This window comes from Diadema antillarum, unplaced genomic scaffold (assembly GCF_040938485.1).
Source record: "Diadema antillarum isolate AM-2024a unplaced genomic scaffold, OU_Dant_1.0 seq00001471_RagTag, whole genome shotgun sequence".
Lineage (NCBI taxonomy): Eukaryota > Metazoa > Echinodermata > Echinoidea > Diadematoida > Diadematidae > Diadema > Diadema antillarum.
The window spans coordinates 66,967-306,725 of NW_027272210.1; the positions used below are offsets into that span (position 1 = coordinate 66,967).

General features: G+C 39.5%; 4 protein-coding genes across 4 annotated transcripts; 1 reads left to right on the forward strand and 3 right to left on the reverse strand.

Annotated features, from left to right (window-relative positions):
* Window positions 1–919: 919 nt before the first annotated feature.
* LOC139709794 (uncharacterized) lies at window positions 920–4,688 on the reverse strand. Its single transcript, XM_071621756.1, has 3 exons — window positions 4,683–4,688; window positions 3,496–3,863; window positions 920–1,574 (listed from the first exon to the last, which is right to left on the reverse strand). The coding sequence occupies exons 1-3, from the start codon at window positions 4,686–4,688 to the stop codon at window positions 920–922; spliced, it is 1,029 nt and encodes a 342-aa protein (XP_071477857.1).
* A 6,796-nt stretch (window positions 4,689–11,484) lies between these two features.
* On the reverse strand, window positions 11,485–18,831 carry LOC139709801 (replication factor C subunit 3-like). Its single transcript, XM_071621763.1, has 8 exons — window positions 18,740–18,831; window positions 17,276–17,413; window positions 16,606–16,673; window positions 15,640–15,737; window positions 14,910–15,091; window positions 14,094–14,230; window positions 13,119–13,287; window positions 11,485–11,917 (listed from the first exon to the last, which is right to left on the reverse strand). The coding sequence occupies exons 1-8, from the start codon at window positions 18,824–18,826 to the stop codon at window positions 11,726–11,728; spliced, it is 1,071 nt and encodes a 356-aa protein (XP_071477864.1). The 5' UTR covers window positions 18,827–18,831; the 3' UTR covers window positions 11,485–11,725.
* Window positions 18,832–23,276: 4,445 nt separating this feature from the next.
* Window positions 23,277–31,426, reverse strand: LOC139709802 (prostaglandin reductase 2-like). The gene is made up of 7 exons (XM_071621764.1): window positions 31,185–31,426; window positions 29,499–29,614; window positions 27,784–27,990; window positions 26,811–26,981; window positions 25,668–25,877; window positions 24,443–24,652; window positions 23,277–23,384 (listed from the first exon to the last, which is right to left on the reverse strand). Exons 1-7 carry the CDS (start codon window positions 31,216–31,218, stop codon window positions 23,277–23,279), a joined length of 1,056 nt encoding a protein of 351 aa, XP_071477865.1. The 5' UTR covers window positions 31,219–31,426.
* A 1,029-nt stretch (window positions 31,427–32,455) lies between these two features.
* LOC139709795 (uncharacterized) lies at window positions 32,456–237,183 on the forward strand. The gene is made up of 11 exons (XM_071621757.1): window positions 32,456–32,765; window positions 63,208–63,356; window positions 207,361–207,528; window positions 208,262–211,400; window positions 211,829–211,974; window positions 212,451–212,807; window positions 230,029–230,556; window positions 230,863–231,037; window positions 231,362–231,459; window positions 232,282–232,453; window positions 232,998–237,183. Exons 1-11 carry the CDS (start codon window positions 32,622–32,624, stop codon window positions 233,448–233,450), a joined length of 5,529 nt encoding a protein of 1,842 aa, XP_071477858.1. The 5' UTR covers window positions 32,456–32,621; the 3' UTR covers window positions 233,451–237,183.
* The last annotated feature ends 2,576 nt before the right edge of the window (window positions 237,184–239,759 follow it).

A 239,759-nucleotide genomic window follows, 5' to 3' on the forward strand; every position in this document is an offset into this window, starting at 1 on the left:
CCAATAAAGTTTCTGGAGCGACGCATACGTATTGAAATTTCAATAACTTGAATGTCATTCCATTTACACGGTGTCTGATGGGGGGGGGGGGGGTCAAATTCACAATGCCAAAAAGCTTGCTGAGAACGCTCATGCCATTAATTATTTCGTTTAAATAATCAAAAGGAACAAAACAGGCTTTATCTCGAATTCTATCATGGAATCAACTTCCTCCAGCTTGGATGACATGAATTATGGGTCACGCGCAGATGTCTTAGTAGTTTTAGTACCTTCGTTCATTCGGATGGAACCTCAAACTGTGAGTCCCGTGGTAGAGTGCTCATAACGATTATGCTTCCTTCGTTGTCACATAACTAAAGCCAAATGCGAGCGAATAATGAGGAGAAGAGAGTGTGTGTGAATTAAATAATATGAAACCAATATCACTTCACGGAAACAGGTAAATCTATTAGTCAAATAATACAAGTATATATGGGTGCAGTCATTTGCGACCACGAGACGACTACATCGGATTCTGTAACTTCAAAATTGTCGTCGCTGCTCTTGTTGAAATACGCTCTTGTAATCAAACTTCTCCGTCGCAGTGTGTTCGCCCTTGCTTCAGAGGGTATAATAAATGAAGCAGAGAGTGTGTCATAGTGTTAGTTCCCTTTAGTTAGTACGCTGTTATACTGGTGTACAATCCTATATATTCGCAACAATTTTCATTATCACATTCTTGCTAATTATCATAATGCCCTTTTTCTTGTACATGTAGTTCGTTCACGATTACATGCATTTGGTTATGATTATAATATGAATGATAACATAATCAGATATCGCGTCTCTAGACTGAGATGCAAAAGATTATATGCAGCATAGCTCCCAATACATTTTACATGCAGAGCATGCATTATAACAGAATGGAAATTCTGTGTTTTTAAACCTTCATCCGGAATTCGTACATCTCCTCATAGTAGGCAATAATCTGGTCAGAGCACCTGGTGACGTCAGGCGTCATCTCCTCACGTGAAGGCATGGGTTTGGCCGACATGAACTCGACACTGCTCGTCGCGGTTCCGGAAAATGCCGAAACGGTCATTCGCAGTTCTTCGGCTTCGATTGGCGCCTTCCAAATTTGAAAGACGTCGAGGTCTTCCCGGAATTTCAGAAGCGCTTCGTCGTACGGAAGCCCGACCGCTCGGCAGTACTTCGACAGCATTTCGGCGGGGTTCGACAGGATGTCGTCGGCATCCATGATGATCGGGTCTTCGTCGAAGTTTTCACGGACGTGATTCCAGACGTCGTAGAGATCCTTGAAAAGGAGCCCGGGTGTCATGTAGGGGTCATCCCGCTCGAGGTCGAAGGTCTGTTCGTCTGCCGCGTCTCCCTCCAGCATCCCGAGTTGAGAGAATTGATCGAACATGGCCTTGCGGTTGGATTTCAGGACACGCAGTGGATGGCGAATAAGAAAGGTGTGCTTGTAATCCGACGGGATGCAAGCCAGGTCGTTCTTTCCCATCGCAAAACCCATATCCTTGACGAACACGTGATCACCCTGTGTTCCTTCCAATCGCTCTTTCACAGACTCGTACCTGAGCAAGGAAGGAAATACAGATAAACCCACAAAAATATAGCGGAAATCGCATCATGACAATATTGCAATAGTGAATATGAATTTGATCACTTAGCTGTTACAAGTATTTTGAAAGAGTCAAGGAATCTTTTTTTTTTCAATATGAAACTCGCCATTTCAAGAAGAGCAAAACTCTGTTGCAATTCAACTTGATAAGTGCCATCGACAATGTTTATTTCAATGTCAGCGTCGCTGTCGATTCAGTGGTATGAAAGAAGAAGGGGGGGGGAACAGCGACTAATTAGCAACGACATTATGACAATTAAAATGAAGTAATGTCAAAACCTCACATGTCTCTCATAGACCCACATTGCTCCTTTTGACATGAGATAAAACGAAAGGATCGCTTATATTGCATGATTTTATTTTTATTTATTTATTTATTTATTTATTTATTTATTTATTTGGGAAACTTTTTTTTTGGGGGGGGGGGGACGCGTAGCGCCGCTGAAATACCGACCCCCGGGACAGACGCAAACCATGTCATTTATTTTTAGTGAGATTATGTAAGCATGGTGAAAGAGTTGATTACATTCTCATATGCATAATGTGGCTGAAACCAATATCATTTGGTAAACATCACGAGTGAGCATAATAACTTGACACATCATTGCACATGCACATGTGGTATCAGATGTGGTTGCGACAATATTATTCGATAAACACAAACCTGAAATGGACAAGTTCCATATTAGGTTCTACTATGGAGCTTCGATTACTCTATGACAACAAAGTCATGATCAACTTCCGCCAACTTGAACGTGCATGTTTCAAAATAGCGCTCTACAATTTACTATAGTACTTATATGAACAGGTCCTAGAAAGGAATGATCCAGTGCACGGTTTGTCCATTATTGGTGCGATTGTTGAAGTTTAATCATCTAAGCATGGCGGGAGGAAGTATAGTATCACTTGACGGGAACAAGGAAAATCTTTCATCCGTAGAAGTATTTCTGTCCGGCATGTGAGGACGGAGCTGTGGCAATCTAAAGTGAATCTCCATTCATGTTCGAAGTGACTCTCAAAACAAATAAACTAGCAACAACTAAACAGAATCGTAAAACGTTTATCAAAAGTTCAAGAAAGAATACGAAAGTCAAGCAATGTTTTCAAGAAATACTGGTATCGGACACAATCGCATTCAGGATTAAATGATGATAATTATTATAACCACTTAAACTTTCACTGCTTATGGCTTTCATACAGAGTTTCATTGCATTCATTTGCAATAAATGAAAGTGAAACATAATTGATTGGCTTGGAATAATTCAAGGCACACTATTACGATCAAATCACGACTTTTTCTGTGTTAGAAGGGGAGTCTGCTTTGAAAGGTCAGTCATACGTAGTTGATCATTTCTGAAAAAAATGTATCCTTTAGTTCAAACGATTGAAGAGAATTATGTGGCGATAACATCACGTCGTGTAATTTCCATACGTTACGTGTATGAGTGATATCAATAGTTCCTTAAAACGTTATTTTCTCGACACATTTCAGTTTCCCTTTAAGATTATCTCACACGGGTTGCCGTTGCAATGCTCAACTGTGGAAATTTCTGAAAACAAACTTATTGTGTTAAATTTCAGCTGATTCCCTCTTGTTCACTTCTTTGCTTTAAAACACTGGTGTTGCAAGAAAAACCTTGAGCACATTACAAGGTGTGTGTAATTCAAAGTCATGTTGCCATCACTCTACATGAGTTCGTGACATATTCTTGAACAATCTTAAATTGTGTAATCGTATGAGGTATGTACGATCAACAGTTACGCATTGAGTGTCGTTTAGACCAAAGAGATGATATCCTTGTAACATATAGCTATGATACAACCAATTAATCAAATTTGAGCAGGCCTCTTTTCAAGCTTGTCTTTATACTTACGCGAGATGATCCGGTTTAAAAGTGCAGTGCGAAAAACTCTTCAGCAAGTCGGCTACTTCCTGGAAAACGTCCTCGTTACCATGGTAACTTCTGGGCAAATCGACCCCGAGTCGCTTCTTGGCGTCGAGTCTGGCAACGAAGCAGAAGAAGAACGGCTCGAACCAGACTTCGAGATCCTTCGTGGCGGTGAGACACTTCGTCAACGCAGAGGAGATCGAGCGAGGGACACACCACAAGAAAGTGCGGCTCTTTCCTTCCGCCATATTGTTACCGGCTACGATTTCAACTCGGTGTCGTCTGGTCGGATCGTCCGGCGAACTTGAGAGTGAATTAGTGAAACTCTGCAGTTGTAGAGCACTCTTCACCAACTAATTAAGCGCCACAACATAAAATGTTTCACCAGGGAGTTACTAAACAGGAGAGGAAGGCAGAACCTCTCATTTTGTACCAAAGCTCCGCGCCGCAGAAAGGTTACGCGCCCTTTGCTTAGACAAAAGGGAACGCTTCTGTTAAAAACCTGCATCATTCCTATAAATGACAGTAAACCCACTTATCTCTATTAATAGCAGAGATCAATGAGCAAACCTCGCCAACAGCAGGTCGCTGTCCCTTTCATTTTTTTTCAGCGATCTCACAAGTGTGCAAAGAACAGAACGCACGAATGAAAATCAGTAGAATTTTACTTCTTTATTGTTAGATAGTATACATGAAGAAATAGTGAAAAGCAAATGATGTTATCCGTCAGATTTAACATTCAAACGCTCAACTTGGCGAACAAAATGCACGAAATGTGCGCAAGACCGTTGAATGTAACTTTTCATAGCTAATATTTTTTTATTTTTTCATTCTTTTTCCTTTTTTTAATTCCCTGGGCATTAATAACAAGATTTGAAAAAAAACAAACAAACAAACTTTGAAAGATTTGTATCGTAAAATAAACATGTATCATCTGAAGTTCCGCAGAGGATTTTTAACATTTCCTCTGAAATATGGCTCAAAATTTGTGAAATTAAACATGAATCATTTGGCCGCTATCTATACCCAAACGCTGTCGAATAGCAGCTAGTGGAGCAGGGAACATCAAAGCCAGTTACGCATAATATTGTCATGCTACAGATCCTACGCAAAAATTCGCAAAAAAAAAAAAAAAAAATGCGAACAGATTCCACTCCTTCTATATATAACACCTTCATGGTTTAACTTTATAGTGCACCAAAGCTTTCTATAGACAAGCGGAAGAGGTGGTCGTTAAGCTATCAATGCGGTAATTTACCGTCAGACAATGAAAAAAAAAAACAGTTATAGGCACTTTGAACCGAGTTGAATTATGTGAATGTTAAACCGAGGGTATGTTGAGCTGACAGAGTTTTCCCCAAACGCAGGAAAGAGGGGAAAATACTCAGATGTTGTTGCACTTTGAGTATCAAAATAAGTTAAAAATAGGACAGCAGCAGACATAGCAACCAATATGAAGTCTGCACTCGCTATAACGAATAACTGAAGAAGTCTTTCTAGAAAGTAGAAAAAAGTGAAACACAGTTATAAATGAAACAGGCAGTTATAAAAACATTGGAAAATTATGAAAGGATAATTTTATGAAACATTCTCTGACAAGACTATCCATTCTCTTGGTCAAAGTTTCTGTGATTTAGTTATCATAATCATGCAAATCATTGTAAATAATGTGATTCTTTATGATTGTTCTACTAAAACATAAATAATATATTTTTTCCTTTATTCCTACCAATTTGCAGATACGGGCTTACCTACGTATATAAACATACATGTAGGCCTATTTATCCTGTTTCCCCAGACCCCTAGCCAAAAAAACTGTGTCAGTGTCAGCAGAGCTCTTAACATAATTTCCTAGGGGCATATCCGGACAAAAAGGGCGGAAAAGTCGCTGTTGCTATCATGTAGAGAGAATTACGCAGTTAGTGCAGATGCTTTCTCGATATGGGTATTGTCATCTTTAAACAAATTTGGTTGACTTTGGCTTTTTGAAACACAGAATAATTCGAACAGGAACTGTGGGTAATATCCCTTTTCTATTTTTAGGCTGAAATGATAATATTGCCGGCTTTATTCTGTGGGAATAACGTTGGCCCGGCACTGCACTTTGTTTTATTATTATTATCATTTTTTTTTTAGGGAATGTAAAAAACCACCAACGTCAGAGGATCGATATCAACATTGTCAACACCATCACTCCATCAGTGATACGTCGGTGTCATCCACGAGTTAGAAACCCGCGATTCATACGACCCACGATCTAGAGATTGGATAAAAAGGCCCACGAGTCATTTCGGCACACCCACGAGTCATAGAGCCGGCGAGATAGACACCAAGTAAAACAGGCACACGAGTTAGACAATAGGCAAATAAGACTTTGTGTCTAGCTCGTGGACCGTGTAGCTCGTAGGCCTATTGTACTTGATGTCGAGTTCGTGGACTGTGTGACTCGTGGGGTCATCCCACTAGACCGACACCCACGAGTCATACAGCTCACGAGTTCGACATTGAAAACAAGTCCAAGAGTCATACAGCTAACGAGTCATACAGCCCATGAGTTCGACACTGGGCAAATAAAGCCCATGAGTTCTACACTAGGTAAAAACAGCCCACGAGTTCGACAGATATAACACGGGGCTTAATGTGTCGGTCTCGTAGGCCTTGTTAGCTTCTGTGTCAACCTAATGGGCTGTATAATGACTCGTGAGCTGTATAACTCATGGGCTGTATGACTCGTGAGCTGTATAACTCATGGGCTGTATGACTTGGTGAGCTGTATGACTCGTAGGCTGTATGACTCGTGGGTGTCGGTCTCGTGACGTGCACCCTGACTCGTGAGCTTGTTACTAGTAACTTGTTGGCTGTATGACTCGTGGGTGTCAAGCTCGTGAAGTGCACCCAATCCATCACTCTGTGATGCCCACGGGTTCACTTTAGTTATTAGGCCTACTATCAAGTAATATCTGTTGAACAGCACAAATGTCTGCACTCGTAGCAAAATGTGTCACATGCACAATGTGAAGAAGAACACTCTCGTTAGACGGCAACAACGGTTCTATGACATTCGCTCCTGAGACAATTGTTCCCATGAAATATCTGAACGCTAAACCAAACATAAATTCTATCCACAAACACAACCCTAACCCTAATCCTCACATCAACTTAACCCAAAACTTTATCACAACCCTAACCCTAACCCTAAGTCGTTGGAGAAAACAAGACCGGAGCAACTGTTGCAGGAGCAAATAAAATGTTGTGTCACCGCTCACAACAGACCAACTATTCTCAGTTCAGACTTCAAGGGAGAACATCTTGTGTGAAGGTAATGGTCACCATCTGAGTCTGCATGAAAGATTTCCCGTGTCTATCAAATGTAACAATGCCCAAGAATTGACACCATTGATGGTATTTCTCTTCCCATCCCCATTTTTTTCTTTTCCATGAAAAATCAAAGCAAAATCAGATTCCCTTCACACAGAATGGACAGAAAATGTGTCAGTTTAGCCTTACACTGAACACTGAAATGTAAAACAAAACAAAAAACCAGTAACTTTGTACTTAAAGACTCCATTTCTGCTTTGTTTTGTTTTGTTATAATCTATTTATTCATTTATTTATCTATTTATATATCTATATATCTGTTTATTTGTTCATTTTATTCATTTATTCATCCATCCATCCATCCATCCATCCATCCATCCATCCATCCATCCATTCATACATTCATTCATTCATTCATTCATTCATTCACTCATACATACATTCATTCATTCATTCATTCATTCATTCTTTTATTCATTCATTCATCTATTCATTAATCTATGTACACTGTATTTACTGAGTATGGTCTGGTATTGCCACTGCTACCTCTTAGTATGACTCAGTGTTAAGGCTCCATAATACAACTTCACCTGTAACAGACTATCCATCATGCTGGTACGTGTATTCATCAGTTGACAACTAGTCAGAAGTTGGTGAACTGTGAGGGCCGAAAGTGATTTCTGAAGACACACAAAGACTAATGATTTTTTAATCAATTTTTTTCTAGGGTTTGTGCAAAAAAACACGGCATGCCACCACCGGAAGAAAACACAGGTTTCCTATCATTATTATTATTTTTTCTGACCTGCTAGCAGTTAGACTTTGTTCTCATGACCAGCTAGGTCCCTAGTTTCATCTGGGGTAGCAGTTTTCTGTTTTTGTTTTTGTTTTAAATCTACACTGTGCTCAAGCCGACTTTCACAAAAGGAGAAGAACAATAGAACAATGTCAGTTCATGGATCACCACATTGCAGGGGCTGCAGAAGGGGGGGGGGGGGGATTACAGGTCCTGGGGTGGGGCAACCCCTCCCAGCTTACAAGGGAAGAATCTCAGGAAAGAACCGTTTGTTTTACTGAACATTTTTTTTTTCCTGTTTTGTTTTTCTTTTGTTTTGTTAAGATCCCTCACCCCACCCCAAGAACAAGTTATACTTGCTAAATTAGTAAGAAGAGATTATTCTTCTACTTTTGTGACTGGAACTGGAACTGGACTATCTGTTTGATTTCACTTCTTCCAATTTCAGCTTGAACATGGTGCGGGGAACCCCCTTTAAAGTCATGGAAATAATGAACTCTCACCCTGGGTAAGAACAGCAGGAACAGTGGTAACACGAAATGTAGTTTACATAAAGAGTGGTATTACATTGAAGGAAAAGTGACATAAAGAGTACTGTATATGCCATATATTTCGCGAATCTAAATTTTCGTGAATCGGGACTTCCCAACAATTTCCCGAGTGGTTAAATTTGCAATCGTGGAGTCCTGTACTGAATGGAGAATATGTATACGCGTACGTCACATGCATATTGGCATTAAGAGTCAATATTTTCGTGTGTTTTCAATTTTGCGAACAGCAGCTGACTCGCGAAATTCGCGAAACCTCAAGAAATATTCGGCGTATACAGTATTATGATTGTGCACCATGCTGAGTATCGGAAGACCACTTTGTTACTTTCTACTACTGTACATGTAGTACTACAACGATAGTACACTACAGGGGCCGATCCAGGTATTCTGTAATGGGGAGGTGCCTCTGCAAAATTAAAGGGGGGGGGGTGCACATGCCCCCCTCCATTTTTCTTTTTATTTCGTTTTATTTATCTATTTAAAAAAAAAGAAGAAAAAAACCCAGTGCGCCCCCACCTGGATCCACCAATGCATGTACCTCAAATCATTGAAGGTATCAGTGTACATGTATGCTACACCAAGTGCTGTATATTCCCATCCCTTTTCTGAAAGGAAATATCGATAAATCGTTTGCTATCCAACTCTGTATTTGGATCCATGCTTCAAAGTTTGTTTGGTTGGTTGGTTTTATTTCTGCAGTTTTCATCATTTCAATACAAAATAACATCATTAACAATATTTTTGCACAGGCAATCCTATGTATTATTTCTTCAGCATGACATTTGGTTCTTATATCTGAATGCTAGTACATGTACAAATATTGTATATCGTCGCTGGAGCGATAAGACCTCGTATCTACAAAATGTCAAATGTTCAGGAGAGCCAAAAAACATGGTGGCCAAAGCACTGTGGCGAATAGGATAGCCTTTCCTTTGACATGCCGTGGTGGCTTCATTTTTGGAGTAAGACAGTTGGGATTTGGACAGGACATCACTTAACCCATTATTTGACAATTAATCCAAAAAAACTCATTTTCACCAAAATTGCAGATACAAGGTCTTATCACCCCAGTGACGATACAATTGATGCAATACAACCATCTTTTCAGGTACAGTGCACTCCCGTTATAACGAAATGCTCGGGACCGGCAGTTTTCTTTCGTTATAACGAAATTTCGTTATAACCGAACAAATACGATATATGGTGAAAACAAGGAAACCACGTATATATATCATAATTCTGCTTGCTGAATGCTCATCATACACTGCAAAGCTATGTGAAATGTGATGGGATAACTGTATTACAATAATAAACGCAAGTTCCCCTCAGAAACTGTGCGTGACACAAGGAGCGAACACACAGTGGTGTGAAGCGTTCACCCATGCAGAGACGCTATAAATGCTTGTTCCGCTACGTATTTTCGAACGCAATTCGCATTTCGTTATAACGGAGCACATTTCTTTTGTTTTTCTTTGTCTGTGGCGCTTGGAAAAGACTTCGTTATAACGGAAATTTCGCTATAACCGTGTTCATTATAAGCGAATTTTATACCATAGACTTTAATGGTGATAATTTTGGGACCAGAAGATTTACTTCGTTATAACCGTGTTTGTTGTAACGGGAGTGCACTGTAGTCAAGATATCATATTTATTATGATTCAAAGACAAGTGATCATCTACCACAAGGCTAACAATTGTTTGAAACCTGCTTACGGTTGTCAAGGTCTGTATAAATAACTTCTAGTTAACAGAATCAGTGAGAATTTTTCCATGATACACTTAACTCCCTTGAAATAACAGTCCAATATGGCTGTTAAAATATGAAAAAGATTAACATGGGTTTCTTGATTCACAGACAAAGATTCCACATGAGGCATTTCATATTCTGGAAAAATCATACTCGTCTCAAATAGATTTTTAGACAGAATTTTATACAGAAAGAGAGAAAACTAAAGAGGTAATCATCCTTTTCTCAAGACACTCTCTTTAAACAAGATGAAAAATAAATATAAACAAATACAACCTAGCACATTTCACATTTCGATGCAGTGCGCTCCTGTTACAACAAATATGGTTATAACAAAATTTTTGATACAATAAAGATTGAGGACTCCAAATTACTATCTATATAGGTTTTTATAGTTTACTGTTTGGCAATAACAAAATTTTGATGTAAAAGAAAACTGCCATTCCTGAGGACTCTGTTATAATCAGAATCACCTGTTTCTGTACAACTTTTTCTATAAGCAATTGGCTTTCATGCCAGTTTCTGGCTTTTGTCAATGGAACCCAGATAATTGTGGAATATGTTGCAATGTAGAGCCCTTACTTTAAAAAAGATAAATAAAGAAAGAGATGGACAGATCATTCTATGGGCATCAAGCAACACTGTCTCATAACTGCTAATATCGGCACGTCAAGAAAGGGAGCAAAAGGCGGGTCTGGAGTGTGTGGGCTTCCTGCATAATTATTGTGTGCACCTGAGTACAATCGTACTTTCGTTTGCATGACAGAGGGCAGTGTTCAAACACATTTCCAGTGAATAAATTCAATGTGCAAAGATGACACATACATCCTTGGAGGACAGTCATCAAATAATCAAAGGAGAATAAACCCTGCCACATGATTGGAATAAATCTGTATGTACTTTTACCCTTATCATCAATCTCCATGTCTTTTTCCCATGAGCACCATCATAAACAGCTCTTGACATCAAACGTAAACAACTTGCCTTTTTTAATGACAGAGTTACAAAGGACAACAACATAGCATTCAAAGTTCCTTGTAATGCAAGGATATAGCTACATGTACAAAGGAAATCAAAGCTTCCAAATCAACTGGTGATAACTGTCTGCAAGCAAAATGTTCTAGATGGTGGTGGTGGGGGTAGCTGTGAAACATTTGCTCCATCACCTGCATTGCCCAGAAAGTTCACCCCAACGGTGAACTCTCACCGTTAAAACACTGCAGTACACATGTCCCATGACAGTAGAGTACCAAAGTTCAAATACAGGTATCCAGTGTGTGTTGTCTAACCACCTCTGAGGGAACAAATATCCATACAGCACGGTTGCAACATTGTAACAAGGTTGGCAGTGCTGGCAGGATTCCACTTTAATAACTGCATGGTGCTGACTACAAAGGGGATTATGCTAGAAGAAGAAATTCAGCAATTTTGTCTTTCCAAGTAAAAGTCCATTGAATCTTGGAGATGCCTTGTTTGCAAGGCTACACTGAGAAGCCAGAAATATATGACAAGGCAGTGAGTACTGTGAAACCAGAAATATTTGCGTGCATGAAACTTTCACGAATTTCGCGAGGAGCCGAGAATCGTAAAAGTGATATGCATGTGATTTTTTTTTCAACACAATGCAGTCAACACCAGTGGCAATTTCGTGAATTTCGTGAAAGTTTCATGCCACTGAAAAGGTTGTCGGCTCCAATTCATGAAAATTTCATGCTGCGAATGTTTCACGCCATGAATGATTCTGGTTTTATAGTATCACGACCTGCACTTGACAACAGATGGGAGTACAAGAGATAGCATCACTCAGAGCATCATGGCCTCGAAGCCCTCCTCCAGGAATCTCTTGTAGATGCTCATGAACTTGGCGACAAAGGCCTCCAGGTGGTAGATGGCCTTGTTGCCCTGCTGCATCCGGTGCTCGTAGAACGCCGCCACGTGCGTGATCTCCGTCTTCAGCTGACCGTCGCAGTTCTTCAGCAGCTCTTTCAGTAGGCCCTGCAGTGATGAAATAAATCAGTTTGCAGTTAGTGATGGTTTGAATGGCCCTGAATTCAAAAGCATCAGAGCAAAACAATTGCAAATCTAATACCATGCACTTACATTACCCTATTTTTTTTTTAATACTAACAAGCTCCTTTGAATGTATAAGAACTTTCTTTCACTGCAACACAAAGAAACCATTCAGCTGCTGACTACAACATAGCTCATTACAACTCTGTGTCTCATTACGCTGCTCTTTTCATTGACCAGTATCTGCTCTTATGTGCAACATGTAACTTTGAGCTGGTCTACAGTATTTTCCATTTAGGGGTTACATACATATATACACACACTGGGTTGTTCTCACTGCTGGGTACTGACTTGCTCTGTTTTGGATGATGCAGAATTCAAAAGATTTATTTTTCTACTTTAGGTGGGGAAGAGGTGATCATTGATGACAGAAGTTTCATTCAGTGAAGGTTTTTGTTGAGCAAGAGATTAAAAATTGTATAAATTGAGATGATAGTCATAGCTCTGTATAGGCTATGGGGCAGTTTTCCTGATGAATTGAATTTTTGGATAAGGCAGCCTGTTAATCTTGACAGTTACTTGTTATTTTTGTGTTAAGATATAAATTGCATCATTTTTCCACATTTTATTATTGATTTGATAGTGACTAATGTAAAACACAACATTTTCGCGGCAAAAAATTTTCGCGACTTGCCTCTAACATTCAACACACATAGTGTAAACAAGAACTTTCGCGTGCAATCTAATTTTGTGAATCTTGGCTCACGTGAAATTCGCAAAATTAAAATGCATGCGAACATTCCTCGTTTTACAGTATATCTTCTTTTTGTTGATAAGTGTGTATCATCAGATCATTACGTTTCAAGGACTACAGCTCTGATGGCTATTGCTTCTGTGCATCAAAGATATTGTGCTTAGCATCTTTCAAACGACACATAACAACACATAATTCCAACTTTAATAAGGTGATCTCTTCTCTCCTTGTGCTGACATTTACTGCTTACATTGAAGACAAAAAAATTAGAGCTCAGTCTGAGGAATCACAGTCTGCAAGAATCTTCAGCCTACTGAAGGAGGCAGACTTAATCATCATCAGAAGATGAAACCACCAAAAAGTGAAGCATCATTAAAAAAATTGATAATAATTCTGCCTTCTTGGTCTTCGAGGGGTATCACACATTGTCACCTTGAGAATCACGTCTGGAGGGATGCAGTGGGTGAGCAGCTCGTAGAGACGACCCCTGACCTCTAGGAGCTGCTTGGGGCTCTGCTGCTGGATGATGCTGTTGGCCGTTTCCCTGAGGAAGACCTCCCAGTCAGCCTCTGGGATGTCCTGGTCAGCACTGAGTGGATACCTGAGGAGTGGTCATCAGATAATTATGATAATCATCATCATCATCATCAACATCTTATATTTATGAAAAGAGAAGTTATGGCATTTGCAGATGTGCTCTTCTGTCACAGGTTATTGTTTTACTTTTACTTTCTGAATAGACATGTATATACATATATTTATTAGGTGATCCGAGTATTGTTATTATTATTATTACCATTATTATTATTATCATTATTATTATTATTATTATTATTATTATTATTATTATTATTAGTAGTAGTAGTAGTAGTAGTAGTAGTAGTAATAGTAGTAGTAGTAGTAGTAGTAGTTGTAGTAGTAATTATTATTATTATCATTATTATCATTATTATTATTATTATTATTATTATTATTATCATTATTAGTAGTAGTAATTATCATTACCATTATTTATTATCATCATCATCATTATTAAATCAAATCATAGTTAATGATGTGAATTCATATCTTCAAGTTCAAAGCCACTTAAGGCCTGAAGTCTTCCACTGAGGTGAGACTTCAGGTGGAACCACGCCACCACTAACATTTCATAACATGGCCTGTTACATAAAAAATGGATGTACCCGTAGATTAACAAAGCATTAAGTTTATCAGCACTCAAAGCCCAGAAAAGAAAGAAAGAAAGAAAGAAAAAACATCTAATTTGTGGTCAAGACAAAATCTTGTTTAATAGATTAAAAGTGTCCTATATACTGTTCTACCTCTTGTTTCAACCTATGCACTCATCAGTTTCTAAATTGCCTAATAGTTCAATATGTCATTCAATCCATTTGCCAGTTTACTCACTGCTGTACTTTGCATGCTTCACAAGCCAGAATGGCTTTCCTCAGATTTCTGTCAGACTTTTCAGCAATTCTCCGTCCAAGTTCTGGTGGCAGAGTCACACCCTCCTTCTTGCAAACTGCTTGCAAAATCTGTCCTATCTGAAAAGACATATATTTGCATGTACAACATCATGTTTTTTGCTGGTATGGATGGAATGGGGTAAAAGCTAAATTCTGTCTCATATGCAATAATTCTTTGATACAACCGTGGTTTCTAATCACTACAAATTCTCAGTTCCTGAGTGTCATATACAGCTTGAGGATAGATCGTTAACAATGAAGATCCTCTGCAACTCATACCCTTCCCCTTTTGCCTACTCTCTACTTCCCCCCAAACATTTTTGCTTTAGATGATTTCATTCTTTGCTATACAACCCACTCAAATGTCCAAATGTACAAAAAAAAAAAAAAGAAAAACCCAAACAAACTCTTGTCAAGAAGTACACTAGACAAATGTGAATTAAATCTTTGATTTTAAAAAAAAAAAAAATCTTTACTGCAAGAAACCAATCTGCAAGATGCCTTTGTAATGTACAGAAAGTAGAAGAGTAAAAGAAAAATTACATTTATCACTGCCGAAGCTGAGAATTGTTTGATCGCATGATCGGTTTGAGTTTGGAGTAAAAAAAAAATATCTATGGAGTGTAGTACATTCACCACAAACGCAAAATTCATCATCACACCTTTAGTTGAAATCGATGTTTTTTTTTTCTTCATTTTTTTCATTTTTTTTTTCTACTAAAGTAATGACAAAAACACTCGTATCTGTCCAGTGTACCTCATCAATAGATGGTGCTGCCACCCTGATACCAAGACAGCGGCTGCGTATGGCTGGAATAACCTTGCTGGTTGAGTTGCAGCACAGGATCAGGCGACAAGTGGCTGTGTACTTCTCCATGGTGCGGCGCAAAGCATGCTGGGCATCTTTAGTCAGACGGTCAACCTCAGTCAGAACCACAACTGTATGTTTGGAGGAGATATTTACTGCACACATGTATGACGAAGGTGTAACACATGAAAGTGCTCTGTGTCTCATTTCCCCTCTTTGCAGAGCACATGTGGCTGACATTTTTATTTGACATTCAATCACATTACTTGTCTTTTCAGGAAAACTGATTGGGCTGAAAAAGGAATTGAGTATTTATCAAGTCTCTAAATAATTTTAGGGTTTCTTACTAACAGAACATTGCTGATTATTTCAATATGATTGAAGTGTTCAGGGGGAATAATCATATTTTGCATTCCTGAGATATATTTGTTAGATACTCACCCAAAATAAGCTTTGCACCATTTCAAGAAAATTCTAAAGATCACTACTATTCCATGAGAAAGTCTGGCGAAGGAATGTACACACAGTCAAACATACACACACACATACACACACACGAAATAAGAATTACACTGAAACGTTTGACACTCTAAAACTTTGGACATCAAATGGTGGTTTGAATAAGGGCCATGAATTCAATAATAAATCAAATTGACATCCATGATTCATTAATTTTCACCTTTAAAATCCTTCTGTGAAGCAGTCTCAATCTGCTGGGACTGTGCTGTATTCTTGATTAGATCCTGGATCACAATACGATCATAGATCCCTGCATCACTGGAATAAATAAAATCAAAAGCCAGACTCCAGATTTCAACCCATTTATGTTGGTGGGATCATAAAGAAATATACATGTACAGTCAACCTTGCTCGAGTCGACCTTGTATAAGCCAAAAGTCTTTCCATGTCCTCTTCTCTTTATATTCTCTAATCTTAATCTCTCATAAGTCAAATTTTCTCAAAAAGTGGATGCTATTTCTTCAATCCAAATAGATATGACTTGTGGAAGGTTGACTGTATTAGCACAACAAAGGTACATACATTATTTGCTCTGGTCACAGAAGTTAAAAGATCACATATCTCATGCAAACAAGCTGCACTATTATGAAAGACACATTTCTAGAAATCACTGGCCCTTGAATTTCACTTTGTGCACGAGTAAAAAAAAAAAAAAGGTTATATGCCATGGCAGGTATGTTGGCTTTTGAATTCACTAAAATAGGCACCTGTGATGTAATTACTATTAATGGAATCCTTTTAAATGGTGCTTGCCTACATATTCATCTGATAGCATCAAAGCATTCATTATAGCCTATCATTTGGTAATGGTAATAGATAAAATGTGTTAGTATGTCAAATAAAACAATAAAGGAAATGGAAGTTTCCCCAAGTGTTAATTAACAGGCCATTCTGGTCACCTAGTATATGTAAGTCCATTCTTTGTTTGAACATGATTTCCATAAATTGTTATGTTGGGTAAGCATATGTATTATGTTTGAAGATGAAAGAAGTGCCTGAGGTTAGCACAGATGAGTTCTTTTGGCAGTTTGAAACCTCTGTTAATAAAAACATCACTCTCCAAAATTTTACAGGTTCAAATAGTACTGGTCACAATGTATTACTGGATTTGTTACAAATTACAAACCTTGGATTGACTTCAATGTGATAGTTGCTTGCAATGGTTGTGACTTCAATCTTGCTCTTTGATGGTGTCTGAAATAAATAAAAAGGAAGAAATACAGTGCACAGTATTCCATTAATGCAGCAAGACATGCTTAATAGTGATTACCTGGTAATATTCTTTCCAGTCATTATGAAGTAACACGAACTCCCTATAATGCTATTAAAACAACCCGAGACATATTTCATGATGGTCACATAACAGAGTGCCTTCTAGCTTCAAATTCTTCACAGGAATTTTTACAGCATGTACAAGTGAAATTAAAAAAGAAAAAACAACATGACCTACCTCCTACAAAGGCAGGCACAGTCAGCATTTTCACATAAACACACACATAACAGCCAGGCTTTTTAAAATTCAATAAGTGGTCAGGTAAGGCCACTCCTTATCAAAACAGAGAAACACTCCTGGACTTTTCAGGACCCTGGTGTCACAAAATAACATTCACCCTCCAAAGTACTCTCTTCTGGTACTTACCAAGTGAGTTATGTCTTTTAACCATGCCAAATTTGTACATCATAGCAATAACAACACCTGTATGGATGTGAAGTTATCCATTCTAACCTTTTTTTCCCCCCTCCCTAGATGCAATAGATCTATACCAAGCATTCCTGGCATAACAACTTTCACTTACTGTGAATGTCTGGTGCTCAATGCGCAGCTTCTCCACTCCTGAGCCATACAGTTCACGCAAGGTGCACATAATCCTGGTTTTCTTGCCGGCTCCCGACGGTCCATAGACCAAGAGATGAGGAAAGTCGCCACATTGTACCTGATAGTAACGAGATAGACAGATTATAATCTTTGGTAGTTTAACACTCTTCAATAAAACTTGCAGACAGTAGACCTGTAGCAGTTCAATTTTTCTCCGTTTCTCTCATCTCCAAAATCTCACCCTCTCCCACTCTCTCTGGGTAACTGATCCTCTCCCTTTGCTTGTTCTCCTCAAATAATCAGTTTCCCTTTCGTGTATACTATTATTTCAGCAAACTCTCTAATGATAATTTGCGAGCGTCCACTCGCCAGAGTGTCCTACAGCGGATACAAATTCCTAGTATTCTAACCCAGATGGTGGAACAATTTTCTCTCGTGGTTTGTCAACGGACACCACCCAACGTTCACTCGGCTTCGTAGGCTGATGCCGCTGTAATGTACATAAATAAGGCCGCCCATAAATAATCCCAAAATGAGGTAATTGCTTGTCAACACTGACCACTGATTTGTAACTTTCTTTAACCCCATTGTTTTACTACCTACAAGAGAGGCGAGTCACCCCCTGCTAAGATTGTGTATAAATACAGACTGCTGAATAAACAATGTATTGAAAAACAGTGACTTGCTCAACAACTCGCCCACATGAAACCTCTCCGAATAAAACCTCTGAATATTCCATGTACGACCTGTGTGCCTGGGCCCTGATGTCTCATTTTTCTTCATATGACTGATTAGTTTCAGTTTTGGGTGTTAACGACTCCTTATCTTTCTAACTAGCTAATCTTTTATCATTAAAGTCACAAAACCAAAACAAAAAGACCTAGCCAGGTATCTGACCGGACCTAACGTTAAAGCTTTTTGATGTCTCACCAAATCACGTCAAAATTTATGATTAATCTGTGAAAAACATTATAAGGTATTTGTAAATCCTACATTATTATGGCAACATATATTGGCATTACCATTCATTGTCATTTGAGCATGTCGAGTGAAATCGAGTCTACCTAGATTCTAGCGTTAGACCTAAATTCATATGGTGCACGTGATCGATGTGTCAGTCAGTGACATGTTTTTGCCGGTGGTTGGCAGGTCCTGTAATGGATTGATTCAAGCCATTGACCACCAACTGTCTACTTAAATTTACATTTACTACCACTACTATGGCACTAGCGGTGACTAGGTGCTAGTGGCAAGTACTCAAGTATTTTAGTGCTGCTGAGTGCTGAGCTGAGCCGAGTAAAGCAACGTCCCTTAACCAACACACATTCAGGCGTATGGGACCATTAGGATATCATTTAGACTAGTTCGGCATCAAACGAAGTCGAAATAGATACTGCGTATACTGGAAGGCATCATCGCTTAAAATGACCCAAACAGTACTTACTAATTTCTTTAAATTCGAAGCTTGTTCCTTGTGGTAATCTAGTTTTGAAAGAGAGGTAGGACGGTGTTTATCAACCCACAAACTCATTTTTGCGACAGTCTTATTCTCGCGCGCGATCACAAATTTCCCGCACTCTACGATTTTTTTTTTTCTTTCTTGTTACGAGTACTTAGTCTTTAGCGGGTCGTTTGGTACATGTAATTGCAATTTGGCATCAGTCCTGTGGTGTATGCTGAAGAGGCCAGCTTATCGCCGCTTCCGTTGTTATGCCAACGTAATTTCTAACATTTGCCAGGGAGAGTCATATCTCAGTAACTTTATCGATACTGTCAAAAACATTTGTTATGTTATGAGTTATTGGAAAGATTTTTTTTTTGGTTCTCTATTTGATGATGACCTTACTTTTAAAACAATGAAAATGGTGTTTATCTGCAATTGCAAACTCTTCAAATATTTTTGAATATAGGACCTACAAATATATGTATATAAATGATCACATTTTAACATCATTTTCAGTTTTTCAGCGGCTTCAATCTCAAATATCTCAAGATGGTAAGAAGGTAGGCCTATATTTCAAGTTTTACTTTTAGATTTTCATATAACACATACATCTACACTCTCTATCTATCTATCTATCTATCTACCAGTATCTACTGTATACGCCATATATTTCGCGAGTCAAAATTTTCTCGAATCGGGAATTCCCGACGATTTTGTGAGTGGTTAAATTCGTGATCGTGGAGTCGTGTACTGGACAGAGAAGTGTACACGTGTACGTCACATTCACATATGGGATCAAAGTCAATATTTTCGCATGTCTTTAATTTCGCGAATAGCACCTGACTCGCGAAATTTGCGAAAATAAAAACCTCGTGAAATATTCGGCGCATACAGTATATAAGAGGCCTACACACAAATATCTTCTTGTTACTCTGCTCATCCCTGCTGTGAATGGAATACTGGCCACATCTATCAACAAATATGGAGAGATACTGTCCTGGTTTATCATTTGGCAACTTGAGTCAAATCACTGAAACAAATAAGATCATTTCATTGATGTTTATGTAGCATCCACTTTTAATAGCATAAATAGTACAGTATTGCATTCAAGTCTGGTACAAAAACCACACGTCGATGCACAATCAGTTACATTGCATGATAACACATACAACCGTGCTTGTCTCTTTAGAGGGCACATTGGAAGAGGTTTTCCACAAAATAATTGGTACCTAATAACAAACTCATAAATTATGTACCCTCACATCTTGTAAGGGCATAGAAATGCAAAAAGAACCGCAAAACAGCATAGGTGGGTGAATGAATCTTGAGTGAAATTAATCATTTATATACAATGTCCATAAACATCAAAACAGTTAGAAAGAGAGACTTTAAAAGAAAAAAAAAACTATTAAGAGCCTTTATTTTTTTTTCAAATTCTGAGCTGAGAGCAATCACTCTACAACAAGATCTTGAATTAATACCATCTTAATCATAACTTATTGTAATCAGTGGATCATAGCAAATTCAATTGTGATTACTGTGATTACTGCAATACAGTGATTCATACCTTGACACATTAAAACAAACTTACAATAACTGATTCTCATTCTGTTTGAACTACTCTCAAAGTGCTTTCAAAGTTTTGATGAATGAACATTTTGAACTTTTCACACCACACGTTTTCCTATTTCCATAATGCAGAATGCTTTGTGCATAATTGACAATTCAAGCAATAAAACAGGAAGAGAAAAATATCTTATTATTCTTCAGTGGCAGGATGAAGCTAGAGTAGCAATAAAAAAAATGAATGTGAAAAATGAAAATTATGCAGCAGCCCCTAAAACACATAAAACAACTACTTTGTGCAGTAACTGTGGTCATAACACACATTTCAGACAATGTCCTGATATTCTGATAGCGGTCTGATAGTTCAGGAAAGCAAACAAAATAACAAACTTTTAAATAGTTCAAAGAGTAGCTACATGTCTGTATGATTCACTTTTGTTTCTTTGTGGACCATACAAACTCAAGTTAGTCTTTGAACTCAAGACAATAATATATTCAGTAACACACACCACATAATAGATTCAAATGAAGTATAAAGGGAAGAGAAAAAAGGAGTAGATGCATATCTCTATGTGTTTGTGATTCTCCGATTTAGATATCTTTATGCACCATTTTCTGAAGTGAGGAACTTTTAAGAAATAACTAACTTGCAGCTGATCAAGGCTTTATTTGTCCAGATATCTCTCTTTTACTTCAATGAAATTCATCTGCAGCAAAGTGCACACTTTTACACATCTTTTGCCATTTATGCTAAATATTTCTCATGGATAATCTATATCTACACACACACATGCACACACACACACACACACACACACCTATCACATGCACTTTAATATTACAAAAGTTTCAATACACCACAATACAGGTAGAAAAGCATGTTTCTTAGAAACACAAATATATATCACATATTGCACTTTCTACAGAAATAAGAATTCCAATAAATAATCATTCTATGCAAATAAAATTGAAGTATGTGAACATTCAATGAAAATATAAACAACATAATCTCATTTGTGCGAACACATCTATAATGTGTAATTAATATTCAAATCTAAGACAGCAAATATGTAAACACACACAAATATATACAAATCTACTTCATATACATATCTATCTCATGCGTATGCTCAGAAAAATATAAAAGTTGACGTAAAATGTATCAGATAACAAATCACACTGCACTACATCAGCTTTGCCGATCTGATGGCAGGTTTAAAGAAACCAGCATACCCAGTGGATAACAACATGAAAAAAGGCTTCTCCTTTCTTCACTGAAATGTTAGTTTCCTTTTAGACAATCAAACCTAGTGGTAAGTTGTTGTAAAATTGAGAAGTTCCTGATATAATCATACTCAAAAGTACTGATGTCAACTTGCATATGCCTTGAAAAGCATTAACTGTGATTACCATTGTGCATTTTTAAAGTTCTCTTGATATTTGCTATTGTTCATGCATTCTGTATTTAAACATAATTACAGCATGTGCTGCATTAAACTGCAAAACTATTGCAGAACCATCTTCGTGATTGTGCAGTATCGAGTAAACGTTTAGACACCATATTACAACGGAGTTGCACATTTTGTGATGCATTTTTTCATGTATTTCACACAGAGACCATGTACAAAACAGTATCAAAACAGTCTTGTCAAATATTCATATGCCTCCTTTTACATTGCTCTGTAATGTTTCACTGATAGCATTTCTTTTTTCTTGACAGTGTAAATATATTGAATGTTTGTGGTTTAATGTGTATTCAAGAGTTCTCATGTTGGCATTAAATAATAACAGCAAAATTCCTTTTTTGTGTGTGTTTCTTGTGTTTTTTTTTAATTCCATTTGAAAAAAAAAAGATGATCAGCATTGATTACTGCCATTTCTCTATTGATAATGATAACTATAAGGTAATTATGAAATAGCAATCAGTGGTTGATCAAAACAGCACTTGCTTGCCTTTACAGATGATCTCATACAACACCAAAACTAATAATTGCCCAGCTTGTTTCTGTTCCTTGAATAGAGGCAGAATAGATATCATCCATTAAAAAGCAAATGTTTTTGCATATAGAATTGAATATGCAAATCACATAAAAGATAACCACGACTTTAAGCAGCTATTCGATACATATGTATGTATGTGCTTTCACTCCGGTTCAGAATACAGCTTTACACCTGTACCACAGAGATGTTTCATCATGGGGTTCACTCTCACAAGTTACTCTGACGAGGTCTATGACAATTCTTTGACAATTCAAACTTCACCTAGCAAGTGTCACTGTACCACAGCCTAGATGCAAACTCTAGATTGTATTGCAATGTGAACACTCCATCAATTATAATAATGAAAAAGAATTAGATTTCATGATTGTAACATAACCTTAATTTCACTCACCAGTCAATGCTTCTTGTGCAATTGGTTTAAAAGGGAAAAAACTGTTCTAAATACTTGGCAATGATTTGTCAACTACACAAGTGTGAGCTGCCTATAATCCAACAGCTCCAGTGTTTTCAGCTTCAAAACATTGATAGATTTGAGATATCGCCTCCAGCGACTCTTCTTGGTAGAGGCATAAAAACCCCTACAGTATTACAGATTACAATGAATCATAAGTCATGGTAAGCAAGTTTAAATTTATATCAAGTCTACCTATTGTACTGACTTTTGTCACACAAACCTGTATATATAGAAGTACATAAAAGTAATAATGCTTATCCAATTTTGCCTCTATTTCTACTGATAGCTTGCATAATCACTCGTGTCTGAAGCACTTTGCATCCCATTATAACATACCAGTCCAATGATGGATGTCATTGGTAGGCCTATTGTTACCATGGTGATTAAGGTGCCATCACCCAGTGCAGAGACAAGTATAGGCAGAATAGTTTGATGTCGCGTGGAGGCAGATTCGTATGAGGAGACCATTGGGGGTATAGGAAGAGGAGGAGATGAGTGTGGGAGCTAACGCAATTCTCAAGGCTCAGCCACGTGCACGATCTGTTTGCCGATGTTCCCACCGCTCATCATGGAGAGGAAAGCTGACGGAGCACTCTCCAGGCCATGGCTGACTGTCTCATGGTACTGGGTGGAACAAGTGTGAACAAAGAGGAGTGAGGAGAGAAAGAGATGATTCAATATGACCATTACAATTCATTGTGTGGGAACATTGTGGAATGATGGATTAAAGCTATACAGACTCTTCTTTTGTACAAGATGACTTAGCCTCTCAACCCAGGTTGTATGTGGCAATGTGCAGGTTAATAATGGTAGCAGAGCCCTCTGGGAGAGCAGGAGGCGACTCCTGTTATACTGAAGTTCTTGGAACCGGCAGTTTTCTTTTGTTATATCGAAATGTTGTTAGATCTGAACAGTAACATATACATTTCAAGATATACAGATGATAATTTGGGGCCTGAATTTTCACTTCATTGTAATCAATGAGAATTCTGTTATATACCATGTTCGTTATAGCGGTAGCACACTGTACTGAAAATGCTACCAGGGCAGTAATTAAAATTGCCCCAGTTAAAGTTCCTTGGGCTCTTAGAGGATGCCTTCTGCAATGCAAACAGACTATATTTTAGCTCTTCCTGAACATTTTCAGGCAGAGTCTGCACTACTTACACTTCAGGTCTTTTGTTCGGTGTGTGATGTGTAATGTATGCAGGAGAGACCAAATATGATAGATATATAAGTAATCTAGTAAATATATGGGTGTGCAAGTACACTAAACTTGTGTTGTGCATATCACCACTGCATACTGATTAAGGGTTTTACAAACTCTAAGAATGAAAGGGCTAACAAAATGTCTAGAAAGAATCAAAACAAATTAAATCGGATTTTCAAGAGTTTAAATGTTCAAAAGTTTTGAAAATGGAAAGACTCGACATGATTTTAAAAGCCAAAACTTTGAACCTTTGGGGCCATGTGTTTGGGACCAAAATGCAGTTATATGTGTACAATACAATAAGGACATTAATTCAATGATAGCAATATGTTTATAAACACTTGAGTCAGCCCTGGACTGAGGTGAGCTGAAAATGTTTATAACAAAGCATAAACATCCACGAAGAGAATACTTTTAAGTGAAGATTGAATACACAGAACTATGGGTGGGAAAAATGCCATAGTGCAATGACCTTTATTTTTCCCTCCTTGAACCACTCGGACAACTGTGCGATGGCGTCGGAGAACTCGTCAGTGTAGTTGAGAACAAGGAATCGATCACGGGTGATGTTTCTCTCTTTCCTGGTGCGCTCGACGTCATCCGGAAGAGGGGGAGGGTAGGGTGTGCTGGTGTTATACATGGCAATCTGGCCACAGAGTATGATGTGAGAACCCTCGTTCATCTGCAGTGTGAAAGGTAATGATGGACTCACCGAGTTTGAAATGAACACTGCATGCTCTCTGTGATCAAAGTGAAAATCTGTCACACGTTCAACTTGGCTCGGATGAATTAAGCAAAATTGAATTCAACTGTACATTGATGCATTAATGATGCATCAAAGAGAGTTTAGGGTTTGCGTTGGTACATCTAATTGCATATCTGCTTCAATTCATTTCAGTATGATGCACTCTTTTGCGTCCTTAATGTTAATCATGCTATCATAAACATGACATGCAAAATTCAGATGGGCATATCAACCTTTTCTTGTAAATGTAAATTCCATACTCTATATTTGTGTGGAAGGCTTTCTCAGCAAAAGTCATCCCCTGTCTAGGTTTTGCCTTGTTGCCACTGGGAAAGAAATTGCATTTCGAGCATGATATGAAAGAACTCATCAAATAAACAAGGCAAGCAAATCTGGCCAAATCAAAATGATAAAGAGTTGTTTTACAGAGAGGGCTTTCCACAGATGTGCAATGTTCATACATAATTCATGGATGTACTTCTTGATTGTATGAATAAAAACTTTGTACATTTTATTTGTATCACAATTATCTTCTGCTGAATTAAGTTTAATTTGACACCATGTTCAAGTTGGTTTTGAATATAGATTCAAATTAAATAGAACAGCCAAGGTTTCATCAAACTGTCTAAAAGTTTAATTCTAATCTGTAACAAGGCCTTTTTTTTTCAATTTAAATTACAAATTTTTGATGAATCTCAGTTAATCTAAAGCTAAAAATACCACTGACATCTTTGTGCTGTATAATTGAGGGGAAACTGTCAGATTAATATTCCTGTATAGTGTGATATTTCACCTCATGCAATCTAAATGCAACTGGAATGAAGTCTATGACATCAATGATATCAGGTAAAGCTGCTCAGCCATACATTCCAATCCCCCACTACATTACGAACAGCCCTACCCTTGACCATCCCGACTGCTCTTGCTGGTGCAAAGGGAAGAGCGCCCTCACCTGCTCAATAACAGAATCACTAATGTTGCCCCCAACATTGTCAAAGTAGATGTCAACTCCAGATGGGCAACACTCCTTGATTCGTAGAGAGACATCCTCTGTCTTGTAGTTAATGGCGTGACTGAAGCTGAGCTCCTCCAGGAGAAAGGAACACTTCTGGTCGGAGCCACAGATGCCCACTATCAGGCCACAACCCTGGAGCCTGGCGATCTATAGAGGGCACATCACACCACACCCATGTTTCATAGTGATTGAGCGAAGATGCAATCAATCGCAAATTGCATTTCATAAACAACTTTGTGAATGATCGCAAGTAACGCTCAATCTACTTAAAGTTACGCTTGATTTTTCTTGAAATGAAGTGTGTCTTTTAATAAGAAACAGGACTTACCCTCAACACTGAACTTATGCTTGATTCATCAAGTTATGTTCAATAAATCGAGCGTAAAATCAATCACAACTCTTGATGAAACAGGCCCAAGGGGTCACAAATGCACTTGCATTCCAGTTTGATCTCCACTGGGAAGAACACTTTTTTCACTTCTTGCAATGAGTCTGTACTCCTCTCTTATGAGGGGCTTGTGTTGATGAATATTTTTTTTTTCTGTGAATTTTACTTAGGCCCCTTGAAAAAGCAGAGTCACAGTGTAATTTCTTGTAATTCATCCCTGCCCATGCCCTTGTTCTTGTCCCTACCTCTGTTTCTGTATCTTATATATCTCTCATAATTCTGTATACTATTGCATATCATACTCATTTATGCTACGGGCACACTCATCACAAGTTCTCCACTTTTCAAAATGTGCCCCGGCCCAGCATGTTCAAAATCAAAGCAATGTTATATGTACTTATGTACAATTTGTCTACTGGAAATAAATGTCACTGAACCAACCGACCCTTAACAAAATTATGCTCACAGCATCATTCACGAAGGGGAAAAAGTTGCATATACTGCTTTATTTAATGGCAACTGCCGAATTCAATATAACCCCCAGGCCAATGAATCATGAAACTATTTCAAAACCTATCTAATATGAAATATGGCAATAAAAATGCTTGTGGAAAGGAGTAAGACAGGGGCTTACTGAAAGTGAAATAAGCCACTAATAATATCAACATTAAAAAAGGTTTCTAACGACAAACCTGCCCAGCCAGAGAACCACATGCCCCCGCTGCAGCGCTCACTACAAACGTCTGATTGGCCTCTGGAATCACATGACCCTTTTCCCTGATGCCGATGAATGCTGCTTGTCCGTTGAGCCCAAACAGACCACAGATGAGAGAGAAGTGTCTCTCTATTAAGGCAGGATCAACCTATTGCAAGTGAAATGAACAAAACTCATCGAAATTGGGGGGAAAATCAATCAGATAATTTCACAACATATTCACTTCATTGTTACAAGGTTCTTATAATAAATAATAATAACAATAAGTGCTTATAAAGCGCATATCACTACCTTAGTGTCTCTATGCGCTATGTTTCTTATGTTATCTTATGTTACAAACACACACATACACATGTACATACACACATACACACAAATTTAAATACACTGAAAAAGCTGCTTTTTTCTTGAGGGTTTCATTTTTGCAAATATTGCAAATCACGTTGGGACGCAAATTTGACAACACATGAAAATTTATTGCCTTAAATACATTAATATGGCATGCACTTACAATAGCCTTGATGTCAAATTGTGAAAACATCTTGCAAAAATGTCTGTGACCTCCTCCTTACTGAAAATAACAGCTTTTACAGTATAAACTTTTATTTCCACAGCAGAATTCACGTCATTTAACATTTGTATTCATATCCTGTGTAAACTAAAAATGCATACACTTTAAATCATTTCATAAAAGCAAATGATTCCAGTGGCTAAAAGGATGTTTTGCAGTAATATGTGGCATAAAGGACAGTACTGTTATGTATTTCAGAACACTTTACCATATACATATTTTATGAGGTTGTTTTAACATTTGAAAGAGATAGCAAATGATGTTAAGTTTTACAAATTATATCATGCATAACCCTTGAAAGAAGATTCAAGTTTTGATTACATCAAAAGATATTGGATGAATGAGCAATGTGCAAATCAAAATTCCATATTATCCATACCTTCTTCACTAGCAAACAGTTGACTCCCTGCAACTCCATAACTGCATACAATTGCCATGGCCAGTGAAAACTCTCCAGGATTTCGCCCCTCCTAAAGCCCCGACACCGACTCTCCACAATGATCCCCACCCCTCCTCCATCAATGGTTTGGTCCAGGCGCCATGGCGACACATAATCTGTACCTGTATCCATGTTCATTCGACATCGCTGTAATGCACCAAAGAAAATGACATAGAACAATCAGAAGCTTACTTCCTCCATTACACACTGAGCAAAAGTTGTACATTGGTTGGAATGTACATAAAACTTTTTCTTGTCCAACAATTAAGATGCTTTGTTAAGAATATGACTTCAGTGTCTTCCTAGGTGAAAGTGATAAATATTAACACCGTAACAATACATTAAATTACCATCAATATCATTGTGCATTACAGTTGCATATGAATGTGTTGATGTCATTGTAGACCATTCATCTTGATATTGCACACACTGCAGTTACAAGGAAGTAGATTAATAGGCACATTATGCATACAAAATATGTTGAGTCCATTTTTACCACAGATAAGAAATAAAACAAGATGGCAAAAGACTTGCACAAATCAGTGACCAGTCATAAAATCACTGATGAAAGAAGAATGCTACTTCATACAAAATGTACAGTCATAATCTGAGAACTCATTCATGGTTGCAACTGTATTAGTATCTTTTCACACCATGTTCATGGAATTTTAAGAGAGACATAAATCAAACACATGGTAGAAGTTTGATAAAATTGGGCTTCAGATGATATAATAGACCCTTGTGATCGATATGTTTTCACCAAGTTGGAATATTGATTGCAACCACATCAGTATATATGGAATTTAGGCGAGTTGCAAACATTCCATTGGGTTACGCACCTCACTATATCATGAAAATACTGCCTTTTCAACAATATAAATTACACCCCCAGGTCATAATTGATGCATTATTGGAACACAGAAGTATCATATGATGGCAAGGATATATATGTGCATGTATATTTCTTTATTTCAAGTCTACAAAGGGAGATTTGTTTGTTTGTGTATTCTAAGTCAATGGGGGACTTGTGACGCTGTGACATTACCTTATCCAATTAGCAAATGCATTTGTGTAAAGATTGATATTTTGTCCAAATATGTAAAAATAGCAGATTTCATAGATCTATTCTTTTATTTTTTATGCAATTTTGATCAAACATCTGCCATTCTGTTTGTCTGAATTTATACTCTATGAAAGGAAGCCAACTTGGTCACAGTGAGAAATTGGACTTTCAGCACATGCTTAGAGGGCTGGTATAGTACTGGTTGAGGTGAGGATTCAGCTTTGAACTTTTTGCAAGATACTTAGAAACCACTCAATGGCATGTTAAAGAGCATGTGATTCTAAGAGGAATTCAAAGTTTATTTGATGAAAATCCATTTTAAATGGCTGAGATATCCAAAAGGAAAGTAAAACAAAGCGATCCTAATAAAAGGTGGGTCCCACCTTCTATCAGGATAGCCTTGTTTTGGATATCTCAGCCATTCCAGAAACAACTATGAATTCCTCTTAGAATAATATGCTCTTTCATATTTCTTAAGAAGTTTGTCATTATCTCATTAAAAAAATTGAAAACCTGAAGCTCTATCTCAACCAAATCTGTACCATCCCTTTAAGATGATCCGAGCTAAGGAATTTTCATTTATTTTTCTCACCATGTACGGATCCACTGAGAGACAGAGAGTCTTCACCAGAACAGTGCCCTCTGTGAGTTCTGGCAAGGGACATTCTTCCACCTCAAAATTATCTACTGTTGGCACGCCATCTGGACCTGTCAAAACGTTAACATCCAGCAGGCAAAATGCAGAATGTGAAGACATTCTTATGCACAATTACAAAAAAAAAAGAAGAGAAAAAAAAAAGAGGAACAGTCACATAAACACACAAATGTACAGATATACAAATAGTATACAAATATACTTTGCCTTGAGAGGCCTATAGTTAAAACCAGAAACTTATGATTAGACAAAGCATATTTGTTTCATATTTTGGGTCAAAAATTTTATCAAAAGAAGGGGTAAATGTGAGGTCAGAAGTTGTGCGGTGCATGCAATGTGGAGGGATCCTACACTGACCATACCACACAATTGTTTTGTTAAAAATTGTTACATTTCACAAAGAGAAGATAGGAAGCGATGTCAGAATTGCTTTGTGATGTCACAATCATTTTGTTCAAATAGAAATTGTTACATTTCACAGAGTGCAGTGAAGGTACATTGTAGCAAGCAGTGCTTGATGTCAGAATTACTTTGTGATGCCACGATTGTTTTGCTAGAAATTGTTAGACCTACATTTCACAGAGTGAAGGTAGGAAGCGATGTCAACATTGCTTTGTGATGTCACAATTGTTTTGCTAGAAGTTGCTACATTTCACAGAGTGAAGGTAGGCCTATAGGAAGCAGTGCTTAACGTCAGAATTGCTTTGTGATGTCACAATTGTTTTGTTAGAAATTGTTACACTTCACAGAGTAAAGATAGGAAGCGATGTCAGAATTGCTTTGTGATGTCACAATTGTTTTGCTAGAAATCGTTACATTTCAGAGTGAAGGTAGGAAGCAATGTCAACATTGCTTTGTGATGTCACAATTGTTTTGCTCGAAATTGTTACATTTCATAGTGTGAAGGTAGGAAGCAGTGATGTCACAATTGTTTTGTTAGAAATTGTTACAATTCAGAGTGAAGGTAGTAAGCAGTTATCATCTTGCAAATAGTATACTGTCATTTAGCCCAACCAGACGCCGTGCGAATAAAGGGACTGGGCTGTGTATGGTTAACTGTCATTAAAATGCTATCATAAATATGATGCCATATATGCAAAGAGTATGCCATGTGGACCAGAACATGCCTCTTCTTGGTGCCACTTCTGGGTGCTAATCAGCTGACAAGCACACACACACACACACACACACACACACACACACACACACACACACACACACACACACACACACACACACACACACACACACACACACACAAAGGCTTCACCACACTTTAATCAGCTGAGAAGCAAAAAAGGGTTCTAACCCCACTTTGTGGTGTCACTTACGGGGTAAAAAGGTATGTGCTTGCCCCGGCCCCGTGACAGTATCGAGTAACTGGCTTCCTTATGTCTCAAACATGAAGCAATAGCCGGTACACAGACATTTGAATTACGGTATGTTTAGCGTGGATGAAATGATACTGCGATGAGATCTCAAACGGATCATCACGGGGATGACAGCAAAGATGTGACTTCTAATGACTAATGAGAGCCATTATAGCACTATTATATTGGCGATAAATGAACGAATATGTCCTGATTGAAGAATAATCAATTGATAATTTCTTAAATAATATACCTGGCCTCGATGTCAGCACAACTCGCTTGTTCATCTTGCTGAGAATGTACAATTTCGTGATGCCGACAAGCGACAGCTGACAACGTAACGTTGTCCGAAGAAGACAGTTCAGTTATATATGCTGTCCGTTCCGTTTCTCAGCAGACAGTGAAGACATGGTCACACACTCACACTGAAAGAAACATGTCCAACCTTCGACATCTTGTAGAGAAAACACATCAGTTGGTAGGCTCCACTTGATCAGTGTTAGACAGTCCAATTTGCTGGCTATTTTGCTCTACGACTCCGCACCCATGACCTTCTAGGCTCAGCTAGTCATCATGGCCGATGTGATGATGTGACCCGGCAGACCGCTCCTCCCATTTTCATTTTCGATGCTCGCTCAGTAGCTAGCTAGCTAGCTAGCTACATCAAACGAGCAGCATTATCATACTCGGCTCAGCTCATAGGCAGTGCCAAAACATCAGCTGTGAGGAGCTAGCTAGCTAACTAACTCGCCCGCCGGCGCCCAGCAGCATACAAGCGCTTGCTATCTTCATACGACGTGAAAGGCTTGATTCATCATCAACGCCTGTGTTGTTGTTATTCTTCTCTCTCCTCCAAAAACGAACGATATGCGACAGTCACGTCTGTGGATGTTGGTCGAAACCATTTTAGTGACTCTACGATCAGTGTTTATGAAATAACACAGTATTTAGTGGAAGGTCTACCTTTGCATCAGACTTTACTTACATTTCACAACATCAAATAGAAAAGGGAAGTTTGCCTCTACTGACGACATGCGTATATTATGCCGAAACATGACAAATTACAGTTTTCTGGGTAGAAGATGCCCGTTTTGAAATAAACTCGTCATGCATTTTTCTTCCGGGATGAATACAGCTTGCCTAAGTTTGTAAGATTAAATTTTAAAACCAGTCAAGCTAATGGGTGCTCGCTGCGTGGACCATTGTCACTATTTAAAATTTATCACCAGCTTAAGCGTATTCACTTATTAGCAGAGCGCATGTGAATTGCCTTCCAGCGTGTTGATGTTGTGTCTTTTCCACCTCCCTGGTCCACCGTACCGATACCCTGCACCTCTATGGAGCTCCGCCTGCCTCGTCCGTACATCTCTTAGCGTAGTAGTACACATTTGTATTGTATAGACTACGTACTGTAGTATCAACGCTTCGGCCAGGGACCTCCCTGCATGTTGCTTCGGCGTTGGTTTCGATGCTCGCGATCGCGACGCTCGACGCGATTAAACCTCTTTATACCAGCGGCGGAGATTGTGCGATCGATCAAGCTCAACGATGACTTTCTACACATAAACACGCTGTTTTCGAACAGTGGCACTCCACAGCCTTACACTTCACTCATTACTATGAACATAATGAATAGGATATAGTGTGGAGGTGATACTGAATTCCGTTCATTTTGCAGGTTACTCGAGATATGTCCAGATTCTTCAACATGGATGAAATTGGTGAGCTGATACAATCTGGCCAAACGATCGAAGTGGTCTTGCAGGGCGGCGCTCCGTGGGGATTCTCTCTGAAAGGCGGTGCGGAGCATCACTGCCCGTTGACAATAGCGAAGGTAGGTTCATCCGTAGATTTGTACGTAGTATTGATGTGCTTTCCAAACGCATTGTAAATGCATGAGTCACGTCTGTGATTTAGTTGTAAATTCTGATCTGGAATTTGTGCAGAGTAATGGCCAGTGTTTCTTATAATGTAACCGGCGTCATCAGGCCAATACTGGTCTGAAACTTGCCTGGGTCCCGCTGCTGCACTGCCTGGTCACGCTGGTACAGTGGTAGTGGTAGTCACTGACACTGGTGGGCTGGGGCAGTCAGTGCAGGGAGGTGCCCAATAAACACAGTGCATGTAGTAGTTGAGCTCGCCTGGTCTTGGTATGAATGAAAATGATGAAATTATGGTCATATCATATAGACAATTATTTGATATAAATAGCATGGTCGACAAAGGAAAAAAAAAAGTGGTGTCATAGACATAATTTTGGGATTTTGATCATGATCATGACTCTACTACGAACGTTTAACGTGTTAATGGGTAAATTCTAACTGTACTGTAGTAAAACGGATTTTTGTCCTTAACACTTAACAGTAAAAAGTCCTGTAAAAGTCCTTAAGTAGTAAAAGAGATTCAAACTCAATCAAGTTACAGTGGCCACTAAAAGTGGTCAATGACAAATATTAGTAAGTGCATGGCCCAGCATGCATTAGTTGTGCTGAAAATGCAGTGCATCATTCTTTTTATATGTGCTGCTTCTGTTCTGTGCATGAGCCGCTTGCTGCGTTGTGCAAGTTCACAGTGTGCACCATCTAAAGATACCAAGCAAATCATGTTTGATATCTCAATGTTGCAGACAAAAGTTATGATTGTTTGATTGACTTACTTACTTGGATATACATGTACTTGGGTGTAGAGACTGGAAGCAAAGCTTATTTGTCCCTTGTTACTGTTCTGTCCTGTCTCTGGTAGGGTTCGTACTTGATTGGATTGTTTCTCCAGTATCTTTCTAGGCAAGACTTGAATTGGTTTATGGTGGTAGCGATTTAAAATCTGATGATGAATTAAAATCAAACATACAATGTATGTACTTTGAATAAACATGATGAAGAAGCCTCGAATCAAACATAAGTGCCTGAAATCAAAAGTAAATTAGCTTTCATCAACTCCTTGACAACCAACATGGCTGCTGTAATAGATCTAGCCTAGCTAGGTGTGGAGAAAGATATTGAGAGGCATTTCAGTCGGGAGAAATTTCCTGTGACAGATCTCAGCCTCTTGTTTCCTACACACTTTCCTACTACACTGTCACTTCCGCACCTCCATTGACAGGCAACATGATTTGCATCCCGGTAGAGCTGCCAAGGAGCTGTGATTGAGATTACTGCAACAAGCAACAAATAACAAGTAACAGGTCATGCCAACCTGCAAATTGCAGATTTAATCCCAGAGGTGCTTGGGCCCAAAATCACATGCAATATATCAAGTACTGCCCTGTACCATGTAGATACTGATATTTTTGCTGCACACTGTACTGGTTAGTGCTTGATACAAGTAGCATTGGCACAATACATGATGTACATCAATCTGTAACATCAAGTTCGTAAAAAAACAAAAACAAAAACAAAAAACAAAACAAAACTTCTGTTTGATGTCAAACATGAAATCAAACAACTTTTTTTTCTTCAGCCAATCAGAATCAAGGGGGAAAGTGATTTGGATTTAGGCTTGTCCATGCATATATTTGTTTTATTCAATCTGCTTGTGTAAAAATATTGTGCATTGACACAAAAATCAGTTGATTGATCTTTGTTTCACATTCAAAAACTAATGATGCCACTTTACAGATTTTTTTTTTTTGTGAAAGATTTTATCTTTCTACTTCAATACACTACAGGTATGCTGTTGTTATACATTTTTAACGATCAGTTTGTGATCTTGTGAGTTGGAATTTGAATGTATTGTTGCCTTCCAAAACAAACAAGTAAATTGGTAGTGTGGACTATACACAAGTGCTGGTGGTGGCGCAATAAAAGATTGAGTTCGGAATAATCAAGAGTACTGTCTGTTCTGTACAAATTAGCCATTATTTACAAAACACTGATGCAGTCAATGGGCCTCAAAGAAATTCCATTTAATGTATGAGTGATGAAAGAAGAAATAACAGTAAATAGTTTTACCATCAGGCCAATTGTACAGCATAAACTTTATGAAATGAGGAAAGACATTAAAAGTTTAATCATGCACATACAATGTACATAGTACACGATATGTACATTGACAGAATATTAATGATATGCCGGGCTAATAAATGCTCAGTTAGTGGTGGGTCAAAGTTCACTCCTACTGCAACCTTGTGCCTTCAAGACTGAGTGTACAATGTATGTTTCGCCATGAAACATCTAATTGTTCACGAAGCATGGCAAACAACATGGCAGGTCGCAGATTTGTGTTCCTGGGCATGTCGAATATCAAAGGTTACCTCACACAGACATTACATGCAAGGTATACAATTGTGTGCTTGTTTTAGTGCGGGAACTAAATTTCACTACCTTTGTAAACTTGGCCTGTACACTTTCTATGTCTGCTATTGCAATAGTGAAATCAAATAAATAGATATTTTTGTGAATCTATTCGAGACAAACAAATGGAAAGTTTTGACTATGTTGTACAGACACAAGTAAAAAAAAAAATTGAATGGTGTGTCATCGCTTTGGTTCCTCAAAGTGGCCATCTTGGCTCAAATGGCATTATGATGGCCAGCACAAGGTATATTCCTCATTATTTAGCCACTGTAGAGGACCTGTTGGTTTTTATTCATTATAGTGTCTATTATAAACAAACATAGAAACAGAACAATGCATAAACATTCAAATCAATTAGAAAGTAGTTATTCCTGCTATCAAGTTTAATAAGTGTTGAAGTTAAATATTAAAATGATTTAGATAAAAGATCAGGTATGGTAGATGGTGATAAAGCAGTTCTTGTATACATATCTTCTTTCTCTGATGTATATTCCAAAATGGTCTTTGCAAAAATTGTCTGCGAACTATCAGAAATAATTTAGATTATAGATTTCAACAGAAGGCGTATATCAGAGGAGGATATGATTTGAAAATATGAAATTTTCAAAATATTTTACATTGGGTATAATGAGAACATGTCAGACTTTTCTGTTCATGATGACCAGGTGATTTGTACAATGTAAGTGAAAGGGAAACATTTCATGTGTTAACACCCAACAATTGGGTTATTTTCTCTCTTTGTTGTTAAATTCTGCACGAGTCCAGGGTAAGTACCACAAGTTTCGTAAAGATTTTTGTTGTTGATGGCACGTTACACTAAGGTGTTCTAAGGGATACAAATGTAAGTGGGCAAAAATGATCATTCAGTCGATAGAAAGAAATAAGAATCAATGTACAATATATTCGTAGTACTTAGAAATATAAGAGAGAACGAGAGAGCCAAGAGGATGATGGAAAGAAAAAGAGTGAGGGAGAGATGAAACAGCTGGTAGAAGTATTTGAATTTGAAAGTCGTATCACATATGGCAAAGACATCTGAGTAATACTGTGAAATGCAGAGGGTAAAGGGGCAATTGTGAGATCATTGATAATGTCCATGGGGAATTGCATTGATCGGAAGCTGTTGAAAGTTATGTTATTACCTTGCTGTGCATGTGGATGGAAGATGCTGCTGCCCCCACACTTTTTTAAAACTTCCAATAAATTATGCAGGCATAAAAAAAGCAAAAAACAAACAAACAAACAAACAAACAAAAAACTTTTGCCATTGACACCATACCTAACATAGCTTATATGTACAGCAAGGGGAAGCACGGGCAGTTGCTGCCAAGGGGCTGGCACAACATGCCTTATTATGGGACAAATACTAATATACACTTTTTGACATGAAATAAAATGTTTTATGTGAAAATGTTATAGTACACATTTGTAGATAAAAGTACACTTTCAAGGAATAAAGCATAGGGAATTACTTTGCCCCCTCCTAGAAACTTTCCAGCCTTGCATGATACAGTCCAGTGTTGTGCATTAAAATGTTCACAGAGAACTTGAGCACTGTTCTTGGTCCTGGGGCTCCCCAACATTACAGAACATTTTCAATCATGGGCATTGTCTGTTCCACAGGCAAAGTCTAAAACACAGGCGGGGGTTCTCTCTGGGAGGTAGAACATTATACACTTTAAAGGTGTCATTAGGGGCAGTTTTATAAGCTATGAAAGACTATAGTTTTCCTCAAATTGTGGGCTTTAGGTGAACATTGCTTTACAATATCCCATGTCACAAAAAGAAAGAAAGAAAGAAAAGAAAACACATCCTGAGTTAGTCTATTTTCTGTAATGCTTCTGGTCTTCTACAGAACTTTGCCAATGGAAATGATTACTCTGTACTAAAGAAAATTTATCAGTATGTTGTTTAGGACAAGATTCTTTGACTTCATTACCGGTATTTACAACATTGAAATAATATTTTTGTGTACAGATATTTTCGCTAATGAGGAAGACACAAACATTTTTGCAAGATGTTGTTTTCGCGAATTGACACAGAGGCCATCATAAGTGCACTATTTACCTTAGTGCATGATGACACTCTCGCGTGTTGTTCAATTCGAGGTCCAATTGTGATTCGCGAAAATTAAACCCTCATGAAAGTAACGTCTTATATAGTATTCAAAGCTGCTGTTCAGGAACAAGTGAAAGATGTGTTATTATGCCCTTGTAATTTGTATGCACTTGGTAGTTATGCGTGATTCTTATGCAAGTCAGTGCAGATTAGAAGCTTTCAGGTTTCAGCCATGGGTTGTAGCCAACTTCATTGGCTTGACCCATTTTGACCTCAATGATGGAAAGATACTATCAGTTTATGCTTAGATGATCAAATTTTTTTCATTTCATTCATTTCATTTCATTTTATTCATTTCCAACAATACAAAACATTTACATGTTAGACGCATAATTGCAGGGGGCTTTCTATACGACGAAGGGATCATTGCCATTCATTGGAAAAAAGTATTTAAGTTTAAAACCAGTGGGCTGATAACAGAACATACAGATGACTTAATTTCAGATGTACATTTTTCAAGATGGGAGTCTCATCTGGTAGACTCTCTTCTGTCCAGAGGAATTCTCAATAGAACCTTCTGAAACCATGGCAACAGCACAGCGTTATTGACCTGGGGAGAAAGTAATCTAATACAAAAGTATGACTCAATGGGCAGCTGAAGTGACGTGGAGAGCATGTAAGCTGTACTGTAGTTGTTCAGGTTATTTAATCATTGTCAACTGTGAAACCATAGCATCCACAGCACTTGCTCCCCCCCCCCCCCAATATTCACAAATTTTGTGTTAGGAAATGGCTGTCACAATGTGTGAAATATCATCTTGCATGAGACCAAGCTGCCAGCTGTCATAATAATGAAGAGATTGATTTCTTTATTATTGTATACTATTTTTGAAGTGTGGCAAGAAAGCAGTCATGGGGCTTACATAATGATGCAAATATTAGAAGTTTATATAATTGTGATCTATATTTTATATATTGCCCTTCAGAACTACACTGTAGTGTCTCAAAATGCCACAGCTCCTGTACATTATAAACTTGCTTTGGTATCAATTGAGTTCATTTCCAAAATTCATTTGTTTATGTTGTTATTTTAATGCTTCTTTTAGATTTAAAGATTCTTTTTCCACATTGTATGGGAAGAATGCAAAGCATCTTTACATTTAATGACCATATGAGAAAGAGCCATCATACAAATGTGAGTAACATACAATGTATACTGACATATTACCAACATTGACATACATTGTATCTTTGACACCCAAACTGCAACAGATCGTCTTACTTGATTTGAGAGTCATTCAAGTTGTCTCATAGTAGTTACTCCTGCCTGCATGGGTCTGTTTAAAATTATGTAACATTAGAAATATATTGGTAACTACAAGCATATAGTGTGTATATATTTTGCTATTAGAGTCCCTGCAATTGGGAATAAATCTGTTCATGCAGTCAACCATTCAGAAAAGAATTATGGCAGTTTTATTTGACTTGACATACGGTGTACCATTCCTAGCTACTGTACATGTATGTTGCATACAACACACAGGCTTAACGGGTACCGTAACTGAGCTTTTCCATTTGCCAGCTACTGAGGATTTCTCCCACAGAAACTGACTCACTGCAGTAGAAGATGATGACTCATCAGCCAAGCAGCATCACTATTATAATTTATGGCCAAAATGTGATACAACATGGGGAAGCAGCACTTTAATATTGTTGCAGGCAACTGACGAATGCCATACAGGAATGAAAGAAGTGAATATATTTTAGTACAAGCTTCTTTTTTGTTCCCCAATAGAAGTGGTGTAATTCTAGCCAGGGTATACATTACTGTAAAAACAAAATATTTTTGTAGCATGAAATTTTTGCGAGTTGCCTCTGACATTCAATGCATGTACTGTATACAAAAACTTTCGCGTGTTTTTTAATTTTATGAATCATGGCTCTCACGAAATATGTGAAATTAAAATGCATGAGAACATTCCTCGTTTTACACAGTGGTCTTGACTTAGAGTGCAAATATGATATGACTTAGTGTTTAAATGGTAGATGTATGTCCATCGTCATATCATATTTTCACTTTATGTTTAGCATTGTGTGAAAATATACTTGTAGGAAATATCATGGTTGCTTTGATGTGGGTTATATCTTGATCTGCTGTTTTCGCATCACGATGGCTACCCACACTACATTGAATTGGTTTATAAATTCTGAATTTTTTGAAGACTCCTCAATATTTCGATCACAAGTTGAGATGGAGATGCATTACAAACGTACCTTAATGCCTCTCATATTTCCTACTTACAGTTATCTAGTTTCCTTACAAATCAGTTGAACAAAGTACAGGAAAGGAAAAACTCAAGAGCAGTATCACTTCCAATTTTCTTTAACAGAGCAGATCCATTTTTCTTTAAAAATTTACTATGAATTACAGCTATGTTATCTAGTAGTATTCTCTGATGTAAGGTCTTAGAAGTTGCAGTAAAGCACAAGCAAGAGCTACAAACTTAATGGACTGAATTTACGAAGGTGGTACAAACTTGTTCGTGGTTTAAACCGTGGACAAAGATCGTAGTCTTTTATGGAGCGCCAAGTGTCGCATGGCCTATTTCGTTACGAAATCAGTCATTTCGTTGACGAAATGACCATTTCATTAATGAAATGTTCATTTTGTTATGAAATGTTGTCATTTCATTGACGAAATGACTGATTTCGTAACGAAATAGGCCATGCGACACTTGGCACCCCATAAAAAACTATGGTCTTTGTCTGTGGTTTAAACCATGGACAAGATTGTACCACCTTTGTGAATTCGGGCCATTGACTCCAAACTTACTTGAGAGTGACACCCCAAGTTGACAGTGCTTCGTGAGTTTCTTGAGTAATGAGGACATGCCTTAAAGGTAGGGGATACCTTTTACAGACCTCCCAAAATGCAGCAAAACATCAAATATGAACCTCAGGGGACTTGCTTAGGCCACTGCTTAGAAATTTGGAAGTCAACAGTTATCTAAAATTTGAATGATGCACAAAACTCAACTACTCAGTAGTTCTGTGTGTCAGCCACACTTAAGCCTTTTTGTTGCATTCTTCTGTATTTGTGATCTATAAACACAAATCTAAAAGTACGAGAGCTGATGTAATAACATATAGAGTGTGTGGCAAGAATGTATATAGAACTGTTTTGTAAGTTTTGATGAACTTTCTTTACAAAATATACATGATGGACACACATGCGGTGCATGGGTCTGCAAAGGTAGCCTAGTAATGTACTGGAATTTACGGTGAGCCCCGAAAAAAATTCAATTCAAAATCTAACGGTCAAAAAAATGTACTAAATGTTACCTTCCACTTTCAATACTTTATGGGAGTTTCTAAAATGATACTCTCTTCAACATGCCACTGTATTTATACAACTCTTCATTTAAGGCATACAAATGGGATTCCCTACCTTTAACTTTATAAGTTTTTTAGTCACAATTTTTATACCCCCGCCAAACGAAGTTTGAAGGGGGTATATAGGAATCAGCGGACGGTCGGTCGGGCGGTCGGTCGGGCGGTCGGGCGGTCGGTCGGGCGGTCGGTCGGGCGGTCGGTCGGGCGGTCGGTCGGGCGGTCGGTCCGTTGCAAATCTTGCGTCGCGAACTACTTCCTCAGTTTTCAACCGATTCCCATAAAACTTGGCACAGATGTGTGCCTTGGGTTGTAGATGTGCAAGACGTATTTTTTGACAGTACCCAAAAGTACGTTGCCATGGTAACGGCATATTATGGGCAAAAATGGGTACAAATCTTGCGTCGCGAACTACTTCCTCAGTTTTCAACCGATTCCCATAAAACTTGGCACAGATGTGTGCCTTGGGTTGTAGATGTGCAAGACGTATTTTTTGACAGTATCCAAAAGTACGTTGCCATGGTAACGGCATATTATGGGCAAAAATGGGTACAAATCTTGCGTCGCGAACTCCTCCCACAGTTTTTGATCAATTTTTATGAAATTAGGTACAGATGTTCATCTGAATATGTTAATGTGCAAGACACATATTTCCGCAGTGGCAAAAAGTGCGTTGCCATGGTAACGGCATGTTATTGGTAAAATATAGGGCAAAATGCTTCATGGCAAAACTGCTTCATCAGTGTTCTTCCAATTCTCATGGAATTCATATTGAATGTTTGTCTTAGGATATAGGTCAGCATGACACATTTCTTGACAGTGACAAAAAGTATGTTGCCATGGTAACAGCTCACATATTATGAGCCAAAATGATGGAAAATTTTGTGTTGCAAACTACTTCCTCAGTTTTTGCCCAATTTCCATGAAACTTGGTACAGACGTGTGCCTTTGGTTGTAGATGTGCAAGACGCATTTTTCGACAGTACCCGAAAGTACGTTGCCATGGTAACGGCATATTAATGGCAGAAGATCAAGGAAAGATCTTGCAGATTTAACTACTTCCTCAGTTTTTTGACCAAAGCTTATCAAATGTTGTTTTGACCAAAGCTTATGAAATGTTGTTTGACGGGGGTATAACCAGTCGCTGTAGCGACATTTCTAGTTTGTCATGAGAATGGCCCTGATGCTTCACGTGTTTGTTCGCGTTGGAATACAAAGTGTGACGTTTTGACACTAAAAAGAGAGACCCCCCCCCCCAAAAAAAAAAAAAAACAACAACAACAACAACCCACATGTACATTTTGTATCTGCAGTTAAAAAGTGTTCTGGATAAAATATGATATCGCATCATTTACTCATTTACTGTGCTGCTGTTCGTTATGTGGTCTGTATCTATGATGCTTGCAAATGGGCTATTCAAAATCCTTTTGAAAGGGATATCAATATCTAATTTTCACATTTTGCAAATAGATGCTGATATAAACTACACAGTGTGTAGGCAGAGCAGTAGGGCTAAAATCAAACATGTCCTGTATTGAAGAAATGTAACATTCATAGTCAAGTGTCAAGTGACTGTAAACATGTCCTTTATTGGAGAAACAACTGTGCTCACACTGAAAACCTATTCTGGCAACTCAGAATTAAAAAAAAAAAAAACAAAGCACAAAAATAACTTTAGATATGCCTGAATACAAAGCATGATAGAGTGACCATGAAAGAACCACACTCATATGTACATACACATCAAATTCTCAATCACACATGTTTCCTGTATGTAAACAAGTTTGTTCATAGCAAGCCAAAATCCAGTGTCCGTGAATGTGAATTGTAACAGTTTAATACTAAAGTTGGTTTCAAAATGGCTCTGCTCATGTGCATCCCACACACTTGACAAATGTGTGTTATGGTGTCCAGACTTGTGTGCTCTGCACTTTCTTTGTTTGCTTAAAAGCCACCCATGAATGCGTTACTTGCAGACATGAAAATCGTCAACCTTGAGGACTGCATTATTGATTACGCTTTTAGAGCTCTGGCTCATTTTCAAGTTCTCAAGACAAGTTGTTTGATAAGACTTGTGTATAAACCTGATGATTGACAGTATGGTACTGCCTGGATGGAACTTAAAGGCATAATTTACCACTTGCAGATGAAACAAAAACCCAACATTCATGATTTAAAATAGTTCTAAAATGTGAGTTAGGGATAGAAACAACCACTGTAAAATTTTGAATCAGTAAAATCGATGATAAGTATTGTTGAATATACAAAGTGTGAACAAATAAATAATAAAAATGTTTCTAGACTAAACCATCTGCAGTTATGGTTTATTGAGAAAAATGGTGATATCTCCCTATATTTCAGGCTTTATTGCAAATTTTTATATGGTAAGATGTTTATGATACAACTGACCAACACATGTTTGTATACACCAAATGTGATAACTCAAACATTTTTGAAATCACTGCTCCCAAAGGTAAACTGTACCTTGTAATAATGAAATGCTTCGGTACTACATGTAGGCTGTAGCAAAAGAAACATCCATAACTTATAAACATTAAGTACAGATACATTGTATTGTCCATTGGTCTTAATAATTCAAGGACATTGAGGATGAATCAGGTGGATGAATGTTTGTAAGATGAGATCCTCATAGGGCATACAAGAGTACGAGTAAACTGTCACTCATTCATTGTACACAATTGCATGTTCTTCATTTAACCCTGTTCGGACATCCATCTGAATTTGCTATTGATATTATAGACAGAAAGAATGCCAGTGATGCTAAATTGCATGCTGGTCATTAATAAGAAGCACAGTATTGCTGGTCATTAGAATATTTTGATGCGGACAAGTTTCGGTCTTTATTGCTTCCTGCATGTTGAGGCATGCCGCTGCATCTTAGCTTCCTTTGTCCCGGGTTAAACTCTGCCGATCAAACAGCGATCAAAATCAATAGGCCACTTGTGTGGCGATGCATTTCTTGTATTGTTGCACTTCACTCAAGCATTATTCATCCTGTCTCTATTCCTTTTTTTTCCCCCCCTTCTTCTTCTTCTTACTCCGGGGTTGTCTCTTTGGAGTCAAAAAGAGGGAGAAAAATTCCTTCTTAGGCTTCTTCCGTAAGAATTCAGTTGTCAGGGAGTGGCAGACTTCATATTTTTTATCTAGAGGCTCTGGCTGTTTTGACCACTAGAAGCTTAGTAGTAGATCTGCATACTCCCACGTCACGATGATTTGAAATGTTTGAAAGGATTCATGTTGTCGCCACTGGTATTAGCAGTGTCTGGATTAAATGTGGGTGTCTGAGAAGTACCCTAATTAGGTGTGGCAAGTTAGGTTTCACTTTTTTTTAATACCTGTTTGTATGTCTGTGATTGAAAGGAGACTGGTTAATTCTGGCCGTACTGACAGGGAATTATGTTGTCTCGATTCGCTGTAACGTCATTCAGTTAAAGACAATAACATTTAGACTTCAAGCAGCATTGTATGAGTTTGTGGTAGAATGTTGACTACATCGGAAGCACTAAAATGCATGTTGGTCAGTTAAAGTGATGCACATATTCTTGTGCAAATTTAGGACATGAAATAGATAATTTTTAAATACATAATGCTGTTAAAGATACTTCTGTGGAACAGATGTCACTTTAGAGAGAAAATTAATGTTTAAGCATTTAAAGTGTAAGCTTGTTTTTAAAGACTGTTATCAGATGATGAAGTAAGTGTGATCTTAGAATGTCGGTGGTTTGGAAATATAACAAATCGCCCTATCCCAAAAATGGAGGAATATTTTATAGAGAATTCTTTAAAGTTCATGCTGTTTTTATGGTCATTGTATATTTGCACCAAAGAGAAATGCATGCATTGCACTTCCAGTTTATTAACCTGTTAAAAAGATATTTTTGACTAATATTTTTGATGGATATTTTTGTGGTATTACATACTACGTTTTGTTCATGTTTGCTTTTATTGATTTTATCATAATGATTTTAGTGATGTACCATTAGCAAAGATTTGTATGATTACTGGCCGAGACTATCAGTAGCTCGGCCATACATTGTCAACACTGTGATACAAGGATATTGCAGCCTTGAGATACAATGTATATTGTGCATTGATCATTCCAGTAGGTAGTGGTTGAAAGTCTCTTAAAATATTGTAGATACATGAACACTGTACTATCCAATCGTAGTAACAGGTTACATGTTCTGTTGCATGTGTATTTTCAATATGACACAAATTGTGTGGATTGACATTTCATCGTTGATTTTTTATGACACTAGTCATGGGCGTACAAATGTACCTGGATACATTCGTACCAGACCGCATATTTCGTAGGGTACTACAGAATGATACGCCCACAGAGCCTAGGTGCTGTTGTGTGTGTCCCCTTTTTTTGCATAATTCTCCACAGTGGCCCTGTTTTGCTGGGCAGAGCAACTTCACAATAACTCACTGTAACTTAGAAGAACACCATTAACCATGACAACAACTGGGCATGAAATGAAGTGAATCTGCCATGAGCAGTTCAGTGGTTGCCAAGACAGCAGAAATTCTACAGTTGCAAGAGTTGCAGATATCTCACAAGACACAGGGACCAGTTGTGGAGGACATCAATACCTACAGTTTGCAAAATTGATGAGACAACCTGCTTATGGCATGTTGCAGTAACAGGCTCTTGAGAGTTTTTCGTACGAGTTACAGTAGCTCAACACTTGTTTGGCTCTTCAGAGTCGGGGAAGATGACATCCTAAATAGAGGGTGAAAAAGAAACAGAAAGAAGACAGGGAGAGTTTCTATGTTATTAGGATAGTCAAGTTACATATATCAGGTTGTATTGACAGTGAGAGAGACTGCTGCTGCAGTGCCAACCTGTCATGACCGCAGACAACGCTTCTCCATCTGGAGTGATGGAGAACCCACAGATGACACCCACACAAAGTGAAAGTGAAATTCTTCCCCTCAGAGAATTTTCTTGTAAGGTTTGATGCTGGCAATTTCTCTCAGAGAGAAGCCTGTGAAAGGGAGATTATGTATCGGCATATTGACTTTACGATATTTTTGAAAATATGAAATGAGTTTCCTTTTAATGTATGTTGTAGGAGATAAGAAATTGTTTTTTTTTTTTTTAAATGGGAATAATTTGTTGATAAGAATGCATTTGCAATAGGCCATAATTGTAATGTACAGTCCCATTCTCATTGGGAAATACTATGTTAATTCAAAAGTAAATCATTTGACCTTTCCCCAAATGCTGCTATGATGAAAAAAATTATGATGCTTTGGCACTCTTTTGAGTATTATTTTGCCACTAGAATGCACTTACTGTATACATACATGTACACATAAAGCAACATAATTGACTCAGTATAGTGTCTACTCTTACACACAATGATGATATAAGCAGTAGCCTGGCTGGCCAGCTGCACATTTTACACGTGGCTATGTGGATCATATGACAAAAATGGATCATAGGACATAAAAAATGGATCATACAACATTATTGTATGATCATATGACTTTGGACACGTATCATATGACAAAAATCACTGTTTTTTTTGCACCAAGCTGATAGCAAAGTTCATACAGTGTAAGGAAAATTGCTCTCTGATAGGTTTTTGATGCAGTTGCCTGGCAACTATCACCTACATTGAAGTGTTACAATTTTCACTGTCAGTACTAATGGCCCTGGTATTGCTTTTTAGAGCAATCTTTACATTCATCGTCAGAAAGAGATGGATATTCAACAAGAAATTTTAGCTTGGTCATCTCACTACACCAGAGACTCCAACTCTCCCGTTTTCGACGGGAGATCTCCCGCCGAAAACCCATTTTTGCAAAATCTCACGTTCTCCCGCTTGAGATTTAATTTCTCCCGCCCTGGCTCTGTGTCTCCCATTGGAAAGGATTTCCTACTTATTGCTATTGTACAGTATGTTGAAAAAATAAGCCTTAGATAGCACCAGAGAGCATCTAGAACCCTAGGAACTTGGCGCTTCGCACACATCAACTTGGAGTCTCCCGTTTGCTAGGGGTTTCAGGCGGGAGAATCTCCAGATCAGAAGGTGCTTCGGGTTGGAGTCTCTGCTACACTGGGATACCACATGATTTTCTCTTTATACTTTCTCAAACTTTAAAAATGTATGGCTCATCTTCTTGATATACAGTGTAACTTGGCTTGAATGTTGTTCATGACCTTTATAGTCATGCATCATGCTTCGAAGAAAATTGGAGCAGAGACATGCTGCCACTTTGGATTCCTGTTTGACTTTTGAGAGTACTCCAGAGTTGAATGCATGATATGGCTGACTTCTAGAGTCCCCTCGAAGTATATACGTTGGTAGAATTAGTGTTTTGACTTTGCTAGTTGCCAGCATACAATAAGTGAACCAGGGTGGAAATTCACAAGGAAAAGGGAGGGGCAGCATAAAAAAAAAGAAAAAAGAAAACGGGTATGACTGCCTTTGAAGGGGGACACATTTCAATTGTCCAGGGAGCTGCTAACCCATTATTTCTCTGGCTAGATTTTCCAGCCCCCCCCCCCCCTTCCCTCTTTCCCCCCAACAGATTTAGGCACTGAAGTGTCCTCACCCATGGCTTACTGGTGATGATTTGGCCACCATTCATGCGAATCTAGTCCTCTTACAAGATATGTGACTTTGTTGCTGTTCTGTTTGACAGGAGGAACTGTCCTAGAACGGTGTAAGGTCAGGGGTTAATCCTGTTGATCCTCTTCAGCAAATAGATGAAGATGCCCAGATTCATGCCTGTCAAAATGTTGCACAGTATCATTTACCATCATAATGCAGTGTTTCTCTAAAGTGAAACTATTTTGTGATAAAAAGGCAGTCAAATGACATTCAGTGAAAAAAACAGAATCACCTGTGAGAATTTGGCAAAATTGAACTCTAAAATAGAAGGTGGAAACAATTTGAATTGCAACAAATCAATTGACTCAGCACATACATGTACACCTGTATCTCAGATCGATCAGAACAGTATTTTGAGGGCTTCAGGTACAAGGTAGACTGCTGTATGATGTGATTATGTGTACAAGCATTTGTTGGTACATTTGTACTAGAACATCCTCGATGCTCTCTAACTTTTGTGCTCCAATATTCATTGCTTAATTGCTCTAATACAAACTAACTTTTTCTCTCTGACAAATCTCCCCTTGGAGGAATGTTATGTGAATGAGTACTGCGATATGTGTAGAGTTGAAAGGCTGTAAAAGAATGGAAATGACCTCAATCGGATATTAAACAGGATTACTTTTAATGACTTCAGGAAATGCCTTCTTGGGATTATTCATACATTTCAAAAAGTACAAGGGAAGGCCCAATCAACATTGTTGTTGTTTTATACTGCTTGTTTCATACCACAATGTTTTTGATGGATCCAAAGTCTTCATGCTCGGCTGCAACAACTAAACTTATCATCTTTTGAAACACATTTTGTGTTCAGCCATGCAGATGAACCATGTGATGAATTGTCTCTTTCGTTCTATAGAGTTTTTGATGGTACAGATTTCGACCAGAACTGGAGAAATGCCATGGCACAAGCTGTACCCTGGTGCAGTGTCTTCACAAATTCTCAGGGGGGTTCATTCATGTAACCTTAGGAGATGGGTTGTGGTTGACATAACATGTGATGCTATGTTCTCAATCTTCAGCTAATGGATTTTTTTTTTTTTTTTTTTTGGGGGGGGGGGGGGTCAGTTTCTGTGTTGGTCTGACCTACATAGGGCTAGTCCTACAATTCCCTAAAAAAAAAAAAAAAAAAAAAAAAAAAATAGATGTTCTCTTAAAATTCCCTACTGTTTCCATTTCAGCAGTCCATTTTCCGGTGTCCCTCGTGTTCATAATTTTTATTTTTTTTTTTAAAATGTGATTCCCCACTGAAGGATCATGTAGCCAGAAGCACACAGGGTATTGAACAGCTGTGATAACGAAGACAGTAATTCATTCATGTTATAAAGTGTATGAATAAAAGAAGCAGATGTGTGTGTGTGTGTGTGTGTGTGTGCATGCGTTTCTGTCTGTTTAGGCAGCTATGTGTGGAATGTATGTTATATGTTTTTCGGGTCACGCACTGAGTTAATTTTTTTTTCAAACATTGCTGATTGTATATTGTGTTTATACATTCAAGATGATTGTTTTTGTTAAGTTAAATTGTGAAAATCAAATGAAAATTACCCAAAAGCACAAAAAGTGTGTGTGTGTGGGTGTGTATGTGTGTTTTCTTGTTATGCTCGTATAACCCAAATGGTGCCCTTAGCAATGCAATGTTGTTAATTTTAAGAAATCAATGTTTGTCACACAGTTCGCGGTCTGTGTGAATACACCTAATGAGATTGTTCAGAAATCATGTGTATGAGAGGGTTGTTGCTGCTAGTGACAGGCAAAATCTGTCAAATCACTTTGAATAATGTAAAGCAGGATATTTTCGCAAATTGGAGGCGACGCCCTTTTTTGCAGCATGAAATTTTTGTGAATCGCTACTGGCATTCAATGCATAAAGTGTAGACAAGAGTTTTTGTATGCATCATAATTTTGAGAATCTTGGCTCTTGCGAAGTTTGCAAAATTAAAATGCACGCAAACATTTACACTGTATGGTTTTACAGTACCTGTGAGCTCCTTCAGGAAAAATGGAATTATATTTCATTTGGAAACCTAAAGGGAATTGAGAGCTGTTGCATTATGATCTTGCTACTGCCAATATGATGATGAGTTAATTTCCACATTTCAAGGACTGTGTAGCCAAAAAAACACACAAAAAACAGAGGTTGCATAGTGTGATGAAAACTTTCCTGTTCACTGACTTTGTTTTATTTACTCAAACTATTGTGTACTCCCACATAGGTTAAGATGTTTACTGCATTAGAATAATTCACATGAGTGGAAGCGTAAATAGGCAGGAAAATGAGGAATATTTTTTTTTTCTGTCCCTTTTCCTGCTGAGGCACGTCAGTGGAGCCATCAAAAATGGGTAATTTCAAGAATCTTTTTTCATGCATCATTCACTGCTATGACTGTATGGCAATATGTGCAATAAAAGGATAGAACTATTTTTCCGCTGAATGTATATTATAAAATTATATGAAATTGCCTGTAATATTGTTACAGGCTTGAACAATCTCATAATGGGTGAACATATAATGCAAAAAAAAAAGAGGCATTAATTTCACAATAATTTTTATGGTACCAATATATGTCCACACGAAGGGCAATAACGACAGATTGATTTAATCCTTCCACTGCCAGAGGGTGCTTGTGTTGAAAATCAGTGTCCGTGTATGTGTGTTGTGTGAATGTGTGTTTGTGTGAGTGCATGTGCCGTGATCATATCACACTGACACTTATACCCATTTGGGTTTGCGATTGGTTTGCGCATTGGCACGTACACATAGGCCTACACATACCATTTTGTGCCAATGCAGGAAATATTCGTGGCAATGTTTGAGAGGATGCTGACTAGTGCAGTCAATATGTGAAAATGCATTAAAAAGATTTCATTATGCTCAAAATTTTGGCATGACTACATTTTCAAGGGAACTTTCATGAACCCTTCGTGAACTACGTGTAAGCGGAACCCTCTGCGAACTAGTATATGTTGTGCAACCTACAATGTATGTGAAAACTAGCCATTCCAGCGCGTACCTTTATGCTGGGCAATGCGGAAGGACATGAACTAGTTGAAACAAGTCTAGTGACAAAACAAGCAAAGAAAAAAAGCGACCATTGCAAGTATGTCATGGCAGTAAATGTCAATCGTATCTGGGTAATTACCCATTAGAGTAAAGATTAGGGTTAGGGTTAGGGTTAGAGGTTGATTTAGGGTTCAGATTAGGATTAGGATTAGGATTAGGGTCTGGAGAAGGGTTTGGGCTAATTGCCCAGGGGGTAATTACCCTAGACCCAATGCCAATGCGTGAACAATTCATATGTATGGTATGAACATGATGTGTCAATGCTTGTCCTGAAGATTACACATTTTTTGAATTATTGAAATTCAACATGACCAGAAATGGGCTACTACATGCCACTATTATGCGGCACTAAAGAGCACGCACTGGCATGCCACAATGTGGAGCAGTGCGAAATCCAAATTTGTGCAAGTGTCAAGACGGCATACTCTGCAAAGATTCTCTATCAGTACATGATCAATTGTCCACAAAATCGATGCACAAATGTTTTAAATTTGCTGTTTCCTCCTCAGAGTGTAGAGTGATATTGCAAACAGCATGCAGGTTGTGGAGGGTTGTGATTTACAGAAGACAATTCACTCCTGTGTTTTGTATACCTCCGTTTATTGTGTGGTATGTATACCAACTCTGCTACGAAGAAACTTTAATTCTAGACTTTTTTAGCCAGCGGGAGGTAGAGACTTGTAGGATATCATGTCTGGAGTTTACAAGCACATTTCATTGTTCTACCCCAGCTTGACAGACATGTGATATCCGAATTAAGCTGATTTGTGCGTGGTCAAAGGAGGCCTACAGTGGACGAGAGTGCAGCTTGTATGGCCACTTTGTGAAGCGTGTTTGATCACAGCTGAACATGGCAAGTGGAATCGGATTATGTGTTTTGTCTCCAATGCTGTGAGGAATTTTGGCTCTTGTCTCTCTCCTGTCTCATTCTTCCATAGCAAGAGGGGATCTAAGGTTTCCTGCATGAAGTATAAATTACTGTGTATTTTATGCCATTTCTTCTTTTCTTTGTTTTTTTGCCTTCCTCAAATAGCATTTTGATCTACTGTAAAACACAATACAAGTGTATGTTCGCGGCGTGAAATTTTCACGAATTGGGGCCGATGGCCTTTTTCGCGGCATGAAATTTTCGCGAGTTGCATCTAACATTCAATGCATATAGTGTAGACAAGAACTTTCACGTGCATTTTAATTTCGCAAATCTTGGCTCTCGCGAAATTCACGAAATTACAATGCACGCGAACATTCCTCGTTTTACAGTATACGTGTAGGTCTGTGTGAACAGAGGAGACAATACCTTGGAATATTACCCTTGTCATTTAGAAACATGTGATTGTATGTTGGCCATGCTCTGTTGTATTTTTCATCCAGACAACATCATAGTGTCATTGCGTATTAACTGGGTACAAAGAATGATATATCATTTAAATTGCAGACATATGAGTTGAGGAACGAGGCTCAAAGTTGATTGGTACAATATTGATTGAGATGCAAGGAGTGCCAAATGTACATGTACCTCTGCTCTGGCCTCTACATACATGTAGCCACAGTGATCATTCTCTGTTTCAATGACAAGCAGTCACATCAAATCTTGAAGAAGGGATGTTACAATATCTTCTTTAGCATTGACCTTTCAGAACGTTTTTATCTTTACAAACAGTGATATGATTTTACATAGCAATTTATCAACATTTACAATAATCATGAATATCATGAAAGACAGAAATCTGCTGTGTTCAAAATGATTGGAAAGTCAATATCGTGTTGCATGGCAAATGAAATAAAAACTTTGCTATGATTTCTTCATTGTGTGGTTACACCTACTTGCATTGTCACTCTTTTGTGTAATGCAGGTTGCTGAATTAACAGTCTTTGGCCCGAATTCATGAAGGTGGCTTAAACTTAGACCATGGTACAAATTTAGACCATGGTCTAAAATAAGCGTTAAATAGGCATACCAATACATGCGCGCATCAACGCACATTTTTTTACTGGATGCCTGTTAGCATATATCCCATACGCAATCTGTCAATCATATCTACGCGGAAGAAATAATATACATAAACCATGGTTTAAATTTAGACCACCTCCGTGAATTCGGGCCTTTGAGTTTAATGGTTTCAAATCCTTGCTTACTGCTTGTATCCCTTGCATTTGTAGTTTCAATGGAGACTAAAACATAAGTCAGCAGCTGTAAGTTTCTACCATGTGAGCATCGAGTAAGTTTAATTATTTCATATTTGTGTAGGTGTGATGCATGAAAAGATTGTTAGAGGCAGCTCCCTTTTGTGACATTCCACAGTCATTGGCTGGCCTTAAATAGAGCGTGTGCATAATTGACCCACAATGCACTGTGGCGTGCAAGGTGTCGGACTGATTCATCAATATGCTGTAACAGACCCACCTATTCGCTCTAGTGTGGTCATGTGACAAAGAACAAAAGACAAAGGGCTTTGTGTTGTTCGGGAGATAGGAGTGGCAGAATGTGGCTTTGTTAGAACAGATGGTTAAAAAGAAACACACAAAAATCATACTAGTTTTATGAGCAATCTTTCAATGCCCAGCAATGCGCTTTGTTCAAATGTCTTTCATCTGAGTAGTTGCATACGTAAAAAACTACTGGTACACGATTTTCTGTAGATGATTCCCATTATTCCCATATCCAGTCATGTTTACTGTGATCAAAGTTATAAGGGCTCTGTACTATTTAAAAAAAAAAAAAAAAAAAAAAAAAATTCAAATTCTAAAGTTTACTTTGTGAAACCAGAAATTTAATACTTTGGGCCTAAAATTAGATCTAAAACAGTCTTGGTTTGTTTGTTTGTTTGTTTTTCATGTATTTGAATCAGGGATGTTTTAGCAATTGCACATTATTTACATGGAACCATTTCATGATCACATATATCATACAGCAATGAAATATACTGCTCTCAACCTGATTTAGAGGTATCACAACAACCTGAAATGTGAAATAGTCCATAACAACAGATCTTGTAAGGTCGTCATATGCCATGAAAGGGCTTTAAAAAAAAAAAAAAAGAACATGAGGAATGTCAAGAATGTGGATGTACAGCAGCTGGTAAGTGTACAGATGCTGGAGTTGGTGTTGTTGATATTGATATTCACAGGGCTGAATATTTCACACCTTGCAAGCAGATCAGATTCCAAAATGACACAGCTGTTATGAACCTCGCTCTGCGAAGCTTTTTAATTAAAGTGCTCAATATTTCTCCTCTGCCTGTGGAGTTGTTCTCATGTAGTCTCGTTTCTGAGTGCCTTGGTATGTACACCTAGACGTAAACATGGACTATGTCAATGGTATCAGTCATCCAGCATTAAGCTAGACATAATGGTATTGGGAGTTTGACTTAAATACTGATAAACATGAATGATATGTCAATCAAACAAGAGTACTTAACATTTTGTGAAATTATCAAGCAGTAAACTATAATATAGTCTTAAAATGTAGACTATCCTTGTTGCCATGTGACGTGGGGAAAACTCATTTGAGCGTCATATATTTTGGAGTAAGGAGAATTACACCAGTGAGTGATACCTGTATTATTTTGCAATGATAATGCCACAATTACCACTTATCACTGTTGGCAACAGTGGTGGTCATGTGGGAAACCAATTTTCATGAACTTAATTATTAGGCATGGCGCACGTATGATATGATCAGTCAATGTTGATTAAGTTTTCTAATTTCATTTCATTCAAATGAGAAGATTTCCCAAGCATTCAAAGGAAGCAAGAATGCCTTGATATAATACTTTCGTCCTAACTACTCAAACCAAATTTGGTAGAATGTAAAAAGACATGGTAGACTTTTAAAGTCCCTGTATTAAACACATGTTTACTCTCACTTGTAAAATTAAAAACAAAACAGAACTGTGCTCTGAAAATTCCACTTAAATTATGACAATGTATACCTTAAAAAAGACACCATCTACAAATTACATGATATTTTTTTTTTTTTTTTTTTTTTTGCAATCAAACATCTATTTTGCTCTCCTATGTACCTGTAGAGACACATTTATTTGGTTTTGGTCAGCAGCCCTATGCTCTTCTTGTGCCTGTCTGTAATGTGAATGTCGCCCTCTCTTGTCCACATTGTCCACATTCTTCCAGGCTGTGATTCACAAATTTCTCATGCACAGCAGGCATGCAAGCAGATTATTGCTATTTACTGAAGTTATCAGCAGCTTGAATTTTGTCCTCTATACCCTATTTTTATAGTAGTATACACGGTATACTGTAGAAGACATCAGTGGGAACAAATTATTTTTATAAAATCCCTAGTGATGTTTCATGTTTCTATGGCTTGAGCAAAGATTGAACTTACAGCTGCCTTTTCAGTGACTATAGTACAATAAACTGGTTGAAAAGAATGGTAGGCTGTCAAATTATCTCTGGTCCAGTTAAAACAGTGGTTTGAACTCGTCTAGGTAGTGCTAAAATATGTATAATATACAGTTGAACCTCTCGTATCCGGACAAGTCGGAACCGGGGCTCATCCGGATAAGGGATTAGGCCGGATACGGGAGACTCAATGCTTTATACATGTACATATACATACACATGTACTGATGTAGCCCATTGTAGTACCACATGTAGTGTGTATACTGCAACCTTTTCATTGTTACATTTGGGGATGTTTCGGGATGTTGAAATGTCTGAAGGTAAGCAATTTGGAAGGAAATTTGATGCAATGTATGTTAATCATATTGGAAGTAATATGTAATTCATGTGTGTTTGGGTAGGAGTTCTCAAGGAGTTGGGAATCCCCCTTTCTTCCCGTAATTATTAAAAAAAAAATCACGGCGAGATTGCGTCCGGATAATAGAGAGATCCGGATAAAGGGAGGCCGGATAATAGTGGTTCAACTGTAGTGAGATCACTATTCAGCTAGTTGACAAGATGTTAATGCTACTTAGATTAAGGTGGAATCATATGTATGGGCAGACCCTTATTTTGTCAGAAGATGCCATCATATGGCCTTTAAGACACTCTTCAATAGTACTTTCAGATTGGTAAATATGAAAAAAAAAAATCTTCCTGGTCCTACATAGATTGCCTCTGAAGTTTCTGATATTATGCAAATATAAAGCAATGATTAAAAAAAATCAGGGTGAAATTAAATGCTAAATCTGACTATAGATTTACCATACTCAGTATTTCTTCATTGACAGTTGTGTCAGAATAAGCCATACAGTAGACATTTTTGATAGCACAGCTCTTTATCGTTTCTCCATAACTCTCAAACTGTTGTATCCTGGATATGTTTTTTTTTTTTTTTTCATGCAGTTAAACATCATCATAGCTCAGTCAGCAAAGTTTTTTTTTTTTTTTTTTTAATTGAGCCTCCAAAATGTTAACTGTACCTCTAAGTCAAATGTCAGCTCAAGTTTTTGTAGCAGTTACTGTTTACAAATATTCTTAAAAAAAAAAGAATAAAATTTGAGTATTTTCATCTAATGTGACCTATGTCATGCATGCAAAACACATGCACATTCACATACGAAGACACATTATGCATTCCTATTGGAGTGAAACAATTTTGGGTTGTAGGACAACAGAGTGTATACCAGGTAGATAGATGTTGGTATCATGTCAGACCTGAGAAGGAGAATCATCAGAAGAGATCTGTCAAACTCAAACAAAAGGTCACAATTTCAGACATTGCATTACAGATATCAGATAAAAGACCACTTGAGTAGCTAGCACAAGTACATGAGGTAGGTGCGAAACAGTAATGTGCTCTAGTTCTGCACTTTATCTCTCCGCCGTCGACAGTTGCAATAATATCGAGCTGGAATAACAAACAGCCATTCAGCCACATCTGAGTGCTCTTCAATGCCTTCTCTCACCAACACAATGAAATTGTCACCTAGTCCGTGTAAGCACAGTCCCAGCCATTGATTCTGGTGTTTGTTTTGGCATATCTGCCCATTATTTGTGATCAAGGTTCCAACAACCTTTCAATGATTGTGTGTGGGGCTCACAGCAAGTTATAGCAGTTCTTATGAATTCTCCAAACACTCATCGTCTCTGCGTGCACGACAGTGCGAGAGAATACTTCAAAGCTGAGGGCAATCCATCCTTCTCTTCAGTTGGCATGGTGATCTATCCCCGTCCTTTTCGTGTCAATTGGTTCCTGCAGCACGAAAGGGAGTTCAGCCCAATTTTGTGAACAAACATCCTCCGCCTTTCAAGGACTTTTGAGAGCCCCACAAAACCAGCAGAAAAGGAGGGAATAAGAGTCTAGACAATAAACCAACACTGCACTGATGGATTCAACCATGCTTTCCTAAATTGAACAAAGCTCTCTTTTTGACTGTGTCACTCAGGCATGTTTGAAATGAAAAGAAAAGAAAAAATGAACAGAAACTTGCTTCACTCGTGTACATGGTGCACTAAATCCATTTTTATCTGTATATTGTGTAGAATAAGTTCACTCTTCAAGAGTCTGTTTCAGAAACAGATTAATATGATTCGGCACGCCGTACACCGGGGTACCGTTGTAACCCGGGATACAGCGTTGTGTAGCGCCATCTCATGTCCATTATCACACAGTTGTGCAATATTGTTATGGCAACTATTTTCTCTTCATCAGCATTGACATAAATCGGCACAGCAATAACGATCCCAATGCCAATTTTCCTTCCATGTCAACATTCAAATAGTGAAGATTACAAACAGCATGTAAATGAGAGAAAAAAGATACTCATATTATTTGCATGCATTAATTGTTGCATAATCACAAACAAGAAAACATTTGTGTGCATGATAATGCTAAAAATCATTTGATACACATTTTTGGTAACCCAGAGTACAGCGCTGGAAAAAAAAATAATTCAACAAAATGGTGAATTTTCATTTGGTACCCCAGGGTACCAAATACTGCATCATTTACTGGCTCACATGTACTATTGTATGGGACAGCTATTTTCTTTCTGGTAATTTTTGTTTAGTTGGTTGTTTATTTGTTTGTTTACATTTGTGACAGTGAGTATGTATCATGTGTTTGTTGTAAGGTCAAAACGTAGGCAGTGAACTTGTACAAATTGAATGAGAGAAGACATTTCATCTTTGGATGCAGCAGGTAGGCCTACATATGCCCTATAATGGCAGCCTGACTCACCAGGGAAAGGAATAGGCCTATTATATAAACTGTAGGTGTAGGGTTGATTCCACTAGGCCCTTTCAGATGTATACAAGAGTTATCAATTTTGTATCACGATGCAAAAATCAATTTAATTTGCCTTTGTCGCTCATGTCCATTAAAAACTTACTCGGATGCTAGTGAACCACATGTTTCTGATTTTCGAATTTGTGCAATGCCTATAAAACGATGACCATTCATACACGGTGCATAAGGCAGGATTTGAAAAACAATTTGAAAATCAAGATTAAACGATATTTGCTTCGCAATGCAGTTTAAATCATAGTGCAGATTGGGATAGTTAACAATTTTTTGTGCATCCACACACTAGAATTACATTTTGTACTAGCTTTCACATAGCTTTCGCATTTAATACCCTGAATCGAGGATAGCTAGTGTGTTGTCATATGCATTTCACAAGGACTGCAACACTTAGGCTGCGTTCATGCGAAACTAGAATTGCGTTTCTAAACACGTTTAGTCGCTAAACGTGTTTAGTTGCGTTGTGTTCATGCGATTTTTTCCATTTAAACGCGTTTCAAAACGCCGATCTGAAACACGGAAAAAAAGGGCGTTTTGAATCATGATTCTGCCAGAATCACGATTGCAGAAGCCACATGAACGCAACCGTGATTTCAATCATGATTCTATGACGTCATTGTGCGCTGTGCGCATGCGTGTCTCATGGGGTATCCCACGTACAGCTTCTTGTTCTGTTCGTGCGCTTGTGTACGTCTTATGAATCGTGTGTTTCGGTACCAAACTTGCATTTGTTGGTTTACATCAACGCCATACACCGATTCTATATTAGTATCTAGCTGTTTAATATAATAATACATGTAATTACTCTCCCATTGAGTTGATGATAGTAATGGCTGCAGCGCTGTGTCTACCAAGGGAAACAATTGGAGAGACAAAGAATTAGATTCTTCGATCTGTGGGCAGAGCCTGAATGCCACATCTAATTGAAAAGTATTCACCGAAATATAAACGTAAAGGCCTATGATAAACTGACTGATCAGATGGCATAAGGCGTTCTGGCTCGAGTTGCAGAGACATGGTCAAACTGCGCAGTATGCTGTGCAATGGCAAAGAATGAGCAGAGCCAGAATCAGCATTGCGAAAGTCCGCATGAACGCTCTTCCGCTGAGACCGTGATTTGAAACGCCGTTTTGAGTCATGATTCATGTTTGTGATTCTGGCTACGAAATTCGCATGAACGCGGCCTTACTATAAGCAAAAGCCTTTGATTTTGGTAGGGTATAAGATTATCAAAGACAAGAAGGAAAGTGGAATATCTACCTAACTCATCTCTACCTATTTTTCTTTTAAAATGAGAATCCATGCCTGGATGGCTCTTAGCCAATTAGTTGGTAAATGTGGAATAGCACAAGAGATCTCATCAAACATGTCATAATTCTAATGGAAATGCCACCTTTGTTTGGTATATCATTATGGAGTATGTGTCTCTCCATAGTAACCAGCTGGTATCTACTCAGGTGTGTCTGTGTTTGCATTCCGCATGTCTTCAAGTGCAAACACGGAGACGTGATGACATCAACACGGAAATATGTGTGGTATGCGCGCAATATTTCTATGTCAATGTCAGATATTGATTTTTCTCCTTTGTTTGATAATGCATAATGTGTTATCAGCAAGGGACTGTTCCTCTTTCATATACCCGTTTTCCTTCCTTCTTATTTGATATCTGGGAGCCAGTAGCTGTGACATGTACTCTTGAGTATTTGCTTTGTGCTATTTTCAAATCCAAAGAATACTGTGAAAGGTCAAGGAGTGAATTATGCCACGTACGTCCTAGTAGGTGTGTTGCAGCCCCTCGATTTCTCGATAAGTCTACTCAAGATCGAGTTTAATGGGCCAATAAAGGCAGTGCTTGGAATATTATGGCATATATAGTGACATTTGAATTGTGCAGTTCTTGACACAAATGAGTTACAAGTCATTCCAGCAAGTAATTAATGTGCAGGGTGCTACTCATATGCCTACCTGCTAGTCCAGGGCAATTAGAACTCATTATCTTGCAAGTAAAATGAATTAGCACTTGCCTATAAAAAGTAAAGTGATCGCTCCCCAGTGCTCACTCAGGCAAGTGTGAAAATATATTTTGCAACACCTTGAAGTATGTTATATGTGTTAAAGATGGTATTGATCATGCAAGTCATAAAAAGATCCAGAATTAGTACACCCTAGTTTCAAATACTTCCAATTAAAACAAGTTTTCTCTTCCATGTATCCTACACCAGTCTTCATTAATTGTCATCAACCAAATGGGATTTTGGCCAAACCAATTATGGTGATTAAATAGCAAACATTAAATGGTGCTAAAATGAGACAACAGCAAACAAACAAAAACAGAAATGACAGTTGAACTTGCTTCAACCATTTTACTCTTGTGCAGTCGTACTGGTGATACATGTGTGTCAGGTGACATTTGGCAAAACTGACCAGTCATCAAGTATACCTGCTTCAGTTTTTCATCGGAGGTGGTAATTTTGTAGTTTAAATTCTTGTTCCGGGAGAGTAATGCCTTTCTATCAAAAAACAAGAGGGAGAAGGAGATGTGGATTTCAACTTGTACAAGAAAGGTTCAAACGTCAAAACTCCAGGGATACCTCAATTCCCTCCTCTCGATCTGTCATGATAGAGTCCATGCTGTGACATTGTGTAATTGTAACACGCCGGGACACAATGCAACGAGAACAAGAGCACACTGACATATTGACATTTCCCATGCAATTTTTCCTTCCATGTCATAATTGGACCTGGGCCTCGCAGGTACTGGGAGTGATGTCATCATAAAGGAATGTGACAGCTCAGATAATGGCATGTCATGTGTGACTTTTTTTTCCTTTTTTTTTAAACAATGTGATAGACAAGATATTCCTTCATGAAGGGTGATTGCCCTTTTCTGTACTAAAGTGATTTTTCAGGGAGTCACCCCTGTGGCTATTGCAAATGTATTTGAATATGTGACAGTGAGTGATACTAGAAGCCTCTTTACTTTGCATGGTAGTAAATATGACATGTACTATTTGAAAGAATCAACTATTTCATCAGCAAAAAAGAGAATCCAATCTGAAAAATAAACCTGAATAAAACCCAAACATGTTTTATGTTGATGCATTTTGCTCCCCGAGGATAGACACACTGAGGAAAAATTTTATGCCTCAACGTGATGCTTATTTACAATCAATAGCAGTGACATTAGGGTAACAGTTTATTTACTGGTACTTAGCATCTGAACAATATTTGACTACTTTTATTGATAAGTTGTTGTTAATGCTATTCATTTATCATCACAATTTGGTCTTACAGGTTTTTTTAATTCTAATTTTGCTCGCACATCTCGTATCTGATACACTTTGCATCGCAGTAAATATGACATGTAATATTTGAAAGAATCAACTATTTCATCAGCAAAAAAGAAAATCTAATCTGTAAGATCCTGAACAAACCCAAACATATTTTATGTTGATGCATTTTGCTCCCCGAGGATAGACCCATTGAGGAAAAATTTTATGCCTCAACGTGATGCTTATTTACAATCAAGAGCGGTGACAGGAGGGTAGCAGTTTATTTACTGGTACTTAGCATCTGAACAATATTTTACTACTTTTATTGATGAGTTGTTGATAATGCTATTCATTTATCATCACAATTTGGTCTTTTTGATTGGTTTTTCAATTCGAATTTTGCTTGCACATCTCTTATCTGGTGCTTCTTGTTTGTGAGTATGAACTGGTTGGACAAGTTGCGCAACCTTCTGAGTATATGATATTATAATAAAATCTTTTTGATCTGCATTGTAATTGCATACATTGCAAATAATGCTACTGTGCTTTCAAACACATGAGCTGTGACGACAATGACATAAATACCTTTTACTGTGACAAATGATGCTTCTTTAAAAGTTCAGAGTAAAAATAAAAAGGAAAACATAGGAAAAATTGTGTGATTGTATACACTTCTTACTACCTACTCCAACTTTTCTCTGAAATAGCAGATCATTCAATTCTGTGAAAGAAAACTGCTCTCCTACCACCCAAACTTGTTATGGGATGCTGTTACATTCATTCCTTATGCGAGTAGAGTGTTTTCTCCCTGTAAAGTGGATTTTCAAACAATTTGGTCTCTTCTAATTATAGCATACCTGTCATTGTAGTTTTCAAACTAAGAGGTCTTGAATCAATGGTAAGCCGTTTAACTTTTGCCCATTGCGGAGAGTGGTTTGACGCAAATCTCCATTGTGCGCTGTATTGATCAGAGTGGGGCGGAACAAAACTCTCTCGGGCCAGAGGTGTTGAGGCTCAAAAGGGCGCTATGAAAGGCTAGTTCACTTTTAGTGGAGCAACAATTGATCCCATCTCCACAGGGATGGGAGATGGGGGCTGGTAGCTAAATATGGAAACACATTCGTTTTGGTTCGCAGACTGTTCAGAGAAGATAAGTCAGTCTGCTGGTTAGACATAATCAATTCTACAAATTCAACTCTTCGATAGGTGAAACATCGCAAAGTATGCTAGTCTTTTGAAGGTTCTGCTTAGATCTCAGAAGTTTGAGCTTTGAGTCGATTGTTACTATATCTTAACTTATTCCTTAAAAAAGAAGCATTAGCAAAAAATGGTGAATCTGCAAAGTTATGAGTATGTTTGCAAGCTCGCAATTGTAGCAGTAACTTTAAACCTGTTAGCAATTCTAGATTTGTGAAGGATCATTTATGCGGTTTTGATAATGGAAGAGATGAGAACACTTGTTGTACATGTATCTGAATGGATGAAATATCTCTAGCATCTGCAGTGAAGTGTTCCCTACTTGACTTGTCAATATCCCAAGTCCAGTCAATTATTGTAACTTTCAGATCTTACATGTATATTTCTGGCTGTACTTTGAGCTTTATACTTCCAATTTCTTTCGAGACTGAAAAAAAAACAAACCATAAGGCTGCTGTCATTTTCTTTTAAGTTCTTTGATACCAGACCTTCTTTCAGTTTCTTTCTTTCTTGTCATGTTCTGCTATGTATTACTCACTTTTCATTGTTCATTTAATCTGCACTGACACTTCAAGAGTTTTCTTTCAAAAGGTTCCAGTAAAATCGTGGTAAATTACTCTGTGTTTTTGCCATAAAATATCAGTGTTATGATCTGGAGTACAAAATGATTTGAATTTCCTTTATTTCTGCATAAAACCATTCGAAAATGACAAATTTATTGAGGAAGTCATGGACCGAAAATACATTTTGTGATGTGTGGGAAGGGTACACTTTTTGGAAATACAGACATCCTACTACAGATAAGATTTTTTGCATTGTTTAAAAAGATTACCTTTTAAATGATTCGGCATTTAAGCTATCTCTTTTGTTTAAATTTTTATCTTGGCAAATACAGCATATCATCTGTTGATATAAAATGACCAAGCAAACAGAAGACTCTGCAGCAAAAAAAGAAAGAAAGATAAAAAAGATTAAAAAATCATATTATTTTGCTGAATGATCATGTGGCCCTCAGGTGATCTTAACCTGTATCTTGTGGGTTCAAACGACACATGAGGTACAATAAATACAATTTGATGTGAGCTGATAATGATTGCGACTTAAGTGCTCTTTGTTTTTCTTCCCGACCCTCTGTTTGTTGACCGGCAGATTGAACCTGGAGGCAAGGTTTCCCAAGCGCAGGGCATCAGGGTGGATGACGTCGTCGTCGGTATCAACGGAGTGCCGTGTGACCAGCATTTTATGGCTATCCAGTTGGTCAAGACTGCCCACCACTCCTTGTCATTGACCGTGTACAGGTAAGGCTGTTGTACAGATGTACGCTTGCTCGTCAGTCAGTGGGGGTATCATGGTCTTTTGGACTGCATGGCCGGCGGAACCGGGGCCCCCCCCCACTTTTTTTGTGTCATATAAAGGAATACAGATCTCGCTACTTTGGGCCCCCCCCCCCCCCACTTTTTTTACCCCAGGCACTAGAAAGAAATAGATGGTGAGCGTGGTAAGGTTATGTTTTTGTGTTTTTGGACTAAAGACCTTTTTTTGTCCCCGCCGAACGAGTTCGAGCAGGGGACTATGAAACGGGCTCCGTACGTGTGTGTGTCCGTGTGTCTGTCCGTCCGTCTGTCTGTCTGTCTGTGCGTCCGTGTGTGATCAAAATGTTCAATTTGCTACTTCTCTGTCATTTATGAGCCAATTTTAATTCTGTTTGCTTTATATGATAGCACTACATGGGAGCTTTGAAACTTCTACACAGAATTTCAGTTGTGACCTTTGACCTTGACCTTTGACCTATATTGTACATTTTGCTTCAAAATGCTACTCCTTCGCCATTTCTAACCCGATTTCGATTCCGTTTGCTTTATGTGATGGCACTAGGTGAGGGCTTCAAAACTTCTACACAGAATTTTGACCTTTGACTTCTTTGACCTTTGACCTTGATTTTTGACCTATATTGTACATTGGCTACAAAATGCTACTCCTTCGCCATTTCTAACCCGATTTCGATTCCGTTTGCTTTATGTGATGGCACTAGGTGAGGGCTTCAAAACTTCTACACAGAATTTTGACCTTTGACTTCTTTGACCTTTGACCGTGATTTTTGACCTATATTGTACATTGGCTACAAAATGCTACTCCTTCGCCATTTCTAACCCGATTTCGATTCCGTTTGCTTTTTGTGATGGCACTAGGTGAGGGCTTCAAAACTTCTACACAGAATTTTGACCTTTGACATCTTTGACCTTTGACCTTGATTTTTTACCGATATTGTACATTTTACTACTAAATGCTACTCCTTCGCCATTTCTAACCCGATTTCGATTCCGTTTGCTTTATGTGATGGCACTAGGTGAGGGCTTCAAAACTTCTACACAGAATTTTGACCTTTGACTTCTTTGACCTTTGACCTTGATTTTTGACCTATATTGTACATTGGCTACAAAATGCTACTCCTTCGCCATTTCTAACCCGATTTCGATTCCGTTTGCTTTATGTGATGGCACTAGGTGAGGGCTTCAAAACTTCTACACAGAATTTTGACCTTTGACTTCTTTGACCTTTGACCTTGATTTTTGACCTATATTGTACATTGGCTACAAAATGCTACTCCTTCGCCATTTCTAACCCGATTTCGATTCCGTTTGCTTTATGTGATGGCACTAGGTGAGGGCTTCAAAACTTCTACACAGAATTTTGACCTTTGACTTCTTTGACCTTTGACCTTGATTTTTGACCTATATTGTACATTGGCTACAAAATGCTACTCCTTCGCCATTTCTAACCCGATTTCGATTCCGTTTGCTTTTTGTGATGGCACTAGGTGAGGGCTTCAAAACTTCTACACAGAATTTTGACCTTTGACATCTTTGACCTTTGACCTTGATTTTTTACCGATATTGTACATTTTACTACTAAATGCTACTCCTTCGCCATTTCTAACCCGATTTCGATTCCGTTTGCTTTATGTGATGGCACTAGGTGAGGGCTTCAAAACTTCTACACAGAATTTTGACCTTTGACTTCTTTGACCTTTGACCTTGATTTTTGACCTATATTGTACATTGGCTACAAAATGCTACTCCTTCGCCATTTCTAACCCGATTTCGATTCCGTTTGCTTTATGTGATGGCACTAGGTGAGGGCTTCAAAACTTCTACACAGAATTTTGACCTTTGACTTCTTTGACCTTTGACCTTGATTTTTGACCTATATTGTACATTGGCTACAAAATGCTACTCCTTCGCCATTTCTAACCCGATTTCGATTCCGTTTGCTTTATGTGATGGCACTAGGTGAGGGCTTCAAAACTTCTACACAGAATTTTGACCTTTGACTTCTTTGACCTTTGACCTTGATTTTTGACCTATATTGTACATTGGCTACAAAATGCTACTCCTTCGCCATTTCTAACCCGATTTCGATTCCGTTTGCTTTATGTGATGGCACTAGGTGAGGGCTTCAAAACTTCTACACAGAATTTTGACCTTTGACATCTTTGACCTTTGACCTTGATTTTTTACCGATATTGTACATTTTACTACTAAATGCTACTTCCGGCGGGGACATATTTTACGCACCGCGTAATTTCTACTTTTCCTTGTTTTTTTTTTTTTGCTTCTCAGCTGAAGAAACCCGGAAGTGGCACCAGAAGTTGCGCTGAAGGCCTCTTTTCTTTTCTTTTTTTTTGCTTGTTAGCTCATGGAACCCGGAAGTGCCCCCCCCCCCCCCCCCCCCCCCCCACTTTTGAAAACGCTCCTCCGGCCCAGGACTGGGTACTGTGCCTCAAGTCCACAGGTCCGGGGTTCATGCCCGGCCATAGTGCTTTCGTCCTTCGTTAAGACAAATTATCTACAATGCTTTTTGTCTTCCTTCATGTGTGAATAACTTGCCCACCTGGAAGCAGTTGAAGGTCATACATATGATTAGTGCCCACCAGAAAGAGGATGATCATTTCTCATTCTTTTTTCTGTAAACATGTCATGATTTTATTTCTGCAACTTTGCACTTAGATATATCCTCAGTTTTATATGTAGATTGTTACCATGAGAAAATCTCGAATACAACTTAATGTACCCTTTTGCTGTGGGCTGATATTAAATTCAGAGAGATTTGCTTGTTGACAAGTTACTTCATGGAACTGCTATTATGTAGATGAATTAGTTGAAATGCAGGAATCATAATGTTTAATATTTATATAAAACTCTGCTCTGTTAAAAATGTATTCTTGTTCTGGTTGTGATGTGAGAGTTAGGCTGGATTGTTAATGGGGAATGAAACCCAAATATGTCCATTGAGTGAATGCAGCAATAAAGTAGAACACATTATAGTTTGTTTGTTTGTTTTTGTTTCATAAACAAAAAAGATCATCTGATTCAAATCAAAGTGATGTAATATACAAATATTGACTACTTCGAGTGGAATGGTTATAACTGATTGCCCATATATAGGTGATTTCTCAACAGTGCCATGCCAAGAGACGAAGTCTGGGGTTATAGTTTTAACCTGACCGGAGAGAAAGCAGGTGATATTTGTTTTATATGTATACAAGAGCATCCCACTTCATTGTAAGATATAAATTATGCTAAATTCAGACATTGAAATGCACTTATTCGCACCTTAAAAAAACTATTAGATGACTGCTGGGCAGTATAGCAAAAACTATGCACGCCAATTGCACCCTTGGACCAATCAAAATTGTGGATTCATCAAATGAAGTATATAACATATTCTATGTAAGAAAGAACAAAGAAAAGGACAAGTATAGCAGATAGCTCATTGTCAGAAGTTACTTTATGACTGTTTCTTCTGGTCCCCACAGTTTATACTGTAATTTCTATCAGCATATTGTTTTTTACATCATGAACCTTCAAGGGGAAACTTGCATTATTCTTCCATCAAAAGCAGGTACTTACTGGTAGGAAAAAGTAATGTACTCCTATTTTGTCACCCTCAATAGAGAGATACACTTTTTTTAGATGATTCAATCATAATGGTGTGATTTTTATGATACAACGCAATATATCCAACATTCCTTTGGCCCCTACAGGACCACGCTGAAATAATAAGATCAATGCCTTTCTCCTTTTGTGTTGATTTTACTCGCATACATCCATCTGAAAGACATTCCTGGGCACAGACTTAACCGCTTTCCATGGCAGAGCAATTCATGTCCGAACTTGTTCTGAACTTTTGACACCAGCATTCGTGCGATCACCCAGACCCCCCTTTCTTCTGTCTCATGTTTCAGTTACAGTCATCAGACTAAACTCCACATACCATGTATATATATTCATTTTTTTTCTTCCAGGTCAGCTGTTTAGTTTGATACAGTAATATTTTAAACCATATTGGGACAATAACCCCCCCCCCCTTTTCGGTTACTGATAGGGTTAGAGTAAAGATTAGGGTTAGGGATGGGTTTAGGGTTAGGATTAGGTTCATGATTAGGATTAAGGTTATGGTCAAGGGAAGGGTCTGGGGTAATTGTCCAGGGATTAATTATCATAGAACCATTTTGAACAGAGCGTAATAAAGTATAGATATTAAAAAGTGTTTTTGTTTTTGTTTGTTTTGTTTTTTGCTTCTTGGTCTGTTGAGGAAGGGAAATGCTTGTTGCTGTTCTTGTTACAAATGCCTCTGTAAAGCCTTTGTGGGAAGCCCTAGTAGTCATTACATTATCGAAGAATACAAGGTAAAAATTTTGCTGTTAGGGACCACAATTCAGGTCATGAATTGTTTACTCTGTGGGTAAGCCTGTAATCTTAGCAGAGAGACAACTCAAATACGACCCTTTCATATTTTAGGCACCCATAAATTTTTGTGTGATCAGTAAGGATGTCTGTGTTTGTGAAGAAGCTCCTGCAGTGTGTTTGATTGTCTACAGGGTATTTATACTTGATCCTCCTCCTGTTGTTGGAATGCAGACCGATGGAAAAGGGTGGTCTTCTGAAAATAGCGCATCTACCAGAATCAAGAATCTCTTCCAGTTGTCAGTGGGGGTAAGGCATCTGAGAAGGCAAGGTCAGAAATTTTTGAGCCACAGAAAATAAATTAGCGAAGGTCCGATGGGCCTTGGACATCACATCTCTCTTTGAGAGTGACCGCCAGGTGACCGACCACTGGCAAGGAGATTGAAAGGTTTAAGAATTCTTTGAGGTCAGTTTTCAGAGAGCCTTTAAAAAAAGAAATGTGTTTATTTGCATGCAGTTGGCATGGAGGTGTGAGGTCACCAGTCTGTACTGAGTTTTGCTTTGTCAAGATCTCTTCTTTGTCCAAAATGAGCATTTAACATATTTTTTTCCGTGTTTTTTATGCATAAAGGAAAAAAATGGTAGGAATCCACCATACTTGGTGTGAAATTGTAATATTCATTTTTTACATTTGTCTGTGTGTTCTTTTGTTATGTATGAGGTTATGGCTTGTTGTATTAGATCTTTCTGTGATAATATAACTCACCTAAAAGCCCTTTGATTGACTTGTGAGATCAGTCTTATAATGATAACACTTTCATTTCATTTCATTTTCATATTTGTCACATATAGCACAAAAAGAATATAAATTTTTAAACGAAAATCCTACAAAACATAAATTAGATGAAACTTCACCAGAATGTACAAAAGTTTGTCTTGGTATAAACACAAGGTCTGTATACAGAAGAGTTGAACCATGGTCATAATGCGAGAAATATGATTGGGCCTGCATAGTTAATAAGAGCAAAGGGGAATAATTAGTGGCTTTGTTCATGACATTCTTTTAAAAAAATATTTCATCAGAGGAAGAAACCCTGTTTTTGCAAGCCTTCCCAGTGTTAAAGGATTTGCATCTTGTTATCAGTATTAGGGTAGTCGTGAGTTTATCAGAGTTAAAAGCTCTCGCTGCGGACAAGTTTTGCAGTCCAGAAAGCTGCTTGAAAGTTCCATCTCTCACATTCTATACCCTGTCAGATGCATTAAAGACAATGGTGTTTAATTGCAAATCTTCAATGCTCTGTCATGGCTGTGAATGCATAAAATTTGCATGGCGTGTCTACATCTATGTTCCTCTTGAATCATTTTGAGATGCAGTCTGTCCTCTGTCTTCTGTTCCAGATTAAGGCGATGCTCACCAAATGAGAGCAACTGCCTATAGGAAATGGCTAATGCAGTGTCCCATAATAAGTAAAGACAAGATAATGGCACACATGCAAAAGCATATTGTGCTGTAATGTACAAAGTGCCTATTCCATCACTCACGACAAGCACATATAATAGGTACTAGACATGGCTGAGTTTGCAAAAATCATGCAACCCATCCTGATATTGTATGTCTGGAATCTGTGCATTTTGCTAAATTCAAAGGTATGGGTGCATAATCAAAACTGATTCATAAGGCAGGTATATGAGGATTGGAGTCTATGGAATGGCATCTAGGCTAGATTTGAATACGTGTAGTTTAAAGAACAATGGACTACATTGTGTGTGTTTTTTTTCAGCAACCCAGACAATGCTGTAAAGCTGTTGTGATTTTATGTTTACTGTAGGCATTATTATTACAGTTATTAATTTTCATAGCAGATGATAAATGTATTCATAAAAATGTTAATTCTAATCAGTTTTCTACCAACTTGCTCAAAGTCAAGCATCTTGGATGTACACTTATCAAACTTGTGCATATGGTTTGCTCTATGACCATTATCAACATCTGTCACGGTAGTGAAGGAAGAGTGGATGGGTTGTGTTTGAACAGGTTTAGTATTTGGAGCAAATTTGAAATTGAGTGATTAGAAGGGGACTGACCCCATTCAAACCTGCCGCGAAGTGCTTGCACTTGACCCCGTCAAAGGCGGTAACAAGATTCAGATCTTTGAGGTGTGAAGAGCGTGTTGCTCTTCAAGAGATTGTAAACATTCTGTTTCCTCTGCCTGTCCTGTTTTCTCTCCCTTTTCCCTCTCCCCTTTTCTCGCTTGTAATCAAGCAAGATGGTATGTAATAAAATATCAGGTCAATATCAGAACCTTGTCAGTAAAGTGCAAATGAACAAGACTGGATATTGAGTGACTGGCTAGCTTCACCTACAGCAGTGAGCCAGCTGGGGAACTCATATGCTCATTTATGAGGATGCTGCATGCGGACAACTTGTAACACAAATAAAATGTCATCCACACTTCATACACTCACACCACATGATTACCATCTTGGGAAGACTGTTACTTGTTACTCTCAAGCTCTTTGTGTAATGTGTTAGCGCAAGTCGAAGTGCAATTCAGGAATCCTACCATCTAAATTTTAGAAATAAGAAGGTGTAATGAAAATCATATGTATTTATAGACCCCCAAGATTTGTTTTGTGATGCCCTGTGCAGAAGTTGTTTAACTGTATGTCTGCTGAGTTCATGTGGCAAGAAGCTGCAGAGAGGGTATCAACCTGTCGAGATGTGAACTACTTTCTGACTCACATTGAGTTTTGCATGTTGCATCTGCATAGTAGCAAGACGACAATTTCATCAGCAAGTCAACTCCTGATACCAGTGCTCTTTTTGGTGGGAAGCGAGATAATATACATATAGCTACCCTCTGCTTTTCAGTGAACTCTGCAAATAGCCCTGATACAAATTCATGGACTTCACTGTATCAACCAGATGGTGGGATCTGTTGCATGCCTCTTGCAAATCATTAAAGACACTCCTGAACTCTGAGGATGCTTTTGACGATCTGATTGAGGTAAAGAGAACCTTTACCTATTTTGGGAGAAGGCGCCCTCAATCGAGGTTTTGATTCTGTGAAACACCTCCACTTCTCTCATTGTCTGGGTATTGATTGTGATACGAAGGCCTCATTCAGACTTTCCATTCTACTTTGCTGAAAGCCATTATTGACCGATCAGCAAGTCTGACTGTAAAAAAAGAAAAAGAAAGAGTGAAAGAAAGAAAGAAAGGAGGAAAGAAAGAAAGAACGAAAGACAGGCAGGCGAGTAAGCTGGTGCTTCTTCTTCTTCTGCTTTATCTTTCCTTTTGACATGGTTGATCTGCTGCTGCAATGTCATGAATATTTGATGAAATCAAATATTGTTTGTCCGTCCAAGGAGGAGGAGAAGATTGTAGAGCTTGAGGTAGAGACTTTACTTGATGCATTCTGGATTGATCCATGTATTTTTTTTTCTTTTTTACCCTTTCTTTCTTTTGTCCCACGATTACTTTAAGAAGATCTGTCTTTGATGTGTTTTGGTGACAGTACATTCATCCAGGGATAGATTGCTGACAAACTTCAGCAGTTTTGATGGATGCATTCTTTATGTCACGGAGTGGCTGTTTTTATGACATCCCAGCAGTGGGCAAACATACCCTAAAATTTATTGATGCAAACAGGAGTTCCTCTAAATCAATGTAGCATAAGTGACAATCATGTTTGTGAACATTTCTAGTCACAGAAACCACAGGATTTTTTTCCCCCTCCACTATTCCTAGTTTCGATTGCTTATACTCTTTCTATCAATGTAGATTTTAGTTCGGCTGACATTGTTGGCATACCACCAGAACAACTTTAATGTGCCTTTCAGAATGTTTTCAGTGTTGCGCAACTCTATCGCTGTATGTGGCATATAATCCCCTTGGATTGATGTAATGATTAAACTTGCTATGATATAGGCTTAACCTATTATCGCCAGGCTGAAATTCCATGGGGCCGTTTGTCATTTTGAAATCTATGTAACCTCCTTGAGCTGGCCTTCTTGATGGGACAAAGAGCATTCTCCAGCAGATTAAAGGCAAAGAACAATTGGAATGTGGTGTTCATGAGCACATGGCCATTTGACTGTTGTGGACGTGGATGTGGTGTTCACGCATGACCCACAGCAAATCAAAAGGTCACCGTGGGGAAAACTGAATGGATGCTACACTGCCCCCTTTTTTTCTGTAATTGCAGGATTGTCTCAGTTCTGTATGATCTTCTCATATGATCTTAAGGGCTTTTTACACTTGTAAATTTTTGCTTAGCCCCGGACCAACGGTGGGGCTAAGGGGGGGGCCTTAGCCCCACCGTTGGTACGGGACTATCCTTAGCCCACTTTCTGTCTACACTCGTTTTTGCCAAAGTGGGCTAGCCCCACCTATAGTACGGTACTATCTGGCCCTGCAAAATAGCAGGGTGTAGCACCGCAATTGCGGTGCCAAGCAAGTGAGTGTAAACAGAATGAAAAAATAATCCTGGGCTAAGCGACGGAGACGAAGTCCGATCTTCACTGACCAATCAGAAACGAGGTAATCAAGTGCTGCCGGTGCGTGCGTGTACGTGTACAGTACACAGCGTAATTATGAATATTCATGTGGTTTGGAAAGTCCGGGGCTAAGAAATACGAGTGTAAAAAGGTCAGTTTTCTGCTTAGCCCCGTACAAGAGATAGTACGGGACTAATTGGCGAGTGTAAAAAGCTGAAAAAATTGGTACGGGACTAACGATAGTCCTGGGTCAGAGAAAGTCCGGGGTTAAGAAACACAAGTGTAAAAAGCCCTTAAAGGTAGGGGATACCTTTTACAGACCTCCCAAAATGCAGCAAAACATTAAATATGAACCTCAGGGGACTTGTTTAGGCCACTGCTGAGAAATTTGGAAGTCAACAGTTATCTACAATTTGAATAATGCACAAAACTCAACTACTCAGTAAGGTCCGTGTGTCAGCCACACTTAAAGGGGATGGCTAGTAACTGATCAGTGGGAATCAGTGGAAATGCTGAGAGATGATTGTTCCAATCCTTATGGGATTCATTCAAGAGCTCATTGTATATCTATTGTTATGTGAAAATGATTTGCATCAGAACGGTCTCATATTCAAGTAATGTGCAGATTAATGCTCCGTCACTGACCAGGGACGCTAACCTGGAAGCATTAAACTGCACTTTACTTGAATATGAGACCATTCTGAAGCAAATCATTTTCACACAACAATAGATATACAATGAACTCTTGAATGAATCCCATAAGGATTGGAACAATCATCTCCCAGCATTTCCACTGACTCCCACTGATCAGTTACTAGCTTTCCCCTTTAAGCCTTTTTGTTGCAGTCTTCTGTATTTTTTATCTATAAACACAAATCTAAAAGTATAAGAGCTGATGTAATAACATATAGAGTATGTGGCAAGAATGTATATAGAAATGTATGTAAGTTTTGATGAACTTTCTTCACAAAATATACATGATGGACACACATGCAGTGCATGGGTCTGCAAAGCTAGCCTAGTAATGTACTGGAATTTACGGTGAGCCCCGAAAAAAATTTAATTCAAAATCTAACGGTCAATAAAAATGTACTAAATGTTACCTTCCACTTTCAATACTTTATGGGAGTTTCTAAAATGATACTCTCTTCAACATACCACTGTATTTATACAACTCTTCATTTAAGGCATGCAAATGGGATTCCCTACCTTTAATAGTACTGTGGATCAGCTCTCCTAGTTAGATCTTTCTAATGGAAGTTTATAATAGTTTTTCTTCTCTACAAATTGACTTTGATGATGACTTTAGGTATTCACTATTCAAACAAAGCTTATGATTAATATGACCTGCTGTTAAACTCCTATTCAGCCTCTTCCGTTGTGATTTTGGTTCAGAATTAGATATTTGTCATTGACACATGAGTTTCAGGATCCGTTTTGCCTATCAATGTACCTATCTGCCTAGGGTTGCCTGAAATGTACCCCCAGGCCAGGACCTTGTCAGTCTGGATCCAGACAGTTGTGTGGAGTGTTCGTTGTTTACCCACGTCTAGGGTCCACTCGTGCAGGTGACACTATTCTGTGCCCCAGCCAATTATGCAACAAGGGTCCCGCTGCATCACCAGTCGTCGTTGGTGCCAGCACAAAAGAGGAGTGCCGGTTTTGTGAAAGCGGGAAGTCCTCGGCTTGTTTGCCAACCGTACACTACCTGCTGATTGTCAGTTACATCTTCATTTGTGTAACTGATTTTTTTTTTCTTTGAAGGTTACAGTTGCTCTTATTGCCCACTCCTTTTGGGGTCAGCCAGAAATTAGATTTTAACAAATTGGTGAAAATGTTGACCCTCAAAATTAGATGATATGCAAAATGCAGAGGTTCATTGATGGTGCCAGTCATGAATTGGGTCCCTGTAGCATTTACAAAAATTGCTTTGCATCTCATATTTGAGAATGAAGATCATTTCAACAGAAAAGATGGTTGTACAGTCCCACTGACTGACAAAGATGTAAGATTCAAAAAATTAGAATGTAACAAACCACCAAGAAGTGCAGTGTTTACCCTTGAATTCATTACTGTATAGTACAATCATGCCCCCTTGGGAGCAACAGAGTAGTGTCAAATGTATTAGAGCCCCTTTCTTGAGCATGCACTTACATGCATTTCCCCCTTTATACCCTTATTTCCTTAGATTCCGAAGGACCAAAAGAGGTACAGTTGTAATCAGTCATCGTTTTTAAACTCTCATGATCATCGTGAGCTGCATCAGTCTATGAAACAATGATGTCTAATTTCAGCTCAATGTACCATGGCATTCTACTCCACTTGGTTTGGTAGGCATTAGATGGAGATTGACTCCATGTATGCACGATAACATTGGAGAGGGTGAGGTCTTGTGGGATGATAGCCGTACATAAGTTGTAATTTTATAATACAATAAGGCTGATTTTTTTTTCCTCTATCCATCTACAGTATCTACCCTCTCCCTGACACATCTATCTACACAAATATGCACAAGTTCAATACACAAATGCAAGGTTTGTCTACTATTTTCAATGAGGATGATAGGAGCCTACATAAAGCAAGAGAAGGATAAGTGCATGTTCTGAAAAGGTTTAGATAGTCTCAAAACATTTCATCGAGTCTATTTCTATTTTTGGAGTGGTTATTTTTCGACTCAATTATCAGCTATGGCACCCAGCAGGGTCCTTTTGGGTTTGTCTAACTGGATTTGGACAGCAAATTTGGTCTGAAGACCAGTGCATTGTCAGTCATTGATTTTTAAGGTATGCGAACCCTGAATACTCTGTTTGTATCTCGCTTTAACATCATTGAGGTGTTTTTTTTTTTTTGGAGCAAGTTAAAAACTTAATACCCAGTGAAGTTTGTATTCAAAGTATACAATAAGCAGCTTGAAGTTGTGTATTGCATAGGTCAAAATCAGGGGAGAAGGTTAGCCACAGAAGTAATATGAATCCATTTTCTATTATCAAACAGTTTTTTTTTTCCCCTATGATCAATGAAGCATCACACATATGTTGATATATTGTCCTACTTGACAGACCAAGTCAATAGTCCAAGAAATTTATATGATTGGTGAAAAGATGAGAGAAAGTTTGAAATGTTAGCATTGACAGTGTGGGCATGAACTATTTGAGTTTTTGTGTTTCGCTGGATTGTTTATGAGGTGAGAATGAGAACTGAAAGGAATTTGCTGATTCTTTTTTTTTTTCTTTTCATTTTATCTTATTTCCACAACTGATGAAAGACATATATACAAAGGATGTGGAAACTGAACACATCAACAGCTTTTGTCTCAAATCATCCATGCACAGGCTATAGATTAATTGATATGAGAAGGCAATGCACTGATGGCTAAAATCTTGTACACTATATCACTCAAGATATTGCTCAACATCACCAGCTCAACACATGATTGTACACCCTCTCAGAAGTATTATGGTTGATTTGTAGCCAAACACGTGACAATTGGATTTCTATACCCTTGTTCGTCTGAATGATTTCTCTGTACCAGAAAGATTTTATCTCTGAGGGCTCTTCATTTGAGCAAATATTTGCCAAACATTTCTCTTTGCATTCCTTTGGGAAAAAAAAGAAGAGAGTTCCATGTCAGACTGGGAACATTCTTTCAATGACATATGTATGCAACCTTGAGAAGAAAAGGAACATATGCACCTAAAAGAGTGGGTCCCCAGAGTGGTTGAATCTACAGTTTTCAACTGGTTTGAAGCTCATAAGTAAATAAACTTATCTCACCATTTTCATGTTGTAGTGGGATTACATTATGTAGTCATGTTTGCATCCATTGAATAAAGTGGGCACTCATCTTTTGCAACCATTCCGTACTCTGGGGGCTTCCGATGACAATAGCTTGATTGCAAGATCCAAATAGTTTGGGATAATCCATCCAGCAAACTCAATTTGTCATTTGGCCGGTTTGATTGACATTGTGTGTTCTTTACTTGTATACCCTCATTCTTTCTTCTTATATCTGTCTCTCTCACTTCTGATTGAGTGTAGGCCTACTGTTTAGTCTGCTGTCCAAGTTTTCTGTTTTGTTAACACTGGCTTCTTGCACCAAAAATATACAAACATTTCACAATTTTTACTTCATAATTTGGTACAAGAATTAAGCTTAAGTGTTCAGTTGATAAATGTAAAATTTGAGTATTATGGCTTTGAAACTTACACACAAATGTGCAAGAATTTGTTTCAAAATCATGCATTTTTTTTGGAGAGTTTTATTTCATAAATTTTATGGTCTTAAAGAAAGAAAAGCAATGCTGCCTGGAAATAGGCTAGCCAAATGGAGTGCAAAGGGTAGCTGCTTGGAGGATGTATTGACAACCGTGGCTCACGACAGTTCTTAGCCCTTGATTGCCTTTATTCATCCCTCCAAATCTCATGTGAATGGGAAGCGCACCTATCCATTGAGGTGCCATTATCCCAAGGTGTGAAGAGGGCACACCTCCATGGCCCATTCCGGGGCAGGTGAAGTCACCATCATGGTTGGTACCTGGGCACTTCAATTAGTCATTATAGTACTACTTTATACAACACAATGATTCTGCGGAATTGTAGGTCTTGTTGAGGAATTGGGATGAAGGAGCGTCTCTTGATGAAGAAATTTGCTCAAAATTGAGAGAAGGTCCCAGTGTTCAATAGCTTGTTTAAAACTTCCTACACTCGCACATGTGTCTTGAAATATGTGACAGATATACTTCTCAAATAGGGACATATGCTATGAGTAATCATGATACTTCAAAAATGGTATACGTTTGAAGATCTGTGTTAATGCATTACAAACAAATTATGTTGAAGTGCATTTTGATATCAGTCGGTCGTTCCCAGGTCAGTATTTCATGTACCAAAGTGAAACATCTCCAGAAGAAGCATGGGAGAAAAAAAAAAGGGTTCAATCCAATGCAGGTGCACAAATCTCTAATTAGGGACCTGGCAATACAAAGTAGCATGGTAAGTGTTCCAAAAATGGTATACGTTTGAAGATCCGTGTTAATGCATTACAAACAAATTATGTTGAAGTGCATTTTGATATCAGTCGGTCGTTCCCAGGTCAGTATTTTATGTACCAAAGTGAAACATCTCCAGAAGAAGCATGGGAGAAAAAAAAAGGGTTCAATCCAATGCAGGTGCACAAATCTCTAATTAGGGACCTGGCAATACAAAGTAGAATGGTAAGTGTTCCAGAGATTGGTTTAATCCCAGGTAAATGAAAAATCTGGGGTAATGTGTCAGCTGCAGTCGAGAGGGGGGTAAGGGGGAGGGAGAGAAAGAGATAGAAAAAGAGGGAGAAAGAGAGAGAGAGAGAGAAGGAAGGAGGGAGAGAGAAAGAGGGAGAGAGAAAGAAAATGATACCAAAGGTATAGAAAGGCAGAAAGCTTGAAAAAGGCTGGGTGGGGGTTGGGCTTTGGAAGAAGAGGAAAAAAAGAGAGAATTGTTATTATTATTTTTTGTATTATTATTATTATTTTTTTTACTGTGCTCATTAAGCTGTGACATTCCAGCTTTTCATGATCACCCAAAGTAAATGATTTCAATTAGACTTGCCAGGGATGATTGTTGCACAGGGCCATTCATCCCACTCTAAAGAAAGAGAAATAGAGAGAAATGTTGGCAACTGAAGGGGAAATATTTCAGCTCAGACTTTAATTTGTGATTTTGCCCCAGGGTTGATTAAAATATGAATATCTCTGAAGGACAGGACTAAATGGAGCCACAGCTGTGTTGTGTAAATGGCACGTAAAGAGAATTATAGCATTTCATAATGAGTAGCAGTATGTTACAAAGTGCACTTGCAATAAGTAACTTGTTGTTTTTTATTATCAATCCTCATGTAATCCAGGCAAATTGATATAGATTTGATCTGTCAGTGCATTTTCAGGAAGAGATGAGTGAAACTTAATCAGAAATACACCTGTATCTTGACTGTTTTAAATATAATGAAGGCAGTATGACCTGATAAATGCTCAGTTCCACTCACATTTATTTCTGCTCTGAAAGCTACATTCTCCATTTGATCCACGTGCAATGCCCAAGGTACCGTAAACACTGATATTTTCTTGAATGGCATTTGATTGGACATTTTTGCGAGTTGTTAATTTTACACTTTGTGATCTTCTCATCATGATCATTGCAAAGAAAAAAAAAAATCAAATTAAAAGAATGACGCAAGAGTTCAGAAGAACGTGTGACTTCTCAAGCAAAATGTTTTGTCAAAACATACGTTGAACTGAGATCAAGTCTCTCAGAAATAAAAAAAGAACTAGAACCAGTAGTTACTCGATGTTGCGATGCTAATGTGCTGGCCTTTGACAGTGCATGTGGTGCACATTTTTGTTTCCTAAATTGTCAATATTTTTAGGCATTCTTATTTTCATAATCTTGAGCCTATTTGCAAAATTTGCAAAAATGAAACTACCCTGAAAATTTAGTCTTTAGAGCGTAACTGAGATATTTGGTTACATTCGTAAGGAGAAATATGTGTACACTCTGTTTAGTTTAATTGATTCTACCTTTAGCAATTCACATCCTACCACATAGCAATGCTCACTCTGATCAATGCATTTTTGTGTCACAGATTACCAGTATGAGATATTTACGATCACATTGCACAAAGAAGCATGTTGCTGCTTACAGTATTTTGCAATTCGTTTTTACCAGTTGATACCAATATGAGTGCATCATCGAATAAGCTGTTGAAAGACAAAGTGAAATTTTTGTATTAGCCACCTTCTGCTTTTCAGCTGTGGTTACAAGGAAACTTGACCAGACACTGTCATATTGTACTCCAGGACCCTTCTGCCCACATTGACCCATAATATGTACTTAAAGGGATGGTATAGTTTCAGTTGAGATGGGACTTTTCCAACTTTTTTGTGTGATAATGAGAAATCTCTCAAGAAATATGAAAGAAAATACAATAAGTGGTTTCTAATTATCTTGCAAAAAGTGAAAACCTGAACTGCCATCTCGACCAATATTATACAACCCCTTTAACTCCATCTGCTGGGCTCAAGCCATGTTGCTGTGTGACTGGTACTAATGTTGCTTTGTGCAAGAAGTGAAACATGGCATTTTTTTTTCAATGAATGCTGGTCACATGACTTTATGTTTGCAATATGCTGTTGTTGTTGCAGATGCGTGGCATGTTATTTTTCCGTTGTGTTAATTGTGGGTGCAGTTTTCAATCCTTTGTTAAGCGCCTAACTTGCAAAACCTCAGCTCTGTATCTAAGAGTGGTAAGTGAGCAATCCACTAATTTGATTTAATCTCCTCCTCACAATGTCATGTGCCTTACAATATGAGAAATTCTTGCACATTTTGAGTTATCAGCCTTAATGTATTGGAGTTCATGAATAGTCGTGTTTTTCGTCTCTCTTTTTCACACACACTATTTGATGCAGAATTTTTTTTACTTTTCTGTGGATTCAGGAGAGGATGTAAACAACGTAATGATGCAAGGAGACTTGGTATTCTGAAAAGGACCTCTTTTTGTGTATTCCTTAGCTAGATAATTCTTTTACATTGGTGGAGATGAGAATTGGGCTTTCAACTTTTTGTGAGATACCAAGAAAACACTTATGAAATAGTACAGAGCATACCATATTAAGAGAAATTCAAAGTTTATTTGATTAAAATCGGGTTTGGAATGACTGAAACATTGTAGTAACATGTGGGTCCCACACTTATTAGAATCGCTCTGTTTTGGATATCTCAGCCATTTCAAAACCAATTTTCATCAAATAAACGTTGAATTCCTCATGGAATTACATGCTCTTTCATATTTCACAAGAGGTTTCTCATTATCTCACCAAAAAATGTTACAAACCTGAAATTAGGTCTCAATCAAAACTGTACGATTCCTTTAAAGGAGTATATTTCATTTTTCTAGTATAAAAGGACCTGGTGTTCTGATAAGTGTGCTGGATGATTAGGTCTACTACTACTTTTGCCTAGCATATATCTGTGAATTGAGGTCTACGTTTGCTTCATATTTTAGGATGAGATTCCTTTTATTCCGTGCTTCAAGGATAAGGGAAGGAAGTTACCACATAATGACACACACAAAAAAAGAAATGTTTTTGATGCATTATAAATACCATGACTTTCATCCTGTAGGGAAAAAAAATGTCTGGTATTGTACATTGGAAACTGACACTCTAGCATGGAAAAGGACCTTTGCGGATTCTCCCATAAAAGCTAGGTTGATTTGACAGTGTCTACCAATTTGAATGCAACATTCTATTATTTTTCGTAGTTAATAGCCAAATAATGAGGCTCCAAAGTTCAGCTAAAGAGAGAGGGGGGGGGGGGGGAGAGAGAGAGAGAGAGAATACTATACTGAAAGAACGGAAACTAAAGGTTATCAACTTTGTTAATGATGACAAGCATTTACAAGTTTGTTGAATCAGGCAAGGAAAAACGAGAGCATCATCTTCATCCCTAATTTGGAAGAATTCCCCTAGTGACCTTCCATAGGCGAGAGCCTTTGTTACCGGTACCTTGTTGTACAAACATTGTCCAAAGGAGTGAAGAACCCAGGCACAGTATCCAGTGAATGTTCTTTGTCGGACTCGCGGCCTGGCATGGCGCAAACAAGTTTGTTTGTTTGTCCCATTACCCCGTCACTTTTGAAAATCGGTAACTTCATAATCAGCGCTACAAATTGTTACATATTTGCTCCTCTGACCCTGCGTCTTGTTCCCTGGAATTTCACACTCGAGGTGGAATAGAGCAGCACCATCGCGTCGTAAGTAATCTGCCCCAGACCTAGCGCTGGTGGTGCAAGCCCCCTTTCGTGTTTGCCGACCTGAAACGTTGCGGCTCGAGAGAATGTGTGCTCAACATCACCAGAGATAATACTTAGAGAACACATGCGGTGAAATTAAGTATCTTTGAGTCTGCAACAACAGAGACAAGTTAGGACAGTCTCCCGTTCCCATAGTTGGATGAAGCTTATTCCTTTATTACACTGATGTTTCAAGGAAAAGAAAGCACCCCCCCCCAAAAAAAAAAAAAAAAAAAAAAAAAGATGGAGGGATTACGTGTTGCCCCAGAACAAGTGCTCTTTATTAAGTGTTTAATGATTGAACCTGTTGTCTTTATTTTTGTGTAAAATCTGTACAGAGTTCAGATTTGCAGGCCTTTTTTCTGCTCCCATGTTGCTCCAACACGAGTAGAAAAATTACATCATTATCTATATTAGGCAATGTAGCAATAGATGTTTGGCTCACCCACCCTTAGGTGCAATCGTATACATAAGTAATGTGCAGGCTAGTGCTGCACTATACTGTTCCCATGTGGCATTATTGCACTGTACAAGGATAGTGGGCCACAATGCTTAAAGGACAAGTTCACCTTCATAAACATAAGGATTGAGCGATTGTAGCAATATTAGTAGAACACATCATTGAAAATTTGAGGAAAATCGGACAATCCGTTCAAAAGTTATGAATTTTTGAAGTTTTTGTGCAGTAACCGCTGGATGAGAAGACTACTGCAGTGTATGAATAACTCAGATGTCACATGCGTACAACAATATAAGGAAAATATAAAGAGAATTTCACAAAATTTCATCTTTTGAAAAAAAGTACACATTCCCTTGACTCGTTACCGACATATGTTAGGGGTAATATTATTCCCCCTGCCTTTAGAAAGAGACAAGTCAAGTGGTCTTTTATTATGCGAAAAAAGTGAAAATATGTTGAATTTTCTTTACATTTTCTTTATACTGTTGTACGCATATGACTCACAAGCTGCAATAGTCTCCTCATCCAGCGGTTCCAATACAAAAATTTTAAAAATTCATAACTTTTGCATCGATTGTCCAATTTTCCTCAAATTTTCACTGATGTGTTCTACTTATATTGCTGCATTTTCTCAATCCTTATGTTTATGAAGGTGAACCTGTCCTTTAAGGCTCATCTTTTGCAAATTCACTTGCATGCTTTACAAAACCGCAAGTTTGCAAGAAATCAGGCAAAAACATTTTACTGATGTCTCCCTCAAAGTTTGCCAATATCCTATCAGGGTTTACATACCATGATCCTGTTTATGTAGCTACATGATGCCATTAAAACTAGGATTTATGTATTAATATCATTGCATTTTGTCTTGCAATGATGATAAAAGGGAATTTGACCCCTCCCCCCAACAACAACAACAAAACACACACACACACACACACACACACACACACACACAAACCACAAAAACCGAAATGTGAGCAAAGTGACTTGTTTCAAGTCAGCATCAGACAAACAATTGTAAGAGATATTTACAAGCTGAAGACATTTTTCAATTGTCTGCAGGTAATAATAATAATCAGTTATCCAGTATTACATGCCACTGAAGTGTCTTGTAATGAAATGCATACTAGGTGAATATCCACATCGGGCTATGCAAAACCCTCATTCAGTTTGACATCCCACCCCCTTCCATTGCTTAGCAACAGAAAGCTCCTACCAGCGGTATAAATCTTTCTGCACAAGTAGTGTTTTACTCCACCATTTGCCTCCACAAAAGGAGAGATTTAGTCAGACAACTACTCAGAGAAGACTTCATCGCTGAGACAGAAAGCAATAACCAAGGAAGTGTTTATCCCTGATGTCCATACATGAATATGATATGATGTGATGTGATGTGATGCGATGCGATGCAATGCGTTGCATTGCGATGCGATGCGATGCGATGCGAGATATCATATCATATCATATATCTTTCATCATATATATCACATCACATCACATCACATCACATCACATCACATCACATCACATCACATCACATCACATCACATCACATCACATCACATCACATCACATCACATCACATCACATCACATCACATCACATCACATCACATCACATCACATCACATCACATCACATCACATCACATCACATCACATCACATCACATCACATCACATCACATCACATCACATCACATCACATCACATCACATCACATCACATCACATCACATCACATCACATCACATCACATCACATCACATCACATCACATCACATCACATCACATCACATCACATCACATCACATCACATCACATCACATCACATCACATCACATCACATCACATCACATCACATCACATCACATCACATCACATCACATCACATCACATCACATCACATCACATCACATCACATCACATCACATCACATCACATCACATCACATCACATCACATCACATCACATCACATCACATCACATCAGGTATCATTTTATATCATTGCATCCTATCTTATCTTGGTCTGAAAGATTGAATGTTCCCCATTATTATACCAGGGCTGCACACTACCCCATTTTTTCTACTTGTCTGACCTGTCTGTCGGACCAGAAGGTGCCCAGTTTTTCCATGCTTTACTGGTCCATTCCTGAAAAAGTTACTGGTCCGACAGTAATTTTTACTAGTCAGAGACCATCAGACCAGTGCCAGTGTGCATCAGCCTTGATTATACCTGGCAAGCAGAAAAACAAAAATCAAAGATATACTGGTTATTTGCTGCAATGCATACTTTCACTTCTCCATGGTCAGTTTGATAATTTATTTTTGCAAGGAGCTTTTGATTTGCTGAAGCTTTATAAAAGTTGCTCATCATTTTGATGACAAATTACCTGTTTTTTCCACCCCTGTTCTTGACATGGTGGTCTCTTGATTTGCTTGATGCCTTTGAGAGAGAGAACCACTTTCTATTGAGGGTGGGCCACTCCGAAATAAAGCCCAGTTGGCTTAAGCCAGTGTCATCATCTGGCCTCTTCAGAGGATGTTCAAATGTGTTATGGATTGGATGGTCTCTCCTCCCTTTGTCTTGCTCTTTTTATCGCTAGACCAGGTCCTGGAGTCGTCCGAAAAATCCTTTCAGGGGGACCGTTATTGACATACGGATCACAGTGGGACAAAGGGGTTTATAGCTCAAAGAATTTGGGTCATATACTAGCGCTTCCTCCCTCTCCCATATCCCATTCTCCTGATCTACATCAGTATTGTATCTCTAAATCTCCATACAGCGCCAGACTCTTAAGTACAAGGCTGATTTTTTTTTTCTTTTCCTCAATGACCATCTTTGGATTTCATTATCCAGCTGAGAAAGTGACTGCCTTATAACTGTATACTTTATTCTGAACTGCAGACCGTTGATCCACCTCCACCTTGTCAAAGATGGACAAAAAGACAACTTTAGATAATCTGTCTTTCAAGAGGGGCCATTGATGCCTCCCTGTCCCAACAAGAACTTGGTCCAAGTGCCAAACGCTTTCTGTGCATTTTGGCACAACCACCTGATCAGAGACTTGGAGTGTAGTGTCATCATAATGTTTCAAACAGTAAAGTCCACTGGATTGCATGGAGTACATTATGCGGTCGGGGGATTCTTGTCAATCGATACCCTGGCTTTCTTTCTTCCAGTGCTGCCCATTGATTGACCGGACAAAGGCATTCCCTCGGTTTCTGTAGCACAGGATCATCAACATTTCTGTTAGCCCTTTGGCCACCTCGTCACTCTCTCTTGTGTGTGTTGTGTGGGGAGCATTTTATGTCCCGTCTTTGACGAGGACATGAGGACACAGATATCACATAGTTTGGCATTGTTCAGTCTTTTCAAGTATTGATTGGACATTTGCATGAACACTTTGCTTTCACTACCAAGATTTAGGAGGTATGTGTGTGTGCATGTGTGCTCCAAGTGGAAAGACTTGGCAGCCTAATTGCTTTGGTGTCTGGCGTGAAACTGCAATGACTTAACTATCTCCGTAATTGGAAGAGAACTGTGTAGGAAGGACCAAGGCAGTCTGCTGTATGTTGCAGAATCATACATTCTGCATCAATCATCACAGAGTGAACAGCAGCCATTGATTGAGCATAAAAAGTCAGGGATTTTAGCAACTTTGCATGGACCATTCAAGATTGCATTTTGATTAGTGCTTCATTGTGGGAGCCTCATTGCTGTGGAGGCAGCTGAATGAATTGTCCCTGTGACACCAGAGAAAAAAACTCAAGAGTCCATCGATCAGGACTTGGAAGTCCTTTACCCTGCCAGATATGTCACAAAGAGGATATTTGAGGGATTCAGCAAATTCTTTTATTCACCCTGTAATGAAATTCATATCTACTGATGTGTGCAAATGACAGTGATTATACTCATTGGCTCTATTCGGAGAGTTGTCACTGCTCACCCGGTGTGTTTACACTGAGGAGACAGCATCGGAAAGCCCAGGCAAGCCCATTGACATACCTAGCTTGAAGTTGCACCTCCGCGACTCGTTGCGACAAAGAAGTCATTAACCTGTAGAGCGTATCCTCCGTAATATCAGCATATTTGTCTGGTGCATTATTCAATGTTTTTTTGTTTGGACACCACAGTTGATACGGTCCCGTAAACTGAGTAATAGGGGTGGGCGGAAGTTGGGGCCCCCCTGCCGCAGGGCTCATTATATCTTTCCCACGATTAACGAGAGTGCCGTTTGGAAAGCTGGGGGAGTACAGATTGATGATTTTTGACTGGTGAAGTGCGATCATCCACGTTCTCACCTGTGCCAGCACAGATGAAACATTGAGCCATGCGATGTGTCTTTTAATCGCCGATATGCTGACCTTCTCTGGATTATGCATGAAGTCTTGAAGAAACAAAAGTTGTATCAGTGCATTCATGAGGCAAGAAAGTGAATTCCAAGTGCTGTTGTAGCTGTGAACCAATATGTGCAGATGTTGTACAGGAGATTATGCTGTGAATTCACACAGGACGCAGAAAACTTAACATAAGTTTCAGAATTGTTGGGAGCTGAGAGCAACACGTAAAGGGTATAATTCTTGAACAAAATTACCTTGAAGGATTCTACCTTATCCATACCACATCAAGGATATTCTTTATTTCACTTTGAGGTCTTTTAATCAAAAAAGAAAAAAATCAATATTGCTGTGGACCATACATGCGCCCTTTTACAAGCACTGGGAAACATATCTCAAATATAGCAGGATTGCTAAATGAGGAATGTGCATATTTCAGACACATATGAAGACAAATATAGGATCAAATCTACTAAGGAGCATGATGTACAATGAAAGAGTTACCGAATCCCCCAAAATTTTATACAAGCGCTACGAGTAAAATCTAAGAAGTATAACGATCACGAGAATCGAGTGTTCAAACAGCAAGTCAAGCTGGCCAGCCACAGGAACTCAGTGCCCAGCATGGTGGGGGATGGGCGACAGGAGTCGCTGTCCCCGCGGGGAATCGTGCGGCGAGCGGTTTCCTTCAACACCGGGGCGCTGCGATATCTTGGATCCAAGCTGCATGTCCAGCGAAGGTGAGCAATTCTTGGAATGACTTCTCTATCGCAAGTCCCGGTTTAATTTGAATAGATCAATGAATTTGGCAAAATATCTAACATAGATTGCATGGCATGTAAAGGTTATGACAGGAATATCTATAAGATCAAAATTTAGAATTCATGTTTTTGAAAGATGTCACTGTCCACTCCCCCGGCTCATAATGAGGACATATGTTACAACCATCCCCATACCCTTGACCTGAGTTCATATCTATTTGATGGAATAAACTAGAATAAAAAAAAAATTAAAAAAAATTGTATTCGATCTTAATGGGCTTCATAAAACTTTGCACAAATCAAAGTGAGCTTTGGGTAAAAAGAGGCGTAGAAGTGCAGTTCTACATCATGATGAATTTTACAGAATTTACAGACTCACACAATGCTAAGAAGAAAATCTGGCCAGTTTTCATTTTGTTTTAAGTTGCTTGAATAAAGTTTTGTTTGGCAAAAGTGAAAAGAAAACAACCAGTTTAAGTATCACTAAAATAAGAACTAGGTGTCCAATTCGCAAAAATTTTATGCCGTGAAAATATCTTGATTTACAGTTTCCCAATATGTGTGATTTGAAACCTCTAAGAAACTGTCATTTATGACATTAACTATGGCTGTTTGTCTGCATCACTTCTGTTCATAACTTGGTTTGATGTCACTCAGTAATCAGAGATACATTGTTATCAGTTGTGTCCAGAAGGTCCATTAAATATCAATTTGCGACAGCTATGTGGTTCGTTATCTTTTTTTTTTTGTCAGAAAAAAAAATGCATCATACATTCTTGGCAATATGGAGTACATGCAATCAACTTGAGATGAAACCCATTTATCTTTTTTTTTTGTTGGGGTAACATAGAAATGTACAATGTTACCACAAATTACGTGATCCTCTTTAGATATTGCAAGATACATGCACATTTTTCCTCAGCTGTAGCCCAAGTATTTCTTCACCAGTCCGTCCCTTTCATAGAGAGGCCATAGCAAGTGAGGGCACACGTGACCCGTGAATGTACGTCTGGATGAGAATCCCTTTTCGCTCCAAAGAAGGACCAAAGAATAAGAAACAGGGCAGGTCAGAATTTGAATTTGAAGACAGGTTTGAGCATCCTTACATCCACCACTAATAGGCTTATCAAGTGAAATGGAATGTGAACTGAGAGAATAAAGGCGAGTGGAATGAAGGCAATCTGCCAGCAAGAAATGCATATATTCAACATCCACAATTAACATTATTAATAGAAAAATGGACTACATTCCTAACCCCAGGGAATGCCATCTTGGATGCCATCCACACTGCACCCATCTAAAGCAGTAACTCATTGGAAATTTCCACTGTGTTGAATAGCAACACTGTTTGTTTTGGTGGGCATAATGTAATTAGAAGACATGATACAGTTCCTCTTTGCTATTTTGTCTATTGATAGGGACAAATCTTCTTTATAGTTGTATGACTGCAGTCGTAGGGCAGATTCTATAAGCCACATCTTCCCTCCAGCGCAGAGACGAGATGGATTTATCTCGCATACAGAATGTAGGACGAGTGAAGCCCACTGCTTAAAAAGAAAGAGTTAATGTAAAGATGCTGAGTATACATGGAAGGATGATCAACTGCACATGACTGCACTTGGAATAAAGGAATTTTTTAAAGTTAGAGAAGTGGTAGAAATGGCTACAATTCAATCTTGGCTCCCTTTTCATCTGTAATGCCAGATACCTTAAATGTGGCAGGGATTTGGCGTGGCAGGGATTTTCCATCATTGAAATGTGCCTCACTTTTTTCTAGGTGTGTCTTTTTGGTGATGTGTCATTCTATATTATGTAACGTTCAGCCTGAAGTGTCTCTGGCCCGTATGTACTTGATCACAACTTTTGTTAGGGGAAAAGTATTTTTAGTGCATAGGTATTATGATAAAGTAGTAATTTTGACATTTTTACTTGTCTTTGTTGGTATGTGGAGCAGTTATGGTTAGGATTTATATGTAGTGCTAGTGCTACCCAACTTTGAAAAGATGTAACACAGATGATTCCTAGTTATTCTGATAAGTCAAATGCAAAAAAGAAAACAACAAACAAACCACCCATTTTTTCTTCTGTTATTATAATGGGGAAAGAAATTTGTTCATTAAGTAGTATCAAAGAGCTTGACGAAAGTCCACAAAATATTTTTTATTTCTTTGTGGTGGATGGAGACAAACAGACCAATTTCAAATAATACAATATCCTTTCATGTTGTCAGTTGTATACTGAATGTGTCCCATATAAGATGGATGATGTGAACAGATTTCAATCTTGTTATTGCGAGTTCAAAGAAAAATCTATCGACAGTGAGACATACTGTTGAGCAATAGAGTTTGACTGTAGCATTTGTTGTGTTTGACATTCAGGAAAAGAAGTCAAAGTTCCTAAACATGTGCAGTACAGAAATCATGAAAAAAAAAGTTTATCTTCAGCACCAGTGTATATAATATGTTCATATCACAATTATCCCTCCACATAATTTGGTTTTCACTATTTACTAGTTTTTGTTTCTTTCAGATTGTTTCACCTTTAACTATTTGTCAGTCACTGTATTAACTAGACAATTTACATAACCTGATGGGGTAGCCAAAAAGGCTCACAAAACTGTGGAAATAGCAATATAATTCCCTGCATCCTTTTCCCAAGGTGAGAAAGAGAACAGGAAGATTAGATATTTGCCAGTATCTGCCTTTATTCTACTTTAAAATAAAAATAGATAAAATAAGGCACTGATGTGGCATCATCAGTGACCATTTTTCTATCATATGTCATTTTTGTCACTGTCACATCCATGTAAGGTCTGCCAACTGTACAGATCCCTGCAGCCCTTTTTGATTGTGTATATAATGTATACATGTACATATAAACATATAGATGTATGTATATGTATAAGTATAGATTTTATGGTGCTAAATTATGATATAAAATTATCAGACCTTCATAACATCAAGAATGACAGTTATGACTTATGTACAGCTGACATTTTTGGATTAGTTCCCATTCTATGTGATATGTACATCTGAGAGCTGAGAGGCTCTACGTATTTATACCTACTGTCCTTCAGTGCAACTTGTATGCTACATTGGAAATCTTATCCATTGTTTAGGACATTCTCTCATACATCATATCAGGCATCAATGCAGCCTCTAGACCTGATCTGTTACCTGAGTTGTAAGGACATGTCATATTCTTTGTCACGGAAAGAAGCAGCATACATGTGTATAATGATTTAGATATGTCATCAGCTTTAACCCGTTGAGGACGAGTCCCGAGTATACTCGGGCAGGTGTCTATAGGAAATGCGTGTTGTCGTAAAATCAAACCGTCCTCAACGGGTTAAAACAAAGAGGTGCAAGATCTACAGTTTGTCATTGTGATAAATGTCATCTACTTCTTTTCAGTTCAATAAACATAAGACATATGTTTTTAATACCAAAGAGAAGTAGATGATAATCAGGAGCCCGTTGCATAAAACTCCAACCGGATTTTTTTTCCGGTTGAAATCACAAAATTCCGGTTGGAAGCTCCCAACCAGAGTTTTTATGCAACGGATTTTACGTTCTTTGGTTAGCAACCTTAGAAAATTCAGGTTGGGCAAATCCCAACCTGAATTTTTAAAGGTTGCTAAAAAAGTTTTATGCAACGGGACCCGGGAGTTATATAAACATAAGGCATATATATTCAATACCAAAGAGAAGTAGATGATAATTCATAGGAATATATTTTTTAAGTACTTTAAATTCCATCCATTATTAGCATTTACAATTTCTTTGTTCATGCCCTCATTTTATTTTTTTTTCTTCAAAGCCAGGAGGAGAATTCTGTGGAATTTCAGGCATGTTTTTGATGCCTTACTGTGGTAAATTTGACATCTAGGTTCGACCTTGGCCTTTAGGACCCTAATTACTCTGCCCGCACTCGCCTTTACAAAGTGACCATCCTCCTTGGACCATATATCAGCGGACTTTTATTCTATTGGAAAGGACATTATGATAGGAGAGGCATTATGCATTCCACTGATTCCTAGCCAGATGTAGAATAGGCTGTAAATTTTGTCCAGGGGTCAACCATTGGTCAAGTCTATGGCCACCTGTTATCAATGGTCTTGAGGAGCATTTTAGGTCTATATTGTCCAGTATTTTTGATCATCTGTTTGTTTGAGTGACCACCTTGAGTATTTTGTCCATTGTTCAATAGGCTTTTGCCGTAATTAGTGCATTTAGGAGCAATCAGATGTTTGTAATTTGTGGCAGGTTTATCATGTAATGTATTTGCCAGTGGTGAAGATATTCTGTGGTTACTGCTCTTCCATATTATTGGGCCTGTGCTATCCTGTGTGTCAATAATACCACTGGCTAATTAACTGCGCTGACAACTGCATGCTCAGTGGTTTACACTGACAGTGCAAGCATATTTGACAGTGAACCAGCTGCGACCCCAGATATTATTGTACATGCACGTTGTAGCACAGGAGAGCAGATTATCCGTGTGCACCTTGGGGAATGTGGGCAGATACAGTGGAGAAGGGTAATGAATAAAGAACAACAACAACAACAGAGAGAAGTGAAGATGGTGGTTGCTAGGCTCTGTTGCTAGGCAAGACCTGGAGCCATTCACCACACATCCAGCCTCCTCCATCATTATCATTGTCAGGTGTTAAGTGTGTAGCAGAAGCCAGGAGCTGAAATGACACACTCACTACTCCTCCCCCAGCCAGCCTGGCTCTCATATAGTATCACGGAGGTCAGTGAGGGATGTGAATAGAAGTTACCACAGTCTAATGGAAAGTGAACTCCAGTGGCGGTTGCTCGTTTCACCGCCACACATAGGCTCTGCACTGTCGTGCTGTCTCTCCGGCACTGATGCAAGGCGGTGTTTGCTTATACATGGAGTATCATTACATTAATCCGCTGCTTTTGAGCTTGTTTTTTTTTTTTTTTTCCTTTTAAAAATGGAGCGCCTCGGAGGAGGTGAGGGAGTTTACGTCAGATGTCTCTTCTCTTCTGTGAGGAGATGGAACATGCTCGCTGCTATCCACATTCTTTGACTAGATTGACATTGTGAGAATGGGGAAATACGGTTAGTATAATAGGTAAGAAATAGAGTGAAAGAGAGAGAGAAGGACGTTTTCTGTCATGCAGCAGCTACCAGGCGTGAATGTCAACTCTCCGAGTGGTGATCATGCAAGGTGGTGGAGCAGCAGCAGCAGCAGCGATACGCATGGGCAGCCATGTTGGATTGATGTCTCACCGCTCAGGAATGTGTGTACAGTAGCTATGGTCACTGGTGAAGAGGAGGCATGCATGGCGATGGTAGGGGAGGAAGTTGACTCTTCTTCAAAGAAGTAGGGGGGACTGCCTGATGGGTCTACCGGTGGTCTGCTGGTGTCTACTGTCTCCCGATGCTCCCTCTTCTTGCCATCAATGTATATTTACTTAGTGCTTGACTCATGAAAAAAAAAAACCTGCAATTTTTGAAGGAGATGATAGTCTTTAACACTGTACAGAAGATATAAGGAGCCAGACATGCCGTAACTTGGAGGTCTTTTTGTCTGCAATGTGTCTGCACTTCTAATTAGACAATGAATCATTCCTCGTGGCCGAGTGGTTTGGAGACAAAACTGTTTGAGGTTTGCCCGCATTTTGGATGACCTAATTTTTGTTTGCATACTGAGTCAGGAGAAGCCACTAGGGCCTACTTCTAAACCATGGACACAGAGTACATGGAGTTGACTGGTTTACCATCTCTGACTTGGATGAGGCCTTCCGTAAGAAGTGCGGAACCAACCTCAACTTCGTTAACTATAACACACTCATCTTCATTAACTATAACACACTCATCGCAATCTGCGTCTGCATCTCAGGTGCACCAGCAAACGTTGTTGTACACCACCACCGGAGCCATGCCTGCGCCAACTTCCGTCTCCGGTTCCGGGGAACAAGGATGTAGTAGGGTGGAAGGGGACCACCAGAGGAAGGAAGATGATGTCTCCATGATCAGTAGCCTTGTGGAGGAGGGTGCAGGAAAAGGGGGTAGACTGGGCCAAGAAGGGGTGCAGAAGAGGAAGGTGTGTCGCCAGAAAATGGCCGACCTGGCCAAGTTCTGGGAAGCTGCTCAGTGGTAGGTATCGGCGTTAATTTATTCCAAAGCCTCTTGGTAATCATTTGGAAAAAAACAAAAAAATCACTGTAAGATCTCATGAGGTAATTTGCCATATTTGGTATGCTCACTTCTTGCTGCAAATGTCAATAACAATAGGCCTAAATAGTTGATGTTTCATTCAGATTCATTCAAAGCAGCTTTGACATCATTGATATAACATTCTGATTCTGTAATTGAGTATAACCTTTGTATGTACAGGGCATTGAGGTGGCTCAGTTGGTAGTGTGTCTGTGTTTTAATCAAAGGGCCCTGGTTCTAGTCCTACTGAGTCTAGCTGAGCAATGTGGGTACTTGTAATCACCCCAGCTCCTCTAGTACGAGGCAAACTCACTCTGTCCATTGGCTATGACATTAAAAGTGGAGGTCCCCTGTGCAAGGGATTCATGACTGGCACACCTACATTAGTGTTGTCAGCTTGGCATATTGTATCATCCAAAGAAGAAGGAGACCAATGTATCATATCCTAGATATTTCAACATCAGCGGTAATATTCTGTTTGTCAAGAACTATGACCACAAGAATATTCTGAAGCATGTTTGCTGAGGTCAGCTATACAGAACTAGGGGATATTGCTCACAGTAGACAAATTTGGCGGTCACTTGCCATATTTGACAGGTGGCCACTATTGACAGGTTACCCTCAAGACAGGTTTGATTGTATCATTTAGTAGCCAAATGGCTATTGACTGTACAATCCTCCCTGGACTTTTTGTGACCTCTCGTACTCTCCTGTGTGTGATAGAAATTTTGAAGGGAGAGAAAGAAAACACAAACGTTGGGTCTTTATGGTATTCGAGAGAAGTAAATGTTTATGCTCAAGCCCTTGCAATAGATGGGATTGAGAAAATATTGCTTCTTGCAAAGTATATATGAGTGCACTAAATTTACTTTCTTGTAGAAATATTTGGTAAAGCAATATTGTCATATCTGATGTCATTCTACCTTGTTGTAGGGAGGGCGTGAATGAGGCAAAACAGGGGGAGTTTCTGAATAAGAGAAAACTGATTTTGCAACAGGAGGTTGGGGAACAAGGAGAAATGCATATATCTTTGCAAGGGGTAATATAGATATAACTTTTGTGTCCCCCCCACCCCTCAATTACAGAATATTTGACATAATTTCTTAATGCAGAGGAAAAACAGTGTGAGATGCCTGTGAAATATTTGAGTTATCTCTGCATTTCGTCTTCTTTTAATTTTGTTATTGAAGGTTAGGATAGAGGAAGAAAAGATAGTTGAGTAATAACTATACATTCTTTACATTTATTGTTTTCTTAGGGAGCAAGTATAATTGAAGTAAGGATACAAATGTGATCATTTCAAGTAATGTATCTAGTAGCAAAGTTCATGCAGAAGTTCTTAGTAGCTGTTATTGGTCAATATAGAAGCTTGATAGTGCAACATCCCAGTTACAAAAGTGACAGCAGTGCTGAGATGGGATACCTAGGCAGGGGCGGATCCAAAAGTCCGTAAAAAATGAAAGGTGGGGGGGGGGATGCACGCACCCCTCTCCCATTCTTTCTTCTTATTTCTTTTGTTTTAACAAAAAAATCAAGGGGGCGCGCGCCCGGTGCGCTGCCCCTGGATCCACCCCTGCCATGTGCAGCCTCTAACACTGCAAGTGTCTCCAAGTCTGTTAGTTTGTGTACAGTCAATGTCAGATAGTTCCACCAGAGGGTTGGTAGCTCCCATGGTGCCTATCAAATCTTCAAAGAGATTGTCGTAGCAAACATTATTTTTGCTTTGAATGCCCAGTGTGTGCTTCCCTTGGCAGACAAAGGGAAATCAGTCCGTTTGATTGATGGTGAATTTCATCACACCGTTTGATTCGTGCTGGCGAGATAACTCAAGTGGCACTCTTTTTGGGGGCGTGAAGTGTTCTCTTCAGGAATGGGACTTTTTAGGTCTCACTTGGAATTAAAACCAAACATGTTGCTGCAATAACTTTCCACAAGTAAATGCCAAATATGCCTCGTTTCGCCAGACACTGGCTGAAAAACACCAAGCATTTGCTGCCAAACAATGTCTGAAGTTCAATATTGATCTGTGATGTGCAAACGTGGTGTATGTATTCAACGTGATGGAGATGTCGACATCTGCCAATACAGCAGTGTGAGTTCTCTGGGGTCCCCCTCCCTCCCCCCCCCAAAAAAAAAGCCTCTGTTGTCTTTCTCTGTTGTTCTTGGTTAACACAGGACATTGTGACAAAACACAAGTCTCTTATGTGCAGCCCCCTCTATGCCTCAAATGGTCATGTGCCATTTGTCCGAAAATTATTTTCTCTCCAAACAGACACTGCAATGGCTGTAGGGGGCATGCGAGCATATCAAAGAAGCCGCATATGCCGATCCTGCTGCATGCGTATGAGGCGCTACAAAATTTTTTGACTGGTTTTGTTATCACAACAAATATTAAAAATATCTCGGGCAGTATGTGCTTGGATTATTGTTTGATGTCTTATCGGCAGTAATTTCGGGTGAAGATGCAAAAAAAAAAAGGAATAGAAAGAGAAATAAAAAATCAAGGGAAGTGCTTTTATTCCCCCAAGGCGTGAGGTACTACAGATGATTTGGAAGAGAAAATCTGATATGAAGAGAGGAAGGTAGAGGAATAGATGAACTACAGAATGCAAACACATCCATTTCTATACACTTTACAAAATTTCCTAATCTTCAAGCTGTCAAGTTGAGGATTTTTAGTCTTTAATTCTTTGATTGGATGTATCATGACTACTGTAATTGCACCATGTTGGTCAATATTATATAGTAATGTATCACAAGTCATTTGTCTTTCTGAACCTTTCATTGCACTGACATTATGAATGTATGTAATTATACATGGTGCAGGCAAATACTATTTCATGATTTCAAGTTAACATGAACCATGAAATGATGAAGTGTACTCTTGTCTAGCAAACCTGTTGTGTCAATCCTTGTCATCAACCCTTGTCATCAACCCTTATTGACCCTATCACCTACACGCTTCGTCAATGTCATCCTTTTCTTTCCAAAGGAAGTAGTAAATTTTACTATTTATTTTCTTTTTTTTTGTTTTGCATACTGTTTTGAAAGATGCAGTTGAGTTAAGCATATGCTGATAAAAAACAAACAAACAACAAATGCAGAGTGGGCAATAGGGATAATCTGAAACAGGTAGATAGAAACATATTTTCACATACCTGTACCATACATGTACATCAATGCATGCAAGAGCAGCAGCATGGAGTTTGTATGAGACTTTTCAAAAAGGGTGAGTGTAGGTGCTTTAAAGGTATCGTACAGTTTCGGTTAAGACCTAACTTCAGGTTTCTAACATTTTTTGGTGAGATAATGAGAAACCTCTTATGAAATATGAAAGAGCATATAATTATAAGAGATATTCAGCATTTATTTTATGAAAATTGGTTTTGAAATCACTGAGATATCAAAAAAAAAAAAACTATCCTAATAAAAGGTGGGACCCACATTTTATTACAATCACTTTGTTTTACTTTGTTTTTGGGTGCCTCAGCCATTTCAAAACCGATTTTCATCAAATAAACTTTGAATTCCTCTTAGAATGGTATCCTCTGCACTATTTCATAAGTGGTTCCTTGGTATCTAGCAAAAAGTTAAAAGCCCAATTCTCTTCTTCACCAATACTATACCGTCCCTTTAAGGGAGAAGGGATTTTGCCTCTGTCTCATGTCGCCAAATACCTGCAAATAGTGACGCATTGCTCCAAGCATTTATTGGCCCCATTAATGTACTTCTCACCAAGTTGTTAATGTTGCCCCGTTTATTGTAAACAAACGCTAGAATGTCAGTTTTTATGAAGACCATTACTGTATGCAATTATTGTGTGTTCTCACCCTCCTATGCTTCCGTGAAATATTGCTGTGTTATTCGAAACGTGCCAGAATTTGTCGAACCAACCCCATGCTGCAAATGATCTTCGCACGTAGGTGATGGCAAATTATTCCGTGCAGCTAGCTCCTGGACCGTGGAAAGGAATGTGGCAATATGTCTGTACTTGACAGACCCCAGATGGCTGCAGGAAAGGACAATACAAAAAATAAAACAAAACAAAGTAGACAACTTAAAAACCAACACTGTTTGTATCTATGAGCGTGTTTCTACTGAGCGACGAAAATTCGAGGTGATGCCAGCCGATGTGTGGTGATACCGGCCGATGCCGGCCGATACTGGCCGATGCGTGGTGACACCTCGAATTTTTCCTCAGTAGAAACAGATCGGGTAGTGGCTGATGCCGGCTGATGCGAGGTGCTCCGTCGTCCATCTATTGAGGTGGTCGATGCGTGGTGACGCGAAGGACGATTCTCAGTAGAAACACACTGGGTAGCGAAATTCGTGGTGTATCGGATGTCTAGAATTTCTCCCCGCGCTTTTCAATCGGTTCATCGCACACACTCCTTCGACACATGTGTACAAAATACGTGTGTACACACAGCGACCGTGTTCGCATCATGCTTTGTTTGTACCAACTCGCTTGTGTATGTGTTATAGGCCCTATACATTACGTTACATGTGAATTGTGGCATTCATCGTCTATTGTTCGCGTGATTAACAGCCTAACTTATTGCATTACTAAGCCCTCATCACTTACTTGATTTTACACCGCGTTATTTCATTTTATATTGTCTCGAATCACGAGAGTACCACATTAGTATGTCGCAGCCTTGAGAAAATCTCAACTGGACCCTCGATCTCCAAAGATTTCTCATCAGTCAGTGGCAGGATACCAGTATGTTAGTTCGGGGTATATTGGATGGGAAGACGAAGAGAAATGGCTAATCAAAAAATAGCCGACGCAGTTGTAGCAAAAAAAGCAGGCAGGGTTCGGATCATATTAACAGGCAGTGCGCGCGTGACCCAAATCTGTGACTTAAAAATGCCTGACTTCCGGAATCGCCGCATTTACATGTCACCTTTGCATCACCTCGTATTTTATCGCTCAGTAGAAACAGCTCCAGTGGTCGTAAAATACGAGGTGCTGTGTTGGACAAAATTCGTGGCGATGCCAGGGATGTGAGGTGCTCTCAGTAGAAACACGCTCTATAACTGGCAGGCTTGGCCTGAATAAAATGTATGGTATACGCTTAGAAGCACTTCTTTGAGAACTAGAAATCTAATGAATGTAGTATACAGTCATCTTAGGAGAGAAAAAGGCATATTGATTTAAAATAAAAAAAGGTTTCCAGGCTCCATTCTTCAATTTAAAAAAAAAGAAGCAAACTGAGGGGATGAATTCCAACTTCTACTTTAGCTGTGTACACATGATATTGATAAACTCAACCATTCTGACATATGATTACGGTTTTGTCATTGTATTTGTCTATATCGAGGAAGTAGATCTGTTTGTGAAAGAATTCAAAAAAATATTCCTCGGTGTGATCATCTGATTTAATTAACAACTAGTGTGTGGTTTTATGATCAGTAAAATTTGAATAGGTTTAATAGTATGTCATTTAATTGAATTCAAGGGGAAGTGTTTTTGCTCTTTATGTCATTAGATAAGCACTTTTAGCTGTATAACTATAAAATATCTTGAAATTATTTGTTATCGCATAAAATATCATATGTGCCACTGTAGATGAAAGAGACAAATATTTCTGGATTGCCATACAGTAGCCTATATGTATGATATCGTATAACCACAAACTCATTAACATAGCTTTTCCAATTGCTCAACAAAGATCAAATCAATGGCCTGTATTTCTTATTCATATGCATATGAGACACAGTTCTGAATCTGTGTCACGTATCCAATTATATTCAATGCCAGCAGGAGTTAGTTTTGAGATTCAGACCCCATGTTTTCTTATTCCAGGAGCATCGATTTTCAGTCCAAAAGAGATTGTTAGCTGTGAATAGGATTATGTGTGAAAGTTGCATCTTGTAAATCTTGCTAACACCTTGTTGATCAGAACTGTTCAGTAACAAAAATGTTCATACTTGCCCTTATTGGTTTATGGGAGAAGTCTGAAATTACAGACTGCCGGGAAGTGGCTGTGTGTTTGTGTTGCCTGGGCAGTAAGCTTCCTACAAGGTCCCTGGTATATATGATTGACAGTCTATATGAGAGTCATAACAAAAAGAAATATGCTGCATAAAGAATATTTGTGTATATTGCATAATGAAATGTGACAAGCAAGGTCTCATGCTCCACATATTTTTTTTTTTTCATCCAGCTGCTGTTTTGTTTTATTTCAAATATTTCTCTGCACATTAAGATTAAAGGCATAATTTACCATTTGCAGATGAAACAAAAACCCAGCATTAGTGCTTTAGAATAGTTCTGAAATGTGAGTTAGGGATAGAAAGAACCACTGTAAAAAATCGAATCGGTAAAATCGATGTTAAGTATTGTTAAATATACAAAATGTGAACAATAGTTATAATAAGAATGTTTCCAGACTAAACCGTCTACAGTTACGGTTTATTGAGAAAAATACAGATATCTCCTTATATTGTAAGCTTTATTGCGAACATTTTATATGATAGGATGTTTTGTGGTACAACAGACCTACACATAATATATGCATTAAATGTCATATCTTGAAATTTTTTTAAATCACTGTTCCCAAAGGTAAACAGAACCTTTAAGTTATGAAAGGAATTCGTGATCATATTCAAACTCTTTTAAGAGAAAAAAAAAAAGTCAAGCTGGCCATCAGCTTTTGGCAGAATGAATTTGCAATTGAATGACATTCATGCAACAATTATGAAAATCCAGCTGTATATTAAAATAGAAATAAGAAGTTAGGAGGAGAAAAGTACATCCTCACCTCGAGTGATAAAAGACTGTGCAAGAAGCGGAAGTCTGATGCCACGGCAGGCTTTCAATGCAGTCATTCATGATGCAGACCAGTGCTCATCACATCACATCATGTTTTGGTTTGACCGTGATCTTTGAATAGCTCCCTCTAGGGTTGCAATAGCCTGCAAACAGGTTTGGAATGAAAACATATAAAAACAAAACAAAACAAAAGTTAAACATTGTATTGATCTGGGTGCCTCATCCACTTTGGACAGTCCCTCAGGTGTTGTGTGAGCCATTTTTCTTGGAGTTGGGGTTAGTGTTTAAACTTGTAGTGATGGGGACATGTCTGTTCATATCGTTGGTGTTGGTTCTGTTCTCCCAGCCAAAATTCCTGACACCAGATGCATTGTATATATGGCAGGTTAATTAACACATTGAAGGCACATTCAAGAAGAAGATGAAGAAGAAGAAGAAGAAAATGAATCAAAAGTACTCAGGCAGCTAATGTCACTCCTGTAGCAGAGCTATCAACTTGTATATTTTTGAAATATGTAGTATATTTCATTTTTTGTGTAAATATAGCAAGATTGTATTAACAATGAATATTGACATTTAATATGCCATGCTTAGTGCGTGCATTTTTTTTCTTTTTGAAAAATAGCATCATAGAATTATTGCCTTCAGAGTATGTTTTTGTCTCTGTATCAATATGTTAGACCTGCAGGGGATGGCATTCCTGCTGTAGTATAAAATATTTTGCAGCTTGTAGTCAAAACAGGACTGATATGACTTGACAAGAGCTACTTACTGGACTGATTTGGAAGCCATACATGCATATTCTCCCTGTCGTTACCATTTGTCAACTGCTCTGCTTGAGAAGCCCATGCGATATCAAAGTTGCGTTCCTTTGGGGGTTATGAGCTTGGCAGAATTTAGTGCGGCATCAGACTCTTTGCATGCCAGCTAAGGCGGTACAGTACCAATAGAACCTGTTCCGCATCCTTGATTCTAGCCTGAATATCATGACCCAGATAATATTCATTGCATTTGAAATGTAACAGTGATTTATAATGAATTTTCATTTAAAAAAAAGAAGAAAGAAGAAGTAGGATTTAAAATTGATATCTGCACCAAACCTTGTTATCATATTATTGCCGATGACAGAGAGGCAGTAAGCTGTTTGCAATTGAAGGAAAGTTGTTTTGTGAAAATATGAAATATTATCAAATATCATCCTTGTGACTAGTTTTAGGAAGAAAGTAGGGCCCTATAGTATTGTCATACAAATTGTACATGTGCATCATAGGAAAATGTGTCACTAATATAGAATTCTTTACTCCTAAATCTTATTGCTGTGGAATGGCACACGGTTGTACTTCTGCTCAAGATGTTGATACAAACTAGATTTTTATATTTGCAATTTTTTTTTGTTGGTTTACTGCATCACATTTCTGTTTATCTTGTGCATCATGGGCCTCTGTACAGCTGAGAGATCTGGAAACTTCATTATTACAGTTCATAGAAATGATACAGATTTGCTCTGTAGAGAACATTAGATTCTCATTAAATGACAAGTCATTACCTTTTTATTTTTTCTATTTGTGTTTAAAGTGAGATATGGTGCCACACTAAACTATGGTACAGATATTTGAGGCTCTTGCCAAATTTTAGGTGACGGCAATATCAGATACAAAGAAATTCCACAGAAAATGCACACTATATAGATCAAATGATTTCATCATGCTCTTAATAACAAGGGAAAGTCAAGTGTGTGATCAAATATCCATGATTACCCTCATATGTCTGCACAATGTAATCTGGAACACAAAATTGTTGTAAAACCTCACTTTCACATAATTAGCCTATCTGTCATTTTTGCAGCATGTACTATAGAGGTGCACTCCTTTCAGGTCATTGCGAGTTCAAAATTCCCCAGACATCTTGCGCTGGTTCAGAAACCTTCCAAATATTTCCCAATTTTCTCCTCTCCCCTATAGTCAATCAGTTGATTTCAAATATTTGGGGGTTCCCAAGTCGCTGGCATTCCAAACGATCTGTGGCGAGACAATTTCTCCCTAGTCCCAACAGAGCCGGGCTGATTCTTGAAAACACTCCCCGGCCACCTACGTATTTCCCCCTCCTTTAGGAGCCGATAAAAGGGGTTAGATTTAAAGTTGAATTCAAAGATTCAAGATTCAAAGATTTGCCCTCGTTTATATCTTCTGTGTCTGTGGCTGTGTATAAGTCACTTTAAATTCATTAGAAAGTATAATTCCATTTGACTTAATTTCATCAATTAAGATGGTGCAAGAAGTTAGTTAAAGAGCTACCTATAGAAATGGTCTAGCTCTATTAAAATAGCAGGTGGATTCATTTAAAATTCACTTGCGTGTTCTCTATAATGCATTATTGCATGAATCTCCTGTTCCAATTTCTGCCCATCCTCCACCCCCCCCCCCTTGAAAAAAAAAATGTCATTGTATTTGGCGTAAAGGCTTTTATGTAATATATTTATACTCAACTGCAATATCTGGCTTCTTATTTAAGAAAGTTGGAATGCCAAGAATGAAGGTAAAATTGTAAATTCATGCATCCCTCCTCCCTAACCAACAGCCCCCCCCCCCCCCAAAAAAAAAAGAGAAAGAAAATGGCCAAAATCATTTTCATTTGTGGCTAGATATCTGTATATGTGATGTGTTGATTTGAGGTCAGATGTTTCAACACAGGTGCAGTGAAATTTACATCTGCACTCTTTCTTCTTTTTTTTTTTTTTGTTATAAGAAAAGAATAGTGCTTGAAATTCATCTTTCCGCACAAAGAAATTTGAAATTTGGCTTCAGCCATCCGTGAAACTGGCACAGGAGAGAGAGAGAGAAGAAAAAAAAAGGCAGGATCACAAATTATTAAGAATTGCTTTCAGTATAATCTCAGTCATCAGCCAGATCTTGTAAAGAAGATGTGTCACAGGTGGTTGGATATCTAGTTTAAACCGCAGGGTGAGAAAGGCCATTTCAGATATGCAGCTGAGATCAAAGTAAGCATTCATGGAACGTGCCAGGGTTCAGTATGCAGTCATGGAGAGGCGACTGCAGACACAAATTTTTAGTTGGTGAAGGAGAGAAAATTTAGATCGTTATCTCCATGCTAATCAGGTCAGGTGTGAGACAATGAGCCCTTTCAGACTAGCATGAAAACTCGTTTGTGAATTCGTGCAGAAGCATGTTTCATGCTAAGCATGTGATTTGTGTAGGTCTTTCAGCAATAATACAGCTTATTTCCCCCCTCCACACACACATGTGTGCCTCGAACCAGTGTTTGGCCAGTTGTGGGTTTAAAGGTAGGGAATCCCATTTGCATGCCTTAAATGAAGAGTTGTACAAATACAGTGGTATGTTGAAGAGAGTATCATTTTAGAAACTCCCATAAAGTATTGAAAGTGGAAGGTAACATTTAGTACACTTTTTTGACCGTTAGATTTTGAATTGAATTTTTTTCGGGGCTCACCGTAAATTCCAGTACATTACTAGGCTACCTTTGCAGACCCATGCACTGCATGTGTGTCCATCATGTATATTTTGTGAAGAAAGTTCATCAAAACTTACAAACATTTCTATATACATTCTTGCCACACACTCTATATGTTATTACATCAGCTCTTATACTTTTAGATTTGTGTTTATGGATAAAAAATACAGAAGACTGCAACAAAAAGGCGTAAGTGTGGCTGACATACAGAACTACTGAGTAGTTGAGTTTTGTGCATTATTCAAATTGTAGATAACTGTTGACTTCCAAATTTCTCAGCAGTGGCCTAAACAAGTCCCCTGAGGTTCATATTTAATGTTTTGCTGCATTTTGGGAGGTCTGTAAAAGGTATCCCCTACCTTTAAGCTAAGAGGTGTTTACCATGCAATGCTGGTCGCGCATTCATGATCTGAACCATTGCATTTTGAAACGTGATTTAGGAAGTGGTGCATAGCTTTACCGTGAATTTATTTCCATCATGGTGTATCAAGCATCATACCCATGTACTTGTATATGGTAGCATAATAAGATTTCCACGTTTGACTGATGGGCCGTGGAGTGTGTGACACAACTGTCGCATGAAATACCATTTTCTAATACAGTAAGCAGTCAGCGAAGAGTTTAAATTCAATGTTTGAACACTGGTGTTAGGACACATTCAGAAATGATTTTCAGAATGCGATTCTACAACCTGTTCTTATGAAGGTCTGAAACCCCTCCAGCAAGAGGTTTGCTCCCACCTAATGCTGTGCTGATACAAGAACTTCATTACTGCTTTTATGGTTCGTTGCAGAAAGGAACCGTGTAGAGAGGTACAAAGGTATATACAACATTTGAACTCTTGATGGGTCATTAGAAGTTCACAATCACAAGCAAATTTCCCTAGGTGGTCATACATTATTATGCCTGTATATAACTGGAATGATCAATAAAATGTTTAGGCCCTATTGGTTATCTTCTTCATGATGTTGGGAGAAAAAAAAAGTTAGAGACATATAACTTTGGCTGTTTGATAGCATGATGCAAAAAAAGAAGAAGAACAAAACACATCAACGCACAAACAAACAAACAAACTTGAACAACTTGAATTGAGGTTCAACCTTCACTGATTAATTCAGGGTAATTTGTACTTTTGTCTTTTCCCTTTGAGATTAGCAATAGCATGGTTATAAATGGAACAGGTAAGGCCACGAGAGATACAGGAGAAATAAATGACAGCGAAGAAGGACATTGTCAGGAATAATGACCTGTCTGGATCAGGATTATCATACCTCAGGCCCTACAAAGAAATGTCTTGTCATGTCGAGCACAAATGAAAGGGGAAAAATAGAAAAGAAAAAGATGTTTAAGCCCAGATGGGGGGAGAATGCTGAGATTCACATAGAGGTTCGCATTGGTTGACAGTTTCAATACTATTGTGTCTTTGACAGGATCAATCAATAGGAAGTAATACAGGATGTGGCATGGTATGAACATGTTTTTCCTGTATAATGCCCCCGAGGTGGAGACACGACTGCATTAGACAGAGTGGCGTCAATAGGGTGTTTGTTGATGCTGTCCTGGTGAGCATAGCTGATGGTATTTTTGGCCATTCCACACCTTAACATGAACAAACACAAGGACGTACGCCTATAATCCACACTTTTCCTCCTTTGACCTACCCCCTTACCCCACCCTTGAGAAGTATAAAGTTGTTGTCTGCAAGGGGTGTTGAAAATTTTATTGGAGTCTTTGTCCACTGACAAAAAGTTCTAGAGCAGTTGAAAGTTATCTAGCAGTGGAACACTCAATGTATCAGTACAGGCCTTAGGAGACCCTCGTCAGGCTTTTCTTACAAGCATTACACTGAGACTGGCTTTGAGGGAGGCTAGAGAAAAATCAAACAAATGATGAAAAATTCATGTTGGACTGAATGATGGTTATATCATTGCATGTGACATCTCACAAATATCTCACAAGTAATATTGATCATCAGGCACTGGAGACTCTCACCTCTTTTTAATACACAGATGAGAACTTCTACATGCATTTTGATTTTGCAAATCTTGGCTCTCACGAAATTTGCAAAATTAAAATGCACGCAAATATCTATGGTTTTACAGTATACTGTATAAGCCATATATTTAGCGAGTCTAAATTTTTTCGCGAATTAAGACTTCGCGACATTTTTGCGAGTGGTTGAATTCGCGATCATGGATTACCAGTAGTGAACTGAGAAACGTATGTGTGTACGTTGTATTCATGTAGGATGAGAGTCGTTATTTTTGAGTGTTTTTAAATTCGTTAATAGCACCCAACTCGCGAAATTCGCGAAAATAAAAACCTCGCAAAATATTTGGCATATACAGTGCCATTTCATGTGACATCTCACAAATATCTCACAAGTGATATAGAAGAAGCCTTACTTTGTATCAGATTACAGGGAAGATGAATATTGTCATGTGAATGAAGGCATTGACTGCCTTGCTTTGGAGGATGTGTGTAAAAGGATATCGTTTTCTATGTCCCAAAATGCATCAGCAGCCATCTTCGTGTCAGTCTAATTACATTATCATCTTCTTTTTCCTTTCAAAGGGTATTTTGCTTTTCGAAGGCTATTCTATGCTTGTACATGATCTATTTATAATGAGATCTCCAGTGTAGTTTTTACGATTAACAGTTAAATAGCCATTTATTTTTGGAGTATGATATTCTGTGATTTCTCAAATTGGGACTTGTAAGACAATTTCACAAGTGCCTGACTGAATTGACAATAGAGAACTCCAGTGTTGAAATAAGAAATGAATAATACCTGTTTTCAGGGGAAAAAAATGTCTTGATTTCCTACAATGAATTATAATAAATGGTACATATTCAAAAGGCAGACGTATTTGTGATTTATTAATCGTGCCAATGTCAGTTCAAGTTCAAGTTCAAGTTTGTAAACATTTATTTTCCATCTTTTTCATGTTGTAAATCACATACATAAAGTTGTACAAGGAAGGCAGAACCTCAAAAAGCAGAGCTTGTGGTGAGCTGCATAACAAAAACACACTACATCACAAACACATCACAAAGACAAACACAGTTGACCCCTGAAAATGAAGACGCTGCAAAATGTACAGTGTATACAGTATTTGAAGAAAATTGCTCTTTCTTTGTATGAATGGTTCATCATTCAATAATAACTAGGGGCATCAAATGCATTTTGTGAGCATTGAGAATTTAGGGTTTCTGGGACGAACACTGAATTAGGGCTTTCTATAGCTCAGTCGGTAGAGCAAGCAATCCGGAGGTCTCGGGTCGAATCCCGATTGAATCCCATTTTCTTTGCTCAATTTTCCGCTAGTATTAAATTTTGTTACAACTATACAGAGAATTAAAGTTTTTCCATGAAATTGGATTAAAAATTGTCTTTATGTGGGTCTCTGCCTTTTTCGAATTAAAATCTTAGGATTCCTATCACTTTCTGACAAATTACTTCATGAAGATTATACTTGGTGTTGGGGAAAATTATAAACCGAACTTCCGCTCAAACTTTGGATGTATGGGTAACAATGGAACGATCGCCGCATCTCTCAAAGCTGAATTTGGATTTCCCGTGGATGCTTGGGGCTTCTTTGGTTAATCTAATTAGGCATATAGTGGGGTCTAAATTAAGCATTGTAGTGTCATGTTTTGATAGTGACTAGGTACTGTAGAGTTGATATGTTGCTTTCTAATCCGCCAGTCTGCATATCACAACTTGGACCACATATGAGTGAAACAAGACATGGGAACCAATTTACTGTTCTTGAGCTTTACAATTTTTTTTGTAGGATTGAATAGTGTAGTGGCCAATATGTTGCTATTGAAGTTTTTTGTGGTGTGGTTGCAACCCCATGTCCCACATGTTTGCCTAAATACTCCCAGAGTTTTGCTGAAAATGTTTGTGCAAACAGTGGAAAATAGAATGCCCACAAATAATCCTTGACAGACAAAAATTCCCACGAAAATCACGCCATATTATGTTTACTCTGACTGGTGACCCGATTCCTTTACAACATCTTTCAGTCATGAAGGCAGAGTTTCTAGAAGCTGTGGCACCAATCTTGACTGATTACTTGTAATATTTGTGTAGAAATACAAGGTATCATACAGTTGCATACAGTGTACATTCAGTAAATGCAGAAGCATTGTGTCATATGGTACAGGTGTATACAAGTGGCAATCCTCTGATGTGATCATGAGTAGGAGATGTACAGTAAAGGAGATTTATTATTGAAATCATGGGGGTTAACCTAATTTCAAGGAAAGATGGAAATCCTAACCTTTTGAAACCAGGCTAAGAATCCTCAAACCCTGGTTTTATGTCATTATTGATCCAAGAAAACGGTCCTCTAGAAGGAAACAGAGAGAGAGAGAGAGGGAGAAAAAAAAGAATCCCCTGTCCTGTTATTCAGTTGTTTTGAGTGTGTGCGTCTCTGCTCAACTGCATTCTCCTCTTGTTTGGTGTGATGGGAAATTTACCCATAGCTATTCGCACGGGTAGTGTCCCTATATTGTTATATTGACTGCATTTACAGAATCGTCTCAGAAGGAGCCAGAAAAATATTTGCTCTCTCCCCTTGTCGTATAGAGAGCTGATGTGCTGATGTTGTCTTTCAGAGGTGTTCCCTGGCCCTTCCCGTAATGGGATTACAAATTCAGGGAGTATGTCTCTTCATTATCGAGCCAGGCAGATTAAAGAGTGAAGAGAAGTGTTTTTTCGAGGAAAAGAGAGAGAGAAAAAAAAAATTATCTCTCGCTTCTTGTCATTTATGACGTTTTCTCTTGTTTGTCAAGACATCATAGCTACAGGTAGATCAACATTCTGAGGATGTTTTTCTTGGCAGTCCTGTATGATTTTTCCTTAGTCGATTCTCTACCATCTTGCAACTGCTGAAGAACTTGTGTAAACTTGCCGTCTTCATCAGGAAGGTGATTACGAAGGAATTTTCTGGCATGATTTACACAACTACTGTCTGTGGGACCCTGAATATGTGGTAATTGGTGGATGATGATTGGAACAATGTGATTGTCATCGTCACCATTTTTTTCTTTTTTTTTTCTTTTTTTTTTTGGGGGGGGGGGGTGTTTGTGTTGTATTTAGCACTATGTTTTACACTTGAAGTATACCCAAGAAGTTTAACTCCTCTCAAAAAGTAATAGTTTTCAGGATGAATCACAGGTTAATTTCAATGTAAAAGTGGGGAGATCGTGAACCAGATAATCTCACCAGCTCACTCTGAAGGGGAAATTGGCCTCACATAATTTGAAAAAAAAATTCAAGTTCCAGGTCTATGATCCCCATGGAATCTCTCTAAAGTTTGCTCACTCTCATGAAAGGATAAATGTTGAAGTTTTATTAAAAATAATAGATTAATTGATTTATGATTGTGCAGCTTCAGCTAAGATGGATGAGATCCAGCTTCATGTACCATTTTTCCATTAATTTTCTTTTGAAAGAAATTGATAAGATAAGATGTTGCTTGGACAAGAAACATGAATGAACCTGCCTAAGGTCTTACATACTTTCTAATTGAAGTGACAGCCCATAGTTCCGAGAAGACCACAATCAAGGCAGTACAACATTGACATGCCCTTTGTTTAGATAACAAAGATTTCCAATACAGTGACAAGAGAGTGTGATGTTGATTTTTCCATGAAATAATAAATGACCTCAAACCTATTCACTGTAAATGCATTCAAATCTAAAGCACACAACCTTGGCATTATGCTATGCGGGCAATGTAAGGCTAATGGTCGGTTGGCTTGTACTTTGCTTTCCAACAAAAGATCAATGTATTGACCACCCCCCCCCCCCCCAAAAAAAAAAAAGAAAGAAAAAGAAAAAAGAAAAACAACAATCAAACCAACCAACAAAAAACAAAAACAAAACACCAACAACAACCAAAGAGGAAGCTGTAAGGAAATTAGGAAATTGAATTGTCAACAGTTAACAGGTAATTTGAGCAGCTTATCATCAGACATATTGGGCAAAAACATACACAAGAATCAAAGTGTGTGCCAGTTAGCTGGGCTACTGAGGTGTCTTTATACACAAATGGGAAACTCCACGGGAGGCAATATTTCCCTAGCTATGACTTGGCAAGGGCCCAAATCCACATTGATAGCCAGGGAACATGGCGAGGTGCCCTGCAGGGCCACAGAATATATGCAATGCTTCCATTTGTCAAATCTCTGCAATTTTCTGTTTTCTTCGAATTTCTCTCATTTCTTATTATCTTCCCCCCCCCCCCCCAAAGCACAATGTTGCAGGAGAAGTTATTACAGAATCTGAAGGTCAAAGAGATACATTCTGTGCTCTTCTTGAATCATAGCACTTTGTTGTTGACTCCTTGCTTCACTGTGGGAGATTTGGAGATATGTGAAATTAGAACCTGTAACTTACAATTGTAGGAGGTATATATGTGGCTTGTGGTACGAGCCAAGAAGACAAAGAAAAACACACAAGAAAGAAATGTCCGGATGCATGTGAAGATGAAATGATTAGGACGATGTTGTTTACTAAAATATCTCAACAATTCGGAGAAAGACGGAAAACAGGCAGAATCACTCAAGAAATACTCCTTGACAGACACACAAACAACATGCCAACTACCTGAAGATGTTGTATGTTTGAAACATAACGTATTGTAGAAATATGGGGTGGTAGTAGTAGTAGTAGTAGTACTAGCAGCAGCAGCAGCAGCAGTAGTAGTAGTAGTAGAAGAACTACAGAAATCAGTGCATAGAAAATCAATAATGTGAGTTCCATCTGGTTGTTGCTGTAAAAAAGAAATAACAACAAATGAATACTCATGCACACACACACACACACACACACACACACACACACACACACACACACACACACATTTACAAGATTGATTTTATAGACGGAGATGGAAGCACTCTCTAAGTTTAGCAGGCTGTGAGGTCATCCTAGAGGTCATATGAGGTCAAGCAAGGTCTGAGTTGTTAACACTCCGTCTGGTGAGCTAGCCCAGGGGCAGATAGTGATGTCTGGGGTAGGTTGATGGATTACTGATAAGGGACTGGAAGGAGTAGTTGATTAGCTTATGGGATTAGTCAAAACTTGATTGTGACACAGTGAGCCTGCTGGAGTTCTCACAGTCCCACTGGCAAGAATCCATGTCATTCATGGTGTGTATATGATTGTCAGGTTCTAAAATCTGTGGGCATTTAGTGGCACTATGACTATGAGTTAGACAGAATTTGAATGGTCCTGAAGAGAAATTAGACACTCCAATGGAATGATTTATAAGACATTTGTCCTTCCATCATTTTAAACAGAAAAATGTCATATTGTAATTTTTCATTGCAATCATACTTACCAATCTTGTCATTTTCCATCCTATCACCATCAATATCATTATCACTTGTACTAGTGCAGGGAGGTTGGAGGTCTCTTTCCCACCTCCGTGAATAGTGTTATCACTGCAATTGCCCCACTACATCATCGCTTTCTTCGATGTCATATCATTCCCATTTTCATCTTCATCTGCCGTTACTCTTCCCTGGGCGCTGCAGGAGAAGATCAAGATTTATGTCAGCTTGGACTGCTAACTCAATCGTGATGCCTAATCTCCGAGCCGATCATATTCTCAGAGGAAACATTTGCAGGAAATTCCCAATTTCCTCCCAGTTTCTTCCAGGAGGCTGTGCCAACAAAAACACACTTACCGGTACTCAGTTTTCATCTGGCATGAACCTAATCGGTGTCAACTGTTCCTCCGTACCTGCTAATCACCATACAACAGTTTCAGCTAGATACATGAGAACCCAAACTTGTAATGCAGTGACAGTTATGACTGCCTACTCCCTGATTAACCCGTTGAAGACGAGTCCCGAGTATACTCGGGCAGGTGTCTATGGGAAATGCGTGTTGTAGCAAAATCAGTCCGTCCTCAACGGGTTAAACAGTGAGGTGTGCTGCCAATGTTTGCTGTATGGAAATCTGTGGTCTTTAAGTTTTAACCTCATTTTGTTTGAGTGCAAACCATTCAGAGGTTTTTGCAGGGTCACTGGTGAATTCCTGTGGGCAAAACCACTGTAATCTGATGGCACATTCAGCATGGTTCAAAATTTGCATGTACTTGACAAGATGAGATTTATGAAAAGACGTTTGCATGAATTGCATCAAATTTTTGTGATATCCCATTGGAATTGAGAAGGATCTGAATGCATAGATGCCAAAGCCCTGCACCAATCTCATTTACAGGGGGGTGCCATCCTCTTTCTCTTCTGAGTAAAGTTGACATCAAACGTTCGTTGATATAATAATTCCCTTTATTTCTACTTCCTTCCTGTCTCAATTGGATTTGCTCGTGTCAACCTGAGCAGGGGCCTGGTAAGTTTCATGGGTTGCAGACTCTTTCTCTCCGTAACCTCGAAAATGAAACACACAGTAGCAGATGCCATGTCTCTGTTAAACCAACGTCACATGTTCTTTTTTTATGGCACTTCCTCTAATTCGAAGGCATAATTTCATACATCCCCTGTCATTCTTCCTGATTAAGGAGATTCTCATGAATGGAAACATCCTGTGTTATCTTCTGATGCGGGACTTACAGACCAAAGTGCTAACGAGGTTTAGGGCTAAGTGTTTGACGGTATTTCTCAGTTTAAATACAGTGGAATAAAGCACAAATCTTGTTACAGTTGTTTTATCCTGGAAATTTTTTTTTTTCAACTCTAGCATTTCATTATTTTGTGATGTCAAGATCCCCTGGCTATGCTTTTGGTTATTCATGCTTCTGCCTGCCTGTTTTTTTTTTTTCTGTTCATTATTTCATCTGTCTCTCTAATTCCATCCTTTGTCTGAAAGGGAGTTGGTTCTCGGATATTACCGGTATGGTTCTGAATCATTTGAATCAATCTTGGACTCGCTGTCCACTGTGGTACATAAGAAAACCATGACTAGCGCAGGCCTGCAAGTGTGTGCATCGAAACGTTGCACACCAGTAACGTTCAACTCTAGTAGAGAGATTTCTGGGTTGTGTGTGTGTGTCCATATAAAGCTGTACATAATTTGTTACAGGGATTACGATCCAAGCACACTTGTACATGATCAAGATGTACATTTATGCGTATTGCTTGGGATCTAGCGGTTCAGACTTTGCACCAGGCTTGACGGTCAGAAACTGTAGTAAATAATTTGTTGCTCCCAGCAAGCTTTGCACAGATATGAACTTCTGTGCCCGAAGTGCAATCAAGGGAACGGATATGGCCGTGCATATAACATGCTCGACTTTTAGTCTTTAATGGTGTCATATCAGAACCTCTCCTTCCCAGTAATATGTCTGTCTCCTGTTCCTTCTTTATCATGATCATTTGTCTGAGCTGTTTTTGAGCAGTGTAGGCGTACGTAATATCTGTGCTGGCCATGTTGCGATGAAAGTCTTGTGCCATGGAAATTAGACTGGATTCTTGCGATCTCCTTGTAACAAAGCTATCACAAAGATGAAAAGGTTGACTGGAGAGCAAAACTTGTGCACATCATCTTGCTATAAGACCATTTCACACCTACCTAACAACACACAGACACACAGACACACGTGCATACAGACACATACACACTCACACATAGACGAAGTGGCCATCTATCTCTCAATGGCCTGGTCTAAATTGTGTTAAACCCTGGTGAGGACCCTGTCATTACAATTCCTACTTGATGGCTTCAAGTGCTTGGTCAAGTTTAAAGAGGAAAAGGAGGGCTATAAATTTGCTGTATGTGTGTGTTTGTTCCTGTTGGTGCATTGGTGGAAATGCAATTTCCTCCAAGAGTAATTCAATATGAAGTGTTTGTCCCCTGTTTTTGTTTCAAATGCTGTGTCATGAGCCTCAAACTCCACCCCAGTGGGTATGAAGGTCCAACATGCCAAGTGCCTGTTTCCACCCCCACCCCTCTCCAGAGACTCCAACTCTCCCGTTTTTGACAGGAGATCTCCCGCCAAAAGCCCATTTTTGCAAAATCTCCTGTTCTCCCGCTCGAGATTTGATTTCTCCTGCCCTGGCTCTTTGTCTCCCGTTGGCAAGGATTTCTTACTTATTGCTATCGTATGTTGAAAAAAATAAGCCTTAGATAGCAACAGAGAGCATCTAGAACTATAGGAACTTCGCGCTTCGCACACATCAAGTTGGAGTCTCCCGTTTGCTAGGAGTTTCAGGTGGGAGAATCTCCAGATCAGAAGGTGCTTTGGGTTGGAGTCTCTGCCTCTCCCTTTTTTCCGTCATCATCATCCTCTTTATGTCACTGTCATCACTCTCACCAACAACCAGTTCTTATGATCGTTGTCTGCTTCCCATCTTTCAATTTAGTGTCAGTCATTCAAATTTGTTGAAATCGCAATCATTTTGTAGTCATTCCCTCTTCATATGTCCATTCATGAATTTCATTTATCTAATCATAAGTCATCAAACCGATTTGAGTGGGCTTCGTGGAGCCCAGTGTCTCTTTGTCTGATGACACCGTCCACACAGGCCATTTGTCCAGTCACAAAAACAGCAATTCATCCTTGTGTAGTTTTCTATCTGAATACAGGGCAGGAATAATTGCACTGGTTTTTGCTTTGTTTGTATTGCTCTTTATATCAATGAGACTTCTTGTAAGATTTTTCTGTTCATTTATTTATTGATTCTTATTCTTTTTTTTGGGGGGGGGGGGACATTATGCTGACCAGCTTTTTATGAGAAATTTTGGAAAAGAATGTAAGTATGCTGGATGCATGAATCAAAAGCCTGTGCAGCCGAGACTAGTTGCCACACTGCACTGTGAATGGCGCTGCAAATAAATACCGCTGTAACAACTGACAATATTGGTGCAATTTTGGTGTAGCTCCCATTTCCAATGGCAGTGGAATTTGTCCTTCTGTCTCCCTAGGCTCACCGTCAGCTTTTCAGAGAGCTCAGCATTGAATTCAACTTTGACAATAGTCTTGGAGGGAAAAGTGGCCTTCCGGAAAAACTGCCGAAAAGCGAGAGAGAGATAGAGAGGGAGAGAGTTAGGGAAAGAAAGGGAGCAGAATTTGATTGCTCGTGTGGGTGCCGTGCTCATAAGACCCAGTCATGCTCTCGACCTGGAGATTGAGCAAGAGATATTGTAGTACAGGAGCGGCAGACAGATAGGAACCGTGCACGACAACCAAGAGAGTGGATATTTTTTGCCGCTTGGTGATTGTCAGTGTGGAGTGGATGATATCCCCCGCAGTGGGCCCAGGTTACAATGAGACGTATCCTCCTCCAGAGCGGAGAAACAAAGGTCCACCCCAGCCGCCAGCCAGGCCGAAGCTTGTTTAGTCTGTCTGACTGACTGAGCCCCTGTGTGTGTGGTTGACTGGCTGAGAGACGAGACGCTTGCCTGCAACCCTAGCAGCTGGGTTGGAGAACGGCTGATAACATTGCCAGTTTGTTGGTGCCACATGAAAGAAAGCTATATCTACTCCGAGTCCATACTAAACTTTACCTACTGTCAGCCTGCCTTCATGTGTAGCCATTTCTTTCATTTGCTGCAATCAGAAAGAGGGAGAGAATTTGTGAGTGTTTTGTTCCTCCCCAAGCTTGGATTTCATGTGAGATTGCCTCCCAATTTAGACAACTTTCGTCACAGGAGGGAGTCAAGTTTCTCGTGACACCTGAACATGATTGAACTGGCATCCAGAAAAGTTCAGGAGGCGTATGTTGTTTACAACTCATTGAAATGCGGAATGTTGTGCGCAAGGAATCATCTCTGACCCCTGCACCTCAGCATCTTTCGTGGAAATTATTTTGTTTACGCGGTGCAGTGCAGCAACCGAACAAGAAATCGAATGGGAGAAGCTGGCTGTATTATTCTGCAAGAGCAGATGTGTGAAACCGCGCTGAACTGTAGTGAAAAGTTGGTACCGTCGGTTCTTTGAAGTTCAGTACGCTATTTTTCTGCCTGTCATTCAGATCTTGCAACAGTCCACGCAATGTGAACTTAAGGAAGCGAATTAACACTTCATCTAATTTTTTGCAATTTTAACAATGAGCTCCATGTTGAAACATACAAATTTCATTCTTCTATTGAATAGAGCTCTCATTTACAGCAAGGAGCATTGTGGAATGCGTAGAAGTGACTGGGAGCTAGTGTATATTGTGTCTTCACAAGCTATGGAAACTCATCGACCGAATTTCTAGTCAACAACCTCAGGAACGGAAGGAGAGAAAGTTTGGGCTTAGTGTTGGCAACGAACTCTCAGCTCTTGGAGTCATCAATGGGGTCATGCCTACAAACTTCTAGGGCCACAGTGGTCGTAATTCAATCGTCACAGAGTAAACACCCCAGATATGTTTTTGGCTAGTAATTTATTTGAGAGAACTGCAGTTAAGAACTTGGGCTTGCCTCTCTTTCTCTGTTTCTTTCTCATACCCAACCCCTCACCCCTCCCCCACCCTCCTACTCATCAACTTTGCTCCAAACTGGCGAGCAACTCAATTCGCATCGCTTTGCCGTGGAGGAGAGAGATAAAGAGAAAGCGTGAAAACATAACCCCTCCACCGATTCATGAGTTCCAACGTTTTTTCTATTTGCCGCCACTGCCAGTGTACACGAGGAAGCGGTGTCCGATTGGGATCTGTGTTGACACAGTAGGACTAACGCCGGATCAATGGAGGCTGTGGAGTAGCCTTGATTACAGTTTGCACATGTGATTTTTCTTCTCTCATCTCTCTTCCACCACTGGGAGGGGGTAGGTTGAGGCCTATTCCTGGTTTTAGTACTGAGTTTATCCCTTCTTTTTTATTTATATATATATACATGGCTTCCGGGATTTTTAGATGATTAGCCATGATCTCCCTTCGAGCACAGTTTCGAAAACTTACCACGGAATTCTTGCTTTGCCCATTTTTTTTTTTTCTCTCAGTTACCCTTGTGCTCTTGTGATTTGCCAGTCCTGAAGTGAGCCTCATCAATTTCGTCGATGACTTCTCTCAACTTGTGATTGATTATTGCAAACTAGTACTCATCCCAATAGACCCAGCAATAGTAAATATCTCCCCCCCCCCCCCCGATCAACATTCAGACTCATTTGCAAAGGTTAAAAAGGAGAGATATTGCAGCCCGAGAATCAGTATGATCATCGACATAATGGAGGGGAATACGTCAAATAACAACGGATCATCAGATATCAAGAGTATAGAGAAGGGCCTGGTCAAGCGGATGATCGCGGATGCCAATCGGAAGATCAGCGATAGTTGGTGAGTTTTACTAGCCGTCTCTGTCGTCATAGAGGACATGATTAGCGTCTTGTCATGCATTAATGCAATCTGTGATTACTTCTGTCCACTGATAATTTTCCAACAGCTCGCTTTGGCTTGCTATTGTGCCTTGTGTCTTTCCCCGTCATGGAATTGTCAATCTGGATTTTGCACACTGGTCCATCCTGCAGAGATAAAATGCGACATATGTGCCAATTGTCCACAATAAATTTAAGAAGGGTGACCTCACTTTGATAGGAACTTATTGTCAAAGATCATGTGAATTTCACAAAGTTTTCTTTGTTTTAAAGAGAATTCTATTATTGATTACTTCTTGAGGTATTTGAAAAATTGATCTGGTTAATCCACATCTACCATTCTTCTCAGATCTTCGGGCATTTTGATATGGTTTAGATTTCCTGCAATATAAGATAAAGTAGAGTCGGTTTGTAAACCAGTAGAGAAAACAAGCCGTAAAGCTGTTAGTGAGTTCGATACTAATGAGCTGTGGATGTCAAAGAATGCCAGAGAATCACCATTACAACAAATAATAGTCAAAGATAGTTATTGTCAAAGATCATGTGAATTTCACAAAGTTTCCTCGCTTTAAAGGGAATTATTATTGATTACTTATTGAGGTATTTGAAAAATTGATCTGGTTAATCCACATCTACCATTCTTCTCAGATCTTCGGCATTTTGATATGGTTTAGATTTCCTGCAATAAAAGATAAAGTAGAGTCGGTTTGTAAACCAGTAGAGAAAACAAGCCGTAAAGCTGTTAGTGAGTTTGATACTAATGAGCTGTGGATGTCAAAGAATGCCAGAGAATCACCATTACAACAAAGAATAGTGTACTTGAAAACTTCAGATAATCTCAGCCAGCACTGCTTTGTAGAACAGAAAACTCGTAAGAGTGGTGGGAAATGCAAATATGCTATGACCTTTGACCAGGCATCTCTTATTGTATGGATTACGGCTTTTTGACAGGTCTAGTTCAAGTTTGTTGAATACCCCTATGGTGATAATATATTTGTGAGTCCATTATCATTGTAAATGTTTCTCTATTTTCCATTCATCTTCTGTATCGTCGTGGTGGATGAACAATGCATTGGGAGATTTACCGCGTTTTCGGTCCGAGGGAAGCCCCCCAAAATTGCGTAGGTGTGAGAAATGCACACAGTACAATGGCATTGAAACCTGAATAATTATGACCCTGTTCTGAATGGTTTACACACAGTACAGCAGTGGTGTGGCGTCATCTTTTACTGTTAAACGGGAGTGTGCAGTTAACAGACTTTTAAGGTTTGTTGGCATGGTACAAGAGTTCAGAAAAAAAATAAATAAAATTGGTAGAAACGGACCGTTAGATGAGAACCCATCACCATGCGCTATTAGTTGTTAAAGTTGGATAGATTTGAATGAAGAAATGAAATTGCGGCATCTTTCAACATCTCTCAAATGGAGCGTGATATTTCAAGCTGGCCTGAGGCTGAAAAAACTCATAGGTATGAGTAAATAATGGGATTAATCTGTAGCAGTGACACCATGTGGGTCCTACTTATTGTTCCTTTGCAGCAGTATGCGATCATGAGTAAAAGTATTCTTTTAATACTCCTATTATTTTCTCTTATATTTCCTGATACTGTAAGGACAGCAAGCAAAGTTGACTAAATGTCATACAACATGGAGAAAAGCACACACACAAAAAAATCTCATTGGTTATTGAACAGGAAAGCTTTTTTTGGATATTCATTCCATCATTCCATCAGCTGTAATCAGGAAACTTGGAGAAATGTGAGGTACAATGTATTGACAAAGTGTAGGTGGATCAAGTTCTCAGTAGGCCCATTGCTGGTAAAAGAAATATTATCAGATTTCTGCACAATGTTCTCGACCTGGCGTAACCCCGAGAGCATTTTCGTGCCATGTGATATTCTCTCCTGCAATTGTAGGCACTCTCCCTCCATTGCTTTAACCCGAGATCAAATTCATTTCGTGATTTACTACTGGAGAATGCTGTAGGAATGCCCATGACACACAAATCTGAAATTTATGCTACACAGCTCAGCAAGGATGCGTCATATTTCGCTGGTGGTAGTGACATCACTTCGTAGGAATTCTTTTTTTCCTCACAAACTCTTTTTGTTTATTTTGATGGCACACTGTGACATTGCCTCATATAAGTTAGAAAGCCTAGACAAGAGAGCAAAATGAAACCACAAATAAAAAGTACTCTGCCAGCTTCCATATATATGCAATTTTAAGCTTGTTGGTATGAGTAAATTACTGTTGGTGGCCAAGTATGTGAGGTTTCACAGTTGCAGCTTACATACTTTTTCCTTCCTCTAAGGACAGCTTACACACAAGGCCCATTCATATTGACAAAAGCCCAATTGAGGGGGGGGGGGGGAACATTTATTAGTATCACAATTTTCACTGGCAAGATAATCAGTAAAAGGTTTGATTTATTTGCCATAAAGACTTGCTTGTTGAATGATTATTACTATTATTGTCATTGCTATGCTCTTTGTGTCAGAAAGTATGGAATCCTGACATACAGGATTTGTAAGGGCATGAACCAAATTGTAATCTTTCCAAACTACATTTCTCATGCTTGTGTGCGCCGATGAAGATGTAGAAGTCACATGATACTTTGAATCAATCAAAAACCCAACAAAAATCCAGAATTTCACAGTCACATGAAAAACTAAAGAGAAGAGATACAAAGCACTAGTGGAGTTTCCAAGAAATATACACACAGTTTGTGAATCACCATTGTTGAGACAAATTTCGTTGAACTTTTCAATCCCTGCAACTGGCATGAATGAGTGTTATATCAGTCTTATTGAGTACCAATCATATTTTGAGTTTACTCTGATTAAAGTTTTAGGCATTGAAAAAAAAAGTTCTGCAGACACTAAAAAAAAAACCCTTCTCTTTTCAGTTATTGGATGAGAGACAGCTGAATTTTTAAAGTTTTTAGCTTGAAAGGGTTTACTTCTTACTGCCCAAGGATTTATTTATTATCATATTATTATTATTTTTTAGAAGTCATATCTGCAGAATGTTTCCATTACAAGGATATCCTGGAAAGACAGGGATGTGGAAGAACAACATGTTTCTATTACACGGCCGCAAGGATTTAATGTGGAACATCCTCCTTCCGCCAAACTACCACTTTGTAGCCGGTGGCCGTGATTTCATTTTGTTGCTTAGCAGAGCTCTGCAAGTGTCGTGCAGTGGGGTTTATTTTGGGACGGTTTGGCGTGAGGAGGAATGATAGTAAATGATAACAAAATTATTAAAGTTACCCCCCCCCCCACCTTGTGACATATTTGCGACCCATACGAGGCAATATGAGGTGTCAATTTCATGGGATGTCACAGATTGTATATGAGAGGACTCCTTCGGCTTTTCGTTGGCAATATGGGTGTGTCCCTAAGTTTGTGCGATAGTCTTCTCTACCAGACATTTTTATAGGCAGTGTTGTGACAGCAGGAATGTGAGAAAGAGTGACAGTTGTCTTGCAGTCATGTCAAGCAGGTAGTCATATTAAAGTATCCAATTAGTTTTGACAAACTGCTCTGTTGCTAATTTTCTTAGGTTATGAGATATATAGCACATTGTATAATGTCAATCTAATGTTCTCTCCAAGGCAGACTTGTCTGTAAACAGTGACTTCATGGATTGATTGGATGTACCACATAAACAAACAGGCATTTTGCTTGAACTTATCAACAATAGCTGTCAAAGTAAAGGACAGGAGAGGGAAAACAGAAATGAGTCAGTTTAAGGTAAAAAGATAAGTTATTCTTTGTCTGTTTGTTGTTCACTGTGTGCCATACTCCAAGTGGATGCATTTATCCACATATTGTCATCTTGGTGTGATTCAGACAGGTATAGTATGTGCATTCAAAGCACATTTGTACACCAATCTATTCCTATATTATTGCAGTTTTTTGTTGTATGTACCTGCACGGACAGAGTGGAGTTCTTTGGAAACAATGACTTCTATTTCTATACCAATTTATAGTCTTGTGTGTTTTGTTAGGGTCCCCACACAGAGATTTTTTTTTTAAATTCAGTTTCTCGAGCCTTCATGACCAAACTTCACAGTGGGTCGGAGGTCAAAGGCCTCCTCGTGATCCTGGTTCGTTTAGAAATCTGAAGGAAAACAAATATGGATGTTAGCCTCATTTGGGGACAGTTTCCTTGCTCAGGCTTTCGGAGACTTTATTGAGTATGTATAAGTTCTGTTGGTTTAGAATCAGAATTGAATTGGCAGTCCACCTAAGCTTTGTCACATATGCCCTTCTGTTCCTTGTCGTCATTGAGCAAAACTTTGAATCATTCAAACTGTCCATTTAGCCTATCTATAGCTGGGATTTGGGTGCAATAGTTTTGATAGTTTCTATAGTTTGTGTGCCAGTGATGAATAAATTGTCAGGATGAATGTACATTAGCATTTCTTCTAGAACTTGAGGAAGTCAGCAGAGAATGATAACATACTGGTTGATCCTGCAGTTATTATTATCATTTTTAAATCTTACGCCCTATCTCTCCCTTTTCTTTTGTTCATTTGAATTTAAATCTTTTGTTTTATTTAAAATTTCTGATCCAAGCTAAAGGTTCCTGAGGGTTACTTTAATTTTGTTTCAAATCCTAAAAACAAATTTCATTCAAATAGTATATTTCATTGATTGTAGGAAATCAGAATCAACATTGTTTTTAAGAGCTGTTAGGGGATGTAGATCATGCAGTCAAGGGTATAAAGGTATCTCATGTATGTTGTAAATGTCTACTTAATTTTGTAATGAAGATTTTCTGCCAGAAGGTTATATTGAAAAGTAAAATATTTTCTTATATAGCTCACACAGGATAAAAACAGTTTAAATGTGTATTTCATGAGGGGTCATTTCAGGGTGAGCCCTTGGTCTGAAATATGTCATGGTATTCAAATGCATGTAGGCCTACACTGCTGTGCAATGGGAGACAACTATTACTGACTAGCTTTGATAGTCTGGATGAAAGCTTATTATCCCGTTGAGGATGAGTCCCAAGTATACTTGGGCAAGTGTCTGTGGGAAATGCATGGTGTAGCAAAATCGGCCCGTCCTCAACGGGTTAAAAGAAACGGGCATGTAGGAGATGGGTGTGTCCTGGTCCCAGAGAAGGCGACATCACGGGTTGGCGTGTGACGTCAGGTGTAGTGCGCGAGCCTACTCCAGGATGCCCCACAAATAATCAGATTATTGCGTGTAGCCGTTACCTGTCAAAACCCCCCCGACAGCCCAGGTGATTACAAGATGACAGATTCCTGCCGCCACGACTCCGGCCGATGTCTTAACGAGTTGACGCATGCCGCCGAAGTCAGTGGCCTATCTCCCTTGGCCAGAGACTGGTGAGAGGGAGACACGCACGATGACGAGATCATGCTACCCAACAAATCACAGAGAATCTTTCTCACTTGGCGCAGAGTATGCCCTCCTGTTTTAGAAGGAGATACAATGTATAAAGGCCTGTTATCATGATGTCAGAATTGTGAGACTTCACCGATAAGGGCCTAGCACTGATGTCTGATTTCCTCTTTGTCCTTTTGTAGAAAATCACCAAACACGAGGCACGTCACTGATGAGTAATTGTTCGTGTGACGTACAGTGGTAGATATGATCAATAATTTCTTTTAGTGTTCCAAATTTGAGCCATATTCATCGTGGTTGGGATCGTGATGTCAAGAAAAATTCTAAGAAAATGACCTTTTGCATCATTTCCGGTGTTATGGGTACCATACTTGTCTTGTTTGTTTTTGTATTTTCACGGATGTGAGTGTTTCTGTAGTTTTACTCATGTGCCTATGGGAGACTGGTATTGCCCTTTTTTTTAATGTAAAATAGTTCTTGGAAATTGAAGGGGCAAGGGGAGGGTTGGATTGTGGTTTTTCATGGTAACTAAAAGGTAGGGTCACACTAACAGAAGTATGCTCCCATATTTCATGCTCAGGTTACATTTTTCTGTGCAATTTCATGCTCTGAAGGGTTTGTTTCATCTAAATGGCCTTAGAACAAAATTACCACAAATTTGAAAATGCATATTCGCATTCATAGCGTATAAAGTTTGTCGCGTGATTCATGTGGCAGTACGGGGTTTTCCCTTTTTCACACATATTCTTCACGTTTTGTATTGATTTCACTCCCGGGTACTCAAAAGACTCCCAGAGTTCTTGGTACTGTGCTAGTCGTTATCCAAGACTGTGCAGTAGAATGCCCACATTTTATTGGTGATGTAGACATGTTGTAGCTACACAGTGGATATAGGCTTGTTGCTTCGAGAGTTTTATCCTTTCCATGTAGTACCATATCATAAGGGAGTGCATCATTCTATTAGTGTGACCCTGTGTGTTACTATGAAAAACCACAAGATCATATCTGTTATCTGATATGAATTTGTGTTTGTTTTCACTAAAATCCAAGAAATACATAAACTGTCGGTCAAAATATTTATATTGGCTTCTTTCATTGTACTGCACATTTGTTGAGTCATAAACCTTGTCTATTTCTGTGAAACCTATTGTGTTACAAAGGCAAACTAAGGATGATATTTCTCTTCACCTGACGGCATTAGTTCCTGGTACTCATCAGGACTTTTCACAGGTGTTACATAGACCCTACAATATGTGCAATGACACTTCACTTAGCTTCCAGAGTCCAAGTTGCCTTCTTCACCCATACTGGTCTTTGTTCCAATCACACAAGCAAACAACAAAACCAAGGAAGATCTCTCAATGCAAATGGCCCTGTGATTTATCAATATCAGAAAGTACAATAGGCTACTGCACTCATGAATGTATTCGTACAAAGGGTTGTGCAGGAGTTTGTTACCTGGCATACTTGTACCTTGGAACACGCCATTCAGTTCTCCTGTTCTTCCAACATGCATGGCAAATACCTGTAGAATCTTGTTTGCATGCATTTTGTTGTTGCAATGTGAGGCAATCCTGAGGCAAGCTTGTGTGGTTTCCAGGAACAAACCATTGCTGTGAAGGTGGGCATAAAAGTTGAGTTTGTCACTGAATAGTCAAGCTACAGGAACAAAGATGGATTTTAGAGGGAAACTGACCATTTCCTCTATGATCATGAGTAGTTAGGCCTACACAGACGAATTATGGATGATTATTTCTTTGACTGTCAAAAAGTGATTGTTGTTGTTGTTGTTGTTGTTGTTGTTGTTGTTGTTTAAAACACTGATTTCTGGTGGAGGATGTTCACAATTCCTTTTTGAAAATATGACTATACCTCCACCACAAGAAGGAACTTTGCATTATAAATGTCTCATGTACCAGCCCCTTTACCACAGACCCAACATTTGTACTTTTAAGTTCTTTATGTTACCAGGTGTGTAATGATACCAACTGTCTTGTACTCCTGTGGACAGGCAACATGAGCCAGCCATCCCTTATTATAATCCTTGATATGATCCCTGGTGTTACCCCTCTGGTCAGGGCTAATCCTATGGTCATCCTCTGTGGGCTTGTAATGTTCACCTGCCACTCCAGAAGTGACCAACATGATGAGTCACAGCCACTTATAACTGAGATGGGAACATGCAGCTCCCATGACACAGCTGACATTATGCAACATCCACCTGCCTGGAAGACATATGCTTACTAAACATAGTTTGTACATGTAGGACCATTTAGGCCTATGTAAATAAAGGGACAATCGCAGCGGAAGAGATGTCACTGCGACTGCTGCGACTTTATCAGTCACCACAACCTATGTGACTTGAATTGAAAGACAAAAAAAAATGACTTGTGCTGTCACCAAGAAGGTCACTACAGGGCAACATCTGAGAGGTCTCCCAACAAGGCGACAACTTTTTCATCTGGAAATCCTGGGACGCTAAATACAGTGCGTTGTCTATGGCAATTGCCTGGACTTCTTGGAGATGTCTGTTCAGTTGTAGAGACGTCTCTGTAATGTTTCCATGTTGTCTCAGATAGGTTCTGGACAAAATTAGTCTTTGCGACGTGGCCGCAACTGCTTGAGATACACCAGTGTATCACAAAGACATAGTGGAGATGTCTCCAAGGCCAGTTGGAGACTGAAAAAGACTCTGAAAAGTCTCCAAATATATTTAGGTGGTGGAAAAAGGGCATAGGGATTTTTTCACAAAGATAGTCAAGGTCATATGACAAAGACAGACATTTTAGGGTCTCGCGTGATGTAATATGTCAGGTGACTTCACAAGTATTCAAAAAGTTATGTAATTTCCCGTAGTTTATCTCATGTCTGTTCATATTTAAACTTTCACAGTGCATACCCCTAATTTCAGTTTTTATGTTTGCTCGCTGATCGTTTAACTCAAAATGACACTCCATACAACAGGTGTGTGATAAACTCCCAAAGACTGCCAATCAAACACACAATTTTCAGTGAGCTTACATGTGCATGGAAGAGTACATGTGCTGTATTATAATTTATGTAGTCAATCACCACTCTGGGAATAATTACAAGGTCAAGCTAGGCTCCACCTCCATAATCATGTGTTAGTGTTTCAAGGTCAACCTGTTGCAAATTTATACCCAAAATAGAGTAAACCTTTTAAATTAATTATATGTTGGCCTAGATGCTGAATGATATCTGTGCTGGATTTGGCTATAGGCCTACATGATGTGAGAAGCTCATGTTGCAGGAACTTGAATCAAGTTGCGTACAGGCTGACCTAAAAAAAAAAAATAATAAAAATGACTCGACTGATGTTTCTACACATCAGACATTATTTTTGTTGTTGTTGTTGTTGCAAGTCTGATAGCCTTCTATGGAATCAGTCCGACTTTTTTTTTTTTTTTGCTATAAATTCTTTGCCTTTGTAGAGCTGATTAATTTCTAGTAATTGAGTCTGGTCCTTCCGCCCACCTTCTTGTGTTAGACTGCCCTGTCTGGAGTAAACAACATTCCAACCAACCACTAATCCACAGGGTCAACAAAAACAACTTTGCCTGAGGAACCAGTGGGTACACATTATGCACCCATCAGGAGCAGACTGCAGCATTAATATGGGGAATTAATTGCAGTGGGTGCATTAGACACATGTTTACAGATGGCTTTGTTGTTATTGTTGATGCCTATGTAGTCATCATCGCTGTTGTCTATTCCATGAAGGTCGCACTCTGGATTCAAAGAATGCTATGTGTCACGACAGAAATAAGATGTAAAATCTAATCAATGTATTTTTTGGTGAAGGAACACTCCCTGCAAACACAAGAAATGGCTAGATTTGAAGTTTGGGTGCAGAGTGACTATCGGAAATTTGACAAAAAATGTGCTTGATGTGATGAAATACACAGAAAAGGACAAATTCAGCTCTTTGAGTCTTTACATTAGCACTATAGGCCCTATTTCTGGAGGAAAATGTAGTGAAAAGGAACCTCTCACCAGAGACTAATAATCACTGGAGTAATGGCGTTGATTCGATTGGTCTGCAAATAAAAGGCGAGCCGAGGGTCAGTATGAAAGGAACGATTGGATGTAATGTGAGTTGTCAAGCATTAGATTGGATGTAATGTGAGTTGTCAAGCATTAGGACGACATTATGACAAACATTACGTCTGATGTGCCACCAGGGACAGGAAATACGAGTCTGTCTGTATCTTTGTGTTTAGTGAAGAAAAACTACTAAGATTTATGTTGTCTATATTCTCAATGGAATATAAGACAAAAGTGATATATCCTTCCATCGATGAGTACAAAGCAGGATCACACCTGAATGACATTGACTAATCTGTGAGGAGGATATAAGAGTACAGTATGTTGCCTTATATTTGTAAGTTTTATCATATTGTGCCAATTGATCACATTAATCAAAGGAAAATACAACTGGGTCACCACTTGAGCTGAATTTGTTAGGAATCATTGGTTATGTAAAGTATACCCGAAAGAAAGTCTGCTTAGTTCTATAAATGATTTGAGATTCTGTTTTCCAGGATTTACTGATTCTTTTGCCAAGCATGCAAGTCGTTCACCTTTGCACTGCCTATTTGTGACAGTGAATGGTTTTCTCACACGAGCGTTGGGACGTTGTAGTGTGACATCAGATTTCAACTTCTATAGACTGTGTGAAATTTCTCAGTAAACTCATTTTCTGACAAGATGACCGGGATTGAAGAGATGGCAAATTCCTTGGTGTAATGCCAAACTGCACCTCTAGGCTAATGACCTGTAATTCAGCATATAACCCAACACAAATCTTCGACGGTTGAACCTTTTTAAAGCGCAGTCTGTCAACGCGTGTTGTATTGTTAACAAGAAGAATGTCCTTTCTGTGTCTCTTTCATCAACAACAATCCAAATTACTGTCTTAGAGTCTTACATAATTGACCCCCCCCCCAGCTCTTGGAGTTGGTCCTGTTCAAGGAATTCATACAGAGCTTTCAGTCTGAATGGGCAGACCAAAGTGAAAGGGATGAATGGCCTATTGGTCCCTTACCCCATAACATGCATTCACCCCTTGCTTCTAAGTTAAAAGAAACTTGGATCTGCCCTCTTCTCAGAGCAAAGCTTTCTTCATTTTTTGGGGTTTTTTTTCTCTTTCTGTCTCTGCCTCTCTTTCTCTTTCTCTTACATACACATATACACATATATGTAATACACACACACACACACACACACACACACACACACACACACGGACACACACATGTCATGCAAACGCTCACCCACACACAACTTCTTTTACTTCCTAATGATATGATTCACTATCAAATGAAAAACAAAACACCATGGGAATGTCCTTTGTTTGGAAATGGCAAGATAATTGTCATGCCCTACAGCCCATCAACTTGGTTTGACGTCTTGTTTTGATTTGTTGGAGGATTAAAACATTCCACAAGCAAGCTATGTCATCACTCCCGAGACTTTTCTCCCTATCTTCTAAGTGATCTTAAAATTCTGTATACTAGAGGTCATTGACCACATTAATGTATCGGCCTAGTGAGTGAGCATGTAGTGAATATTACAGAGACCTGTGTTTTTTTGTTTATGTGAAGGACTGTTCAGTTGCCATATGGATGTATGTGGGCCGCAATGCACATGAAACATTCATCCCTGTAGTAGGAAAACCGGAAGCTTATCATACCATGATAATCCTTCTGTAATTTGTGCCTGATTAAGCATGGCTGCATACTTCCTTTCTGTAGTGTATGTGTGTGTGTTTTTGGTTGTGTTTACATGTATGTGTTTTTTGTGTTTTTGTTTTTGGTAGTGGTATTTTTTCTTGTGTGTGTGTGTGTGTGTGTGTGTGTGTGTGTGTGTGTGTGTGTGTGTGTGTGTGTGTGTGTGTGTGTGTGTGTTTGTGTGTGTGTGTGTGTGTGTGTGTGTGTTTGTTTGAGTCATATGCATGGTTTGTTGATCTCCCTTTGGATTAGGATGGACAGTTTGTACTGGTACTGATTGGCAACTTCTCAGTATCCAACCGGATGTGAAATTTGCGGGAACTTTCTGAAGACACACTGGCAAAACTACAAGACAATAGTTTTTCAAATCGTTCATGTGATGGCACCTAATGCTCATCTACTGTGCCTATTTTGCTTCACAATGCACAACATGTTTTGTGGTATTTTTATCAATCTTTTCATGAATTGGGTGTTATTTCATTTAAAAACGTGAAAATATTCACTGTGATCCCGACATAGAATGCGACGTGCACACGTACATGTACTGGTACACAGTAGGACCTAGGCCTATGTGAACAGAGTTTGTGATAATACTGTACTCCATGATTGCTAATTCAACCATTTGCAGAATTGTCTGGAAGTCCCTATCCTTGAAAAAATCAGACTCGCTAACTTTATAGCGTATACAGCATTCAACTCTCCCTCTCTATTCTATCACAAGCAGGTAAATGTGCTTTACCTACAGTAGTTGTATTCATGAAAAAAAAAACAGCAAACATAATATATTTGTTTTTCCAGGGAGACTTATGTGTAATGTTTAATTAAAGGCAAGTTATATTCCCTTCCCTTCATTTTATACAGAGCACAGTGGTATCACTTGTGTAATGATGTCATCAACAGGAGAAAAATCTCAGAGGTCATTGCCCTTTTCCTGCTTCTACCAGTGTTGTTTTGTATCATAGTGCTTACGCAAGATTTCATTATTTATTCATGTTGTCTTTTTATGCCTCTGCCACGAAGTGCTTTCCTTCTGTTCTTTAGTAATGCAATTGCAAACACTCGTTATGTCGGACATATCCTTTACTTTTTACTTTCATTGTCTGAACTCACAGCATGCTCATATGATTGTTTTTTTTTAAAGGATTTCTCGCGGACGGTCTGTGATAACAGTTGTCAAATAGTGTATATTCCCTCTTAAAACCTGATCATCTATTCTATGGGAGGTTATCAACCTCCCACTGGAAATCTCTTTTTCACAGAATCTGAGATTGGGTTGACCGCTTTCTCAGTTTCTACGGCTGAGGGGTGCACAATATGTCCCGACAAGGGGCGGAAAGAACAAAACACATTTGTGAGGGGTCACTCGTGTGGAAAAGTTAGGGCTTGGTGTAGGTAAACACGAACACCTGCGGTTGAGATCATGTGCTACCAAACTAGATTTCTAATGGTGGGGTAGGATATTTGCTGATGTTTGATGTTGCTGTTATTGTGAATTCATATAATCCCATAGGTTTTGCTGTGTTAATTCAAATTTATGTAAAGTTTACACTGTGAGAAGTTGATGGGATCGACAAGCAGTTGTTTTCTCTACAGTATCAAACTGTATCTTTGCAGGTTCCTCTCAAAATGAAACAAAGAGAGCACATAGTATAAGACAAAAGAGAAATTACAATGATGTGAACAAGAACATTTTTAGGTTTGTCACTCTAATGTGATCACGATGCCAGTCAAGCCAGATATACGATATACAAGTTGTAGTAGGACCAATGTGCTATGTGGAGAGGCCTTTCCCACTTGAGAATGCTGAAATTGCCTGCCTATAAATGCTTCTTAACCCATTGAAAAGGAGTCCTGAGAGTACTGAGAGTACGAGGGCAGGTGTCTATGGGAAATGCATGTTTTATAAAAATAGTTTGTCTTCAACGGGTTAAGAATTGATCCTAGCTGGGTCATGGCCATCCTTCCTTGCCTTCACATGCAGCATCCCCAAAAACTTGACATGCAAAATCAATTCATCGCTCCACTTACCCACGCGGTCAATGCCCAGATATATACAAGTTATTGATTAGTTAATTTGGCTATTAGCTGGCCTCGACCGATTATTTTGCAACTGGTATTCTTTTGAACTGAAGAAGGCCTTTATCCTTCTTTCTTACTTTTTTCTTTTCATTCTTTCTTTTTTTTTCTTTCCTTCTTTCTTTCTTTCTTTTTAATCAAGGACAGCATTTTGTACAGTTTGAAATGTAATATGATAACCCTTACGAAAACTTATTCCCATGAAATCTGGCTTGCAGCCAGAATATGATAAATGGGAAAAGTTTGTGCAGCAAATAAGGTTAATATCAAAGTGTGTGTAGTCATCAACACACAATTACAAGTAAACCTGAAAAGTCCATCTCACCACTCATCATCCTTTTTTTTTTTTTTTTGATGCCAGTGATTAATTTCTTCTGTCACTTCATGTAAGAAGTATTCAGAGGGTTTGAAGCAGAGCATTGAGCCAGGTGACTGGTATTCATTTGACACCAACAAGGAAGCAGAGACATGAAAATTGCCTCCTTCAGTTGAAGTTTGCAAGGCCACGGGAGCCAGAAAGACCTTGTCAAAAAGATATAGGAGTGTTACTCATGAAAGAAAATTTGTCATTTGAAAGATGATTGTGGGGAATAGATCACTCGAATTACGATTTGTTAAGACATGTGTAGAATCGCAAATTCAAATTACAATCATGAACTGAAATTCTTATTCGGAGGTGATTAAAAAAAGTCACTTCAAAACACAATATGAATCCTTGTGTATATACAGCCTTACCTCTAGAACATGATTAGGGAGGTGGAGCTTATGTCATTTTCCAAACCACTTCCGCTGATAAACCGTGTGCTACTTATGTATTAATAGTTTGTACTGCGGGTTGATGTAGAGCGGCCACTGCACTCTGCTATAAACATGCAAGTTTGATTGACATGGTACAAGGGATTAGGCTGCACTTTCCTTTGAAAATTTATATTCATATCATGTTTTCTGATATAACGTGTGTACAATCCAATCATTCTTACAGTGAATTATGACCATCATTCCAATCTTCATTCCAATAGTGACTTTTCTCCTATGTTTAACCGCTTGTTTTGACGCGCATTGTTCATTTTTTTTTTTTGGTCACAGCTATTGACATTCCCATAGATTACATGGAGAGATGCCGTAGCCTGTGCCCGTTTTGAAGAAGAATTATTTTGAAAACTTAATCCCTCATACTTAAGTCAGAACAAATAGACCCTTATGTATGAAAGACAAACAAAAAGATCAGCATTGAAGGCCAATACAGAGCTTACTATACCTTGTTAATATTACTCTGTCCGTTCACCCAATCAACCCAACCATGCTTCAAATCCTTTTCCAGCTAAATTGTTCTCTCAGCACCTTGTTTACGGCTGGGACCGCCCCCTGTGATATCCACATAATCAGAAAGGATTCATGGGTCAAACCCCCATAATCGTCATCAAGGAACCAATCTTATTTAGAGGTATTGAGGAAGACCTGAAAGGTCGTCAACCCTTAAAATCCCCAGCCCACCCCACCCCCATTGAAAATAAAAATAAGACATAGACTATTTACATGCATCTGAATAAGTGATATTGCCAGTTTTAAAGTAAGATATGCTTGAGCATGACACTTTAGAGCAAGTTGTGTTGGGAGCATACATATGATACGGCATTGTTAATTCACTATTTGTTGATGATGCTTTTCACGATTAAAATAAAATGGAATATGGTGAATGTAAATGCACCTTCATCTTAACCTTTATTCCTTCTGGCCACAGCATGTGGTTTAATAGTGTAAATATATATTGTGTTATAGTGATAGACATTTATATACATGTTCAGACTTTCTCATTTCATAGTATATTCGCAAGTGAATCATTGCATTTTACTTTTAGTAAAGTTTTGTACTGAAAACACAATAATAGTAATGATGATAGTACTAATAATGATAATGATGATAAGAATGATAATGATAATGTATTTATATAGCGCATCATGTGCCATTTCATGCCCAGATGACGAGAGATCGGGCAAAAATAATTGCCAGATAACGAAGTTTAACTGGAATATATTGCGATGGAAAGTGATGTCAAGTATGACATAAGCACAGATGTAGCCTGTAGGCCTAAGTCCAAGGGATAATTTAGCAAAAATTAAACATGTATTTGTGGGAGAAGTTTCCCTTGTTTAATTATGAGTAAATTCTGTCAACAATCACTGACTAATCCCTGAAATTCATTTAAGACAGGGCATAAACCAAACAGTTCCATTTAGCAGTATTCAAGTATGGTGCGAAATAAATGGAATTGAAGTTGCAGATGTTTGAGTTTTAGACTTAGAGTGTGATATAAGGTTATGAGTAAGGGATTGATCTCACCCGTAATCTCAGTCGATGACAGAAATTAAAGTAAATGTATCATAGAAAGTTAATGACAGGTTCAAGGGGTGGAGTGATTCTACCGGGCCCACTAGAGAGGACCAAGTATGCCTCACTTGACCTCTCTGCTGCCCTCTTATCATTTTGATTGGGTGGGGGGGGGGGGGGAGATATATGGAGGGTATTGGTCTGGGCCAGTTATTTGTGCCCAGGAGGAAAGATCATGCCAGAAAAAAGGTGTGGAGAAGAGGGGACAGGAAGCAGAAAAAGAAAATTTAGCAAATACATTTTCTGCCCACGGCAGGGACATGTTTTCAAGTCGAGAAAGGAAAATGCGAGGAGAAAAACATTTCGTGAAGAGACTTGGACTGGCATTGTGATTGGTCTTTTGTCAAAACTTTAGATGGTGCTTTTGTTAATAAGAAGAGGTCTTTTAACCTGTTGATCATCTGTTTTGACATAAAGAGGATGGTAACTCTCAAAGCATTTGGTCCAGAATACATTCATGGTTTATTCGATGTGTACAACATTGAATACACAATGAGCTGTTTTTGCCTTGTTGTTGTTGTTTTTTTTTTTGGGGGGGGGGGGAGGGGACAGGAAAGGGGGGACATTAGTTTCAGTTTTTGGCAAGATTACAGCAGGGAACGGAAACAGGAAACAGGAATGTGGCATTTCATCATTAGACAGTCAAGTGTTGCATCTGTCGGCTCTGCATGTCACGACACATTGTAGAAATTATGAACAGGAAGTGAAACTATTGTCTGAGGTCTGTCCACAAACAAACTGCATGGGAGAGATTTACGATTCTAAGAACGCGCTACTGAGAAACTTTCTTTAAAAACAAGACAAAAGAAAGCTAAAAAGAAGAAAAAATGATGTTTAGGCTGCATCGTCCAGAACAAACAATGCCAACTTAGTTTGAAGGGGATACGGAAGACAAAGAGAGAGAGAGAGAGAGAGGTGGGGGGGGGGGGGAGAGAAAAGCAGCAAAATGCGGTTATTCAAGTATCGTAACTGCGCACAAGTCTTCATGTGTTATTGCTGCTAAAATGCCATTTGACATATCCACCTTCTCCATAAAAGAACTGAATGCTGGACTATTATTCGTTACAATAGGGGGTGTTGTAAGTGTGATTGTTGTTTGGTTGGGGCCACCTGATGAATTCAACAGACCACCTAACGGGCATGTGGAATAAGAAGGGGGAGTCTCTGGTAGTGATTGCTTTTATTTCCCCTTCCTAATGATTGCTTTGACCCCATAAGGTGCCGTACAGAGACAGTGCACTGTTTTGTGGTTGAGTTGTGTGTGATGGTGCTTGAAATTCTTTTCCTGTCATTATGAATGTTCCTGGTTTTTTTCTTTCTTTATCCCAACAAGGAGTTACTCATTATTACTCCGGAAATTACACAATTTCTAGACAAATGGATCCATTACTTTGACCCAGGCATGATGTATGTAGGGGTAGAAAAGGAGACGTATAGGTGTTGATGTTTGCAATGAAATGAACCCCTGTTTATTGCTGAAAGGTGCCTGGAGTGAATATGTTCTTTTTTGAGCAAGGAACGTTTCTAGCACCAGTTCTGAATCGAGACAGCGTCAGAAACTGGGCTAGGTGTAACGGTACGCTTGGAATGTAAATTGCCCCAAGATATTTGGTGTATGTGATGTTACACATTTTTGTTTTTATTATTGACTTGTCTACTGTGTGCTTGGTGGAAAAGGTCACATCTTCAGTGTTTCCTTCATTGCTATCCTGTTTTTAAAGATTCAGTTCCCCAAACATACATGTGGATTCAGTTAAAGAAAATTGTAGTGTCACAGTAAATACAGGAGCATAAAGAAAATGTAAAAAGGAATTTTGTGACACCGTTTCAAGATATAATTGTGAAAAAGAAGGCAGTTTGCAATTAAGTAAATTTCTTTTAATTTCTCCAGACCTTGTCTAGACAAAGAGCCAAAGTGTTCACCAATGTTGATTTCGTGCAGGGAGGTGAATTTTCCACATCCCCTTTGGATGAACAAAGGCTTACAAAGACCAGCGAGTGGCTGTACAAATGAAGACTGTTAGCTCAAAGAAGAGAGGCCATTATATAGCTGTTGTTCCAGGAGCTACGGCCTTGTAAAACACTGACCACCCTGGGAACTGCCATTGTGTGCCATGAAAGCCACTAATCCCGAAGAATTTTTCTTGTGTACTTGAGTATCTTTTGTCAGAAAATGGAGCGTAATTTCCCAGAGAATGGCAAGTTCAAAGGTGAATCAATACCGCTCTGCATACCATTCTGCTTTAAAGGCTGTGATGTGTAAGACAATACCAGCTGGTAGCAAAGTGGAGGGGAGCCATGTCAATCAGTTTAGATTCTTTATTAGACTTCTTTAAGTGCATTTCTGACTCTATTTGCGTAAGCCTCATCATAATGACCATCATTGAATAAGAAAGATGCACAAGTGAGCTGTTTTGCTGTCTTGGAGGAGATTTACAGCAAGTTTACAAACTTGTTTACCCTTGTGTTTACAATCTCCTGGACATAAGATGTGTGTGATGGTAATTAGATGGGATAAGCGAATGCCTCATTACCAATTAGTGTATCTCCATCCCAAGCCTACACGGTCCCCCTCGAGAAAGAACAGTTAATGTCTCCATTGTTTGTTTTTTTGTTGTTGTCTTCCCTACCCCTCATTAGTCTGAAGAATATCAGCTATCACAACTTGTTATAAGAAACTATAAGCTGATGTCAAGTCATTAGCACAAAATGTGAAATTAATGTCACTTGCCCGTGTTTCAGTCAACAGCCATGATTTCATCACACTACAGTCATATGGAGAAAAAGCAACTTCAGATAGGTCATCAGGGTGTGTTTTTGACAATAAATCACACAACGGTTGATAGAGAGTGGGTAACAGTGGCCCACCCCATCTCACCTGAGATATGGGGGGGGGGGGGGGGGGGGGCTAGCTTTACCTGCCAGCCTCTAATTGTATGCCTCATTTGGTCTTCTTTTTGGCCCCCTTTGTACCCAAGGCCGGTAATGACCCCATTATCAATACCTCATCATTTGGCACTTGTAACCTGCCAGGAAATGTGTTTCTCAGCGTGACCTACTGAAGCACCCCTGTAAGATGTTGAAAGATTTGGTACCATTTTTTCCCCCACTCATATATTTTACTCTTTTATGTGCTTAATTTGGCAGGGATTTGGAAGGAATAAACAGTGTGACAAATAAAATTTCATGCTGATACATAAAATGAGCACACATATCCTTTCTGTGACACTGGTGGTATAACAAAAGGGGCGACAGAACATATCGGTGCATGGCTCAACTAATGCTCAAAGTTGTTTTATGTTGGGTTGAAACTTATCTAACTCTTATCTGACAGTGTCACTATGACCGAGCCATCCTTTCTGACAGCAAGTGACATATCTATTGTTGTTGGACACATGCACAGATATATCATGTATTCTAAAGAACAACAACAACAAAAGTCACCTAAATAATTGTTGAATTGTAATGTATCAGCTGACTCCCGCTAGATAAAATATCAATTTTACTATGGCTAAAGAATCCTCTTTCAAGAAAGAAATGGCATATATATTGACATTGGAAAGAAATGATGAATTCATCACATTTTGGGTGGGGACAGGTAATCAAATATCTCTGTTAGTTTTCTCTGTATATGTTTTTCATTGTTTTTGTTTTGTTTTGTTTTGTTTTTTTGGTTTTTTTTTTTTCTGGTCAGGAAGGTAGAAATGGGATGGTGGGGTCTCCACTTGGGATACATCTACAACAGAGCTTTTCAATCATGCAGTAGAAGTAGAAAGAGTTTTTAACTGTTCAATTCATCATTTACAGGAAATCAAAGATTCCTTGTATGTGTGTGTGTGTTTAAAGTGGTAACATAAGGCACTGTTTCTCCAAAATCAGCAAAGCAATAATAAATACTCTGATTGTACTATGTCAAGTGCATGGTCAAATGTTTTTAAAAATCGAAAAGAACAAGGTGAAAGCTCTTCAGTATTCAAATGTGAGAGAGATTAGTAAGTGTTCTGATATTGTGCATCCCTGACAAGCACCAATTTGCCAGTGATGGGGGTTAGTCTGCTAAAGGTTTAAATATCCTGCTCGTCATCCAGCTCTGTGGTAGATTCAGGTAATGCAATTTTGAAATTCTTGAGACAAATTATAATTGTTGACTCACACTCCCCCCCCCTCTGTGATAGTGGCAAATGTTTGCAGACATGATGTGTTTTATAGTTAACTTTGTGAGGAGCAGAATAAATCATTGCATACATTACATCACAGAAGACAACACCCCCCCCCAAAAAAAAAAAAAAAAAAAAAAAGAAGAAGAATGTGACCCTGCCTTCCCTGAACCACTGTGATTAATGCCGTCTCGCGAGAATGGCGGCAAATAAATCTTTGGCGCTAATTTGCCATCATTCTGCCCTGTCCCAGGCCAGGATCTCTCTACCGCATTTGACCTTGCCGAGCAGCAACCAAAAATATTGCTCCGTTGATTGTGGTCTGGTATAACGTTGGGTAGTTGCATTCTTCTTTTCAGGGAAAATTTACAAATTATCTGCTGTTAATTTCACGGACTTGCATCCATGCGCTCTGTCGAAATTGACACAGCAGGCGTCACATTGTTTACGACTGAGCGGTTGGGATGAGAAATATGAAGGGGGGTAGTCTGAAAATTACTGACATGTGTCTAATCAAATAGACAACTAAGAAATGACGGGCATCAATTTCTTTGGCAGCAAAAAAGAAAAGACATTGATGATGGGAGACAGGCATTGTAGACCTGTTGCATGAGACCCAGGAGTCTATAGAGCACTGGAGCAGCCAAGCTTTTGTTCTTATTATTCATCTAGATGTGAGGGTATGCAACCTTGCCTGTGGGCATTTAGCACGCATGGAATGAAACGTTTGTACAATGTGTTGAGATTTGCTCATCATTATAAGTTTGGAGCAAGAAGAGCCCTATGCAAAGTCTTGTGGAATTAGTGCCACTCTACTTCTGAACAGATGATGTCGCTGTAATACGTTCTCATATGTCACCCCTTTAACTTATTGCCTACACAGGACAGCCCGTGTACAATGTATGAAACTTGTGAGGACTTATCGTATCTCAGAAGCAAGGGGGGTATACCACTTCTTTTATCCACCCGATACTTTACAGACAACTTTATGTTTGGTGCAACTGCAAGCTGGGGCCTTGTTTGGTCACTGTAACAATCAAAGATTATCTGAAATCATTATTACAATATAAGCTATGCATATGGGAGAAACAGTTCGAAACGATGAGAATTATTATTATTATTGTAATTATTATCATTATCATGGCAAATTATTATTATTATAGTCATCATTATTATTTTCATTATTTTGTTATTATTATTATTATTATTAGTAGTAGTAGTAGTAGTAGTAGTAGTAGTATTAGTATTAGTATTACCATTATTATTATTACTGTTATTATTTTGATCATTATTACAGATGGATACCACTCTATTAGCCCTTTAGAAAAATGATAAAGTATCAACTTACGTATAAGAGCCCTATAATCTATGTTCTCTTTAACATATTTGCCATGTGGTAGTGTCGGATATGTCATTTGGTATAGTTTGTGGCCAGTCTTATTAAACAATGCATTTCCACAATAGCCGTGTCTTCATCAGCCCAAAGTTCAAACTAGCGGGATGTTTTGCGGTCTTAGAAAATAGCCCGATACAGCGAATGTGCGTCTTCATCAGTTCGAACAGCCTGCTTCGGGCAATTAGCCCGAAAATTGACGCATGCGCACTTTGCAATATTACTCTGCCTAGCTCGCGGTTCGAAAGTGGATTTCCCCGCTCAAAATCTTCTATATCACCGTATGTACGATACTACAACCATGGAGGTGAGCAGTACAGCATATTCTCTCCAACGGGATATTAATAATGCTACTCTTTCTTCTGTCCAGTGAGGCATCTTATATGAAATTAACGAATTGCAATGTTTAAACAAATCCAAAATACACACAATCTGCAATAATCTTCAGCTAAGGTAGAGTGGACCAGAAGAAGAAGTTTACAAAAAACAGTTAGCATACACTGCACTGAGTTTTAATAGGGAGGTGAGAGAAATCACCTCTAGTTTTAAAGATGTCAACAACAGTAGGCCTAGTACACACATGTGATCCTTGAGTACACCGTGCGTGTGTGTACTACCAGTATACACAATCACTAGCTGGTACATGCGCTTTCCATAGCCAGCTGGCTAACCAGAAGCGTGGAGGGATCGAGAAAATTTCGGGCTGATGGAGACGCACCCAAAATAGCGCGCTATTTCATGAATTAGCGCTCTAGTTCACGAACTAGACCAAGATTTTTGGGGGAATTTTCCCGATCAAATATCGCGCTATTTGCGTCTTCACTACACAGATAGCGCGCTATTTTGACATCGGACTAGTTTGGTAACCGCAAGATAGCGCGCTATTTTGAAACTTCGGGCTGATGAAGACACACCTAATGATTCTGATCTGTAGAGATAAGAGTCTCTGATCAGACGAGATAAGGGATGGTCTTATTTGTACAATATGCTGATCCTAAGAGATAAGAGAATCTGCGCAGGACATTACGCAAAGAAAAGTAAGACAATTGCTTTTGTAATAATGTGAAGGACACAAGCAAATACACAAAAGCACATGTGATGCCTTGCCATTGTACTGTTAACCACATTCAGTCTTGTATGTGTGACTGTGTGAGCTGGGAGAATTTGACAGATCCATACCATAGCTAGGAGAATGTAGGGATGGAAAAATGTTTGATATTAAAAAAAAAAGCAAAACTGTGAGGACAATGGAGGGAGGCTAACACTTTGATGGATGGGAAAAGAAGAAGACAAGAAAAAATGGAAGGCAGTCCTCCGATCTATGAATCCTGCTTCCTGTTTATTCAGAGAATAAATAATAAGGAACATTTGAATGCCTGAGTGTTATTTTGTGGGATTATAGTGCAAGGCGCCACATTGCTGTTTGAGCATGTTCTGGTCGGTGTTTGGTTACAACGCTTGACATGGAAAACATGCCATGTTCACTGTAGTCCTATAACTCACACCAGCAGGTTCAACATATTTTTGTCCCCACTCAGTGTGGTAAGTCAGGCCAAAGAGAGATATATGTTATATTTTGTTTTGGGCCGCAGCTTCATTTCCAGAGAAGGGAGCGAATACATGGACACGGCCATTGTCATAATCAATACAGGAAAGAATTCGCAGAACTTATTGATGGCTGGTGCATGACCAGTAGAAATTGAATCATGAGGAATAGATGCACAATTACATCAATCTGTGCCAATGTGTTTTGAAATGTTGATCTACAATACGCCATCAAGAATGATCTCTTTGGAGAAACTTTGACAGCATGCATGCACACATGTTTGTATCTATCTTTCTGTCTCTCTGTTCGAGCATTATGTTGAATCTTTTCTCATATTACATACAATTACAACTGCAATAATTATATTTCACATTTTATCATACTGTAAGTTGTTCTCTTAGTTTTTAGGTGTGCCACAAATGTATTAAAAACACAGTGTGTGTCCTTTATCTTCCCTTCCACACTGCTGGGCACCCTTTAATGCTAATAGCGATATGTCATTCCATCTGATTGATTGTTTGGACCAAGTATTCTATCAACACACTGTAGGATGGAATAATGGATTTTACAGTCTCTCACTGCATGCACGAGTGATTACAGCTAAATTATAGATTTAGGGGGTGATGTGGACGTGGAAGGTCAAGATCAGTGTTGAGGCTTTTGACCGGATTTCCACCAGTTTTGGCCTCAGACCACTTGTTAACAGTCAATGTCGACTTCTCAATCACCTTCCTTCAGTCCACTCTACTCCCTCCCCTCCCCCTTTATAGTTTTCTTGATCCTACCTTCATGAAGGTCAACTCTGGCACCAGGGATGAACAGAAGAACTAAAGAAGAAGGAGAAGGGGGGGGGGGGAGGAGATTATATCAATTTTGGTTTTTGTTTTCCATAAGGTTAAAGGGACTGTACAGTACTAGTTGAGGTAGGGATTCATGTTTTGAACATTCCTAAGTGAGATAATGAAAAGCCTCTTGTGAAATATGAAAGAGCATGTAATTTTAAGAAGGATTCAATGTTTATTTGATGAAAATTGGTTTTCAAATGGTTGAGATATCCAAAGAAGTGCTAATAATAAAAGGCGACATGCCCCAACTTTATTAGTATCTCTTTGTTTCACCTTGTTTTTTGATATCTCGGCCATTTCAAAACCGATTTTCATCGAATAAACTTTTGATACCCCTTAGAACTGCATGCTCTTTGACATCTCATAGAGTGGTTTCTGAATATCTCACAAAACGTTAAAAGCTAAATCTTCACCTCGACCAGAACTGTACACACCCTTTAATCACGGTATTTTCATTGGCCAAAATATTTTATGTAATTTTGTATGATTGTGAGGTTGGAGGGGTGTATTTATGAGTTCAGGTGTGTATATTTCCATTGATGGTATCATTTTAAATGCAAAAAAACAAAAAAAAAAAACCCCAAAAAACAAAACAAAACGGGGGGGGGGGGGGGCATGCAGGCAGTACAGATACATTTCATGTACTCAGGTAGGTAACAAGTCCTAAGCTCCCCCTTCCCCAAGAATCCTTGAGGTTTTGATCTCATATCATCTTTATTAGGTCTATGTATTCTTCTTGTATTGCATTCAAGATGTGTTTTATCATTAGATGGGACAGAAATTAATGTTGTGTATTTCCCTTTTGTTTTTTCTCTCTTTCTCTTACTCTTCCATGTGTCCCACATTCATCAACCTGCCATGGTAACTCAATCGTCCTTCGTTCGTCTGACCACATTTCTATAAAACAGGTAAGTGATAAAGACTCCAGAAACTCATTTGCTTGTCATAGTCCTGCTATGTACATTCACTGAGGCACTTCCCACAGTCCCAAATTGCAATCATTGCCGCCACCATGGTTACGGTGGTGCCACAACCAATCATCACTGAGGATTTGCTGGTCATTGCTATAGCAACTATCTGAGAGTTTCTTTCCTGCCAGTATCTTCGTGAAACTGGCCCTCGGGTCCATCGTAAACGCGACAGGTTGCGGTTGACCTACCAGAGGTCACAAGAGCTGTATTTTCGTGCTGGATGCGGTGTCTGTAATTGCCTCATTCATCAGCAGCTGCTAAAATTCCTAGACCCCATCGCACACCCTAAAATTTTTTAATGACGATGAGATTAAGGGATCAGGAGAATTAGGGACAGGCATATAGGCCGGCAGTTGTTAGCACATCCCCATCGAATCTTGAGTGTAGCAACAATAACAACAACAGCAACAAGAAACCATGAGCTATTTAATACTTGATATGTCGCACCTACAAGAGTCCAATGGGAGTGGGGCAATAGAATGTGCTTGAAAATCAGTGGTAACATTCTAAATTGCATTCAAATTGAAGTGCAATTTGCGCTGAATTTAGAAGCGGCCTTGGAATGTGGGGCTCGAGTGAAATAGATACTTTACCTGCATTTGGACAAGATGCAAAATGTGTTTCCGTGACGATATATCATCATCTTTGGTTTTGTGTGGGGAAAAAAAAAAATGTAGTTTGTGGGAGATGTTTGCTGCAAGTCGACAGTAGTTCTCCCTAATCTCAGGTATGCTCCCCCAGGGCGGGATGACTTCAACAGGTTTCTTTGACATCATCACACCTTGGCTTACCTTAAAAGGTGTGATGGTGGAAGGGGAAGGGGGGGGGGAAGGAATATAGTAATGGAATGTCGACATTAACACCAATGGCATGAAGACATGAACATAAGCCAGCAGAATGTTGCAATGTGCAATCTTACAAGAACATTCCTTGGGTAAGCCGGCCTCCCATTTTCGCTAAGAACAAGCAAATTTTGGGAGATGATGATAGAGCTATTTTGCACACTTTACCTGCTTGTAATCCAGGAGTTAAGTCGAAGGAAAGAGAACCAGAGGGTTTCTTTTGTTTCCCCGCAGAATGAGTGTTGCATTTGACTGCTGGGCAGAATACGGAGAGCTTCTTGGAGTTTATTCCCAAGCCTCTGTTATGGAATGTGATCACCAGCAGTTCATGGTTCAGTCCTGTCAATAAAAAATAGTGTAGGGGGATGAGATGTGAGGCAGTGCTACAAACAAAGACTGAAATTTAAGATTCCATCTGGCAATGAGCAAGGAAATAAATGGGTGAAGGAAATAGAAAAAGCAGTTAAGAGCTATCAATAGCACATAAGTGTCTAAATGTAGATTTATTTGTAAATAAAAAGGTCACTCAGGGATACGATTGTTTTGGTAATTGCAGAAGTAGGCTTCAGGGAGACAGGGCAGAGTCGAACAGAGGGAACGCCTGTACATAATCCGTGTGGGGGAATGCAACTATTCTGAAAGTGATACTGATTAAATCCAAGGGGGGTAGAAAGCCGACACGGAATTTCGCAGACAGTACAAATATGTTTTGATTTTTTTTTTTGCATTTTAATTCATTGCTGGGCTCTTTCCACTTGATTGCTTTGTCAGTACCACCAGTCATTCCACAGCTTTTTATTTACTTCTCAGTATTTGCTCATGTCAAGTCATTAGCTGTAGGAGGTAATTGTGAATAATAAGCGGGATTTCAAGGTATGCATCCCCCATTGTCTGGCTTTAAGTCGTTTTAAAAATAAATGTGTATACAATGGTTGATTTATTATACAGCACAGTTTGCAGTGCTTCATGAAGAGTTCTATACCTTACTACCATACTGACACTGTGCAAAAACATCATTTTCCTGGAGAGGGTGGGGGAGGGGCTCACTCAGATGTATACAGCAGCAAATTAAATCTTGCATTGCACCCTGATGTTCATCCTGTCAATTTGAGTGTTCAGAGCACCTGATGTTCAACATCAAATTAAAATTCCTCTAACCCTTGCCCTGGTCGCATCTTAAAATCTACTCTTTGAAAGAAAGAGAAGCTGCTGACACCAGTACCTTGATTATGCGACCTTTCTGGAGTCGTGTGAATATCTGCTACCAAGCACATGCACAAACACGTGCCCCTATCTGAATGAACATCAAACGATGTGATACATTCTTTATCTGAGGATGAGGACGGGAAACAATGCACGTTGAAAATGTTTCTTTGCTTTCAGATTACAGCTTGTGGCCACTATCTTTAGAAGAGTTTTGCTCTTAAACCACATTCTGTTGTTGTTGTGTTTTCATTGAAATACGTTTGAAATTCAGAAGCTGTTTTTCATCACATTAAAAACACAAAAGTGGAATGACCCTGCTACCTTTTACAAGATTTCATTGAAATACGTTTAAACTTCAGAAGCTGTTTTTCATCACGTTAAAAACACAAAAGTTGAATGACCCTACTATCTTTTACAAGATAAATCCTTTCAACAAATGTAGATATGTGACAGAGAAAAAAGAGTTTCCCATAACCCCCTCCCCCAATGCATGCAGTCCCAGATATTGAGAATTGCAGTTGGTCCCTGAAAATATGTTTTGACATACTGTGACTGGTTATCTCTTTCACTGCCTTCAGGTGCTAATCAGCTGCGGATCAGCTGTGGAGTGATAAATATGTCTGAGAGGTTTCTGCAATGTCTACTTACTGCAATCTTGCATTTGTTTACGTGAATACACATGTGCCCCTGCCTCCCCTTCTGCTTCTGACATTGTCAGTACCTCTGAAGCCCAGGAAGGATTTCCGAGAACAGACCTCGTCCCGCAAATTCCTGATCTGGATATGGGGATCGTTTAGACAAACTTAGCAATTCAAAAATTCTCAAAAAAAATCTCACCTTGAGAAGTGATTTATTGATACCGATATCTAGCTGCGTTCTAGGAAGTCTTCGTTGAAGACTCCTCAAATTTGTTAGAAACATTCAAGGACATGTCAGCGAATTTAAAAAGGCATAGCCTCATCTCACAAGGAATGGGGCTTGAATTGTGTTGAAGTCAGCACTAGTTTTTGGATAAAAGGAAACTTCTGCAAAATGGTCGTATCGAGTGCTATTTACTCTCCATGGTATGTATATCCCATGAACGCTGGAATTGGCTTTGGTTGTTATCATCTTTTGGAATCGGCAGTAATTCTGGCTCCTGTTGGTGATATTTGGTGTGGGTTTTTTTTTTCTGTGTTTATGTGTTTGGTTTTCTTAAATGCAGAGACGGCACATGAAGAGTTGCCATGCATATAGGCACGAAGTCATGCACCTGTTTTCAGTCATGCTCCAGCACAATAGCAGTCAGAGTAATCAATTACTGAATGCTTACCACTGTGAGTTCCACTTGACTTGAAATGAAATCCAGATGAAAGGAGACTCGCCAAAGCCACAATGTTTTGATTTGAAGGAATTTTTCTTTTTTTTTCCCTTCTTCTATGACAGCTGAACTAATTTTTTCTTTCTTTTTCTCCTAATTCCTTCCATTCCTCTGTGTGGATGGAATGGAAAGAAAGGAAAAATGATGAAAAAGAAGACAAACTAGCGTGCTTTAAAAATGCGCGAACATGAGTTCAAGGAAGAATACATCTCTCTACTAACAACATCCTAACATTCAGCTACATGCCGTTGTTTCAATTTCATCTTTTGCAGTAATTTTGTCTTATGCTATTTTTTCTTCTATATTCATATACTTACCCCCTTTCCATCTAATCAATCCTAATGATGGCACTCATCATTAGTACTGTCATGTTCAAAAGTTTGTCTGGACAGTTTCATTTTGTCTACAAAAATTCATGTGGCAAGAAGTTGATTGTTTGCACTGTCCAAGGAATTTGAGTCAGTTTTACTTGTTTACATTCATCTTCAAAGCGTCTGCTGCACCTGAACTGATGTCAACAAACATGTTAGTTTTCAAATAAATCAAGTCCTTTCATCACCAGATTAACCTGAGTTTGTATGATAACCTATTTTTTTATTGCCAGATGCTCTGGATAGATTTCATGAAGGAGGATTGTTGGAATTACCTCAATAATTTGTGCTGGCATACCAGAGAAACTTTAGTACAAAGGGAAAGCTGAACAGATGCAAAATCATTTTGCTGTGCATTCAAAATTTGTAAACTAGATTATGATCAAAATCTAATTTTTTCTTTCCCTACTTTAATAATATGCTCAATCATCACCACTTCAAGGATGCCTTGCATTTGTTGGCGAGGCATTTTTTTTTCCAGAAAAAAAAAATAATGAAGAACAGAGAGAGGAGAAAAAAAAAATCCAGGGATGTGAACAAAACTGCATTCAATATTCATTACTCCAATGAGCCTCCCCGTGATAAATTTCAGCCATCAAACTTACAATCATCTATCCATACCTGCACTTTGTAGGATTTTTCTTTCAATCAGTTCCTGTGGGGGAAAAAATATACATATATATATATATATATATATATATATATATATATATATATATATATATATATATATGCCTTTAGTCAGTTAGGCTTGGTATGAAGTGGACCCCTTTCAAATTGTCCATGGCCAGAAGAGAGCTCAATCCTACAAGTGACCAATGTTTACCCAGCCAAGAGGTCAAGCATGGCTGGAGAGGCGGGTATCCGTAGGGATAGCCTGAAGCCATGTTGGTCGGGTCTCTAACGTTTAGCTCCCTGAATTGGGCCAAGTTGGCTCGTAAGGTGATGATATAAAAATCTCTCTACAGGAAAGTGTTATTTGGATGATATTACAACATTCCCCAGTAAAGACATATCAGCCCGCACCCACCCCTGGATTCTGAAGCCCAGAAAGGCAGAACCAAAGTGACCATCACTTCTATCCATTCTCCTTACCTGGTTTTTCTTGCTCAATATAGGAGTGTGAGTCTTCAAGTGAAAGTGGATACTGGAAAGATTGTTAATGCGATTGCAGAATCAGGGAACATGTTTACAAGGCTTTTATCTGCTCTCTATGAGGGCATTCAGACGCAAAAAAATTATACTATTACTAGAACGGTATAGCTATACCAAAACGGTATAGCTATACGATGAATTTATACATCTGAATGCTGACTAACGAAACGACGTATAACGAAACGACGTATAGCGAAACGACGGTCAGAGCATCGTTTCGAACTAGAACTCGATAATGAATCAGCATTCCATCGTGTCCATTGTGCGTCTGAACATATGGCGACCATAGAACGGTATAACTGGGCGGGGCTTAATGGGAGCGAGCACGAAAGGTGACCTTGTACCTGTCACTCATGACAATAACAACATGCGCAGTGAGAAACTGCACATCTATACAATGTTTTTCCGGAATGGTCGAAATTAGCGTCTGAACAGTCTATCGGCTATACGATGATTCTTTGTACGTCGTTTTTTTATCGAGTTTTGGTATAAACTGGCGTCTGAATAGGGGGAGAGTCTCTGTCTCTGTCTCTCTCTCTCTCTCTAGCAAGCACAGCCTGTGTTTTTATATCAGTGCTGAATAGATGTTTTGGATGATGTGGTCAAATTCCAGGTAAAGTTGACCGACACATCTGTGTATTCAAGCCAGACTTATTTGTGGTTTTTAGTGGTCAAAGGTGTTTTGTTATTTTTCATATGCATTCCAATGGGGGGAGGGAGGGTGGATGATTGTGATAATGACATTGAATATAATTATAACGATAATAAATGGCATGAATAAATAAATTCAGGTTCAGGAATGCAAGCATGTCAAATAATTCATGTATTCATATCAGGTGAGGCCTATATCCACTTTCACACATATTTTGAGTAGAAAATGCACGAAACAGAGACAATAATCTCAACCAAGTGATGTCTGTCATCAAGATCTAGATCCAAACACACGTCAATTTCCGTGTGTGTTCAGTTTAATGTATGGCCAGTGGATGATTTTTACCCAATTTGAGAGTAATTCTGTGGGAATTAAATATGTGACCTCCAATTCATATTACAAACCCTTCCCCTCTTTACTTCATGACACATGGCCTAAATCCTACAAGGAATTGGATCAAATTTTGTTTCATATAGTGGCAGGTTCATGTACATCAAAGGTGCACCTCTGTATTTTTTTGTTTCAACTGCTTTTCATCAGCAAAGATTTGTTCCCCAGATTTGTTAGGCCCTGGAGTGCTGCTCAGTTTGAAGTTTCGATCACCAAGGTTTCCAGAGGGAACACCCTCTCCTTCCGGAGAGATTACAAATGCTACTGGGCAGAAAATGAATTTGATTCTGCCAAGAGCTCCCTTGCATTTATGTTTCCTCTTAAAGTAAAAATCAGAGGCGAATACAGCACAGACAGTGGTATATTTGAATGACTCCACCGATCAACATTCAGAGTAATTAACTATCAGCTTCATCATCAGAGGCCAATACAGCACAGACAGTACGATGGCTCCACAGGTCGACATTTAGAGTAATAAACCATCAGCTTCCTTATGGCTTTTGAAAGTGAATTGGTATGAATTCCATGAATGATTACAATTTCCCTCTAATTCAGTTTTAAAACATTTCCCCCGATCAGAAGAGAAGAGAAAGGGAAGTCATAGATGTTGAAGTCATATGTACTAAAATACACTGCCCAAAAGTGATGTGGGAACTCCTACAATCCTAAAGGAAAGCCAGGAGGAAACCATTGGGCAAATATGAAGGCATTGACTAGAGGCAAAATGAATAAAAAAACAAGAGTATACAAGCAGATATGTTCAACACTGCAGAGTAGAGAAGCAGAAACAAAACTAAACAGAAACATCCTAGACATCAGTCTAAAGAGGAAAATCAATTAAGTTGTCACAGCAATAGTTAGCCCCAAAATTCATGGTAACTGAGGAATGACAACATGCTCTTGAGCATTGGAGGTGGACTTGCTCCCTGATCAGTTGTTCATTCCAGTCATATATCATTTCGGAAGTGTGTGCCAGCTTACTTTGTCCAGCCATCTCCTGGGCTGCTACCCTGATCCCTCTGGCATGTTTGGCTACTCACTTCCTGCAGCGTCAGTAATTTATGGCCGTTGAATCCCCATTAGGGTACTGATCCCTGACCCTTGTGCCTCAACTGGGGTCTTGACTTACATCATACCACAGGTCTCTGGTGGATTCAGGAATGTTATCAATTGCCCTGGTAGATTGGGCAGACTTTGTTTTGAGAATTATGTCTAGCCGATGAATTAACTAAGGTTTCTATTTTGCTTTTTTTTTTTTTGGGGGGGGTGGCTTGGATAAGGTAGGAAGAGCTGGTAGAGGAATTTTATTCACATATTGGTAGTGCACTGATGTGGTTTCATCCATTCATTTTGCTTTGTGTGTTTTAGGGCTTATTTTGAAGATATTTATCAATGGGTAACCTAATTATATTGCGATGGCTTCAGTCAACCATGTGAAGCCTATAAACTGAGAGAGAGAAAAAAAATCCAAATTTGAATAATTATCATCAGTCATTGGTTTGTCATTATTGTCAGCCTGATGTACTCACCTAGGTTATTTTTCAGTTTTGTATATAAAGACTGTATGTACTTTTTAAATATTTCTCTTGGAAAGTCAAACTCAACATGGATGAAACAGATGGAATCTTTCTGATCTTGCAAGACCTCACAAGATGCTAGTAGGTAGGACACCTGTGTATTTGAGATTGAAAAATGGAAAATCATTTCAAAATTTTTGTTACTCTTTCGCAAGTGCACGATGCCGACTGGATGGGCAAGTGTCAACGCAGAGGTGGCAAACTCTGGACATTTACAAAGCTCTGGAATCCCAGGCCCCATCGTGGTCTTGAATAAACAGTGGTTCCTCTTGGGTGTGTGGAGGATGGACTCATATTTGAGATGCATATTTATCACATTATTTGCTTACTGGCCTCACACATGTAGGAGTCACACCTTAATCCTCTAGTTGTCACAATCTTCAAATATACTCCCCTCACCTTGCTTGTTCCCTGCGCGTGCAATCTAACATAAATTCCTGCCATTTTTGTACCTTCACGGCCGGCCACACACTTCTAGATGAAAAATTAACAGAAGAGGGATCATTTGTCTGAAACAACATCAAATATTAAATCAGAGGCTCTAAGGACAAATATGCCCTTGACCAACTTTTATATTTTGCGTGAAAAACACGAAATAAACTGAGATTTTGCGTGGCTTGAGTCAACAGAGTGCTAGTTGCTGAAAACGATCTCTCCGTATCTACAACTTCATGTAAACAGTTTGGACCTACCTCTTGGCCAGGTTGACTTCAGGGTCGATGTACAGACAGAGCAAGAAAATCATTGTTGGTATTTCAGCAAAAGGTCCTTAAAAAACTTTAATTTGGGGAGATAAAAAGATGGCAAGTAATGAAAAATTTAAAATGAAGTATGTTTTGTCTGTGTCATAATTATATGAGAAACTCATCAGGTATTCAAACCCCACTTTCCTCCAAGTTTTGCAATTTTTAACTTCTTTTTGGGTAAAAAAGGAAGCTGGGAAATTGAAATATTTTCTTTCCCAGTACATCAATTGTGTGTCTGCACTGTCTGTTGCTTGCAGAGAATGAAGGAGAAAAAATGAGTGGGAGGATATAACAGTTCTTTATTTCTCTTTGTGTGTGTGTGTGTGTGTTGTAGTTTGTGTTCAATGTCATAAAGGTGCCATTTGGCTGGCTTTGAATTCGTACTTGAAGCTAAGCTGCGGGCAAGCACGCAACACGTGCCGGCTGTTGGCACAATTGGGCCGCGCCAGCGAGGCATGGAAGGGGAGCCCGTTTATTGTTCAAGGCTCAATGCAAACACATGTAGGGGGTAAAGGAGGCAGAGAGAGGAGAGAGACAAAGCCAGGAGCTATGGGGAGAGGCACGGTGAGGCTAGGGGGTTGGGCGAGGGAGGGGTAGGGGTCTGCATGGAGCAATACTAGCTAGGAGTTGAAAAGCTGTGATATCGGCCCACCCCACGCAGAAAGGGCGTGTGAGTTCAAAAGCATGTCTCATTTGCAGAAAATTCAATTCTTTGTATATTTCTCCTCTACATCTCTTTCTTTTATCTGGGGAGAGGTAATTGGAGGGGGGTGGGGGAAGCTCCCAGAAATGCCAGTACCTGCCATGAATGGAGCACTCAGATCATTATTGGAGATAATGTTTCATGTTTGAAAGGATAAGGTGCATGTGACTTTGGGGCCTCTAAGGAACTGCACCTGTAGCAGGCACGCCTTGCCTGGAATTCTATCTCAAGGCCATGCACATCACTAATTGCTATGGTGAGGAAATAGCTTCCAGATGGACCCACTTCTAAAGCCCTAGAAACCCTCCTTACACGGTCGTGATTTAATCCCTTCTAGTGACAGTGTGCACGTTTTGCCTGCAGTTCTACAGATCGTGTTCGAGACTGACCCCTCTTTCCATTTATTTCACTCATTTCATTTCACTGCAATTCTAATAGAACCTGCCTCGGCCTGTGACTGTCATTCTGCAAGACTGTCGACAAATGATTTATGAGATGATACATGGAAGACATAACATCAACTTTGACACCCATCTCAATAATGTTGGGGTAAAGTGACAAAAACTTTTGCTTTCTCCTCTCATACATTATTCACAGAGTCATAATTCAAACAGAGGAATAAAACTGATGTTGGTTGCTCTAGGATTCTTATCAATATAGACAGGGGTTATATGCTTGAAATGCATGACATCCCACAGTGTTGGAGCCTTCAACCACTTTGTCAGAATACGGAGATATTCATGGTAATGTAGTTTCGTCTTCTAATCATATTTGTCTGAAATTGATACTGTCCCAATTGCTTCAAAGAAGAATACGACAATGTGATCATGAAGGATGTGCATTGTTATCATTACATCATGAAAGTTGGACATCATGGGAAGATTTTGGCTAAACTCTGCCTAGAGACACATTTGCCAAGATGAAGTGAAAAGGTAGTCATGTGATATTTCTTGTTGATTTGTATGGTATCATGAAGGGGCCCTGTTGTAAAGATGCATGAAGCGGGCCATTGTACCCGCGGTGAAATCAAAACTCATTCCCATCAGAGACAGCTGGAAGATGTGACCGAGCAAGATGATGGAGGGTCTCCCACTATCCATGTCACGTCATATTGGATGTGATACATCTTCGTTCTCTCTGGGACCACCCCCAAGGACATTCTCTACCATGTAGAGCCCCACCACCCCACCCACCCCATCATCCGCAGACACGATCACGCTGTACTCCGGAAGTCAATCAACATTTAGGTAGCTGGAGTCACATGACCCTTGCTCCATCACCACTCTAAAACATTCCATCATTCACGTATTTACAAGAGAGATAGAGAGAAATGAGAGTGAAGTAAAGAAAAAAACAACAACAACTTAGAGATGGTGCAGTGTATTTTCAAGCCCTCCTGCCGACTTTTGATGTGATTGCGATATTACGCATTTTTGACAGCACTTGGCAATGTTGGGATCGGGTGCCCATTGAAAAGATGAGATTGTGAGTGCCCCTCACGTGGGATATACGGAATGGATTAACCTTCTCTGCAAGCCCCCTGTCAGTCATCTTCAGCCAGACTCTTGAGAGATTGTCACTATTACCTTGAATCTAGGAGTGTGATGAGTCTTCACTCCGTAAATATTGAACTTTAACTGTTTCACAATATGCTCTTGCTTTGGATAATTGAATTCTGGCCAAGGGGTGAGTGATATTTGATAAAAGCTTACTGAAGGATTTTAGCAGCAGCAGTAACGTCAACAAGAAGAACATCCAAATAAGGAGGCTTGTGGGTATGGTACATGATCCAAATGCACAAGTAGAAATTATATTTCATGTTCATTTTTTGCCAAGCACAGCAGGTTTTAAAATGAAACCACTGCATCACAAGTCATCTTGCTTGAAGGGGGATATCAAATTTTATGTGTTAAAAACAAACTGCAGTAACTTTTCACTTTGTCCTGCTAAGTTTAAGTCTTACACAAATCCTAGTTTAATACTGTAAAACCAGAAACATTCAATAATAATGATAATAATAATGATGAAATAATAGTAATAATAATGATTCACAGCATGATAATTTGAGCCGAAGGCCATTCTCGCTGCAATGAAATATTAACTTTGCACACCCCCAAATTTGCTGCTGATTTCCTGTTAATGGGTTGAGCTGTATGCTAGATACGTTGAAAGTCCTCATTTGATGTTCATACGAAAAGTTGAACAGTGATTGTTAAGGAATGGGGTTTAAACAGGGATAGGGAAGTCTGTGTTAGCTATAAAAGTATTCTAGCCTGTGAAATTGACTGTCCAGACTTGCTTCACCCATAGGGGTCTATTGCATTATATCTTCATTCATTCACAAATAAGCGCTCTGAAAAGGGTTCTTTCTTTGTGGTTCATGATGAAAGTGCATTTATTCAACCATTCATTTTCACTGCACTGTGAAAATCGGTGAATGCCGGGTAATTATGTCCAATTATCGGTCAATCCTAAAGTCTGTCCAAGGTCTGCATTCTTTGCAAGATCGGTATAAAACTCAAAGTAATGCTATCCGATACCAACCAAATCGGGAAGCTAATCATTTAGGCATTTTTTTCTCTCTTTTTTTTTGTGCTTAATTCGAGTGCAAATACAGACATGATTGCCTGGGAGTTCAGATTTGTGCTCTAATAACAATGGGGCAATAATACAATACTATGTGTATTGACTGAAGAGACAAGAGAGAAAAAAAAGAGCGTGCACACACAAAGACAGTAATAACTGATGGAGAATTACAGGCTGTGAACAATAGATCCTGTTGCCCTAGGCTACTGCCCCTTGGTGAGGAAGTCACTGAATTTATTTGAAATTAATGATCCATTTTTTTTTTCTCCCCCTTTTTATCTCTCCGTATGTCCTTTCATGGAATTGTGCACTTCTGCTATGCAGGGAGCAATAATTCAGTGCATTGTCTGGGAATTACGATGAAAAGATTTTGCCACCAGTGTGGATGTCCCTGGATGGGGGTACAAGCACGCCCAAGTGAAGGGACTGGTCTGGGAGGCGCGCGAGCGAGGCTGCCTCGGCATCACACGGTTCAGTTCGCATCTCAAAACACAAGTCTCGCGAGCCATGACAACGGCGTATACATTCATCCCCTTTTTACCTTGGCCATTGTTGTAAATATATCACAACTGCCAAAGTGTCGCCAACTTTTGTTTCAGGCATTCAAGTGCACTACGCCGCGAAAACATTTTCTTTTTCTTTTTCAGCAGACTGTCACATAAGTTATTAGATAGAACACAGTCAGTGTCAAGGAAAGTTGAAGAGACAGAGTGTGGAGCCAGAGCTTGGATGAAAAAAAGAAAAAAAGAAAAAGAAAAATCCATGTTGTATTATTTTTGTAATTTGTGATGCAGTTATTTGAGTAGGCCAAATTGAAGGTTAATGCACTTTTATTTTTAGAAACCGTTTGCATTCGAATGAAGTACTGCACGATTTGTTGCACTGTGAAAGAATGTGAGGTGCATATTGAATGTGGCATAGTGTTGCCATGGCAGCAGTCAACAATGCTGTGACTCTCCCCTGTTTCTGAAGATCTCTCTCCAGATGTACAGTATCAATTTGTGTCGTCCCGTTTCTCCTCACGTAAAGGGAAGGTAATGTATGTGTGATGATGAAGCTTTCTGTTACACCATGGCCCATAAACACTGGCCGAACTTGTGCTGGCGGGGAACCAACAGCCTTACTTCAGGCCTCCAGAGGTTCATTCATATATTTTACCTTGAGTGTTAATGAAAGAACTAGTCACTGTTTTCTGCAACACTGTTTGCCTAAAGGGAAGGCCAGCTCAGATGTACCATAGCACCAGCTTAAAAACAGCTGCAATTCCAGAATGAAGATCATCTTAACCCAATGTACTAGTCTATATGCCGAATATTTCACAAGGTTTTGTAAATTTTCGCGAATTTCGCGAGTGGGGTTCTATTCCCAAATTCAAAAACATGGGAAAATATGAACTCTGCTCCTGACATGAATGTAACGTGCACACATACACTTCTCTGTTCAGTACTGTGCTCCATAATCGCAAATTTAACTACTCACGAAATTGACGGGAAGTCCCAATTCATGAAAAATTAGGCTTGTTTAATATGTATTGCCCATATGGTATCAAGAATTTCTGTTCAAATGATTCATGTCGTGCTTGACCGGGTGATGATATGGTGAATTTGCAAAGGGCAACAGATCAGGAGTGACATTTGTTTGTAGTGTCTCAATAGATTCAATGTGTATATTACAACAGGTAAGACACACAGCAAAAGACGTACCTAACACTAGTGTGCATGTATTTCTGAGTTCCTTTTTACCCTGTCTGTGATGCCTTACCTCTTGGGATTCTAAGAGGTTATGAATATATTGGAAGAAGGACAAATAAAAGCGAAGGAAGCAGGCTATAAAAAGTGACATCCTTCAATAAGAATAATTCGTAGCATCACAGATTCCATTATGGGAGGATGGGAAAGCCACTAAGAAAATTCTCCCTTGAACCTGCCAGGGATATTGTCTTCTAAAACTGATTTGATTCATAAATCCATATATGGCCGACAGTCAATTTGATTACATCTGCATTTAGAGTGTCACAATTGATCGCAAACTTCCATCACCTTTGAAATCGCAATATATTCCACCTCCACCACCACTCCATACCCTAAATAGCAACTCCAACATCAGTCAGTTATCCCTCCCCCTCCTCCCCCGCCACAGTGGACAATCAGATACAAATGTCAGCACCTGTCTTCTTCTGCATCATATCTTCCTAAAATGGACCATGGCATTTTATATAATCATATTTCACTCAGTTTTGCAAAAAAAAAAAAAATAGATCAATAAGAATATATACAAAGTGAGTGAAACGTAAGTGACAGTTTGGAGAATGCATGTGCGACTATGTGTGCATGAGAATTTCAAAATGTTTCAAACAATTTCCCTCATATGCCAGTGAGTTGCATAACATGATTGTCAATTGGTACCTCTGAAGAATATTGCTTAGGCTTACTTACTGTTCGTGCTTAATTACTTTCACTTATTTTAGTTGTCACATCCCTGTACAATTCTAAAATAGATACCCTACATTAATTAATTGTTGCAATAAAAAGTACCTAACCTTCAAAGTAAGTAGGCCCTACCACTTGGCAAAAGAAGTGAAGTTATTTGGCTATTTGGTACTTGGTAATTTCTGCATTTGACACTGTCACCCCATTCCGCTTGGGTCAAAATCAGCAAGTCAGTGTAGCAAATGCAACATACTGAGAACCCAAGACTTCAGAACAAAGGATGCAACACAGGCATGTAGAACAGATTAGAGAGATTTGTCTTTAGTCCCATCAATTTACATCACTTGAGTTCTGAATTGATTTTCAGTCAGCAGTATACAATGAATTTTTTTTCAAGATGAGCCAGATATTGGTAAATTCTCACGTTTTTAATGTCAGTGTAGGTAATCTCTTCTCTCCCAAACCCTTCAGGCTGTGCTTGTATTCACCATAAAAAAGACTGTGAGAAAAATAATTGTGGCAGCCCACATTCCTAATTGATTTGAAAAATTAAATCTATCTCTCTTGCCTACTTTTGCATGGGAAACTTTATGAATTATCAAGATGAATTCTTGATGACCCTTGTGGTCAGTTGCTGTATTCATGGCATGGTTGTAGACCCCTAAAAATCATGCCTATTCATCGTGATCTCTTCGTTCATTTACGCATCACATTCTTAGTTGATGTTTGTGACACACTGCTCTGATGATAAAAGAAGAGGTTGTTGTTTGTTGTCGTCACCCCAAAGTGTTGGCCAGAGGGATGAAGACAGCTACTCTGTTGAGATACCACCGGTTTTGACAATTGAGGACCAACAAAGGGTTAGACTTCACTTTGTCGCTAATATTCCATGATGGAGGGGTATGAAAATGCCATGTGACAGGATGACAATTGTGACAATTTTGATAACATTTCCTCTTCAAACCACTATTCTGTGGTTTCCCCATCAGATCTGCACGAGCAGACAGCACTCTTTCAGCACATCACATATTTTTGCAAAAACTGAAATTAACTTGTCATTGTGCCACTGAGTGATTTGTTAATAGCTGTGGACTTTGTTACCAGAATACGTAACCAGAATATGTCCGACTATGCATGAGATGTTACTGATACAACTTAGTGAGGGGGGAAAAAAGTGTGATGTTTTCGTGCAAAGCTTACTGTTGTGCTTGTGAAGAGAGCTTTTCCTCAGGAACTGCCATCCATTAAATGGCAAGCTCACCATGCAAACAGATGAATATGAGGTACAAATTCAGAAATTCTTTCAACCATTTTGATTTCTGTAGTTACTCCTCAGAGTTGCACATGAGGTGCAATGTTTCAAACCCAGGATGTGGACTTTTCAAGCGGAAGAATGTTTGACGTATGAAAAGAGTGAAGCGAAAGCCCAGAATGTGTTAGCGAGGAATGACATCAGATGCCTTCCGTGAAACCCGATCCACAAAAGCGCGCTGCACATACAAGGGAGATTTATGGCAACTTGGCTTCTTTTTCCTTTCATGAATACTTTTGAAAAATCATCTTTCATGAGAGTATATCTTACTGTAATAGAGATGTGGTTTGACTATCGTTGGGCTGTTTTTGCTTTATTTTTTTTTTTAATTCTATGGAAGATACTTATTGTGCAGTCTCTCCATAGCTGCCATCATGGTATTGTTCCATTGTCCATGTTCCTCATCTTTAACCATCTGACAATCATTATCTCAAATTTGCCGTATATGCAGTGAAGGCCTGTACAAATGGGTCACTAGCGTAACGATGGAGATAATAGGGCCTATACTAAAAGACAGCTGTGATAGGACAGGCACCTGAATTGAGCTGCAATTGACTCTTTTCCAGAAGAACTGGGTCAATCTATATCACATATTCAAAATTTGAGAGCACGCAATATTGAGAAGGATCAATTCCCAAACTGTTCAATATTTTTCACTTCTGATTGATTGAGAAGCTCAGTAAATCAGACATATTTAGATCTGGGACATTGCTTTATGGACCATCAGCCTCCATCGTGGGTAGCCAGCCACTTTTCTTGCAAGAATGTATTCATTATGACAGATCGAGAAGATAAACATACACTGTGATAGCCTGGATACATTACGAGACACACATCAGGTCGTAATAGAGAATTTGTGGTTGCTCAAGTTTCGACAACAAACTTTCCTCATATGGAGGACAAAAGTGGAGGGACTTGGTTTTGGGGGAGGGGTAGTGATGGGGGTGGGGTGGGTAGGTAGGGAACCTGAAGAGATGGAGAGAATTACTTTTTTTGTTTTTCTTTTTAACAGTGGTTGCCTTCCATTAATGTGACCCCAGCGACCTCTCGAAGGCCTCCCACCAGTCATGGGGAAGTCTCAGGAATGTGAGCGAATTCAAGTCTATTCAAGTCCGAAAGCCATCCTGCCAGCTTAGCTCCCCTCTTCCTCCCGCTCACACCCCTCTCGGCAGGCCCACGTGTGCGTGCTGTGACGGTTCAGTTGCATTTTAAGTAATAGTCTGAAATCTTGTCAGCGAATGGTATGGACCAGGCACCATGCAAGATGAAAGAACAAACAAAAAGCAAAAAAAACAAACAAAAATGAAATGAAGCAGACTTTTTAAGGGATCCTGAGATACGAGAGGCAAAATAGATGACATCTTTTCGGCCCCACTTCTTTTTTTTCTTTTGTTGATAGATCAGGTTATATCTTTTAAATGATGCAGTTCTTGGGACTTACTTCGAGTTTTATGGGATATTCTCATCAATTTTCTTTAGTATATCCCACATGGTGGGGATTTGTAGACCAGTTGTATATACACCACTACCGGCACCACCATCAAAAACAGTGACATTGCTAACCCATGCATTTTTTTTTTTGCAGTTTACTTGTACAGTGCAAATATCCATTTCAAAGTGTGTACATTTCTTATTTTTAATTGAACACATTGAAAAAGTGGAGTTGCCACAAACTCTTCGACAGGCCAGCTTGTCCAAACAGGGGAAGGGAGAGAAATATGAGTAATGATATTTTCTGTGTCATTTCTACAGCACCAGACTGTAAGTAATCACTGTACAAATTTTTTCTCACTTGCTGCATTGTCTCACTTCAAATATGTGCATTTTGGATTAAACATAGACTTCTTTTGTAATCTGATAGGGTATTCATGACCACTCTGCTGTTCTACATTGAGCCACTGACAGCATTAAAGAAAAGAAAAGAAAACAACAATAATGCATATCAACAACCCCCCCTTTTTTTACCCCCAAAGAACAATTTCAGTAAGGTTAATATCCTGCATACCTCAAATAAAGAAAGGAAAACAAACTCAGAACAAAGTTGCAGGAAAAGGGCAATTTGTTTCATTTGGACATCAAAAGTCACCAACAAAAAGAAGGGAAGACCATTGTTCCTTGGGAGTTCACTAGCCTCCACTGATAGGGAATGGTATCAAAAGAAAGATATGAAGAAACGATCCGATACAGGAAGTCTCTCGCTTGTTCTCCTTTGTCTTTTGTCTGTCCTGGAGTTAGACTTGGGGTGAGGGTGTGTGTGTGTGTGGGGGGGGGGGGGGGGGGGGGCTTGGTTGTGAATGCAAGTTGAACTCCAAGGAACTTGAAAGAGAGAGGGAGAAAGAAAGCTCAGGGGCTGCATGCAGAGAAAGGATAAATCGACCAAGCGTGACAGGACTTTGAAGAGCGGATGACCTCTCATGGACCCAGTTTGCCCGAGTTAGACGAGAGAAAAGAAGAAAAGGAGCGAGAGAAAGAGTTGGAGACCAGTCGTGGGTGAAACAAGGTTACGAAAGTCAAGTCGGCTCAGAGAGCCTGTGAGGAAAGCAGTCAGTTACCAGAGACGCTTTCTGCGGAGAAACACAGATGCCACTCTTTCTTTGGTCTGCTTTGTTGTTGAGCTGCCGTGGTGGATATGAGCTGTCATTCAATGGACTTGACATTTCGTAATGGTCTTTATCTCTACGGGTGAAATTCGGAATGGATATTTACAAGATGTACAACATCATGTTAAGGTAAAGTAAAGAAAAACTTATTTTTAGTCAGTTTCTTCTGGATACATCAAATTCATGAGCCATGCCAAAATTGTTCAAATGTGTGTTATTGACCTGTGAGAATCTATTATTTACATGTATGGTGTGATGGATATAAATGTATACCTTGCAGAACACTGGCACACTTCACTGATCTGTATCGTGTATCTGCTGTTAACCAACCGGAACTTGGCGTCATCTTCCTCGTAAAGAAAGAGTTTTGTGATTAGGTAGAGGTAATTGATGGATCCAATTCATGCTAATTTCGTTGTGGTTGATTAAATCTTTTCACTGACAAGCACCATTCCTTGTCATATGAGACAACATATGCTGATATTCTTGCTTTGAAATCTATCTAATTTCACACAAAATGTTGTCGATAAAGCATGGGTGTCTGCTTCACACACCAATGGTAGAGTGGAGTGTAGGCCTACATTGTACTTCATGAGACAGTCATGCCTGACATGTTTTTATATGAGCGACTGAGATGATATTTCGGGTGTGGAAAGCTCACAACTTTTCTCACTTGAAGTTGTTGACTCTCTCACGTATGTGGGCTAGATCTGATCTCGTGCCCTTTCCAGATGTGTTGCACACACACTGTGCATACTAGTCGAAAAGTGGTGCGGGTTTTAGTCTGAAAATGCCAACAGAGTGGCGTATTGCAGAGGATTTTTGATATAAAAATATTTCCGTGCTGACATTGGGCAAGGAAGAAAGAGCATTGACAGAGAGGATTAATTGGCATATCACCTTTCTCTCGCTCTCTCTTTTTCTTTGTCTCTGTATGTTTGTTATGGTGTTTGTTCTGGTGTAGCCTTTGTGGCCACTCTCATTTGTCACTGAGTTATATACCTGTCCTTGTGTGAGGTTAGATACCTTCCTTACACAGGTCTTTGTGGCAAAGAGGCCTTTCTGAGTGGGATTACAGGTCGTGGAGGACGTAGAATCAGTCTTGACTGACAGGAACTGGAGTGCCTACATTCACACATGGTTAACTTGGGTTGGGAAGTAATTCTGCTGAGAGGAGGATTGAGGCCAGTGGACGGTTGCAATGTAACATCTTGTAGCAATGCTGGTGTGAGTCACAATGAGCCTTCTCTCTCCCAGTGAGGTCGAGAAAATTTCCCCATTTTACAAATATCCGAAATCCTTCGTACACCCTGTGGCCGAAATCCATAGGAAAAGTGCCAAAAAATGGAATGTCCACTTGTGCACTTCTCTCACGGGTGTGCTAATGATTCCAGTGACATTACTGTAGTGGAATGTGGTGGCTAGGGAGGTGGGTTTAGATTGGAGAATACGACGGACGGACGCAGCTGTCATAAGTAGACTTTTATTTCTTATTGATGCGTCTGTCTGGACTACCACTACTACCGAGGTCACTGCTTGTTCTTTTGCTGAGAGAATGAAATGCAGGTGTGGGCAAAGTGTGTGCGTGCCCTCGTGACTAAATCCCATTCTTCCCCCGGTGTATCGATGAACGTGGATCGGTCGTGTCGCACGTCACATAACAGTCGGAATGAAAGCGGAACACCGGATCAGGTGGACGTATTGATTTGTCTGCGCATTTGCTTTCAGCTCGAGAATGTGAAGAGATTATACAGTCTTTCAGTGAGATTAATGTCATAATCTCCTGACATTCATTACAGTATCCCACTTGGTTCTGTTTTCCCCTTGACTGCCCCTAGTGTGTTGGTATTTTCCTGTATTTGTCTCTATCTATCTCTCTTTATTTGCCTATCCATCTTGCTCTACTTTCTCTTTCTTCTATCTGAAGTTTTATGTTTTTTTAATTAAGCAAATAGTGCAGGGATGATTTACACTTGCCTTTTTGTCTCGCACAGCATTTTTTTTTTTTTTGGTTAAATTTAAACCACATTTTGCACATTCATCTCATTTGCAAGTATGTCACATTGCCCAAGTCAGTCAACATTATTGGAAATTTCCAATTAATGTGCTCTCAAGTCTCAGGCTGACAAAGGAAAGATCGTACTGATTTTCAGTGACTCACTTCATATTTCTCTGTTTAGTCTGCTGAACTATAGATGTCAAACATTTAGTAGAACAATTGAATGTACTGATTGATTGATGCAAACTACAGAGGAAACTCTGTGTATTTTTTTTAATAAACCCTTCAAGTGTGTACACATCGAAATATATAAGCCTTAATTTCTGTGTGGTTGAATTATTGCAGTCTATTCATGAGTCGATGTAAGCAAGTTTTAGATTATTTTAACACACATTTGATTTCAATGTTCTCCCCTCTCTTTTGATTTATATAGGCCTATTTGATTGCTTAATAAACCTTGATTTTTGGTTTTGGTTTTGCATTTTTTCCCCTACGTTTGAAAGCTTCTTCAGTTGTCAATTTCAAAACATTTCCTCTTAATGAAGATGCTGTGAGTCTTGTGTGCTGTGCTGCTAGTATCCGAACACAGCTGACATCTCCCATCACATATCCTCTTCACAGCACCACCATCTGACAACCCCCTCCTCCATCTAGTCAAGATATATTATCGCCCCATGGTGTCCTCCAGATCGTATTAACCTCACCCCTATCGTCCACCGGGTCCATTGTCCACCTGATCCCGGCCCAAAATCGATGACAGTTATTCCCCTATTGTCTCTAGCACCCCAGCCCCCTGATCACCAAACCCCCCCCCCCTCCATCTATTCATCATCCCCCCACCCCCATAACCACCACCTTCCTCATCCCTGCACGATCTTACCCCATGGTGCCCCCAGTCTACGTGATGCTGCTGTAGCTCCCTTGTCTCCGCCGCCCTTTTCACTCGCCGACCTGTAAGCCTCTTTGAAATGTTCGATATTGATTCCTGCAACGATCCAGATCCTCACCAAGAGGGAATCGCAATCATTAAAGTCACTGACATACTCCATTGTTCCCCTTGAGCTCACCAGTGTTGGTCCAGCATGCAGAGACATGTTCTTTTGTTCATCCTATTGTCCTGCAGCTAACTGTTTTCATCACAATACCTGCATTTGTTGGGGTCTCACCTATTGTTTCATTTCCTCTGCTTCTTCTAGGCAGCTTCCTTCCCCCCCCCCCACTATATTTCTCACATGCCTCACATCCACTATAAATTGTAGATTTCTGTGAGCCATAAATTTGTGTCATTAATAGTCTCCCACACTTTGTAAATGGAAAACCATCATTTTCTTTCCAATCTTCATTCACCTTGGAACTGTTTCCTTGTCTATCAAAAAAGTAAACTTCAGTTTTGCTTGTACTTTGCATGATGTAATGCACGACTGTAAAACTAGAAACATTCGTGAATTGGAGTTGATGAGCTTTTTCTCGGCATGAAACTTTCTCGAATCGCTAACTAATTGTATCATCCGATGCATCATGTAAACAAAAACATTCATGTGCACTGTGCTTTCAGGAATCATGGCTCCTTGCAAAATTTGCAAATGTTTCATGCGCTCGCAGAAATTTGTGGTTTTACTTTGTGGTGTGTTAAAAGTGAAATGCATCTATTTCAATTTTTACCGCAATTATCCAAACATGAGAGATTGTTCTGTATGTAGAATGTGATTGCAGCTTAGTGAAATTGAGGCATTTTTATCAAAATTTTCAAGTTTCATTTCATTTCATTTCATTTCATTTATTAAAGTTCCATAGCCTACTCCCTTGTTATGATTTTTTTAAACCAATTGCAAAGCAATCATATTTTTGTCTAAACCTTCATTCTGTAATCAAATTATTACAAAGTTTTTATGAATGCCATCTAGGTATGAGGCTTCTTTTTTTTTAAAGCAAAGAAAGTGCACCTTCCCTTGCGACTCATTTTTTTTTTCTCCATGTACATGTATGATCATTGCAAATACTTTCATGCTCTGTCAGTGCTGGTGAAAAGGTCTTGTCTAAAAATGCATTAACTGGGAGCTATGAGTCACCGCCAAACTATCCCATCTAGATCTAAGCGATGTACATATTTGCTTGTCAAAAGCCTATTTCATTTTTTGTGTCCCCTTATGAAATTTTAGAGAATAGCCCTTATCATCAAAGAATGATTCAAGATAATGACAGACAAACAGGACACTTGACGGTAGCAATAAATATCTTATTTTTTTATCCGTGGTTGGAGATAACGCCCGAAAAACACCCCCTTCCTCTCATTAAAGCATTACTGCACGCTTTGTGAAGTGCCATCAAGATTTTTGATCGGTATTTGAATTGTGACACGTACGTTCAATAACAAACTTTGGACTTGGGGCATATTTGGCTTAAGAATTGCGTGGGAATAATCCAGACAGAGCTACTTGTATTATGGCACTTAATGTGTGTCCAAATATTGATAACAAGCAAATGTTCAGCTATCACCCCACATTATGGGGGGAAACCCCCATGTGTATCATTCTCAATGTGCAATTTATGGTATAGAGTTTGGTCGCATTAAATTACAGTATATGTCTTTAAACCCCCTTGGTTGGAAGATTGAACAATATGTTTATGACATGATTGCAATCTTGCTATAAAATATTATTTGCTTTTCTTACATTCCTGGACAACTTGGCCACCAGGATCTGTGAAAATGGGTATTGTACCTGCATTTAGGAACAGTGTTGGAGTATTGTACAATCAACCATGTATGCTGTACATATCTAACAAATGTGTTAGGTAGTAGATCTCAATTATTGGTCAATGTGTGTCGTTTAGGGTCAGGTTTCTCCAGCCGAAGTGATGTGGATTGTAACTTGGGACCTAAATGAAGTCGTTGGTGGATTTTGTTGTTATTCATTGTAATAGCTAACACATGCTAGGCCCATTCACATGCAACCCAAATTTATGGTACTGGTATTCAAAAATGGACTTTTGCAACAGGATATGACAAACTACGTTTTTATTGTTTAGACACACGAATGAAAAATGAAAAATTATAGCAGGCTGCATTGCCATTCCATATACAGTCCAACTACAAATGCAATGTCACACACACACACACACACACACACACACACACACACACACACACACACACACAAATTGTCAGTTGTACTCATTCAGCAACTTATTCCATTTTCAGTGAATCCTGCGCGTAGATAGGGTCTCAGAATAAATTGCATAAGCTTTCAAATTATGATGAATCATGCATGAATTCATGATGGATATGGCTCGAGTTGATTTTCAAATACCTCGGTGTCTCAGGGTGCTGAGTGATGAGATGTCACTTCCATTACCTCATTCAATGTGTGTGTGTGGTGTGTGTGTGTGTGTGTGTGTGTGCGTGTGTGTGCGTGTGCGTGTGTGTGTGCATCCAAATGTTTGATTTGAAAATTATCGGGATATTGCAATGTTGAACTTTGCACCCCCCATGAGAATTAAGATCCTCTGGTGTGGATGCTCCCTTCTAGCACTATGACAAAAAAAGAAGAAAAAAAAGCCAGCACGCTAAACCAAATATCAAACACCAATCCGTCCTTATTGAGTCTCTCTCCGTGCAGCGGGGACCGTTGCAGGAGAGCAACAGATCACAGTTACGCACCGGCAGTGTGTAGACGTGCCGTCTCGTCCTGTCGCTGGAATTTCTCCCCCGATACGAACGTTGATTACGGCAATGTCTTGTCTCGGATGCAGACTTTAGAATAAGAGTTGATATCACTGCCAATTTGCCGTTGAAGATGTCTAGCTTGGGATCAGACACTCGCATATGGTGCATAGATTTAAGACAATGAGTTTGGAATGAATCTCAATTTTTTTTAAGTCTTATTCTTAGCACTTGCTTGCACCTTTTTCCAGGAGGACTCTTGCATACAGGAGGCGTTCTGTATTAAGTGCATGTTTGTGAAGAAAGTTGACTTGCGGAACTCGTGGAGTACCAGGTGTGGAATTGGATTTTGCGTTGACTCGAGCATTGAAGGTGATTCTTTGATATTCGACGGCAAATCCACTGCTTGATTTCCATGGAAACTTAACACATTGGTGGCAGTTAAGGTTCCAGGTACTGTGGAATTTGGTAAGTGTTGGCTATCTATGCAGGAAATAATGTACGGATGAAACAAACCTGAATCTGGCATCTGCTGACTGATTTGGACTAATACTATAGGACACTCCTACAGCAATAGCCCAAATCAATCTTCTTTGAATCTTTCATGTGGCTAGATCAATGTCGTGATCATCTGGCAGTGGAGCATACAAAATGTATCAGCACTGGATAATTTTTTCCTATCCTTTTACATTGGGGGGGGGGGGGCATTTCATGAAGGAACTTGTCGGATAAAATATCTGACAAGTCAATTATATCCGACAAGTTTTGAGAAATTCTTTAGTCTGATTGGCTGATTTCTCTGAACTTGTCAGATATAATTGACTTGTCGGACATTTTATTTGACAAGTTCCTTCATGAAATGCCCCCCAAGTCTTTGGAGCAGGAGATTCATTATGCACGTGCATACTTTGATATAATAATTACTGCTGACAATTTGATGGCATATGATGTCACTGTGATGCTTTTTGAGAAACAAGGTTTTGTGAGTGGCGAGAATCTCAGCATATTGGTCAACAGATTATGGGTATTATATTGGTTTCTGGCATGTACAATGTATGTCTGAATGTAAAGGGGGATGGTACAATGGTACTACAGGCACTTAATCATTCCTTGATGTGATTGCTTGTGTAAAGTTAGCTCACATTATATGCAGATTCAACATGAAAATATGGATGATCAATTGTTGAGTTTCAAGTTTCCCACTCATATGCTGATCAGAATGGTCAATTTAAAAAGAAAGAAAAAAAAATTGTGGTGTGTGCATCAACTTAGTGTTGTCATAGTGCTGCTGTTCTAACACCTGGAGACCAGCCCAGCCTCTGATCTCCATGGAGATACGATAGTGACCAGGAACAATAAAGAGGTGCTCTAATCTGGTCTAATCCGAGCCTATTAGTCAGGATTAATGATATATCTACAATGGAAATGAAGAGCGCTAGTTAAAAATCTGGGTCGTTTGTATAGCATTTGTGCGCATATTTTGTCTCAAATGAGCCACATTTTAAGTGCCTACATTGCATGGTTTTTAAAGAAGTGATCTTGAACTTCCAGCCCTCTGAAGTTTAGAAGTATTTTCCCTGTTTGTTTCATGGATCCATCTGTTTGTTCAATGTGATTAATAGCAAATTTCAAGATGATTTTGTTGAAATTATAAAACAAACAAACAAACAAACAAACAAACCCACGTATCATCTCAAAGTTCTTTTTGTAGCACAGTGTAGGATTAGTATGAAATTGGCCAATTTTTGCCCTTGTTACTGGATACCTGTTCGTAAGGCTGGTAAAATTCCGTGCATTGACTTCTCTTAGCCAAAGGCATAACGTCAATGGAGAGGTCCTTTTTTTTCTGTATCCTCAACCACCATCACCTCCTAGAACCATCAGAGCCCTAACTCTAATCCTGTTTGTCTATTTGGCTAGCTAATGAAGAAAACTGGGCAATTGTCACCCCTTTACACCACCACCAATCCCCAAAGTGATGTAGTCCGAGCTGGGTATTATAGCTCTGGGATGAACCATCATCTTCCAAAAACAGGTCTGCTCTATCCTAACCTGGGGCTAGTCTCAGACCCAGACAACAAAATATTTGTGTCCCGAGGGTAGTGCCTAACTCAGAGCACGCTATATAAGAAGTTAATTCCACAGTACATTCTCATTTTTTCGCTTTTATGTTAGTCAGTAGGTGCTATACTCTCATAAAGCTGGGGTAATGTGTCTGGAAGTCACCAGAAAGAGAAAATGTTGCAAACCTTTCCTTTTCTTTGTGAGCATATTTACAGCATGCACTGTACCGTATGTGTGCAAATAAAGTTGCTGCCTGAAAATCATGTTAGTATCACAAACAGCACTCGGTGAATTTTTGTGACGTGTGTTTACTGAAAATATTTATAATGTTGATAATGCAGTTACCAGACCCAACATTGTATGTCTGTAATTCTGTTGATGCACACTTGTATCTAAAATAAGGTGAGACAATTGCTCCTAGTTTGCTTGTAAATGAGAAGAATCCTCCATCGAAAATGCACACCCCAGTGACGTAGATCACAGTGAAATTCCTGTTTTGTAATAACAAAAGTGCGGAATCTAGACTACGCCGGGCCCATCCCCTGGGCCTTTACTTCTGCTAAATATTGGCTTTCTGGATTACCACCTATACCTTGCAGCTCTCCACAGTGGGACATCAGCGGAGTCCCTTATTCATTGTCTGGTGCTATCGTCTTGTCTAACATCCTCTCAGTAGATGGCTATTCAAGGGGCTGTACAGCAGGCGTAGATGATGGGTGTAGGAAATTTTCATGGAAAGTATGAAAAGGATAAAGGGAAAAAAACAAGATTCAGAGCCAAAAGAGATGTGTAAAATTAATTCTTGTCCGGCAGGCTTACAGAAAACATTTTATACTGAGGAAATTTTGTGTGATATGATAGGTCTGTTAATTCCCTGAGTAGATTATTTGAATTTCTTGTTTCTTCCCCGCATTCCACTTTAATCTTGTTCTGCTTTTTGTTAATTGAAAGCTTCCCTCCCAAGATTGTACCTCATTTTATTGATGACTGGTTGTTATACAAAGAAAGGCCATGAAATAAAAAAGAAAATCCCCCTCCCCCTTGAATGCTGATGAGATAAGACCAGAGAAACTCTGAGGTTGTTTCGGGGGCAAAAGGTTGTTATGCGTCCTGCAGTGAGAGTCTGGATTGCACGCCTGACGTAATGCCCTGCTGAGACTGATTAACTCCAATCAGCGCTGGAAGTATCCCATCGCTACTGCATCGCCCCCTTGTTATCCCATTCATTAGCTCGTTTTCTCAACTTAATTGTGCAAGGTGCCCCAATTATGAACGTGGGGATTTTTTGTCCAACGCGCCCCCGCTTTTCTTTCCCAGCTCAAAGTGGTCACAGTTAGGGCATAGAGTATACAGAACCTTGAGTGAAAGGAAGTGTATGGAGACAACGTGTGAATAAATCTCACCCTACTTTTGCTCCAATTTCTGATTGCGAAGACGGCCACTAATTAGGCCCTGAACACACTCTGGTCAGGAAGGAGCAAAGGCATGTTGTGTGAGGCATCTATAATTGGGTTTATTTGATAGCAGTTACATGCATAGTGTCTACCGATTTGCTTGTGATTTAAGATTTGAGACAGTTGATAGATGTCTGAGTTTACCAGAGAGGTAAGGTTTTCATCAAAATGATGAGATGTCTTCTTATAATTGATCAAAAGTGCCATAGCTTGTAGTATGTTTGGATGCTAGTAATGGGTTCATTGTTTTCTGTTCTATCATTTATGACCAGATACTAAAATAGTCCTAAAGGAGCAGATCCAATTAATATCAAGTCAATCTTGTTCAGTTTTTGTTATCGGGATTATGGGTGCTTGCAGCTTTTGTTACTTTTTGTATTATTTCCAAAAGTGAAACATACTACATGTCATTTTTGCAAGTGACAAATGTACAACAAATGTTGATAATAGAATCTCCCACTCCCCATCTCTATTGCAGTCATAGTAGGAACCTAGTCAAATGAGACCCTAAGGCGTTTAGATGTGTTCAAGCCTATCATCTGCCTGTGTTAGATATAGGTTTAATCCATTAATTAGTTATGAGAGTGATGTGCATTGTGCTCTTGTGTATCAACAGAGATCTCTTTGCCAATCAGCACGTCAGTGGTTGCTGGACGTCGTGGATCTATTTGTGATATCAACGGGACTCTAAGGTCGCGGTCGGGGGAAAACAAAAGCAATAAACAAGTCCCTCTGCGATCAATTGGACCGATCAATTGCTGGAAAAAGTAGAAAGGGTTGATAAACAAAGTCAGTCAAGCCTTCTAGCTAAAAGGTTGCTTCAGTTTCTCCCCTTATCCCTACCGTATAGCCTTCCTATTATAAACATCTTCTTGGCATCAGACACTTGATGCAGTACCAAATACCAACCACTTGTTAGGCCAAGTAAAAAAAGAAAGTAGTTTCTCGTCCGGGTTTTTTGAGCAAGGCGATGAGGGAGGTCCTTACTATTTGATATCTTACTATTTTTTCGAGGATTGTCAAAATAAAAGTAATATGTGTTTCTCGTCCGGTAATTCTGAGAAAGGTAACGAGAGAGGGCTTTACTATTTTCTATACCCAATTTATGAAATGAAATATCACTCTGGTAGCTGTGGAATGAGAGACCAGGTCCCAAGTGTATGTCTTGCCTGCACTCTGTGCATTTTCAAACAAATAGATGTACCATACTTGAAATGAAACTTCATGCATGCAGAAATTTTGCTTTTTCTTTCCACTACAGATGTCAAGGGAAAATGACCATCTTAATACTGGTATTTAGTGTTGTAATGGCATTTCTGATACCAGTGTACTTGCAATTCTGATGCATTGTGCTATTAATTGAAACAGGTATAAAACATGTCTTTCAACAAACGTACGACTTAAATAAATTGCATGATATTCAAAACACTGCTTTATTTATTATTGGTGTTTGTGATCCACTTTTTGTGTCCACACAGCTGGTATGTATAATGCATTTCTTCACAGTACAATTGTAGCACATTCAACTGGAAACTGGCTTGTACAATTGCAGATGGATGTCAAAATGATACTGATTTATGGCATTCATATAGCATTAAACATTTAAAGATGTTTCTTCATGTTCTAAAAAGACATTTGATAATCACTCATCATTTGGATGATGATTGTACAGTGGAAACTCGATATAACGAGATGGTCGGGTCCGAGTCGTTTTCCTCGTTATTATAGCCGACATCTCGTTATATCAGTAGGCATAAAAGAAGGCATAACATAAAGACATTAATTTGCACACGTGGGACTACCCATCATCTTTTAATCAATACTGATAACTTGGTAATGTGTGTGAGGTAATTACTCACCTTTATGGGTAAGAAGATGTTTTTTTCGCCAATGAAATCCAATATCAAGAATGTTTTTCTTATTAATTGTAGAACAGATGTTTGAATTTGTAAATCTACATAGCTTGCGATTGTGTGAAGATCGTCTGTGGATTGGTATGTGGTTATGGTATGGGTGTTGTGTGTGGAAAGCTTGAATATGGTCTGCACAATGCTGTGTGTGTGTGTGTGACACATTCTGTATGTACATTATGACTGCATGTGTGTGTGTGTAGATGGGGAATTCCCTACGTAGAAAGCCAATCACAGCATCAGATTGCCTCACAGTTGCTAAACGTCATGATGATGTCATGTATACGGCCGTCCCACCACATTTTCTGCATGTATCAGTGCGCACACACACACACACATACACGTACAAGATACAACATGCGGTGCTAGCTGTAGAGTGAACTGAAGAAAATGTGTGTGTACAAGACAGTTTTTGGCGCATCGAGCTTTACAATCTCGGACCGTGATAGCACAGGCGAAGTTACTAGTAAGCTTTACCCGAAGACATTTTGCTTTACCTCGCTATATCAGGTTTGATTGGCTATGTTTTTCTTTGTTTGGAAATCACAAAATTTATCTCGTTATAGCAGTTATTTCGTTATAGCCGATCTCGCTATAAGAGTAGCATTTTACATGGACTTGTGTGGAAGGAAATTTGGGACCGGGAAAATTTCCTCGGAATAACCGATATCTCGTTATAGCAGTGTTCGTTATGCCGAGCTTCCCCTGCCCTGTATACCACACTACAGAAGTTACGACTCACGGCCGTGTCCGTGAATTTACGTCGTAAAGAAAAGTATCCCGCAGAAATACGAGACAAACCAGAATCCATGGAAAAGTTATTTATTTTGTAGATACACCCATTTAATAATTCTACATTTGCTGGAAAAGCGCATTCATTTTCTCTTCAAAATAGAACAATACATCGCCGTCAGATGCAACGTTACAGAGCAGAGTGTACGGGCCTCTACACATTCGAAGAGTGTTCATGCGTGCGTGCAGACAGCTGACAGACCAGGGGATGGGGACCCTGGAAAAACTTGACGGCTACAGACACGCACACTTTGCCAATATACGGTGCGGCACGGCCACTGCGCTGGCACCGTACCTTCCGACACTGCATACACATGCACATAGGTCGCAATGACATGAAAATGTATACAAACTCGATACAATCCTCACAAGCATTTGTACAGTACAATTCATCCGCTTAAAATATGAGAAACGGGGAAAAATACGAACAATGCGAGGCGAAATATGCGTGGAATATCAGCTGTTGTTCGCAAAAATGTTGCCGCTATCGCGTTCACGACGTACCGAGTGCGCTATACATCACAGCCCAGGCCCGCCCAGGCCCGCCCAGACCCGCCCAGGCCCATCCAACTACAGTTCGACTGCTTTGTGGTCATTCCTTCTTGCCGAGCTCGCAGTGTGAAATGCATGCGTTATTGCATACGCACTACAGAAGCTACAGCGCCAGCTGTACTACAGCTAAGTAGAGGACGCAAGGCGTACCTTAGAAATGAGACATCACGACTGGTAGGTGAATTGTCGATTTTTTTTCGGCGGCCGAAAAAATAGTAAATATCAAAGAAGTCGATGCGGCAACTGAAAATCGATGCGGGCGGGGAGCGGGCTGGGACGAGAATTATGAATTTCTTGGTATTTTCAGCGCCATTTTGAAAATAGTAAATAGTAAAAAAATCGATGCGGCGGCCAAAATCGATGCGCGCGAGGACGAGAAACTGGTTTCTTTTTTTACTTGGCCTTACCAGTCGAAGATGTCCGTTGGGGACATAGTTAGTGGAATTGCTTTGGTATTCATTGTTTTGGTGTCCTATTTCTGTGTGTGTGTGTTTGTGTGTGTGTGTGTGTGTGTGTGTGTGTGTGTGTGTGTGTGTGTGTGTTGGGGGGGAGGGGAGAGGGGCTTCTTTTTTTGTTTGTTTGTTCGTGTGTGTGTGTGTGTGTGTGTGTGTGTGTATGTGTGTAAAAAAAGCAAGAGAGAGAGAAGCATGGGCTATTGATGCCATGACTAACTTGCAGGTACACATAATATTTGCATTTCACCGAAAAAACAGCCGCTGGTAGTTAATACAGGAAAGGGGGAAAGGAATACCAGAGACTCCAACTCTCCCGTTTTGGACGGGAGATCTCCCGCCGAAAACCCACTTTTGCAAAATCTCCCGTTCTCCCGTTTGAGATTTAATTTCTCCCGCCCTGGCTCTTTGTCTCCCGTTGGAAAGGATTTCTTACTATTTCTATCGTATGTTGAAAAAAATAAGCCTTAGATAGCACCAGCGAGCATCTAGAACCCTGGGAATTTCGCGCTTTGCACACATCAAGTTGGAGTCTCCCGTTTGCTAAGGGTTTCAGGCTGGAGAATCTCCAGATCAGAAGGTGCTTGGGGTTGGAGTCTCTGGAATACCCTTTGTGGTAAGGTGGTAAAAAGATGAGTAACTGGACACAGTGGTTAGGGGCATAGGCCTATATGGCCTCTGGTGTGAAAAAAATCAAATACTGACACACTGTGAAGTGTGAGTCAATTTGTAGTAGTGAACCAACCGCATATTATGTAACAATATTTATCAAGTTTATTTGTTTGCTTTTTGGACAGGGAGCATCTTCTTGACTGATAGTTTATGATGTCAAAACAAATCTGTTTATGTATGTTGGCCTAATCAATCTCTCTCTTTTGCTCCATATATTTATTGTGTGTGTGAATCACATTTTGCCATATATTTTTATGTACATGCGTGGTGAGATTGTTTTCCGTTTATTTCCCCTTCAACTTCATGAAATGGTATCTCTTTGATTATATCAATCCATTCTTGGTGTAATGCTACATGTATTTCTAATGGTCATGTTGTTAGGAATGATCTTACAATGTTGCAGATGTAATTGCCTCATTGAGGTCGCATTCCTGAGAAGGAAAAAAAAATAAACACAAAATGCCTCTATCCCGTCTTTGTGGGTATGGTCTCGGCAGACACAGGAACGAAGAGTACAGTACTTCAAAAATCAATTCACATTAGTCACGGCAGCTTAACTATCATTCTCTCTCGATTCTGAACAGTAGTCGAAATGCACACAATGATTTATGTTTCAGATAGTGCACCGCGGCTGAGCATCAGTTTTGTGCTATTGATTGTATCATTGATCATATCTCAATAAGTCTATGAACTACATTATAGTGCAGAAAGGGTAAACAAGAGAAGAATACGAAGTTGTTTTGTGTATTGTGAGATATTCTCAATTTTTGCAACAGAGATTGGTGTAATAGGTTCATGTGCCGGGAGAATTATAATGGATGAAGAACAGGAGACTGTACCTTACAAGGGATATTTTGTTGCATTCTTTCACATAAGATGACAAACACTTTCTGCTACTCAAGCAGCTTTTTTATACCACATTGATTTAAAAAAAAAAAAAAATCTGATATTGATAAATAATGCTAAAAATATTTGAAGACATACTGGAGGACATGTTATTACTTCATTTTCACATTATGCTTGATTAAATCTTGTCTACTTGAACAAAGCTTCTATAGATGAGGAAATGTAAATATGATACATACATTGTACATACATAGGCCCCTTCATACCAAGACTGCCAGGACAAGTCCTCAAGTAATAACCCTAAACAGTTCCGTATTTATGTCTGCAGAATGCACAGGGATTCATCAAACACAGTAGAAAATGGTTACCAAAATATTTTGAACTTTGCCATAGTTTTTGGTCCATTTACTTTGTGATAAGCTATTAGCAAGTAGAAGATTGAAAGGAAAAAAAAAATGCTGCTACACTGGGCAAGACTGTTTACCAACATAAAAATCTCATGGGAAAAGAGCAAAAGATATGCATGTGTCAATAAAATGACAGTTTTATTGCTTCCTGTGTTCATCAGCTCCTTTCTTTCCCTTTTTTCGTGTGATATGTTCGTTTGTTACTGTTGCTACACTCCTTTGGAATGTCTTGTGTGCAGCCGAAATGCTCGTCATCTAGGGCTGTGTGCGTCAATGGGGGAATGTTGTGACGCGTTAGCGCCCATTGTCAAAAGTTGAGTTTTGACGGAGGAACAAAAATACGCCCTGAAGCAGTGAAGGTAGTGGCGTCCGTTTGCAGTGCATTATGGGTAAATCACAGACATAGCAGAGACTGGAATGCAAAGCCGCAAATCATGCAAAATTTTGTCAGCATATTGACTTAGTGCCTATAGAATCAAAATCTTCATGATCAGTGAATAGTTTTCACATAATGAGTTCTGAAGGGACCTTGATTTTTTTTTTCTTTCTTTCTTTTTTTTTTAGCAGGAGGAGACGGATGGGAAAGAAAATTAGTCAGAATTTTTGTTCCATAACTGTACTATGTCTGAGAAGTTTGTCAGGCCCCATTTTGATTGCCAATTTCAGAATAAAATTTCAATAGAATTGAAATGATTTTTTGATGGTGCGTTTCTTTCTGGAGCTCACTGTACATGCCTTTAGTCATGTATTCATACTCAAGATGGCCAGGACTGTTGTGAAAGAAATACCCCCAAAAAGTGCTCTTTCTTTTTCCCACTCAGGCAGATGACATATTTTTTTAGATAGCAGACAGACCCCCCCAAAAGGGGGGGGGGGGGTAGCACAAAGCAAAAGGAATATAGTCCATAAACTTCTTTATAAAATACTATCTTGTTGATATTTAACCAACCATTGGGCAAGGATGTGAAACATCATAAGAAACTGTCAAGGGGCACCCCATCAATCAAAAATCAAAGCGTTTGTCATTGATTTCTAGTCTCCCCACCGAAACCGCTCCCTGAAAAAAGAAGGGAAAAACAAAAACAAAAACAAAAACAGACTAGAGATTGTAATTTGTCATCACTGACAAATTAAGGTGATCCGATCTTTTTTTTTAAATCAATGATTCGAGTCCTGATACTGCAAAGTCTCAGCTACAACATATTAAAATCTGAGAGAAATTCACCGAAGCATAAGTAAGATAGTGCTCGATAAAGAGAGTCATGTCAATTTTCACATCTAAAAAATTCCCTCCCGTAGAGATAACACGTCATAGCAAAGATAGAAAAAGAAGTACATATGACATTTGACCCCACTTTGCACAGACAAGATGGCATCTGAGCAAAAAGTGGTTATTTTATGAAATGATCCCTGTAACATGGTCTTTACGTGTGCAAAATATGGGAAAGATAAGACATGTATTCACCAAGATACAGGATGAAACATCTATGACCTTTGACCCTAATTTACATACCCAAGATGGCGTCTGATCAAGTTGTTGTAATTTTTTGAAATAATGTTCGTGACATGAACTAAACATGTGCAAAATATGAAGGTGATAGGGGCTGTTTTTCTTGAGTTATTGCAAAGAAAGTTGCAAAAAGAAAGAAATATTTCAATACATCGAAGATAAACTTTAATTTCAACCAAGTTTTTTCACGTCATCCCGACAACGTATGAAAAAACGAAGGGCACACTTACGATAGCCCTACATCTCAGCTACAACATATTAAAATCTTAGAGAAATTCACCGAAGCATAAGTGAGCTAGTGCTCGATAAAGATAGTCATGTCAATTTTCATTTCCATAAAAATTGCACTCCCATAGAGATTACACGTAAACTGGTCAAATTTGACAAGGTTACCTTCAATCCATTTTTTTGAGGTGATGTCGTCATCAAATCAAAATTATGTAATTACATTTATGAAAGAGCATTTCATAAGCTACAACATATTGAAATGTGGGTGAAAATTGGCAAAGGATTAGTGAGATACGCTCGAGTAAACTTGAAATTTGATGACGTCATTTTGAAAATTTACTTTTTTTACTTTATTAAGAAATTTGACATCTTTTCATCATTTTATCAGCATAGCCAGCCCATGAAATGACATGTACAACTCATCACCTTTCAGAATATGTAAAGAAAATGGGGGGTCACCGTCCATCCTGACGAGTAAAATCCGATTTAAAATTGGCGGTTTTTTGGCATAGTTGCACTGTGTATCCCCATTGACGCGCGCGCGGAATTTCAACTTTGACGGGCCCGTATGACGTCATATTGAGTCGGATTGACTTGAAACTTGGTAGAAATATTCCTTGACATTTTAGGCATCCGATAAGTGTAAAAAAACGGGAAATTTCTATTGCATATGAGCTGTGTGTGCGAATATGTGCGCGCGCGTACGCGTCCGTCCAATTTTTTCAATTTTTCAAAAAATGCTCCAAATGGTCTGAAACGTATGCAAAAAAAATTTGAGCTCGATTTGAGCATACAAATATTTCGACGCGCGCGTACGCGCACGTTTTAAGAGAAAATATGAATTTTGGGAATATGAGTAGAATCCGCATAACTTGAAATATATGTGACGTAAATTTCATTGAAAAATTCCATTCCATTAATGAGATATGAATGAGAATGTGTTTTCATATAATGACGTCATAGTGACGTCACGGTCGACTGATCACTATGATTTTATTAGACCCGTCGTCTTTGGGACATGATACATATATGGTATAATTTTGACATTGATAGGAAGAATACTTTCTGAGCTAATCGATACACAAAATTTGTCCAGAAATAAAGAAAGAAGAAGAAGAACCACCAACAAAGAATCCGTACAGATACAGAAGGTGATCCGAGAGGATACTCGGATCACCTAAAAACAGAAAGGTCCCAGAACAGATAACGCTGATTGTAGCGACTTGGCATAGGAGTCAGGTGGAAATGGGGCCATTGTCATGTGATTGAGGACATGTTTTCATAACTGATGCACAATTATTCCGTCTCGCAGGTTGGTGCGCCTTTTGTCGTCTGTTTTGGAATGGATTTTTATGGGGCTTACGTGCACAAATGAAAGATCACACCCATGCAAGAAGGGGGTGGGGGGGTGGCAGAGGAATCATAGAAAAGTACACACTGTACGTACAAAGAAACAAGTGGTCCTGATGTGAGCGCATTTCTCTGTCTTTTTTTTCTAATCAATCCATATATGGTTGTGTATGAACTAGTATCATTAGATACAAATGAAACGGAATTTTCAGACCCATTTGATAGATAAAGTCATGATGGAATGTTATGTCACTAATGTTCTCTTTCTGTTAGACGTATATATGAACTGGTATTGTAAAATGAACTGAAATTGTAGAATGCACAGCACGGTGATAAGACCAGATGGCATGCATCTAATAAGTGTTGGGCTGTGAACATGATTAGCAATTCCTGTGAAGATGATTTTACTATCAAATTGTCCTAATCAATAACTCTGGTTTTCTCCTATTTTCTTGCCTCTTCCCCACAAATCCACCCGTGTCTGTCATCACAATCTACGCTGCCGATCTTGTGTTTGGATGTCTCTTACCGAATATTTTACAGGTAAGTGAATCAATTATATGTATTCATGACACCAGATGTCTGTGAAAAAAAAAAAGATCAAAATGGAGACAGCTACTTCATGCAGTGCATTCTTTGCACAGTGTCCACCAATCTCAGTAATCAAATAAGTGTAGATACAGCTGGGATACAGTGGAGCTTCGGCCACTCCATGCACACTAGCTTTGGTGCGCTAGTGCACTTCTAGATATTCAGAAGTTCACACCATGAAGCTATTCATTTTCTAATGTCTATGTCAATACTTTTGATGATACTTTTATGTTAGTTCTCTACAGCCTGCAAACTCATGAAAATACTGTAAAAGTGGAAATTTTCGCGGTGTTGAAATTTTCGCGCAACCAGAAACTAGCGCGAAAATAAAAGCACGCGAATATTTTTGCGTGCTATATGTTCCAGTAGTTGAGGTCTTGATTTCGCGTTATTAAAAACACGCGAAACTCTTCTTACCTTGCTGAGCGCGAAAAATTAGTCACGCGAAAATATCCACTTTTACAGTAGGTTGCTGTGGGTAAAATAAGGCAGGTTTGTTGTACCGTAATTTTTCTGTTGGATCCAGTTTCGTTGAGCTCAGCGTTCTCAAATGTAATAGACACTGCCCTTAGATCTTCACTTGAAGGCAGAGAATATTTATGTGTCTGCTACTGCCACGTACTGTTTCACTTCCCGCCACAAGTCACATGGCTTGTGCGTGAGCATTCGTCGTTAATGCGCCGCAGCACAAGTTTACAAAGTGAATTACCTCAAATGTCACTGTTTAATAGTCCTTGAGATTACCATGAAAGCTATCCTGTTATCTAGAATAATTTTTAACCCTCTTTTTTTTCTTCATAATATTGTATCAGCTTCTAGTTGTGAAACAGTCTTAAACTTTGCTCCTGTGCCAGGGGTTCAGTAAATACAGTTGGGGGGGGGGGGGGATGCTGTTCATGCAGTCATTCGTAATTTGCTAAAGGAATCAGCTTGAATTCTATCCATCCGTGATTTTTTATTTCTGTAAGTCTGGGGATGATTATACATCATACCACAGTGTGAATATGGATGTATTACTGGATGCATTACTGGATGTATTACAAGGTCTAATTGATGACCCATTGTTGCAACCTTGTGCAACGTGATTTCAAAGCAAGCATTACTGCCTTTCTGTCGTGCACTGTTGCCTCTAATATTGAAGTGAAGCGTCTTCACGTGATAGCTATGCATGCTTTGTATAGATCTGAATCCCATTGTAAGTTATACCTCTCATTGAAAGAAGAGAAAATTTAACCCAACACAAACTATGCAACAGTTGTATTGTGAAAATCGTGGCTAGAACCAACCATATCGACTGATTAAAAAAAAAAATATATGTATATATTTTTTTTTGGGGGGGGGGAGGTAGAGGAGTGGAGGAGAAGTGGTAGCAACATCCCTGGATGCAGTAGTTTTTATACCGGGTGAAATTGCAGGATGTAACTAACTAAGTAACTAGAAAATGAAAAGAAAAAAAAATCACCCTGTCGTCAGATGTGCACATTCCTTTGCTGCAGCTACCTGCATTCTACAGTCGGCTCATACGGTTGGTAGTTGTCCTGTTGTCACGCACATGTTACAAGGCTATAAAGCCTTTGAAGTGCCCCATTGTTCAAAATCCAAGCCTTCGTGATTATGATGGTCAAAATATTTGCTCTGTGCTTCTGGCGTTCCAACCCTGGAGTTATATTGCAAGTTTCAATTTTGAGAATTGGCCGTCATTAATCTAATGGCAAATTAACCAAAGCTATCAATGTGTAGTCACGCATATAGAGAATTGACTTTGATCACATTCTTCCCAATGATGAAGATACAAATACATAGGCCAGGGAAGTTAAACATTAGTGTGAATGAGTGCATGTTGTCGATGTATGATTATGCTCAGATATGCCAAGTATGTAAATGATAATCGAGTCAGATAAAGGCATCGGAAAAACAAGGCACTTGACAGTATTTACACTTCACACATGACGGTTGGGACACGGTTCAATTAGGGCAGAACTATCAGTTACGATATCTGTACTGACGAATATGAAGATCAGAATGCAAAACGCATTGGCAAGAATATCTCCATTTCCAGTACATTCTGTGGCCCAGCTTCCTCATTACCAATGGTAGCATTCAGGCTGTAGATGTCTATGTTTATGTCCATCTTTTATCAGCACTATAGCCTATTAATGAATTGTTTTTTGTCAGTATTGTTGATTGTGCTAGTAGTATTGTGATTATGTAACATTTAAGCAGGTATAGAAAAACATTTTGATAGTTCTATCATTATTGAGTAACATTTTGAATAGGTAGGTAAAGAAATAACATTGAAGTAGGGTCCCATAATACTACAGTATATAGAAGGATCTGCCTTGTACAGTTCACTGTTGGACTTTTTTTTTCTTAATAGCTATTAGTGTTTTCTGTGAGAAATAGTTGTAAAATGGATCATCAGATATCTGTGATTCTGAAACCTGAAGCTAGGGTTGATTGTTCAATTGAGCACTTTGAAATGTTTGCAGTATTTCTTACTTTTTGGTCCATTCGCCTGCCAATAATGTTTCATTGTTGCATCAGACGTTATTTTATGATGCATTGTCAATCACTGGGGAGACTTGTTATTCAGTAGAGAGTGTATATACAAAGCTATCCTCACCTGGACCAGAGAAGTATAGGAACCATCTATCAATATTGAAGTTTGCATATATTGCTCTGTGACACTGTGCACACAAAACTTGTGTGTGTTTTTCTGTCGCACTAATCTACGGGGTGGGGATTCTGCAACGTTGGAGATGAAACAATGTGGGCAGATCTTATATCCCTCAGCATTTATGTCTCGTTCCTTTCATCTCCCTAGTAGTCTTCAGGTTTATCATACTGCATACCTGTCTCCCTATATTCGTTCAAGGATGTTTGCTCCAAATTATGCCTGGAGCTGACACAATTTTCGTGAACGTGTAATTGTGGTTAATCACTTACATATTCTATCATGAATTTCTGTAATCCATTGTTTTTCACTCCATGTTTGTTCTGTCTGCCCTTGTTAGTTTGTAAGCTTTCTTTAATCTTAGAATGATGTTTGCCATCCAGGGTTGATTAGCTGTTATTGAGACGTACAGATTGGTAATGGAAATGTCTTCCTTGATCCGATCAGGCGTAATGTCATATCTTTCTGCTAGTTCCCATCATGCCACAATTTCATCTGAAAGCACTCCCAAGAATGCTGAATAATTCATACCTGTGCTTTATTTCTTTCTTTCTTTTGTTTTCTTTTCTTTTCTTTTGGTCGTGTCTTGCATGTGCAACTGTTTGTAGCAGTCACATATGTACTGTCACTGATGGGCTTGGGAGTTATTTGAATTGACGGGATTACAATATCTGTATACAAATGTCATAACACTGACTACAGAAGGAATGATAACAGTGACCCCAAAATATGTGCTCCAGTCAGATTTGGTTAGCATCCGAATGGATGTCTGTTGTACCAGATATTGACTTCTGTGTCTGGGACATGATTAGACTCTGTAGCCACGAATCGAACTTACTTTTTTTTCTCTCTCTCGATTGTCACATCATTTCTTTTTCCCTGGTTTCTGACAAACAACAGAAGACATGCTGTAAAGACCAATTCTTCAAGAGATACACTGTTATAAGTATTGTTTTTAAAAAAAAATGAATAATAACAAGAGGCTCAGTGGGATTTAGCCAAACTATGCTAGTTATTTTGGGATGTAGTCAGAGTCTGTCTTTTGGACCAGTGTTAATATTATACCCTGATGAATAGATTTCGTTAAAAGTGTGAGGATGCACAAGACATGAATTTAGAGATGGCATGTAAGCAAGCACGGACAATATTTGCAGACTACTTTGGCGGATGATTTCTCACATGACCGCATTGTGCTGGGCTAATATTTTGCCACCCAAGGCAAGACATACGAAGCGCCCCCTGTCTACACATCAGCACACATACCTGGACATGTGTAAATAGCCCCCTCAATCTCCATGTCACGTTCCTGTCTTTGGTTAAGTGTGTGTGTGTGTGTGTGTGTGTGTGTGTGTGTGTGTGTGTGTGTGTTTGTGCGTGTAGGAAGGAGAGAGAGAAAGAGAAGGGGAGATGCAGCCTGAACGAAAATGTAACCACTTAAACTTTGCCCCTTCGAAAAAGCAGCCTAGAACTCCTATTTGTTTGCGTTACGATCCGGAATGTGGGAAAATCAAATATGGAGCATCTGAAAAATGAGACGGGGGAGCAGAGAGAGGTGTAGGGGATAGAAAAGGGAAACCACTGGTATAAGACTCTCGGTTCGCTCACTCACATTCGGGCAAGAGAATGGGGCCCTTGTCTTGGAAGTAGAGAAAAATTGGGGAGAAAGGTTCAAATTTGCTTATTCAAACAAACAGCCAGTCCCCTGTAAGGCCTTTCAGATCAAGGAGTTGTTTTGCAGATCCTGTTTTTCAAGTCTATCTCCTACGAGAAAACGCTTGTGTTTCTCTATTGAAAAAGCACGATTTGAGATGGGATAGGGGGTCTGGGATAGGGGTAGGGGGTCTAACCTGTTCGAGAGACCTGAATGGGGGTACTGCCGAGAACAATGAGGGAGGTCGCCGAGCATGGGGTGTGCCATGTGATTTTGGAATGTGTTTGCTTTTGTGTCTTTTAATGACTTGGGTAAATGACAATGTATAAGGGGGGTTCGTCCCTCAAAAGGTGATGAATCAGAAGAATTGTGACATCACATTGATGCCTTCCCAGGTGACTCCCCTACCTTAAAACAGAACAAAGCAAAACAAGTTTGTGAAGGTGGGGGAGGGGGAGGGGATGGTGGGAAGGGAAGGGGCTGGCCTTAAAGGGAAGGTAAACCCAAAGAGCAATGTGGATTGAGTGAAAGCAGCAACATTAGTAGAACACATCAGTGAAAGTTTGAGGAAAATCGGACAATCGATGCAAAAGTTATGAATTTTTAAAGTTTTGGTGTTGGAACCGCTGGATGAGGAGACTACTAGAGGATATGACGTTTGAGTGGACAACAATACAAAGAAAATATAAAGGAAATTCAAAAAAAAATTCGCTTTTCTAGAATTATGAAAGAGCAATGGACCAACCGCTTTCAGAAAGCAGGGGGAATAATTGCTACCCTTAACATATGTCAATATCAAGTTGATGGAATTTGTAATTTTCATGAAAAATGGATTTTTGTAGTATTTTCTTTATATTTTCTTGGTATTGTTGTCCACTCATACGTCATAACCTCTAGTAGTCTCCTCATCCAGCGGTTCCAACACCAAAACTTTAAAAATTCATAACTTTTGCATCGATTGTCCGATTTTTTTCAAACTTTCACTGATGTGTTCTACTAATGTTGCTGCTTTCACTCAATCCACATTGCTCTTGGGGTTTATCTTCCCTTTAATAGCTATCAGACTGAGTTATCAGTATTTCGTGTCATATATTTTGAACATGCAACATTGCCCATGTCTCACTGATTACTGTCCAGAACAGATTCACCTAAATCTACTCCTCACTGAACAGTATGTTTATCTCTCTAACTCAACTGAGATGGATAACCTGGTCAGTGGAACCTGCATGGAAACCATGGAAACAAACATTTTCATGACTTTTCCATACATGTCGTGTCAGTCAGTCAGACGTGCTAGTCCAGGTGGACTGTAAAAATCAAGAACACAACAATGTGCTGTGATATGTTAGCAAAGGTTTATCATCTGGAACATCCGCAGACGGATAGAAACGGCTGCATTACACATTTTAATGAACCTACAATGTATGTAACCTTGACTCTCCCATTGAGCAGTACATGCACACCACACAGATTGTCCCGGCAAAATGTAACTGCATGGTATTATTCATGAAAGACCCACTTTGCCCCGTACAAATGAAACCATGGTTTAAACCATGTGGACAAAAACCATGGAGCACCAAGTGTCGCATGGAATATTTCTTTACGAAATCAGTCATTTCGTCAATGAAATGATTATTTGTAACGAAATTGCAACATTTTGTGACTAAATGAACATTTCGTCCACGAAATGATAATTTCGTTAACGAAAAGGTCATTTTGTCGATGAAATGACCAATTTTGTAACGAAATATTCCGTGCGGCACTTGGCGCTCCATGGTTTTTGTCCATGGTTTAAACCATGGTTTCATTTGTACCATCTTCGTGAATTCGGGCCTAAGTGTTTTTTTAAATTTTTTTTCTGCCCTGGAGATCTTACAGGAATAAATGTTCCACCACAGGAATATCACTTGACTCATTTGCATATGTAACAGGCTCTACCATAGACCCCCTACATCCCCAAAACTGTAATATGAGCATTCTTGCTGCATACCACACTGGTGACACAGTTTCAACCTCTGAATTTTAATATATTTTGGATGCCCCCCCCCCCCCATGCTCGCACAATCACAATTTTGATCGTTATAGGGGAATAGAACATTGAAGGAATCAAGTTTAGTGCTAACATTGTTTTATAATCGGTGCTCATAATCGTGCTATGTCTTATTTTTTTTTGTATTGACTGCAAAGGTATGTGTCAAAAAGGGTCGTTCAAACATGATAATGTCTTTATTTATTTTTTTAAGCTGTCGATGAGCTAGCATGCTTTTGACATACATTTTATGTCAGCTGCCTCTCATGTGAATTTGTTTTTAATGACTGAAATTTGTGGGCATACGGCAGTCAGCTTTCACACCGCAGGAGTATGCCAGTTTAATGAAAATCAAAACAATACAAAAACAGGATGAAAGCCGTGCCGCAGATTACTCACGCAGAAAGGAATCTCGGAGGCATGTTACAAATGATGGGAGATGGTTGTAGGGGGAAGATTGAAAAGAGATCAAGGAGAGAATTGTGAAGGGGAAATAGTCATTGAGAATTGCTCCCTCTTGCTAGAGCTGGGAAAGGACATCTCCTTATATGGTCGCCACATCTCAGGAAGTCAATTTCACATTTTGTTTCGCTTCATTCAGGTGGTCTGTCTGAAAGACGCGCCGATTTCTTTGACGAGATGATCGATGCAGATATGAAAGTTCCCCACCCCCCTCGTCAAAGCTGCCCCTGCCCCTTTCAAGTCAATTCCTTCCCATTCACCCCCTCCCTCTCAAAAAAAGGGGGACCTGTCTCGACTTGCTCGATGAGTAGTAAGATTGTTCTTCTTTGCTAGGAAACCCCCTCCTCAATACTCCTTCCTTCCCCCTCCCCCACCACTGACAAGCCCCTCCCCTGTGGCAGCAGTGTGTGTATTGATTGGTTCTCTGCTGTTGGCATACAGGCAGTTTTTAATTTGCATATGAATGAGCTTTGTTTCTCTAGCTCCTCTGGAGTCCAGTCACAGAGTGTTAGAACTATTGTTTGCTCTGGAGAATGGAATTCAGTTTTACAAGGTGTTCGTGATCATTGAGAGAGAGAATAAGCAAGAGAGAGAGAGGGGGGAGAAGGGAACAGAGAGGATAAGAAAAAAGGAGCATATGTTAGGATACAAACAATGGCAATCAACAAAGGGATATGGATTATTGTGTGTGAATGGGAAACCTTGTATTCTGACTACAGGCAGACAGTCAGAAAAACAGTCTGGACAATTTGCAAATTTGTGTATTCACATGTATTGTAAGATGAAGTTTACACACATATGAATGTGGCTTTTAAGGGAAAAAAAACAGTTGTTTATTATATATCTTTGTCGTCGTTATTACGCATTAAGTGACCAATCCATTTTGAAGAGAGCCATGCCATCAAATCATACACAAAATGTTCTTGGACTGCCGAGAGCTTGCTAGACGGTGGTAGACTTTGGGTTGGCCATTTTTCCCGGCTATCGGAGCATGAAAGACGCTCAGCTGGCTCACGGTAGCTATGCACTCCCGACAAATTCCATACACTGCATCATGCGTGCCGGGCGAGTGAGTAGTTGGCCGTGCTCTGGTCTGTTGACTGTGTTTTGGTGTGGGACCTGCTCCACATCCTCGGCAAACTAGCGAGAGGAGAAAGGCAAATCCACTCACGTCTCTCCCTTTCTCGCCGCCTCGCTCCGTGTGGGTGAGAGCTCACTCAAGCTTAGCAGATTCTCGTGCTAATGCATGCATGTGTGTGCGTCCGTGGGAGCATGTAAGAAGGGACGGCCATTCAGAGATGATCGACTGCCCCCGCAAGTACTATATGAGTGAGAGAGAGAGTCGAGCAGCAGGGCATTGTTACTCAGCTCGGCGCTCACGGACAACGTGCGGGCAAACCCTCCAGCAGCTTTCCCTATTTACTGTGCCTCCCTGCAACGACTACCTGGTGAAACTCTCCCATTTGTTATGTACTCACCGGCATGAATCTAATAGCCTGCGCACAAAGAGGCAGGCAGCGTGGCAGCAAATGTTATTAGTCATCGAGCGGGATTTTTTTTTCTATCTATTCTCCTCTCCATGGCACTGGCTAACTGCATCCCCTCTTTGGTCCTTTGGAAATAACAGACGAAGAGATACCATTTGCATGAGGCGGAAATCAATTTCACGGGAAAGCAATTTCTTGCGGATTTGTGCATGTGGATTTGAATTCGGCGCACCGTTCATCATCACCACCACTCAATAGTCATCGGATCGGAATGACAACGTTATTACAGAGCAACAGATTTACTATCAGCAAGCCTGAATCATAATGGAAATATATCACTGCCTGTTCAGAAAACACACGATGTGGATGGCCCAGTGAAAAGGAAGGAAGGTAAAAAAAGAAAGAAAAAGACTGCCACATTTTTTGTTCATTTCTGTTCAGCTGGATTCAATGGAGGCCATAAGCCACTGATCTTGAATTCCACACCAGATTTCTGTGAAATAGGCCTAACTACTGTGATACACTTGGTCAGTATGAACATGATTTTGAAGACACTCACTCTTCCCATGGTTTGGAAGAGGGTTCTAAATTTCTTGATAAAATACATATTTTTCTGTGGCCTGTATCTCTTTCCGTGTATTTCTTGTACTCACTCTGTGCCAAAACTTTAATACTCCTTTGATACTTGAATTTGTCTTCCACCTTTAGCTGCCTTTGTGTTATCTTTCCACCAGCAAATGGAGTCACTGTAATTTACAACATGTAGCTTTACCATAAAAGGATATTATTTTTCATCAATATATGGAGTTTCAAATTAATATCTTATGTCTGTTTGGTATGTTAACCCATTAAAGACTAGTCTTGAGTATACTCGGGCAGGTGTCTATGGGAAACGTGTGTCATTTCAACGTTGGCCTGTCCACAACGGGTTTAAAAAAATAATGCTGTATTAAAGGTATGCCATGTAGATTTTTGCATTTTAGGGAACTAAATATGCATTCATACCAAATGGAGAGTTAGGAGCGGATAACACTCGATACTTTCTTGCCGATGATTTGATGGGTGTATTGTCGAATATTTTTTTTGTATTGATCAAAGATGAATACCAGGAACATTGAAATAGAGCATGTTGTGCCCATGTCATATATCTTCCGATGCATTTAACCTTAGAACCTATATCAAAATCTGGCCCTCTGTCAAAATATATCCTCACATTGTCGCAATGCAATGAACCATAGTCACTGATGACATTTTGGTCATCTCTCGATATAGTCATCCCTAGATGAACTCTGTAAAGAGATGATCAATGGTCACATTCTGGTCCATTTTTTTAGTTCATCTATCCAGGAGTAATGCCCCATCAGTAGTATCACTTGTCATCTACATTGTTTTATTTTGACTCTTTGAGTAGTCAGTCAGTCAGTCAGTCAGTCAGTCAGTCAGTCAGTTACATATAAAGTAGCTTGATATGTATCCAACAGTGGTTCGTAGTAGCAGGTGGTAGATAGGTGGCTGCTTTGGGCAACACACCTTTTGTATCTGTTGGGATTAGCAGATTGACCGTCAATTGTTTCTGTAGTGAGGGAACAAAGAGTGTGATTTCCTACATGGAGACTAGACTTTTCATTCATTCATTCTACAATGTTTCTACAAAATTTGTACTCTCCTTGTATTCACCAATGTATTCCCTCCCCCATGTGTTCGTAACTTGTTCATATTCCACAGACATTCCCCCTTGCCTTTTCTCTTGTTCTCCTAAACCTTTATGCCCATGTCCATTTTGAGCAATATGCACGTGATTGTCCATCGAAAAAATGGCCAGACTGCTCTTTATATAATTAAGTAGAGCAAACAGTGTATGCATATAGCAACACATCGTTTACTGAGGACATGCGAGCGAGCGAGCGCAAGCCATTATCCATTCTACAGAGTAGTACACGGTATAGAGTAGGCTTGGTTGTAATCGCTTGCCCAGCGTAATATTATAATCATGGCTGCATCAAGGTTAGGATTTTTATCGTTGGCTGCTCTAATGGCATTTTTTAATATTCGCTCACCATTTCATGTTGTCAGTGTCATTGGTGGAATGGAATGGCCCCTAAGAAGGCATTTCAGGAATTTTTACACAATGAAGGAGAATTTGCTGCCATAACAAGGTATTGTTGAAAGCTCAGCAAAGAGAAAAAGGAAAACAAAAAAGAAAACAAAGCATTCATGTGTATAAATTCTTAATAATGTATCTATTTGCCTTTCCTGATTTCTTTTTTTTTTTTGTTTACTCTGTCTGAGATTTTGCAGAGACAGCACAGACTATTGTTTGGGTTGCCTTCAAATCTGGCTGGTTTTTATTTACTTTTTGATACTCATAATGTATTCAAATTCAGATGCATAGCCATTATGTAGGGATGAATTAGCAATAACAGTAGGGCCTATAATTAATCCTGACTCAGTTGCCCAGTCAGTTGGACATTTAGATAAGAATGAACATTTAGAAGAAAAATAAATAAAAACTTGCTGCCGAAGTCACATAGCTATGATGTTGATTCCATAGTATTCCTAAATTTGCTGTAATGCATGAAATTGAACTGATTTCTTGTAAGTCATGTGATAGGTGAAATCATTGCTTTGCTGCTAAAAAATTAAGAAAAGTAATACTCTTTTATTTCAAGTAAAGCAAGGCATACTCTGCTAGAGTTGTTTATTGTCATGTAACTGAAGGCGACTCATATTGAAAGGTCTGTAGGATGCCATGTAAAATGCTCCTCTAATATTCAAGCAGGTACAAGTCCCTTTGTCCAAGTTCACCGACACTTCCACTTACCACCTGCTTTGTCACCAATATTTTCATGCAAGGCAACCCTACGTATCTCCTAGCTCTCCTTTAAAGCTTGAGAATAGTTTTGTTAGGCAAAAGTGTGTCTATATAACCATTCTAAACTCGGTTGTGAATGAGAAAATACATGTTGCATGTAAAATCTCCAATTTGAGCATAATGATGCAGCTGAAAGTAAACAGATGTTCCTATAATGTCATTTGTATGTAATAGGAACATTCATAGACTTCTAGACCTCATGAAAAAAAGTTACCCCCCCCTCCCGAATAAAAAAAAAGGGAAAGATAGAGAAATGTAGAGAACCAGTCCTTTAATAGTCGTGACTGCAATTCTCTTTCAAGCTGGAGTCACCGTGGAATGTGGCTGCCCAAGAAAATTTGGTGATGCGTAGAGGCTTTGTCTGCATTAAGCTTGTATCACTCAATGTCATCACAGCTTAAAATCCACTGCGTATTGATCGTCTTTTCCACCGAGAACAATGCCGCAAACAACGCCATCTAGTGAGATCGATGCCTTTGTAGTTTTCTGTGGGCACTTGCCGCTGTTGCAGCTCGTCTCAGCTCAGACGGGACTGGCTGGACCGCGGGGGTATTTCCCTTACCTCACAGACACGTTGCAATTACGACACGATGGTAGTAAATTACAAAGCAATTCTTGAGGGGGTTGTCGCAAATGGAAATGTTACGAGAAATATGATAGCGTAAGCATGAGTTAGAGTAGTCATTTTGGGGAAAATGTTTTGAAATGTTTTGCTGAACTACTTTGTATAATGATGGGTATTCTTCTCCAAACAGACTCATGCTTCCAAAAATTAAAGGTTTCACAAGTAAATCTATGGGACCAAAGATATGACTGCACCACATCCTTCAGGTTTGTTCTCTCAGTTGTTAAAAATGCAAGGACAGGAGCTATAGGAATGTAAAATCACTTGCTTGAAAAAAAAAAAAAGTTTTCTCATCTTTCATTCAAACAGTTGCATCCATATAGGCATTTACAATGCTGCTCATACCTCTAGTCAAAGATGTTGAAATTTTACTAAAAGGTACAATGAAACTAAGAAATATATCACTTGTTGGAAGTGCATGCCCAAAAGTGGAAACCAGACAATAGCAAACGGGATTAGGTATTGGCATACTGCACTGACTGTTACTAAATCTGTGTCAAAAAACAAACCAAAGTTTTCATTGGCCAAATGAGTCAAATTTATAAGAATGTCACACACAAGTATAATTGATTTGACCATGTTGTGGTTTCCTCAAACCACATGTTTCTATTTCCAGCCCATTTGGGTTTTTTTTATGCCCCCCTTTCCGCTCACCTTCGCTTGTACGTCATAAAAGCATAGAATTTGTCTTGCGTATTTGCTCTTCAACGCAAGCCCTAGTAGTGAGTGACTCGGCGGAATGCTTGATGGATGATGTAACCGCCATTACTGATTAGAATGTTAGACTTATCATTTGTTGCTACGCAGTTGTCACCCCTGCTTCCTGTGTGCCACACCAACAGCAATGGTCATTCTGAAATAATGGCATACTGGACATGACTTCTTGTCTCCAAAACATTATCACGAAGCGCCCACTAAAGATTTCCATTCTAATGTCAATATTGCTCAGCGTAGAAATTGCTGCTGTCATGGATGGATGGCAAAGTCGCTTTGCTGGTGAAGCAAACGGTCAATCGATTTTCCACCTCTCTAGCTACCAAGTCCTTCTAAACTCATCATCACTCACTGCATGGCTCTTCATCGTCAAGGGGGTATAACAGGAATGGAAGTGACAGCTGATGAATTTACCATCCCCCCAGTCCCGAACAACCCCTAAATTAGCGTGTCTTTTGTCGGGACATGGAGAGTGCCAACAAGTGTCTCGTCTCATTCCAGACAATCAACTCTGATGCGTTTCTCGTTTTTGTCTGTTCCCTGTCTTACGAGGTTTTTTATAAATTGTCTTTTCTTCTTCTTCTTCCTCTTCTTTTTTTGTTTGTTTGTCAAGTGACTCAAAAGCATCAGTGCGTCGCATTGGTAATGGAGCTTGAGGCAATTGTTGCACTTGAATTCATATGATTTAACCCTCTGAATACCACAATCTCAAAATGCTATTGGTATTGTATACAATGCAGTTAACAGAGGTTATCACAGAGTTAGTAAGTATTTTTCTTTCTGTGATCTGTTGAGTGTATGATAAAGTTTGTCCATATTGTACTATACAGAAAAGCTGTCATTCTAATGAGAAACACACAAACAACAGGCTTTACTGCACATGAAGGTCATCATTAGGCTCTTCCGTTTCCTAAATTACACATTCTTGATTGCGCTCTGTAATACCATGTATTTTTTCAAGGCAACCATTAGTTGAAAAGCTGTGACTCTGGGGTATTGTTAAAAGCAAGGAATTAAGGAATTCTACAAATCATGCATATCCTATGAATACATTTAATTAAGTCAGTCCATGAAAGTTGGCATAATGTGCTACCTACATATCATCAGTTTGATTGCGCATATAGACTATGACTGTTCTTGGCAAATATTAATGTTTTTGACATTGAAATCATGTGCACCCAGGACAATGAATTTAGTGTCATAGTTTTTGCTTGCTAGGTGCTTATATTGATAAATTCACACCTCAAGATAGTTTAGTGATATAGCTCACTTTACCATAACCCTATCAGTTATGATATTTCATTTGACCGCAGCCATGAAAAGGCCTACCAGAGATAGTCAAATCCATTAAAAGTGCATAAACGCAAAGGAAAAATTAAGTCAGACCACTACCTATGCAGATTTCACTAGTTTTATTGTCATTTCATATCATTTGATGTGCGTGCCTAGATGTTTTACTCTGCACATACTGTGTATCAATTGATAGGCTGATATGTATACCAATTTTTGTATGGTATTGTTCTACCGAATTTGATGTCATTACATGTATTCTTGATTTTTAACTATGCTGAAACAGAAGTATTCATTCAAAAGTTCTTAAAGGACAAGTTCACCTTCATAAACATAAGGATTGAGAGAATGTAGCAATATTAGTAGAACACATCATTGAAAGTTTGAGGAAAATCAGACAATCCATTCAAAAGTTATGAATTTTTGAAGTTTTTGTGCAGTAACCGCTGGATGAGAAGACTACTGCAGTGTATGAATAACTTAGATGTCACATGCGTACAACAATATAAGGAAAATATAAAGAGAATTTCACAAAATTCCATCTTTTGAAAAAAAGTACACATTCCCCTGACTCGTTACCGACAAATGTTATGGGTAATATTATTCCCCCTCCTTTTAGAAAGAGGCAAGTCAAGTGCTCTTTTATTATGCGAGAAAAGTGAAAATATGTTGAATTTTCTTTTACATTTTCTTTATACTGTTGTACGCATATGACTCACAAGCTGTAGTAGTCTCCTCATCCAGCGGTTCCAACACAAAAATTTCAAAAATTCATAACTTTTGCATCGATTGTCCAATTTTCCTCAAACTTTCACTGATGTGTTCTACTAATACTGTTGCATTCTCTCAATCCTTATGTTTATGAAGGTGAACTTGTCCTTTAATGATATTTAATGTAAGACAACAGCAGTAATCTTGAAGAAAAGAAAACAAAAAAGTGTCTTGTTGGGCATTAGTGAGTGCTTTAAATAGGCATGACATGATACATTAGACATATCATGTCACTTATGTCTGGTTCGTAGTGTCAGATGCATGGCAGACTTCCTGTGTAGAGTCCGTTTTTGGTCTTTTTATTTGGTTTAGTTGAAGTGGAAGTAACTAGTCCTTTCTATTTTTTCTTTTCACAAACCGGAAATGCAAAATCAATACAGCGTGCCACAGTGGCATTTCATTCTACATTCCTGCCATATTGTACCCCCACTTTGATTGGGATTTTCTTCCGGTTTTTATTTGATCAATTGTGTAACAGATGTTCAGAGGAAACAGACCAAGTAGAAATAACAGGTCTGTGTTTGCTAAAAGTGAAAGGGGGAAAAAAGAGAAAGGAATCATACTTCATTTCCTTGTGTTTTTCTTCCACTTGCAAAAATGTGTAAAGTCCATCTAAATGGATGCTTTGCCCGTCTTGATTTTTGGCACTTGATTACAAAAATCTGTAGACTCGTAGTTGTACTATTGCATTGCTACCTAGCTTGCATTGTCTGGGTGTACTGTATATACTGTATACACTGTATGTGTATTCAGCATTGACTGTAGAGGGGATGATTTTCTGAGGAGCATTCTACCAGAGCGCCATCTACTGTCAAGAACTAGATAGGTTAGACAGAAAAAGAGATCATAATGCTCTGTATGGAGTACATGCATACTGCTAAGTCTCCAATTGTGTCCCAGCCTAAAGTGCAGTGAAAGCTGGTTCAAAGGGTACAGGAAACTGTTTGGAATAGCACCTTTGGTAACTGCTCAAATAACTTGAGGCTCTCTTGGGCTTTGCTTACCATATTGGTATGATTTGTGTTGTGTTTTTTCATGATTCAATGTTTTGACAGGTGTTCAGATTTTATGAATAATTATTCAGGACACAGGATTGCAAGCGCAAGGTGACTGCTGATTCAGTAAATGATAGATTAATTTTTATACTCCTGCAGAAAATGAATCAATCCTTTCATTTGTTCGAATTGATTCATTTTTCCGCGGGTGTATACAATTTTTTGGTCTATAATCTGCTAAATTAGTCAATAGATATGAAGATTCTATATTTTTGAAGAAAAAAATCCTTTAAAAAATGTACAGTGGCTACAAGTAGTCTCTTTTTGTGTTCACAGGATATTATCAAAAATTTCAAGTCACTGGGCAGCTAATGATGCTCTACTTATTCCCCAACAGAGTGTGAAAAGACTTCTATTGGCAACTCACTGGTGCATGCTGCCATCAATGTTAATAATCTCACAATTTTTCACACGAGGCATTTGAATGCGATAGCGTAGAGAATGATGACGTCTGGGAGAGTAGTGCTGATTGCATTCCGTGACCGCTTAATGACTCGAGTCATCTCGGATGCGCAGGTGCATTATTGCATGGCAAGGCTGCATCATGTGGTATCGGAGGAAACGTGGAGGTCTCTGTCTGATTCTAAGTGCACAATTTGAAGTCCTGGTTTACCTATTACACTTATGTGGGGCTCAATTAGTAAAATAGAGATCAGAAAAATGTATACCGTACCAAAAGAAAAAAGTAACATCAATGCTTGTAGTGCTTTTCTGCAAGCTGTTTCACTACCAATTCCAACCCAATTTCTTTTATACTAGGTAGTGTCTGAAATGAATGTAGCACTATATCTCGTGTCAAATGCAGCATCACAGAGAAAGCTGTCTTTCAATGTGAAAATAAATCATTTAATGATTTTAATTTCTTTTCACCTTTTTTTCTTGCATATTATGCCTCTTGTGGTAGTGAAGTTGCTAGCATTGTTGGTTGCTTCTTGCCTAGGCAGGTATGATCCTACAACCGATTTCCTGCAAACAGTTGCTTGTTCACCAACTGTTCCAGCCATGCAAAGGTTGCCGAGGTCCAACAGAACGGAGGGAGGTCAGAGGATTCCGGCCGACTCATCTTGTAATAGAGGATGGAATGATGTATGTACTGGCCTCTGTCTGAGATAATTTGTCCGTGTTGTGAGGTCATTCCTTTCATTCCACCAAATTGTTCCTTATCTTCCGCTATCAAGCATGATGCAATTAAGCCAGATCAGGAACGGGAGTTATTAAAATGTAAATGTTGTGCTTGCAGGATATTAAACACCGATTACACCAAGTCTATCTCCCTGGGATTCTTGTTTTCTTCCCCCCAATCACTTTACGTCCTTGTGATTTTCCTGGAAGAATGTGAGGTAAGCCTTGGGTAATTGTCATTGTTTCCCTCATAAAAAGGGACAATGATATCACCACTGAGGTCTTCACACTATGCAAAGGGAATCGGTAGCAAGTGCCCTTTGAGCCTGGTTAGTGACTTCCCTGTGAGGCTGGAAGATCTGGCCTGTTGGTAGATAATTCCACCCCCTTTAATTGACACCTGTTAGATAAGAGAATGACTCTGGGGGACCATTAATCTCTGAGCAATTAAAAGCTTTTCAGGGTAATGGCGAGCCCTATTGTGTGCTGGCTTTGAACAGACGTGATTGGCAGATGCATCTTGTGTTCAGGTATTTATGTTTGTTGTTTTCTCCAGGAGATTGGTTTCCTTGAAGAGCACAGTAATGAGGATGAAATAAACTAGAGTGGTAGATGTCTTGTTTCCTCACTTTGTACTAGTAAGCGGAGGAGGATGGGTCAGACTACAGCCACTTCTTCACTCGGCTTCTGAAATTTGATGTTACATGAGAGATCAGAATTTGATTCTGAGGGAAAGAGACTTGGATCTCATTGATACCTTCTGGAAATTAGACATTTTCTGTGTGATGCATGATGGGACTGCGTGGTATGATCCGCTCCATCCTTGAGGACACTGATGATGGTCGTAGGAGTGCGTATGGTGGTGCCAGTGCAAGCTGGGAAGCACCTCAGATTCACTTTTGGAACTGGAATAGATTTGGGAGGCTGTGAGTATAACTAGACTAACCCTCGAAGAAGTGATGGCATTATATCATTGAACACTTATTTCTAGCTCTCCTGTTCTAATCAGTATAAAGAAAATAATTATACCCCCGCCAAACGAAGTTTGAAGGGGGTATATAGGAATCAGCGGACGGTCGGGCGGTCGGGCGGTCGGTCGGGCGGTCGGTCCGTTGCAAATCTTGCGTCGCGAACTACTTCCTCAGTTTTCAACCGATTCCCATAAAACTTGGCACAGATGTGTGCCTTGGGTTGTAGATGTGCAAGACGTATTTTTTGACAGTACCCAAAAGTACGTTGCCATGGTAACGGCATATTATGGGCAAAAATGGGTACAAATCTTGCGTCGCGAACTCCTCCCACAGTTTTTGATCAATTTTTATGAAATTAGGTACAGATGTTCATCTGAATATGTTAATGTGCAAGACACATATTTCCGCAGTGGCAAAAAGTGCGTTGCCATGGTAACGGCATGTTATTGGTAAAATGTAGGGCAAAATGCTTCATGGCAAAACTGCTTCATCAGTGTTCTTCCAATTCTCATGGAATTCATGTTGAATGTTTGTCTTAGGATATAGGTCAGCATGACATATTTCTTGACAGTGACAAAAAGTATGTTGCCATGGTAACAGCTCACATATTATGAGCCAAAATGATGGAAAATTTTGTGTTGCAAACTACTTCCTCAGTTTTTGCCAAATTTCCATGAAACTTGGTACAGATGTGTGCCTTTGGTTGTAGATGTGCAAGACGCATTTTTCGACAGTACCCGAAAGTACGTTGCCATGGTAACGGCATATTAATGGCAGAAGATCAAGGAAAGATCTTGCGGATTTAACTACTTCCTCAGTTTTTTGACCAAAGCTTATGAAATGTTGTTTGGCGGGGGTATAACCAGTCGCTGTAGCGACATTTCTAGTTTTTATTGATAAAGGTAAGGGAAAAGAGATCAAATGCCAGCAAAACAAATGGCCAAACATTTTGTTAAGACTTCCTGTGAGGCAATAATATTGCATTAATCATTATTGAGACTCTGATATTTTTTGTTCTTTAAGTTTAAGTGCTAAAGCCAGTGTCAGATTTCCTTACAGCATTGACAGCAATGGCATAAGAACCAACAGAGCAGAAGGCATTTTGAGGATGTGTCATTTGCATTCGCATGCAGAAGTAGTAAAAGCAAAGTCTCCTTTGATCCACAGGAAACAGGTCTAGTATCACAGATTTGGCCGTGTTGAATAGGCTTGAGATGAATATGTCAGTAACTGAAGGCTACTGTGACCTTGCTGTTGTGACAGGGAGTATCATCATTCACTTATCCTCCCTCCCCCCCCCCCCCATAAAAGAGGAAAGAAAGGGCAGGGATTAGGGGCATTAATTAACCCCACTCCAAATCCATGTAATCCCTTCCAAACTGCAGCCACTCTCTGATTTGAGGGATTTAGGGCATGAGGTCATCAGGGGGTATTTTCCTCTGGACAATGGACAGATAGATCTTGTGGTGTGGGATCCTGAAATACCCTGTCCTTTCTGTTTTGACCACTCAATCTCGCTCACCTGAGTTGTGTTTTGTCGTGTCAGGGAGGGTGTTGGCACATTGTAAGAGTGGCCTCATATGAGAGTGTCCCAGCTCAGGACTCCCAAATGATTGAACTCCCTTATATGGCTTGGTTTGACCATGAAGTTGGACTTGCATGTCAACTGGATGGTTAGATGCAGACATACCAGTATCCTTTTGTAACAGGACGCAAACAGAAGTTGCATGGTAGATGTTATTATGCATCTTTGCACAGTTTTGGTTACAAAATAAAAAATAGCATCATCGCGTGTAGTTATACCAAAAATAACACTTTTTATAATTGATATAGGTAGGCAAGAACAAAGGAAGGTCAAGCAAACAAGTAAGAACAATTGATCAGATTTTTTTGATGTTGTTTGTTTTTCATGTGTGGATAAAGCTGCTGTGCAGTTTGGCTGGTGATTTGTTTTTATGTAGTGGTTCAGCTAGAGAAGTATATAAATTGTGGTTAATGTCTTCATGTGTGTTTTGAGCGCGGCGAGATGTTTACCAACCTGTGAATTCCATACCAAGCCTACGCACAATTTCATCAGTCTTTTGTTTAGTTTTTTTTTTAAGCTGCTATGACGATGGGCCTCCTTACACACCATAAAATCAAACTATCAAATTTGCATGATACTTCTGTTTAGACTTTGTTTTTCAACATTACGACGTGTACTTGTCTTGGCTGCCACATTTTGGTCAATTTGCATTTCATCCCACCAATGGGTCTATATTTATCTGGACACACAAAAGAGTCGCGAAATGCCCCATTGTCACCCCCTCTGATCGGGGTAGGTTGATCACGATGTCATTAATACGCCAATATTGACTCTCTGTCTTGCCGCACAAGTATTTTGTTTGCTGGCCGTAGCAACCACATTCATCCCCTCTTGATACAGGTGCACTCTGTCCCGGTATGTGTGTATCTGTCCCAGTGATGCACACGTATGTGTCGTTGGAATGGAGAGGACCTGGCAGTCAAAACAACGATGGCCCAACATTCAGTCTTGGGCGTGTACAATTGTATGTGTTTGCTCTCCTTCCGTGAGAAGAAAGGATTTCTGTTTTTTCTCTCTCGTTGCCCGTGTGCAAATGACAAGATATTGGATACCTCACGGTCACGAGACAGCTCACTCAAAATGCATATCATCATCTGGACGATCTGAAACCAGATCACGGGACATCATTTTTTCTTTAAATTCAGTGTTATGATGCAAGTTCAATAATTCTGTATTGTGTAGAGAAATTGTAAGTATATGAGGTGATGTTTACTTCATCAAAAGAGTGATTATGTGAGATTCAGTCCGTGTACCACCACCCATCACTCATAAATGTATACCATTTTACACTCACACACATCTGATTAGGAATGGCAGTGTTAAAACTCTGGAAAAAAAAGGAATTAATGGCAGTTCTTCTTTTCTATTTCAAACTCCAAACACTAGTAAATCATTCTTCATTTTGCTTTAAGATGATAACATTTCTGTGTAATTGATGAAACAGGTCGGGCCTATACTGGAAGCAATGGTCAATTTGTGTTTGTCTTTTTTTAAGAGTGTGGTAGACTATCAGTTTGGTGGACTATCTTTTTTCTGACATTCTTTCTACTCCTCCTCCTCCTCCTCCTTTGTTTCCTCATTCCTCTTCCTCTCCATCTCTTCCCAATCTCCATATGCTCCTCTCCGTCATCCTCTTCCTACCTGCTCTTCTTCCTCCTCTTTCTCATCCTGCTTCCCCTTTCCCCTCCATCTGCCTTCTCCTCCTCCTCCTCCTCATATTTCCTCCTCCCCTCTCCTCTCAATTTCTTCTTTCTCCATTCTCTCCATCCTCCATCCTCATCCTCCTCCATCCTCCTCCTCCTCTTCCTCTTCCTCTTCCTCCTCCTCCTCCTCCTCCTCCTCCTCCTCCTCCTCCTCCTCCTTCTCCTCCTCCTCCTCCTCCTCCTCCTCCTCCTCCTCTTCCTCCTCTTCTTCTTCCTCCTCCTCCTCCTCCTCCTCCTCCTCTTCCTCTTCCTCTTCCTCCTCCTCCTCCTCCTCCTCGTCCTATTTCCTCCTCCCCTCTCCTCTCAATTTCTTCTTTCTCCATTCTCTCCATCCTCCTCCTCCTCCTCCTCCTCCTCTTCCTCCTCCTCCTCCTCCTTCTCCTCCTCCTCCTCCTCCTCCTCCTCCTCCTCCTCCCCCTCCTCCCCCTTCCCTCCAAGAGATGAGTGTCAGTGATGAGCACATCACCCAGAGCATCCCACTGGGTTCGCTGACAATGCCGCACGCCTGCTACGAATGCCATGAAGTTTTGTGGTCAACTCTGTTTTCTCGGCATTCACGGTCAGTGGGGTCGTATCTGTCTTGGCTTGATACCAGCGACCATTTTGTGCCGCTTGACTTTTCTGGAAAGTTGATGTGTGTTTCTGACCTCATGTTGAGAAGAAAGTAATGTATGAAATATTTGTGTCCCTGATGTTCTCTTGTTTGTAATTTACTCTGCAAGCGGGATGCAGTTTGTCAGTACCCCAGCTGCAGTTGCGCTCACTAAAGTTTATGATACCATGCAGAAACAAATGAGTTTTACCAAGAGCAGATTAGCTTTAAAGACTTGGCAGCATAGGAGAAACTATATAAAGGGAAGGCTGGCCTGACTCAGATATGTTTAGGGAATGCCTGAAATGATTTTTGTACGGCTTTATCACTGATTTCTGTGTAAGTACAGACACTAACGAAGATTGTTGACTGGAGTTGACTGTTACTGATGAGCATACTTTTCAATGCACATAATTTGCTGATGGGCGATTCTGTTTTTTAAGCCTGCACTATTTGTTGCAGCAAAATAACAATCAATTCAATTGACCACCCCCCCCCTTTCATTCACCACACTACACCCCATCCTATGTATGTGCAGAATTACAGTATGTTGTCGAATCCTGCAGGAATCATATAAGATGAAATAATAGACAGGTGTTGCAAACATCAGCACTTTAAAAAAATGATAATAATTTTGCAAAAATCAACCAGTACTCCTTTGCCTGTGATGTGGGGTTCAGTTAGAATGGAACCTTTCCACCTCAAACATTAAAAGTAAACATCTGTCTTGGGAACTGTGAAAAACAAATAATGCATTTCATTACTGTGATTGACAGGTATGAACTATGTGGCAAAATAAATTGTACTATTCTGCCTGAGTCAGGTAGATTACACAGTAGCGTGTATTTGGGGAATAGAAAAGTAAGCAATTCGTGTTGTTCCAGGATTTATACATATTCCATTGAGTAAATACATTTCTGTTCTCAAGTTCACATGTGCTTTACTGGAATGTGAAACCACCTCTCTGGGGTTATTCTGAAATCTTGATTTCTCTTTTGATGTTGAATAATCCCCAAATTCCCTGAGCATTACAAAACTCTCCCTCCCCCCTCCGGCCTGCCCCCTTCTTATGTTTTTTTTTTTTTTTTTTTTTTCGAACAGAGAGTGGACGAGCAAGAATTCAACTGCGCATATTTTATAATATTAGTCTTATTGCCATTCCCAAAATATTAATACAGTGAGAAACAGAAAGCTAGAAAAGGAGCATTGGAACACCCCCGCACTTCTTTTATTCAAATATCACTGAGTTTAGCCTGTCCTGTTTATACAAGAGTATTATTCGTGTACCACCCTGTACTCTGACGGTTTACTCTCTTGTCATCGTCTTTGTTATGGGGGAATACACCCATGCTTTTGGATCAACCCTTCCCCCAGTTGTGAACGGGCTTTCAGTCTCATTCAGCCTGCATTCATCTTTCTTTTTTAACAGTTTTACTTTGTTTGTCTGGTTGCCGTTGTTGTTGAATCATGCGGTCGGTGGCATTGTTCGAGGGGGCTATTGTCATCTATCAAATCAGATTGAATCGGGAGTGTTACTCACATGTTTTTCGGCACTCACTTGAACTGTGTCGGCTCCTCCCATGTTCCGTGTTGGCTGCGGTTCCACGTAGCTCCCTCCGCGCGCTCTGGGCCCGCTGGCTTCCCTCAGCTGCAGCACGTCGCACGGCGACACTTTGACTCTTGTTGGTTGGCCCAGCATGGTGTATCTACAGAGGAGCTATTCTTATCGGTTGCCCCACTCAGGGCAGAGGTTACTGTGTCAGCGGTAAGTCTGTTCCAGCTTGGAGCGATCTTCGCATTCTTCTCCTCTACTTTTTGTCTTCTCATATTAAACTTTCTCCCCACTTTCCTTGTCCCTTTCCTTCTTTGTTTTCCTAATGTTCCTTATACAAACTCTCCTCTCTTTCTCTTCCTTGAGAAATTTATGTCCTTCATGTGCATGTAAGATTGTTAAAAATTTTGTATGCCTCCGCCATGAAGTGTCACCGGAGGCATTATTATCAAGTGAAATAACAATATTTACATACTAGTATTGCTTCGTCACATTTATATCATATAAGCTTCTTTTTTCCCAATGTGGAAATCAACTTTTAACTTCAACAGAAATTGATGTTTTACCTCAGAAACATTTTGTTCTAGTGAACTTGCCTAGCCATCCCCATTTCACTAGAATCCCACAGACTGAATGTATGTGCTTGAGGTTCACATCCAGTGGTAGTGTTCCAATGTGTTTTAATCAACAGGTGTATATACAGTACCTCATGGCATATAACCTACAGGCATTCATACTTATTGTATAGTATAGGCATATGCATTTCGTTCTTTAGCTTCAAGCAATTGAAGTAGCTGATAGCTCACAAGAAGAAAAAACAAAGAAAGAAAGAGAGAAAGAAAGACAAAAGTTACATTTAGTGTTTATGATCTAAATGACGACAAACAGCTGTTAAGTTTTTTGTTTTTTTACTTTGTCATTGTTGTTAACTATTTGACAGTGCCATTTACTGTAAAAATTGATATTTTGGCGCTTGGCCGGGTGAGAAGAGTTTCGCGTGTTTTTAATTCCGCGGAATCAAGACATCAACCAGTGGAACATGTGGCATGCAAAAATATTCGCATGCTTTTATTTTCGCGCTTGTTTCTGGTTGCACGAAATGCGCAAAAATTTCAACACCGCGAAAATTTCCACTTTTACAGTAGTATTTTCAGTTGTTCAGTATCATTTTGGGGGAAACAGCCTGTAAACAGTTGAGTCAGTAGCCTCATTTGATGAAGTAAGGTCAGATTTGTGGGAGGTGTGGCTGGGGCCCTGTGATATAGCTCAAGATAACTTCCTCTTTGTGCTGATCTCATGCTCATTTTTTGTCGACTTGCATCGGCGGCGTGGCTCTGTGTGAAAACAATCCGGTTTAGGGATAGGTGCGACTAATTACATTGTACCTGTCGGTGTGATCCTCTTCAGTGTGTGGAGGGGGTTGAAAAGAATTATAGAGCATGAAGCCAAAGTTTTGTATACAAGAGATTTTGGGTACAAATGCGAAGTTCCCCTAATGTTAAAAAGGTGATGTCATCAAAGACAGTATTAAGGAAGCTTTCAGACTGAATATGACATGCTGCCTAATTCTGGTAATCAAATTGAGTGTACTTGAAGTGACTTACATATTACAAAGAAAAGAATCACATTACATTGTTCCATATTTTGATTAGTGGCTGTGGTATACATGAAATGTCATGGGTACGTTTTTAGGAAGGAATGACTGATGATATGAATTAGTGAAACTCCAAATTCTCTTTAAAAGTTTCTAAGAAAAGTGAATTCCTTAATTGATTTCACATTTTTGTACTCATTTTTGAGAGTTTGTAAGATGCAGGATAATTTACTCATTGTTATAAACTACTTTATGTAGCAGTTTTCACACCTCAAAATCCAGCCAGCATGCTCATCATGGATGTGCTGAAATGTGACAGGTGCATGATGTGCTTTATATTAGAACTCATCGCATTTGGACGCCATGTGCAATTATCAGGAATGGCTGAATTTGTGAATTTGGAAAAGTTCAGGCCCTTTCGTATGCAATGTAGTTCAGCTGTATTTCAAACCTCTCTATCATTGTAAGTGGCATCCCTGCATTATATCAGATGCCTCCTTTGTTGTTATTGCTAGCGCAAGTCATCACATTATTTTGAATATCCGTAAAATGAGACAGGGAAAGCAGAGCAGGGAAAATACACTGACCATTGAAGTCAACAATGGCAGAGTTATTTTGAGTGGCAGTTTCCAGATGAATTTGGCCTCTAAATCACAAATACTGGTGGCACCTCTTTGGTTCATTGAGACCAGTGGTTGCTTGGGACACCAGACTTGACAGCTTCGAAGGTCCGTGCTTACATCACTGCGTGTTTCAAATTCCATTCTTGTTCCTTCTTGGTCTCAAAAAAGTTGAATAGAGGAGAGCGAAAAGAGATTGAGTGAGGCAGAGAGAAAGCAAGAGTATATTGTGGTCAGTTAAAAAAGAAAGAACAAACAGATATTGTGGTGAAATCAACAAGTATGGGGCGTGCACAGTCATTGGCTCTTGTGGCTGAAGATGTCATTGTCTGGGTCTCAAAGAAAAATTGTGACGTCATCGCAGTGATTTTGCACATCATCATAATTGGTGAAGCCCTCGAAGTGATATGGCAGAACTATTTTAAGACATTCTATCACCCCCTCCCCTCTGATCCCCCTTACCGCCACGAGCACCTTTCCAAGTACAACTGCATTTCATATTTGCCTACGGCATTTGTGGTTAATGAGATTATTTCAACTGTTGCCACATATCAGCATTTCGTCTCTAGCTGCCTAGTCCCTGACGTCCTTTCTTTCATTCCTTTGCTGTCTTTGATCTATCAATGGGATGACATCCTTGGCCAGTGTACTGCCAGTTATATTCCATTGAGCTGTCTTCCACTTCCTACATGTACATCAATTACCCCCCCCCCCCCCCCCCCCCCCCCCGCATTCCTGGAATACTTCCAAATTCTGGTAGGATTCCCCTTCCCCATCTTGTTCGAGTCCCTAACTGAGCGGACAGAGATATAAATAGATGACAATTTCACGATAATCCCTCCCCTCGATAGCACTTCCATGCTGTGTTTGAGAATGGCGGGTCGCGAGATTGACCGTAGGATAAACACACTGGACTAAGACCGCCTGCGAGGGAGCTATATCCAGGATTGGGGGGGGGGGGGGGTGGTGTGGCTGTTTGGGAAGTGATAGCTTTGCAGAGTGGACGTGACTACCGTGTTATTTTGAGTGGAAAGGTGGACATCCCTCAAACCTATTCATGCAGTGCTGCACTATCTTTGGCGATTGCTGCTGTCTTTTTAGGTCATTATGATTTTATCATTTGTCTGGTTCTCAATCTGAAGCTGCAGTGATTGGAGGTGCAACTGTTTGATAGAGAATGCCATATCAAGTCTAATTAGGTGATCCGAGTATCCTCTCGGATCACCTATTGTATCTGTACGGATTCTTTCTTTCTTTCTTTCTTTCTTTCTTTCTTTCTTTATTTCTGGACAAAAGTTGTGCAGAGGTTAGCTCAGAAAGTGCATTGCCTATCAATGTCAAACTTATACCATATATGTATCATATCGCAAAGACGGCAGCGCAAGTAAAATCATAGTGATCAGTCAACCGTGACGTCACTATGACGTCATTATATGAAAACACATTTTCAATCATATCTCATTAATGGAATGGAGTTTTTCAATGAAATTTACGTCACATATATTTCAAGTCAAGCGCATTCTACTCATATTCTCAAAATTCATCTATGCCTTAAAACGTGCGCGTACGCGCGCGTTGAAATATTTGTATGCTCAAATCGAGCTCAAATTTTTTTTGCACACGTTTCAGACCATTTGGAGCATTTTTTGAAAAATTGAAAAAATCGGACGGACGCGTACGCGCGCGCATATATACGCACGCACAGCTCAAATGCAACAGAAATTTCCCGTTTTTTCACACGCATCGCATGTCTGAAATGCCAAGGTATATTTCTATCAAATTTCAAGTCAATCCGACTCAATATGACGTCATACGGGCCCGTCAAAGTTGAAATTCCGCGCGCGCGTCAATGGCGATATACAGTGCAACTATGCCAAAAAACCGCCAAATTTAAATCTGATTTTACTCGTCAGGATGAACGGTGACCCCCCATTTTCTTTACATATTTTAAAAGCTGGTGAGTTGTACATGTCATTTCATGGGTTGGCGATACTGAAAAAATGATGAAAAGATATCAAATTTCTTAATAAAGTAAAAAAAGTAAATTTTCAAAATGACGTCATCAAATTTCAAATTCACTCGAGCGTATCTCACTTAAATTTCGCCAATTTTCACCCAGATTTCAGTATGTTGTAGCTTACGAAATGTTCTTTCATTAATGTAATAAAAACATTTTGATTGGATAACGTCATCACCTCGTAAAAATGGATTGAAAGTATCCTTGTAAAATTTGACCAGTTTACGTGTTATCTCTATGGGAGAGCAGTTTTTCTGGCAGTGAAAATTGACATTACTATCTTTTTCGAGCACTAGCTCACTTATGCTTCGGTGAATTTTCCCCAGATTTTAGTATGTTATAGCTGAGACTTTGGGCTATCGTTAATGTGCCCTTCATTTTTTCATATGACGTCGGCATCACGTCGAAAAACTTGGTTGAAAATGGCACGTAGTTTCGATGCAGCGTCATTTTGCTTAATACACAGGGCCTATGGAGCATGAAATAGGTCATTGCATAGCGCATCCGACTCGTAATCCTAAGGTCCCTGGTTCGAAGCTCACTCCTGCCAATATTTTTTTTTAATATTTTTTAAACACTTTTTTCTTCTTTTTCTTTAGTTCGTCTGAATCTCCTTTCCTAGCTTCATCTTTCTCTGATTTTTTTATGCTTCTCCTTTGAATTTCTATAAAATAATATAATTTTTTCTTTATTTTTCTTTCTTTCTACTACTTTCTGTGCAATAGATGAACAACAACAATGACTATCAGCCCCATACTTTGCACATGTTTAGTTCATGTCACGTACATTATTTCATAAAATAACAACTACTTGATCGGACACCATCTTGGGTATGTAAATTAGGGTCAAAGGTCATAAATGTTTCATCCAGTATCTTGGCGAATACATATCCTATCTTTCCAATATTTTGCACGCGCAAAGACCATGTTACAAGGATCAGTTCACAAAATAACCACTTTTTGTTCAGATGTCATCTTGTCTGTGTAAATTGGGGTCAAAGGTCATATGTACCTTTTTCTCTATATGACGTGTTATCTCTATGGAAGGGAATTTTTCTAGATGCGAAAATTGACATGATTGTCTTTATCGAGCACTAGCTCACTTACCCTTCTGTGAATTCCTCCCAGATTTTAATATGTTGTAGCTGAGACTTTGCGCTATTGCTAGTGTGCCTTTTGTTCTTCATACGAAGACGAAATCATGTCAAAAAACGTGGTTGAAATAAGCTTATCTTTGATGTATTGAATTTTACAAAATAACCACTTATTGCTCAGATGCCATCTTGTCTGTGCAAAGTGGGGTCAAAGGTCATATGTACTTCTTTCTGTATCTTCGTAATGACGTGTTATCTCTATGGGAGGGAATTTTTCTAGATGTGAAAATTGACATGATTGTCTTTATTGAGCACTAGCTCACTGACCCTTCGGTGAGTTTCTCCTAGATTTTAATATGTTGTAGCTGAGACTTTGCGCTATCGTTATGTGCCCTTCGTTTACTCATACGACATCGAAATCACGTCATAACACTTTGCTAAAATTAAAGCTTAGCTTCGATGTATTTTTTTCATATTTCTTTCTTTTTGCAACTTTCTTTGCAATAACTCAAGAAAGACATTCCCTATTACCCCCATATTTTGCACATGTTTAGTTCATGTCACATACATTATTTCAAAAAAATAACAGCTACTTTATCGGACACCATCTTGGTTATGTAAATTAGGGTCAAAGATAAAAAATGTTTCATCCTGTATCTTGGTGAATACATGTCCTATCTTTTTCCACATTTTGCACACGCAAAGACCATGTTACAAGAATCATTTCACAAAATAACCACTTTTTGCTCAGATGTCATCTTGGGTGTGCAAAGTGGGGTCAAAGGTCATATTGTATACTGTACTTCATTCTGTATCTTCGTTACTGTATACGAAATTCGGTACCAAAGATGGCAGGTCTGACTCCCTTTTCTAAATGAGAATCCAAACATCACACAGCCAATGTCCCCTCAACACCGATAAAACATGTATGGTCATGCCTATTTGGATCAGGACTCACATCATTGATTTCCAAACAGATCGGATCACCTAATTTGTCAGTGTTGACAAATTCTAAGTCTAGTTACAATATATGTATATCCTGTGCTAGCATGTCAGTATAGTCTGATCAGCGATTATCAGCAAATGGCTTAAATGAGTGGATCATAGTAGATGAAAACTTTGCACTCTTGAAGAGGTGAGAGAAAAGAGCAAAAAGATGAAAAGATGTGTTTTAACCCAATAAAGAACCATTTATGGTACACCAGTGCCTCTCCTGGCTGAAACGTCACCATATTTTTTTTTTCTCTATCTCTCTCGTCATGGATCATTGCCAAGTACCCATTCAGAGCAAAGAAGCACATTGTAATCAAAGCCTAAGCGGTCCTTGGAACGAATAAATTTTGCTTTGCTTCCTCTTCTATTGGGAGCATTACAATGATTTTTTTTTGGGGGGGGGGATGGGATAGGGGATTACTTAATGTAAGATAGTCATTAACTGCAGAGAGGCATTGTTATCAAAACAATTTTTTTTTTGAAAGGTGCAGTAAACTGCTTCTTATGAATATTTCCTACTTTAAATGGTTGTCTCTGGTGCAGTCAATTTCTAAATGTCTTCTCTCTTCTTGTTGTCCTCTCCTTCTGCAGGGGTTCAGCAGCATCTGACTTCCGTGGTCCCAAGAGCCCTGATCTCAGGAAGCAGGCACAGGAGAACGCAGCCATGATGAAACACACAATGTACAGCGTGGACAACACTGACCCCACCCCCAAGGAAGTCGCGGAACAGAAACCAGTATTCATGAGGAAGAAGAAAGAGTGAGTTTGTGTGTTTGTGTTCTGTGTTGAATTGTTTCATTTTGTGTTGTATCCATTCGTGAAAAATTTGAGCAGATGAGGGCACTCTTTCTCTTTCTCTCCCTCTATTTCTTTCTCTAACTTTCATGCTTCAGCCTCCACTGGTCAACTCTCAAGTGCTATGGGAAATGAAAGCAGTGCATGCTGTAAAACCAGAAACAATTACAGCATGAAACTTTTGCAAATCGCCACTGGCATTCAGCGCATTGTATAAACGAACACTTTTGCATCACAAAATTCACAAAAATTTCATGCACGCGAAAATTTCTTGTTTTCGCAGGTAGTAGATTTTCTCCTTGTTATTCGTTCCTCTAAGTCACCTTGACATTGATGTGGATTTGTCACCTGTATTAAACGTTCACATTCATATTTCACGAGTGTCACTTTCCCTGTAACTTAACTCATTTCCATTCTGAATCACCCCTAGTGAATTGGAAATGACTCTTATTTCCTGTGGAGAAGTTTGATTTATTCTAAAAAAATCTTTTTTACAAGACATCAGAATAGAATAAGAAAGCTGTGAAAATTGCACACGGTCAGTGGAGTGGAATTATTCTGCTTCTTGTCTTACATGTGGTGAATAAAGTGCAAAAGCAAGAAATCTTCATCCTTCATTCATTTCAAATCTTTCTTTCAAGTTTCAAAAATGTAATTTTGTCTCTTTTCTGTTACTCTCTCATCTATCATCATGCAGAGGTCAAGCTCCTGTGCATCGCCCAAAGTCCTGGCACACAGATGGTAGGACTTACAGTCAACCTGACCTCACCAAAGTCCCGTCGCCCAGCCAGATCCAAGAACCACCCCAGCCATCGTACAAGAACCCACCCCCAACTAGCTATGGCTACAACCAGTTCCACAGTGCCTCAGAGTCATCATTCCTGCAGTCTGGCCGATCCATTGGTAGCTTGAACAATAATAATGCCGAAGATGGTGTGGGCCCAACTCCGGGCTTTGTGAAGAAGAAAAAAGAAGCATATGAGCACGGTTTATCGCACAGTATGGACAGGATTAATGAGGAGCACTCCGACTTACGAGCACGCCGCATGTGGAACGAGCATCAGACGATCACGCAGGGTGTCAATCCAAAGCTTAGGAACATTGAGCTCGAGATTGAGCCCGCGGAGACATATCCAAAAGTTGTCATGGCAACGCAAATCAACAGTGCGCAGTCAAAGGCCGTCCTGGGCCGTCTTCCAGACAGTGGAGACCAGAGAGGTCAGAGGTATGGTGGTAGGCAGGACGTCAGCATACACGCCGTGCAAATGCCGCAGAGGCAGATTGCTAGCTCTGCAGACTCTGCTGTTCGTCGAAATTTTGTGCAAGCGCAAAGCAATCTTTCCAGCCAATCACAGACAAGCTACATGCATTCAATCTACCGTTCGAACATTGGAAACCCGCAGGGGCACAATGACGGCACTGTCCCAGAAAAGAGGATTCCACCAGTGGTTCCAAAGAGGGAGGATTCAATGTCAAAAACGCAAGCGTACTGTGGGCACACAAAAGCACAATCGTGGCCAGAGTCGACTTCAAGTCCAGACAGTACGAGTACAGTGACAATTTCTCAAGCGATTCATCACAGTGAAGTGCCTCCCGTCAAACTGTATTCAGGCACAGAGAAAGGACACAAGTCCCCGCCCAATTCTGCATCCCATCCCAACCCAAACAAGAATTCAAATAGTGCCACACAAGAAATCTACAAGGCCAGCCCTGTGTGGTATGACGAAGCCAACAACAAGATGTTCAGCTACGGGGAGAGCAAGCTGCAAGACGGCAGCTTCAAGTTTGATTTTGGCCTGGATGCCACAAGCTCCCCACCCTCTCCTCCCACACGGGACATTGATCACATCCCCACGAAACACAAAGGCAATTCTTCTCGGGGCACTGACAAGAGGTATGATACCAAAGATCACCTGATTCAGGATTACCGGAAGTATTTGGAGGAGGCTGAAGAGCAGCAGGAGAGTTTACGTTTGTCCATGGAGACAGGGAACCTTGAGCAAGATTCCCCGAGTCCTTACCCATCACTCTCCAGAACTCATAATTTCGATAGTGCAACTCCAGTCCAGAAGACAGAATCAGCACCACTAGCACGCACCATGCCAGCGGCAGAGTCAACCAGGACATCGTGGTATGCCGAGGTGGAAAAGAGGAGGAACAGGTTGTCGAGCTCCTCTCAGGATGCTCTGACTTTTTCAGAGACAGAGATGAACAAGAGGAACAGCCTCATGGGACAGAGCAATGGCCGAACGTGGCGCAATCCCAGTGACAAACGTGACGATGAGTGGCAACGTGCAGGCATGTCCACCTCCAACGAGAGGCAAACAAGGCTTCCCCAGCAGCCACAGCCTCAGCAGCCCACCCCGCCCAGGAAATCCAGCCACTCGAGGCAATCCAGTGACATAGACTCGGCCAACGCGCCTCGTATGCGCTCGCCCATCAGCCCCATGCTAGTAGAAAATTTCAAGCCTCCCAAGCAGTCATATGAAATGTCAAAGCATGAGGAGAGTAGGGCACCCAAGAGTGAACAGCCCCGTGAGGAATACAACCTGTCCAGCACAATTGGCTTCGGTAGTGAAATTCCGGCCAATTCGATCCTCTCGAGATTGAAGAGGGAAGGGTCCTTTAAAGATAGGCAGGCTATGGAAGCAGAAAGGTCTGAGGGAAACGAGGCACTGGCCAGGAAAATTGTTGCACCAGACACAAAGCGGGATGCACGTCAGTTGGGTCTTTCAGATGATGTGTTCAGGTCCAGTCATAGGTCTGGGAAGAGTAACCACTCGAAGACGGGATCCTTCCACCAGGACATAAGAGGGCCTGCTGCCCCATCTGGTAACATGGACTCTCGTCTGAACAAAACAGCACCAATACATCAGCGCACACATTCCTCTGACATAGCCCAATACAGTACCAAATATGTAGGGAGGCTCGAGAGTGTGGATCGCAGGAGTGAGTCTGAGAGGCGGGTGTCACGGGAAAACTCCTTTACAGACCATCCACGCAATGTGCAGGACACACGCAAATACTGGAAGAGGATGGACTCGCAACAGCAGAGCACAGACATTGACAGAAGTGACCATAAAAAATCCAAGTCTGACTCGGACAAGCAGCCAAATGTGGAGGATCGGAGGAAGAAAATTTCTGACCCTTCAGACAAAATCCCAGCTTTTCGGAAGGTGTCAGACCCCGACAGCAAATATCAAATCAAGGAAGCTTTGAAGAACTTTGTGCAAACCAAGCGCTCCCCCACTGGTTCACAAAGCAGCCCTTCCAGCTCTCGACCACCGAGTATATCCAACTCTGAGCAGTCGCTAAGTCGCTATGATGAAATGTACCATTCGAACATTTCCCTTTCTAGCTACGGCAGCAGTAGTAGGCACCATTGGCAAGACTCAATATCAAGTGTTGGCTCCTACTCCTCACAACCAACCCACCACCAAGCGCAGGACTCTGGCTTTGGATCGAGTAATGACCTCTCGCAAGTCCGGAGTCACCATTCCCCTCCCCAGACAGGTGTTGTCTCCCAAAACGAGTACCGACTCGCATCAACCATGTCTTTCGAGATGCAGCAGAGCCACAGCCGGCCGGTCAGTGCCCCTATCTCTCGCTCATCATCAGTCAGCCAGCTCCCAACCCAGTATCCACCAAACCCAGATCGCAGGAGGAGCCAGCAGCACTACACCCATCATAATCGGCTGCAGTACCAGCGGATGTCGCTAGATTCAGCAGTGTCACTAGCCAAGGGCCAGGAAAGATCGCGACTGGGCCAGATATCTCCAGAGGACCGATCTAGAGTATCACCAACAAAGCAGATGTCACCGGCTGGGTCATATAATGTAAGGACACTACCATCATGTACTATCATACAAACCTTTTGCTTTGAGCAATTTTACATACTTCCTCTGCTTTTTGACAAATCACTGTGATAGATAGTCTTATGGCATTTTATTTATTTATTTATTTTTTGAAGATGACCAAAGCATTCTTGAAGAGCACATCTCACACATTTTTATAATGCAGGAATACGAAAGGGAAGCATATTACAAAAATTAAGTATGATTTGGCAGAACTGTCCTACAGAGACATGATACTTTTAATGCCTTTGTATGAAGTTTGAACAGCTGCTAACGTCTGTGTGAATCACAAAGTGGAGAATGACACCATAACAGTAGTATTGTTGGTTTTTTTTCAGTAAGTAAAGATTAAAAAAAGAGAGAGGAAAAAAAAATCAGTATGACATAGTCTCTTTTCTGATCTCCTCCAGAGTAATATCGCTGAGCGCAAAACCATCCCCAAAGTCACAGAGGAAGAGGAGACAGTACCAGAAGTCGCAAGCGTCTATCGATCTCTGCAGCCAGAAAGCCTCAACATCTTCCAGTTTCCACCGACGGGAAAAGTGGAACCACTGAGGTAGGGAAGAGAGAGAGAGAAAAAAAAAGAATCATACTCTCCACTAGGGAGCAGTGAGTGCTGAAAGTAGTCTGTCACAAAGTTTCATCATCAACCAACTTAAACAAAATGGTGTGAAACATCCTTGACTCATCGTCCTGAGAGTCAAGGGACCAAACATCTCATCTTTTCAGAAGCAGTTTCTAAGAGATACCAAACTGGTGTCCAAAATATTATCTATACCAGTTGTTGTTGAAACTTTAGAACTTGTACATTGCCTGTGTCAAGTTTCTGTTGCTTTGTGCCTTGTCTTGAAAATTATGCCTTATTTTTTTAGTAATGTCTGGATTTGCGTGAACGTAAAAGTTGTTTCGTTTATTACACATGTACATTCACATCAATATAAAAATTGTGAGACAAATTGCACCTCACCCTGGAAATATCATGTGGCTTTTTAATGCATCCGTTTCCCCAATACTTATCTTCTCCTCCTGTAGCACAACATCAACTTCACCGCAGAAGACCCCCAAGCATTTTGATTCTCCTCCCAAGGGAAGTAGCGGTGATCACAGGGAATCTGGGGATGTCATCAGTCCGCCTCCTCCACCAACGCCAGTCACCCCATGGGAGGGGAAGGACATGGATTTTCCCCCTCCCCCACCGGAACTGGTGTCCGACGGCCATGCCAGCCCCACAGACAGCCCAAGGAGCAGCCCGAGACAAAGTCCGAAGCAGAGCTCTCCCCGGCTCAGTCCCGTAGAGCAGACTGTACAGTACTCAACTAAAGAGGGCAGCAAACCCCAGCTAGTCATGGAGAGGGTCACACCTGTCCGAGCTGAATCTGTACAACAACAGTAAGTAGTAGCTTACTGCCAATTCATCTTAGTGCCTATGTTTTTGTGGTTTGTTTGTGTGTGTGTGTGTGTGTGTGTGTGTGTGTGTGTGTGTGTGTGTGTGTTTGTGTATTTGTTTGTGTCTGTAAGTTATGTGTCTGTGTGTGTGTTTGTGTATATCATTCCAGGTTTGTTCTTATAGCAACTGGAAGTTCAACAGCAGGTCAAAACTTCAATATGTTGGTTGTGCGGGAAAAAGGGGGGAGGGACGTGGAAAGGGAGCATGAATCTCATGGACACTATATGGAATTTACCAGTCAGTTATATAAGAATTGATTTGAAGCCATATATTTTCCTCGTCATAGACAGTCTCTCCTGCCCCCCCCCCCAAGTGCAATGCCTCTATCTGTTTTGAGAAACCCCCACAAAGAAAAAAAATTCCTCATGTTACCTCTGTCAGTCTCAGTAGCTGATACATTATACCAACACATACACAACACACACTAACACACTAAACACACACACACACACACACACACACACACACACACACACACACACACACACACACACACACACAGTGTTTGATGCCTATTTATAGAGACTTCTTGTTTACAGTTTAACTTGCTGTTTACTCCATTTGCAAGATTATTGATTACTTGCTTCTAAATATAGTTTACACATTCCAAGCTGGTTTTAGGCTCCTCCCAGTATACCAGGGTTCATCGCAATGGCATTTATTTGCTTGTCTGTCATTTAAAAAAAAGAAGAAAATAACGAAAGCAGACACTCAATGTGGGACTTTTTTAGATTTAAAAACAAAAACAAAAACCAAATCATATCTTTAATACACTTGAAAGTAGCGTAGAGTTCGGTATGGAGCAACATTTTTCCCTCCAGCTAAAAAATTCACCTTTTATCTGGCAGTCACAGTACCCTTGGATGTAAGATTAACTGTGGACATAATTCATTCAAACAAAGTGGTGTATTTCATTCTGGAATAGAAGTGGAGCACTTCTTCACCCCTGCTTTGCCTTGGTAACCTTAGCAACGTTAGCAATAAGGACAAATCAAAGTGCTTAATGTATTGATCAAAATGATATCCACATGTGTTTTCTTCTTCTCCATCTCCTTTATTTTTTTTGTTCTCCAAGAGCTTGTTTTCCTCTGAATTTATTATAGCTGTAAAACGTTTGCTTTTTGTCCACACTCTCTGGGGTCTTGTATGACCGCTTTGAGGTACAAACTTCATCCATACGGGGGCAGTCTCAGTTGAAAAGAGAAAGGAGAACTTGCCCAAGTATACTCAGGACTCGTCCTCAACGGGTCGATGTCAGAGTGGAGATGAGAGTTTAGAATGTAGTACTGAGAATGCATAACCGAAGGATTTTGTTTTTTCAGTCGACACTTGTCAGTGAGAACAATATTCATCTTAAAGATACAGACTGTATGCATGTGTGGGATTATCTCTACAGCTGAGTGCTGTAGGGCCAGCACACTTACCTTGGATAGTTTTTTTAGTACAAAGCTAAATGTCCTCGTGCTCATTTCTTCGTGACCTGCTAAAAAGTAGATTATAATTTTTTTCCCCTACAATGTTTTTAAAGTGTTATTGCATAAACAGAAATAAGAGCTATTAGGGGATTGAAATTCATATGCTTTACAGTTAATGTCCATCCCAACTAGTGACTTGTCTGGCTGATGGAATTCATAAAGCAAGGTTTAGATTAGGTGGAAACACACAAATTAGAGATAAAGATCACACATGCCACATAGGATTAGTGCAAGGATAGGTAAACATTCATTTAAGTTCTTGCTGTACCCCATCCCAAGTCTGTCTAGATGTCTTTGCGTGCATGTGTGTGTGCGTGTGTGTGTATGTGTGTATGCATATGCATTTGTAGGTTCTTTTCATTTGTAGATTTTTATGTTCCACTGAATTAAAGGCATTGACAGTGATTGGGAATTTGCATGGTTGAGCAAGTGTGAGCTCAACAGTTGTCAAACATGCCTCATGCAATGTGAACAGTCATATATTGCACAGTTTGCTTTCTCATTACTTTATTTGACAATCCTTTCTTGTGTTTCACGTGGTAATTCTAGACTAGGAAATCCTGTTTCTGAGGTTAGACACATTTTGCATAAAGATTAAAACATTCAGTCGCTGTGTTTTGATCTCTTTCAGTTTTGTTATGTTGTCACATTATCATTTGAGACTCCAGAGGGCAGTAGCACGGTCCTCACAGCATTGAGTGTTCACACAACTGGAGATGATTTATACAGTGGTTGTGATAGCACAATATTCGGTTAGTGGGTACATTTCCTGTCGTGCACCCGAAAGTCTAATTCATTTTGGCCACATGGTCTTTTACCGGGAGGATCACGTTTCATTTGATAGATTGTGCATTATGCAGAAAATTGCCTACAACTGCCTGGAGGTGAAATGGAAACACAGAGAAAGAATGCCATTGATTGTGCTGTATGCTATTACACAAAATCACAGACTCCGCTCGACCCACAATGAGTTGACAAGTGTTGAGGATAAATCATATGAAGTTAGGAAATATTTTCCTTACCCCCTTTTTCCTCCCCCCCCTCCTCCCCATTCCCTTTTTTCCTTCTTTACCATTAATTCTGAAATTTACCTCTTTTCATGCCATCCCCTTTTACTGACTTGAAGAAAAAAAAAATCAAACCTCAAACATAGGTCACTGACTTCGAGTGCTAGAAGCCCACACATTGGAAAAATATGCTCTACATCACAAAATGTTCTGACGAAGGCTGCTTGAATAGGAACTTAAAACGGACCACCATGTTAAGTCATTTACTGGATCGTTAGTGTGTGGAGGCTGTGGAGGAGGGATGATAAAACCATACTTTGGCAGATTGGCTTGTGACATGCTTGATGATTTTCTCAATTCTACTTGGGGGGAACAAAGGTAACGGACCATAAAAAGTGAGGGAAATGTATAGAAGTTGTTTGTATTTCTTGTCAGAGCTGGCAGAGAAATTAAAGTTTGGGCCCAACAACACTTGGCAACTGCCGTAAGTATTCACCATTTTGGATTTTAATGATATGTGAAGTCAACAGCATACCGGCAGATAATAACATAGCCTAATCTAAATGTTGCTGGTTGGACATTGATGGCAGTTTCAAGATTCTTTCTGACAAAAATCCCTTCAATCTGTGTGTGTGCATTTTGTTTGTTTGTTTGGCTTTTTTTTCCTGCATGGGCCAGTAGTGCAGAAAGACAGAAAAGTATTCAATTCAGAAACTATTGCTGGGGAGGGAGGGGGGGGGGGGGGGAGGGGAGGAGAATGGAAATGGGACAAACAAATAAATAGATTCCGATGTCATTGTTGCATTGACAGGTTAGCCGTGTGAGCTCACCTGTGGTAAATCCTTACTGAGATTTACAGCTTTATTTCAGTTGTCACACTGATTCCTCGTGACATCTACCCCAAAGTTTGTTTCTTTTCCCACCCCCCCCCCCTTAAATGTTTTCTCACAAGAGAGTAGAGTGGGTGGGGTAGAGAGGAAAGTGTCTAAATGGGAGGTGTAAGGAAACAATAGTAACTGGGTATTCAATTGTAGATATTAACCAGTTTATACCAGTTGCAGGTATGCAGCAAATGTATAGGCCTACATATTAGGTATTGGTAATCCTGGAGATCTCTCTTCATTTTAATAGGAAAGTGGATGTATTGTATGGAGGAAGTCCTCTTACCAATTATTATACCACTTTTGATTTGAGGTCAGCAGTCTTGTTCAGCCTGGAATCAGGAATTTTGAATACTTATGTGCCGTCTTGGTGTCATCCTATGTTAAAACTTCTCAGGTACCATACATGGGGTTGACCCCAAACTGCACTGTTCTTCCTCCTCCTTCCCCTCCCACCCCCCCCCCCCTCCACCCCATTCCCATTTGTATGATGATGCTAGCTAGCACACCCCCATTCCCATGAATGGACTTGTCTCACTGTGCCTCCCTCGAGTGCATCCAAGCCTCCCATTTAGACTGAGCCACTTGTTAGCCAGAGGTTAGTCAGACAACTGTGGGGACTGCTGAGCAACAGTGGGACGGGTGTCATACTCCAACCTGTCCCAACCGCAGACACCAATTACAGACACCTTTCTTTGCCTGAGAGATTTGGGAATCTAGACCTGTGTTTTCTTCATGGTATGGAGCTGTGTTGCCACAAGTTGGAAACTTTTTGCAAGGTAGATTTTATAGTCCTCTATGCTATACCTGCGCGAATCATGTTTGATAGGATTTGAATTGTCATGTAGCTGCTATTTTGCCATTATATTACAACAAGAGTGGCTTAGTATGTATGATTTTAATATAAAGGTAAGGTGTAAGCATTTGTGTGTGTGCATTTGTGTGTGTGTTTGTATGCGTGTGTGCTCAGCTGGATGTGTGTTGATTGTATATGTCATTTTAGTTAGTGTTTGTTAGCTAATCTGAGTGTGTCAGCTGAGTTTGATTAATTTGCATAGAGTAATCATGGTGCCTCAATGTCATGTAGGAAGTACATTGTACTTGTGTGCTAGAGAAATCCAGTCTTTGCTGATTACTTTGATTAGAACTTCATTCAGCTGTCATACAGTTTTAAGGTAATATTCTGCTGAGAAGAGAGATATATTTTCAGGATGTGTACCTGTGGAGTTGTGGGAATGCATAACGGGTATGTGTACTTCTACTCTTAATGCTAATTTGTATATCTCTTAAGCGATTTAGAGGAAAACTCAGTTAAAATTCTAATCTCCAGTAGCATTTTGTATTCCAAATTTGTCAAATGTGTAGGCAAATACCATTGCCACGGGGTCCCTCTAAGCATATGGCAGTGTCATTAAGAAAGGCTACAGTGAATATATACACATCTACCAGCATGTGCTTAAAAACATTTGGCTACGAGATTTGTGATAGATCTCTTTGGAGAGGAATAACCAGCTGTTTAAGTGAAGAACAGATGGCAGATCAAAATTCAACAGTACTCCATATGTATCCCTATCTCCATAGTGTGATCACTTGCTTTATAGGCCTATTGCTGAAAATGCACAGCCAAGTATTTGACATTGGTAGATAGGAGTGCCAACCCGTGTGAGTCAAGTTGAGCTCAGAGAGACTGTCCAGAGGTAATTTCGTCCCTTTTGTGAAGTTAATCTCCCTTCCCCTTCCCCTCCCTGCTTTCTCTTTTTGCTTGTGGAGGATCTTGTGCAGCGAGATTCCAAAATTGGTATGTGACGTGGTCAGATTCGGCTTCGAGAAGGACTCTTTTTCTTTGTATTCGCTGACCCTTTTGATATTTTTGACCATCACTGTGGTATGGCGTCCAGGGCATGGCAGCCCATTCAACTGCCCAGACAATGTCACCCCTCAAATTGAAGCTTACTCCTCAAATTGTAGTGACGATACCATGGCCCAAATCGACCACAAGTCCAGTGACAAATCGCAGTGGTATTTCCCGTGTAGTGTTGGGGGAAACCCTATGGAATATAATCTCTTTCCATCCCCTCTTTTTTTTCTCTCTCTACTAAATAAAAAAGAACAAAGCCAACAACAAAACAAACATTCGGCAGATTCTTCCCAGTGATTATGATGAAAGGTGTGACTTGTGATGAAATACTGAGCCGAGATTGTGTCTGGTTGCTGGTTGGAATTGTGTTTTAATATCAATGACAGATCATTATGTGTCTGAGCTCCAAAGGAAACTGAAAGGACCAAGGTGGAAAGATGACTACTCTGTGACTCATCCTCACACATGTGATAATCCCATTCCAAAAGAGAAGGTGTCAGAAAACCACTTGCCCATCTCCCCTTAAGGGGGTCAGTTGGTGAGCATGTAGGGTGTCTAAGCAACTATACCTTGAGACTTGGGTGGAGACTAAAGCTTTCTCAAATTTGGCCACAGGGGGATTGGCTGACTTTTGTGCGATCTGTGCATAGCACACAAAGAAATTATGGCATCTCGCCTAGAAATCTGCATCCAATGAGGCTTGGGAGATTTCTCTCCTCCAACAAGAATGAGGAGTTGCTAGGCAACCGCATCTTTTATCAGCGAACAAAGGAAGTGGAAAAAGAACCAAACCTCCATATTTTTTTCTTGTCTCCATGTAGCATATTCAGGATGAACCATAACCACTGCTTTGATCAGGCTTTTGAAAGGAAAAATTTTCTTTGTTTGAAAAGAATTGAAGTTATAACAGGGAAGTGATGAAATAGATCCATCATCATTGTATCACATCTTTTAAAAGAGAATATGTTTAGAATGTGATGTCAGTGTTGCTTTGCATTTATCTATATGTAGTTTGCATAGCTTGAAATCTATTTGAGGTAGACTAGTAAAAACTAGGATCTGAAAGTTCTGTGGGTGTTTTTTAAGATGCAGTGCTTGCATCACAGATTAGCAGTGGTCTGATATCTTAGCAATGAGTCATAGTGCAACATAGGGAAATAACCATGTTGGAAGTTTTGTACATTGAGCATTGGGCTTGCTGGCAGGCCAGTTCATAAAATACTGAATAGCAGCAAGATATTTCTCTTCCCTTTTTCTTTATTTTTGTTAGTACACACAATGTGGTTTCATGCCAACTTTATAGAGCATTGAATCTGATTTTTGGGGGATAGATTGTGCTTGTTCCGAGTTCATTTTAATTTTTAATGGGTGTATGCATGAACAGAAGAAAATGGATGGGAGTAATGAATGCTTGTGCCATTGGGCGGAAATTGCCAAGTGTGCCCTATTGTAATATTTGCTTCTGTGTATATAGGAAATACATGAGTAATTTTCAGAATTCTATTATATGAGGAAGTGGTGGAATAAAGGAGTAGATACAAATAGCTGCCTGTATTTTGACAATTGGTTCTCAGAGATTTGTGATCGGGACATGTGATTGAGTGGAATAATTGATCGGGTGGTGAGCATTCAGTGTGGGCAATGCCTTGGTCATGGTTTGATAGAGTTTCTATGCGGAAGCGATATTTCGGTGAAGCAAGGAGGGTGCTTGTACTACCCATTAAGTAAGTCGAGGAGACTCGTAACAATTTGAATCGTGAGATTTATATATTTATATTATATATTTGTATTCTCTTCTTTCGATCTTTAAAATAACAACAACAACAATTTATATAACAGGCAGGGAAAATCATAACTGTAACAGCATAACAGGTTACATGAACAGGTTAAATGAACAGCCACCAAGTCACACTTGGGGGGGGGGGGGGAGACCTGTTTGTATAGCTTCTTGAACACAGAAGAATGTATGATCAAACAGAGTGTTGAGCTTTGCCAATGAACTTACCATCCATGGACATAAGAGTTTGAGTAAACATCAATGGAAGATGAAGGTGAGTTGTTTAGAAGGAAGAAAAAAAAAAGTGAAAATAAAACCATATTGGAAATGACTCACAAGCACTTGGCGATACGGCACTTTCGTTTTTTTCTTCGTTGACCTCTTGGGGCAAATAGGCGAGTTTGACAATATACTACAGAGCCACAAAATAGCACAATGTGCCTCTCATCTGCAGAGTAGTAACCTTGCAGTGGAATTTGTTTTTACAAGTATGAAGTTAAATGATGTCAGGTATATCAATTACTCCAGACTTGCGTGTTTATGACTATCACAAAGACTAGCAAGTGTCATTGGTGTACTCTATGGCTGAAGGATGAAGCTCGAGACTGTCAGGTGGTAGTAGAGGGGAGGGAGTAACATGGGGGGGGGGGGGGCTAGGGTATGATGCTAAGACATGCTGTGGTTATTTTGCAGCCCAAGTTGAGTCATGCCTCACTTCTACGCTGAGATGAACTAGATTAGAGGAATAGATGCTAATATTTCAGAATCCCCGACTTTTGAGGGAGAGGCATATTGAGACGGGGGGAAAAAAATGAGTTATTTCGCACCTTTTTGTGCGCTTTGCTATTACATACTAAAAAAAAACAAATAAGCCACATCCTTCTTCCTCCTTTTGGGCAGTTTCTGTGTAGTTTACCCAATTTGCTCTACCCCTCTGCCGTTAATATACAATGTAGGCCTACACCCCATCCTTGCCATTCATACTTCGTAAAACTTTCCCCCTACCTGTTCCTTTCTGTTCTGAAAGTGTTTGCAGCGAAAATATGCTTCACTGCAAAACAGGAGCTGGTTGTAACGGGTTTCCCCTAAGCCGTTCCATTTGTATCCATCCTCGCTTGATGAATTCTATGGAATTTGACGCAATTATGAATTCTGTGAAGGCACCGTCGACTGAAATAAACAACCTCGGAAAGGGAACGTTTTTTGGGGGAGACCTTTTTTTCCACAATGAAAAGTGTGAATTTAATGGCTGTTGTAAACAATGCAATTGTACCAGGGCATCTGTAGCCTTTATTTCTCGCTGACAAGAGGCTAAGCTCAGTCTTGATTGTAAACACAAGTAATAAATGGGGATACAGCTAGAGGTGTAGGCTCTCACTGGTCTGAAATTCAGAATCAGTTGTGAAGAAGCAGTTCAGAAGGGAATATTTAACACTTGCTGTGCTAGGGAGTTTGGACAGTTGGTACAATGCTGTGGGTTTTTTGTGGGCCAATCAGCACTCAAAATGCACAAAGGGTTAGTGAATTGATTGCAAGATCAGCTTAGTTTGTAGGTAGTTTTGTGTGTACTATGTAGGCCTATATGCATGATAGTCATCATGCAGAATGATATTCAGGAGAATTTCCCAGAGCCTGTCTTTACTGCAAATGTCTGTATAAAGGCCCTATCTGCCAACTGTCGACCAATCGTAGTGCATAGTTACCTGATTTGTTATCTGGTCACTACTGAAATCTATAATTCTGACCAGACATGTACAAATATCTGATATACAACCCTTGATTGAATAGTGAATTCAGTTCACATCTTCTTCTTTTTTTTTTTTTACTTCTTCTTTTTTTTTAACCATTCAAAGTTAGTTCTGGTTATGAATAGATTGCCTCACTGTTAATATGGAGAACAGGAAAAGTACAGTGTTGTATCTTGTGCTGAATCTCCCAATGTTGCTATTTGAGTCATGTTGTAATACAGATGGAGTCAGTGCCGATATTCTTCAGGCAAACCTCAGAGCCGAGAACTAAACCACCTTTTTAAATCCCAGCAGAACAAATCTCCTCTTCATTCAAAACCCTAAATGCAAGATTTGTGTCACTGAGGCTTGGAAATGTGAATTGCCTCTTAGTGGTAACATTTTGCCCTTTTTTAGAAGGGGATGTGGAAAATAATGGGAGAGGAAATGTAGACAGTTAACCGTGGGGTGGAATTATGGCAATACCCAATCTCAGTCAACCTCTAAAAGGACAATGTATTAGGGATCGAATTCTACTTTTGTAAGATGAGTGAGCCATGCTTGAAACCTAGGGGGGAAAATGTCTGTGTCAGTATGCATTTATCAGTTCAGGACTGAGGGTATCCATAGTACTTGCCATTCCAGTGTTCTTTATCTGTGACACTTGAGGATATGAAGACTATTACAAGTCTTGCATACATAACTGTGGCTAGTATAGAAAGGTGACAAAAAATGTGACCAAAGTGCCTTAACTCACATGATTAAAGTCAATCTTGTTTTTGTTTTGTTTTTGTTTTTGTTTTTCTCGCTAGAAATGCATGATTTAAAGTAAATTCATGATTCAAAGTAAACTCATGATTCAATGTAAACTGCTGACCAGTGAATCATATTGTCCAAGGGCACTGACCACACTACTGAACCGTGGGGGGGGGGGGGGGGGGGTTCGTCTGTGGTATCCATGTTTGCGTATGACTAGACATAAAAGTTTTTTCATGCAATTTTCCTGCCACCTCTGCCTAGATCACTGTGGAGCAGCAGACTTATTTTTGGCCCTCCAACCTCTCAAAACAACCTCCATGAAATATTTATGCAGTTCTAAAGAACACAAGTATCATGCTCTCCAAATGACAGTCAGACCTGTACTTCATTTAACCAACCAGCTATAAACTGCATGAGGTTGAACCGCACAAGTGATAAACTTTGAGATACCACATCCACCCAGATAGACACCAAATATGTTACTGTCTGGATCAAGTCGTGATGTGAATGAGTACGATGTAAAACATTGGCCTAATCGCTTCTGGTTTTTGGAGTTCCTTAACCCGCAGGGCAGTGAACTTGAATGACCCAATAGGTCACCCAGGCATCCTTTCAAGCATTGCCCTGCTATTTCCCCACACTGGTATCCCAACTATCGCATAGAATTGCATCTTGCCAGGAAGGGGCTACCAGCCTGTTATCCATCCTCTCAGTACACCGTACAGAACCCTCTGATGCATCGCCCTTGGTATATGGCCATAGTATGAGTATATTCAAGGCATTAGCATTCCTTGAAATTCCACTGCTGTGAGTGTAAGGCTTAAATTCAAACTGACTTTTTTTCTAGCATTTCTGAGTGAAGTGGGGATTTGGCTTGTGTTCTGTAATTCACACCATTATTTTTTTCAGCAGTGTTTTGGACAATCAGAGAGTTTTGCATACATTCCTTGTATTGGTGTGCCAAACTGGTGAGGAGAGAGCTCTGTGTGTGACAATTGAACCAAAAGGGGCTTTACTGGACTAGTTACACACCACTAACAGAGGTATTTCCCTAAATCTCCACTGCTTGCCTTCAGTCTAGAGCCCTAGGAAGTGAGCTTCCCCTTTTGCTCCCCCTCTCTGGTAAGAACCCCTTATCCATTGTTGAAACAAGTTTGCAATTGAAGAAGGAACAGTTGGTAATCCTACAAAGCGGTCCTGAACAAATATGGTGGGAAAAAAAAAACATAATCAGTTTGGGTCTTTGGTTTGGTACCTTATCTTTCAGCAGCTCAGTCATTTCTGTATCCTTTTCAAATCAGGATTTTTTTTCTTTAATTCATTCAGTTGTTATTGTTGAGGAGGATCTAGAGGAGAATGCAGTTGCAAGTATAAGCTAGCTATTTATTATTGGTTCAACATGTGGGTATGTGTCTGAGAATACCTACTCCAAAATGTTCCAAAGATTTTTTACAAGTTTCTTCTGCAGTCTGCTGTGTGTGTATGTGCGTGTTTGTGCATTGGCATTGCTTCTTCTTGCCAGAACCATACATGTATCCATACATAATTTATTTTTCTTTAATTCTTCATGTGTAAATTGCATGGGAAACTTAATGTTACTGCCTATAGTGTGTATGTTGTTGTTGTGAGAATAATCATATGAATAGTGAATCTCAGTCAGTCATGTCTGTTTATGTAAACTTTGTTAAGTAGGGTGTGGTATGTGAAGCTTTTCTAAACTTGTTCTCTTCTCTCCCCTTACCATTCATATTCTACGTATTTCTCCTCCAAGGGTCCAGTGAGTTTTTTGTGAGCTTTATCCCCAGTAGTTACTGTCTTGCAAATTACAAATTCTTCCCTTTGTGATGAGATGGGAATTTCGCCGTTAGTGTACCAAACTTCTCTGGCTGCACTTCTTTCTCCCTATCTCTCTCTCTCTCTCTCTCTCTCTCTCTCTCTCTCTGTTTACTCTTGGGTTTGTGACCTGATTTTTGAGCAATGCTTTTTTTTTTCTTTCGTTCTTGCTAATCAGATACCAGTCAATACAGTGATTCTGTCCATCCCCCCCCCCCCATTATTACCCCTATCCGAGCAAGGTGATGTAATTGGTATGTGCTTATTGGCTGAGGATGCCAAAGACCGGCTGATAAAAAGCAGTTAGTTCTGTGATGGCCTGATCATTGTTTGACAGCGACAATCCCATTGGTGGGTGCACATTCCGGGACCGGTCATTTGGAGGGGACCAGGTCTTGACCACGGCTAGACTCAATTCTGAAAACTGATATATTACTGGGACCCCATATGAATCATTTTCGACATTATATTCGTGTGTGATACGTGTCCGACAACCCCTGTTTTCCCAGCTCATTGTGGTAAGTGCAATTTCGCTTGATGTTGATGTACCCTACACCATCATATGGCCCATTGAGCACAGTCTTTATGTGTCACAAAATAATTGGAAACTGTGATTTCCCAAACTTTTTTCCCCAGCAGCCAATAAGTGGTGCTCTGCAAATATTATCAGGAGAACCGGAATAAAGATAGGGGATAGGAATATTGGTGCTGTAGTATAGGATATTGTGTTTTTGTGCTGAAGTGAGCTTCTAGTTTTTCCCCATGTATCAACCATTTCCAATGTGAAAAGTTTCATTTTTTTTTTCAACCTTGATGTCAAAGGCTCTCTGAATCAACATGATTGATCATGCTCCTTGTCAGTGGTGATCATGTTCCCAAGTGCCATGCCGTAAATACCACAGTGGTGACTATCCAACAGGGCAATATGTGAAGAGTATATTGCACTTCTTTCATAACAGTGACTGCACTGTAATGAAGGCTTCATTGTCAGCTGGATAATGTTTAGGAAGCTGTTGTTCCGTGTGTGTATATCTACATTTGTACCTGTATATCCCAGCAGAGAAATATGCAGGATTTATCTGTTTCTCTTCGAGATTTGGATTCCGAATGCTGAGTTTTGTCTAGCCTCTCCCCCTCATTCCTGAGAGTAGGTGTCTCCCTATCTAGAGGAACTCCCTATGAGCAGAGGCAGGAGCAAAGGGGAAGAGGTGAGGTCATACTGGCCCCAGGGCAAAGGTCATCTGAGGTCAGAGAGGCAGTAAATCTCGCCATGCCATTTGGCAGTTGCTAGTCTTGCTTCCTGCAAACTTGCATTCATTTTGGTGGCAGTGTTGTGGGTGTCAATATGTAGGAGAATGGCAGCTGGGAGAAAAAAAATAGGGAGAAGTGTGCAGACACAATATAATGATTAATTTTCAGATTTAGAATGCTGTGGATTTATTCTTACAGTTTCTGCAATTAATCATGCTTTGCTTAGAGACAACTAAAGAAGAAGGAGAGAGAGAGAGAGAGAGAGAGTGGGTGTGTGCCTGTGTGGTGGAGAATTAAAGGAATAGATACCATTTTCCCCAGCTGAAATGGAGCTGTCAGGCCCATGATAGTCTTTTGCCCTATTTATAGAATGAATGCATGTTCTTGAACTTCAGACTACAAAGCAGATGTTCTACCAGGCAGAGCTAAGAGCTACTGTATGATGGAGCCCAAATTGGTTGTTCAGATGAAACTTCATATTTTGAAGGATATTTCTAATCATAGGATTACAAATCCAGATGACTGGATGGAGGTGCCTTCTTGTGAAAGTGTCCCAAGTGTGCCTATAAAGAGCTGCTCATTTCCTGTTTAAACAGCTGGCCATAAAAAATATTGAGAAGGGATTGGGGGAATCAAATGGTTTGTCTCCCAGCTCCTGAAACTGAAGAAGGGAGGCCAGTCTTCTAGTTTGAGGTTGTCAGAATTTGTTGTTCTAGCGGCAGACTTGCAAAAGCGAGAGAGGGGTATTAGGGGCTGGTTCTTGGGGGGTGAGGAAGTTTGAGGAAAAATTCAGCCAGATTGCTGAACATTGTGCGTGCACACAAAGAGGTGCCTTGTCCTACAAAGGGGATGTGGGGAAAATCTTCAAGAAGTTGGTATCAAGAATATAGCTGATCAGATGGAGGCTTTTGGACGGACTTGAAAATAGACCATTGCTACTTGGTGTAAAGGTCATCCAGCGGTGAGATTCTTTCTCTATGTGTGATATTTCTTTTCTGATCATTTTGATCTCTGCCAATGAAATCACATGCTCATAGGGCTTTATTGAACACAGTGTGTGACCCAGTAATGTGGCGGGATGATTGTATCAGCCTTTCATGTGGGGCAGAGATGGCAGTGTTTGGGAGGAATTCGCCTTTATGAGGGCAGAAGGGTTTTTAATGCAACCACAAAGTTTCGAGTGCAGAATTGTCCTGTTCCTTTTTTTTTAAATAGTCAAACTGTGTGCTGGGTTTGAAAAACTTGCAATTGTGTGTGCTTGTACATAGCTATTACCTGCACTAGATTGCCTCATATTTTGTTATGGTGTGTCAGAAAAAGGTATCTCCACCGGAATGAAATGAACAGGTCTCATTTCACACCCCGAGCAGTTGTGGATATAATGTGGGATGCTGGCGCCCAAAGGTCACTGGTGTTATCCTCTTCCAAAAGCTGATTTAGGAGTAAAGTGGCGCATAAGGATGGAGACGTCAAGGAGGCTTTGGGAATAGTTTCTGCCCAAGCCAATCACTTCTTGTCTTGGTGCTCAACCCTAATTATACCGAAGTTTTGATCTTAAATCTCCGGAGAACTTCTCCCCTGTCCCCAGGTGGTGTATGTGTTGTGTGCTTTGGTATATAGGCCTATGGCAAATGTCCATATTGATATGCACCAACCAAAACTTCAAAAAGATGACCATGAACCATGTACATATTGAGTGTACCTTTCTTTCGGGGGGGGGGGGGGGAGCAATGTCTTCCAAAAGCTTTAGGGCAAATATATACATGACATGATTATTATGTTTGCAGGTTGCCCATCTCAAGACTAGGGTAATAGGAAATGGCCCCTGTATTCTGTGAAGTCTTTTGTTAGGCTCTGCTCACACAACCTTGGTCTCAGTCTGATAGCTTGAGGTCACATGATCCTTTTTGTTTCTTGTTTCAAAGATCAAAAGGCCATTTCCTCCAATCAAGAAAGACTTGTGCCTCTGTTGTGTGTTAACTCACTCCCATTTAGATGGTCATTGTAATAATAACACAGTGCTTATATAGCGCATATCACTTCCTTAGTGTCTAGTAAAACTGCTTTTAAAATTTGGGAGACATTTCTCGAGCTTTCATGGATCTTTTATTCAAAGGACTTTTTACCGTACATCTTCCAAACATCATTTCCATATTCTTGACCATCCTTATGCTTCCCTCTTCCATTAAAATGGGGGGGGGGGTGTAGAGGAGGGGAAGTTGCACTTGAGAAAAAAATATTTCAACGTGTGCTCTATTTCATTTTCCTCGGTCAGTCCAATCTTGAAGTGATTGCAACCATTCTCCAGAAGTTGGGAGGAAACGAAACCCACAGAATTTGGCCACTGACGTCCACTCTCATCCCTGGAATGTTAATTCGCTTGACCCCCCTGTGATCCTGTTGCGCTCTATCCTCTATTCAAAGTCATAAGAGGGGGCAAAATCGCACTGCCAAGTGTCAGGCGAAGAATGATGGATTGTGGGGTAACACAGGGGTCATATTTATGGCTGGTTGTGTTTCCGACCTGTATATTATTAGCCAACATGCCAAACAATATCAACCAGAAAAGAACACTGATATCAGGTTGTGCCATATTTTCACATCAAGGTAGGGTACTCATAAACTTGAAAGATAATGATGAGTCTTGCTTTGGGAAATAACTGTGCTTCTCTGATTTGAAATATAATCTCTTCTTTCTGAGCTGAATGTTAGAGTTGATATAAGAGAGGGCAGAGGGTGTTTTTCTTTTTTCCTTGTAAATGTATTTTAAGGCTGTTTGTAGGATAACGTACCATGCTACATTTTTCAACAGAATAAGGGATGTCTTTCATCAGACAATCCGTCCGCAGGCAGTGGGGAGTTTTAAGATGTCACTGCATGTCTCAACTTTCACCCCAGGGAATGTTATTACAACAGATTGTTTCGCAGAGGAAAGGCCTTTCCTATGAATATCACTTCTTAACACCCCCCCCCCCCCCTCCCTCTTTATTTTATTCTTAAATTCTTCTTGTTTTGTTCTTGATCCAGTTGGAAAAAAGTCTGAAAGTCATGGGATTGGTGCCTTTCTTGTTCAGGCTGAGCTGATCAGTGCAAAATGATCATAACAGAAACAGATAGAGCAAGGAAAGTGCTCATGCTAGTTTTCGTAGAGAAAGGTATCAAAATATCAAGCCTCTATTGCTTCAAGCACCAACGTTTGTAGGAAGACCCATCTCATTTGGGGTTACCCTCGTTAGGCGATGACCTCTTCTGATCTGTTTGGCACAGCTAGAAGCAGAAACATGATGCTAGGTTTTAACCTGTGTATTTTAGGATTGCAATGACAGCCCTTTCTTGCAGAATTTGTTGTGCCTGAAGGCTGCTCTAACTTCAGGGAAGTTTGTTTGATGGGCTGTGGCCCACAGTGTCACCTGGATGAGACAGTTTAATAAGGGAAAAAGATGTCATTGAGAGGGCGTGGAGAAAGATATCCTCCTCCCTGGGCTTTGTTTTGTTTTGTTTTGTTTTGTTTTGTTTTGTTTTGTTTTGTTTTTTGGTCTTTTTGGTTTTGTTGCTGTTGTTTTGTGCTAGAGCACAGAGCTGTTTGTGGTTCACCAGACTTTGAACTTTGCAATCCTACTCCTGATGAGTGCTATGTGAAGTATGTGAGCTGGAAGGGAGTTGGGAGCCTGTGTGTTTGTGAGAGAGAGAGAGAGAGAGAGAGAGAGAGAGAGAGTATGAGATATATTAATAAGAAGTACTTGGGAGCTGTCAGTCATGAGATGTTCCAGTTTTAACCACATCCTTCCGGCTGACAGTCATCCTCCAGGCCTGATGGAGATGACAACACTAGATGTGATGGATGATGCATCAGGTGATAGGATCCATCATGACTGGCCTCTTATGATGACATCACAAAAGTCAAAAAAATATGTAGAGGCTCCATCGCCCCCCCCCCCCTTCCCCGTCCCCCCAATGCGAAGGAGGAAGGTTGATGTATTGTCAGACCTAATCACATACCGGTGAAACCCCATCTTCCCTCTAGTGTGTCCACTTCATTGAAGGTGTCCAGTATCATTGGGCCTGATGAGAAGAGGGCAGACACCAGTCTCATTTCTACGGTAGCGCACAACCGGACAGCAATCCGACCTCCGGCTTTCCAGAGTTCCAAACGTGGCTGTGGCCTGAATCACGTCCAGTGTAGAATGAAGCCGTCTTCAACCTTCCACTTTTCGTAGAATGACTGTGAGCGTGTTAATGTTGGATGTTTGGAGAAGTTGTCACGTGTCTTCCAAGATATCGATTGGTATGTGTCATCCCAGGGTGCCTTGCAGTATGTGTTACAGTGAGAGCATGAGGGGTTTATATAAGAGTCAGGTGCTGTCTTGACATCCATCCACTCCGAGTCTAGAAGTATTTCAAGAGAGAGGAGCATATCATAGATCTAGGATGCCTGCGTATACGAAGGAAAAAGAAATGAAGTAATTTTCTTTTACTTTGTACTTTGTATTTGTTTCAGATATCCAGCATTGCCAATCTCTTGTATGCGTTAGTTGTCAAACTTTGCTTCCATTTCCAAACTGATAATGGTGTTTTCTCTGTGCCTTTCTCTACAGAGCACCAAGTGCATTAGAAGTCCAAGTCGAGCCTGTTCCTGTCAGCAGACAGGGAGAGACTACTCCATCGCTGTCTCCCAACTCAATTTCCGGGCGATCGTCGCCCGACGAGTCTCGTCTGTCGCCGCAGCACCACGCGCCTCGTCTAGCCAACGTGCCGGAGAACATCGTCCTGCCCAGTGACCAGAGGGAGACCACCAGAAATCTCAACGCCCTCTCCAGATTCCCGGAAGACGCCAACGAGGCCACCGACTCCGACAAGGAGGAAGGGGACGAGATCGACAGTGGTCGCCGTGACAACGCCTGGGTCCAGGAGCAGGTGGAGGCGGAGAAGGAGGCGGTAAAGGAGATTGAGCAGGAGAGCAACCCGCTCTTCAAGTGGGTACTGCAGTCGCTGACGCCCAACCGCCTGGCCCTGGCCGATCTCTTCCCACTGCCCTCCCAGCTGCAGGGTGGTCAACAGCCTGGTGACAGCATCAGAATGACCAACATGGATGAAGGCAGCGAGAAGGCAGGATCCACAACAAAGTGAGTAAACTGACTTTTATACATGGTAGTGGGGGGGGGGGCAAAGTTTCAAGCATCTTCATTGATGATTATTCTCAAGAGAAGCTAAGTCAGTGACAAGGGAAGAACGGTTTTTGTCGTCATGCCCCAAACTGTCTATCATTGATTTAAAAGAGACATTGGTCGACAAGTGTGTGAGATTGATGGAAGCAAATGTAATATATTTTTACCTGTGGAAGATACACGTACCAGCACCTCGAGAGGACCAGTGCATTGCCGAGACTGACTTTGTTTATTCCTTCCCCCTTTGTTACCCAAAACCATCAGTGAGAGCGAGGTCGCAGCGGAGCCCCGCAACCCCAGCGAGTGCATCAACCTGGTGCTGTCCAGCTCGCGGTATCTCCGCATCTCCCCGGCCAAGGCCATCCTCCTGAAGAGGGCCAAGGGGATGAGCAACACGGACGATCTCGGCAACAACAACGCAGAGCTCCGCAAGACACAGGTGAGAGTCTTTCCACCCACATAGATACTTTCTCCTGTTAATTATATATGCATGGTTTTACATGTGCTTCAGAAATAAGGCAGCAGTTACTACCACAGTCACAGTACCTTTTGAAAGGTTCTTGAATCTCAGGAGATGTTTTGTTAAAATTTTTAAATTGACTAGTACAATTCATAGACTTTTTTATTCTTCCTTTTTAGCAAATATCAAATTTGAGATGTGAGACCTTAGAAAATTGTGAATATATTTAAATATTTGTGGGTGTGTGCTCAATGAAAACTTCACTGACTCAAGAAGCATTTTGTGTTCCTTTCCCCAATCTAGGAGGAGCTTGTAGAGCGCATCAGCAAGAAGGTGGAAGACATCAAGCAGATGCAGACAGAGGTTGCCACGGAGATGTCCAGTCTGGAAGAGATGAAGAGGTGAGACTTTTTCCGAAATCATTTTCCAGCTTTTATCATCAAAGGTGGGGCTAGCATGAACTGAGAAGCAGAAATTATGGCTACAGTGAAGGTCCACTCACAGAAATGTGTAGTCACCAACTGTTTGAAGAGTGATCGCCATTCCAATCAACGTCATTTCAATGAGATTTGTAGTCAGGGCCACGTTGCATAAAAGTTTAGATCAAACATAAGTCAGATAATCAAACATAAGTCTCTGAATACCGAATTCTGATTGGCTGAATCCTGACTTATGTGTGATTTTCTGACTTCTGTTAGATTACATCTTTTTATGACACAGGGCCCCAGAATTTCATGCAGAATGTCAGTCAGAATGTGAAAGGTTTAGACAATAAAACCCAAATCAGGCAGGGCAGCATGGTCTAGGGGACAATGCACTGTGCATCTTGTGAGAATGTCTCGGTATCAAAGCCCCATCTGGGCTTTTCATTCCCTGAGCCGCACACTCATCTCACAACACTTCACTTTACCTAGCTGTATGAGACGGTATACCGTGGACGGTGGACCACTACTGTGGATGGATTAAACGTGTCGGCTGAATGATATCAGCCTTGCTGGAATGTTCCGTATATAGAATGGAGGTGATGAACTGAGAGTTTGGGTCTATTTCCAGTGACAGTAGTAATGATGATGTCAAGCAGTCTTGGGTATCACAATCTAGATAGAAAGGCACCATGTGTAGAGTAGTCATTACATATCAAAATAGATTTTAAAAAAGAACTGAAAATAAATCAAAATTTAACTAAAAGTCTCTAAATTGTTCTCCTTGGTTCTCATTCGCAGGCAAGTCATGGAGTGCATAAAGATTCACTGCAAAGCCAGTGAGTACAACAAGTGCAACATGTACGTAGCGGACATCGACAGAGTGACCCGGCTACTCCTGTCCCTGACCAGGAGGATTTCCAAGGTGGACAGTGTCCTGGGCAGCATGGAGAACAGTGAAGAGGAGGAGAAGGTGCGCATCAACAGCCAATTATTCATTTATTTTTATTTTTTATATTTTGCATTGCTCATCTACATCAAACTGTTCCTTTGTGACAACTGGCAGCAAATTGTGGTCTTGCACAGTGATTGGCAGATGAGCAGTTACAATTGATTTATGTGTAGTGCAATGGTGAGATTTTTAGGGAGTGTGAAATCTGTTATGTGTGTCATGATCTGTAGGCTAACTAAAAGCATTCGCTTGTAGCAAATTGAGTTCATGCCCGGCGTTACTGAGTAGTGTGTTGTATGTGATTACCATAAAACCAGAAACATTGCAGGTTGAAACTTTTGCGAATTGGTGCTGGCTTTCAATGCATTGTTTAGAAAAGAAAGAAAGAAAAACTTGCGATATGAAAAGTGTCGTGCACATGAAAATTCCACTTTTGCAATATGTGTTAGCCATACACAAGTACTGTATTGTATCAAGGAAACACCAGCCTCAAATTGGGTGTTGTGATTTGTACTAATGTCTTCCTTTCTGTTTCCTCTCCTCTTCTGTCTTCATAACCATGTAGGCCAACCTGGAGAAGCTGCGGGAGAACCTCAACTCCCAGTACCGGGATGCCAAGAAGCTGAAGGAGAGCATCGTCAGTCGCCACGGCACCATCAGTCGCATGCTGCTGGACAAGCTGGCCAACGACAAGCATGACGACTTCTGCCACTACGTGACCATGCTGCCCCGCCTCCTCATCATGGTGCAGGAGCTGGAGGACAAGGTGAAGTTGGGGGAGGAGCAGCTGGAGGCCCTCAGGGAGAGTCTCCGCCAGATGAGCATCGGCAGCATCGCCACAGAGACGGGCGCCCCCCGGGACTCCAACGGCAACGTGCACCGCTACAAAGACAACACCAGCAGCTGCCAAGCGATGCCGTCATCTCCGTCGGCGACAATGACGACGACGACAGCGACAGTGCTGACGATGGACGTTCCGGAAGAATACAACAGGAATGCAACCAGCTCGTACTGCTGATAAAGGATGATCATCCGGGGAGGGGGTACGGTGGAAACCCCCCTGACCCTAAAACTTGTACCAATGCAGTTGCTGAGTGAAGTGGAAGGCCTATGTCAGGCCACCCGTCCGTGATTCAGTGAGAGCTTTCCAGGGCTGTGTCGTCATGCCAAGCGTGGTGTCGAAGTGGCAGGCCAAGTCTTGTGCAGAGGAGCAAGGCCTCAAGAAACGGATTTCACTCCCGGAACTTGTGCCTTCAGATATCGGCAGCGAATCGATTATTTAAAGTGCGATCAGGAATCCGACACGTGGTTCATCCTTTTGCAAACACAAAGAAGGCTGTGGTTAATGACTTGGGAAATGCAAAGCAGTGCCCATTTTTCCACACCTGTCATTATTTGCTGTGCTATTGCTGATGATAACTTGACCAAAATTTGTGAGGAGTGTTTCAATTGTGCAAGCACATGTACTCTGTACTCTGTACTCTGTGAAACAGAGAGATTAAGAGATGACAGGTATTGGACAGGAAAACTTGCTGAAAATGAATCTAGGCAAGTCTAAAAAAACAAAAGCAGAAACTCTTGCAAAGTCAATGACAAAAGGAAGTTTGCAGCACATTGTGTGTATATTTTCAGTGTTGTGTGTGTGGTTTTTTTTTCTTTGTTTGGTCTTACAAACTCACTTTTTTTCACACATGGATGTGACATTTGGCCTAGCTGGACTAGACTGGCAATTTTTTTTTGTTTGTTTGATTTATCTTTCGGAAAGCCACATCAAATTGTGCTGCTGACTTTCGGCTTTTGCATGCAGCATGGAAGTGTGGTTGAGATACTTGGATGCAGTGTCTTATAGAAGGCTGACCACATATCGCTGGCTGGCTTTTGTGGACAACATTGAGCTCCGAGAGTCAGAGCCCACAAATTCTGTCTTTCAAAACTGATTGCCACAAGTTCGGCAGTGCCCTTCCACACATTTTGATGTATGAAAGTCACTTGTTGTTTTTTTTTCTCCCGTGTTGGAGCTCATTATGTGGAATTTCCTGAATTCGCTGTGCGGCAGGATTCCGGGGAATCAAAAAGATTGTCACAAACGACGTTGCGCGGCACTTGTGATAAACCGTCTTGTCAGTTACGTAGTCAGTTTTGTCGGGTTTCGTAACAGTTGAAATAGAGTGAGAGGACATAATAAGAAAGGGTTGCCTGATAAAATGTACAAAAGTTGCCCCATTCTGATCCCAAATTCTAGTTCTGTCCTCGGCACCTGCAATATATACTGTTGTGTTTGAATCCGTTGAATGATCTATTTATGTCAAGTTGTGAGGAATTTCATACATATCCAAGATAACTTATATCAGTGAATTTACAAATGTGTGTCTTTTTTTTAAATTGCTATTATGGAATATTGCCTTCATTTTTGTTTTTCTATTGCAAAAGCAAGTTTCAGAAATGTGACAAAAGTGTGTATATTTTGAAAAGATAAAGCAGATGCATTTTGATGACCAGCAAATGCTCACAAATTTCTTTCTCCTTCTCTAGTCTCCTTCTTTAATTAGCTATCAAGCCATCTACCTACCTCTCTATCCTATTATTCTCTCACCTACATTTCTAATTAGTTTCTATCCTTCTCCGCAAAACTGGTCCCCAGTGATGTGGGCTCGGGGGAAAAAAAAGATAGTTGCAGTATTTGGTATGAGAAAAATCTATCAGGTGGGAACACCGAATGACAGTGATCAAACTTTCTCGAAACTATTCCATAATCGTGCATTTCTGTCATGGCACACTGTGTTGCTCAAAGTCTGTTCAGTACCATTTGTTTCTTCATCCCAGAACACTCTGACCAATACTCATGTTTTTTTCTACAACACAATTTTTTTTTGCTATGTAAAGAGGAATGTACAAAGTGATGAAATATGAGGAGTTTTGTACTACATTTTTCTAAGCATTAAATTCTTTTGTAATACATTTTACATATTCAGCGAGTATGCTAGTGACATATTTTTCTAGGAAAATTGTTTTCGCAAGCTTTGTGTATGGGGTAGCTGCTTCAGAGTGAGCTCCCTAGTAGTCGTTTCTTCATCAGGTACATGTACTACAGATGTGTTTGTTTGCTCAAAGGCAAAATTTACTACGGTTCTCAGTTATATATCTATTTGCATGAAATTGAATGTGCTGCATACGTGACTCAAGTTTGTACAATTTGCCAGGTGTATGGTATTCCTACGCTCAAACTAGCAGAGATTGTATAGGCACTCCATGAAAATTAACTCGGAACAACGTCTTGCAACTATACCATTGCATATACGTATTCAAGATGCACTAGATTGCAATGTTTTCACAGTAATGGATAAATGTTCAAATTATGTAGGCATGGTTTACATTGACCCATGGCGATCAGTCTGAATGAAGCCTCGTGGCTGTATTCCACGCTGTAACTGAAATTTACACCAATCAGTACATTGCCCGGTTTCTAGCGTTGTGGGAATTTTTTGTCTGTAATATTGCTGCCAGGCATAGGGCCATACTCATGTCATTCATATCAATTTTTTTTTTAAAATTCAAAGTTACCAATGTGTCATTCAGCTGATCAAACCTCATTCTCATAATCACTGCAAACCAATTTGAGCTTTCACAAAATTTGGAAACTGTCATCAGATACTTGATATATGAAGCGATTCATGAGCCAAATGTATTCATTTTTTTAAACCAATACCGGTACTTAAAACATGAGGAAAAAACAAATCATTCCTGTCTCTCATTACTTAAAATGTACAGTCTGACATTGTTGATGAAAAGATGAAACTTTAGTTTTCCCAGACTACAGTGTGAATTTTTGATACCGCTGCCTTTAGAAATATTCATTGGCCCTTCCACTCTTTCGTAAAAATGTTTTCAACAAGTTTATTTCTTCTTCTTTCTTTTTTTTGGCGGGGGATATATATACAATTGAACAGTCACAGTGCTTATTTTTACTTGAGCAATATTTACAAACCCTGGCACGTGTTGGCAAAGGGCAGTGTTTGAAGCCGATGGATACTGTGTTACAATCTTTGTTAGCGTTATGTATGGATCTATTCTGTTACTCCCCCATATCTGGCTGAACGAGCATCTTTGCATTGCAAGTTATCGACAAATAGAGAAAAGTAGCTATTTATGTGAGCTTTGTCATCTTATTGTAGACATTCAGTCATTTTGGTTCCATTCCTAGGTAGTTGCTACAGCATGATTGTGTTAGCTTATGTTTTGTTTGGTTTTTGCCAACGATGATTGGTTGTTTTGTTGCACGCCGTGTTATAAAAGGGAGTTTACGGCACAAAACTTATCCCAGTTCATTTCTTTCAGTGCTGTCTTTCTGTCTCTCTCCCACCTCATTTTTTTTTTTCCTTTTATGTCCACATAGCGTTAGTTTTGATGGGATTCACGACAAAGGTAAATTGAAAAAAAAAAAAAACCCAAGAGAATATTTATTTCATTAGCAGCTTTGTTACACAAGGGAATATCTTCCATCGAGTATTTTGACAGAGAGAATTTTCCGAGGAAATTCCTCTTCCATAGTTAGCTGTACTGGTTCACGGGGTTTATGTAGTGCATGCATTAGTTCACTGTTGTGGTACGCAGCCCACCCTTCCAGTTGTGCTGGAAAAGATGAATGGCTGGTTTTTGTTTTGGTAGGGGTATAGGCTCTGCAGAAAGCATCGTTTCATGTGACAAAAACCCTTTCGGGAGTTGTAGGATTTTTATGTTAGCATACATAGACCGTGAAGTGTACTATTTACACTAGACACAAAGAAGAAGAATGCCAGTGTGTTTTTGTAAGCACCATTTTTGGACATGGCATTTTTCTTGTGTGTGTTTTGTACTTAAAGTTACAGTTCACAAAGTTATTACCAAAAGGGGTCTTACAGGGTTCAATTAATAAATGAATATTGGCCAACATGTCAGGGTATTTTGTCACATAAGTTTTGCATAGGAAAATCGTAAATTACTTACTGATAGTTTTCATTAAAGTGTTGGCCAGTCTTTGGAGAGCCTTATAATGGTTGTGTGGTGTAAACTTTTTTTTTTTTTTTTTTTTTTTTTTTTTGATATGGACTGTGAAGTGTCTGTGTATATGTAACTGCTGTAACAGCTCATTTTGTAAGTCATGGAATATGTATAAAATAAGTACTATTTTCTCTTTTAAAAGTGGAAGAATTATATATTGCACCAGATTTTTTTCTGGTTTACTTATTTAAGAGTTTGTGATGCTGATTTTTTTTTTGAAAAAAAAAGAAAACAAAAACAATGTATTTTCTTGTTGCCTAGTTTAAGTTAATGCTACATCCAATCATGTGTATTCTTCTCTTTGATCTATAAAATTGTATAACAGCCTTCTTTCCATTATCATTAATATGAAGAGACATATCTGCTATTAAAATGATATTCTGAAAATTTACATTGCATCGATACGCGTTGCGTCTATTTTGTGGATGTTTGTGTACTTGTGCTTTGTATATGACTACAACTGTCGACCATGTCAGGAACACACATATGGACCAGATTAGACACTAACTTCCTGAGGCCGCCCTCAGTGGCTGAAAAGATGAAGTAGTAGGTGGCAGATTGCACACTAATGAATACAGTGAAGGTCTTTGTGGCAAGGAATGCAAGGCGAGAAAGGCAAGGATGAGTGCGAAAGGTCTGTGCCTTAACATAAAAATTTTCCACTGAATGACCACTGACATTGTCACACAATAGGTGAAGTCCATTCTTGAGAAGGCAAATTTTGTAACCAAACATGTGGACAGAGTATTAAATGTTTGGAGACCTTTTTTGGCATGCTATGTATGCGTGTGTGTTGTTTGTGTCTGAGTGTCGTATGTGTGTGTGTGTGTGTGTATGTGTGTGTGTGTGTGTGTGTGTGTGGTTTGAAGCTTGATTGAAATAATTGTCGTATGTACTGTCAAAGGCGGGTGTCAGTGTTTCATTGACATGATCTGCCAGGTAAATAACCATTTGTGCCGACTTTTTGCCAGTCAACTGGAGCGTCCGTTTTATGCCCTGTCCAAGGAACAGAATGTTTGTGACTCTTACCTCAGGAAAAAAAAGCATGGTAACACACACACTCACACAGACATTACATTGCCTAGCAGGAACAAACGCATCAAAACATGGGAACCCTTGGTGAAATGAAAACAGTCAAAACTATGTCATATTAAAAACATCAAAAGGTATATTTTGTCAAATTAAATGGAAAGCATAGAAGATGTTCAATTTAAAAAAAATATGACAGAGATACCACACCACGAAAAAAGACCACACAAACAAGTAATCAACAGTCAATATACTGAATTTTCCTGGTGTACTACAGTAACCTCTCATGATAAAATCTTTGGGACAGAAATAAGTTCATTAGATTCTGATGTAATGGGTTGGCAAAAATTGTGAAATAAGGGAATTTTGATCCTCGGGGCCAACAAAACTACTTCATTGTACAGCAATCAAGATTTTACAATACATCGTATTGGTGTATCTTTAATGAGAGTTTACTGTATTGAATACCTCAGATCAGGGAGGTGTAAGAAAAGGAGAGACAACTCGTTCGTAATTCATGCAAGCACATGTTTGGTTTCAAAGTGTTACAATGGGATGTCCCGTAAAATTTTGAATGAAAAACTCGAATTGATTAAGAGTAGTTTAGGAAAGAATTTGATATTATAGACATGTATTTCTAGTTTCTTCGTAATGTGCAAATCGAAATGAAATGAAAATTAGGCCCTCTTAAAAACCTAATATTTTTCTATAATGTGCACATTTCTGCATGTTAGTTTTCTATCCTTTAATCTGGGATATTTTGATCTTTCAAATAAACTCCTCTGCTAAAGCGTGCTCCAGTGTGCTTTTAAACTATTTGCTGTTAAAACTGTCAGTTTTACTCTGCAGTTTGATTCGCTGCTCCAATTCATTGTTGCCATCACATTGAAAGAGAAAGAGAGTGAAATGCAGTAGGGGCAAGTATTTGTAGATGTGAGAGCGCTAGTCCCGATTATTGATGCTCTCTTTTGTCAAAGCACCTGATTTCCACCTGTAGTTAAGCGCATAACTTCTCGGCGTTGCCGCGCATCCTTCAATGGAGAGCAGGAGTTGTCTCTCCTTTTCTTACACCTCCCTGCTCAGATCAATCCTGCCTCTGTTAGCCATGAATTAGCATACACATTGCAGCATTTGCAGGTTTCTCTGTTACTCCTGCAATTCTCTGAGAGCTACCAATGCCCCCAAATGAGATTCTTTTTACCCATTGACATAGAATGGACAGGTTGGTAATCCACCAAAGCAGTCAAGACAAAACTTTGGG

Excerpts from the sequence above, each read along its gene's own strand:
- LOC139709794 (XM_071621756.1), bottom strand. Across the intron at positions 1,575-3,495 it reads TTTAAACCGGATCATCTCGC|GTACGAGTCTGTGAAAGAGC; the intron begins GTAAGTATAAAG and ends TTCCTTGCTCAG.
- LOC139709801 (XM_071621763.1), bottom strand. The coding sequence starts at position 18,826 with ATGAGTTTGTGGGTTGATAAACACCGTCCTACCTCTCTTTCAAAACTA. Across the intron at positions 16,674-17,275 it reads TTGAGCACCAGACATTCACA|ACACCATCAAAGAGCAAGAT; the intron begins GTAAGTGAAAGT and ends TATTTATTTCAG. Across the intron at positions 15,738-16,605 it reads CACATTGAAGTCAATCCAAG|TGATGCAGGGATCTATGATC; the intron begins GTTTGTAATTTG and ends TATTTATTCCAG.
- LOC139709802 (XM_071621764.1), bottom strand. The coding sequence starts at position 31,218 with ATGAACAAGCGAGTTGTGCTGACATCGAGGCCAG. Across the intron at positions 26,982-27,783 it reads ACTGTTTGCTAGTGAAGAAG|GTTGATCCTGCCTTAATAGA; the intron begins GTATGGATAATA and ends CACTTGCAATAG. Across the intron at positions 25,878-26,810 it reads GTGGTTCTCTGGCTGGGCAG|ATCGCCAGGCTCCAGGGTTG; the intron begins GTTTGTCGTTAG and ends TGCCCTCTATAG.
- LOC139709795 (XM_071621757.1), top strand. The coding sequence starts at position 32,622 with ATGTCCAGATTCTTCAACATGGATGAAATTGGTGAGCTGATACAATCT. Across the intron at positions 207,529-208,261 it reads TTCATGAGGAAGAAGAAAGA|AGGTCAAGCTCCTGTGCATC; the intron begins GTGAGTTTGTGT and ends ATCATCATGCAG. Across the intron at positions 231,038-231,361 it reads CAGAGCTCCGCAAGACACAG|GAGGAGCTTGTAGAGCGCAT; the intron begins GTGAGAGTCTTT and ends TCCCCAATCTAG.